We start from the raw sequence: 226,504 nt of genomic DNA on the forward strand, positions 1-226,504 counted from the left end.
CCTATGGGATTGTCACAATCTCATTTCGTTGTACTACACAATGACAACAAAGGGCTTGAATACATTATAATACAGCAGCAAAGTGGATATTTCGGTGTTAGAGGGTTGTATGTTTGCATGTTTTGTATGTTAAATAATTATTTGTAACAATAACCATTACTGTTATATAAATGCAGTGGAGTAAAAAGTACAATGTTTGCTTCTGATATGAAGTAAAATTGTTATACTCGAGTTAAGCACAGGCGCCTTAAAATTGTAATATAGGACCAGTAGTGAGCTTCACTTTCCACCACTGTTATAAATAGAATACAGCTTCATTTTATTATCATTAATAACATTCAAGTCCAGAGACTGTTGGTTCCTAAATGATGTGTCTGTATGTCTGTCACAGTTTAGTCTGTCCTGATCTGCCTGGTGATACAATCTGAAAAGCACCAACTGGGTCATGATTATTAATATCTGTGGATCATCCTCTGCCAGGCAGCTTGTTTACAAACATACTGTTACGAGGGAGTCATGAGGGAGAGTGGGGGTAACTTCACCCGGGAAAACTTTTATTGGGCACAAACACACACACACACACACACACACACACACACACACACACACACACCCTCCCCTTTGTGCTCCTCCTCCTCTGAGCTCTGGGCTCATTTAAAGGCAGCAGTCCTCTGGCTGGAGGGTTAGTTCAAGACCTGCAGGAGTTCAGCACACAGGAGGACACAGTGGGACTTTACACTGAGGGACATATATATATTTATATATCTATAATATATAACATTTATTTTGGATAATCTCTGATCTGATTACTGGAATAATGAAGTCTCCAAAGCTGAAACCTCAAGGTAAATATAAATGTGTTTTTCTATCTTTATTTATAATAACAATAAGATGCTTTCATTGTCACTATATTTTCATTTAAATACAATATTCCAGTAGGAAATATTGTATTATGACCTGACCATGATTTTCTTTTCTTATTTTATACCTTTAATAGGTCTAATAGGTTTCTGATCAGCCTCTAACTCATCTGAAACCTTATTGATCCAATAAAATATGTTTCTCCTAAATATAAAGTAATAAATGTCATGCTTTTTCTGTCTTTTCCTTGCAGCGAAATAAGTATTTAAATACATTATTCCAATAGGAAATATTTTATTATTACCCTTCATTTAATGTTTTTTTTTTATATTGTAATACCTTTATGAGGTCTAATAGGTTTATTATCAGTCTCTAACTCAGCTGAAACCTTATTGATCCCCAAAAATATGTTTCTCTGAACTATAAAGTAATACATGTCATGCTTTTTCTGTCTTTTCCTTGCAGCTAAGTTGGTGCAGGAGGAGGACCTGAGCGACGTGCTGTGTGAGTTCGACGCGGTGATGGAAGACTTCACGTCGCCGGTGGAGAAGCGACACTTCAGGTACGATGAACACCTGAAGACGATGAAGAGGAGGAGCAGCGCCAGCGTCAGCGACAGCGGCATCAGCGACTCAGAGAGTGAGTTACTGATGATGATGAATTATTATTATTATTGTGCAGGAAAGGTTCAAGCAGTATCTTAAAATTGTGCAATAAAAAGTGCAAAGTGACACCTGAGACTCCAGAATGGAGATCAGGTACTGCAGATATTATATAGTTATGATTTGTTTTCTGCATCTGTCACTTATGGTTGATGGTCTGAAGGAGTTCTGCCCTCTTTGCCACAAGATATAGTCCCAAGAAGTCTGTCTTTTTATCAGAAACTCATGCATTTTGCCTCATTTATTCTCCTTCTCTACTGGAGTCTGTGTTACTTCTCCTGCTCCACTTCACAGCAACATCTTTGTGTGCAGTTTCTTATCATGTGCCATCAAGAGGGCAGCAGGGGAGGCTGGCAAACTGTTGCATCCATGCATGTATGCTCTCACACACAATTACACATCAGCACAGAGAGAAAGAGAGGGAGAGAGAGAGAGAGAGAAATCCTTGGATCACAGTCCAGAGATCTGGGCGTCAGATTAAGCTGCATATTTTGGCACACCTGCCCCCGTATTGTGGCTGCTCCTCTAAAGTTTTACTGTCATACATTACTGTATTACTCTGTTTTAAAAGTCTGCTTCCCCAGCTGGAGAGCTGGCCTGAAAATGTGATAGCCTCATATGCTGACACACAGAGAAAATATGCCTCGGGTCCCCATGAGCAAGGATAGTTTCCCAGACACGTGTGAGTGGGTTAGGACGTCCAAGGGGAAGATGTGGAAAGATCTTTTATAGTCTTCAGCCTTCTGGAAAGGCTGTTTGTGGAGAGGGGACGTACAGTTAACTGCAGACTAGAGTCACATGCATGATAGATTCAGGCAGTAACACTGGAGTTTGGTAGTTGCATAATAACTTGGGTTCCAGTGGTTTTTTGTGAGAGTATCATCAATACCCACAATGTTTACTATTCCAGCTATAATTATCACATCACCACTATGATCTTGCATTAAGCAACACCAGTGATAAATGCAGAGGGAGGGTGTTCGGACCTGCGTCTGTGGTGCTAATGAGCTTGTTGATTTGCTCAAGGGATCAGATTCCTGCATGAGCTCTGTCCTCTCCATGGCAGTCTAATGAAGAGGGACCTGTCCCACGCAGGGACGAGCTATTGTGTTGCAGCCTGATGGATGGACCGACTGTTGGACGTGCTGATAAATGACGCAAAAACTGTGCAGCGGGGTCTCATAGATCCACCCTAGAGCGTGCATGTGAGATAGAAAGAATGTAGAAGAAGGAGAATGTGAGTGGCAGAAATTAAAAATGAGAAAAGAGAGGGAGTCATTATTGTTAAGGCCACAGCTCTGAGTGTGTGGGTGTGTGAGGCCGGGCGCTCCCCGTTGTGTGTGGCGGCTCCTATCTCACGCTGTGTGTTCAATGCTGAGTGGTGGGAGTGGTACAGGTCAGAGAGGGGGGAGCGAGTAAGTGGTCGACATCTGAGACACGGTTAAGGTCCGCTGGAGGTCTGCACAGAGGAGAAGGATAGACGAGGACAGCTTTAAGTGCTGCCTAATCTTCTTTTTGTCACACACACTTACTTCATACTCACATAGATATCATGGTCAGGCAGGTTTGACACTATGTGAATGAGAAAAAAGTAGTTTTTAGTGAATGAAGTACACACCCTGTAGTACAGGAAGCTGCATAAAGTCTACTTTCTTCGCTCTCTTCCTCCAGTTAAAATGTGTTATGTCATGTGGTGGTTTGAAATATGGATCTGGCAGAGTGAAAGTGGCCATTATATCATTTATGTAAGCATCTGTTTAGAGTTTGGGTGGTACACGGGGAGACAGAAACAGCGCCCGAACAAGAACATGCCCCGCTCTGGTATCAGACTCCAAACGTGTCAGAGATAAATCTTGCTTAAGAGCAGGGGAAGAGTTGCATGAATTCAGAGGCGTCTCTGACGGGGACAACCTGTTATATTGCTGTCACTAAAGTGCCACAATGGAGATTTAGTCGCTGAGTTCAGGTTACACGTTTTTTTTGCTCTGGGTTTGTTCAGTCAGTGCAGGAGAGCAGAAACTGTTTCTACTCATATCTTCTCAGGGGTCATCAGCGTTGGCGTTGGAGTACAGTTTTTACAGCAGAGACTTGTACACTTACAAGCACATGCATGTGTGTGTGACAGGCCACAGAGGAAGGGTGTCATTAGAGGAGAATGCAGTGATTACACCCTGAAGCTGCTCCACTGACACAGATCAGATTTGTGTGTGTGGGGGGGGGTACAACGAAAAAAGTGAACGTCAACTTAATCAAATCCGTCTGTATTTTGTTTTCCTTCCTTCCTGACAGGTGCAGAGTCACTCAACAGAAACAGCTTCAGCTTCAGTGACGAGAGGCTCAACTCCCCCACCACCAGCTCACCTCCTCTTATGTCACCAAAACGTGAGCGACACTCCTCATTCAGTTTGCATACCATAAACCTTTACTGTTACTTACTCTGGCAAAGCCCTGGGCTGCAGACAGATTCTGTAAAGAGAGTCACAGTGAGATCCATTACAAAATATAAATTATCATTTATACTGTCTGATGCTGCAGCAAAGTCTCACGGCAGTTCGTGAAATGGTCACAAAATTTAATCTATTTGATTCGTGTACATTGACACGGATTTCCCTTTTTTTCATGACGCTCAGCACGACTTTCAACAATGTATTTTTGTGCGTTTTCCTACGAATGTCCAGCAACACGGGACGCACGTGTCAATTTCCGCTCCAGTTTAAAAAAAAAAAACGACTTAGTTAGGTTTAAGAAAAGATCGACTTTGTAAAGATTAGGCAACAACACTACTTAGATAGGTTTAGAAAACAAAACTACTTTGTTTAGGAAAAGATCGTGGTTTGGGTTAAAATAACTCCGCAAGTGGCGTAACTTAAGTACTGAAGTTACGTGACAAAGTAATCAACTTTGACTTGTGGTTTCACGCGGGATACGAACACTGGTCTCGTGGGCAAAAGTCCTGTGTTTTTTGCTCTCAATACTTCGCAGTTCACAATTACGTGGATTACATGAATTGATTTTGTGAAATTCGCATCTATGTACACGAATCAATATGTTAAACTTTGTGACTATTTCACGAACTGCTGTGTGACTGCAGGGCTGGATAATGTGTGTGATTAAAGATGCTTATAACTCTTCGTTCTGCTTAGTTTTGAATCTGAATCTCTTTCTTTCCCCTCGCAGCCAAACTCGGAGACACTAAAGAACTGGAGGACTTCATCGCCGACCTTGACAGGACATTAGAGAGTAAGTGCTAATGCAGCCTAGCTGTCAGAACCCCTGATGAATTAGCCCTCACTCGCTGGCGCCACCCGCTACTCGGGATTAACGGGAGCGTTTGTTCTCTATGTCAGCTATGCTAACGACCACTCATAAAGTGACACGGGAGTCCATCCCCTTAGGTTTCTAAGAAACAAGGATGTGTCAGGACGATGAGGGATCCGGGGCGTGTTATGTGGACCGTGAGGCCTCTGGGGGGGTGAGAGGCAGCGTATTGCTTTTCACCTGTCAGTCAACTCTGAAGCAAGTGCTGCAACCAACACCATGCAGTCTGTGCACGCCACATAGCACTGTGAACTAGGGATGGGCAGATCAATACTGTGGTATCGATACTTTGATACTGACAAGTTAAACTAAAAAAAATATCGATAATAAAATTATATAAATACAAACGTGGATGGCTGCATCACTTCTAAATGTTTTTACTACTTTTATATAACGTTTGTACCAAACCAGCCCTGACATATTTAGCTGTCCCGTGTCACATGATGCTGGCAATCACATCAGAACCTAGTGCACAGTAAATACAGCAAGATGACAACAACAAGAGTATTTAATAACTATTTTTTTACACTTAGTGGCACAAACATTTTTATTTAATTGTCCTTATATTTATTTATTTATTTATTTATTTATTTATTTATTTATTTATTTATTTATTTATGGACGATATGTGTCATGTGATTTGCCTTTAAATGTAATGATTTTTTTTATTTTCAAAAAAATTAATTTAAGAAATGATCTGTATCGTATCAGTAAAATTGAAACAAAAATTATCGGTATGTATCAGTTCCATCCTTTTCTCCCAGAGCTCTGCATATGTACATACATGCATGAAACTGTAACCTGAGAGGGCAACAGGGCGTCGTTTAGTAGCTTAGAGAACGTCACAGGTAATAGACACACATGCTTCTTTACTATGAAGCTTGAGAGTGTTTTAACTTGCATCAGAGTATAAGGAATGTGTTGCTGGTGCAAACCTGGGCTGAACTGTAAATGTCAGGAATGGAATGAGGCTGAAGTTGAAACACTTTCCTTATTTACATGTTCCTTTCCTTTCCGCCGCCCTGCTCTGTTCTGTGTTTTGGCCACTGAATGTCCGTCTTTCACGGCTCGCAGGCGTCCTGTCGCTGCGTAGAGCTGGACATGCAATCAGCCAGTCGGGCAGTCGGCCAGCCCCCCCTGTTAGCCCCACAGAATAGCGTGTTTATGAGGGCCACCAGTGTTTACGATGACCGGCCTGTAAAACAGAACGTCCGCCCGCTCTGAGAATAGAGCTGGCGACCGAGGAGCCCGTTTTAATCATGTCTGTCTGTCTCTTCTTAGGCATGTGACACGGAGGCTCACAGTCATGTTGGAGTGTAGCCATGAGGGAAGGAAGGAGGGAGTGGATGTCTGGACCCCCCATTGAACACCGAGAACCACCCAACAGGATGGAACAGCAGCTTCCAAGTGGCTCCACCTCGAAGTCTGGTCCAGCTAAAGTTAACCCAGCACTAACTCCGGGCCACCTGGCTACTGGACTGCAACACGGGTCAAAATTAGCATCGAATGGGGAACCTGAGGATAAGAATACTTCAGCAGCAATGATGTAACGGACTCCATGAAATGTCGTGAGGAATGAAGACGTGGAATATGCGCTGCAAAGAGTCACTGGGACATTTATTGTCAGATTCACAAATCACCCCACAGATCAGATTACACTCCCTCATCCAAAACTTGAGCTGGAAGAGTATTTAAAAAAAAAAGGCTTTTTATAATAGAAATATATTGTATTTTATAGAGCTTCTTATTGTAAATTTATCAGTCTTTTTTTGGGGGAAATATATTTTTGTATCTTGTGTAAATAATAATTCTATTTGTTGGTATTAACAGGACAGTCAGATTAAGGTTTGACACTCGTTGACTGGAATAAAGTTGGTTACATACTTAAATGTGAACTGAAAACTTAATACCTTCTGGAAAAAAAAACTGGAAAGCGATATATGTATTTAATACAGCTAATGCCTGCCAGAGATGATATTAAAGTTTGAAATATTGTTCTTTTAGTAACACGGGCCTCCTCTCTTTATTTTGGACTTGAAACTTCTGCGGCTTCTGACAGGATGTTTCAGTAATCTGAATTAAATGTGCAGCTGTATTTATTTTACTTTCTCTCCTACAAGCCATTACAACCTACCAATGTAATGCATCCATGTAATCCAATAGCATATTTCTCATCTATTTCATAAAGTTTTTATATCTATACTAAAATCAAATCGCATAAAATAGTATTGATTACCTCCAGAAGCCGTGGAGCACAGTAGGTGAGGAGCTGCTGACTGGCTGAATTGGAGCGGTAACGCAGTGGGGATCTTTGAATGACAGCTGGCTCCTCACCACCTCCTCACCATCTCAGCACTTTATTAACCCACCAACACCACTTTCCTGGTTTGTCCTTCTCCCCGTCTCTCTCTGTGTGTTTCAATACTGATCTCCCTCTGATTTTTTGGCTTCCTAGGAAGGCAAACCAAAGACTCACCCAAAAAAGACTGCATGTATTAGTGTAGGAAGAGCGGGGACATTCACTTCCTCCCGAGAATGTAGAGTCATACATGCAATAACACTCGGCCACAGACACACTGAAATAGATATTACACGTCTCTTACCTTCTGTGCTCATTAATCAACCATTTGACAAAGCAGCGACTTACGTAACTTCTGTAGCAACAGGGTCTATTTCCAGAGGTGGAGGGAGACCGGAGGGTGCGACCCCTTTCTGGCCCGGCAGCAGGTGTGGCTGAAGTAATCTTGTGTGAGAGGCACCCCTCCGTCTGCTGACCACCAGGGGTTAAAGGTCACTAGCTATGAGCAGATACACTTCCATACTGGTTTCATGGTGGCGGTGCAGCAGGTGCAAACAGACTTGGGACCACAATCACATGTGATCGACTCATGTACTTAAACGTTCTCTATAAGATATTCAGAGCGTTAATATAGCAGCAAACAACTATTTGCGATGTAAAGATATAGATGTCTAATGTCTACCTGAGCAAAGAATGAAGTCGTTCTCCCTCTGTGTGTGTTGTAATCAGACCCAATCTCATGGGACGGCGTAAACACAGCGCGACATTTCTGTCATGTCATATCGCATTTTAGGGATTTAATGTTGTGAAGCGGCTTTTCACGTGTCATTTAATGTCACATCGTTACCGTGACACGGTCGCGTTTGGTGAGACCAGGCTGTGTTGTCCGAGCTTCTCCGTGCTTTGTTTACATAGCCAGGCTGGCCACACATGCCTTTTAGTGCTTGTGAATATTCGCGTACTGTGTGAAAGTACTCTTGACAAAAACAAGAGTTCGAAAAAATATGTTGACGTGCAAATTAATCGCTCAAAAAAGTATGTAATGGCCTTTAGTCTCCAAGTCGAGACAACCCTGCTTACATCACTATGGCATCATCAGGGTTATTTTCTCAGACTTTAGAGAGCTCTTTCTAGAGCCACAAAAGACGTTGCACAACAGTTTTCACAGGCTTAGTGGTGCTTCTCTTGATGACAAACTTCTTCAACTTTAATGTGGCTCTACGTCCTCACTTGGCCACTAGCTGTATGTAAAGGAAGACATCATGATGCGCCTCCTTTCCTTCAGACAGTTACTGATCTCATCTGAGCTGATTTGTGCTGCAGCCTTTGATTTTATTTCCTGTGAAGTCTCATGTTTTGAAGAACTCAAATGCCCACAAGCTGAGAGTGTCTCACAGCTGTGCACAGCTGCCGTTCACAGTCAGTGGATCCAGCCAGCCGACTAGCAGTGCGTGCCAGACTGCTTTAATCTGATGGCAGGAAGCTGGCATGGAGACACCCGTCTCCGTGTTGTTTCTTCAGTACAGTTGGCAGAGGGAAGCTGTGGGCACTACGCCTCTGTGAGTCCACCTATCTGCACTGTTCTGCACCACGGATCAGCTGGCACTGATCTGAGAGACCATGTTGACACAACACATGATCCTCTGAGGGCAGCGGGTGGGATGCCCTTTCTTCTAAATCAACCTCCCCATTTGGCAGAGGATGGCATCTTTTTGGCAGCATGGGTCAGTCCTGTAGAAGTGTTGGTTTTGCCAGTGGACAGTCTGTATACATACAGGGCTGGAAGTGTGGGAAAGTATGAGACCCGAGCTGGATAGAAGTTAACTTAGGTATTTTTTTATTGAGAGAGAACCCTGTAGACGGTAGCTGTTCACGGGCTGCAATATGGTGTTATTGGGGCAAGCTGGCGCCGTCATTTATGTCCACTAACAGTGCTTGTTTTTGCCTTGACAGGCTCTGATTGTTATTAGAAGTGTCTGACATTATGGATAGAGTCTCGCTCAAGGAGAAGTCTCATTCTGAAATCTGGCAAGGTGACAACTAGTGGAATACAATCATGGTGGAAACGCAAGTCACAGCCGGACTGAGTTTGTTGTGTTGGAGTACAGAAAGCGTAGCTTAGTGTTATCTAAAAGATTTTCAATGTCATGGCTGAATATTTAGTTTATTTCGACAACGTGGATGAGGTCTTTGAATCCGATGGCCACCCGTATTTATTTGAGCCAAAGTATACGGATATTCAGATTTCACAACGAAACTTCTCCTTGAGCGGGACTTGGACACAATAACAAACAGACCGGATCAAGAGAAAGGTCAGAAAACTGATTATTTCTCTGAATTTCTCTTTCCATATTGTTGACAGAGACTTATAATAACAATCTGAGCCCGTCAGTGGCAAAAACAAGCACTTTTAGTGGACGTTACATTATATTGACGCTGCTCACCTGCCCTCGCAGCTCGTTTTTGCAGCTGCCGGTTACAGCGTCAATACTGGACCAATTTCAGAAATTGTTGTCCCTGTTAGACACTTAGACACAAAAACATGGGAAAAATAGGGTCCAAGTTGATAAATATATAAGTTATCCTTTAACTTCTATTTGGCTCGAGTCTCGTACTTTCCCACACTTCCAGCCCTGTGCGTATACGGGCTGTACACTGGCAAAGCCAACACTTCTATACGACTGACCCAAAGATAAGGTCTAAATTGAAAAATACCGAAGTTACCCTTTAAGGGGACACAGTAAGGAGAAGGGATTAGGAGTCTTCATATATAGAAAGCTGAGGCGGATAGATGCAGAAATGGACGGAGAAAGACAAACACACTAAATCCTATAACCATGTGTCAGTCTGTACATCAAGATGGCTTCCTATATGGGAGGCCCCTCAAGACTGCTGAAGTGGTCGTTCTATGAATAGGCTGGGCAGAGACACACAGATGTGTGTCCACATCACAAAGAGACAGAAATACACAGAGCCAAATATCAGGTTCAACTTACCGCCGGGTCTTCACATCGCTGCTGTCCAGATGTCCCCGCTGTAGAGCAAGGAGAGGGGAACATTAATGAGCGTCTATTTATTTATGTTGGTCTCTTCAACTGTGTGAACAAGATAGTGTTATTTTGTTTGTACATGTATGCATATATATGAGTCATAGAGAGCGGTGTGTCTGTGTGTAGATGTGTTGGTGTATGAGCATGTCTGTGCTTGTTCGTCATGTTTACGAGTGTTGTTTGCAGGTTGTCCTTGTGGTCATGAGGCTTTCCTTTACGTGTTCTCCGGGAAGGTCAAGTGAACTGGAGATTTAATATGTGTGAATAAGAGTCCTTAGCCTGACCCGCCAGATAGTTCCTTACACAGAATCATCTAAGAAGCCGTCATTGGAAAATACTTGGCAGGTGATTGGATGAACCATCTGTCAATCAAACTCTTGCCCAAGCCAGTCGGAAGAAGAGCGAAAATGTTTTTGCTCTTCTTTCAATGAAGAAATACTCTCCAGTTTTGATATAGCTGATGCTATTGCAGCATCTATGCTAACTTCTTCAGGAGCCGCCATTGTTGTTTTGAACAAACAGTCGCCTCTTCGTCTCGTCTCGCACTATGGTCTCATACAGGTAAACCACGCTCGTAGCTGCAGTAGCTCCTCACAGGACGCTGATTGGTCTTTGCTCTAGCTTGCCGGACACAAACACATTACTTGAAGCCTGACAAGATGGATTTTTGTGTGATATGTGATCCCCTGATTCTCGCGTGATCTCGTGACATTGCGAGAATCCATTCTCTGTAAAAGAGTCCTAACCTCTGCAAGAAGTATATCTACTTTGGTTAAAGCGTTTTCAGTGCTGTGAAGTGGTTGAAACCCTGACACAAAGGCTTCAAAAAGATTATTAAAAGCACGGCAATCTAGTAATTTACCATATAGTATAAATGTTCAAGGATTTTGGAAATAAAAGGAAGATGAGAGATGGTTTAATAATGTCAGTTTGAAAGGCAGAGGGCACTACCTCAGTGGAAACAACATATTTATAATATTCACTAAACTGGGTCAAACGTTTTTTAAAAGTATGATGAGTAAGTGTAAATGCTTCATATGCACAGACAGCAGGCTGCTCCAATGATCTCTGAACTCATTCCCTGACAATGACCAGCTTTCACCATTATGACATCAGGACTCACTCAAATGAGGATTGATGGGCAGGTTTGGCTGTCATGGAGGTAATTATTATTGCCTCTCCTTGACCTCATTCAGTCCCTTAAATTGCACATCCATTATGATCTCCATCATCACTATCAGATTGACTTATCTGTGACCTGACTGACAGGATTATGCTCCGATGCAGCCGTATTACCTTGACCCATGATAATATCTCTGTCTTCAAATGTAAAAACAACACTGAAGGATGAAGTAGTGGATGGTTAAAGCGTGTTACTGCTAATAAAGACACCTCCCTGTGTCCGTGTTTAATGTCACACAACTTATGACTAAAATTACTCTGAAATGGTATGAGCATGATGAAATATAGCCTCATCTCCACCTTGGGAATTAGGTCACTGTTCTACGCAGGCAGATGCTTTACACTCACACACACACACACACACACACACACACACACACACACACACACACACACACGCAATCACACATGGCCGTTGGGATGTCTGACACAATGTGTGGGTGTGTTGTTGGAGCTGACAGAGCAGTGAATTTACTGCTGAGGAGGACGTCCACGCAGCTGAAAAGAAAGCTCAATAGCAGGTGCTAGATGGTTTTCTAAAGACTCATTCCTTGAGGGAAAAACGTGACTTTTTGGCTGGTTTGGTAACTAAGAAACAATGTCGGACGTGTACACTGATTAAAAACTGGACAAAACACACAACCCAGCGTGTTATGACAATAGAATTAAATCTGGCAGTTATGAAATGGCTTCAATCATTTTGCAGGTTTTCTGTCCATCAAATTTTGGTGACACAAGACACAAGAGACACAAATGCACTACAAAGAGACACAAATGTACTACAAAGAGACACAAAGAGACACAAATGCACTACAAAGAGACACAAAGAGACCACAAAGAGACACAAAATGACTACAAGGAGACACAAATTCACTACAAAGAGACACAAAATGACTACAAAGAGACACACAATGACTACAAGGAGACATACAGAAACTACAAAGAGACACGCAATGACTACAAGGAGACATACAGCAACTACAAAGAGACACGCAATGACTACAAGGAGACACAAAATGACTACAAAGAGACACAAATTTACTACAATGAGACACAAAGAGACACAAAATGACTACAAAGAGACACAAAGCAACTACAAAGAGACATGCAATGACTGCAAAGAGACACAAAGAGACCACAAAGAGACACAAAATGACTACAAGGAGACACAAATTCACTACAAAGAGACACAAAATGACTACAAAGAGACACATAATGACTACAAGGAGACATACAGCAACTACAAAGAGACACACACTGACTACAAAGAGACACAAAATGACTACAAAGAGACACAAAATGACCACAAAGCGTCACAAAACAACAAGGATAAAACATCTATAAAGTCTGTGTGTCTTTAGTAGGAGAGGTGGCGGGGCTTTTTGCATGTCTGTGCTCAGGGTCACATTGTCTCATAATCCGCCCATGTATAAACCTACTGTTAGCATTGATCAAAACCAGATCATCTTGATTCTTCTTGTGAATCATGCAGGACGTCTACGTGGCCGAGTGGCCAGTTCTCAAACAGACTCTGAGTCAGTGTGTATACGGTTGATTAGTATAAAGGGGGGAGTGACCCTATGTTTCCAAACTAGTGAGTCACTGCAGAGCTGCACGTATGATGGATACGGTAACCCCCGAGAGGAGCTGTGGTGACTGCATTCAATTAGTCAGTCAACTGAGAGAAAAAAACTCTCGTACAGTGAGACATAAAGTTCACACATTCCTCGTGCTAGCCCATAGTGTGATGTGTCTGTAGCCGAAAATCCTCCACAGAATTATCTTTCTGTGTGTGTGTGTGTGTGTGTGTGTGTGTGTGTGGCTGACCCCAGATGGCTCTGTGCTGTCCTGGTCCTCCTTCCTACTGTCGTAGACGGGGCTGTCTGGCTCCCATCTGTTGCTCTCTCCATTTCCTCCCATTTATGCTTCTGTCTTTCTGAACTCATCTGAACTGCTCCTAATAAACAGATCCGTGATGTCCAGTCTTCAACACACATCCCTCTGTCTCTGCATCTCTCTCCTTTAAAGGAGCGTGAGATAAACACTGACCATCCAGAATATCCCTGGGCACCCTTCTTTCATATTTGATTATTGGAGGCCTTCTTCTTGCAATATATTAATCAGACAATGATACAGATTTTAGACAAACACCCAGCCGAAAGAGTAAACAAAAGCGAACAGTTTACAGACCGACATCCTGGTTCAAGTTTGAGCAAACAGAGTTTTCCGGTTCAATGAGTGACTAGATGTTACAGGTGGACAAATACATGGGTTTAATGTGGCTAAACTGTGATGTCGCTCTATGTTTCAATCACTTAAGTGTTATTCTGTAACTGCTAGATGGCAAAAGTGACACAAATAAGTCCCAGGTTTTGATTCTTCTGGAAGTATCCTTTAAATGAAGGGAAAGAAAGGGAGAAATAAACTGAAAAAGGCTTTTAGAGTTGTTACCTTCACACCAGAGCGAGACAGATAACATAACCGACCATGAACAGTTCCTAATGTAGGCCTACATGATAAGGTCTATGCACAGCACATCAGTAAGTTTTACTCTCCGTGTGACTGTGTCTCTCTCAAGGAATGTTATCCAGTGATGCAATTTGTCCCCTCTTAATTCCTAAATGGCCCCCTGTGCAGCCACAATGAACCCTCTCTTCTCTCAATAGACCTCTCTGTGGTGCACACTTATCTGTTCCAGTGGTGCCAACAGGAGGATTAACCAGAGAGAGAGAGAGAAAGGGGGGAGAGGTAAGATGGATTCCCCCTGTTACTGTGTGCAGATTTAACATTTATGTAAACCCATCAGCGTCAATATTAAAAGCTCAGGGAGAGTGTTGTGGTGACGTAGTTTAAAGAGCGAAAGAGACACACAGGGTGGATGCAAGGGGAGGTGGATGGCTTGTGTCTAGAAGGGAGTCCGCAAACTGCAAAATCTGACCTGAGATCTGCAAAAACTTGCCAAAACTCTCGCAAGATTCGCTGCCTGACGTCCTGAGGTTAGGACTTTAACCATTCGACGTCAATGCCTAATCTTAACAATCTTGCGAGAGTTTCCCCAGTTTGCGGGCTCCCTTCTAGCCACTACCAGGTGGATGGGTCCAAGAAACACAAGGCTTTCATCCAGGAGACTGGTGTTTGTGTCACATTACAATCAGCTGTTCGTTCATGTCAAAGGTTCACAACGTTCAGTGTCATTTTCACTGTACAAACGTAGTAGTTTTAAGGCATGTTGTTTTTTCCTAACCCTAACTAAGTGGTTTTATTGCCTAAACCTAAGCAAGTATTTTTGTTTAATTCACAATATTAAGCGCGTGTTTATTGCGACCGAGAAGTGACGCCGAGGGGTCTGACAAAGCGTCAGTATGTGACAACTTGGGATGATAATATCTAGCACTCAGACAGTAGATTCAGGGATGGTGGCGTTTTAGGGGATGTGAGGTTGTAACGTACTGCTGAGGCAGGGAAAGACAAGCTGTCCCCCACAGATTTCTGTTTAATACACCCAAACCTCCCTCAAAGACCTCTTCATTAAAAAAAAATGTTGTTGTTGCTGTAATCTGTATAACGTATAACGCAGAGTCACGTTGCTTGCACAAGCTTTAAATGACCAAACATGTTTTGGCATCCTGAGGCCATTACAGTATCTACAATCTGCACAACATTTTTCTATTTCAATCCGTGTTTGGATTGATTTCCTAATTTCCTGCACGTAGCCACTGGTTTCTGTTCCTGCTGGTATGAAAATATGTGTACAAATCCGCTTGCAGACATTCAAAACTTCCTCATCATAAGCACTTATTTCTTTATTTAATCATTCTTTCAAAAGCATCAATGGTAGTTTTGAAAACTGCTGAAAAGAGAGAAACCAAAGAGACATAACAAGCTAAACTTTTACACAATGTTCGAGCAACTTTCATGTCTGAAGTTGATTATCATACTCCAACGACATGAAGTTATGCTTTAGAAAATCATTGATCCTAGTGGACTGATGAATAATAAATAACTGTAATATTGTGTACATAAAATATGTTTTAGTGTTCCAAATGCATTATCATTAAATATTAAGTGGACAGCTGCTGTTTAAATCCTAATAACTTTGGGTGAGTAAAGATTATTTTAGCAGACAAAGGCTGTTGTTAATAATTAAGTTGCAACAGATGTCCCTCCTCCTGCTTTCACTTCTCCTCCCATCCTCCCGATTTATCTCTCTATCCCTCCCCATCTTTCATCCCCTTCCTCCTCCTCCTCCTCCTCCACCCTGATCAGCTCCTCTTCTCCAACCTCCTCCTTCTCCTTTATCTCTGCATGTCTCCTTTTCACAACTTAACTTGTCTTCGTCTATTGTCTTTTATACCTTTCTCTGTCTCTCTTGCCTTTCACCCACAACACGACCTCTGGCATTACGAAGAAGAGAGGGTTTACTTCTTCTTCTTCTTCTTCTGCTCTCTGTGTGTTTTCCTCCTGCCTGCCCCGTGGCCGGGTTATAAAGGCGGGTCAGGGTTTAGCTTTGGGCCGGCATCGGCCCCCTGTCATTAAGGCTGAGTATACACGTGACTGGCTTTCCATAGGAACTGGACCCTGAGGGGGAGAACCTCACCTTAGCTCACCTGACTGACGGTGAGAACTTTCTTCTAGACTGTTGAAGTCCTTCTCTGAGAGCTGATGACTGAATCGAACAGTAAATGTGCCGTTAAATCAAAACAATGTGCTAAAATTGGCTAAATAGCACCACAGAGCTGCAGATTTAGCTTTGTGGTTTCATCACAGTCAGTGAGCCCTGTACATTACAGTTGATTAGTTGGTGATATACTGACGTTTTGAATGACAGCAGTAATTTCAACAGAAAGTTGAACAGTTTCTTCAAAGCTCTTGTGTCAACACTTTGCATTTATCTTAAAGAGTTACTACTTTAACTGCCCCCTCAGGGCAAAGTCTTCTGTTATATCCTCGACGGCGGAACCTAAAGGAGTCTGTTTCATTTAGTAGAGCCTGCAGGCCATCAGTGAAATCAGCCCCTCGCATAATTACTGCCCAATACAGACAAACGCTGTCCTTTCTTTGACAAAGGACAGGGGTGTGTCCTTTGTTTTGGCTCCACGCCCGGCGTGTGACAGAAAATAAGAAACGGAAAAAGACAGTGTTTGATGCTTTATCCCCCCATCACCTGCTCTGTCCATTCTTGCCCAGATTTATGTTATTTTTAGTCCTGTCATTTTAAATTAGAGTGGGATGGGCTTTCTTTCTTTTATTAAAGTGCACAAACCTGCGTTTAAATCATATAGTTTGTTCTGTGTGTGCACAGTAGCCGTCTGACCCTGCGCTGGTCGTCATTCATAAATCACACACCACACGCCAACGAGTGGTAGCCAGGATTTGTCCCTAAATGCATTAGATTTCTTTTTTTGCAAATGCACCTCTAATCAGCTGAATCTTTGTTCATTTGTAGGATAATAAATGTCAAATTGAAATATTGAATAACCCCTCCTGTAAAAGCCGAGATCTCGATCCATCATCCTGTCCTCCCTCAGCACAAATACACAGAGAAAGTTCCAGAGAAGGCCTCAACAAGACACTGCATGCTTCCCGTCCTCTCTGAACTCTACTGAACACATTTGTCATGATCAGTGAATTATGTAGAGTAGAGTTTAACTGAGAAAGTTGTGAGCCAGCTGGTGATGAAATATATTGGCTTAGCTAACACAAGTCGAAAACTGAATTGTTAAATTCTTTCATCTCCACTGGACGGACAAAATATGCATTTATTAGCTATATCAGTGTAAGACCTTCTATCAAACCCTTACACTCTAAAAAAAACTATATAGCTACCGTATCAAACTACTGTATGTTGGCAAGACTAACTGAAATAATTCAAATAACCTTGGGTTATTTTAAACTACATTTAAGCAACATATCTTCTTTAACACTCCACCATGATGGTCACTGAAAATATATCCTCCATTTTTATGTTAAAGCCACTACAAGGAACTTTAATTTTGTGTTGATTTTGGCGGTCCCTGTGGACAGAAGCGGTAGTGTTTCCGAGCACCTGACTCCCTTTAAATTTTACTGCAACAGTCTGCCCCTTGCAGTCCTGGTTCTGGTTCTCCTGTGAACCTGCATGATTTCGTCTGATTTCGCTGGAATCGGACTCAGTGGCAACGATTACGAGCATTAAGAATAACTATGTAGAAATTTGTTTACTTATGTAGCTCATATGGCCACACTAGTGAATCTTTCTGTTGACTCTGGCCAGCTACATGGAGGGAAATGATATTGGGAGGATAGCAAGAATCTCTGTGCGTCAGCTAAAAACACATATTCATGTCTGATTTCAAGATTTTCAGATCCTTCTTTCTAGTATTATATTGACTCCTACTTTGAGTTGAATTTAAAGAAAAGTAATTTAGTTTAAGCACTTTTAACTTTAATTTTTGGTTTCATTGCTTATATCAAGATAAAAGATGTGAATCTGTCATTTTCATAATGAAACAAAGCCTGCGAACCAGTTCAGGCCGTTAACTTGAATCCAACGCTACACTCACACGGCGTCCTCCTCGCTCTCACTGCACCATAGAACCGACGCACCCTTGAGCTGGTGGCGGCATCTAGGAGTGAAAAACAAAACAAAAACAGGAGCTTTGCTCGGGCTGTGTCAGCTGGCAGAGAAGGAAAGCTCATTCAGAGAGGCATTTCCTGACTGCTGAGGTAATTAGGCCCATCGAGCTTCAGACACACACAGGAATGACCGAATCTAACCGTGGCTACGCTAATTAGACTCGTTAGTGCTCTTTATTTTGTGCTCTCTTTGTGCAGGTCGCCAACATTTATTCAGTAATGGAGAGAACAGGAAATCTACATCAGTGTTGTGTCATTTCCGGCCGATTAGGCAGTGAAATAATATTAGTGACTATTATTAGATGAGGAGAAATCATCAGCACCAATCATTTAGACGTTTAGGGAGGGGAAGCAGGGAGAGAAACATCTCTTGTTTTTTCCAAAACAGGTCCGACTCCTGGCTTCAGTGGAGGAAAGGTCAGGAAACACACACACATACACAAGCCTCTTCTGTTGTTGTCTTTAAGAGGTATATAGTCTTGGGAGGAATGCATGCGGGTGTGGGGTAAATTGTATGTTCTTTTTCAACGATACGTCGGGATAAGGCCTTACAGATACTCGAGGAAAACTGGACCATTTTGGCCTTTTGTATCTCACACAAACTCCCAGAAATCCCTCTCTACCTGTCAGAGTCTCACTACGTCATTCATCATCATTAAGGCCATTACTGCTCCTCTCCTCAGGGCTGTTGTTGGGGATAAGCTCCGGCTTAGACGTCTGTCTGCAGGACGCTACAGTCCTGAGGTCAACGGCTGCAGCTCCACCCTGGTTTTGTTCTCGTGGGGAGAAAGAGAGAAGAAAGGCATGATGAAGCATAAACATAATTACAAACACACAGAGACACACAACACAGTCTCACGGCAGTTCGTGAAGTAGTCACAAAATTTGATTCATGTACATAGACACGAATTTCCCTTTTTTTTGTGACACTCAGCACGACTTTCAACAACCTATTTTTCGTGCTTTTTCCTACAAATGTTCAGCAACACGTGAGGCACGTGTCAATTTCCGCTGCAGTCTTTTCAAAATAAATCTACTTAGTTGAGTTTAGGAATAGATCGACTTGGTTAGGCTTAGGCAACAAACTACTTAGGTTTAAACTACTTAGTTAGGTTTAGGAAAAGATCAACTTTGTTAGGTTTAGGAAAAGATCGACTTGGTTAGGTTTAGGCAACAAACTACTTAGTTAGGTTTAGGAAAAGATCGACTTGGTTAGGTTTAGGCAACAAAAAACTTAGTTAGGTTTAGGAAAAGATCGTGGTTTGGGTTTAAATAACACTAGAAGTGCTGTAACTTAAGTACAGAAGTTACGTGACAAAAACTACTTAGATAGCTTGAGGAAAAGATTGTGGTTTGGGTTAAAATAGAGAACAGGAAGTGCTATAACTTACACTTATACATGGATACGAATTGATTTCGTGCTGACCACCAAAAAAAATTTGAAATTCGTGTCTATGTAGACAAATCAATGCATTCACTATTTCATGTCTATTTCACAAATTGCTGTGCGACTGGGCTGGGACGCCGCACACAGATGGAGAAAGGCAGACTGTGTTCGCCAGGCTGCGGAACCTCATGAAGCTCAAGTGGAGAGAAGCAGAGGAAGCGGCCGCAGAATCCTGCAAAGCAGCTGATCTTTGAGCTAACAGCATTTACTCTTAAAACACACTATTTTTAGTTTCCAGTTCATTGAAATCAATATATCGACAGGTTGGGATAGACATTATAACATTGGAAGAAACAAAAATAAACAAAACAGTATGATAAATAATGGGATGGATATGGATAATAAATCAGCCAAAAGAGGTGACACCCACCTCTCCCACATGTACAAAAGGGAAGAGGCAAAAGGGATTTATAGTAGGGACCACAGAAGAAGAAATGAAGGAGGAAGGGCTCTGAACTTCTTCACATTCACATATTCTGGAGTTTGGAGGTTCTCCCAGTCAAAATAAATTGTAACCAGATCAATTTTGTGCAAATATAACAACCAGAGAGCAAGATATAGAGGTACATAATGACCCCGTTACAGTAGCATCGTTCCTTTCTTCATCACTCATCAAGACAGTGATACTGAAGGGGTCTTAATTCATTTACATTGGTCTGAACGCAGACATATGCTGGAATGCAGCTGGAGGAGAGAGAGCGAGAGAGAGAGAGAGAGAGAGGGATGGGGGTGATTAAAGGTCTTGCCAGACCAGCTTGGTTTGACGTGGTGGTGCGAGAGAAAGAAGCAGGAAGGAAAGAATGAGCCGGAGAGCGAGGGAGGAGAGGGAGGAGAGGGAGGAGAGGGAAACAGAGGGGGAGAAATCTGCAAAACAAATCAGTGCAGCTTCTGTTGTGCTCACAGAGACTCCAATAACAAACTCACATCTCCACGCAGGAAGAGGAACAACTGACAAACAGCAGCGACAACGAAAATAAAAAAAGCTTTCTGATGTCAGTCACAGCTTGTAGCCATGGCAACGGGTCTCGAGCCAGATGTGTGTGTATACGCCAACACGAGCGCACAGTCAGCAAGTATGCAACATATTGTCATGTGACTATGAGCTCGCCTTTCTGTGCCTCTGAGAAGGGAAGTGTACACAAAGTTTAACCCAGAACAAACACCACAAGTGGCCGACTCTGTCAATGAACACACCTTCAACAAGCAAGGAGGGAATATATGGAACATATTCCAACCACTGTGAACAAATTTAAAACTATTAAACTAATAATTCAGGCCAATTTGAATATACGTCAGTATTCAACATCATGTTTGAATTTGCTGCGAAAAGCTTTCTGTACATATAAACGTCTACAAATATTTGCATTTATTTACAGATTTTCACTTACTCAGGTAAGATAACATTTAATTTGTGCACCAACACGCACAAATGAAGCGTTATCTTACCTGATGTGTCATTTTATCAGCCGGGAAGCGAAAGAACGAGCGAGACCCGAGACTTTTGGCTGTGTAGTTTTTCAAATTACGTATTTTCACAGTTTTATACTAAACAGTTTTATGACAAACTTTCTTGACTTGTAAAATTAACTTTTAAACTGACAAACAAACGGAATCAGAAAAAAATATTTGTCTCTCGCCGTTGACTACATATTTTTTTCGAAATAAGGTCCCATAGTGGACTTTACCTCTCGATATAAATACGATTAACTTGATTTGACTTTGGTTCAACAGCAACAGGAGACCGAGGAGGAGGACAAGGACATGCATCAGCGGTGCAGAGGAGGTCAGAGAATCTATTAGAGCTGTGTAGCGTCCCCCACAGCTCCAGGCGTGTCCTCTCCGCTCCACAAACACTTGGCCCTGTCAGAAGGAAAAGCCTCCCTGCCTGCCCCATAAATCAACATGTGTGAAGAGACTCCACAAGACATATCCACATTTAAGTGTTGGAAATAGAGCACGTACTAGAAAAATGCACCAAACCCTTAAATTAAACACATTTTTAGTGTCAGTTACTGAAGAGCTGTCGTCTGAGCAGGATTTCTGGGTGTGTTTTTTTCTTGTGATTGCATTTATAAATGTTACGAAGGACACAAACTTGATATTTAACTCATTCAAACAGTGTTTTTGTCTCACAAAATTAGATTTTGGGATGCTACTGAATCTAAAAAACACATCACATGTTTGTACAATAAATAGCGAGTGTAACTAACGACTCAGGAGTCACAAGCACATAAACAGAACGTTGTTTACCAGTCGTCAAGGACTACAAGCATTATCATATCTGTTCCTAGAGCTGACCACCGTAACTCTTTGCCAAAACCACATCCTCCGAGTGATGTCAGACTCATCACAGGACTGTAAGAAAGCGTCTGAAGGGGGAAGTATTAGTAATGGAGCTTTCACTGTCTCTGTAATGTCTCATTTCACAGTACAGGGAGTGTAACAGTGAAGGATGACCAGGACTATTAGACAGTTAGTTTGTCATTTCACACTTTTTTACTGTTAATTTAATTGCATTTCTTTTCATTTTTCAAAATAAAATATGTATGACTTTGAATGGAGGCTTTGTGGAGGCAGACATGGGGAGGGTTCAAATTGGAGTCTGTGGCGGCGAGTTTAAGCTGTAAGTGGTGAGAAAACCCAGCGATGCCAATACCCAGTGGAAAGGTTTCCCCGTCCTTGTGTCTCAGCTTTCATTAGCCTGATATTACATGCATGCACACACACACATCCAGCTATCTGGATCTGAGTTAGCCATTTGGATTGGCTCTTAAATGTTCCACTTCAGGCTTACCTGAGTTATTCAATAACCAAGCACATGGTTTCAGATGACAAAATGACTTTTCCAGTGAGGCTCTACGTGTGTTAATCTGTTGAAACTTTAACTGCCTGGCAATGATAGAGAGAAACACCAACATGACAGCAAAGACTCCACCTAAACTACAACACTTAGTAGTTAAACTTCAACTGTGTTAACCACAGAATGTGTTTAGGTTACATTACTGGTACCACACTAAGGCAGACATTTGTTTCAGTCCAATGCTCATTTCATGTTTGTGTTCCCATGCCAGGTAGGAAATGTAATCCCTCCAGATATCTCACCACGTAAAGACTCCAGATACCCCAAACTGCTGTTCAAACAGTCCTTCTCCATTAGAGAGGTGACATTACATGTATTAAGATCCAGATTTTGGAGCCAGGGATCAGTACAACAGGACCCGTCCTTCCACTACCAGCCAGTTGGCAGTGAGATCCTCTCCCAGGCCTTGATCCAGGAGGGGGTTCTTGGTTTCTCTGGTTTGGAAGAGCTTGCTCTCTCTCCTGAAGACACTAATCCATAGAGGTCTTTGAAACACTCTGAGTCTGGCCTCTTACCTTGGACAAGGTTGCCTTGGGAGACAATAACAGGAGCTGTTGCCCCTGACAACACCGATCCTAGGGGTCATAAGGGCAAGCAATGCCCTCATAACCCACCACCTCAATAGGGGGCAATCCTCAGATGGGACATACCCTTACTACATACTACAAACAACACAAGTTAAAAGAGTATAATGGGATTAATTGAAAAATATTCAGCCGGTGCTGCAAAAACAGCACAAAATAAACCATTTAATGATATTTTCTGCATTCATTCCAACATATGACACTGATATATTAACAAGATGTTGTCATATTTAGTGTACAAAACAAATGTATGAATAAATGTATAAAGAAAAGAATACAGAGATAAATAAGTTTGGGGAATTAAATAAGGGGTAAAATACTAAGGGAAAATCATGCATAAATAAATAAATAAATACATTTGAAAATACATATAAATAATAAAATATAGATTTTTATTATTAAAAAATAAATGAATAAAAAATAAATGCAAAAATAAATAGATAAATAGAGAAATAAATAAAAGTGGAATTAAACAGAAGAGTAAATTACTATAAATATTAATACAAAGGTAAATAAATAAAAAAGAAAATTAAAACAGTATCAATTTATGTCATATTTGATCAATTATTAATGACACCATTTATTTTGAATACTATGTTTGCTACTTTTAATGGCATATTTATTTATTTATCGAGTCATTAAATTTATTCATTAATTTATTTTTTTATTTTGGCAGGTTCCGTCCTCCATAATTTAGTAGCTTTCACAGACATAAGCCCACGTCTGCAGGGTCTACATCATCCAGTCTAGGTGAACTTGGATGATGTGCTGACATACAGTCGTGTAATCCTCTCTTTATAGCAGTTTGTTTTTCATCACTACTCCGACTGTCTGACTGGCTGGCCGTACATCTGCGTTATCAGCGTGTCTGTGTGTCAGGTGCTGCGACGCTCTGTCTTCAGATCTGTCAGCAGCTCGGCTCATAAGGCTCCGCTCAAGATTTCAATGTGCAACTCTATTAGGACTTGACAAGGGGGGGCAGGTGTCAGGTGGTCATTCGCTGTGTGTTGTCTGCCAGACACAAGTGAGATCTCTGTCAGTCTCTCTCTCTCTTTTACCACACACACTTTCTCTCCACAGACTGATATTAAAAACCAGCTACACATATGCACACACCAACCACACAGTGATTAGCGAGCGCTACTGACTCTAGACTGCCTAATGAATGTGCCATAAAGCTCTTGGACTGCTGCCAGCTCTCTGCCTACAGTATATACCGCCACAGAGATTTCAGCCTTTGTGTTTGTGTGTGGTTACCCTTAAATGCTCACCCATAAACACAACAGTAGCCTATTGGGTTGATGCTTTCCCTCATGTCTGTATAGCATCTTTATATTATTACATCCTCCTACTTAAAAGCTTCCTGTATCGCTGATTTCACCATTGCTCGTTACCAGAAAACACTCACACATGGCGACAAACACGCAAACAGGGTAGCTCATAAAACCACACGTCATACACATGTTTGAGAAATTTCCACATCTACTGACCACATCATTATCTTAAATCATGCTATAACACGTAACATTCCAGCACGGTCTCATTCCCAGGGCGTCAAATACCGGCGCTTTGTCAGCGTTCGATACCGTCGCACAAGTCGCCCTTTTAGCGCCGGTATGCGACGCACCGGGCTTTCTATTAACTACAATGTACAATGCAGTGTCAACAGTAAACGCTCAGGGAAAGTCCTGTGGTGATGTAGTTTAAAGAAGGGCTTTCATCCAGGAGAGCGCTGTTCGTGTCCCGTGAGTTACGTTTCACTTTCACTTTACAATCAGCTGATCGTGTCCCGTTTTCACAACATCAAGTCACATTTTCACCGTACAAACGTAGTCATTTTAAGCCCAACCATGTTGTTTTATTTTAAACCTAACTAAATGCTTTTTTTGCCTAATCCTAAACAAGTGTTTTTTTTGGTGGTATCTAGCAGTGAGGTGAGGAGATTGCAACCAACTGAAGCCTCTCCCGTGTGCCAAGCGTGTTGGAGAGCTACGATGGGCGGCACAAAAACGTGAAAAGCTGGGAGCAGCAGCCCACGAGGGAAAGCGTTTGTCCAATCAGGTGCCTTGTGTTTAGTAGCAGCCCATCAAGCGTCTAATGTTGGGAAGCGAGGTGATCTCTTACGATAGAAAACGCCTCTGTGGACACATACCATAAGAGTAGTGTAGGTCATCTGGAGCAGAGCTGGTGCGTAGAGTGTGTGTGTACGTGGGAAGTGAGTGGTGAAGCAAAAGAGCGAGAGAGTGGCGTCGACGGGAGCGAGTAACGTCATCGGCTCCGGTCCAAGCAGGAAAAGTTAACAGAGTTTGGTTTGTCCGTTCTGGGCCACCGTAGAAACATGGCGGTGCAACATGGCAGACTCTGTGAAGAGGACCAGCTCCCTATGTAGATATAAGCGGCTCATTCTAAGCTAACGAAAACACAACAATTCTTATTATCAGGTGATTAAACAATAAAGAAAACATACTTATTAATAACATATTCCATTTCTGCTAATAGATCCCCCTAAATGTTACACACTGGTCCTTTAATTCACAACATTAAGCACGTGTTTATGCGACTGAAAAGTGACGCCGAGGCGTCTGACAAAGCATCAGTATGTGACGAGTTGAGATGGAAACGTGTTGAACATTCCTGCACTGTGAACACACTTCTATACAGGCTTGCAAATATCTGATCAGCTAGACAGGCTGGTATCAATCACAGCCAAATGAGCACACACGTTCCTGATTCTACTGTTTAGACAAACACTATTGGACAATCCAGGGTTGCCACGAGAACAGCAATCAATCACAGCCGGTCAATTCCTCCCTGTGGTGCCTGTACGGTCTATATAGGGATCAATCATGCTGCAGTCAACACCCGAGACAGTCACAGTTACTATGTACTGTATGTGCGTCGGTGTGTGAGTGTTATCTGCTTTGTCAAACACGAGTCCAGACTGAAATGTGATGACATCAGCCAAAAGTAACCAAAAATAGTCTGTTCAAGTTTTGCACGTTGTGAATCACCAGCTACAGTTCCTGCTGATTCTTCTACATCTGCACTAAATGTGTCTTGACTCATACAGTATCTGAGCACGTAAGATAGGCACACACAAAACAAACACTCCTAACACTGACTAATGCGTGTAATACCCGCTAGTCTAGACGTCTTATCTCTCTAATCATGCGGGGCTTTTTAGGATAGGTAGGCCGACCAGGTGTGCATTAGAGTGCGTGTGTGTCACTTTGTCATTGCAAATCCAGGGTGATAAACAGTGTGTCAATAAAGCAGCGTAGTACAGGAAGCTGGGAAATAAAGTGGAACTGACAGCAGTATGTAATTAGCATCACGCTACTCTGTCCATAGGCCAGACAGGACCAAGGCAGAGACTGTACGGTGAATAATACAACAATGCAGACATTCAATACAGCTGAGTAATAATCAGAATCATTTTGTGACTTAACTGCCAGTTCATGATGAGTTTTCTGATATTTTGAAACTCCACAAGTCAGATATACGTTCCCTGGAATACAATCTTCTATCTAATCTTCTACAGGAAGACATCTTTTAGTTTTCCAGAGGTTTGTTTGGATTAAACAGAGGAAGCGTGAGGCCACTTAGCAAGAGCCGGTGACTGAACACATAAATCATCTTCAGAAACCCTCGTTTCCAGAACACTGAAGGAAGGGCAGAGGATGGTATCTGACTACACAGTGTGAAGAGTTGCATAGTGTGTGTTGAGGTTGTTTTGGCCATAGTCAAAACACTGAGCGAGGGCTGGGTGATTGTGGTCGAGCGAACGGATCATTACAACACACGGAAAAAGTGACCATGAGGGAAATGAGAGGGAAGCTGAGCGGTCTGTGATTCTAAGTTCCTCAGTTTCTAGGAAGAAAAGCTGCAGAATAACATACAACACAGTAACACACAACTCTATTAAAGATAATAGAATATTTCTATTTAATACTACAGAATACTTCTACTATTAGTTAAAAATGTGTTCCCACACCACCCTCATCTTTTCTTTGATAGAAGTGTGGGCTATGATTTTGGCATTTATCGTAGCTTAAAATGAAAAGCTACATCATAGCTTTAATGTCCTGTGGGAATCATGTCTCACCAACATTTTAGCTTTTTATGAGATAAGAAAATCAGCCCTGTTTTCAGCTTTGTAACAATGTATTTTTCAGATAATCCAGTGGGTAAACGTTTCATTGAGCTTAAAGTGGCAGTAGGCAGTATATATTTTTGACATCATTGGGCAAAACTTCCATAATAACCTTTCAGCATATTGTAATTCAAGTGTTCTGAGAGATAACTAGACTTCTGCTCCTCCTCATGGCTCTGTTTTCAGGCTTTAAAAAATCTAGCCTGTGACGGGAGACTTTGACCAATCACAGGTCATTTCATTGAGAGAGCGTTCCTATTGGCTGTGCTCCGGTCATGTGACCATAACGTGGTGTTCCATCACCAGATTTCACAGTGACGGCGTCGTCACAAACTTTCTCATTTTACAGCTAAACAGTGCACTACAAGATGATTCTGAAAACATGTGAGGAGAGAAATAGGCATTAACGTAACATAATATTGATTGTGAAATCTTGCAGATGCCGTTAGGAGCACCGGAGCACACAGAGGAACACGATTTGTTTTCAGGTTACCTGTTTCATGTACTACTGTCAGGATATAGCGACTGTTTTATAAAAATCATATTTGCTCCAATCTCGCCTACTTCAGCTTTAACAAGTCTTCATAACTTCAAATAGCATTTCCGTTCGTGTTTTTTTCCCCATCCATCCAAAGATACACTTTCTTGTTGTTTCCTCTATAGTTCCAACAGTTTCACGGCAGTTTGTGAAATAGTCACGACATTTAATCTATTTTATTTGTGTACATAGACACAAATTCTAAATACTAAAAATTACTTTTTTTTTGGACCATGGTTTTCTTTGAACAGATCATTTGTTACGAACGCAAATGTTAGAGCCACAGTTGTGATTAATCATGTAATAAACAGGCACCAGATCAGATACGAGGAATCAACTGAGCAATGTTGACAGGATTTATTTAAATTTTTACAATCTTTCCACATAAAGTAATAACAATGTACAATTAAATAAGACTAAACAGATTTAAAATGTATATGGTTTTAATATGCTACTATGCACACTCTGAATGTCTACATACTCGATCATGAGGTCACTTTTGTTCCTTCGAACTAATCAGCAGAGTGAGAGAAAGAGAGAGAGAGAGAGAAGGTCAAAAGGAGACAGAAGTGGGTTAATAAAAATAGGAACATTCCTCTATCAGAGGGGGATCAATGGAGACTGATAGTTAAACGGGCTGCTATTGATCCGATCAATCAAACATAGTGAGTGTCACAACCAGGGGCGAAACTGATGCAGTACTGTATGCATGTGCCTGCAAGTTGGCACAGCTGGAGAATGAATCTGACTGCACAGCGTGATGTCAAAGAGCACAAATACATAGAATAAAACACAGGACTGTAATCTCTTAACACCACAACTATTTTCCACTAATTTTCCTTGCAGTGGTGAAGGGGGTTTGTGTGTGTTTGAGAAAGAGGAGTGGGAGGTCCGGTCAATGAAAGGCGATCTGAGATTCCTTTGCAGGACTGAGACGAACACGGGGGCGTCACAAGGTCCAGCAGGAAGGAAAAGGGCTTGTGCATGTTGTCATAGATGCTGTACGAGGAGAAGACACACTCACACACACACTCACACACACAGCAGGGAGTTGTGCAACAGCGGCTGCCTTTAAAGAGCGTGTGCAGTCAGGTGGGGGAAATTCCCTGGTCACAGTCCCAGCATTCCAAAGGGAGCCGAGTTATTGCCGCCCGTCACATCCAAGTGGTCGGTCGGTCGGTCAGGTGGCCCTTCCTGCGTGAGTCTGTGCCTTTTTCTGTTCTGTGTGACGGACGATAAATGAGCAGGAAGTCCAAAACGAGCGAGGCTGTTTCAAGTTCACGACCCGGCCTTCTGAGTAACAACCCAAAACAGGACGGAGACGTATGCGTGCGTGCGTCAGCGCAGTCAACACAAAAACAACAACAGGTTAGGCTGCGCGTTTGATCCCCATATGGGGTCGGAGACAGGCTCCAGGCATTCATGATGTCACTGTAGTTACCATTACAGTGCGTGTCATTTCACAGTAGACATCACAGACCACATTGTACAGTACTTATATTCCCAGACACTAGAGAGCAGCTGAACAGTATTCCCCTCCGTCACGCTAACAACACGGTTAGATTTTGCTGACAGCCAGAAGGCTTCTGTAAAATAATAAACATAACTCCCCCTTCAAGGCCAGTCCTCAGTACTGATACAGCTCGGATTAAGTTATAATCTGATACAGAAAGTGGGTTAAGGACACATCGTGTTAACCCTAAAAGAGTCTGACAAGATTCAGAGCTTGCAGAACTAATATTGTCGAGGTTTTGAATGTGTCAGATTAGAAGTAAGTGTACATGTTAGTGTTAGTGTCAGTCTTAGGCACTGGACAGCATCGTAGATGTGAAGATCTGCTGCAGGATTTGGGGGATCTGCTTGGTGTCCATGGCAACGAAGGATCTCCCTGCTGGAAGGGTCTTTTGGAGTCTGAATTAAGGAAGGGAAAAAAAAGATGGTTAAACAGAAGGTCTGAACTTAAGCAACAGAATCGTTTCCTAAAACAAAAAAGACACACAAGTGCTTGTTTGTTGTGTGAACTGGTCCTCGACAGAGTACAGTGTGTGTGAATGAAAGGGCTGTCACTCACATGGAGGAGCTTAGGAGCAACACAACACAGCTGCTCGCATTAAGTTCCAGTCCCTTTGTTCTTTCATTCCCTCATTTACTTACACATTCCTCTTTTTCAATTAGTAGTTTGTCTTCTACATGAGGACGCACACCAGCATGGACAGTCAACAGGGATATAAACAGTCTTCCCAAAGCGTCCGAACATCAAATTACGTAACTCTATAGCTTCCCCATAACTAAGGTCCTAATGCTTGCGTGCTTCCATGACATGTGAATATATCATTCTCATAGAGCTCTACAGTGACCGTCCACTGAAAGTGGACTTCTCATTCATTCACTCTATTGACATTTCAGAAAATCCTTATTTTAAAGAGTTTTAAGCCTGGAACCAAGCCAACCATCCACAAGATGAATCATGACCATAAAACATTTGATTCAGAGAAAAAAAAAAATTGGAAAACAGCTCATCCCATAAACCATTGAAAAATGGCGATTCGCTGCCTCTGGAAACTAACCCTTGTCGATCTAAAATTAAGACTCAGCAACTGCGTGGATTATTTCTCGCCTCAAATGTTTTCAGAAACACATTTCGGGGAAGTTTATTCGTAAGAGAAAGTCCCCAAAGTGAAGCGCCATGTTGGTCCATGTTGAAATCTGGGAGCAGACCATGGAACAGCACGTACCAAGCCCCCAGGAAGAGCGGCAGGGTTTGAAGCAAATTGTTTTGCAGTGGCCAAACGGTGGTACTACAACTTTCATGTCCGTCACGTGATGCCATTGGGTCCAACATTTTTTTTTCCCATAGACTTACATTGGGAAAGAAACGTCTAACACTTGAATATTCCTTATTTAAAGCATTAAGTCCTAAAAGTTGTAAAATGCACTAACAGCTGAATCCAGAGTTATTTCTCTTCCTCCGTTAATGTGAATGAGACTCAGACCGAGCGCTGGAGCGAGGGCTGGGAAGCGAAGTTAAAGGAAACACTACTGCGCCTGCTCTATGGGTCCAATGGATGCGGAAGATCGCCGGATGATCCGGGTACTTTATCACTCGACAGTCGAGCCATTTTGGCTTCATGCACCACTGAGCAACTCTCACAGGAATGAACAGGAGCCCTCCTACAACGCTGTATCCAGTTCTCTTTATACATCCATGGCACCTACGAGCACGTATCCTTACTGACCGTTCACGGGTGCCGTAAACATTTCCATAGTAACAGTAAGCTCCACCAATCAGAAACGTCACTGTTACACTTTAGGATTGTGGGTAGTGTAATACTTCTCCATGACACTGTGAATGAAACATGTTTTTCTTAAAACAAGGTTGATATCATAGGGAGTCTCATAGCTAGTCGTAAGTCTACCTTGGATGGTTACGACAAAATGGGTAATAATCAAAAACCTCGATACAGAATATGAACGTGATTTTCACTTCCGTAACCTCCCTGTTGAGCTCTATTCCTCTATCCTCATATTCTGACTTGAACCTATAGACTTGTTAGTTAGTAGAGTTAATTCCTACCCGACCGTGGCTTCCTGAGTTAAAGAGTAATTCCTCCTGTAGCTGTTTACGGGTCAGAGGTCTCTTTCTTCCTCCCTTGTTGTTCCAACTCTTCCCAGAGTCATGAGCGGGGTGCAAAACAGGTCATTATCATTCTGAAAGTCCTTCAGTTCGTGACCGCGTTTCAACCATGAAGCCGGTGGCTCCTCAAAGCAGACAGAAGAGTGCACTTACACCCTCTTTTGTCCTGCCTGCAAAGCTCAGGACGTAATCTGGGATGTGACAACAAAGGTCAGCAGGACCAGCGGCAAGTGGGAACATGAGTCGGCCTCAGAGAGACTAATGGAGACTCACTGTTCCACCTCACTTTGAAGTCTAGTTGTTCGTTATTGGTTTTGGATGACCGGCTACAGTCGAGTATCTTTAGCAGGATCCTTAAAGTTGACTACATGGCTACTGTTCAAATATACCAGTCCTTTTGAGTTCTTTGCATCTCCTTGTCTCTGCTCCTTTCTCATTACTACCTCTCCTCCCCTCCACCCTTTCCCTCCTCTCTCTGGCATCTTTTCTAACCTTTTCCCTCATATTGTTTCACTCACTTCCTGTCATCCTTCCTGTTTCCTCCTTTGCCTCCCCTATTTACACCCTCTACTTATCTCCACCAAGAAACCCCCACCACTGTCTCCACCTCCACCTCCTCACCTTTCGGCCTGATCGCCGAGAGATCCGATGAAGATGGCGAAGGCGTTGACCTCCGGGTCAGAGGTCAGGACTTGGGCGAAGCGCTCGGGCCTGATGCCGTAGCGTTCCAGGTTGGCGTCGCTGAGCACCACCACGAAGTGCTCGTCGGCCTCTTCTCTTGCCAGCTCCTTGATGCTGGAGTCTGTGCCCTCCAGAGTGAAGTCACCGCTCATGCAGAACTGAGAGTGGGCATGCATGTTCTGCAAGGAGAGGGAGGAAGAGGAGGAGGAGGAGGAGGAAGGAAAAAGGCCAGAGAGAAAAGAAGTTTAAAAAGGTGTTCAGAGTTCAGACATACCTGACCTCACTCTCACTATTAGGGCTGGGTATCGTTTAAAAAATGATGATGCCAGTACCATTACCAGTACCCTTAATGTAATACCGATACCAATAGGGTACTTCATCAGATACCCATCATGTAAATGGAAGCTGTGTGTTTGTCCCACTGGCTACTGTAGCTCACGAAGCTGTTCATTCCCTCCGCTCACCAGCTCAAAGCCGCTCAACAAAGAAACAAGCTGTGTTGTATTTAAGTACGGCTGTAGGCTACCAAATGTCATGTTTTTTTACATTCAAGGCTTTAATTGAGATTTTCGGATGAAGCGTCGAATGTCTGTCGTCATATTCTTTAATAAAAATAACTCATCAGTTTTGTGGAGTGGGAGAGCAAACAGTCTTTTGACTGCCATGAAAATGTTGTTTTTCGAAAGGCTAAACGCCAACAAATATGGATTGAAGCAGACTATATCATTAGATAAAAACATCTATCTTTGTTCAATAACTGTTGACTTTTGGACTTTAAAACACTCTGCAGTCATTAGAAAAGTCTGGATCACACAAGTTTGAAACAATCCCATGTTACTGCCGTGTGCAATACACAGATAAATTCTGGGTCGGGCTTCGAACTCATGGTTTGAGCGGTACTGGAGCGAAATTGGAGCGTGATGGAGCAGGAGATAAGTCCGGGTTATTTTGGTAGATGCCTTATAGGTGTCAGGTACCGTTACCCAGCCCTACTCACGATACATTATGACACAGGTGGAGAAGTTGTTAGTGGTGGCTGACCCTGGGAAGTGGAGGACCGATGCCTGCGAACAGCACTGAGGATTGTACTCACAGGCTAATTTGAAATTGTATATTCAAGGTTCAGTTTGTCCAAGTTAAACATATAAAACTATCTGAATGGCTAGATACCACTAGAGGAAAACAACAACCACAACAACAACAACAACAATCCTTCCAGTTAATGAGAGAGAAAGAAAGAAATACAACAATACAAACCATTGTTTTCAGTCTATTTGGGTGGGTATGTGTGGGAATAACAGTAACAAAAGAAGAATGGACTGATAGTGAATGTGTACCTTGAGGACTTTGAGTCTCTGTTTGTTATTTTTGGGGGCTTTATCCGCTCTGACCAGCTCGATGTCATAGCCGTCGCCTGAGTGGCCCACAATGTCGTACTGAGTAGAGGAAACAGTTTAAGTAAGAGAAAAGAATTGACAAAAGTTAACATGTTGGGCACCACATCAACATAAATGACAGCAATGACAACGTGTTGTTGTTGCACAACCCCAGAATTTAGTGTAAACCCCTGTTGAATCCTCCTCATGACGTGTAAAGACGCAGGTGTGACGGTGCAGAGACGTCACATCGTAACTTATACATCCTCGCTCCAGGCTGCACCCACTACAGTACGTTGACCCTGTTGAAAGTGTGCATGCCTCCGATAGACCATCTGTCACAACTGGCCTACATAAACCCGGGTCAGCCTGGCAGTGTGGGCTCCACTGTGCTATTTCAGGACCCAGGTATTATATATATATGGGCTATTTCTAATAAGGGCAGTTATGACGGCGGTGGTCAGAGTTATGCGACTGTGTGTCTCATCCATTCATATCACTGTTGCTGGGTAAGAAGTGTGTTCTTTCAAAATGTCAAATCTTTTTTGTACGATATATTTATTTATTTTTTTTTTGTTTTTTTATACCTCAGGGACCAAGGAATTGAAATCACTCAAATTAAAGCTCAGAGTTTTTTTTAATTTTTTCTACAACACTGATAAGTAATTTTTCCACTCCATTTTTGGCTTGTAATAGGGTCTATGGAGGACAGATCAAAATCATGAATAAATAAATAAATAAAAGTATCAAAAATAATATTACAAAATAAATGTAGGCATTAATTAACTGATAAAATGTGACAGAAATAAATAGCTTCTTTAATTAGCTTCTTTATTTATTTACTTTTGTATTAATCCCACTATCTATCTACTCTTCAATTCAATTTTCCCCTTCATTTATACCTTTATTTTTTATTGACTTTTACATTTATTTATTTATGCATTTATTTAAATTTTTATTTTGATGGCTGTAATAAATAGGACATGAGACTATAAAGTGACAAATTCTTAAGACTACTCTTTCATCATGCCATCTTTATTTACATGCACTGTTTCAAATATAAATCCTAAATAGATATGCATGTCTGACCAACCACCATCAATGGTTGTCTTACATTGTAAGACACACACACACACACACACACACACACACACACACACACAATGTAAGACTGCACGGGGTGAGGTATCACGGGCTCACACAAGTGACCATGTCTTATGAGTTATCAGATGCACTTTTATGTAAGGGCTGTTGCGCAATGAAAGCAGTTGGCGCACTGACATGTGATGATCAGCACTGAAATGTGTGTGTGTGTGTGTGTGTGTGTGTGTGCGTGTGTGCGTGTGTGTGTGTGTGTGTGTGTGTGTGTGTATGTGTTCTGATATGTGATCAGTATTAGGTTGGGTTGAGTGTCACTTAGGGGCCAAGAAGTCTGTCTCCCTTCAACTTTTTTACACTCACTCATATCTCCCTCCTCCTCTCTGCTCCTCTCTATTTCTCCGTCTTTTACCATGATCCTACTTTCCTGGCCAAGATGGACTCCTTATGTTCCGTTCATGAATGGCTCATTAAATGTGTCAACTATTGAGTTTTCTTTGCAGAAACTAAGTTTTACAAAAGCGGCACATAAAATGAGACAGTAGCAGACAGGTAGTGAGGATCATAAAATTATTCACCACCAAAAAGTATGTCATTTACTGCCAAGCACAGTGTGGTCAGAAGTTACAACATAACAGATCCTTCACACGGCAAACCAGGTGACCGTAGTGTATAAGACGTGGACGTGGACGCTGAATAAGACATTTCTAGGTGATCAAAATGTTACAATTAACTTTGATGAACTGAAAACACACTGTGAAAGGGTTAAAGTTGTAAGACGAAAACACGGACAACGCCGTGGTAGCAACCTGTCAATCACAAGGTAGCCCCGCCCTAAAGCATCCCCTGCTTTATGGTCTATTTGACTCTAAATGGGACCATGATTTACTAAATGAGCATCATGCTGTATTGAAGAAGACTTGAAACTAGTGATTGAGACCATAAACTCATGTTTACAATGTTTACTGAGGTAATAAATCAAGTGAGAAGTAGGCTCATTTTCTCATAGACTTCTATACAATCAGACTTCTTTTTGCAACCAGAGGAGTCGCCCCCTGCTGGCTGTTAGAGAGAATGCAAGTTTAAGGCACTTCAGCATTGGCTTCACTTTTCAGACACAGAGTTTGCCGCCTGCAGGTGACTAAGGGACCTGAGTAAAAAAGCAGAAGTCATCTACTAAGTTATCACTCTGACCTCAATAAGTTTGGATATGTAACATGATAGTGGTGGGTTGAGGTTGTATAGTATCCTCAGTAACATTACATCAATTTGGCAGATGCTTTTGTCCAAAGCGACTTCCATACACACAATGTTTGTTGTGACATCTCACCTTGAACTTGTGCTCGTAGCTCTCCAGAGCCTCCATGACCATACACACAGCCTCCATGGAGCGCTCCAGCCTGCCATCCACGCCGTTGAAGCGGTACATGCTGCCCGACACGTCCGCCAACACCCGTAAACGCTTGGGCTTCTGCTGAGGACTGCCCAGCTGCAAACACACACACAAAACACAAAAACTCTCAAAGAAAATCAGCAGTGACTAATGACTAAATTAAAGAAAATACCAGCTTTGGAAAGTATTTCGAGGAATTTGGCGTAGCTTACTTAGAATAACATTCAACACAAGGTCGGGATTTCAAAACTGGCTGCAATTACTTCAGTGTAGACTTTCACGCCAGACCAAAAATATGCAATGCTTGGAGCTAAATAAGGTGGGAAAACATGGCATGCATATTATGGTTAGTGTGTGTTTGTATGTTTAGTGTGGGAACTATCTCTGTGCTGTGTGTGTGAGCTCGAGCAGAAACACACGGTTTAATAATAATCTCACACACACCACTGGAATGTATCGTCTGACAGATAAAGGTCAAAATTATGTGTGTGTGTCTGGGAGTGTGTGTGTGTGTGTGTTTGGAGGTGTGGCTTGTAGCAACACACACGCACACACACCTCTGGGTCCAGCTCTCCTCTGCGTTTATATATAGCCTTCTCTCCAGTCAGTCCGTCAATGATTTTAGCATCATCCAGTTCTCCCAGAGCCTGGTTCTTCAACCACTGCCGCTCCTTCCCTTTAGCCTGAAAAACACACACACATAGACACAGTTTGTTATGTACCAATCAACCAAATAAATAAACACATTTCCAAATCTGTCTGGGAGAAGATGATTTCAGTTTGGCGGGGCAGGTTGGGAAACGAAGGAAAAAAAAAATCCAGACAGCTGTAATTCCGGCTGACACATTATAGACAACAAGAAAGATTTACAGCACATACAGTATGAGTATACTCAGAACCGTGTAAAGAAGAGAGTCACGTCAACTCCGTTCACTCTAATGCAGTGATTCTCAAAGTGGGATCCAGGGACCCCCAGGGGTTCCATGGCACTCTGTCAGAGGCTCGTGAAATAATTTGCTATAAATCATAAAATTGTACTGTATCATTAAAAAGTACATATCTACAGTAGGGGACCATTTGCACCAATAAAACAAGCATATTGTGTCCTTTACTCCCACCCACGTTAGCTTTGAGCCAATAGAAACTCTGATATGATTGTGACATCACATCAATGGTGAGCATATTTGAGTCGGTCCATATCATCAAGTGATGCTAAGACCAGACTAGCTAAATTGAGAAAATATGATGACAGTTATATCGAGCGACAGTGAAGGGAGATCAAAATGCGTCATGTGTTTTCAGGTGCTAGCGAATGAAGCCATGAAGCCGGCCGAGCTAAAGCGACATCTGATTACAAAGCATCCGGAATATCGGGACATGAATCATGAATAAAACTGAAATGTGTTTCCGTTTATCACTATCAAACAGGTCTGAAGTATTTACGTTTTAGAATACAAATAGTTCCAACGGCATCTAAGAGTAAAAATGGTAGTAAGCATTATGTTTAATCGGTGTTAGGATTATAAGGGGGTCCTTGGAAATTTTTCTCCCCTTTAAGGGATCCCTGACCCCCAAATTGCAGTTCTGTCCCTCTGTATAATGCATTCAAATTGACTGCCAAGGACTTCCTTCTATCTGAAGTCTACGTGAATCATGTGATGATCAAGCATTTTGAACTGCCGTTGGTGCGACTCTCTCTTTATACGGCTCTGAGTATACTAAAAGGAGTTCATGGCATTTGTCACCACCACCACCACAAACTAACCCCTTTCCTCCCACCCACACCCACAGAGCAAAAGAGGCAGGAGGCCGGGGTCTCTTTGAAGCTCTGACCCCGTCTCTCAGGATGTCTCTACACTTTTTAGCAGAGCAGAGAGGAAGAGCACTTTCTCCTGTCTCCAGTTTGCTCCCTAAGGAAGAGGAGCTCCTTTACAGAAAAAGGAGGTTAACAAAAGAAAGAACACAATCCGTTCCTCCCCACCCACACCGGGTCATTGTGATGAGAGTGTCTTTTTACATAACACATGGCGTGTGTACACACAAAAGAACATATAGATTGGACATCATGTCACACAGAGAACAGGTCTCATGACTTAACATCACTGATAAGAATTGATTCACGTAACAATAGCTGTCAATTGATTAGATTAGATTAGATTAGATTAGCCCGGTCGCACGAAAAGGCGTGTGAATGACACGACAATGCGCGAGGCAAAAGCGTGCCATAAGAATGCCCTTCCTGCTTTAGGCGTGACATGTTCATGCCATGTAGTCCGTACTGACTGCAATGTAAATGCATCCGCGTAAATATGCTACGCTCAGATCTAGTGACATAGAACAAAGAGTGAGAAAGATCGCTTATGGCAGGTGGGAGGGGAGGTGGATGGGTCCAACAAACACAGGATTCTCAACCAGGGGACCTACGTTTTGAGACTTCTTTGCTGTCTTAACTTTTCTGATTGAGGCGGTTTTTGTGCAAGAGCTTGTGCTTACCTAACGATAACCTAACGCCCACAGACTTTATTTTGTTTATTGGTTTATTTTCATCGAAACCCCCTTTATACACGTGTCCTTATCAAAGAGGCATTTGTTTCTTGTGCGATTTGTTTGTCCAACTAAATATTTCCGTATCATGTGGTTGGAAAGTGGTTCGCAGGCTTCTTTCCGATCAGCTGAAATCTGGGGAATCAGTAGCGCTACAGTACTTTAGACTCACATGGGTTCAAAACTAAATGTAAACACGTGTTTTACTGTTTTATAAAGCCTATAACAAAGCAGTGTTTTTCCATCACTTCACACTGACTGCTGGGGAATGAAACTGTGCATTATCCCAGGTCCTGTAAGAGCAATCAGAGTTGCCAAAAAGCGTCAGGTTGCTTTGTTGTGCTCTCTTTGTTCATGGAGAAACCACATCATGCACAAAAATGATTCAATTTTTGACAACGTGGTATCTTTTAATAAGCTCACTATCATTAAACATTTCCAAAATATCTCTCCTCCCTTAACATGACTGTCATCTCCTGAGAACTTCCCAACAGGTTAAGACACCTCTGCTAGAGATACGAGTCATTTCCCTGTCAAATTAAATTGAAACTAGAATCACTGCCAACCAGTCAAGTTGTAGTTTACACTCAAGTTTGTCCAAAATGTCATCACTTCATCACTTTTATCCTGTTAGAACGTTTGTGTGAAATTGTCATAGTTAGCAGATGAATACTTGAGTTGTGGCCAAAAAACGTGTTTTGTGCGATCACAGTGAGCTTTGACACAATCTAATCAGTTCATCTTTGAGTCCAAGTGGAGGTTCGTGCAAAAACAATTGAGAAATTCACTCAAGGCGTTCCCGAGATATCCTGAGGATGGGACGGATGTGATGTCACACTGACATTTGACCACCAAATTCTAATCAGTTCATCCTTGAGTCCAAGTGGAGGTTTGTGCTAAAATTGAAGAAATTCCCTAAAGGCATTCCTGAGATATCGCGTTCACGAGAAGGTACGGACGGATGGACAACCCAAAAACAATTCCTCAGGCTACGGCTGACGCCAGCGCTGAGATATAAAATGTTTATAACCTTGGGCCCTTAAAGAAGGAGCAAATCTGCATCGCTCCGTGATTCTTTTGGCCAGTTAGGACTGATTTCCTACTCTGAGACGCTTGATAGCTACGTGCCCAGGAGCTTGGCAAGCCAGTTCTTCGTTGAGAGATAAATAGAGAGGGGTTTCCCTCAGGGAGACTGATGGGCTGGAAACAATACACTATCAGTTTATTGAAAGCTTGCCAGCTATGGTTAGGTGTGTGTGTGTGTGTGTGTGTGTGTGTTTGAGTATGACTCCTTAAATCACTCTTCAGGTATGATAAAAATAACATGACTTCACAGCGTCACGCCCGCTGGGATTGGTATAATCTCCATCCGTCTTTACAGCCCTGGGGCTACGAGGACCGATACAAACAATAAGCAGCATTCATGTTCAAAGCCAGCGCTGGCACGGCTGCAAACACCTGGATGGAAAACACAAACACACACACACACACAAACACCCGCCCACCACAATATATACAAACAGAGCTTCACACCTGGACAGCAGAATAATAGAGCAAGGCCTGGTGTCGCTGCTCTGTAATCATACTCACATGCTGCATGATTTGCCTCTCGTCACATGCACACACACACACATTACCGCCACCATGCATCAACACGCATTTCCCCTAAGAAGCTCAAACAAAGGGAGGAAAATCTACATCAAAATAATGAAATGGAGACAATATCATATCCTGGATTTTGACCACCACTCCCTGCGCTCTTGCTTTTCATTCACTCAGCCAATCAGGGCGCTCCTGTGGGACAGCGCCCCCTCCTTCCTGTCTCTGGGGTTGTTTAAGGTCAACCAATTGTTGTCTACCAACTTCATGACCCCAGGACTTTGGTTTTCTGACCTGCCGGGGTCGACTGCAGTCCTTCCTGTCTGACTGTACAGTACAGTACAAGCTATTTTACCGAACCTGAACGAGCAGACCTGTCATGTCTAACAACTGTTTTAAGGGGAGACGCCAGGTGAACAGGGTTAACATTTTAACTAATTACTTACGTTAAGGCAATTCTTTTTTGTATTACAAGTTCTCTGGCATTTTATGTTTAATTATGCAAATGAGGCATTATCTAATGCTTACTTTTCGAGAAATCTACAGACGCAAATAGACAAAGTAGTAAAATAAACACCTAAATGTGTATCTCTGATGTTTTCTTTCCACTAGTCTGAAAGACGACATGTTACGGAAACAAAGGAGCCCAAAATCTAAAATATTTATAAGTGCATTTAAGATATTTCCATATCCAAAAACACCAAACATCAGGCTGAATTTACGAGGAAATGTCTGCAATTGGGATTAGAAATTCAGTTGAGTGATGCCAAGTGGAGTGAATCTGACCTGTAAACTGTCCAGGATGATGCGTAGAGACTGAACTTGTCTCCTGACGGCGTTGGAGAAGCGCTCGTACGTGGCAGCATCATACTCGCTCATATCGATCTCCTTCAACCTGAGATGGAAACACACAGAGGGAGAGGAGAGACGGATGACTTGATTTGATATGTTTTAGACAAAACACCCATTATGTTCAATATCAATAAGGATACAATAAGTTAGATTTGTACTTTCTTCTTTTGACTTTCAGCTTCAAAGGTCTTTCACAGAGGGGAACAGGCCTCTACTTCCATAATTGTGCTAATCAGGTGACTGACAGGCAGTTTAATTGGGCACAAGTAGGTTACTTCCAGCCTGCATCCATTCAGTGACTCTGTGGCTCTCAATATCACTTTGGGCAGGGAGCACTCAAGATTATAGTATCAATACCAATGAAGTGACACCGGACCAGTGGTCCAAAACTTTAAATCTCACTGGCCAATCAAAGGCACCGCAACAGGTTTGTGCTTTTAATCTGCAATTTATATTTGCATCTGAGCAACTACTTGGTCAAGTAGATAGAGAAAGAGAGTGAGAAATCTCTGCATGAGTTCAGGACACCTGCGGACAAACTGACACAGGGGTCAGTTTGTTAAATATGGAGCTCCTTTTGTGTGCATGTGCATGTGCATATACATGTGCACGTGCATTTGCATGTGCATGTGCATGTGTGTGTTCTCTCCACAGCACACCTGTGGACATGATGAGACAGGTGGGCTGTGCCCCCCAAACCGAGCTTATCAGTATAATCCCACTGTGCAGGTACTTTAGTAGCGCTGACAGAATCCTCCTCGGGTGTGGTAAAGGGTGCTACCCTCACTCTGTTTGAACTGAGAGAGGTGTGGGGGAGATCTCTGCCAGGTGTTTGAAACTTTTGGTGACAACCAGACCGTGACACCACAGAGATACAGAGCAGTGACTTCAAAACGCAGGGAGGGACTGAAGGATGGCGGAGAGGCTCCGACTTTATGTGTCACATCTTGCAACAAACTTCAATGTGTGTGTGTGTGTGTGTGTGTGTGTGTGAGTGTGTGAGTGTGTGTGGTTGCATGAGAACAGAGTCAGACGAATGTATTGTGTAGACTGCGCTGGTATCAGCCATGCAATCCAAAAGACTAAATACAAACACACAGATTCACTCAGAGAACGTCTACCAACATAATGTCTGCAATGGATGTCAGATTTAAGCTAAACTACATCATCACCAACACCTGGAATGTAATTTCAGTGTGGGGACCACATGTATAAGTCACATAAAAGAAAACACAGACAATATGTTAAACGTTCAAAGATAAGAAGTATAAATGTGAAAAAAAGTGTTTTTCGGTGGGATTGCTTGCCGATCCTGAGCTTGTCGCTTCCTGTTAGGTCAAAGCTCAGAACAACAAGAGGTCAAAGAGCAACAATAAACCTTCGTCCACTTATATTAACGCATGATACATTGGACTCTCTGTAGCAGAAGTAACAGCTTAAATAGACCACCGTATCAGAATATAGTGACTCATTTTTAAGTTGTCTGCTGGACTTAGATTACATTTGCTTCATTTAAGACAGATGCTTTTTTTAAACATGTTTTTTTTAATGTATTTTTTACATTTTATATATTTTAAGCATTTTTACATTTTATATACTTTTATGTATTTTTACATTTTATATACTTTTATGTATTTTTACATTTTATATACTTTTATGTATTTTACATTTTATACATTGTATATATTTTTATGTATTTTTACATTTGATATACTTTTATGTATTTTTACATTTTATGTATTTTTACATTTTATATATTTTACGTATTTTTACACTTTATATATGTTTATGTATTTTTTACATTCTATATACTTTTATGTATTTTTACATTTTATATATTTTTTACATTTTATAAATGTTTATGTAATTTTACATTTTGTAAATTCTATATATTTGTACATTCTATATCTTAGATTGGTGATCTGTGAATAACATTCATTCATCCATCATCTATCCCCACTCATCATCCTGTGCTGCTCTTCATTCTCATGACACATAATGTACTGTATCACACTCACATCGTAGTCCAGTTATTTTTGACCTGCACACACAGTCTCCCTGTCTGTTCCTCTGCATTCACACCACATCATGTCAGCCCACAGAGCAGTTCATAGCAGAGTGACTTCCTCCACACATTCCTAGGTGTGCATATGTGTGTGAGTGTGTGTGAGGATGCGTGAGAGTGTATGTGGTGAGCAGACACTCTGGCCAGTGGCCGCGGCTATTTCCTTCAAATTCCTGAACCTTGACTTAACCAGGAGACAGAGAGTGAATGACAAATACAGAGATAGAGTCTGATCTGGCTCGAGGTGGAGACACTGACATTTCACACACAACAGCCACAAAAACAAGGACTTTATGCTGACACTCCCTGCTAAACATACTACACAAACAGTAGCCTTCCATCCACAAGACCTGCTTCTCCAAGGTCATAGACAGGGATGTTTTGTTCTCATTTTATCCCGCAAATTATGATGCATTTAATTAGAGAAACAGAATAGCTAAACAAGATTGATTTAAAGGTATAGTCAGGGTGTTTCGGAGTCGGGTTGTATGTGGTACTTATCCATAGTCAGTGTATTGACACCAGTTTGGAGAAGCAGACAGGAGTTACCGCACAAGAGCAAAGCGATGTACTGCTGTGGACGGGGCCGGCAGCAAAACATATTTTAACCACCTAAAAGAAATGCTCACCTTAAAAAAATCTATATCAGTTTAAGTGTACGCTATATTTAGAATATTTTCACCGGTTAACCTTGCTGTCAGACAGCTATACAGTCTATGTTTTTGACAGGGAACTGAAGCCGTTATCTATGTTCTCGCCAAAGCCACCAGACTCCTTTGAGGTAAGATTACAGATTTTTTCAATGGAGTCTGGTGGCTTTGGCGAAAAGCCTAGAAGGACATAACAGCTTGAGTTCCCCATCGGACAGGGCTGTCTGACAGCAAGGTAAACTGATGAAAATATTCTAAATATAGCGTACACTTAAACGGATATCGATTTACCACCATCTACTGTAAGTAATACACTGATTATGGATAAGTACCTCATACAAACCCACTATCCCTTTAACAATGGCCTTGTATTTGTACTTGCTGGTTCTGTCAAACATCTGTCCATCACAACCTCCCACATATGTCAAATGTACTGCCCATTGTTGCTGCCTTGCTAAATCTTTCTGTGAATATTTATGTATTGTAAAAAAAGTTTGAAATGTCGACACTGAACAATAACAACTTATCTAACGCTCATCAATTGTTGAGCAATGCTTTCCATTTTCTGTGGGTGTGTTCCTTTTACATTTATGGATTCACAGCTGGAGGAAACTCAACTTATTCTCATTCATTTGTTTTATGTTTTATTAACTGTTGGTTGACAAATTTGAGCCTCATAACACTTTATTATGTACAGCACATGCCTCACTATGGAACTACAGTAAAACAAAGAGAGGAAGCAACAATGAACAATGAATTTGAGTCTTGAAGTGAGTGAGCTTTGGGTTTCCCGGTTACATTAAAGACACCTATAATGTCATTTTGCCTTCCTGTCGAACACTGTGAGAAAAAAATATGATCTATTAATGTTGACTTCATGTAATGTCAACTTTTTTAATCTATTCATAAATTAACTTTTGACCTTCAAAAATGGTATAAACCCATAAAAAATGGGAAGGCTGACAGGTATGGAGACACAGCTAGAGTGTGTACATGCTCACGTGGAGAGTTTCATGTTTTAGGCATACCTAAGCCTGTTTTTGCTTGTGTGTGTGTGAGTGTGTGTGTCAGGTACTTAAGGAAGGATCATAGTCTGATTGATGCTTAACCTAAAGCTAAGTAAACAAAGGATTGTGCACACACATCAGTGAACGAGAAGGTATGGAAAAAGCACGACAGAGTTGGCCTGTGATAAGAAAAAACAACATAAATTCAAGCCGCTCCATCTGTAGGTATTTCCGTAGTGTGTGCTCACCTGCTGTATTAAGTACTGTGACATCTACTTGGAAGCAGAGTGTCAGCGTGTAGCTACAAGATTTTCTCTGGGCTTAGTGGGACACTGATAGACAGGCAGCGACGGAGGGAGGGAGGGAGGAAGGGAGGGAGGGAGGGAGGGAGGGGAAGGGTGTCAAAGAAGAAATTTAGAAAAGCAAGTGGGTGAAGAGCAAGAGAAGAAGAGAAGAGACAAAAAAAGAAGAGAGAGTCGGAGAGGTTGTCCTCTTGGTGTGAAAGCAGCCAGTGTATGAGAAGGGCCATGCAGGAAAGGGGGAGGATAAGAGGGAGGATAAGGGGGAAGGGGGAGAAAAGAAAGTAAAGAGAACGAGACTGTTTGAAGCAAAAGAGAACAGAGACAGCCTTCATGGTTGAGCTGGTGAAAGGGGTGCCCTCTTAACCCTCCGCTCTGAAGCGAAATGTGTGTAAGTGTAGCTACACACACTCAAACACACACACGCGGTGCCCGGTGGGATCTTGTGCTCATCCATCCAGCCGGGGCACTGCAGCCTGTGGTTGTTTGCCCAGGATGGAGCACCATACCTGGGATGGCTGACTGACCAGGAAACCCTGCAGATGGCCTAAACGAAAAAGCTCCCCACATACACACACCTGTTCCACATTACACACATCACACACTTCACTTCTGGGTAGTTTCTGAAGTGGAAAAAAAGACATTTCCAAAACATCCGTTCACCTCCATATGGTTTCCCACCTGTGGAGCTAACTCAGTTGGGATGTGGGTTATTGCTTTCCTATACTGGGCAGGCATATTTTAGCAAATGATCACTGTATTTAAAGCAACCTACCTTTCTTTGAAGGCTTTTTCACCCATTTCGCGGGCGGCTCTGCGGACCTCTTCTGGAACTGCGTCTTTCTCAGCCTGGGACACCTGGTGGACCTTGTGTCCTGCATCCAGCCGATATGGGCCACCTTTGCCACCCAGCCCCGCCGTGTCTCTGCCGCCTATCAGGGATGAAACAATCACAGTTGTTGGAGGCACTTTGGATAACAAATAAGTGATTTGAAACCAGACATTTTACCCCAAGCTTCTATTAACTCAGTAAAATGTCTGCATTCATTTTACTGTAAACATAACACATTGACATACACCATAACTAAGTGCCTTGCCCAAGGGCAACTAAGCAGTTGCTGAGGGAAGAGAGCTCACTCCTTCTGTCTCATATATACACCTCCGTCCTGACCATCAATCATAGTAATGTGTGTGTTATCACAGATTTCCATCAGCATTTGGTGGATAGATGGAACTTGTGCATGTTGCCGACCCAATAAAAACATCACTGGTTACCTGTTCCTCCTGCCCACTGGTTTCCCCCAACGTGAGGATCGTTGAGGGGGTCGATCTTGCCATGTTTCGGGGCGGTGACATCCTCGCCGCTGTCCCTCTGGATGGTAATCTGAGAGGAGAGAAACGAGAGACGCCACGTGGGTCAGTTTTTAAACATACAGCAAACATGTAAGTGCCGACTCACATCTGTGCAAGCACTCTTGTTGATGCCCTAGCTAGCTTATAAGGCTTAAAGGGGCAGTTCAGCCTCCAAACTCATTACAAAAATAAAAAAATAAATAAAAAAACACATTTTCTACCCATCACTAGTGGTGTCTTGTCTTTCCAAGAACAATGTCCAGGTTATACTCTGTAACTATCTCAGAGACATGTTTCATTGAGATGTTTATTTCATATTTTTCTGTCATAAATTGATGATCATTTGAGTTCATAAAGTCATTAAAAATGATTAAAAATGACATAAATAAAATGTTAAAAGGGAAGCAGTGGTGATGTGTTTGAAATGTATCACCTTAAAATAATGTTTGGTTAAAATGTAGTGCTCTTTATGTAAGGTTTTATTTGATGTAAGAGTGTAACTGATCACATGAGAGAGTCTACTAGAGAGTTTAGTTGTGGCATTATGGGCCTGTTTACCAACGAACACTAGCTTGAGAGACTTTAAAATGACTGAGAGATGTATATTTGAAGCCTTTGTCTTTTATTTTTATGTAGTTTTCACTGTATTTGCTGAAGAGAAGAGAGAGAGATAACACAAAACTTCAAAAGACATCTGTATGATGCGTGTAGTATATAAGTATTTCCTACTGTATCTGAAAATGCTAACAGACCACAGAACTCTCATCCCATCAGGAGGAGCAATAATTCACACAACAACCTGTGGGGTCACACTAAGCCCTTCATAAAAAAAAAAAGATATACGTAACCAGTTAACCAGTCCAAACCACTCAGGGAATCCAGTTTCACTAGAAAAGCTGCAGAGTTTAGCCACAATGTTGAAACACTCTCTGGGAAAAGCTTCAATGAAAACACATTGGGTCGCAATTGTAGCCGTAATCGCACTTTACCACTAATAGAGATAAATTAGATTTCCTTTTCCAAGCTCACACAACTCCTCTTGAAACCTCCTCTTTGTGTTAACCTCCTGATGTATTGAATTAGTACGTGAGAGAGCCAAACAAAACGCCCCAAACAGTCAGCTATACCTACCACGCAGTCCTACCAAGCATTAAGAGAATGGACTTTGTATCTCTACGGTCTGGATGGACAGAACAGTCTCTGTCTTTCTCTGCAGGAGAGTGACGGAGCGGAGACACACTGAGGTTAAAGCTCTGGATTTTTAGGTCCATCTCAACGGCACCATCGGTGCCAAAATCAGCATGCCGGCTCTCACACTGAGGCAAGGGGCGGCCGGCCAGAGTCTGGCACGCATGAGGGAGTGAGAGAGGAATGGGTGGTTCTGTGGGAGACTAAGTGCATCCCCTGTAGTTCAGCTGCATTCTTACATACTGCAGGAATTTGAATGGTATCTGTGGGGGATGAGGTTGTGGACGGCTGTTTGTGTGTGTATGTGAGTTATTATCTTTGCTGTTTTTGATTTTGGTTCGTCACGGACTGAGCGGTTGAGCAGGCACTTATCTAGTCGAAGCAGCAGTCCAGCTGAGAAGGACCCCTCCTCTTCGTCTGCTGACCTGCTGTCCACACCTCAAACTGACACAGTGGAGCTCAGAGCTTCGGCTCTGCTCTCACATCGACATAAAGCTGCTGTATCAGCAGAGCTCTCTATATTTAGCTCAGATTAGGAGGGTCAGTTTGATATAAACCACGTCAGATTACAGGGACAAGACAACACTCATTGTGGGAACCAGTTCATACAATAGACCTACTGGAAGTGTTGGACACACAATGCGTTTTATTGCTCAAGCAGATTCATACTAAATGTATAAATTAACTGTTCCTCTCTTCATTTATCCAGAAACCACCCACCAAGTGTTTCTGCTGTTTTTCATCTCTGTCTTCCCACCTGCAGCAGATGTTGGTTTTAAATGCCGTGCATTGGAGCACCAGCTTGTTAACGGCTGGAAGGCTCATTCACTTTTTCCACACACGTTTTACCAGCCAGTCTGGACAGTCAAACTGTCGGTCTCCCATGAAAAAGATATCCTCTTTAACCTCTTTAGCAGAGTAAATGTGAGTATCTGAGAGTAAAAAATAGAATATAGTAATCAAAATCACTTAACTTTTAGAAATAATCCAATTAACTTTCCTTTTAAAAATGGCACTTATGGTAAATAAACATTAAAAACACATTTTAAAAAGTAAACTTCACAGAAAATCATCATAAATAATAACTAAATAAGTGCACTCAAACAAAGAAGAGTTGAATCTCAGTCCCTCCCGGCTCCCTTACAGTCAGGATGGTGGCAAAGGTAACAAAAACAGGGATTTAATCATCTCATATCATGCCTAATTTTAGTGTATCATAACATATCAGGTATCGTATCAACTTCCATACCATGGTATACCTTGATACGATGCACTGTGTGTGTGAATGTGCATGCAGGTGTGCGTGACTGTCTGCCATTGCTCCATTACAGCGCTGTTGACATCATCAATACAACGCACAGATGCACAGGAGACATCAGTCATCATCTATCTGCACACACAACACATGTCCTTTTGTTTAACTGGGGCCAAGTAGGTGTCTGCAGGTATCCAGCGTATCATAACCACGTTCATACATGTAGCAGTTCACCCTTATACAACCAGTCACTCAACCTGACACTTAATTGTACAATATGGTTGTTTTTACATCCATATGTCAGTGTGTGTGTGGGTGTTTTCTCCCGCCTCTACTGCTCTGGTTGACCTCATGCCACCTTTTTTTTCTCCTCCCTGCCCCTCTGAAGCTAGCTTATCAGTCACACTCATATGCACACATACACTTGATTGCTCCTTCAGTGTTCAGATCGCCTTGCAGGCTTGTGCCACAATCTGCAAACGGCAGCAGTAACCTTCTTGAAGTGCTGCGTAGTGTAAGTAACATTTTGGAACAAAGTGTTGAACTTAGACACTTAATACCATAATTCAAGTACAAATTACCACATTTTAGTTCTTGCACACACCTGCACGCACACGCAGGATTCATACACTAAAAATAAATAAAGACTATTTAACACACTGTAGACTCACTTGCACATGTTCAAACATTCAAGTACGGGCATGCACTAAGGCCAACACACACACACACACACACACACACACACACACTAGCATGCACCCAAGTTCACGCAGGGGCACGCATTTACTCCCAAAAAAAGTAGACTCATTCATGTGTGTGACTGCACACACACACACACACACACACACACACACACAAATACAGATGCCATTACTCCTAAATCACTCCCTGTCTTTAGGCGTCTAAAGGGAGAATCAGAAATTTATGAGGCTATTAATCTCACAAGACGAGGCGTGGACCGCTGATGAGAGACAGAGAGAGAGACAGAAAAGAAAGAGACGGGGGGGGGGGGGGGGGTGGGTCACTGAGAGAGGAGGGTGGGGTAGAAAGAGACATTAAGACTTTATTGATTCCCACAGTCATAAAAATGAAGTTTTCTCCGCTGCACCACCCGACCCACACTCCTCTTTCTGTCTCGGGGTTATCTTTAGCTTATTGGGACCAGTGGCGGCAGCAACAAATACATCCATAACCCTTTACATGATGTTTTCAACCAAATACTGTGGGAAAACACGTACACAGAGTCTGTGATATCACGCATTAGTTTCTGAAGTGTTGTCTTAAAGCCTGAAGTTGGGTTCACAGCACACCATAATCTTTACATTTCTTAGGAGCTGGAAAATCTAAATGTCAGCTGTGGGATGGATCTGGGGTAGAGCTGCTGATAGACAACTAAACCTAACCTAAAATTAAGCCTGTGGAGAAATAATTCTCAAAATTGCCATCAAGACACAAACTAGAAATAAAATTAGATATTTACATCATAGCATGTTGTAGAAAACATTAATGAGACTTTAGATTGCACTATTTCGTTGTGGAAAAGTCCCTTTTGCTAGTCAGCCTGGTCTGACAGAGGTTCAAGAGAGTGGAATATAATTCAAATTCACATCAGACACCTATAGATATTTTAGTCACAGATTAAAACAATGGATGATTAGTAGATACACATGTCGGCACTAAACTCTCTTTTTGCTGCTTCTGTCCTGCTTGTCTGCAATGTCGTTAATGTCACTACTGCTTCTACTGCTTCTGCTTCTACTGCTTCTACTGCTACAGCTGTGTGCACTTTTTTTAACATTTAAACTGCATGCCCTGTTTTATGATTTTGTTCTGTTGTATGTTCTACCCTGGCCAGGGACTACAGATGAAAAATAGCCTTTTGGCTAATACTGGCATTATTTATATATAAATATTTTTTATTTATTTTTTATTACTTTTTTTCTGACATTTTTCAGACTTTTTTTCCAAACTTTTTTCTGACTTTCTTTTTTTTTTTTTTTACTTTTTTCGGATTTTTTCAGACATTTTTCAGACTTTTTTAAAAAAAAAAATGTCAGACTTTTATTTCAGACTTTTTTTACCAAACCTTTTCCAGACATTTTTTCGAACATTTTCAGTAATTTGTCAGACCTTTTTTTCAGACTTTTTTTTATTATTCTTTTTATTAATGAGACTTCAAACTTTAGATTGCACTATTTCGTTGTGTGAATTTCATTGGCCTGTTTTATGATTTTGTTTTGATGTATTTTAGGAAGACTTTTGTAACACCGTGGCCAGGGACTTCAGAGGAAAAATAGCCTTTTGGCTAATACTGGCATTATTTATACCGTGTGAATTTATTAATTTTGCACTGTCCCTTCTCATCTAAACTAAAATAAACTAAACTAAACTAAACTTTACTTCAAGAGAAAGATGTTCCCCTTTTCTCCAGTACTCTATTGTTTTGAATATCTAGAGGCGAAATCTAGTATAATTTTGAAATATTCATGTCCTAATAACCACAGCTGCTGGTTCCTGAAGTGTTTTTCCCATTCTGTATTCCCATTTAATTTTTTTCTTTCAACAATATCCTCATTGTTGCTGATTATAGAAACAGGTGACACTACCGGATAATGAAACGGTCCTAATATATTTATATTCCACATTGTATATAGGCCCCTCTTACTGTAAAATAATCCCCATTGTCCCTTTAAGAATGAATTTTTATTACATTTTAAATATACTTGTGTAGTTGATGTTGTTGTTTGCACAATCTTGTGAGCACTGTCACTTTGCATTTCACTGCACATCCTGTATGAGTACGTGACAAATAAAACTCTTGAATCTAATTTTATGTTATGGTCACCAGTTTTAATTATTTCCGTTTTGTTTCTGGGAAATCATGTTTTGTCAGTAATCTTGGCGTGCTGGACGTCAGCAGCAGAATGACTGATGCCGAGTGATCATATCAGAAAGAAACGTTATCTGCTATCTGATGATGATGAGTATTCATGTAGTTACTGAAACTGATGGTCAGGATCCCTGCTGGGACATTGTAACGTGACACACACACACACACATATCATCCTGTAGCTGCATCGCCCAAATGACTCAGGCCTCTTTCACAACCAGAGTGGGAACCTGAACCTGAGTGTGGCCGCTCTAAGAGCCCAAAATGGACTCATGTTGTAAAGCGTCACTCATCATTTTTCTAAAACCAAAAGTAGAACATTAGTCACCGGTTTACTGGCTGCGACTGAGCCAGAATAGAGTCCATTAGCAGCATGAAGTCACATTCATGAGGTATGTTGACAGGTTTATCTATATACAGCGTGATGACAAAGGTGGATTACTGAAACAAACCTGTGCTCAGGAAACTGATAGCTCAGCTTCCTGTTTTCCGAGGTGCACTTAAAATGAGCATCAGGGCGCAGCGGGTCAGATGGAAGTGGTGCTGTGTTGTTAGGGGAAAATAGTGTGTGTGTGTGTGTGTGTGTGTGTGTGTGTGTGTGGTGTTTATCAAGCGATCGTAATCACATTCATAAACACTCAGTGATATGCCGGTACAGCTAAGCCTTTGAAGCCACATTCCCGCGCATCAGGTGCACACCCTCGTTTCCCAACGTGACTCAGGCACGTGTGCAGCAAAGCTCATGTTCTGTTGCCGTTTCCTCCCGTATGCGGCGTATGACATCACGCATACGTTAGCGTGCAATCAGAGAGCGGTCGCATGGCCGAGGTGATCTCCTGAAGGTGAGCTGAGGTGAAACTTCTGACCCTTTAGCTCACCGCAGAGCTATGGCACCAAGCTCTCTCTGGTTACTGAGGTTAACAACATCGGTTCATGTGCGAACACACACACACACACGCACACACACACACACACACACTTCCTGTGGATCTTCACTAACGCCAGAGTGAAGCTGCATTGATTCACAGATGCTCTGTTGATTTGCAGCTGCATGAGACAGTGAGGATGTTTGTCATTTTAAATTAATGTTTGAGACCCTGCTGGTTACTAAAACAGCCCCTCCCTGGCGTCTCTGCTGTTATTGTCATGCAAGGAACAGCCAGGTTTTTCTCATGTAGATCTGTGATGTCAACAACCAACACAGCTGGACTTTGGATGATGATCATGGTGTGTCTGCATACCATTACAACCCTAGTTGACACTTTCAGAGAGGTGATAATTCAATTGTATGTTTATTGTGGAGGTTTTTTGCTATCAGTCAGGTTCTAAGAAGAATTCAGCCTGTAGAAGATATCACAAGCACACACGCACGCGTGCGCGCACTTCAGACTTTTTGCCGTAATTTTTTTCTGACTCTTTTTCTTCGGATATTTTTCAGACTTTTTTCTTTTGACATTTTTATCAGACTTTTTTCTGACATTTTCAGTAATTTTTCTGACTTTTATTTTGGACATTTATCAGACTTTTATTTTGGAAATTTTTCAGACTTTTTCTGTCTTTTTTAAGACATTTTTATAACTTTTTCTCTCAGACATTTTTCAAACATTTTATTTTCAGTCATTTTTCAGACTTTTTTTCTTTGGATATTTTTCAGACTTTTTTTTCAGACATTTTTGGGACTTTTTTTCTTCACACATTTTTCTGACATTTTTTTCAGATTTTTTCTGACTCTTTCAGTAATTGTTCTGACTTTTATTTCGGAAATTTTTCAGACTTTTTTCTGTCTTTTTTAAGACATTTTTATGACTTTTTCTCTCAGACATTTTTCAAACATTTTATTTTCAGTAATTTTTCAGACTTTTTTCCATCATCTTTTCTTCTGACTTTTTCACCAGACATTTTTCAGTTATTTTTTTTTTTACTTTTTTCAGACATTTTTGGGACTTTTTTTTCCGGACATTTTTCTGACTTTTTTTTTTTTATACTTTTTTCTGACTTTTATTTGCAGTCATTTTTCTGACTTTTTTTTTTTAGAGTTTTTTCTGACTTTTATTTTCAGACATTTTTCTGACTTTTTTTTTCTCCAGAGATTTTTTAGTAATTTTTTTTTTTTTTTTTTACATTTTTAAGACATTTTTTTCTTCACACATTTTTCTGACTTTTTTTTTTTGACTTTTTTCAGATTTTTTTCTGACATTTTCAGTAATTATTCTGACTTTTATTTCTGACTTTTTTCTGACTTTTTTATTTTTAAACTTTTTTCTGACTTTTATTTTCAGTAATTTTTCTGACTTTTATTTCAGACTTTTTTTTTAGACTTTTTTCCGACCGTGAAGGCTCTCTGAGCAGATATACAGAGTGCCTTGTAGGCAGGTATGTTTAAATACAGTAGTGTTACTGTTGTTGACAGTGAGCTAACACAGAGCACAGGGAGAGTCTGTGTACGTCTGACCTCCAGAGGACTCAAGGTGCCCCATCAAAGAAGACCTGACTAGTGAGGAATCTAGGCCAGAGGGAGGTCCCGTGTACACTGAAGGTGAGCAGGTGTTTTATTAATGAATATATTTTAAGTCAAAGGCAGCGCTTCATTTTTGGCCCACTGGCCCCCGGACCTAAGCACACCCTTAAAGGGAGAGTTGATATTGATTTTTTTAGGTGGGCCTTTATTTCAGGTGATTAAAATATGTTTTGCTGCCGGCCTACAGCAGTACATTGCTTTGCTTCTGTGCTGTTACTCCTGTCTGCTTCTCCGAACACCGTCGTCTACTGTAGGTAAAACACTGACGATGGATAAGTACCTCATACAACCCCACTTCATAACACCTCAACTATCTTCCTCGTAAAATCTATTTCTCTCCCATGGCAACACTGAACGAGTACCCAAAAACATAATAACTTCTTCTCCTCATACCTTTTTGCAGGAGCAAATGTAGAAAATGGTGAAGATTGACATAAATAATGTGTTTTACTTTTCCTTCATTCATTCCTAAAAAAAAAAAAACTACTTGAAAGATGCTGACACAGAACACGGAAGTTAATAATCAATTTGTGAATTTGTATTACTTATTGAAGATTCAACAAATCATCTTTGGATGAGGAGGGAGAAAACAGTCACTGATCTACATCTTCCAATTTCATGATCAGTCTCTTTGATATCCTCGTTTCAGTCCACATCAAGGCTTCTCTCTCTCTCTCAAACCTCAGATGTGCAGATAATGCCCCCTACATCTGGGAGGCTACATTATCTGAAGAATGTATCTGTCTGTGTTGTGTATGTGGGCACCTTAACAATGCTTTCTCAGTACGCTGGTCCGAAATGTTCTGACCCACACAGAGGGTCAAACCTATTGCATCATCAGCACAATGCTCGTCCATTCATACACCAACCACCCAGCCAGGTCATAACGTTTGGGCCTGGAAACATTCCGGTTAGTATAAAATCAGGAATGTTTCAGCAGCTGATATATTCTGCCAGAGTGAGGCCAGTATCCAGAGTGACATCCAGCTGAAACTCTGTTCACTGGAGTTATTCTTAAAGTAGCACTGCCCCCCGGTGGTGATGAGAGAAACTGCAGGCTGCAAGCATTTCTATTCTTTGTGATTCAACATTGAGATATTCAAACAAAGTCGTGATCTTACCTGTATAGGTCTGCCATCCTCTGTCCCGATCATATTCCTCCATTCCATCAGCGATCGCTGCAGAGTGTCCAATCCTGTCTCCCAGAGCCGGACGTAGCCACCCATGTCCACCGTGACCACACCTCCAGAACCCAGAGCGGCTATGAGCACGTCAGACTCTGACACCTTGGACAACCAGCTGGTGTAAGGCGACACACTCATTGACCTGCCAATCACAAACATGTACACAGTCACTAAGAGAAGTCACCAAAAGGACATCAAGACTTTCACAAGATTTAACAATTACACTTCCCTCATGATCACCATGATTATGTGTGTCTGAAGTTTGATGTTTAACCTGGTAGCAAAATGGGCTTTTTCCCCTAACTTAACTTAAAGGGAGAGTTCAGGTATATTGAGAACATTTTCAATGTAATGCTGTCTCTGACCACTAGCTGGTGCTAGAGGACACAAAATAATGTTCTTGTTCTAAAAGTATGAGTGCAGAGTGAGATGCACTTTAGGAATTGGGACGCACTTCAAGATGGAGCGCTGCAATCGGTTTACGATTCACAAGAGGGAGGAGTGAGGAGATGAGGAGGCACAAAATCAAGAAATGAGAAGAGCCCACAGTAAGAAACCGGTGTGTGTGTGTGTGTGTGTGTGTGTGTGTGTGTGTGTGTGTGTGTGTGTGTGTGTGCGTGTGTGTGTGTGTGTGTGTGTGTGTGTGTGCGTGTGTGTGTGTGGTGTTTACCTCGGGACGGGAATATATTTGACTTTCTTGGAGTTCAGATCCGTCACCTCCAGATACGCCGCCGTCATCGGAGGAGTGACATCTGAATGACAAACAAGAAAACAAATCTGAATACATTCTCCGTCTGAATTAATTTGCTGAGCTCATATGTATGATGTGAACTCTGACCTTTGGGGTAGACCTCCTTCAGGGGCACCTTGTTGGGTGGAAGGGCTCGGACCACCTGATTGGCCGAGAGCAGACTGACACAATTCTCCTGTTTGGCAGTGCCGGACCGAATGCCGCCTCTGAGGAACATGTGAGACCCGCTGTCAGCGCTCTTCATTACCGACAGGTCAACAGGCCTCTTAAAGCTGTACACCTCGTTAGGGGACTGGACAAGAAAAAAGATCAAGAGGAAAATGTCACTGCTTATAAATCAAACACACAGCTGTATCGCCGAGCTGTGAGTACATTAATATTCATCAGTTCAGCTACAGCCACCACGCTAGAGTACCTCATTCAACAGCTTTCATTCAGGTTCTCAGCCCACTCAATTCCTTAAGGCATACATTAGGCTGACAGCCGGGACACATACTGAACACTGATACACAGACCGACACGTTCATATCTATGTCCTGTTATGAGTCTTTGAGCCAACAGGCTAACATGTTTTTGGTAAATAAGAGTAAAATGGAAACCTACAGTTTGTAAATACACAGCGAGAGCATACAGTATAAACTCCACAACAAAGCGCTGGGGATCAAATAAGGTAGGGGGAAATAAGGGAAATAACATTTTGGAAGTTTGAAAACATGAAATATGATACTACTGAACTGTAAACTTCTCATATTTTGCCTAATGTTCTCTGTAGATAGTGAGGTACAGAGAAGATACTACACCAGTGGTCATAACGGACACCTGAAATCTCACGGGAAAGTGTTGTCCCAGCCTCGATTTACTAATTTGTGCACAGGATATAATTCGTTATCTCAATTTAATTAATTTTTATTTATTTTAATTAAATCGATCACATGTTTTGAGAAATTTTTTGAGAAATTTGTGGGTTCAATTTCATTGAATTGTTCCCACGTTTGGTTAATTCATGCACACAAGATAAGTGTATATAGAGCCAGCACAGCATACTCCGCTGGAGTCAAGTCACAATCATGCACGGCAGATCTGCTGGTTACATTTTGAGCAAACTGCATCAGACTGCTGTAAAATAACCACAGAAACCTCCGTGCTTATGTGCACATGTTGTTTTGATTCATTATTCTACAGTTTCTTCTGCACATCAACAGGTGTGTTGAAGACAGACACATTGAAAATAGTTTACACACCTCCACAATCATGGGGGGGTGGTGATAAATTCAAATCTGAAAAAGCTTCACGACCCAAACATTAACCCTCAACTCTTCACCATATCCTCTTATAATCTCACCACGAGGTCTGGGAAGCCCACGACGACCCGGGCGAAGGAGCCGGTGTCGGCCAGTACGCGGTTTGGTGAAACGATCTTCTGGTCCAGAGCGACGCTGAGGTTCTCGTTGGGCAGCTGCTCACATGACAGCATCTGGGGTACGGACTCCTCAGCTGGGATGGAGGGAGGAAACAGAGCGTGATGGAACAGAGAACACAAAGGGGAAAAGAAATGTTGAGATTATTTAATAAAAGAGAAAGAAATAAAGCAGTTGCACATTGCACTTGTGTGGAAAGAGCTCTGGAGAATGTCTATTATATGAATGAGCTCACTGCATGAACCCTCTCAGGGTTATGCTCATATATTTCTTCTTTATATTACAATTAAATTCACTGAGTTATTACAGTGACTTATGACTAATTCAGTCTAAATTGTAGGACATTACTCATGACTTCACATTTGGCTCTCACTAACTGTGACATGGAGTGGTATGAAAGTCTAATATTGATTGAAACATGCATGGTTCACTTTATATATTTGGTTTGACTAAGAGCCAGTTGACAGATTAGCTAAGAGGTCTTTTCAGGGCAGACATATGGCTGCTCTGTATATCCGTCTGCTTGGTTGTATTATTCATAATGTCTATAATAAGAGCTACAGAGCAGCTGGATAGTTATTCAGAGCAGAGAGACGCCCGTATCGTTGTATTTACCTGAGCTGGCTCCGTGGCCTGAGCTGACCGAGTCCTCGCTGATGCTGTGGAGTTGACACACGCCAGAGTCTTCAGCCGTCATGTGCATGGGCTTGGTCAGCAAGAACTTCCTGTTCAGTGACACACACAGCATGTCGCATTATAATTGAATTCACTACTTTGAGAGAGAGATTTGAAGCGCGTCCCTCACTTACTTGTTGGTGTTGCTCTCCAGCAGCAGCCAGCGGTCCTCTGCCACGAGGAAGACAGACTTCAGGTTGATGGGGAGCGAGATGGAGTGGACCCGGGCCTCCAGCACATCCAGCACCTCCAGCTGGTTGCTGCAAACACAAACACGAGAACACAGATCAGCGATCAATACCAGCGTATGACGGAGATTGCTCTGTTTAACAGTGGATAATCTAGTTTAGATCAGAGTCGCTTACCCATCCTCCTTATAGAAGAGGAGCCAGTTCTTGTGGGCGAAGTCATGACACATTTTATGCCCTCCCTGTAAACAACAATCAATACACACCAACACATTAACTCCAATATGTTCAGTGATTATAAATCAGAAAACTCTAGTCTATGTCCTGTATGAATAGTGGAAGCAAAACACTGAAAGCTCTGACCTGTTGCTCCTTATTGCTCCACCAAGTCGAGGTTCTGGTGGGGGGCTGATCGCTGTCCGGAGACAACATGAGCCTCCGCACGGCGCCTGTCACCATGTCCAAGTGGAGCACCGTGTTACTCTGGCAGAGAGACAGACAGACAGACCGACAGGAAGTGCAATGTAAAGGTTAGAGGAAGAATAAAAAGTAAAACATCAAAATGCTAGGCATATATACTGTGTATGATGATTGTAATGTTAGTGGTATACCAATGCAAATCACATGCCAAGAAGAAAAATCCCAACCAGCACAAAGAAGAAGAATAAGAAGAAGAAGAAGAAGAAGAAGAAGGACAAGAAGGACAAGAAGAAGAAGAAGAAGAAGAAGAAGAAGAAGAAGTTGTGAAGAGATGTTAAGTGATGGGTCTGCTCATGGTCAGGCACTTTTTGCACCAGTGCTAGAGCTTCCTGTGTCAGAGCCACGCTGCTCTCTCACACATTCCTCACGCCTGTGGACATTTCCTCACAGACTGATCCGGCTGCTACTGTCCTGTCCTCTGCACGTCTTCTTCGTTTGCAAAATGTGCATTTATTTCAGCATAAATCTCTACAATTACAACTCAGTGAGTGAGCTGCACTGATGCTCTTGATGAGTTGGATCATTTCAGTTCTATACCATGAAGAAAAAGTTTAGACAAATACATATTTCGGTGCTCTATCTGGTCTACTGCTGTCCAGTTTATACTGACACATTTAATTTGGACCCAAGCTAAGTATGTCACCTGTCACAACCTTTAATGCCGTACACAGTGAATCATTGTTTGCTCTTTCACAGCCAACAGAGGGCGCTCTTCTCCAGGTGGAACCCCCCTGGGTCTGAGTTAACTAATTTGAACACTCCACTGCAAGTTACTTTAATTCAATTCAGAGATATTCTCTGTCTGTGCTTCTGCATGTGTGTGCTTCCTACTTTTATACTAGATGAGCAGTAGCAGTATCTCAGTGTGTGTATATTTAAACAGTGTGTATTGGGTGAACTGTGCAAAAGGATTTCGTTAGTGACGCACTAGGCTTCATCTTCAATTGGGTTTTATGAGAAGGAGCCACGGGGGAGCTGGCCTCGGCCCCGGCTGCCCTGCTTCACACTAATGGCTTCCTTATGGCCTCCCATTCCTGACATACACACTACTGTACGGAGGGCCGGTCGAGCTATTCAGAGAAGGCAAACCCCATTTCCTGATTCTAAACATATACTGCCTTTTGGAGGGAGTGTGTTCATGTGTGAGCGCACGTGTACGTCCTGCATGTGGAGGTGTCTTCTGACAGGCCGGGGTGTTACGTAACTTCTCTTTGAGTTTATTTTGTGCACGTCCTTGAACGTGGCATTTTAATGTTTGTGTTCACAAGTATGTGTGTGCAAGAATTTGTGTGTGAGATTTCCCTGGAAGACCAATGACCTGTGAATGAACTCGCCGTTGTCTGGACCTCTTCATTTTTAGACAGACGTAACATGATCCATCACGGCGGTATTTTTAGAAAGGCCTCCTCTTGCCTAATATGCACCAGCTGTAAAAGTGTTGTGCTTCTGGAGAAACAGCTAACATGCATTGTTCTTGTCTTACGCTCTGCTGTCATCGAGGTCTTATGGGGTAAGAGAGGTTCAACAGCAAAACAACCACTAAACCGCCAAACCGTTCTGAGAAACTCAAACAGACACATGTGCACGGCTATTTTAAAATCGGTGAGGAATCTGTGGTTGTCCTCAAGTTTAAATGCCAGTGTTGCGAAAGTGTCACGTTACATTTTATACTTGTCAGTAAACAAGGACATCAAGACAAAAGAGATGTGACTCATTTGTGAACACTGACAGTTAGTATGTGAGTGTACAGTTGTGTTTTAGTACCCAGACTACTTACTATTTCCACATTACTCATTGTTATCGTGTTCCTCACAATTAAAACTGACATTTACAGTGTTCTGCTATGAGATAATGCCTACTATCACACCCACCTCAACTACAGTACAAAGCCACAACCATAGTGTCTTTTCAGTGCCTTTGCTGTGTGATTAATTGTTTTATCTTCAGTTATCTCTACTGTTTTAAAGGTACCCTGTGGTGTTTTAGACCAAACTAGATGTCTGTGTGTGCTGTGAGTGTCCTCATTCACATGACACTTATGTATGAGGATGAGGTGATTCATATTTATGTCAACTGCAAAGGGCAGCCACAGTTAGTGGCAGTAATGTTCAGTAAAAGGTAGCAAAGCCCCATTAAAAGAGACGAAGATGAAGATTGTAAGCCAGTGTAAATAATGCAGGCTGTAAATGCTAATTAAACACTAATTTTCATAAAGCCGTGAGCACGTTCTTTTAGCCTCTGATTCCTGCATGTTTGTGTGTTTTTTCTGTGATGTTGTCCCTGTTTGTACTTATGTATGAAACTTTTCATTTTGCTGCCCATCTTGACCAGAAAAGATATCTCAATGGGACCTTTCTGGTTAAATAAAGGATACAAAACAAAATATATGAATTTTCTCAGTAGTGTAAATATCACATATTATGATGTGTAATGTCACATAAAAGATGAAAATGTAGACAAAGAATTCAACATTTTTAGTTATTAGAAAATTTAAAGGTCCCATATTGAAAAGAAAATGAGATTTCAATGTCTAATTTTGATTATAAAGCAGGTCTAGGTGCTATATTAATACTGTGAAAGTATCAAAACACTCTATCCACGGAGAAATGCACACAGCCCGTATTCAGAAACTGCCTTTAAACGAGCTGTCAGGACTTCTGTGAGGTTGTGATGTCACATGTCACCGGTAAAAGTGCTGCTAAACTCTGTGTAGGTGTAGGTGAGTCCCCGGCTGCAGTGACGCTGTGAAAACGGCGACAGCACAGATGTTGAAGACAATGCAATACGAGTGGCCTGACATAAGATGACAAAAAAGAAATTCGTGCCCCCAACTGTTGGAGGCCAGGTTCAGCTCTCCATGATGCTGTCCATGGTGTTAGCAAGTCAATTAGAGGTGCTACTGAGATGTCTTAGCACCCTGACACACCTTCCACTCCCCTGTTAAATTGATTTTTAAATGGGCAGTAACTGCAGGTTCCTCACTCTTAAAGGATGCGCTATTTTTTGGTGAAAAATATGTGATGAAAAAAACAGGTTTATTTACAATGAAATCTCCACGGGGTATGTGTGTGTGTGTGTGTGTGTGTGTGTGTGCCAACCTGCTCCTCGTGCAGCACCACCTGTCCATCAAGAGGACTCCCGAGGGGCGCAACGGTGACAAAGGGCTGCCAGACGCCACTGATGGTCCGGGGGAAGACGTCGTAAAGCTCCATGCACTGAATGGTCTCCCCGCACTCCTTCATGGAGTACAGTGACACGGGGTTACACGTGGCCACGTACAGCACATCTGCAGAACAACAACAGAGGCAATGTGGGATTATTATTAATACTGTAAAGTGTGTCTGTCTTTATCCAGATACATTTGACAGTTAGTCTATTCAGTTTGGTCTGACTCTTGTTTATGGTATCTTGTCTTTTTCAGATTTGTGATCACTATCATTGAAGTTGATCCCAGAGTTGATCCCAGACCAATTTAGTGCCCTAGACAAAATTTTAGCTGGTGGCCCCTACCCTGTTTGGCATTCGCAGAAGCGTGTGCAAATTATTTTTTTGTGCACCCACAAAGCGTGCCCTTCTGGGTTGTTAAACACTTAAAATTGTTTGCATACAGGATTGACATAGCCACTTAAACTGCTTATAATATAGCTACCATATTGCCATTAATTGCGGGACACACCTTTTTTTCAAAACGCTTTTTTTGAAAAAGTTTTTCTGAAGATCAAATCTTTTTTTTCATAAAAAAAAAAAAAAATGTAATCTGACCAGAATGCACCAGTAACAATAACACAAGCTGATGTATATCTTTTAAATGAAATTGTCTCATTTGAATAGGTCAAAAATCAAAATGCAGTCTACTGGTAGGCCTATTTCTAACATCATTTAACCATCTAAAAGTGAAAAATAGAACAATAGGTTATATTTTAATTAGACTGTCTGTCTCATTGATCACCATGATCTTAAAATTGGAATTATTCTCCTCCTCAGTTTCCTTGGTCTACTTTTAACCTTCTGAAAATGATGCTGGATCATCTGACTGGCGTTAACATTCCTATCATTTGAAGGCTGCTGCAGGTTTCAGTTTTTAAGATAGTGTTATCATATGAATCTTGAGATTAAAATGAATACACTGATTCCAAACATGTCATGCTAGCTTACTGGGAAAGGGGCTAAATATCACTCCAAAGTTGAGCTGTCTTTACAGCGAGGTCCGCGACACCTCAGTGGCAAAAGGCAGGGTTATGGCTATAAGCTGTTTGTGCCCCCTCCGGCATTTGATGTCCTACGCACAGCGCGTGAGCCTATCCCTTGTCCTCAACACTTTTTGGAAGTGTGTTTAACTCGCTGCATGTCTGTGCACCTACATTTACAGTGAGGGCAGAAGACTTCATGTGAGTGAAATGTCCCTTTTTAATATTCCTCTCGTCTATTTTATCCGTAGATCCTTTGTCATATACTTCCTCTAATATACCCCTAAATAAACACTGAGACCTGAGAATGTATTGCATGACATTGTTGATAGTGTTTATGTGTGTGTGCGTTTGTGTGTATACCATCTTTGGTGGTGATATCGCAGATGATGTTGACTTCATTCATGGGAATCTGCCAGTGGGCTTTCTCTTCGCTGAAACTCAAAGCCCTGCTTTCCTGTCTGTTGCAGGGGTAACTCTGAACACGCAGAAACACAGGGCCCTGGGAAAACACAAGACACACTGTTACACTAGTAAACACACACAAAGTAGGAAAACAACACTGGTGTTTTAATGTTTGTGGTTGAAATTCTTTGGAACTGTGTTACAGTGGCTGGATTCACATCACACAAGGCTGTTTGTTCTACACTACTGAAGGTGCAGAAAAGGCCGTCGAGACAAGCTGACACTTAGATGATACTCCTGCAGCAGGATCCACTTCTCAGTGGTGCATCCATATAGATCATAGTTTTGCAACAATACAGCAAATGCACAGATTCAAAGCAACATAGTTTCCAGAATTTTTTTCATATTTTTGGAGGAATATCTGCTGCTAGTGAACTTTCAAGACCGTCTTTCTGTTTACCTTGACGTCTATGGGGCGCGTCTCAGTGGGACAGAGCAGTTTGCGGCGAGCGTTGCCACCTTGGTTTATCGTCCAGTATCCTGTCATCTTGACCTCTGGCAGCGGCAACCTAAAGATTTGAAGGTCACATGGTGACAACTGCCTGGGAAGGACTGCAAAATTGTGAATTCCTGAGATATAAATATAACAAGTTGTGAGTGTTTTTGACAGTGCACACTGGCACAAATGTTGCAGTTTTCTCATTTTCCATTTTTGGAAAATTACAGGTTTCACTGTCACCGTTTTGCATCCCCTCTTCAAATAAATTGAACTCATCGTATGAGGGCATCAACATGGCCACTACGAAATGAGCTCAGATGGAAGCCGTATTCTGCTCTGAGCAACAAAGGCTTTAATTCGATCCCACTGTCTCTAAAGAGGGTGAAGCCAATGTGGGACAAGTGTCCATATGTGTGTTTGTGTGTGTTTGGGTGCTCGGCTTGTTGTGTCTGGCCAGATGATTACTGGTCTTCCCGTGAATCACAGCTGGATTGTGGCCACAGTCTTACTGGCTGCAGGTGGGGTGAAAGATGCAACCGCAAAACACAGGAATTCGTAGCGGATAAACGGGTTAGAGCTTGGACAGTGTTCTAACCATAAACATTTCTATGAATGGAAAAGCAATGACATACATAAGAGAAGCGGTTCCTTGTTTTCCATGTCCAAAATTGGAAATCAAGAGACAAAATATTTGCTTTTATGTACACGAGGAGTTGTGGGATATAAACAGTTCAAGATGTACTTTTAAAAACACGGATGATACAAAAGGCCCTCTGAGCTGGGATGATGTCAGTCCAGACATAACGGACCAGATGTCGACGCAATCAGCTACGTAATCAAGGAAAATACTTGTTTCTGCTCTGCCCTGTTCTCAAGATGTTACTTGAGAGATTCATGAATCTGAATTTATGAATGCGATACGTCAAATAAAACCACAAGAGACAGAAGAAACAAATATTTTCCTTTATTTAAAAGACAAAGCTGTGCATAATGAGACAATGTAGTGGATATTAGAATCTTTCCCTTAGAGGAAAGTTGAGGTAATGTGAATGATCTAGTCAGCCATTCATTTAACAACTTCAGGAAGCGGCGAGGAGACTTCATGGAAGCCTTAATGTTTAAAGGGACAGTTTACCCCAAAATCAAAAATACATATTGTTCTTCTTACCTTTAGTGCTGTTTATCAATCTAGATTGGTTTGGTTTGAGTTGCAAAGTGTTGGAAATATCGGCAGTAGAGATGTCATTTACTTTTTATTAGCTTTTTAAACACATATAAATAAAGGTAAACACATGTGCCAATTGGACATAAAAACACACACTCAGCAAAAAAAAGGAAGAAGTTAAAATAAAATAAACTACAGGGGGAGGATCCATCTCTTAAATAAACAACAAAATCAATAGTCAAATTTATATTACGTATTATTTTTCGATAATGACATTATAGCCGATAAGTTATCGGCTGATAATACGAAGCCAAATTGCTTTCATTGACTTAATAAGCGCAGCATCTACACCTTCTGATACAGCAGGTGGCGGTATGAACCTTTAAAGTTGGTTTGTGATCCGCCAACAATCACAGAGAAGAAGAAGAAGAAAGTGTGGCACGCTGACTAGAGAACCAAACATGTTGTCGCAAGATGTACATTACTAGAAAAAAATAAATAACATTTGAGGAGTCAGAAGTGTTCTTTGTTCTTTTGTTGTGTTAACAATAGTAAAGTCAGTTATATTTGGTTCGGTCAGAGCTATGGAATATTAATTCATCCATCTTTGCTCACTACATTTTAGCATCTTACCCTCATGTGTGCATAATAAACTTCAGGTTATGAACTTCTTTTTAAATACAAAAAAGTTAAATTATGAGTTATCTTATCGGTATCAGCCATGAGAAGCAGGTAATTATCAATTATCAACATCGGCTGAAAAAAATCCATATTGTGCATCCCTAACTCAAAGCGCCAAAAAAACACAACAGCGATGTCTCTTTCCAGAAATCATGATTTGTTTACTCAAGATAATCCACAGACCTCGTTGTGAACAGTTTCATGTAGGAACTATTTTCTTTCTACCAAACTACACCTGCCAACCGTATCACCGCGCAGAAGGAAGCGTGCATCTATACTCGATACTGCTGGCTTACATCTCACGCTGTCACAAGCACGAGCCTCTCATCCATTGGTAGATGCACGCTTCCTTCTGCGCAGTGATACGGTTGGTGGGTGTAGTTCGGTAGAAAGAAAATAGTTCCTACATGAAACTGCTCACAACAATGTCTGTGGATTATCTTGAGTAACCGGGTCATGATTTCTGGAAAGACACATTGCTGAAATGTAGTTTTTTGTTGCTTTGAGCACCACAAGCTGAGTGCCATCTAGTTCTATTATATTGGAGAGAAGGCAGACGTCTCTACGGCCGATATCTCCAACACTCTACAACTCGCACCAAAACGATCTAGATTGATAAATAGCACTACAAGGTAAGATAGAAAATGTGTATTTTTGATTTTGGGGTGAACTGTCCCTTTAATTCAGTCTGAAACCAGTCAGAGGGCCAAAAGACAACATCAGCCGATTTCAAGCATTTCAGGATTTAATTTCTAAAAGTTACAAATACTCTAAAATCAGAATATCAAGTCTAACCGGTGCACTCTCAGCAAGAAGGGGTTCTAAAAGGGTTCTCCTCAGAAAGATAAGAGTTCTACCTAGAACTACTGGCCTCTGAGGAAACATGTTCTGCTGACAAGCTTCTAGTAAGGTTCTTTTTAAAGGTAATATCAAGAACCATTCACTGTAACGAAGCCAATAAATAGTGTGTTTTCTTAGCTTCAATTTCTAAAAAATAGATTTTGGTTAAGTTGACAAAAAATCTACACTAAATAAAACTGTAATTCAGCCAAAATGAAGTGTTTGTCATATAGTATCTTATCTTTCTGTTCTCTGTTAAGATGATGCTGAAAATCACAAGGTTCAACCGGGTTTCCACCAAGAAGTCCCTGGTAATGTTAGGGCAATGTTAGGTATTTGACACCCTGCGAATGAGGACAGGCTATTATATATATTGGTCCATCCAGTTATTATCAAACGTGCAAGTAGACTGGGTGAACTTGTGTTAAGCTGTGGTGGCTCGCTGCTGAGGTAATGTCTTGATTTTAATGATTCATAACGGTGCTAGGAAGTTCATTGAGAAATGCCCATGTCATCTATTATCCATCGTCCTACTCTAACCCCATTCTGACTGGTCTCTGTAACTGTGTGACAGTCAGTTGGTGTTAGTCAGGTACCGGATGTGCCTTTAATGTGTGTGTGTGTATGTGTGTGTCATCCTAGCGTCTTGTGCTCCTGGTGCCTTGCTTACTCCTTAGCCAGTTTGACAGAGCTGGGCTTGGCTCCGATGGGAATCCCGTGCTTGTGCAGCGCTTCGATCAGAACCTCTCGCATGTCCTTGTTGTACGAGTCAAAGTCGAAGACATTTCGCACCACGTTGGCCAAACCCTCGTCGGGGAATTTCTGCGGAGTAGAAGAAGATGGAGGAAGAGGGGGTTATGGGAGGGAAAAGGTAGAGAAGAGGAAGTGAGAGGTTAGTGAAGGGTGGAAGTAGGAAAGAGAGAGCAGGGACACGGGGAGAGAGGGGGGGAGAAGCAAAGGTGAAAAGGACGGAGGCAGGAGGGAGTTTTGGAAAAGAGAGACGGGGAGGATATTGAGAGGAATGACAGGGAGATAAGAAAAAAGGAGAAAAGAGCAGGGAGGGTGGCAAGTAGGAAGAAGAATAGGGAAAAAAGCAGAGAAGATGGAGTGAAAAGGGTCAGAGAAGGAAATAAAGTTAATATAAGTCTTCAACAGGGTTCAATGCAAGGACACAGGCTGGAATAAGACATGCTATCTGGAAGGTAACTCATCCCCAGACTCTGACCGCGACACTGACAGATGAGGCAGCTTTAGTTATAGTGTTTGTGATACAATTAGAGAGATACAAGTTATATTGCCTCCATAAATTTCCTGTATTGTACAGTAACTATGGTGATACGTTGGTCAACAGGCAATAAAAGGCGGAGAAACGGAGAGCGAGCAGAGAGCAGAGACAGACGCTACACTGCACAACAGCCAAGAAACCAAGTTACTAAAATGTTGGGAAACATAAACCAGGTACTACGCTGAGTGTTGGTAACTTGAAACAGGCATTTCTCATTAGTTTTGACAACTTTTGTAGACAAAGCAATTGCCCCGATAAAGGCTGGGTATTGTTTGTGCGTACAAGAGGATTTTTGATACCTTGAAATATGTTTTTCTAAAAGACTAAACGCAATGAACTTTTCCTAAATGAAATTTGATTTAAACAACTATCTGATGAAGGAAGAAGCAAACTAGATTATGAATCTGATTTGATACCAGCTAGATTTATCGATCAACATATCCTCATACAACGGTTCGTATGATATCCTACGAAAAGTTATTCCTCATTTTTCATGCATTATCCTACAAATGTCCAGCAACACCAGTCAATTTCAACTTGTTACATCCATACAGTCTTTTCAAAATAAACTTCAGTCTTCACAGGAAACAACTTATTTAGGTTAAGGCAACAAAACTACTCAGTTAGGTTTAGGAAAAGATCCTGGTTCGGGTTACAATAACTCCGGAAGTGGCGTTACTTACGTACAGAAATTACTTGACAAATAAATCAACGCTGACTTCTGTTTTCACACGGGATACGAACAGCAGTTTCTTGGGCGAAAGTCCGGTGTTATAATAATTACAGTGCATTACTTTTTGTAGGTATAGCTACGAACGGTGTATGAGAACATCCTGTATCGATACCGATCAATTGAAAAAAATAACTGATAGATAAAATGAACATCATAGTTTGCAGCCATAAACGAGACCCAATCCTTCGCTCTAACAGCACGAAGTCTACAGCCTTGATATGAATAATCTTCTAAGTAGAAGCTGTAATTGAATGCTCGTATACATTTTTAAAAACACACAATGCTCGTAATGACTTAACAGCCCTGGAACCTGGGGAGTTATTAGGACCATTATGTCACTTTCAGATGTACATATTACGATGTATTTACACTGTCCGGCCTATAAATTGCTGCACAATCGATACCAGCCTCGTCCCAAGTGGTTACAACTAAAACATAGATTGGATGTGAAGAGCATTGGGCTGTATCGATTTGGGTTCCAAGTTACCACAAAAGGTACAATTATGACCAAATGCGAAGCGGTAATTAGGGCCGACACCGGCCGCTGCCTCCAAAGAAGCAATTTAGACTTTGACTAAATGACGCCGTATCTGTCCCACTCCTGCAGATGTCAATAGGGCTGGTGATTGATGACAGAAGAGGGTGGCCTGTGGGGAAATCAAACATAAGGGCTCGTCCCTGTGCACTGAATTATTGATCCGCAGTAGCGCAAGCTCCAATCTTAATTGAAGTCCTGCTCTTCTGGTTGTTTTTTTCTTCCTCTCTGGGCTAAATACTGAGCACATTTCTAAAGTTAAGACCAGAAGGAGATGTGACAACACTGATTATTAAACGCAAACAAAATAAGCATGTGTGTATTCCTCGTATTACCCTTCACACAGACAAGCTGGAAATACACCTTGTTTTTTCCTTTCCCAAATGAAGGTACTAGCAGTTTAGACGACGATGATGGAAGGGAAGGTGAGGAGGGAAATGTAAAATATCTAAATGTTCTCTACACCATGGCTTCATGCTGTTTGTCTGCAGATGGATAAAGGAGGGGGAAGCTGCTTACTATTCAAACAATAAAACTATAATGGCAAAGCAATAAAACTGAATGTGGTAACCATGGGAGCGATGCTCTCTGCTAAAGATCCATGTAGGTTAAAATGTGTCTTGAGGAGAGTTTTTTCTTATTTTTAGAACAACATCACTTTGCGACTAACCTCTTCAATACATTTTAAAAAACAAATTGTTTTCCATTGAAGTCTATTTGATAAATTAATCCAAAGTAAAGGAGTACAAGGATCCCATTCAGCATGAAATATGTGTAATAAGCTGTTGATGATGTCAGACTTCCAAAGGACACAGAGGTTGAACATGGTCATGATTACTCAGAGCTATCAGCTGAGTTCGATGGAAGTTTTGTGGTGCAAATGTGTGGGTTGTGAATAATGAGGGAAGTAGAGGGATAGATGGTGAAATGGGTGGGTGGATGCGGAGAAACGCCAAGATGAGGTTACTCAAATGGCATACACTGATATTTGAGAGCACAGCAAATGTGATCCATTACAGATAATGTTTTGCAATTTTTATTTCCACCCCACCCCCCGATTGATTCTTTTCCCTCCGCCTCAATGTCTCTCTCTCTCTGTGCCTGCATCTCCTAGCCTCTCCCTTTTAACTCCCTTTTTCATTTAGACTGAAGAAAAGAAGGAAAATACATGAAAAGAAATGATAAAGAGAGGCGGCGGTCGATCTCCGAACGCATCGGCTAACGGTCCGACAATGGATAAGCCTTCTGTGCACTGCTCATTGTTTACAGTCCAATTAGCAACTTGAGACGCGAGAATGGAGTTGGAGTTGAGAGACGACGTGAATGACCGGATAGTTTCTCAAGTAGCCAGTTTACAAGCTCATTTTTAACTAATAAAAAGCTAAATCATCGTCAGACGTTAGCCGGTGGGTTCTGAGATTGCTTATCGGCCAACCCGTTCCACCTTTCTTTGCTCTCCACACACGGACTGTTGACCTGCATTCAACCAAAGCCTGCCCCAACGTGATTGGTCATTACTACTCGGACTATAGACGAAAACAAGAATACTTCCGATGCCATAACCACCGATTCTATTGTTTTCATATTGTACAACCGAATGTAACACTACTTATGCCTTCCAGGACAGATTGTTGCTCCTTGTTCTTCTCTACGATGGCCATTGTGTGGCCATTCAGAACAGCAGCTGTGCTATAACCTGGGCAGCTGCACAATTTTGCCTTCCATCATAGTTTTCTATCACAATCAGGCCCAGTGCGAAAACTGCCTCCGACAACTACCGATTATACGGTCATTCTTGTGTAACAGTGTGTGTTGAGGTGTGTGTGTTGTCGTCAGTCTGGACTGAGGCAGGAACAGGGTCTCCCCTCTCTGTAACAGCTGTGTTGTGAGGACTCTCTTTCTTGCATTATTAAAGTGTCTAGCAGTGCCGGATTAAGGTCACGTAATCTTTATGAATTATTTACGAAAAATAGTCTGAGACCAAACCTGAGAAAATAAAAAAGCAGGAGAAGTGTTGTACTGTTGAAGGATATGCATCGTATGTGTATGTTTTCCGTGTGTCCTCTTACCTGGAGGTGTTTGACTATGTTGACCACCTCTCGGGTGGAGTAAGGGTAGGTGATGGTGCCCTGGTCGGCCATGGACCTCAGCTCTCCAAAGGCGGCCACCAGCTTCTGCAGAGTAGCGTCGGGAACGTCGGGGCCGTACTGTTTCAGCATCGCCAGCTCCGCCTGGGGCTTTGGATTGTCCACAGCATGGCAGCTAAAAATATCACCTGTTCAGAGGACAATAACAAGTCATTACTTTCCTGTAGTGATAGCTGCTCCATTTATCATCACTTTACTAAAGATATATCTGCTCCATCGCTCTTTGTATGGTCATACTAGGCTCTTTTTTGAGAAATGATGTACCCCGGCACTTTACTGCAACAAGGACAGAATTATAAAAACACACGTGCAGCATCTACAGGCAAGGAATGAAACAGCCGCTGTGACTTTGACAGGTCTGAGAAACTTTGAGCAAAACTTGAAAGACCTTCAAATTCCAGGTTTTAGAGAGTGCATTAACTTCAAAAGAAATCCTGTTTAGGGCACCCTGGTGGCCTAGGGGTTCAAGTTGCCGACCAAACCACGGTTTGAGGGGACCTTTGTTGGATGTCATTCCCCATCTCTACCTCATTCTTTTCCATCTCTACTGCTTCCTGAGACAGACCTTTGAGGTGCTGCAGCATTTATTTCTGTGCAAACTGCACAGCTTCTCAAAGCTAAACTGACTCTGTCTTCTGCTACACTAGCTCGCACTATCACGCACATTCGACGCTGCTCTCTCTCTCTTGCTTCACCACTCAATTCCACATACTCTACAATTCTCTACCTACGCTGCTCTTACAACAACTGGCTCTAGAGAGGGCCGTTCACATTTTCACGTCGGCCACCGTAGTTCCCTCTACACGCTTAGCAAACAAGGTTGCAGTCTGTAACCTCACCACTAGAGGCCGCCGGATGTTACACACTGTACCTTTACATATATGAGTTTGTTCTTGAAAGAGAAGATTACTAGCCCTCTGCTGCAGGTTGTTGGTGTTGTGCATGTGTGTGTACCTAGAGCTCCAAAGAAGTCATTGCCCAGGAAAGGAAAACCGGGTCGGTTAGCCAGGACGAGCATCCTGAAGTCTGGGTGCATGACTATGGTGTTGGGCCTCCCCTCAGCTTCACGTGGATCTTTGGAGTGGGAGACAGTCACAGTTAGCACGACATAACAAGCAAACAAACACAACAAAACAAGAACTAATACTTTCCGTCTCTGCATCGGTTTCTGCCTCGACCCTCTTTTTAATGTTTTGATTTGATTTGTGTGACCGAGTCTCCCACACACCTCTAACGGTCCTGATAGCATCGAGGAACTGTCTCAAGTTTGTGTTTATGAAGTGTCATGGTTGTGTTTACATTCCTCCGGGAGGAAGAGCCTCTCAGGAATGGAGAAGCTGTCAGCAGCTACTGCGATTACGTTGGACTACATGGAAAATATACACCGTTTATAGTCCAGCGTGATCCAGAATCTACTGGTACCTGTCCATAAAGGCTTTTATCCTAAGCCTCCTTTAGTGGCCTGCATCTGATGTTTTACTCGTGTTTGTCTTCAAGGACATCCAATCCTCAACTCGTCCGTTTAATGTTCCCGCTTCTGTCTGCGCGCTGTATCTGGGACATGTCTTCTGTCACGGTGTTAAACACTGTATGCGTGCGTGTGACTGTGCGTACCTGAGATGATTCTGCGTCCGTCGGCCAGGATCATCTCTCCGCTCTCCACCAGGGTTTTGAGGATGCAGGTGACGTTAGTGGGAGCTTTGTCGGCCTCGTCGATCACTAAGATGTTACCCTGTTTCACTGCCTTCACCTGCGCACAAACACACACAAAAGGCTCTTCATTAGTAAAAAAGAGGAACCAAAATACACATTACTGATCTGTCTGATCATCTAACTGTGAGTACAACGTTATTACAACCAATAGAAAGGATGGACAGAACTATGTAAATAAATTCCAGTTAGATCAAACTGGAATTTTCCTTTCTCCCTGCAAATCCTGATATATTTACTACATATGCAAGAGGAGTGATCCTGTAAAATTGCATGTGTATGTATGTGTGTGTGTGTGTGAGTGTCTGTGTGACTAACTGACCAGAGGCGAGTCCTCGTACATGATGATGCCGTCTCGGACTGAGGGCTGCAAGGTCAGAGTCTGGACGGTCGTATCTCTGAGGGAGCAGAAAACAGGGTTCACACTGTAGATATTCATTCATGAAATCAAATTGCCCTTTTGCAGACCCTTACGTTTGGTATCTGAGTAGCGAAGAGGGAGAGAGATAATTCTCATGGATTGGAAGGCTTCCAGCGCTCCTTGTTTCTCCAGATGCTTTAGGGAACTAGTCTCAGGGATACAGCTTGAGAGGCTTCGAAGCAAACACACAGGGTTTTCATGAAAAGTTTGAGAGACACCTTAACTCTCCCTTTGGTTAACTTAAAGGGTTAGTTCGGGTGTGGGGTTGTATGAGGTACTTATCAATAGTCAGTGTATTACCTACAGTAGATGACGGTCAGCACGCATGAGTTACATCCAGAGATGGTTTCAGCAAACATATCATGTCTATAGGGCGTTTCAATGTCCAGTTTCAGTATTCCTTTACCATTTGATCATCAAAGATGCAGGCCAGTGAAAAAGGGTGTCAGTAACACTTGTGCTTGAGTTCAACCGTCCAGCAACAAAAACATAACGTTGGAGCATCTTCCCCAATAACTTTGAGTCCCTTGTGGCGTCCAAAATTATCCCTCCCTCTTTCTCTGAACATCTCTCTCTTCAACCCACCTCCCTCCCTCCCTCCATCAGCCCTCCCTCCCCGATACCTCACAGTGTGACCCAGGAGCTGTCCTAGTTTCCTTCCTGGCCGGCTGCATCTCTCTTGCTTTTCTGAGCCACATCTCTGTAGGCTTTCAGTCACAGACTCCCAAAAGCCACATGCACAGATCCTCCTGCCTCTGCCCTGGTCTAATATTAGCTGCTGCTACAGTAGCTAACCAGGCCACATCCACGCTCAGCTCCACTTCGACTTTCACAAGACTTTGACAAACTAAAAGAACACAGACTGAGAGGAGACATCGGTTGTCTGTACGTGCTGTTGATGCTTGACCATAGATTCAATCTCACTGAAGTTCTTCAGGTTTGTTGATGACTTCTATTGGCATTCTGTTTGGTGCCTTTCTCCCATCACCGAGTCACTGACACGCAAAACACTGCCTTCTTATTAGTGCCCAGATCGATACAAAGGTCCACCTCAGCCTCTGATTGATCCGAGCTACATTCAACAGCGAGGCTGATTTCACAACACAACACATTGATCTATGGATGACCTAATTTTCCTGAGGTGTGATCGTGCGAGTATTTATAGAATCAGGGAACCAGAGTTAACAAGGACTTCTTCAAAATTGGTTCCTTATTTAATTTGGACATGTGAAGTAAGTCCTTGTTCTGGTGAAGTGTGGCCTAATTTACTGAAGACCAAAATAGTTTTTGACACCCTTTTGATGGGAAGGCTGGCAGGGGGAGTCAGAGAACATGCTGGCTGCTCACATCTCCCTCAAATAGAGTTTCTTTGTTCCTCTTATTGGAAAACTACAAGTACTTCAAAGAAACATGTGATTATTGCTTCTGAACGGCATCATATTTTGCCAATCATAGTAGATAGAAATGGATATCCTGTTTGGGAGTATGTGAACTTTCAATGCAGAACAATAATAAAACATCCCTTAATTAATAATTGATAATGAACTTGTGAGCTATTCTGCAGCTGGTGACCCAGACATGGAAAACTCCTCCATAAGTTAGATTCACCTGAAAGAAACTGACTTGAAAAAGAACCTATTGTGTGTTTTTAGAAGAAGATATTCGGAGAAAGTTTAACACGGTGACGCAGAATGGAAAAAAAGTGGGACAAAGGAGAAGCTGCAAACATTGAGACAGGATTATAAAAGAGAATAAAGACCACAGTGACTGACGTTTATTCCTAATTCTTTTTAAAGCTCTAAGTGCAGGGGGGAAGTTCAAAAGTTCATGGTAACAAAATACCTTTAGTTTATAAGCTAACATGTGACATAGATCCTCCGGTTAGGTTATCTTTATTGTCCCATGAGGGGAAATTTGTTTTACAGCCAGGGTTCACATAAAAACAGAATACAAAAGACAACATCAATGACACATCAATACACAAAAGAAGTATCTAGAGTTGCATCAGTAATGATTAATCAATTAGATGTCAACTATTAGATTAATCGTCAACTATTTTGATAATCGATTAATTGGTTTGAGTAATTTTTTTAAGGAAAAATATTCTTTGATTTCAGCTTCATAAATGTGAATATTTTCTGGTTTCTTTACTCCTCTATGACAGTAAACTGAATATCTTTGAGTTGTGGATAAAACAAGACATTTGAGGACGTCATCTTGGGCTTTGGGAAACACTGATCGACATTTTTAACCATTTTCTGACATTTTATAGACCAAACAACTAATCAATTAATCAAGAAAGTAATCGACAGATTAATTGACAATGAAAATAGATGTTAGTTGCCGCCCTAATTAGAGCAGGGAAATGGAAATTAAATTGGAAATGCGAGTGTGCAAGGGAAGTGCAACAAGTGCAGCCAGAGTGCTACATGCTATATTGAGCACATTAATAGCACTTAGGACGAAAGAGACGTGGAGTCTATGGGCCCGATCTTACACCCGCCGCAAAGCGAGGCTGAAAGGAAACAGACACACAGTTGTCATTTTCACGCCCAGCGCCCGCGGTTGGTCTTAAAATGAGGCGTGGTCAGGTGTTTTGTTGGAGCATTGCTATTTTGAAGTAGAAGAAAGCGTTATTGTAACAGTATTTTCCTGCTATTTAAAGGGGTATTTTAACGGGTGCTGTGAGATGACGACCAGAGGTCAAAAGCTTAAACTCCTTCAGGAGTGGATGGTGCTGGCAGACTATATAGCCCTTCTAAGGACCTGCCTGTTATAAATGTCCAATAGCATAGCCTGACACCTCCCTGAAATCTTACTGGCTATTGTAACAAGACTTCCAATTGTGTTCTTGTCAGACATATTTTGATTTCCAAACCAAACAATAATACAAAAGGTTAAAACAGATACTTCAACTTTTTAGTAGAAAGGTGTTTTGGTAAAGAACAGGTGGATTCTCCTCACCTGTGGAGCTGGAGGTATTCTCTGGGCCTGTTCAGAAGGTGCAGGAATCGGTCCACTATTTTATTCTTACCCACGCCCTAGGGAAGGAAACAAACCATTCAGCAACCAGCACAATTTAATGAAATGAATCTTAAAGCACCGACTGTGTTTCAGTGACATAGAGAGAGATAAAGAGGTGTCCGTTCCATGTGTGGGGAGGCAGCGCTGCGAGGGAGAGCCGAGTGTTTGACGGTGCTACGTTGTGACAGGGGCCGTTTCTCTGGGACTCCCACTGGCTTCCCACAGAGCCGGCCTCTCCTCGGCCGGTCTGTCAGACGTCCAGTAAACCGCTCTGACAGCTCCTAATGTCTCAGCTTCGCCCATGCGTGGTCATGTGCTCAGATTTGCAGATTGCTCTCCCATGCACACATAAACATCAATGCAGAAACACACACGGACAACCTCCCCTGAGCTACCAGTACAACCATGTCCACTCTTACTCCCTCTTCCTCCTCTTCCTCCTCTCCTCTCCCTTTAATCCTGCACATTAGGACCTGACTGGGGGCAGACAGTGTCCCCGAGGAAGTGCTACATGCTTCCTCAGTGATCTGTGAGCGGGTGGGTGTAAAAGGGTGACATCAGGGTGCAGGGAGCTAGTTTCATAACACTTCCCTCCACGCTCAAACAAGGCTGACATGTGTGGCCTACTTCACTGAGGCCTACTTCACTGAGACCCCCCTCTGCAGGCATAAGCTCTGCTTATTCTACATGACACCAAAGTGGGATCATAACAGTGATCATCTCTATGGATAAAGGCCCGGTCTCAACAGGGCTCTCTTCTGGGGACAGGGGACTTTAAAGTACAAGTATTTTGCACTTAACAAGCACTGTGATATGTCACTCACCTGGTTGCCCACCAAGAGGAGGTGCTCTCCTAGTAGAAAGTCTTTCAACATGTCTTCCATCACCATCATGTGCTGCAGAGAGATTTAAACAGACATTAGTTTTATGGACTCACACACACGTCGACTGGAAACCAGATGTGGTGAATTGCATTTCACATATTATGAAAAGGGGACTGTTGTCCCCGTTTGAAGATAAAAATTAATCTTAAAACCACACGGGGATTGTGCAAAACATTCAGAGATCTGCTTTCTCCTCCCCTCTGCTCTCCCTATGCTTTTTACAAACTGTGCTTCTGCTCTGAAGACAGAAAAACAGGTCATTCAATAAGTAGGGCATCCTCGTTGCTCTCATCCTATCTCACCCTCTTCCTTTCTTATTTTCAGTCTCCCATACAAGCAGGCTGAGCAAAAAGGGCAGAATGAGGACGGAGAGAAAGAGAGTGGGAAAGAGAGAAATCTGGGTCACATGGCGCCATCAATATTGCCAGAGGATGTCAGAGTGTCATTTCCATAGCTGGTTCTTCGCCGGACACCGGCCAATAAGACATGAGACATCCACGTTGAAGTAAACAAACGCTGGTATATAAATATCTCACCTGGTAAAAAACAACATCTACTTTACATGGGCGTGTTATTTTATCCAAATCTAAAGTCTCCTCAACGTCAAGGAACTAAAACTAAACTAAAATGTTGCATTTACAGGCGCAGTAGCTTAATGTGTTTAATATTAGAAATTAAAGGGTAACTTCGGTATTTTTCAAGCTGGATACCGTCAATGTACGTTCACTAAAAGTGTTTGTTTTTGCCACCGACAGATTGTTATTATAAGAATGAAATGTTTCCTTTACTTTTCGCTTGATCCGGTCTGTTTTGTTATCGCGTTTCTCGCTCGAAGAAGTCTCGTTCTCAAATCTCGCGTCGCATCCACATTGTGGAAATCATCTAAATATTCAGCCATGACGTTGAAAATGTTTTAGATAACACTAAGCTACGCTTTCTGTACTCCAACACAACAAACTCTGCCCGTTTCCACCATGGATGTATTCCACTATTCCACCGTTGTCTTCCGGCAACACGTCACCTCGCAAGATTTCACAACGAGACTTCTCCTTGAGCGACACTCTTTCCATAATGTTGTCAGACACTTCTAATAACAATCAGAGCCTGTCATGGCAAAAACAAGCACTTTTAGTGGATGTAAATGACGGTGTCAGCTTACCCCAATAGCACCATGTTAAAGCCTGTGAGCAGCTGCCGTCTACAGCGCTCTCTCATTACTGGACCAATTAAAAAAATTGTTGTCTCTATTAGTCAGTTAGACACAAAAAATATGGGAAATAGTGTCCAGCACATAACAAACTCTGTCAACACCGGCACTATGCAGCATAATGTTGTCAGACACTTATAATAACAATCTGAGCCTGTCAGTGGCAAAAAACAAGCACTTTTAGTGGACGTACATTGACGGTGAGGAGTTGCAGCCCATTTAAGCGTTCTCCCTCAATACTGGACCAATTTAAAAAATTGTTGTTCCCATTAGTCACTTAAACACAAAAACATGGGTAAATAGCTTGAAAAATACAGAAGTTACCCTTTAAAGTTGCATTTAAAAACGTAAAGATGTAGGAGAAATCTGTCTCTCTGTACTGGCCGTTGTTGAGAACTTCTGATTTCAGCTTCTTCCGTTCTGTGTTTCTCTAAAAGCACACTGACTCATCGCTGCCAGCTTAGAGGCAAGCGCATTTCAGCGCTGAACATGTACAGTGACAAAAGTAGGACTGGGAGGAATGTGGAGTTCTGCCCGTTTTCACACCTACGGTATGCAAACTTGGACAATCACTGCATGAAGCGGGGGTGACTGGCGCATTTTTGGTGTCTGAAAGTTACAAAAAACTGGCAAATCCTAACATACCCGACTTCTCACTGCTTCCATCCTGTCTGACCAACCAAACTCTCTAATAGAGCATGACGTCTGTTTCTATCCGTTTATAGATTTAAGGTATGTGCTGTTCTGATTTTGCATGACCTTTGCTCTTTGTCGTAACGATCACAGCTACAACCATTCAATGAAATCAACAATGCGTGTTTCTCTGCTGCACACACGGAGAAATACAGAGCAGAATTAAAGTCAGATTGCTTCCTTATCCAATAAAATCCACCAATAACAGCAATCAGAGGTCAGTTCCAGTGTACTGGGGCAGATTTTACTGCCGGGCTGGGACTAAGATTAGCATCTCTGAGACTCCAGTGTTTCTGAAAAGAGCCCGAGAGGCAACAATGAAGAGCACGGCCCTGGAAAATATCAGCTAATACCAGAACTAAAAGTACAATCCTTCATAATGAAATAATGTCACACACTGCAATAAGAACAGAGTAACATTTACAACAACAAGGAAGAAAGAGGAATGAGACTGAAGATCAGAGTTGGTGTATGACCCCAGTGGAATGAACGATGAATAAACAGAGCGATCTTTCTCAGTTTGAGAGAAAATAAACAAAAACAGCGGATTATTCATTATTGTTTCTAAGCCGGCTTTTTGCCCTTATGTTAGAAAATGTGGGTCATGTCCTGGAAATAAATGTATTTTACAAGCACACAAGGATTTGGTGAAATGTTGTGTTGCAGTTTAAAGCTTCGGTTTGGACTGATATGCGTCTCGCTAAGTATATTCTGTTGTGAGTGAGTGTGTAATTACCTGGGGATTATCATAGAAGAGCACGTCTGGAACCTTCATTTTCTCGCTGGCGTTGTACACGGGGGCCGACACACTGCCAATAGTCAGCACGCCATCCTTTACCGTACCTAGAGAGATACAGGGGATGCAGTCACTCTATGTGTGTGTATGACAATAGGGGGATTAAACAAAGTCTTCTGATGTTCGTTACTAAACAAACAACTCCACTAGAACTTCTTCAATCTCATTTACCGATGGAGGGAACTGTTCCTTATTCCCCCAACCAACATTTTGACTTGCAGTCTGCCAGACTTTGGCTTCTTTAAACCTCTAGACTTGTGAGACCCCTGTTTAACCTTTTAAAAATCTAGTGTACTCTTGCTAGTTTCTCAAGATCACCGACCCTGTCTTTAATTTAAAAAAAAAAAAAATGCATCACAGGACGCAACATCTAACACCGTCAACCATCTGCTAATCAAACTGCAAAACTCTATTTACTTTATGAAACGTATTTAGAGACATTGAACAGTTGAATAAATCTGATCTAGATAGCTGACTGGGACTTACAGCTGAAGTCACGAGTGTGTTCAGCAGGATCTGGCGTGTCCTGTATGGAGCAGTTGGCGAGGTTTTTATCAAGAGAAGCACGGGCCAGGCTGGGCAGGAACCTAAAACACACAGGCTCACAATCATATTGCATTCAAATAAAAAAAAAAACTTTTATCAAACACGAATGAACAAAGTGCATCACAACCTAGATGTAGTGTGTGTGTATCTGTGTGTTTCTGTGTGTACCTGGAAAGACAAGCCTTATTGACAGCTTGAGCGATGCTCTCCTCGGGGTACTGAGAGAGACGGCGACAGATCCTCAACAGCTGTCTGGTGGAGAGAGACGAGGCCAGAGACTGGGCCTGGAGACACACACAATACACAAATAAATCACTTACATCACACACACATAAACAAACTAATAGGCGCGCACACACACACACACACACACATGCACTTACTGTGGGGTCGTTTGTCTTGCGGAGACTGTGTGTGAGGTGCAGTAGCTGCTCGGCTGCTTCCTTTGGAACATTACGAGTCTAAAAAGGAAGAGAAAAAGAAAGAGAGAAGGACTGATGAAGAGGATGGTATTTAGGAGAAAAAGGGATTTAAGCAACAGAATAGCTTTTTTCCAGTTGACACATACACTGCCAGTTTATTAGGTACACCTAGCTAAAACTAATACAGTCTAATCCAACAGTCTTGCTATAAATGATACCCTCATGAAGGTCATAATGTTCAGCTGTTGATTAAACTGTTTTAGAGGTGTTGATTCAATTGTGTGTTTATTTTGGAGAATGTAGTTTGTGCTGCTGTTGAACTGTATTACATTACACAAAGATGAGAGGTTATGTACAGATGTGGGACCAAGTCATTGTTTTCCAAGTCACAATTAAGTTTCAAGTCTTTGCACTCAAGTCCTAAACTTTGAGTTTCAAATCAAGTCAGTTTATTTATACAGCACATATAAAAACAACAGGAGTCTACCAAAGTGCTTTCCAGCAGAGAGAGATGGATTAGGATCTGCCTCAATACAGGCATACATTATTAAAAACATAAAAGGCAATAAAACATGGCACAATACAATATAGCAATAAAGAAAGGTACAAAAACAAACAAATAAGAAGTAAGGAGAAATAGAATAATTCCATCATAAGTAACACAATGACAGAATGTGTGACTATTTTGGTCATTGGTTTCATACACTTTCTATAATAACACATCTAAAAGCAAAGGAGAAAATCTTATCAAATGGGGGTCCGTGGTGTAATTTGTGTCAGGTTAGGGATCTCGGTGTTTGAGTGGTTAAGATGCTAATCATAACGAGGTTCACCCCCCCACCTCTCTCTCTGTGTACTCTGTCCTCTTCAGGCTGTGCTGTTGATTTAGCCTTTCATTTGATAGTATGACAGTATAGAGACAGAGTGACCACACAGAAATAAACATTATGTTTGAGTCAAATACTATCACCGCATCTAACCCAACGACTAACTGAATGGTAAGTTTGTTTGTGCTGACATGGGAACCAAACCGTGCAACAAAACATCCCAGCGAATGGCCAAACAAGGTCTGTATTTCACTTTGTGTTCAAGGCCAACGAGTTGTTTAGCATTACACCTTACAGTGGCGCTGCCAAGTCTCCATTTATTTGGACGAACTCCTGTTGCTGAGCTCCACAAAAGGCCAATAATGAAGTGTCACACCCTGCACTGAATCTTGTTTACCAACTCACTTTGTTTCGTATGGAGTCCTGGCTAAAAGAAGCAATATCACCATAACTGTATTAACGCCTGCACTGTTAAACTCTACACAGAAGTCTCTCCCTTCCCTTTAACTAGCTAATGACACATCAAAAGGCAGCGTCCAGAATAGAGTCGTCTTTCATATTTGGAAGCTTTCATGTCTCTGACAAAACAATTTGCGACTGTTCAAAAAGCTTTGAGGCAAGAAATAGAAGATAATACAAATTAATGAAACAGCAGGGAAGCTAAAACGGTTATTGAAGACATTTCTAGGAGCTGCTGGTGAGACCGCCGACACTATTAACACTGCTTCATTAACAAACTCGCCCTTTTGAGTAGGGCTGTGGATTGGCAAGAATCTGGCGATGCAATATGTATCAGGATGTAATGTCATGTAATTTTAAGAAAACTGTCATAGTATAAAGAGCACACCACCATATGCAGAAAATCGGAGTATGAATTTCCAGAACAGTGTGATCTGCATTTATCACAGTCCCTGTAACATCCAGCATCATAGCACTATGTAGAGAGGGCACATACATTGAGAAGGCGCATCTCTTTGCAAATGAAAATCATTATTGACTGAGTTAATCTTTGCATGTTAAGTATTCATTAAAATTCGATACAGTGTTTTTGAGACTCGATACAGCATCACAAAATATAATATTGCAATACTCAATATTTTTTTATATTTTCTTACACCCCTACTTTTTGAGTTTCCTGAACCTTTAAAACTTAAGAATTACCGCCTCGCAGTTGTATGCCTCCGCCAACCAGTCAAGTTGCAGTTTGTCGGTCCAAAATGCCATCAATTCATAATTTTATTCAATTAGGCATTTGTGTGAAATTGTCAAAATTAGCATATGAATTCTTGAGTTATGAGTTATTTATCAAAAACATGTTTTGCGAGGTCACAGTGACCTTTGAACACCAAAATCTGTGTGGACATTTGTGCCAAATTCCTGAGATATCGCGTTCACGAGAATAGAGCGGCCGGACAGACGACCTGAAAAAATAATGCCTCAGGCCACAGCAGTCGCTGGCGTGGAGGCATAAAAATAACATACCGTCTTTAACAATTTGATACTCTACATACTAAAATGTAACCTTGTTCAAATTCCTTGATTTAAATAGACGTGCCAAACCACAGCTAAATGTGTGTGTGTGTCTCACCAGTCCCTGTATGAGGTCCATCTCCTCTGCTCTGGCCATGGGGGTGACGGTGTGGTAGAGGAACATAGTGAGCAGCTCTGGGCCCAACCACTGCTGCTGACCTCTGCTGTTGCTGCTGCTTGTACTGGCACCCACAACGGGGGGCTCCGCCAGAGCCAACACCCTGAACGATGGATGGATGGGGAAGATTGACCTGAAAATACACACACACACACACCAGACAACAGTTACACACTGGCAGTGGATGACACACACAGTTGAACATCTGTTCAGCCGTGTTCAAGTGGATGTGGAGTGCAGGTGCACATGGTGTTTATCACGGATACATACTGTATGTGTGTGTGCACCCAATCTATGTCAGGGACTATGTGATCCTCTGATACAAGAGGACAGCTACATCCATGTCTATCACCCCACAGAGACGCCCACACTGTAACGGGATATATATACTCCAATGTGGGCGGAGGCGGGCGCTAACCGTCGTCACCGTCACTGGATGAGTGTGTGGGAAGACATTTCGTATATGAAGATATCAGAGGCTGTTATTATCGGGCTTAACCAAGTGCATACTTTACTCCACTCTCCATCCATGCGTTACAAAATAAAAGGTACTTTTGAGTTTGTCTCGTCCACACACTCACTTTCTCTCTGTCTTGCTCTCTCTATTCAGTCTTGTAATGTGGTCAGTTACATAATTAGACATCAGTAACAAACTAAATTGCGGTCTAATCCAAATCTGATTGGTAAACGGTAACAATTTGCCGCTCTGAAGTCAGACGCCCCGGCATGTGGTTTCTATCTGTTGCTATTGGAGACAACATGAACTATCAGGGGAACAGGGACACGATCCGTTTTAATCTTCCGCCTCGAGCAAAACTGGGCTGCATGTGTCTTTGTTTTGGTTGCGGTATTGGGCTGAAAGGTTTACAACAGGAAAAAACTGCTGCTGGCGGGAGTGATCAGAATCTGAGCAGGAGCGGGACGATGCATCTGCGGCAGCGGGTGGACATGTTCAGAAATCCTGCAGGAGTCCTGTGCAGACCTCCAACCCACAAAACACACACAGATACACACAGCCAGTGAGGAGAAGAGGAAGCAGCAACACATGTGCTCATACACACACATTCACATGCATATACTGTATGTACACACTGTTGCCTAGCAACTTGCTGGTTCTTTCTCATCCATCTCTGACTTTGTCATATCTGTGTTTGTTACACCAGGATCCTTAGATGTTGAACTGGATATTACTGAAACCTGTACTGTAATGCACAGTAAAATCCTGGTGGACACACACACATACACAGAAACACACAAACGTTTTGTCTGAGCCACAGGAGTGGAGGAAGAGGAAGTGGGTTTATTTCAGCACAGACGCCCCACCACAAACATCCTTCCTGCCAGCTTAGGTGGGTTTTTAAGAGTGCATGTACACACACACACACACACACACACACACACACACACACACAAACACACACATACACACACTTTAGGAGTCGACACAGGGAACAGTTAAGGTCAAGACCAAACAACGGTCATTCACGAACAATATATTAATGCCGAGCAGTAAAACAATGTAAAACGCTGTGTCATAGTTTTATAAACCACTGTGCGGTGCTCTGGTATCTAATAAGACTTCAAACACATGAATCTATTACTAAGACTGGCCTCTTAGAACATATTTTCAACACTCCCCCCACCACTGCAGACCCAAGCATTCTGTTAACTTTGGGCTATTTTCAGTCTGAACACCTGGTGAGACTCCCTCCCTGACAGGAGGCTCAGAAGAAGTTGGATGATGTGAATACTAATCCAGAAGGGAGGCGTAAGATTCAACACAAGCATACATCACTCTCCTCTTCATTGATGGGACTATAAGCGGTATATCTATTGTGTACTCCGCCCTCTACACGGGTCAGACTCGAGTCAGACTCAAGTCACAAATTTGATGATTTTGGATTCGACTTGACAAAATAAAAACGTACAACTCGACTTGGACTTTTAACGCCAGTGACTCGTGACTACATTTGGACTTGAGCCTGTGTGTACCTCTCTTGCAGCTGCTGGTCACTGAACTGCAGTTCTTCCTTCAGCGTCTGGTATCTGTCCCACCTCAGCAGCCTGGTGCCATCGTACAGATCCAACTCCCGGTCATGGAGTAACCTGGGACACCAAGCACAGTGGAATGAGATGGGAAGTGTGTGTGTTATTGTTATTTACAGCACTATCTCCCTTCACTTCTGAAAAGCAGCCATATAACATATATATAACACAATACAGAAGATATTACAAGCAATACAGGAAACTGTATATTTGTAGCAAACTGAAGTACCTGGACAGCACAGCCAGGGTTCCCAGGTTGACCCGGTGTATACCGTCCAGAAGCAGCAGCTTGCCCTCAATGGCAGCGGTGACCAGCGGAGACGGCCTCCACGCCGTGTCTCCGTTAGGGAGAGTGTACCTCTGCTGGAGGAGGTCCCTGGCTGTCATGTCCTGGAAGGAAATGGACACCAAGTGACAAAGTTAAAAGAGGTGAAGGGATTGAGAGCAACGTAGGGGAGGTGGTTCAGTGTGCTAGTGTTACTATCTGTTCTTCTGCCCACATGATCTGGCCCCGCTGCTACATCTGATATCGCCGCTTTACAGATAACAGCTAATGGCACATTTGTGTTCGGAGGGGAAATGTCTGTGGAGCAGGACTGTCACATTCACTATCACGCTGCCGTGTCATGAGAGAGACGGAGGCTAGAGGAAGGAAGACAAGCGGAGTTGCACAATTTGTTCCAGGCAGTGATTACTGATCTGCTAACTGATCCACAGCAAGAAGACATTTTGCATTAAAGGGGACATATCATAGAATAGCGCTTGTGCTCATACATCTGAGTATCTGGAGCGACTACCAACCCACAGACTGTGAAATAAGACAAACCCGTCAGTTTTTTGTGGGCTGCCTAGATCTTCCTATGTCACCTGCAGGCTTGAGAACTACCTTTGCAAAGGTGCAACATATTTTTCTCACAAGCCAATCAGAGCAGACTGAGCTTTTTATAGAGACAGGCGCTAAAACGGAGCGTTTCAGACAGAGGGTGAATACATGTATATTCAGATAATGTGTGTTTTTTAACATTAAAGCATGTAAACATGTTCTAGTAAAAACCCAAAATACAAGTATGAACCTGGAAATGAGCTTAATATGTGACCTCTAAGTCAAAAACCAGCTCTATATTTTTCCATTTGGAGACTAAGACTGGGAGGAAGCCATGGATGCTCATGTGACCTCCTCTGACATTCAGAATTAAGCATCATTAATGGGGTGACTGCTGACAGAGTGTCTGGTCTCCTCAGCCACAGGGACAAATCACTCTCTCTGTTTTTGGTAACCTACCAACATCATGAGTGTCTGCAGGAAACCTGAACACATTATTATTCTTCATTTTTTTAATGCAAAACAGGGAAAGGGCTTTTATTATTTTTATGTTTTTTTTTCCTATTGAGGGACACACGCCGACAAATAATATATTTATATTCCACGCTAGCCTTACATGTCGCTTTGTTTTCCTAAAATGGGATTGTCAGCGCTGACAAGATGAATAACCCGGCGAAGGATTCCACAACTCCCGCAGCACAAGTCACCCCCCGACCTCAGCCAGCTAAAAATAGCTGCAGCATAATGCATTAATACATAAGTCTTCAGCGCACACATGTTTCCTGCACAATCATCACCCGGATGACTACATTCCCCAGAATCACTCACACTCTGATACACACATACACACACTAGGAGGATTTTCCAAAGCTTTAAATGCATAGACATATACAGTATATTGTAGCAGTCCTCCTTTGCTCTCTATCTACCAGTCAGTGTCAGTTTGTGGCCTGACGGGTGGCCTGAGGTCCAGGTAATGAAAGCCAGATGTTTGTTTTTTAGCCAAACCACTGTCCTAATGCTACATAAACTTACTCCATCCCACTACACTGTACCTTCCCTGGCTTTACATGTGTGAGATGTACAGTCACACAAACTAGAGTTACAATTTCGCATCTTAAACCATGACCTCCATCACTTTGCAGACTGGGAGCAATTAACCGGCTCATCAACTGATTATATAGCAAGGGTGGAAAGAATCCTTTGCATTACTTCTGCTACATATGCTTGTGGTTTAAAAAGCCACAAGTGTGAGAAAATCCTGGTGAAAGAGGAGAGCATTTTCTTCTGATGAACCCATTTCTATTTTAGAAGGTCTTCTTTGATAAAAAAAAAATTACCCCTTCCACGCTGTGCACAATGTGCTTGCCCCACATCACAGGTCAAAAACTGCGTCCGAGTCTCTGCCAGTGATATGGTAGACATGATAAACTGTAGTATAAAATATTCAATGAAATAAGGAATGCTTACTTTGACAAGTTCAACTCTGTAATTTCAGATTTCTTAATGACCTCTCAAAATGAAAAATACTCCTAGGAGAAGGAGACAAGTTGTATGTATTTATTGAAACGTAATTGGGGAAATGGTTCCTGAGTGAATTATTCTGTTCCTACATACGGTCCATACTATTACTGTTAACTGGAGATTCATTTCAATATGGCTACTGTACCCTTTCATCCTTCCCTAAAGATAAACATAGGATATACTGTATATCATTAACAATATTGTTATTGTGTTCTTTTGTATTTTGATGCTTTGGCAACATTTGTCTTGAACTTGAGCCCCTTTAAATCTGAATATTAAATGCAGATAGCTTCAGACTTGAAATACAGTTTTTATTTACCTGGTAGAGCATGACCGGCTCGATGCTGTAACCCAACATCTCAGCGAACTCTTTCGCAATCACTGACTTGCCACAGCCCTAGAAAGAACAAAAGGATTGTTATTAAGACCAGAGATCCCGTACACCATGTGTACTGTACTGGTGGTGTATACTGTACTGTATGTGTTAGCTACCTTGGCTCCTATCAGACATAAGTCCTTAACCATGTGTGACTGCATCATCTCAGCCATCAGCTGGGAGTGGCTCGGCGTACTGATGAAGGTCGGGCTGCTGTTGGGTGGACGCAGCTCCTTGATGCCGGCTGGAACCTAAAGATTGATGGTGATAACAAATAGCCGCGAAAGAGCAAACGACAACTTCATCACGGGGAAATATTCCTTCAAATAATAATTCACAGACTTATCAGCATCACTGACACACGGCAGGGAACAAACTCTACTGTATGTTCCAACAACATGGCGTTATCATACAATCGGTGAGATATACAGCACTGCATATTAAAAGCCAAACGAATTACAGCTGCACATAAAAGAAAACTTCAAAGAGTTAATGATCCTGATATAATTTGTTTGGCTGAAAGATCAACACCACAATTCATAGAAGTCTGGAATAGCTCTGTTCTCCCAAACCCCACACACAGTGACTCATTCACAAACACCGTTTTATCATCCAAGAAGAAGAACTAAAGTCTGATAAAGATGTTCCCTTAAGACACTTTACAGAGTATCAGTCAGAGATTAATGGTCACGCTACTGATACTGATACACTGCATCTGTGTGTGGCCTGTCATGGGATAATGGACATCTCTGTGAAATGTATGACTCACTGAGTGTTTTGTCAGAAACCTATTAGTGCAGAGTTTGATGAAGGCCTAGTGGTCACACTCACAGGGACAGACAAATTACTACGAGGAACTTTCATTTGATGGTGATTTTTGGCGGTCGGTCCCTGTGTCTCCGAGCACCAGATTCCCTATAAAAAAACTCTCATTTTACTGCAGCAGGTTCTGACAGTCTGCCCTTTTTTTCACGAGCGAGTCCCTGTTTTGTTTGCCTCTCTCACATGAATGAGGAAGCACTTGCTCCAGTACTGCCCACGGGTGACGCAACACATTCCTGCCAATGGTTTCACACTATTCCACTCATCTACAGGTGACTTTAATGCGCCAAGAAACGCAGCAATTCACCAGCAAAGGTAGTGACGAAGGAGACTGCAGCATGCAACATGGATGTAAACAGTGCAGGATTTAAAATATGTACAAGAAAAATGCCATAGGTCATCTTTAACAGTGGCAGCAGGAGCAGCACTTTCTGTCTTTAAAGCCCCAATCCACGTTCAGAATAAAGCACCCCAACATCATTTTACACTGTATATAGCCAGTCTACTGGTACCTGAAAGGTGATGTCCTTGTCCGCGACAGATAATGTGACATCTGCATGGCCTTCAAGATCCCCTGACCTGGACACACTCGAAATGGCGCTGGGAGCTGGCTGACGACGACCATCCAAAAGCTCAAATCTCTATGAAAGAGTGCCACAGAACACATATAGGCATGAATACCTTTAAATAATGTATCTTAGCTTATGTTAAGACCATAACAAGCATGCACATTAGATGACACCACATACAGATAGGTTGATAGTTTAGACTGTTGGTTCACATCTTGACTTACACCGAGAACGCCCTCCACAGCGGTGCGCCCATCCTTGCCCAGGATGCTTTCGTAGGGGTAAAGTCTCTGGACCAGCTGCTGGGAGGACAGCATGGGGAAAGCATTCTGCAATAACACAAAAAAGACACTAGCATCCACGGACTAAAAGAAGTCTGTTTTTTTCTTTTCATGGCTGGGCTTTCATTTTTCCTCCTCCCCCTCTAAGGGACAGTAAGAAAGATTTAGGGGGGCTGGATTCTCACCAGCACATGGAGGGCAGGAAGCAGGTTGTCCACAGGGAAGTCAGGAAGGCCAAGGCTGGATGATTCCTGGGAGCACAGCGTGGTGGCTAGTGACAGCAGCTGGGACACCCTGACACACAGGATACAACAGAATAATGCACATGAAGAACTACTGAGACTGTTGCGAAAGAATCCTAACAAGTCAAACAAACCATTTTAAAGCTTCAGTAAGTGTTTTACTTTGAATTTACCTTTCTGCAACAACGTTTGGTCCGACTGTGTACAACAACTCCAACTGGTCCTGGAAAGAAAACAATATCACGATGAGGATAGCTGCAGGGCTAAACTGTACACTTAGATCAACTGTACCCGGAGCATGTGTGCCACAAGTTCAAGCTCAAAGATTTAGTGTTGAAAACTGTTTGCTGTGAGGGCAGAAACACAGAGTGGCGGTCTAGTGGAGAACATTTTGAAGTCCTTTTCTCTCATTATTGAGATATTTTGGTGGTGGGAAATGTTTGGTGTTAGATAATCTGTTAATTCCCGGACTGACCTTAAACGGGAGGTAATAGACATCTCTGGCCTGGAAGCGGGAGCGTAGAGGAGGATCCAGCGGGTTGCCCTTGTACTTGGGGACAGGAAGACCAAGAGCGATGACCCGAAAGTCCTCACTTACACGGACAATCTTCCAGCCGTCCAGCTCCTCTTTGGTGTGCTCCTGCAATGCATCAAGGTACAAAACACTCCAATCCTCTATAATTCAGCAAATTCAAAGATACATTTTCATCTTAAATGCAATATTCATGCTAAAGGCTGCAGGTACACAGCTTCATGTAACAAGTACAGACTCTGAATGTCACACAAGAGGAGCACTGTAGGAGTAGTGTGAAAATGCACTGCTCAAGTGTTAAGATTCAAGCTCTTCGATTGAGAACGTAACAGATCAACGGTGTGTGTCGCTCTGACCTGCAGCAGCTTGTCGTAGCGCTCAGCTGACATGAGGAAGCGTCCGTCCTCCAGCTGCATCTCCCTGTTCTCCAGCAGGTTGTTGAGGACAGGCAGAACGTTTCTCTCTGCCTTCTCCAACCCCTCCAGGACCAGGACTCGACCTTGTGTCGCTGCCCTTACAGCACACTGGGGACAAACACATGAGAAGTCGAGACTAGTCATTGAAGGGAACCTATTATGCTTATTTTCAAGCATTTGGTCAGTTGGCCCACTCTGTTGTGATTGGTCAACCAAACCAACCTCTTCGGGCTCCGCTCCAGCTCCACTCTAACTAGCTTTGTTTGAGGGCGTGCCAAACTAGCTGCTAGACAGGTATTATGCAAATGTGATACCCGGTGACATCACCACGTTACAGAAGAAAAAGCAGGACTTCAAGCAAGGCGTTTCAGACCGTTCAGGAGCAGTGTTTCTGTGGGGAAGATTAACTCCCTTTGGTGTGGACTTTGAGCTTTGTAACTTTGCAGACCTTTTACATCCACAAAAAAACTATATAATACATTAAAGGAAATGGAAAAAGCACAAAAGCATAATAGGTCCTCTTTAAACTCAAGCAATACTCCAGAAATAATTAGAGATGCGGGGGAAGATGCTGGTATCAGGAAATAGCTAATTATAAGGCTAAACCCTTGCCACTGCAACCAGTTTAACCTCAGGCCAAAGCTGCCGCTCCATTGTCCAGCACGACCTCTGACCCTGTGTAAATGTTAAATGCTAAAAGCACTCAATCTGAGCGTGCATCAGCTCTTACTGCTCTAATGACAAAATGAGCTTGCCATAAAGCCCTTCCTGAGGATGTCCTCAGCTTATTGTGTGCAGAACATCCTCCAAACCAAACTTCAAAACAGTCTCGGCTGTTTTAGGAAGGCCTATTTTCTACCACCAACTGTGGGATGAAAAACTTGGTTCTACTTGGGTTAGTTTCAACAGCATGTGTGTGTGTGTGGAAGTGTACAATGTTTGTGTAGACGCACATTTCTGCAGAAATCAAAAAGCGCGTCTGACGTCAAGAGGCAGGAAACTTTAGCTGTCTGGGTGCACCGCAGAGCAAGTGGCCATATAATTAGGTTAACATGTAAATACGTGGCAGGTTGTGTGGGAAGCAGAGCCATAAAACTATAGTGAGGACCAGATGCTCTATATTTAACTCTTTATCCATTTTCGGCACCAACGCTATAATCAGATAATTGTTAAAAATGTAAGTGACGCAGGATGGCGAGAGAGACGGGGGAAGCACAGACGGGCCTTGTTCTCTGCCTGACACTCACTGTGCAGAAAATATCCCACCAGATCCCCAGAAGCTTTAAGCAAACATTTAGCAACGACTGTTAGAGAGGGTTGAGTAAATAGGATAACGAAAGGATTAGAGGAGTATGGATATGAAGAGTGACGGGTCTACAGTGATATAAAAGACCATTTTCCATACCACCCCCTCAACTGTCTGTTTTGTACTGTATGTAACGTTTAATTGTCATTCAATAATGTCATCAAAATGCTTCTGTACCTCATTTATGAAGGCACAGATTTAATATTAACTTGTGTGCATACACAAATCAACAACTGTTGTTGGACTGGGATGTTTTTTTCCAAACTCTTTGCAGGTAAGATCCAAATTTCAAGTAATCAGGAGGACCACTTATAAACTGATACACACAAATCCATATTAGTGTATGCTTTAAGGCAGTGGCTCCCAACCTAAGAGGTTGTCGAAATTAGATTTGCTCATGTATAACTAAAATCATGCTCACACACTTACTGGATAATTTATACAAAAGTCTGTATATAAAACCTTTTAAAAAGATATATTTTTTGCTACTTAGTAGCAAAATCTAATGAAATATGTTGCTTCAATCCATATTTGTTGGCGTTTAGCCTTTTAAAAACAACGTTTTCATTGCGGTCAAAAACCTATTTGCTCTTCCTCTTGACGCCCACAAAGGGAGGCCTGCACCTGTATTAACGGGATGGTTTAGCAGCAATCTAACCACACCATAAATTACATTTATTTAACCACAATAACCAAACATCTATTTTGGCTCCAACGATCGTAAATTAATTAAGTCATCATATTATGTATCTGCATTCGCCTGGGGAATCCGTCAAGACGTCATCACTTTATTTATGTTCAACAAAACTATTTTGGCACACTTAAATGCTTTTCATCACAGATACAAGCTCTCACATATCTGTCCGTCATGCCTGATATCTACAGCGGGATGTTCTCCAGCGCTGGCAGATCTCTGTCGAAGAACACTTCACAGTACATGAAATCACATTAGTTTTAGGTCTGCTACAGTCCTACATCTCTGTTCCATTTGCGTGGCCTAAATACCTGGTTATTGGTGCTAATTTTACATCAAACTGTTCCTGTTTTTACCTCCACACGTGTGCGGTTTTGTGTTAATTCAGCATTAACCGTGCCAGTGACACTGTTTCTTTCTCTGGGCCCACTCCGCTCCAGTTATTGCACTTGAAGTAAAAACTATTATCAAAGAACTCTGTTTTGTTTTTACAGTTTTGCTTGGCATTCCCTGATATTGATGCTCAGTTGCCACAGGTTTGTACACAGACAACACTGAGGGCTTCAGGATTGTTTGTTTACTCGCCACATGTGACCGACATATTACCTAGAAAAGTGCATCCAATTCATTTTGAATAGGAACTTGCTGCAGAGCTTAACTATTAGTTGGCTATACACTGGTTTCAGTTCAAACTCAGTGGAGGTGGCGAGCTGTTTATTACTGTAATAGAGTCTTATTTGCAGTGTGGGTTTGAGGTAAGCTGCCTTACATAAGAGCCTGCTAACTGGAGAGAGGTGACTGGAGATGTCAAATATATACAACAAGCATGTGATTACATCCATGTGACTTCATCCTTTATGCAAACTTGGGGGGGTGGAGTGATGCTTGGACTGACGGAGGGAAGGAAAAAAAAGAAAGAAAGAGACCGAGAATGAAGTGGACGGATAGGAGGGGAGGAGGAGGGACAGAGTAAGCAGAGGGACTGACACGTTAAGTCTGAATTTAGGACTCCAAATCAGCACAGGGCCCTGAGGAGTACTTGGATGTTCTAGTTAACACACACCTCCTACGACACCAAACCATTCTCAAAGAGGAACGCTCGCAAATTTGCACCCACACGTCTTCAATCCCTCGCACAAAACAAGTGTCAGATACTGTAACGTGTACATATACTCACGCAAATATCAACTTCATCTCCGAGTTTCATCCAATACACCAACTCATAAAGCTGCACATGCCAACTCACACTGACACACACCCTGCCCACGTTTCATTAGATTCCACCAGATTTGAGGAAGACCAGAAATAAGCAATCCCTTCACACCTAGTACAGCCAATAATGCTGTATCGAATCATGGGCTGTTGCCATGGAAACAAGGGACACCTGTTTTCATTTTGACGAGAAGGTGGGAGGCGGATGATCCTCAGGGAGTTGAAGGGGTCGGCTAGCTTTCCTTGTTGCAGGAAAAATCAACAGGCCTTGGTCAATACGTTACTGTGTCGTCAGTGGATAAGGACGAGTGGAGGGGCAGGAAACAATTCAATCAATCGGAGCATTTGGAACCATCATAGACCGTATATAAAGATGGACAACATGACAGCTCCCCGAAAGTGAAGCCAAAGCATCTCAATTGCCCCCTGGTGGCTGGCTGCAGTGTAGGTCATAAAACCCGCCCCCTCCATGTTAGCAGATGGGACATGGATCAAACTAAAAAGTCAAAGTACACGTCGAATACATTTTTCCCAAAGATGGTTTCTTCCCCCCGATCACTACTGCGCAGACTCTGGCTCAAAATTATGTAAAAATCTCAATATGGCAGCTCCCGTATCCGGGATATTTTGGCTTCAATTTAGTCGGAGGAAGTGACGACGCGTCGTCCATCTATATATACAGTCTATGGTCCACGTATGTCCACTCTTGGGCCTTGTTTTCCTGACGTGCTAAAGCAGAAGGTGATGCAACTTCATAGCGCTACCTCACTTGGGTGTCATGGGAGTGGTGGAGCAGTGGCACGCCTGCAGAGCAGCTGTGAAAAGGGGCCAGATTTATGTTTAAAAAGGTCTGTAGCAACCAATCAAATCAGATCACCGGTGCTGGAATTTTCCCTCCGGATTAAATAAGTGTCATTGCCCAAGATGTACAGAGAAACATGGCACACGTTCTGTACTGTATATGGCAACCGATGATGGATGTGTGTTATTATATGCTGCTGTAACAGAAGCTATCACAAAGGTTTTATTGCATGAAAAACACAGCTGCAGCTAATGACATTAAGAAGGTCTATCCCTCCCTCTCTCTTCTAATTTCCTGTCATCTCTCAACTGTTTCCAATACAGGCAACTCTAATTTATGTAGTGTAAACTGTTGAGCAAGCATTGACAATATTGTTGCAAATGTTTGTTTAGTGGCACACCTCATCAAACTTCCCCCTATTATTACTTACACCCGAGCATCGTCTGCTCAACGTGAAGAAAAGCAGAACTAAAGTTATACAGCTTCTACTTGTTGATCGAAGAGCGTCACTGCTTTTTTTAAAGTGGGAATTCTTCCATTGTTTAATAAACTTCAGAAATAAAGAAAAAATAAAGTTATTTTTTTCATGTGTGAAGACATTTCATTCTCATAACATGCAAAGGATTGGTGGGTAGTATGGAACTGGGACACGGCTCATGATTCAATCACACGTGCAGATAGATCGGTAGTAAAAATAAAACATGTTTCTGTTTATTTGTGGGCTGCCACTGTCATTTTTAACACCATGATGCTAACCATGCAAGAAGTAATAATTTGTAGGCAGTGTGTCTAATTAAGCTATGCCCTAAAAAATAACACCACATCCCACAAAACAGATTGCAGATATAACACACATGCTGTACATGTCCTACTGCTTCAGATTAACCAGTCAATTAGTTCATTACTCAGTCTTATTTATGAATTGCACTGTAATGTACTGTAGACAGAATTAAAAGGAGGTTTCTGCCTTTCAGCCTCATGAACTTTTTGTTAATTTTCTTTTGTTCAGAAAACACTCTTTTGACAGACAAAGGATGTAAAAATACATATAGTGGTAATAACAGCAACTAAATGCAACATAAAAAAGGCTTTATGTTTTTTCTGGAGGGGTCTTTGTGGGTGTAGTACATCTTTACACACAAGCAAAGGTTTTAATAAAATTGCAGTGTCATTGCTGTCCACTTATGGAAAGCTGCCATTCATTTTAGTAAAATGAATATCACTACGAGCCACACAACTATCAAATTAGAGAAATGAGCTAGAGCCAAACAAAACTGCCACATCAGCAGGGTGACGGCCCAAATGCTTAATCTGCACTGGCACATAAATACTAGGCCCCTTTAATCATAAAACCAATCAGATGAGTAACGGCTGAGGTGCAGTGCAGGGTGTCCACAACTATATGCAGTACAGACGTATTTTTAAGTCAGCAGAGTGTCCTTCCTTCTCAAGCACCAGTGATGCATCCACTGAGAAATCTTTATATATACATATGATACATTAGGGCAGTGTATCGTCAAGATTCTGGAGATAGGATATGTTTCATGATACTGGGGTTAAGAATCAATATATTGCGATATATTGCAATTTTTTTAATTTAATTTTAGGAAAACTGTCAAATATACACACCACCATATGTATAAAATCTGACTTTTAAAGAACAGACTTTTCTATGCAATCAGAACAGTGGGATCTGCATTTATCACAGTCTCTGTAACATCCAACATCATAGCACTACTTTTTGTGCAATCCATTGTTAAGGTGGTGTACATGTTTAGAGGAATAAACTTCATAAATCTCTTAATTTTGACCTGATTGCTTTTTTATTAACAGCATTTACTTGTACTTTTAATTTGAATACTATATCAGAAAATTACTTTTGATACGTAAGTACAGTAAATACCAGACATTTAAAAACTTTTACTCAAGTAATATTCTAATTGGTGACTTTAACTTCTACTAAAGTCATGTTCTGGTTAGATATCTGTACTTTTACTCAAGTGTGGCTTTCAGGTACTTCATCCACCACTGATTATTATAAATGTATAATATTTTGTATGCAGCTCATCACCTTTGTGCCTTTTATTTTATTATATTTTGTAATGACTTCAATGCAACATGCACAATTTATAAAAACCATGAAAATGAGCCTTGAATGCACAAGTGACCTGTATGTGAAATATAACTGATAAAAAGATATTTGAGGATCGTATCACAAAACATAATATTGTAATACTCAAGTTCATTGATATTTTCTTACACCACTATGAAACATACAATATCTCTTCAGTTACCAGAGGAGAGGAGAGGAGAGGAGTGGCACTCTACAATAACTGAACTCCCCTCCAGCTTCAGTTTAATTCTAAGAAATGAACTAGTTAGCTGTGAGTTTTCCTGTTCCAGGTTGGTGAGTAAAGTCTAAAGGATAAATGTGCTCAGAATAAATAAAAGAAACGTCACGCTGTTCCCCTGGAGTTTGAACTGTTATGCAGCAGCTGGTTTATTTTTACACCGATGAAGCCATGTGCTAATTAGCTGTGGATAATGACATGAATGAGTAAATGTTAATTATATCAGCTCATCATCATTTGTCACTTCTGGCTCCTGAAAGCCTGATGACAGAGTCTAATGATCACGCTTATGCGGATTTTGTTCTTTTTTTTTTGTTTGTTTGTTTGTTTTTTTGTCCATAATTGTTTTTCTGTACCCCTGAGAAATGAATGGAGATGAACGGAGAACAGAAAGTTCTCCTCAGAGAAACCAGCCTGGATAATGAGGATCTGCTGGTCTCCATGGTTACTTGACTTACAAAGTCAACAGAGTGTGGGGGTGCACGTTTGCATAAAGCTCGATCGATCAGAGAGTGGCATGGAAAGGAACAGGATGGAGTGTTGAGGGAGGGCACCAGCGTAGTGATGTGTTACAGTAACTGAACGCCTTCTGTTTGTGTGCTTCACAGAGAAGTAGAGGATAAGAAATGCTCAATTATTGCTCCACCCTTACTGAAAATTATAGTCCAACAGTGTTTCAGTAGTGGGAAAAAATGCTCTGATTATTGACACAATGCTTTCGGTATTGATCATATCAGTTCTTCACAGTGTTACACAGACATTTAGCCAGAGCCTGATTATTGTGATTCTAAATTTGTATTAATTCTATTTAAACACAAAAACATTATGAAAAATGAAAGAATGTCTGGAATCGCCTGTGTGAACCCAAAGTCAAGTCTAAAATTAGAAAAATATTTTTAGTAAAACCATCGCAGCTTGTTGTATTAAGCTGGAAATGAGCCACGGATCTAATGCGTGTAAATGTGTGGCCTTAAAGGAACAGTATTTAACACTTCAGGGGATCTATTAGCAGGAATGGAATATAATAATCATAATTATGTTTTCATTAGTATATAATCATCTGAAACTAAGAATCGTTGTGTTTTCGTTAGCTTAGAAGGAGTCCTACATATCTACATAGGGAGCGGATCCTCTTCACAGAGTCCACCATGTTGCTCCGCCATGTTTCTACAGTAGCCCAGAACGGACAAACCACACACTGGCTCTAGAGAGAGACTTTAGTAAATTTAATTTGCTGGTGCGGCAAATAACTTGATTCATCTGGAAAAGCAGATTTTACACCAACATGGGTTCATTTCGAACCCTGCTTGTTAGACGGTGTGTGAAGCAGCGAGTGGGTTTACCTGGTCTATGTAGAAGGCCGTCCCTGAGCGGATCTCTCTCCTCTGTTTCAGGTCCGTCTCTGTGGTGTCTCTGGACAGAGCGACGTACTCTACTTCCCGTTTGGTCAACTCCTGGTCAACAACAACAACAATGGGAAAACTTCAGAAATCCATAGATAAGTTTCCGGCTTTTGTTGTAAAATAAAAAATATGAGAGGATTCTGCAAACAGATATTATGAAATAAAACAATAATCACATATTTCAAAGCTCCAAACAATCACTCTAAAATCTAAATTTCCAGAAGAAACCGCAAAGAAAATGTCTATGATGATTGGAATATACAATATAAATTACATGTTAGGTGGAAGTTTGCTTCAATTCCAAAATGGTTAATTTCTTCACAATGAATATTTCAAGAATTTCACATACAGTACATTTTGAGCGGAATCTGTTGCTAGAAATCTTTATACAACTATGATACTGTTGTTGTTTTTTAGGATATTGGATTTGTCATAGTTTTAGAAATACTTCAGTACATAAGAGTTAACACATGCCTTCACTTGCTTGTGTGTGTGTGTTATGTGTGTACTCACAAGGTACATCATAGCTATGGAGCGTCTCAGCGGTCCTGGAGGACCGATGAGAAACACATCCTGGCCCAAAAGGTCTTTCTGCATGATCCATCGTAGGTGCTGAGCCACTGTCTGGGGTAAGGAGTCTGAAACTAGCAAAACAAAAAGAAATAAAGTTACTTTTGTTTTATCTGTTGCCATTATCTTCCTCTCATTTCATGCAGAGGAATATATTGTACAGACATCTCTATAAGAGGAAATGACTTACTGTGTTTGACAGGAACCAGCTCTGGATTCCGGGGAGTTTTGAGTTTGTAAGCGATATCTCCAATCTTCACCGTGTCACCTGCAAACATCAGGGTAACCATGCTGTTGTTACATGAGAAGGTCTTTCACAGACAAGTCTAGAGATACTCAGGACGGTAGAGTATCAGTTTCTATTCATATTTAACTTCCATTTAGTGTTAGCCATGGCTGACACCTTTGACACAGTAACAGTAGGAAAACACAGGTGGTTAATATATTGCTAACTCATGAATAGCCCTGGTTTGTGCCTCTCATGTAACAATCATTTTTAGATCATTTTTTTGCATTGATGGACACACAGAGCTAAGCATATTTTCTTTTTTAACTGAAACTCCCTTGAGGTTGTTTGATCAAACTTACTGCCGTTTTGAATACAATTTTAATTCCTAAAGGAGTCGTCCAAGACAGTTGGTATGCAACTTTATTCGGTGTGCTGTGCAATTGGCCTTTTTCTCTGAAGATATTTTGCTAAAGTAGGACAAGCACAGAGTAAATAATAAAATTACTGATTGCTGAATTCCATTGAGCTGCTTCCTTCAGGCCTTTTGCACAGCAGACATACTTGTCATAGTAGGACAGGCACAGGTGTGGGCTCCGTTTTATTTAAGTGTTCCAGTGAAAGTGAGCCAGCATGCACAATACTCTGACCCTGAAATCAAAACTGAACTGGAATTCAGCCAACATTTATTTGATTATTTACACTTGTTCTTTTCCTGAATGTCTTCGGTGAAAAAAGCCTGCATGGTAGCTCATTGTCACACTGTCATGCCTAACTGGGGACCGTTGATCGTTAATGTTATACTTAACACCTGTTGTGCTTTTCCAAGTCAAAATGTCTGTTGTGAAAAAGGCCTGGAGATAAACTGTTTGTTTGCCAAGATGCAACCGTTTCTTAACCAAACAATAATGGCAGTCTAAGCTTGCTCTTTTTGAACAACCCAAAACAACAGGTTATTTTCACAGCAGCTATTTTGACATGTCATTGCAGGGTAAACACAGGTGTAATTAATAACATTGATTATAGCCCTGGTATTGTGCATGTTGGCTCACTAGAATGGCTGTGACGCACTAAACAGAATGGGTCCAAAATTATTTTTTTACCCTGCTATGACATGTTAAAATGGCTACTGTGAAAAGAACCTGTTGTCTTGGGTTGTATACTGTTGTATATAAAAGGTATGTAACAATATAAAGTCCTTCTATGACACTGTGGTCGCATCAGCCATTTTTAATGGAGTGGTCTGCTGAGGCAGCAGCATCTTGGCTACGGACAGGAAGAGACTAGACAGAGTGATCAGGAAGGCCAGCTCTGTCCTGGGATGCCCCCTTGACACAGTGGAGGTGGTTTGGAGAGAGGAGGATGATGGCTAAGCTGTCATCCATGATGGAGAATGACTCCCACCCCATGCAGGACACCATCTCAGCACTGGAGAGCTCCTTCAGCGACAGGCTGCTCCACCCGAAGTGTGTGAAGGAGCGCTATTGCAGGTCCTTCCTTCCTGCAGCTGTCAGACTACACAACCAGCACTGCTCCCAGTAGACCACTTACACACCAAAAAACTGACAATAACCTGATAATAACCTGATAATAACCTGATAATAACCTGACAATAACCTGACAATAACCTGACAATAACCTGATAATAACCTGACAATAACCTGACAATAACCTGATAATAACCTGACAATAACCTGACAATAACCTGACAATAACCTGATAATAAACTGACAATAACCTGACAATAACCTGACAATAAACTGACAATAACCTGACAATAACCTGACAATAAACTGACAATAACCTGACAATAACCTGATAATAACCTGACAATAACCTGACAATAACCTGATAATAACCTGACAATAACCTGACAATAACCTGACAATAACCTGACAATAACCTGATAATAAACTGACAATAACCTGACAATAACCTGACAATAAACTGACAATAACCTGACAATAACCTGACAATAAACTGACAATAAACTGACAATAACCTGATAATAACCTGACAATAACCTGATAATAACCTGACAATAACCTGACAATAACCTGATAATAACCTGACAATAACCTGATAATAACCTGATAATAAAATGACAATAACCTGACAATAACCTGATAATAACCTGATAATAACCTGACAATAACCTGATAATAACCTGATAATAACCTGACAATAACCTGACAATAACCTGATAATAAACTGACAATAACCTGATAATAACCTGATAATAACCTGACAATAACCTGACAATAACCTGACAATAACCTGATAATAAACTGACAATAACCTGACAATAACCTGATAATAACCTGATAATAAAATGACAATAACCTGACAATAACCTGATAATAACCTGATAATAAAATGACAATAACCTGACAATAACCTGATAATAACCTGACAATAACCTGACAATAACCTGACAATAACCTGACAATAAACTGATAATAACCTGTCAATAACCTGACAATAACCTGACAATAATCTGACAATAACCTGATAATAACCTGATAATAACCTGGCAATAACCTGACAATAACCTGACAATAACCTGACAATAACCTGACAATAACCTGACAATAACCTGATAATAACCTGATAATAACCTGGCAATAACCTGACAATAACCTGATATTTTTAAGGGGAATTTCATTCATTTATTTCATTCTCACTGTGCAATATCATTTTCCACTTGTGCAATTTTGTTAATAGTCTGTTTATTGTCAATACTGTATATACTGCTCCTATTTTTATACTTCCTTCTATTGAAATGGTTGTTACACTTTGTTTAGCTCTTTTTTTTACTGTGTTAGCTGATGCATCTTGTTTTTTGCACTATCCCCTTTGCTGCTGTACACTGCGGGACTAATAAAGGAATATGTTATCTTATGTATTTGATTGAAGATGAATAGCAATGAAAATAAAAAAAAATAATAATTTGGTGATACATGTGATGTCAATTCTGGCTGCCATATTTTGTTTGACATATTTTTGTCAGAAAAAAAGAGTCTTTAAGCAACCTGTAAATGTCATAAAACACAGGTGAGTGTTATTACACGACCACTAACTTAACTATAACCTTTCACCTACTAGCTGGTTGAATGTCCATGTAGCACTTGTCATCTCGTTTGACTGCTCTGTGAGCTAGAAACAACACAGTTTCATTCCTTGTTGTCAGAAGTAGAGTAGCTGTGTCTGTATTGGTCCACCTTTGTCCCAGCTGTCAGTTTACCTGCAGATGTGTTGATGAGTTTGACCTCATGAGTTCTCCACATCCAGCCGTCTCTCCTCAGAACAGCCCCCACAATAGTCCTCATCCTCCGGGCAGCTACAGCCGCCGAGCCGCTGAATATTACCTGGGAGTGCATCACTTTAAACAACACTGTTTACTCCCTAAACATACTATAAACACACGCTTCTCCTGTCACGCTGCGTCCTCACCGGCCTCATTCACATTTCATAACATCCGTCAGCTCATCATGTGGGAGTCGGAAGATAATAAAAGAGGGACAAACTGGTCCGGCGCTAAAGTCTTCCGTAGTGGGTGTTTCACAGTTTTTGTGTTCCGATAGTTCCGACATAAGTGTTTACAACATCGACTATATATTAGTTATATTCAAGATTCAAGATTTTTATAAATGTAAATATGTTTTATTGATTTTCAAAGATTTTATCCCACAAAAATAACAGATACAAAACATGTATAAGTCAAAATAGATATCATTCATCAGATCTGTTTACAAAGTTGAGTCCAAATTCCTTTCTCTATCCCCCTCCCTACCCATTCATCCATCCATCCATCCATCCATCCATCCACCCATCCATCCATCCACCCACCATCCACCCATCCACCCATTCATCCATTCATCCTCCCATCCACCTACCCATCCACCCATCCACCCATCCACCCATCCATCCACCCACCCACCCATCCATCCATCCATCCATCCATCCATCCATCCATCCACCCATCCATCCACCCACCCATCCATCCACCCATCCATCCATTCATCCTCCCATCCATCCATTCATCCTCCCATCCACCCACCCATCCATCCATTCATCCTCCCATCCACCCATCCATCCATCCATCCATCCACCCACCCACCCATCCACCCACTCATCCATCCATCCACCCATCCATCCATTCATCCTCCCATCCACCCATCCACCCATCCATCCACCCACCCATCCATCCACCCATCCATCCATCCACCCATCCATCCATCCACCCATCCATCCATCCACCCATCCATCCATCCATCCATCCATCCATCCATCCATCCATCCATCCACCCATCCATCCATCCATCCATCCATCCATCCATCCATCCATCCATCCATCCATCCACCCATCCATCCATCCATCCATCCATCCATCCATCCATCCATCCACCCACCCACCCACCCATCCATCCACCCATCCATCCATCCACCCATCCATCCATCCACCCATCCATCCATCCATCCATCCATCCATCCATCCATCCATCCATCCATCCATCCACCCACCCATCCATCCACCCATCCATCCATCCATCCATCCATCCATCCATCCACCCACCCACCCATCCACCCACTCATCCATCCATCCACCCATCCATCCATTCATCCTCCCATCCACCCATCCACCCATCCACCCATCCATCCACCCACCCATCCACCCATCCTCCCATCCACCCATCCATCCATCCATCCATCCATCCATCCATTCATCCTTCCATCCACCCATCCATCCATCCATCCATCCATAGGGTCACAGGTTACAGAATACATTTAGTTGCATGAAGGAAAGATATACAATAAACAAAAGACAGGGGGGGGGATAATTAGGAAAATAACTTATAAAGAGAGAAAAATTAAATAAATAAATTAAATTAAATAAATAAATAAATAAATGTATAGCCTATTCATTTGTTGGCCTTTGAGTTCAAGGAAAGTGTTGAGTTAAGAGAGTTAATAAGATAAATCAAATGACATGGGGGAGGAATTGAGAAAATTGGGGGAAATCTGATCTCATAAAGTGGATTAGCAAATATAGGCATAAAAGTATTTTAATCAAGTAGTCAATTCATGTATAGAGCACATTTAAGAACTTTGTTTTTCTTTATATAAAAAGACAAAAAAACAGCCCACAGTCACATAAACACTCAAAAATAATGCCAAAATAAATAAATGAATGAATAACTAAATAAATAAATAAATAAATGAAGAAAGAAAGAGAGAGAGAAAGAAAGAAAGAGGTACAGAAATAAAGAAAGAAATGAATAAAGAAATAAAGAAATAAAGAAAGAAATAGCCTATTAGTTCAAAGGAAGTGTTGAGTAAAGAGAGTTAATAAGATAAATCAAATGACATGGGGGGAAATTGAAGAAATCTGATCTCATAAAGTGTATTAAGCAAAAGGCAATATTAGGCATGACGTCATTTAAACGACACACACACACACACACACACACACTGACTTGCTCACGTGCACGCGCGCATATATAGCTGCCTACACGCACTCTCACTTTCACACAAAACTCGAGATTTTGATCCGTGCAGTGCGCGTTTTAGCGGGTTTGACATTTATCACGTGGAGCTGCTGATAGGCTCTTCCTCTCCACAGAGAGAGAGGAGAGGAAGAGGAGCAGCAGGGAGGGAGGAGGAGAGAGGTGGTGATAGTGGTGGTTGGTAGTAGTAGTAGTGGAGGAACGACAGGACGAGTTAAATCCCGTGTATTCTTCAGAGAGCACCGTATGAGGCAGGCTGTGAACTCCTCCACCTCCACCTTCCTCTGATTCCGGAGCTTCTCTTCCACACAGAGGTCTGGACTATGGAGGAGGTCTACCATTACACCCGCAGTCCAGCCTGGGAGGAACTGGTCAGTAACAGGCAACACTTTTTATTATCACTAGGCTCAGTTTACCATAAAGAAAAGAAAACTGTTATAGACATCTTATTATAAGGTCTAATTATAGGAGTTTGCTGAGGTTATTCTAACGCGTTCCTCTTTAATAGTGGTCGTGTTGCGCGTTTCCTTTTCTAGTGCTGTGATTTGTATTGTGGACTGTCGCTCTTACAACCGTTTGCATGTTATTGTAGGATGCTAAGAGATGAAAGAGTACAGGGACTTCTCTTCTCTTCTCTAAATCGAGGGGAGATTTTTCACGTTTCAGATTTTATAGTCTATATAGGCTACCCTGCCAATTTCCTTGTGGAATCCAAATCTTATCCTATATATAATTTATTTTAACTCAAATGAATGTAGTCGCTCAGTTACATCCAGACCAGGAGTTAAGATAAGACTGGGGTCAGATCTTTTTATATTTATTATTATTATGATTGATAATAATAATAATCATTATTATAATAATTTGTGTTTTTTAAATACAGTTATTGAGCATTAAAATGGTTTTGATTTGTATTATTTATTTTATTTAAATGTATTATTATTATTATAGATAATAATGATTATTATTATTATCTATAATAATTTGTGGTTATTTAAATACAGTTATTGAGAATTAAAATTGATCTGATTTTTATTATTTAGTTTATTTAAATTGATTATTATTATTATTATTGATAATAATAATAATTATTATAATAATAATTTGTGGTTATTTAAATACAGTTATTGAGCATTACAATGTATTTTATTTTTATTATTTATTTTATTTAAATGTATTATTATTATTATTGATGATGATAATAATTATTATAATTTGTGGTTATTTAAATACAGTTATTGAGCATTAAAATTAATTTTATTTGTATTATTTATTTTATTTAAATGTAGGATTATTTTTGTTAATAATAATAATTATTATAATAATAATTTGTGTTTATTTAAATAGTTATTTAGCATTAAAATTGATTTTATTTTTATTATTTATTTTATTTAAATGTATTATTATTATTATTGATAATAATAATAATGATTATTATTATTATAATTTGTGGTTATTTAAATACAGTTATTGAGCATTAAAATTGATTTATTTTATTTAAATGTATTATTATTATTATTATCATTTATTATATTTTATTTATTTAATTCACTTTTTTTTTGTTCTTTATCCTATTTGCATATAGGCAATGGGTGAGGGTTGGGTGGGAGGGTGCTTTGGGAGTAAAATATCAAAATATGGAGGTCCAATCATTTACATTTATGCTCTATTTGTATGTTCTCTATCTCACCTGTTGTTACTCCCAATAAATTATTACTTAAAAAAAAAAATTGCAAAAAAATAAAACATACTATTCAGAGTAGTTAGAGTTATTTGTGTGGCTCATGCTCGATGCTCAGCTGCAGACAGTGTTTGTGTAAAAGCAGCCACTAGGGTCTGCCATGAACCCGGACTGTCCACCGGTTCTCTGAGTGGATGAGGCGGTCTCAGTCTGGACAACCATCAGCCGAGCAGAGGACTGGCTGAAGGGGGTTTATTATATATCTGCTCTGCTGTGGAGCTGTGGAGCCCATCCCCACTGACATGCTGCGTTTACCAGCCCACACACACTCCAGCGAACACAGCAGCCTGCAGCTCTTCTGCCGACACTAGTGAGAGATGACAGCGAGGAGGAGAGACGCCTCGCAGCCGCTCAGCAGCTCGCAACTCCCGCAGAGGAAGGGAGCGGCGGCGGCGGCGGTGGACCGCGCGAAGGCGAAGGCTAACCCGGACTGGTTTTATGTGTGTCCTCCTCGACAGGAGCCGGAGAAAGGACCGGTTTCCTCCTCTGCAGCGGGGATCCATGCCCATGTGGTCGGGGTTGTGGGAGCCGGATCCGGATCCGGGGCTGCAGACGAGTCCTCTGACAGCGAGGCGGAGCAGGAAGGGCCCCAGAAACTCATCCGGAAAGTGTCCACTTCAGGACAGATCAGGAGCAAGGTAAGGACAGCTTCTGGCTTCTTTTGTCTGGCTTTTATTCAATATACGTGTAAGTATATATGTTGTTTTTTTGTTGTTGTTATTTTGTTTATTTATTTGCACATATATAAAACTTCACAAAATCCAGTCAATGAAAAAAAAAAAATAAATATTAGTAAAGGCTGATACAAAGGACCACCCCACCAACCCCACCAACCCCAGGAGGAAAAAAAACAATAACAAAAAAGGAAGAAAGATCTAAGCTAACATAATTTTAAAAATACAACAAAAGTTAAACAACAACAAGAAGTACACAAAAAACAATGAATACATACAAAAAACAGTACAGAAGACAGTACAGCGGAGCAGGAAGGGCCCCAGAAACTCATCCGGAAAGGGTCCACGTAAAGACACCTTCTTGCTTTTTTTGTCTGGCTCTTAACTCAATATGCATGTTTTTCATTTATTTATTTATTTGCACATATATAAAGCTTCACAAAATCCAGTCAATGAATTTTTTTTATTTCTTTTAAAAAAAAAAAAAAAATTAAAAATATTTTTGGATCCTTTTAACTCACAACACATCATAAAATGAAACACAAAGCAATTTGTCTTAGGATATAATGAAAAAAACAACAACAAAAAAATAAAATAAAATGTATTGTCTTCATTGGTGTCCTCACTGCTCCGCAGCTGCTACTGTTTTGTTGTGTTATTAAGTTTAAAAAACTTAAAATTCATAACTTAAATTGTATTACATTTGTCATATATATATATATATATATATATATACAAGTACATACACAAAATGTGACCTCTGCATTTAAGTCATCCTAAGCATTTTAGGAACACTGACAGTGACAGTTTTCTCGATTAAAATACCCATAAAAAGTATTTTAATCAAGTAGTCAATTCATGTATAGAGCACATTTAAGAACTTTTTGTTTCTTTATAAAAAAAAACACAAAAAAACAACAACTAGCCCACAGTCACATAAACACTCAAAAATAGTTGCCAAAATAAAGGGATTTATTTATTTATTTGCACATATATAAAACTTCACAAAATCCAGTCAATGAAAAAAAAAACAAGAAATGTGTCAGGAGAGGTCAAGAAGCCACCTCACCCACCAACCCCAGGAGAAAAAAAAAACAATAACAAAAAAGGAAGAAAGATTTAAACTAACATAATTTAAAAAATACAACAAAAGTTAAACAACAACAACAAGAAGTACACAAAATGTGCAGAAAAACCTAACCAAACAGTGGAAAACAATCCAATAAAAACAATGAAATACATACAAAAAACAGTACAGAAGAAAAGAAAATACATCTTAATATATCAAAAGATAATTAGACATCATGACTTACATGTGATGATAATTTCCTTTTAAAATGTTCTAAGGATAACGAGCTGCTGATAACATGTATTTTGGTGTTCCATATTTGTACACCACGATATCTGATGGAGTTTCACCATGTTTTGTTTTGTAAAAAGGCAGGTGAAGATGATTAACATCTCTAGTACTATGGGAATGAATTTGAGAATTAGATTTAAAGAAGTTGCTAAACGATGATGGTAAAGAAGAAGGCAAGAACATATATTTATATATAAACACACATATCTGATGAATATTTATGTTTGAATGTGGAGCTCTTGTTTTTATCTGACCTGTCTGCTGGCTGACACCATTCAATGGAGGTGCGTATATGTTATTGTGGGGGTTGTTTCCTGTAGTAGTGATGCCACTCAGTATTAGTGCTTTTTTTTACTGCTTTGCCATGTGAGTTTCTGCAGAACAACACTGCATAATAGCCCACGACTTTATCTATTTTTAGATGTTGCATGGAATTACATAAAAACAGACCTGTTCTGCTGCTAAATACAAAAAAAAAACAAAAACAATTTCACAAAAAGTTGCTTAAACCTGTTGCACGTTGTAAGTTTAAGTCTGCAACCTTAGTGATTTATTTTAAGAAAACTTGTGAACACATTATTCCACCCTCTTGTATCTTATTATATATGATCCCAGTAGACCACATACACATCAAAACACACCTCTGGCTCTTTGTCTGTCTCCGACTTACTGAATATGGATGTTTGAATGTGGAGCTCTTGTTTTTATCTGACCTGTCTGCTGGCTGGGCCATTCAATGGAGGTGTGTGTGTGTTATTGTGGGGGTTTGTTTCCTGTAGTAGTGATGCCACTCAGTATTAGTGCTTTTTTTTACTGCTTTGCCATGTGGGTTTCTGCAGAACAACACTGCATAATAGCACACGACTTTATCTATTTTCAGATGTTGCATGGAATTACATAAAAACAGACCTGTTCTGCTGCTAAATAGTAAAAAAAAAAAAAAATACACTTTCACAAAAAGTTGCTTAAACCTGTTGATCTTTGTAATTTTAAGTCTGCAACCTCTTGTAACTTATATATGCTCCCAGTACAACACATATACACCAAAAAACTGACAAGAACTGCACTTTACTGTACACCAACTGTCTATCAGTACTACTCAGGTGTAATTCATACTGTGTAATATCATTTTCCACTTGTGCAATTTTGTTAATAGTCTGTTTATTGTCAATACTGTATATACTGCTCCTTTTTATACTTCCTTCTATTTAAATGGTTCATATTTGTTTCACTTTGTTTAGCTCTTTTTTACTGTTAGCTGATGCATCTTGTTTTTTGCATTATCCCCTTTGCTGCTGTACACTGCAAACGTCCCCACAGCGGGACTAATAAAGGAATATCTTATCTTCTTATCTTATCTTATATATGAAAAGGCGATTTAAATCAGCTTAGATAATACATTTCATAAATATAACGGATCCGCTGCATCCCTGTGTTTGGACTGTGTAAGAGGATGCTGAGCTGATTCTTACCTCCTCCTGACACCTAAGCTTGCTTGGCCCACTTATCTTTTACACAGTAAACGAGTGCCGTCCTCCCACACCAATGGATCCACTTAATTATTGACTGCCCCACTCCACCCCATCTACATTATTCAGCATGGGGGGTATATTTAGAGACTTGTCTGGCCTGGAATGTCTGGCCACACCGTTCATATGCAAATTACCCCCCACCAGTGAGTGTAGTGCTACCTAGAGGATGTGCTGCACGGCTGCAACTATACCATTATATTCATATTCAATCAATCATCTCTTTTCTAGGGCTGCCCCCTCTTAGTCAATTAGTTGACTAATCGGTTGTTTTCATCTTAAGATTTCTTTAGTTGATCAGTCATTTTTTATGCTTTTTTCATGCTGAATGATTTATTTCTAAGAAACTTATGGGCACATATCTGGTAAACACCAGATTTAAAGTGATTCTTTGTGGAGACACTCAGTTTCACAGATCTGCAGATTAAATCAACTAATCGATTAGTTGACAAAATCATCTGGGTGTTAGTAGACAGAGAATTTCTTTGGTCAAGGTCAGCCTGAAACATTTCCAATAATGTTTCCTAACATTTCCAATAATAAACAATAAACAGTTTTGTCTGCAAATTGAAAATAAGTTACTGGAGCCTGAAGTGAATCATAGTTTTTTCTTTTTGTCAGACCAACATTAAAAAATACTCAAAAATATTTTGTTTAGTGAATGAGGGACAGAAAGAAAAGCAAGCAAATCTTCACATTTGAGAAGCTAAAACCAGCAAATGTTTGGTACCAGGGCTGCAACTAAGGATTATTTTCATTGTCGGTTAATCTGTCGATTATATTCTCGATTAATCGATCAGTTGTTTTGTCTATAAAATGGTGAAAAATGTGGATCAGTGTTTCCCAAAGCTCAAGATGACGTCCTCAAATGTCTTGTTTTTTTCCACAACTCAAAGATATTCAGTTTACTGTCATTGAGGAGTAAAGAAACCAGAACATATTCACATTTAAGAAGCTGGAATCAGAGAATCTTGACTTTTTTTCTTAAAAGAATTACCCAAACCGATTAATCGATTATCAAAATTGTTGGCAATTAATTTAATAGTTTAATAGTACTAATTGATTAATCGTTGCAGCTCTATTTGTTGCATTAACTTGATAAATAATAAATGATAAATTACTTCTGTGATAGATTGATTTCCTGTCAGTTGACAGTTACAACATTATCTTGTTGCCGGTCTAAAGGGTGATATAAGTGTAAACACAGATCCAGCTGAGGGACAGTCCCTCATCAGCTGTTTGTTTTTCCATGCAGGTGGTGATTCTTCACTCACCTGTTGCCTCTGAAGTTACAACAGGAGTTTTAAAAAGTGGATGAAAGTCAGGTTGATATTGTCATGGAGAACATGCAGACTGCAGTGATCTACGTATACTGAAGGTTTACTAATTGCATCGTCTGGCAGAGAGCCCAGATAGACTTAATCTGTCCTGCCAAACTATATACAGCAGGCTACATGTCACACTGGACTTATCACAATAGCATGGAGCACTTGTACTCTAATTGTATCAGCGTGTTTAGCACGTTGACATCGTGCTAACAGAGGTCTCAGAGTTGCTGTCGCGTGGGTCAGTGGGTTTTTTTCTCTGAGTGTGTGTGTGTGTGTGTGTGCTGAGAGTTACTAATGGATCATGCAGGCACTGACTCACTGAGTGTTGTTCCACTGGGTTGTTTGCTCAGCTCTGCACTGTGTGCATGTGTGTGTGTGTGTGTGTGTGTGTGTACATGCATGTGTACGGTTGGCCATCACATTGTCTGTGTCCATCCCTCTCCGTCCACTATCTCTCTGGTTCTTTGGTTGCCACAGACAACCACATCTTTCGCCCCTTATTGGCCGACTCCATGGCAATGCTACCTGTAAGCCTGACAGCTGGTTATGGTTGATGGGGCACGTATAGGATATAGGATAGGATAGGCAGGTCTCATCACTTTGCCCTCTCTGTGTTTCCATTTAGTTTCACTTTCAGGAAAAAGATAAACATGTCCGTAAATCAAAGCACCAGGCTTTGATACATAATAGAAATCCTTCAAACGGGAGCTATTTAGTTTGCAGATCTATCTGTTTTATTCTGCTATATTTCTTTGATCCAGCACCCATCCTGACGGACACTGGATGTGTGCGTCTTACCGTATTTTATTAGTAAATTAAAGCAGACAAAGAGTGACAAGGAAAAACCAGCAATGTCCAATTTAACGACAAATTTATCGCACCTTTAAAAAGTATTTTTCCATACAAGAAATTAAATAAAAATTGCAATTAGGGGCTAGTTGTTCAGTTGAAATTAAGCAGAAATATGAATGCTATTTTATGAATATCGAGTAGGGCTGCCCTCTCTTAGCTGACTACGTTTTATTTAGTCAATTAGTCATTTTTTTCATGCTGAATGACTTATTTCTAAGAAAATTATGAGCACATCTCAGGTAAACACAAGATTTAAAGTCATGCTTTTGTGTGATTCTTTGCGGAGAAACTCAGTTTTACAGATCTGTCATTTAAATCAACTCATCGATTATTAGACAAAATCGTATGAGTGTTAGTTGACTAAGTATTTCTTTGTTCTAGACGAGGACTTCCCTAATATCAAGATTATTTAAAGGTGCTATTGATAACATTGATAACATTCAGCCACTACATGCTGCATTCTCCTTCCTCCATTCCGTTGTATTCACTTCACAAAAAGTGGTTGCCAGACACGTGCCGTCAAACTCAGACAGTTTTTCGCCACACTAATTGGCAACTTGATCGCTGACGACCCAGAGATACCAACGTTGTTATTCTATTAGCTCATAACCCTTGTTTGAAGTTGGAACCGAATGTCAGATATCTCCTACAAAGATAAACAAAACATTCATTTCGGACCCGTCAAAAGTTTTAAAATGATTAATTCACAGTCATAATATTTTTTTTTAAAGAAAAGCCATACTTTTATTCATCACCTTTCTAAAAGCTCTGTGGATGTATTATTATTTCTAATATCCATCTACCTAAAAATGTTATTAATAAGACCTTTAACAACATTTTTTAAAATTCCTTAAATATGTGTTTTTTATAACACGGATAATGATTGCAGTGAAAGTCTAAACTCCTGAGAGGAGTGAACTGTAACTCTGGCGCCGTCTCTGTCTCTGGCCGGAGGTACAGTACATGATGCAGCTGAAATCATTACGGCTATTTATAGCTAACTTTTCATTGTTGATAGCCACTTATAAACCCATCACGCCAGATCAATATATTGGCAGCTGTGAATAGTTGTTGTTGTTGTTGAACTGTTGGCTGAAGCGTATCGGGTATCATTTATTCCTGCCTGATGTTCTCCTCCTGTCAGACAGAAAGTAATGGGATTTGACCGCACAGAGAGGGAATATGATACTCTCCATCATATGGGCACCGAATATCATTTCTCTTCTTCTCTCCCATGTCGTGAAAGCACTACACTTATTGTTGTAAATGCGTTTTAGCCATTAAACTAGTCTGGTTGAATTAGACTGCGTATTGCTCAGATATGAGAGGTTGAATAACAGTCTTTTCATAGCCTCCTCTCTCCTGTCATCTCCACTCTCAGCCCACTCTCTGTCTTCTCAGGGTGTGCTGTTGCAGCTGAGGAGGGCTTATAAACTTGTGACTAATGCTGTAGCTGTGTGATTGAAAGCAGAGCTAATGGCATACCGGAGCCTGCTGCTGCTGCTGCTGCCGCTGCTACAGGGAGACTGGGAACGCTCGGCACGCCTGACATATAGAATAATCCAGATCAGGTAGCTGTTGAGCTAGGCGGGGTTCGGATGAGGCATCGTTAGGGTGACCAGATCCCAACAAAAGTGGGACACAGACTATGTTTGTGTGGGACAATGTGGGACACGTTACCAAAGCTGAGAGGTAGTCTACAACTTTGATATAATGTCTATCTAACTATTCTGCCCCTTATCTTGTAACATCTCTATGCTTTGCACGAATGCATCCATAGATCGGCACGTCTCTTTTTGAGCCGCACGTTTCTTGTGAGACTCACATGAACTGTGTCGCTTCATGTCGTATTCCCCCCTGTGCAGTTTGACAGCAAACACAGCGCCGTGATGACAGCCTTATTCCCTGCTTTCTTCACAGCCATTGGATAAAAGCCAGATTTTAAAAAAAGCGTCTGTCCTGCAGTTTGAAAACTAGAGCCAATGAAAATATTGGACATCGTCTCAATATGTGGGACGTGGGACAAGAGATAAAAATGCTGTGCAATCCCTCGTATAGTGAGACACCGGGGTCACCCTAGTCATCGTAGAGAATAGTCATCTTCGGTCCATGTTTCCCATGCATTGGATGAAGTGACGCACTGTGACTTACATTTATGGGACTTTTTGGATTAATACTCTGGAGATCAGCTTCGGATTGAGTCAACTGGTGGATATGTTTTTGTTTATTTAGTCTTTATTTAACCAGGAAGTCTTTAGAAATACTCTCTTGCAAGAGTACGGCAGCGTATTAGGGCTACATTGAGGGTGAAAAAAATCGGAGATTTCGAGAATAAAGTCGTAAATTTACGAGAAGAAGAGTCGTAATAATACGAGAATAATGTCATAACTTTCCGAGAAAAAAAGTAATTTCCTCCTCCACAGAAGAGGCAGTTTCCCCTACATCCGTGTGGTTCTTTCTATTTATAACGTAGTTTCTTGCACAATCTTTTCAAGGTCTTGCTACTGATGATAATGAGGTTCTGATGTGCCAAAAGATTAAGTATTTTGCTATTTGTGAAACCTATACTAAAGTATAACTTCACAAGATGCTCCATGTTCTTCATTTTCACACAGGTGGCATGCTGCTCTGTTTCCCCTCTAAAATAACACGTAAAATTACTACTTTATAATATGACTTTATTCTCATAATACTACGACTTTTTTCTCTTAAATTATGACTTTATTCTCGTTATCTCAGATTGATTTTTTTTCCTCAATGTGGCCCCAGTACTCTGTCGTACAAGAGAGACCTGGCCAGCGTTGTGTAAATTACACAATATCCACATGCAGATTTTTGCCCATTTAAGTCATAAATGGGCACATTTATGACTTAAATTATTACCATGTGGAAGACACTCAAATAGGTATAAAAAGGAGAAACATGTACCCAAAGCCTTCCTCAAAGTGTTGTGGTTTCTGCCCGCTCAGATGAATCGTACTTCCTATTGAGAAAGCATAGGAACACTTGTTCCTCTTTTTTTTCTTATGTGAAAGATTGTACTTTGACAGGAAACTTGCCACATGATGATAGGTTGTAACGAACACAAAGCTGTAGATAAGGCGATCCCTGCTTCTAAATGTGTTGCAGTGGTCTCACCTATTACTTTGTCACTCGGTCTCTCACACTCTCGCTTCCAGAGATAGTATAATTATGTACTAAATTCCAATGTGGCACTGAAGCAATGTAAAGTTGTGTCCTTTTCTGTTGCTGAATCTAATTTGAGGTAATTGTGTGTAAATTGCTGGCCTCAACAACATCCCCTTAACAATCCCCTGTACCCACTTGACACATGTATAACTAACCAAAGCAGATCACAGACAGGGGAATTACACCCCTCCCAAATCCTGGATTGTAATTTTCCCATCACCACGGTGAGATTTTAGCATGTGGTGGGAGTTTGAGGAGGAAGGGTACAGATATACAATTACACCCAACAGAGAGGACAATATGCCAAGACAGCTACAGGAGAAGAAATGGAGAGAGAAAATAGAGAGATTCAGCACCGGTCTCTAAAAGACTTGATTGTTCTGCTTCCACAGGCACTCCAGTCTTACTCAGGAATGACAAATGAGTCGGTAATGGAGGTATAACAGAGTCTAAGACAGACAGTCAGCATCCACTAAAGCTAAGGACAGAGAAGTAAGCAGTCTTCTTTATGGACTGACTGTCAGTTTCGTCTTAATGGTCATGAGTTGAAATTGCCAGACAGGGATAGGTTCTCTTCTGGCAAGCTGCCATAGATAACAGTACATGTGTATGTAAGGCTCTGATACCTGGTTGTCATTCCATAGTGGTGAGTCTTTGGGTTACCTCTGTTTGTTAAAGTCCCAGTGAAACAGAAGTTAGAGCGTCTTTAGCTTCTGTACTGAGAGTATTCTCTAGTGAAATCATAGACTGTATATAGGAAGTGGACGTAATCACCGTGACGTCCCCCATTGGTTTGTGGACTGACGTTTTTTGAAGCCTCGAGTTCGATATTTTGTCCGTCATCATGTTGTTTTTTGCAACCAAAGTGACACGAGAGGGTGAAGTTAAGTATAAACCCACGTTGAATAAGATATTTTAAGCAACCAAAAAGGTTATAAATTAACTTTCGTGAACTAAAAACACACTGTGAAAGGGTTAAAGTTGCAAGACGAAAACACAGATGACTCCCAGACCGGACAACGCCGTGGTAGTGACCTGTCAATCACAAGGTAGCCACGCTCTAAAGCATCCCCTGCTTTATGGTCTATTTGACTCTAAATGGGACCATAATTTACTAAGTGAACATCATACTGTATTGAAGAAGACTTGAAACTAGCGATGAGACCATAAACTCATGTTTACAATGTTTACTGAGGTAATAAATCAAGTGTGAAGTAGGCTCATTTTCTCATAGACTTCTATACAATCAGACTTCTTTTTGCAACCAGAGGAGTCGCCCCCTGCTGGCTGTTAGAAAGAATGCAGGTTTAAGGCACTTCAGCATTGGCTTCACTTTTCAGACTCTGGAGTTTCCCGCTGTGTGAAACAGAATATTTGAACCGGATTTGATTTGAGGAATTCAAATCAAATCCTTTGCATTTGATTGGACCAGTAAAAAGTGGGCAGGTTTAGAGTTTAGCGTGATACTGTCGCTAAGAGTTGCAGATTGATTGATGGATGGATGTCATGATATTATTGGTTGAAACTGTTTGGTACTAGCGTACGTAAGCACACATCATATTTGTTTTACAGGTAGAACAGATTATTGGATTTTGATATAAAAATACAAAGACTTTTTGTTTTTGTTTTTTAATTTTTGCATATATTATTAAATAGGTGCACAATATGACGGAGATGTGATCTAAAAGTGTTAAAAGGGCATTTTTCATTACATCTTGACTTTACCCTTTACCTTTATGGATCTGTCCATTCCATATAAGGTTGCAGCCTGCAGCCAGTTAGCTTAGCTTAGCATAAAGACTGTAATCAGGGGGAAACAGCTAGCCTGGCTCTGACCAAAGGTAACAGAATCCACCCTCCAGCCTATCTTCTTGTTGGTTTAATCCATACAGTGACTGGTTGGAGTCTCCGCTGGTTGCCTGGCAACCTCACGGTGACCACAAGGCTCCAGTAAGTCACTGCGTCTGGCCAAGAAATAGGAACATGACCCTCTTGTAAAAACCACACACTTCAGTTTTAATCCATAAACATCCGTAAACAGAGATCAGATTTAGTACCTAGCGAGCATCTGACAGACAGAAGATGAATAAGTTCCTGTTTGAGGTTACACAATCATTCAGAAGGATTGGTAAGAGCATCATAAGACTCTATAGGAACTAATACTCATGTCTAGACCTGCAATGATTAGTCAATTAATGAATTAGTCCATAGAAAGTAAATTAATCTGCCAATAATTTGATCATTTATTAATTGTTTTGAGACATTATTGGAAGACTGGTTTATATCATTAAACTGAATATCTTTGTGTTTTTGACTAAATAAGACATATCAAGTCTGCACGTTGGACTTCGGGGCACTGGGATTGACAATTTTCACTATTTTCTGATGTTTTAGACTAAATGATTAATTGATTTATCGATATTGAAATGAATCATTAGTTGCAGCACTGTTTATGTTCCCATTTCACTGAATGATTTGGGGTATTTAACGTTGATGCAATTTCATTTGATCCCAAGAACGGTGATATGTGAAGTGGATCAGTACAACTTTGAACAATCTCAATGTTTAGGACTAATTCAGCAGCCCTGTACTTATCTGAGGCTTATCATTTTAAGAATCTGTAACCTTTGCTCTTTGCATTAAAACACTTATGAAACGATTAAGCTAACCAGAGCGGGAGGTGGAAAGTCAAGCATTTTTTTATCAGATTAATTAGATGGAGACGTCAGAGAGGCCCAGGAGGGAACGCTAATTGGTTTAGGACTCAGTGCTCTGGAGCTATAAAGTAAGAGAGAGAGAGGCTGTAGCGTTAGTATAAGGGAGTCTATTGGTGACTCTGGGCTTGTGTTCATAGATGGACAGGTCGGTCCTGCATGAACTAGCTGTGTGAGTGAACTGTTTGATTGACGGTGTATCGCCAAAGACAGGACGCCGCTCTGCTCTGCTCTCTTCATTTAACCTCCCAGGGAACTCCTGCTCTGCTCTTATCCACCAACCACAGCTGCTGGACTCATTTGAACCGCCTGCACCTTTGTTCATTGTATAAGTCTGTGTGTGTGTGTGTGTGTGTGTGTGTGTGCTGCTGTTTGGAGTCTGTGTGTGTGTGTGTGTGTGTGTGTTACCCTGTCAGTGGCCAGGCAGAGTGTGGGTGTAAGGTACACGGTGCTCAGGTTACTCATTTCTCTCTGGCACAGGACTGGCTCTGTGTCTCACTATTTAGCAGAAGAGAGGAGCCGTGCACAGAGGCAAGCAGAAGGACTATTTATAGATCACTTCTGGCCTACTTGGCAACAGGAAGGAGATGAAGACAAGGAAAGGAACTATGGAGGCCAAGGAGGGCCAAAATAGAAAATAGAACATCCAACTAGAGCAAAGTCACTTCTGCTGCTCCGGCTGGGCAGAGACCATTAAAGTTCTACTTCTGTGACTTTGTTGAGTCTGAAACTTTCTCTTCAGACACTTCGCACCAAGACAAAATCTGTGGCTGTTAAAAGTAGGGGTGTGAATCTTTCAGTATCTCACTATTCCATTCAAAATCGATTCTCGATTCAGTACATAGTAATTTCAGGATCCAGTCCGCTGTGCGCTAATAAAAGTAGTGTGTCAAATTATGACATGAAAGCAGAGTAAAGTGTGTGTAAGATTTTTAGGGCTGCAACCTTTCATTGTCAATTGTTTGCTCTCTAAAATGTCAGAAAATAGTGAAAAATGTCAGAAAAGTGTTTCCCAAAGTCCAAGATGACGTCCTCAGATGTCTTGTTTTGTCCACAACTCAAAGATATTCAGTTTACTGTCATAGAGGAGGAAATAAACCAGAAAAGATTCACATTTAAGAAGCTGGAATCAGAGAATTTAGACTTTCTTTATTAAAAAAAATTCTCAAATTGATTATCAAAATAGTTGCCGATTATTTTAATAGTTGACAACTAATTGATAAATCATTGCAGAATGTTTTATCAAGTAATGGCAATAATGTAAACACACAAAGGCAAAATGTAACATTTATTCATGCTAAACTTGAACAACGTTTTACTATAAAGTTTTTAATATTTCTCAATTCTCAGTGACTTCAAGAATAACAAGCTCAAATAAAAAAATACAATACAAAAAGTAAAAATGCTTCCTGTTACATTTAATAAAATTGGTAGACTAGCTACCTTTTCTTTTCTCAGAAACTTGCTGATTTAAAACATAAATTGAACACAAAATAACACTGTAAAACTGGTATTTTGTGTTTGTCTTTTCAAGCACTACACAGTGTGACACCTGGAACACCATTTTGAGCTGAACTTTTGACGGACACTCTGTTCCTATTTAGTAACAGTTGATTGGTGAAATGAGGAGTTAGTCATCTGTACAACACCTCCTCATTTCACTACAAACACCTAAATAAGGCGACAACTGGCTGGAGCGAGATCGGCAGGAAATTGCCTAAAAGTTTCCTATACAATGACCTATTAAACGCGTGTTTTCTGTTTCAAAAGTACAATAAGCTTGACTTCCTGGAGATGCTGTTGTCTTCAATCTAACAAGGTTGTGAGGAATTTCTGTCAGTTTGCTGAAGATGAGGTGAAACACAAAGCAGCTACTGTCCACTGTGGGTGGTAACTGTGTTTAAGATAAAGAATATACTTAAAGTCATAAAGTCAATACGACAGGGTTCGTACAAAGTCTTGAAAGTTTGGAAAATGCTTAATTTGAACAGTTATGTTTACAATCAAAGATAATATGAAAAGCTAGAGTGATAACATACATTGATTACTGAGGGTATAAACTTTATTTTTCACAATTGCACTCATAGTAACAATTTAAATGTGATGATAAAGGCTCCAAGAGTCTAAAAACTTAACTTAGGTACCTTAAAATTGCTTGAAAAGTGCTTTTATTTTGCTCTTGTGAAGCTGTACGAACCCTGAATACTAGTGCAGCTCACACTCTGCTATGTAATGACGCATCTCCTCATGTTTAGAGAACGCAGCAGCACAGTTAGCCACTCTGTGTGTGTGTTTGTCTCAATCAGTCATGAGGTGTTCATTAAACTCCTCAGTCATCACTGAGCTCCCCCTCTTCCTGTTGGATTAGCCGTCCAAGCAGCTGATCGTACGGCCTGTAATATGTGTATACGTTCATGTGAGTGTGTTTACACGCCACAGAAGAACCATTAACAACTTAAATAGCAGTTCTGTCCAAATGAGAAACTGCTTATTATTCTCCGGTAGCCCCACATGTTTAAATGAGGAGATGACTTCATCTGCCATGCTGCTGTGTTTCACTTTGATTGTAGTTCGCGGGCCAGCAGCTATAAGTCCTTATAGGGTAGTCAGCATTTAGGTATTCCACCTTAATCCACCGCAGGAATGTGGTCTTCAGGGCGTCCGTACCTACGGAAAGGGAAGCAGGGAATTAACGGGGGAAGACGGCCGTGTCAGAGGATTCACAGTGTGTCCTCTTCCTGTTGTGTTTTTTTCCCCGCAGTCATCGTCTCTGTCCAAACAGACAACGCCACTGAACTTTACGGGAAGGTTTGTGTTGATACAGGCCTCAATTTCAATCGTAATTCCTTCATTATAGTGAACTTAAAGTGGTCCTTACTTTATAGATGGACCCACTCAAAGTCTATCATAGACCCTCTGTATGTCTTTATGCCTTTTGTTTGTATGTTGAAAGTGTGCGTTACACTGAGGTGGAAGGATCTAATGAAAGATGCTATCAAGTTGCATTATGGGAAGTGTAGGATCCAATGATTTGGAGCTTGACCTATACGAGGGACTAAAAGTCAGGATATCTCGGCCTCTGCTGATTTGATTTTGACTTTATTAATGTGCAACACAATATCGCTGGAGTGCTTCTCTTAGTAATCCTTATTATTAAGGATCACCGCACCTACATTACACGTTTTCTCTCTTACCTCTTGTGGTATTTAGCCAGTAGGATAATCTAGATTTAGTTTGATTTGGCCTGGTTTTGAGAAATATCTGTCTCTGAGATTTCTGCCCCAAAACAATTAATCTGACTGCTTTTATCATTTTTGTTGCAATAATGAGATTTAAAGACAATTCACATCAATATCTCTTTCCAGAAACTAATCCAGGGATCTCACTGTTGCAAATAAAAACACTGTAGAAAATAGGGATGGAACTACCTATTTTTTTTTATTAATCTGTTGATTATGTTTTGATTTAATTGATTAATTGATTAATTGATTAATTGACTAATCGTTTCAGTTGTAATGAAAACTGTTGGCAGTATGTTCTGAGTAACTGGTACATTATTTCTTGGTGTTGTTGTATTTCTGTGAATGGAGTTTTAAATATACCTCAAATGTAATTCAAATCCCCTCTTTTGTTTCGGGGTAGAGGCAGAAATCTCTGACAAAGATATGTCATAACAAATAAAAGTAATTCTACAGTATTGACATGCCTCGACACCCCGAGGGGTAATCGAGAAAATATGTTGTAATGTGGGTGAACCAAGTCTTTAAGAACCTTAAGAACACATCTGTTTCATAGTTGTTCACATACTATTCAACTAATGACAGATATGGAAATATACATTTCAAGGAACATTGGTCACTCTATTAAAGTGTATCTTCATCTCTTTTTATTTTTAAATCTCACGATCCTGCTTGGTAAACTTCATATATATAGGCTATAATAGTTTTTTAGCATTTTAATGAAGTCTCTGAAACATGTAAGCAGTAAGAGAAGTTTGTCTACCATACATCATTATAACCAATTATTTGGGGATCTCTTTAGTATATGATTTTAAAATGCTGTCTACATTTCTCTCTCTTTGTTTCTTTTTCTTCATCTCTCTAATGTTTATTTTTGTCTGTCTTTTCTTTCTTGACGATACGTGAACTCTAGGATATCTGACTCGCAACAAACTCCTCTCTTTTCATCATTAGGACTATGTGATATCCCTTTATGGATCTGTCTGTAAATGCCGGCCTTCATCCACTGCAACATGCCATTGTGTGTGTGTGTGTGTGCGTGTGTGTGTGTGTAGCGTGTATCCAGCCTGTACTCTACTCTACAGCAGTGTTTTCTGTGTTTAAGTTGACACAGCTGGTGGGCAGGATGTCAGCTTCAGGCCTCCGTCTCTGTTTGTAATTCTCCCCTTAGAGAGCAGCCTTCCTTTGCTATAAATAGCCTCTACATATGTGTGAGTGTGTGTGTGTGTGTGTGTGTGTGTGTGTGTGTGTGTTTGTGTGTGCGCCCAGAGAGACTGATGTTCCTCTACCCATTTCCATGTGTGTGTGTTTTATGTTTTCCATGTCCACTGTTCCTCGTCTCACTGTATTTGCTCTGTATGCCCCGGGTGTGTGTTTTGTGTGTGTTAATGCCTGCGAGATGATGGTGGTCGTAATGATGATGAGTGTGTGTCACATGGCGAGATGGTTTGATTTGATGTGACACACACATGCCGGCTCTATAGGAGACAGGAATATCTTGTTTCTTTCTCTCTATCTTTCCATCATTCGTTTAGGTTTCAAACCTGTTTTCTCTCTCCCATCTGTTCCCTCTTAGCGTCGTCTCTCACTGCTATACTATACTGCGTTGTCCTCCTCCTCCTCTTCCTCCTCTTCTGCCTCGCTTTCGAAATGACCATGAAATGTTCCCGATGTGGGGTGGAACATTCGTGAAGTGATTATGTGACGATGTGCGTCTGTTTTTAGACCGTCATACTTGCATGCTGGAAGACATATTTGTGTTTGGTGGAGTTCCTCTGAGTTCAACAGATGGCCGAAGGCAGCAGAAGCAGTCAATGGGGATGCCGTCCTCGCCCTTTTTCCTCTCTTTCTCTTTTCTTTCTCTCTCTCTTTCCTTCTATGTCCGTCGTTTTTTTTGTTTCCTCTGGCCCAGGGGAAAGGGTTGAGTGAGAGTGATGTGTGTTTATAGCTCTTCAGAGAAATGAGGGGTAGTGTGTGTGTGTAATGGGTTTCCTTTCTTCTCCACTCCTTGTCTCCCATGCATAAAATTGGTGCTCAGATTCTCAGACACATAAACAGTACACACTTTTCTTATCTTGACAGTTTCCTGTAGATAAATTAGGGCTGTCAGAGTTAACGCGGTAATGACGCAGATTTGTTTAAACGCCACTAATTTCTTTAATGCATTAACGCAACTTGCGATTTTTAGGTTGTAGCGGGCTCAGTTTTAAAGCTAGAGTGAAGATAACGCTCCAAACTTCTGCTAAATTTTGGCGAGGAATAACTGTCATGGTCATTTTCAAAGGGGTCCCTTGACCTCTGACCTCAAGATATGTGAATGTAAATGGATTCTATGGGTACCCACGAGTCTCCCCTTTACAGACATGCCCACTTTATGATAGCCACATGCAGTTTGGGGCAAGTCATAGTCAAGTCAGCACACTGACACACTGACAGCTGTTGTTGCCTGTTGGTCTTGAGTTTACCATGTTATGATTTGAGCATATTTTGTATGCTAAATGCAGTACCTGTGAGGGTTTCTGGACAATATCTGTTATTGTTTTGTGTTGTTAATTGATTTCCAATAATAAATATATACATATATTTGCATAAAGCTGCATATTTGTCCACTCCCATGTTGATTAGAGTATTAAATACTTCACAAATCTCCCTTTTAAGGTACATTTTGAACAGATAAAAAATGTGTGATTAATTTGCGATTAAAGATTTTAATCGATTGACAGCCCTACGATTAATACAAGAGGGTGTTCTACATCTGAGAGTGAGATGCAGTGTCTATGGATGGGACAATATAGGATTTTTTCACAGATCGCAATAAAATACACTCACAATAACTTGATAAGTTGAATTGTTGAATTTCCATTATCGGGATAATCGTGAATATCCTCACGAGTGACTTGAAAAAGCTGTCTAGCTCGCTATCATGGAAGGGAAGTGAAAAATAAAGCCTGATTTAAAAAAAAATACAGGAATTATCTTGTAAAAAAAGAACAGACTCACACGCTTTTTTGTTTATTTATCCTTTTTTATGCAGGGGGCACCTTATGATTTATGATTACCATATTTAAGAGTTTGTTTTTTTACTAAAAGGACATTCACAAGAAAAGATGTGTGTCCTATCTGTGATGCAATAAACATATGTTTCTTAAATGTAAGGTAAAGAGAGAGTTTTAATCGTATTTTGATGATTATTGGGATAATATCGTGAATCGCAATTATTTTGGCCTGGATAATGGTGATATGAAATTTTCGTCTTGTCTCATACCTTGCGGTGTCCTTGAGAAAGATTGAAGCTTTGTGTTATTCTATCTGATGGAACCTTTCACTGATTTGATTGTCTTGTCTCCCTCCAGACGAGTATAAAGGAGGGATTGTTGCTGAAACAGACCAGCTCGTTCCAGAGGTGGAAAAAGCGTTACTTCAAACTGAGAGGCCGAACGCTCTACTACGCCAAAGATGCCAAGGTAAGCTCATCTAGTGTATCTCCGAGTAGCCACAGGTGAGCAGGATAAATGCTCTCGAGTCTTCGGTCTATAAATTGACTTAGTTTAGATGGAAAAGCTCAAGCTGCTCTCTTATTAGTGTTGATCTTCAGTTTCTGTCCTCTGATCCCACAAATGACTTTCTTTAATGTTTGGAGACAAAGCTTCTACAGGTCCAGAGACAGTCTTAAAGGAACATTTCTACATTTTGGCAGCCGTTACAGAGTTCTTCCTCAATACTGGACCAGTTTTGGAAATTGTTGTCCCTATTAGACACACACAAATACCAAAGTTACCTTTCAATGAGTTAAATTGATTTTCCTTTTGAGTATACCTGAGCTTTACTTTAAGTACATTTTTGTTTTGAACTTTTTTGAACTTTCTACTCCTGTTGACATCTCTTTCCTCTTTTGCTTCTAACCTTCCTGGTCTGGATTATGTGTGTGTGTATATGTGTGTGTGTGTGTCTGCACGCACACTAGTCTGGCAGTGCCCTGGCACGCTGGCAGGAGCGGGCGCTGCGCAGAGTGTCCAGGAGTCGCGTGTGCTGGCGAGTTCTGTCCGTGTGCTGGACGGGCGCACGACGCTCCCCCCCACCTCTGGGTGCCAGCGGATCTGAGGAAGGCCTAGTGAGAATTCGGGTCAGCACAGCGCAGCCAGGGACCCGGGGCCCGGGGCCAGACCAGGCCAGCTTAGCCATTTAGCCACTCACCTATATGTGTGATAGTGATGCATTCATGCCATATGGAGCTGCTGGGTCAAGTTAGCATGTAGAAATATGTTTTAATTATTATTACAGCAAAATAAACAGGGGGTCATTCAGACAGTGGGGAAGACATTCTGTGGATTTGGATGAGTTTTTTTAATCACCATATGACATGAATGCACTGTATATAATAAGGATATAACCGCAGGTAGACAAGCAAAACACATGTGTACAGACTGTGAGGCCACACCTGGATTATTTGAGCCTAACTCATCCTCTATGGGGATTGTGGTTCTCATTGTTCTGCACTGTGTGTTGCTTGTCCTGTCCTGCAGCTTAAAGTCTCTGGATGGCCATGACGGAAGAATAAAAACATAAATGAAGTATATAAATACTTTGTTTTCTTCGCTGTGTGTTACTGTAAGGATGAGTCGTTTATAACTGGAACCTTATAAGTTATACGAGTTCTCTCCGTCACGGCCAGACGGGGACGTTAGCGTCTATAGATAAGTACCCTCCATGTCCGTCCACTCTGGTGTCTCCAGGTGGCCTGGCTGGCTGTGCTGCCCTGTGCTTAGGAAGCCTGACCTCCTCATTGATCCATCAGGGAGGCTGCATCTCAGCACTGCAGTTAGTCCTAGAAGCTATTCTCCTCAATGGATGTATCATAAGAATTGGATACCAGAGAGACCGAAGACGGTGCCAAATCTAATGAGAATTGCTCGCCTGGCGCATACGGCAAAAAAGTTTTCCAGCTTCCAGGTTCACTTCCGGGGTATGCGGCCCACTGACTATGCGGAGAAGTGTTTCTCCCGCTGGCCCCGCCAGCGAGTTCCCACTTGGCCCACAGACTACATTGTGATGACATCACAGATGTTTAAATCGCTAAAATAAAACCTCCATCGATCAAAAATTCATAATAGAAAGAGTCATAATCGACCTTGTTTGCAGTCCGAGACGTCCTGTCATGAGTTTTACAGATGTCTCTTTTACAATGGTGGTCTATGGGGAATATTTCGTATGGGGATTTTTTGTTGCAGTACCACTGGGAAAAATTGGAAGCAAGCAGTGTCGCCGACTTGACGACATAGATTTAGCGACTTTTCAGACTCTTGTAGCGATTTTATTTCTAAAAAGAGACAAATTTAGTGACATCCACATCAGGCAAAAGCCAGAAATATAATTCACGTGTAATCAAAGTCCACAGCTCTTCTGCCAACAGCTCTTTCTCCTCTTGCGTCGTGTACAGGCGGTGGCGGCGGCGCTATATCCAGATCTTATTATACATCCACGCTCTCCTCTCCTCTCCTTCCTGATTTGATGAAACAAAGCCAGTTAAAGATAACCAAGTCACAGGTAGAATTCATGGATTCTGCTCCTTAACAATATAAACAGGCAGTAAACAACACGTTTTAACCACATGGCATATTAAATAGCCGTTATTGGTCGCTATAAGCACCATAGATGTGGGTATATAGAGGCCCACTGCAACCAATAGTAGGTTTTTATCATCTATTTACATGGTCGATCACCAAAAGAAGGTATAAAAGAACACGACAGCGATCTCGGAAGTCAGGCGCTGCAGTGTAGACAGCGTGAAACTCTATAGGTCGGGGTGATGGACGTGACAAAGCACAGGGTTTTCACCCAGGATACTAGGGTTCACATCCTGTGTGAAACCAACAATGATTAGTTGTCTTTGTGTTCACAAGCGTTAAGTTTCGTAGTTATTTTAAGCCAAAACACGATTTTTTTCCCTAAACTTAACAAAGTGTTTTTCCTGCCTAAACCCAAATAAGCTTTTTTGTTTGTGTTCAAAACGTAACGTTTCATTCAGTTTTACAACTTTTAAGTTTCGCTTTCACATAGCAGGCGTAGTAGGCATTTAATGACCCACAACTAAGGTGCTTCTAGAGACCGATAAGGCCTATTTAATGGCTTGATAACAGTCGAATCGGGTGGGAGAGAGCAGTTTGAGGAGGTAGGAGGCTTGTTGAGGTGGCTGAGATGCAGCTCTGGATCTATGGGTATAACAGAGGGGTCTGGACGCTTGCCTTTGTCCACCATTCACTGTCAGCTTTCATTACAGCTTCCCTCAAGACAGTTGAGCGTGTGTGCCCACACGTATGTACAAGTGTGTGTGTGTGTGTTGGGCTGGTGGTGTGGTAAGAGAGAGAGAGGGAGTGTGTTAAAAGAACTGTAGAAAGTTATTATCGCCCACATACATACGCACACGTGATGCGATGGTACAGCAGCCAAGAGCGCTGTAACGGGGGGTTGGGGGTTTAGTGTTTGTGTTGGCATGCCATTCATACTTACACTGGCCGACACTCAATACACACATTCACACACACACTTGTAGGCATATGTGGAAGACACATGCTCCCTCCACGCACGCACGCACGCACGCACGCACACACACACACACACACACACAAACACGCACACACACAGCGAGCGTTGGCTGGTGTCCCTCTCCAGCCAGGCCTGGGGAGAGCGTCGTTAACTGGGCATTCCCTCTGACAGCTGCAGCAGCTCACTCCTCCCACACACACACACACACACACACACACACACACTCAGAGAGAGTCAGAGGGCATTCCTTTGACGGCATCGTTTTTGGCCCGCGGCCCTTTTAAGAGCTCAGCTGCGTGCCTTACGCATCACAGCTCTGTTAGGATATCACGTTCCTGTTTGTAGACTCTGGCTCTCCTCTCTTGTCTGTCTGCTGGCTATATTGCTTTAGAGTTGGCTCCAGCTTCTCCTCTTCCTCCTCCGCCGACACATAGAGAATTCAATAAAACACATCAACATTCACCGTCTTTGTTATTCGCACTGTTCTCATTTAGGTAGAGAGTCAAAACAAAGGAAACTCAGGAGGGAAATCCTCACACAGCAGTGTGGAGGTTTATAGCTGCGTCGTGGTGGAGAGCGTTTCCCGGCAGATGGAACAAACTGAGTTATCTCTCGGACAGACTGGACTCATTGTTCTGGACCAGAACGTTTCTGAGCTCTACATTTTATTAACCCCTTGAGACCCATCCACTGCAATGAATCAAAGATTTCTGCCAAGTAACTAGAGTCAACTAACCAATAAATGTCAAGTAGGCTGCACAATAAATCTGAATTTTATCAAAATCGCAGTATGGCCTACTGCACTTATCAAATCGCAGGAGGCGCAATATTTGTTAAATTGTGTCAAAATACTAATACTAATACATATCCTACAGACTTAAGAAAACATCTTTGTTTTGTACAGATCCCCGCAAACGTCACACCATAATCATTTCAATATGTTTTTCAAAGAAAATGAGAATTATGATCATTCCCTCCAATATCGCAAATCATATCGTAATTGCAATATCAGTCAAAATAATTGCAAATAGATATTTTTTTCAAAATCTAAAGTAGAACTGCAACGATTAGTCGAGTAATTGATTTGTCGATCGACAAAAAAATAATCGGCAGGTATTTTGATTAATGATTACTCGTTCAAGTCATTTTCAGAAAATGCTTTTTTCAGCCTCTCAAATAAGGAGATTTCCTGCTTTTCTCTGTTTTATATCTTATTAAGTTGAATATCTTTGGGTTGGCCGCAGTACACCGTTACCTTGTGTTACTTTTGGACGTGTCAATATGTGCTCGTTACGTGCATACTGTCCTTTTAAAAATAAGTTCCCTTTTCACAGGAAGTTAGGTTTAGGCGACAAACACTTAGTTAGGGTTAGGTCACGGTCGTATTTGACGTTAACTACGCTGTCTTACGACTTATGGAACTCACGGGATTGACAATACTAACAAGTCACGTGACAAAATAAATCAAAGTTACTTTTAGTTTCACACGGGACACGATCAGTGGTCTCCTGGTTGAAAGTCTTGCGTTTCTTTGACCCATCTGCTGCCCACTCGGCGGTATTTGACGAGTTGGGAGTGAGACCGGGTTGGTTTAATCATAACGTAATGCCCTCCATGACATGTGTGGGTCAAAATAACCTCGACAAAAGCTGAGAGGAATGCACATCTGCTGTTTCCTTTGTTTTGACTCCATAACAAGGTATAGATCATTTAGAGCCATTTAGAGAAGTGCTTATGGAGGTTTTGCATTATCTGAAGCTTGTAGCTTTAAGATTGTTGGTTACGTATTTAGATATCATAATTTTAATAATTCTAAATGCTGCTGTTCATGTCTTTCACGAGTCTTGCAGTATAGCTTCCATTTTATTAAGGCCTTCATACCCTATAGTTTACGTTACAATAAGCTAAGTTCATCCCTCTGTTGGAAATATTGTCCAAAGGCTCATTCTCTTCTTCTCTTTTGTGCCCTCCATCTCTCTGTTCTCCTCTCGGGACTCCCCACTTTTCTCTCCTCCCTCCCACACCTCCTCTTCTCTGCAGTCCCTTATCTTTGACGAGGTGGACCTATCGGATGCCAGCGTTGCAGAGTCCAGCACAAAGAATGTCAACAACAGCTTCACAGTGAGTGCATCTTGCATCAGTCTTACCACCAACACACACACAGAAAGGCACGTGAGAGTGTAGCATCAGATCTGCAATCTAGATCCTCATTACGCTGTGGTGCAATGTTATGATAATTAAAATATATTGAGATCCTGGGTCAGGATGAAGATGAAACTTTGTTTTGGTTGACTGAAGAGTTTTGGGTTTGGATGACTGACACGGCATCTTGATTTACTGAAAGGACTGTTTCTTGGCTGGATGTCTAAGAATGAGATAACGGTGGAAGTCGTGGGTTAGTTTTCTGGTGACAGCTTAAAGGAATAGTTCACATTTTGGGAACTAACACTTGTTTTGTTTCTGATGGAGAGTTAGATGAAAAGATCAATACCAGTCTCATATCTGCCTGTCAAATATGAAGCTATGGAGCCAGCAGCCGTTATCTTAGGTTGGCATAAAGACTGGAAACGGGGAAACAGCTAGCCTGGCCACACCTCTTGTTTGTTTTATCCCTCCAAAAAGTGAAGTGTAAAAACAACTATTCAACATTTTACAGGGGGTTATGTATGTGACTATTTCTTTTTTCCAGGACCAGTTACCAAGAAATAGTCTGGCGCATAACACTACGGTAGGCGGATTTGTTTGTTTCCGGTCTTTTTGCTAAGCTGAGCTAACCAGCTGCTAAATGTAGCTCCACTAACAAAGACCACGGCAATAACGATCTGGGTTTAGAAGAAGATGGAGGGAAGTCAAGATGATGTGATGAGTGATGGCTTAAGGGTCTGGCAGGAGGATGAAGGGATGAGGGTCGAGGGATGATGGGATGGAGGGATAAGGAGAAGAGGGATGAAGATTTGAGGGGAGGAATCAGGGTCGTGGTTGGACAGATGGAGGATGTTGGACCGGTGTCGTCAGGAGGGAACCGGGGGAGTCGAGACTCTGTGTGGAGGAGCCGTCTCTTTGTGAGCTCTGATGTTTGCAGAGACGCCCGTGGTTCCTGTTTTCAAACTAGAGAGAGAGTGAAAAGATAATGAAAGAAATGGGTCCACTGACTGAACGGATCAGGTGTGCTTAAATACGTTTGTGCGGAAATGGGATGTGTTTGAGGCGTGGTCTTTGTTCCCCGAACCTATGAAGCTTCATTTCATATTTAACGGACAGATATGACAGTGGTATCGATCTTCTCAATTAACTCTTGGCAGGAAAGGGAATCCCCGAAATGTTGAACTATTCCTCTAATGGACATCATCAACATTTCCCCTCTTCTTTTTTTGTGATACTCTACTAAATATTTGAAGGTCGGAGTTCAGATCATCCCTGAAGTTGATTCGGTGTCATGCTGAACTTTGCCTTTGACTGACAGCGCCCTTTTCTTAGCACTAAGCAAAGATGATTTAAGGTAATTTGACCAAGTTTTCTGAGATGTCACAGTTGTCATATTGAGTCCCATTAGTTGTATATCTACAGCCGGTACTTTTTAACGAACACCAGACTGCATTCACTCACATCTGTTATGCATTCAAATGCAGATCCATCAGGATTTACAAGGAAAACAGGATTTGCCCTTCAGTGATAATGATATCAGAGAATCATATTGTACACCGGGAAATATCAGTCCTATATTTATATTTAGATGATAATACATTTCCCAGCACTGCTCCTTATATTTTGTCACATACTCCTCATCATGGCACATCCAGTGGGAGTAAACAAGTGATGCTGTGGATGCTTGTTCGGGAAAGAGAATGAGCAGCTGAGCTGGAGGATGCGTGTGTGGGAAGGTGGAAGGGAATGAACACGAGTATAATGAGCATGAAAACAGACAGTGAGAGAGCTAGTAGTGCCCGGTCCGTTCTATAAATACCTCTCCGCTCCCCGGGTGTTGCTATAAAAAGAAACAAGGAGGAGGCGGAGGTAGGCAAGAGAGCAGAGCCCAGAGGAGAGCACGCAGCTATTTTTAGAAACGCCTTGAAACGCTTCACTGGGTGCCTGGGATGGCTTAACGTCTGCTGTATTCATAAATTAGATTATAGTGTGCCTGCTGCATGTGAGTGTGCACATGTGCATTTCAGTCGTGACTGTGGCGTGTGGTTGTTGCCGGGTTAATAAACATGCTGAGATAAAGGGGGTTGGAGATGAGCTCCACATGAGCATCAGCATCCCGCTAAGATGGTGAGAGGAGAGGGGGAAAGAGGGGATGTTGAAGGAGGGAACGATGGGGAGAAAAAGGGGAGACAAAGATGGGAAGTAAGGTTTGGGAAATGCATTCACAGGCAGAGGTGAAATAAGGGCATGACGAGAATAGAGCACGCTGAATGAAGGATTGATGGGGAATGACTGCAGAGCAGTTTAAGATGGCGAAGGGAAAGACACGGCAAGGTAGCGCAGTAGAAGGAAATCCTGGAGTGATGTCACACCGTCGCTAACTGCACTTGCACACATACTCCCCGGGGGGAAAGAGAAAGAAAGGGGTAGAGCGAGAGCGAGGCACGAGCAAGAAGTGGGAGAGGGAAGACGGATGCGGCGGAAAAAGAGGGATGGAAATGAAGACGGAACAGGCGAGACTGACATAAAAACCAAAGGTAATGTGACGTGCCGAATGGTATAGTTCACCCACACATGCAAATCTCTGTAATGCATCAAAGCCAGCAGAGAGAGCAGTCACACACACACCGACAGGGGGAGACCAGGCTCAGGTTGTGTGGTCACAACTGAGAGAGAGAGAGGGAGAAGAGAGGGAGAGACCACTGCAGAGGTTGCATTGTGGGTCTTTGCTCAGACTGTGCAGAGCAATTACCAGTCTCTCTGTGTCTCCGTGTCTGTCTCGCTGTCTCCTTCTGTCTGTCTGTCTGTCTGTGTTGTCGGTCGGTCCTCTGAGGATGAGTGATGCTGCTGGCGTCCTCTGTGCAGGTCGGTGCTACTTGGTTGGATGCTTTGAGCGAGTCGTGCCAGTGCTAAGATGTTTAGCGATTCTAGTCGGAGCTCTGCAGATGTCGGCTCAGATTGTGCATTGCCTGTTTTCACAGAGGGGGGGACCAAGGAGCCCCCTCGGGTGCTAGGCGGCATTTGGACCCACCAGCAACGTATAGGGAATACTTAAATGTCACTTGAATTGATTAGAGAAGGGAATAATTTCACTCCTTTTTTTCAGTGCATTGCACAATGTAGACAGTCATGTAGTTACTATAAATACTACACCATTATTAATTTATTTAACAGGGACAATAAAGATATACGTTGTTATATACAGTAGGAATAAGAAATGCAATAAATGTAAAATTGCAGATAATTCAGGGTAAAGCAACTAAACAAACAAAGCAGATTCAGGATAAAAACAGCTGTGCATTAGGATGTGCATGGGTCTTTGTGTGCATGCATTATTCATGACTGGGTATGCATTGACATATAGATGGGAAAGTATACGTATGTCGGCGTAAAATGTACTGTATGTGACCAGCTGATCTTGTGTTGCTGTTGTTTCACATATGCATTGAAACAGAGCCAGCATGTGTGACTTTATGATGAGGCGGCGTGTCGCCTTATAGCGCTGCTGTGAGGGAGCACCTTGAAGTCCACGTGAGGGAGAGCGGAGCGAGCTCAGCCCACCCCGAACCCTAAACTCATTACAGACTCCGCAGGGACGCGCCGCCTCTCACTGACTCACTCACGCTTATTGGATTGGCTCGCTTATTACTGTCCACTTTAAATCCACCAAATGAATCTCAAGGAAATTCAGAATCGTCTTTGAATTGTGCACTCGTATCAGCGGAGCATCGGCGCTTCTCTCTGATTTGTAGTGTAGTTAATATTAACTGTTTTAGATGATAACAGTGTGAGTGTGTGTGTGTGTGTGTGTGTTGTAGGGAGAGAGCAGCTGTGACAGTTGTGTTTCCACCTCCTCTGTTGTTGTGCTGCAGGTCCCAGTGGATGCAGGATCTGTGCACCACTGTCACCAATCCTCTGCCTGTGAGCGTGTGTGCGTGTGTGTGTGTGTGTGTGTGTGTGTGTGCGTGTGTGTGCGTGCGTGTGTGTGTGTGTGTAAGCAGTGACGGGTGTCCCTCATTATCGGTTAATCTTTGGTGGTTGCCTCTCTACCAAAAATAACAGCTAATGAGGCTCATAATTACATGTTCTCATCATTTAGAGCTGAGGATGTTGATCAAAGAGGCCACTTCTTGTTGTCACTTGTCATTAAACACCCAGACACACACACACACACACACACACACACATCTGATATATTCAGCTCTGAAGGTCAGTCATCAGGAGAGGTTTTCCACACTTGAGGGATGCCTAGAGCCATTTTTGGAAACAGCCGTTCCTGTTTCCCCTGGCAACCAATCTTATCACTACCCGGTTCCAGACACAAGACACACACATGGACACAGTACACCAGCAGGGAGACATGATGATCTATGTCCAAAGGGATCAATTTGCCCAGCGCATGTACACACCAATGCACACACACACACACACACACACTAATCCCTGCAGTTCCTGGTGGAAAACTGTATCGTGATTAACGGCTGAGAAAAACACACAATTCTCTGAAGAGAGAGTGAACCAGAGGAGAGAGAGAGAGAGAGAGAGAGAGAGAGAGGGAGAACAACAGATTTACTGTCGTTGTACATGCAGAAAGATTGTAAAAGGCTGATTGGTTGAGAGTTAAACATGTACAGCAAACACACACAAACACACAGGACACTTTCTCACAACACACTATCACTAATTCTGGAGTTGTTGTCTCCGCTTGATCAGAAAAAGGAGGAAGAATGCCAATGTGATTAGCTTTAATATCGAGGGAGGGTAAAGAAAGGATATTGTCCTTTCCTCACCCTCATTACACCCACAGATGACGTGATTTTTATGTTGTCCTTTTTTTATTTGGACATGTTGTTCAGTACTCAGGCATACCCAGATATTGATTAGAGGTCTTGGGACAGATTGATTACAAGAGTGATTAAGGTGATTGATCCGGCTGGTGTTTCAAGCTCAAGATGCTAAACACCAAACAGACCATGCAGAATAATATTTTAACAATATGATAATTTATATTAATAAAAAAATGACTTAATTTAATTAAAAAAATAAATAAACAGCAGTATCAGCGTCACCCATCTTGTGTTTTTTGCAACCAGAAGTGACACGAGAGGGAGGAGCTAAGTATAACCGAACACTGAATAAGACATTTTTAGGCGACCAAAAAGTTATAATTAACTTTCATGAAGTGAAAACACACTGTTAAAGAGTTAAAGTTGTAACACAAAGACACGGACAACTCCCAGACCGGACAACGCCGTGGTAGCGACATGTCGATCACAAGGTAGCCACGCCCTAAAGCATCCCCTGCTTTATGGTCTATTTGACTCTAAATGGGACCATAATTTACTAAATGAACATCATGCTGTATTGAAGAAGACTTCAAACTAGCGATTGAGACCATAAACTCATGTTTACAATGTTTACTGAGGTAATAAATCAAGTGAGAAGTCGGCTCATTTTCTCATAGACTTCTATACAATCAGACTTCTTTCTGCAACCAGAGGAGTCGCCCCCTGCTGGCTATTAGAAAGAATGCAAGTTTAAGGCACTTCAGCGTTTAGCTTCACCTTTCAGGCCTCGGAGGTTGCCAGCAGTTGGTAACAAATATGTCACCTGTTTTTGACCCGTTGTTAGAACACTTAAATTTCAGCGTAAGATTTGCCTCATCTAAGCTTAAGATTAATGGACCGTTTAGCAATGTTGCACCCCCTCAGATAAATCAGTGTGAGTTTGTAAATGTTACATCTTATAAACTATGATCAATGGAAGCTCTATTCATTGTGGGGAAAATGCTGCCTCAATTAAGCATTTAGAAAAACTGTTGGTCAGCGTTGTTCCCAGAGGGATTCCCACAGAGACGCTCTTTCAGCCTCACGAGCTACAACCAGAGAGGAAGCTTATAGGAAGAGAAGGGATTCTTAGACTCTCGTGTTAAAATGTACATTTTCTGTATCATTTTAATGCTTTTGAAATGGTAAAGTAAGCTTTAACAGCTGCAGCTGGTTGTCACATATACTATTATTAATGAGGAAAATGTGTTTGAGCAATTAGAAAATGCAGTTTTTTAAAGTTTGTATTTTTCCAAATTGGCTGATGAAGGAGGCATGTGACTTGGGGGTGACATTATCTTATGGGCCGTTGTTCTGCCACGCTATTAATGCAAAATCTGTGATATAAACAAAAGGGAAAATCCACCATTTAAATTCAAAACATGTGATCAGAGCCTGTTATCACTCCCAAATTGATTGACAGGTCATTTAATACACAAACAAAGGGTCTGATGGTTACACCAACATTTATAACAGCAACATTTTTTTAACCAAAATCAAAGCCAAAATGAAGATGACGCAAATTCTCAAAATACTTTCATGTATTTAACTTTGGGTAAACTTTGCAGTCTTCGCCACAAACCGTCTTGACAGCGCTGACCTTGGAGGAAGCTGTTGCATTAGCTGTGTCACACCATCTGGTTTTATATAACCCTGAAACTTTGAACATGTAAGACATTTAGATTTGAAGCTCAGATGCAGTGATTTTCTATAAATAACATCATCTACTGTAGTGAAGTTAATAACGTATGTAACAATTTCTGTTGCCTATATTTACAGAAGAGCCATCTGACATTTGTCACATGTAGAAAAGCAGGTGTGTAAAATCTCCGGCACTGTTTTATCAAACTGCAGCCAAGTGGAGACAGTGAGTTCTGTCCTCGGTAATAGTTCACATAATGAAAACACTTCAGTGACAGCAGTATGACATACTGCACTAAACTACATATAAGGTCACTTTAGAGAAGCTGTTTGTTCAGCTCCACTACAACACCAGACAAAAGAGCAGCAGAGTTTTATAAAGTCTTTTTTGATACATGTTGAGGTAAATATTGGGGTAATTTGTCAGTAATGTCCAAAGAAATTTCAAATATGCTACTTCCTAATTACCATGACATTTGCGGACCTGTAAAATGAAGTGTTTTTCTAATTCAGAGGACATCTGTGTTAAGTGTTACCTGCATACGACTGTAATCAATCATAAATATCATACCTTACGGAGGGAGCATCACTACTAGTACATGAATATTGATTAATGTGTGTGTGAGTGTTTGTGTGTGTGTGTTGTCTCTCTAAGGTGAATGGAGATAACATAAGGACAGTTCGAAAGAGACGGACAGAAAGAAGAGATGAGGGAGCATGAATAAGTGATGGGGTGTTGAAAGGGTGCTGTGTGTCTGTAGGGTTATCTACAGGGAGGCTGTGCTTAAACACACATACACACACTCATATACACAGAGAGAGAGAGAGAGAGAGGGATGAGAGGAGAGGAGGTGACAGAGGGCGAGAGAAGCTCTTAGCCTGTACTGGGGCGCTTCGCCTGTCAGCACATATCTGCCTCAAAGCAACATGAAGAGCTAAGAGCGAGAGAAAGGAGAGAAAAAATGCTGGAGCGAAGGAAAAGACTAACTCAAGAAGGTGTGAAGGGACGAGAGAGCTAGAGTTAATGAGAGAGAGAGAGAGAGAGAGAAAGAGAGAGAGAGAGAGAGAGAGAGAAAGAGAGAGAGAGAGAAAGAAAGAGAGAGAGAGAGAGACAGAGGGAGGGGGCGTCTCATCCTCTCTCTCCTTTAAAGACAGAGCCGGTCGCTGCTGTCTCCTCTCAGTGGCACCGCAGGCTAGGGAGGAAAGCACTGGTTGAAATTTATCTCTCTCTTTTATTTTGGTTTTATAGCACCAGTATCTTGTCTCACCCGTGCACGCATCATTCACTCTCCCTCCAGGTGATCACTCCGTTCCGTAGGCTCATCCTCTGTGCCGAGAACAGGAAAGAGATGGAGGACTGGATCAGTTCGCTGAAGTCCGTCCAGTCCAGAGAGCATTACGAGGTAAGAAGCCCTTTTCCAAATCAACCATCCATTTAAGTCTGGTCTGTGTGTGTGTGTGTGTGTGTGTGTGTGGTGAGGGAAGATGGAAGAGAGAGATAATGCTGCAGGAACAATAGATCTGAGTTTAGGCGTATCCTCTTTTGTAGAAGTGATGTTGCTGTTTTTAACCTACCTGAGGATGTTCCTATAAGTGAATGTAGACTAGGATGAGCCCAGATGGATGTGTAAATAGTGGGAATACGAGTTGCATGTTATACAGCACACAGAAGGGGATCCAAGAAGTAGTTTATGCAAGAAGCAACACTCTCTATCTTGAGATTCAGACCCCCGAAGCACCAGCGAACACGCACAGTCACAGGTGTACAAGTCAGAGATACAGTAAAGAGGACACACACACAGTATCATCAGTATCAAAACTGTATTGTGCACATGTAGTGTATGCTCAAACACAAAAAAACAGATGCTGACCATCACAAAGCACACGTCTGATTCTGCAACAGCCCAGCTCTTTTACACTTGATAACACCTGAAACACTCATTTTGATGATGCTCGTCTTTGTGATCTAGAAAAACAGGCTGCTGTCGCTGCGTGTGCCGTCAAACAGACTGTGCAACTGTGTTCTGATATTCTGCCGTCAGCAGAAGATGCAAGAGGAATACGAATGTGTTGACAGTGAGGGGAGAAAAGGGGGGAAGCGCAGGGAGACAGCAGTACTGCATTTTAATGGCTTTGATTTGGGAGGGAAATCTTATATAAGACCCCATCCCTCACCCCAATTTACTGCACTGCAATGCAGCAAGACCCCCAGAGCTCGCACTCCACAGGGTGCACACGTGTGCACGCACACACACACACACAGTGCCAAGAAGTCAAGCATTTTAATAAGTGTGTAGAATCTGAGCGTCCCAGTTTATAAGTTCCACTTATGAAACACAAACTGTATGCAGGGCTGAGCCGACTACTGCAGACGCAACGCCCACACTTATGCAGCTCCACTCTCGGTGGGCTCCCTCCATACACTAATGTATAGAAGCATCCAATTTTCCTGAACAGGTGTCGCTTTTGTAAAATCATGGAGCGGCGGAGTCGCACTAATGACTGTCAGCTAGTGGAGGGGTTTCTCCTGTGGAGTCCTGATGTGTGCTTTCTTTAGGCCAGGTAGTGTCATCACAAGGCTCCTATAGAGCAGCAACACCAGACCTTAAAACAGATTATCATTATTAGGGAAAGCTGATCAGAAGGAATGAATGGACTGGATGTGAAAAGGTGTTGATTTGTGTCTGCTGCTAGAAACAGGTGGATACAAGTTTATTCTTATTTTTTTGTGTTAAATTATGTTTCTACTTGCAATTATAATGAAAACTACATTAAAGGGTAACTCCGTTATTTTTCAACACGGACTCTATTTTCTTATGTTTTTGAGTCTAACTGACTAATAGCAACAACAATTTCTGAAATTGGTTCAGTATTGAGCGAGAGCGCTCTAGACGGTACTCAGGGGCTGCATTGTAATTCCTTTAGTGCAAACTGGCACCATCATTTATGCCATATTCACACCAGAGCAGCAGCGAAGTGCAGCCTGCGGCAAGCTGCCATACAGTGTCTATTAAAAGCTGCGTTGGCCATTCTCAAGCTTAGCGCGCCATTTGATTCTGCATCCAAACTTAAAGTTGGGAAAAGTTTAACTTTTAGTGGCGAATTTTGGCCAGAGAGGACCTGCAACCAATCAGTAGACAGATCCTGTGACTCCTGTGACGTGTTGATCTATGTTACAAAGAATTTTTTTGACGCCTGAAACACATGAACACGCCTCCCGGACGCAATAATATGTAGTTATTTCGGCGAGCCATACTTCGCCGTTGCCTGATGTGTATTTGCCGAGAGGAGAAGGAGAAGTCTCGTTCTGAAATCTGGCGAGGTGACGTGTTGCCGGAAGACAACGGTGGAATAGTGGGATACATTGGGTGGAAACGCGAGTGTCAGACGGGCAGAATTTGTTGTGTTGGAGTACAGAAAACGTAGCTTAGTGTTAGCTAAAAGCTTTTCAATGTCATGGCTGAATATTTAGATGATTTCGACTAGAGCTGCAACGATTAATCGATTAATGGTCAACATTTAAGTTGATCACCAACTCAATTAGTCAGTTTGAGTAATTTTTTAAGAAAAAATTTCAAAATTCTCTGTTTTTTCTGGTTTCTTTACTCCTCTGTGACAGTAAACTGAATATCTTTTTGACAAAACAAGACATTTGATGATGTCATCTTGCGCTTTAGGAAACTCTGATCAATATTTTTCATAATTTTCTTTTCATTTTATAGACCAAACAACTAATCGATTAATCAAGAAAATAACCGACAATGAAAATGATGGTTAGTAGCAGACCTAGTTTGGTCTTGAATTTGATGGACGCCCGTATTTATTTGAGCCAGAGTATACGGATATTAAGATTTCACAACGAGACTTCTTGAGCGAGACTTGGACACAATAACAAACAGACTGGATCAAGTGAAAGGTCAGGAAAAGGTTTGATTTCTCTGTAGGATCCTTTCCATAATGTTGTCAGACACTTATAATAACAGTCTGAGCCTGTCTGCGGCAAAAACAGGAACTTTTAGTGAACTTAATGTTACATCAACGCTTGTTTCACGACTGCTGGTTACAGCGCCCTCCCTCAATATTGGACCAATTTCAAAAATGTTTGTTCCCCATTAGTCACTTAGACACAAAGACATGGGGGAAAAGGTTGGAAAAAGTACCAAAGTTACCCTTTAATATGCAGTCATTTGTAATGAAACCTACAGTAGATTTGTCATAGTACATTTTTCTGCACTGTGCTTGCCTTTCTGTGACTGTCATCCCAGTGCTGCCAACCTGTTTTAACCTCTCCTTTGCCAGACGGCACAGTTTAATGTGGAACATTTCTCAGGGATGCACAACTGGTACGCCTGCTCCCACGCACGGCCCACCTTTTGCAACGTCTGTAAAGACAGCTTGTCTGGGGTCACGTCTCACGGCCTCTCCTGCGAAGGTAGGTAGCACACACGCAACACAACACACGCTAGTACACATGCTGTCTGTCAAACACGTGAATGCTAATTTGCTGGTTTGTTTTTAGACGAGTACTCACACGCAGTGTTTCCTTACATAACACCCTTTTAATACATGGCCTTTTGAAGCAGCTCTCACTCATTTATTACATCTCATTACTGGCTCTTGGATGGACTTCCTACTCTCTGTTTAAAGATCAGACAGCATTGCAACAGATAATTTGGAACTGCAAGTCTGGGAGTTGGCAGCTCTTATAGGAAGGTATATGTTGCGTAAGGACTCGTGAGTCATTGAAGTGAGAAAACTCTTTGTTCGGTTGCATGTCCAAGTGGAGCAGATTGGATATACCCGAGCCAGCGTGCAGTCTTTGAAACGCTCTCGGTTGTGGAGTTGGATGCCCATCAAACTGTGAGCCTGAAGTAGAGGGAGTGAAAAGAGCTGGTGGTGAATTGCCATTAACGCTGTCACAGTCTCTATCCATATGCTTTTATGTTAGATAAGCTTTGACTCACGCTATCTGAATTTCATTTCTCGCATATCTCCATTTACCCATGATGACGGAGGAGAAAAAAACGACTGTTAGCAGATCCTGTGAATGACGCCACGTCTCCTCACCTCGTCTGTGAAAGAACACTGACGTGGGGCGCTAAGAGGAAGGGGGTTGACACGGGAGGTTGACACCATTTTTTTTTTAGCTGGTGTAAAGTGTCGGTGACAGGCAGCAGACTTTAATGAGCACCATCTGCATATCCTCTCACTCTAATTTTGCTAATGTTCCCCCTGCGAGGGCGTGCACGTGGTTGCGTGCACGCGTCTCGTGTATGTCTGTATGTGGGAAGGCAGTAAGAGCCTCTCCACTCAGAGCTCATTATCCTCTACACAATGAAGCCCTCTCGCATCCAGAGCACAAAGCTTAAAGCAAGAGACACGGAGAGATGGAGAGTCATTAGAGCAGCATCAAACTCTTGTGATCTAAATCAGCTTATCTCATCTCATCAAAACACTGAGTCAAAGTTTATAGCGGAAACACGGTAGTTAAAAAAGTTCTTTTTATAGAACTGTCACTTAGGGCTGGGCAATATGACGATATATATATCGTCAAAATGATATAAAAATGTCTATCTTATATGTTTTCCTATCTCGTTTCTATCACAATATAGGCTAAACCTATTTTATTTTCTCCATGATTTCACTAAAACCGTTATGTTCATTTTGCACTCAAGTTCTTAAAATGAGAAAATACTCAGCACTTGTCAAGTTTTTAATTCACACAGGAGTTTAGAAAAATAGGATTTACCATGTCGTTATTTAATATAGACTATTTATCTATTGAATTACCAGAAAACATGCCATATCGTGATATATATCATTATCAAAATATGAAATTACCTATAATGTGATAGAAGATAGATGTTCCTCTGTGTCCTCCTAGTGCTCCTACAATGGCATTTGCAGGATTTCAACGCGCCCGAAGGGACACAACCAATCAGAGCCGAGCAGTCTCTCCAGCAGCTGTCAATCACTGCAAACGAAACTCACAAACTCCGACCAAACAATCAAACTAGGCAGAGCTGATCAAATATGAATCAATATTCTGTTACTGTAAAGCTTATTTCTCGTCTCAAATGTTTTCAGAAACATCTTGTAGTGTACTGTTTAGCTGTAAAATGAGAAAGTTTGTGACTTGACCGCCAAAATCAAGCACCGTCCGTAGAAAACATTCTCATTTTACAGCTAAAAATAATAACTAAAATATGTTTATAAAAGATTTGAGGTGAGAAATAGGCATTACAGTAATTTGACAGTTTGATCAGAGTTTTGCAAGCTTTTATTGACAGCTGCTGTAGAGACTCCTCGGCTCCGATTGGTTGTTTAGATTCGGGCATGTTGAAATCTTGCAAATGTCGTTAGGAGCACTAGGAGGAGGAGAGGAACCTGATTTTTCACAGATTATCTGTCTCATCAGGCCTGTCTCCTAAAAATGATATTACCATACAACTAAACTGCATTCTCAATTACATTTGGAAGGAAACATATTTTGTCGCGGAACATGTTTGTGTCTTTGACATATCACAAATACGTTTGTAAGTCTGCAGACGGCCGCAGCGAGTGATGTAGCACAACAAGTGACGCGCAGTGCAAGTGACGCAATATATTAAGCGACCGTGATCCAAAGTTACCAACTGCAGCCTTAATGGAGCTCTTTATTGGCTTCATAAATATTCCATCTGACATTTTCTATTATGTAGATTCATTAACATTTAATATACAGCACTTATGTTAAGAGCACAGTAGTTGCAGTACAACCCGATAGCAGCCTGCTGATGTCTGACGCCGGGCAAATGAGAGACAGCGAGAGGAGGATGATCGCCCATGAGAATGAGAATGTGAGAATGGAAGAAAGAGAGAACAAAACAGAGGAGAGGAAGAGCAAGAGAGCGTCTCTATTAAACGTCGAGAGCAGCCAGTTTCACAGCAATCAACACGGCTTAAATTTCCCTTCGATTTCCTGCGCAGGATGGTCGGGGGATTGATTTGTGCTTCCTAGCCACAAACACACACAAACACACACACACACATAGACACACATCTCTATTTCATCATCGCACAAACACTCACTCAGCTACACACGATGTTTTCCTCCAGTCTGCTTGGTGAATGCTCAGGGTTTGGCCTGGCCATTAACAGGCAGCGGTATCATGTCCTCTGAATTCTCCTAATGCTCTGCTAATGTTCCCTAACAGCATTTAGCGGTGGACTAGATTGAAACATCAATTGTTGCTCCCGGATATGACTCTGACTTAGTTTGTGTAGACTTCCTATAATGACAGGATCGTGTGTGTGTGTGTCGGCGCTATGTGTGAGCATGGGTGGGGTTGCTGGAAGCAAAGTTCCCTCGGAGCGCAGACATTATTCATGAGTCTGGTGCTAAGTGCCTCATCCTTAATGGAGAAAAAGGCGAGAGCAATCTCCATCTGCCTATACATCTTCATGGGAACCATTCACGCTCCATTTACATTTCACTTTTGAGTTTCTTATTCAGAGCAGCCTGCATTAAATACATTAAAGTCCAATGTGTGAAATGTGAAAGTGCTTCTCTTGGCCTTACAGTCTCTCATACGTATACTGAGTGAACCTTGACAGACGGGCTGATATTAATGTTTTAAAAGTCACTTTGTTTCCAACCGAGGTATACAGCAGGATCTCTGTGACGTCAAGCATTTTAAAGGAATAGTTGTTCATTTTGGGAACTACGTGTATCTGCTTTCTTTCTTGCGGAGAGTTACTGTACATGAGAAGATTGATGCAAATCTCATATCTGCTAAATACGAAGCTGGAGCCAGGAGACGGTTAGCTAACGCAGTAATCCAGCAGGTAGCGTTTAATATGGATCTGGATTAACCTGCCCTGTGTGGTCCAGGGTTCAGGTCTTTCTTAGCCTGTTGCTGGTTACAGATAAATGGATTGAGACCTGTGACGTGGAGCTCAGCTTTGCTTCTATCTGTCAGATATGTAAGTGCAGAACAGGCTCAGGGAGGTTAGTAATTACACCCACTGACATCTCATTAAGGCTTGATTCATTAGAACACTGTACTTTGCGGGGTGTGTCTGTTCCTGAATCGTGCATCAGTGTCCCGTGTTTCACAGCTTTGAGAAGAAAGAATATGAAGCTAGCTAGAGTAATTTTAATTGATGTTATTAAAGCTGGAAAACATCGTCAGTCTGATAATGTGTTGACTGTTTTGTGTTTTTTTTACAGTGTGCAAATTCAAAGCCCACAAACGCTGTGCTGTCAGAGCCACTAACAACTGTAAATGGACAACCCTGGCTTCCATAGGGAAGGATATCATTGAGGATGAGGATGGGGTAAGTTTGCATGTGAAACATTAGCTTGGTATGATTTTAGGAGCTGCTAACTGTGTAATTAGCCTTGTGTTCTACTGTCAAAGTTAACGCGAGAATAGCGCGTTAATGCAAATTCATTTTAATGCCACTAATTTCTTTAACGCATTAACGCAACTTGCGATTTTTAGGTTGTAGTGGGCTCAGTTTTAAAGCTAGAGTGAAGATGCTGGTATCATATGAAACTACAAAACCTCAGAAATCCATTGTTACCGACCATGTCATACTAGCTTGTTGCGAAGGAGGTAAAATAATGCTCCAAAGTTACACTCAATTTTGGCGAGGAAGAACTTGCATGGCCATTTTTAAAGGGGTCCTTTGACCTCTGACTTTGAGATATGTGAATGAAAACTCTGAGATGAACAGAATGAAAACTGCATCTTATTAGATAAAACAGATGTACACAAACTGCATAATTTGCATATCTTATCGCAATACTCGCAAGTATCGTGATAATATCTTATCGTAGGGCCTCTGGTGATTCCCACCCCTAATAATAATAATGCAAAGTGTGTTAAAATCAGTGTGCTTCAACACAACTTGTTCATGCTCATGGATTCATCAGTATCAGAAAAAGAAAGAGAGGTTTGGAATCATTGTGAACAGAGAAAAGTGCTCCTAGAAGAAATGATAAAATTAGACGGTGTAAAGTGTTTGTTGAACTGTGTGTGTTGAACCCACAGATTGCGATGCCTCACCAGTGGTTGGAAGGAAACCTGCCTGTCAGTGCCAAGTGTGCCGTGTGTGATAAGACGTGTGGCAGCGTGCTGAGACTGCAGGACTGGCGCTGCCTCTGGTGCAAAGCTATGGTAAGACATCTGTCGCATACGCATAATGCTTAATTTCCCCCCATTTAAAAAGGATTAAAATGACACAAGAAGTTGATCATTTGAATCGTAATCGGAACATTTTAAGACAACAACAAAAAGAATCGTCTCAGCGTTGAATGTGGCTTGTTGATAGTCTCATATTTCAAAATGACTGAACTGTTTATGTTAATTGTTTGCCGTATGTAAGCTTGTAACTGCATCTCATTGTTTATTATGCTGGCAACCACAGTCAGGACATAACATTTCATAAACACAGGCCAGTTATATGCTGACTGATGGTTCCCACTGTCTGTTTTCCATTTATTGATCTATTTTTTGCTCCTTATTGAGTAACGTCTTCCAGCTCTGTCTTTGGCAGAAGGTCGTCTGGGTGATCTTTCTTAACCTGTTGTAAACGGTGACATAGACCCAGTTAAGCAGCAAAAAAATGGATGGATCTTACTGGAGCAATGCAAACCTTCAGCAGCAGCATTTCCTCACAGTCTGAGGAGTGTAAAGTCTATGCACTTTTGACTCTACCTGTTTTATAACCTGATGGGTCACACAGTGGCACTAAACCATTCTATTTTGCCATGTTTTTTGTAATAGGAAGTGGTCGTAGTCACCGTGACGTCACCCATTGGTTTGTGGACTGCCGTTTTGAAGCCTTTGTGTTGTCAAAGATAGAAGTTGTTCGTCTCTACTTTAGCTGTAACTTCTACAATAATACTACAGTATTTACTCACGTTCATAAAAGAACACAGAAAGAACATGAAAGAAAATGTGTATATGTATCTTTCAGGACCTTTGTCTCGCTCAGAGGCCATCCTTACCATAACAACGCTACTTTAGGAACAATGACATTTGACGGTTGCTGGCGTTACCACAGTTTTGCACTCTTGCACTATTTGTCTGAGTTTTATTTTTCTCATAAATGTATGACTTAATAGTGAGTCTTTTCTTGTAAATTTGTTTGTTTTTAATCTCAGAATATCCAATTTTTATTCTTGTAAATGTACAACTTTAATCTCAGAAATTCTAATTCTAATACGGCGTCATAGTTACAAGACTTATTTATTTATGTTATTATTATTTTTTATTTATTTATTTATTTTACAGGAACAGTGCACATTCCCTATATTACTGTAAATGTGCAAGTGTTAGCCACATGGCAAATGTTCCACTGTTGTCTCTTAGCCAGATGTTAAATTAACCATTAAAATAACATGAAGCAGACATCTAAAGGGCAGACAACATGCAGAATGTTGTCATTCATCAATCAATTTCTTTTAAATCACCACACCCATAGGGAAATTGATGTCATTGCTGTTGTACATGTACATGAGAGAAAAGATAATAAAGTCTTCAGTCTTGCATAAATCAATTGTATTTGCTGTCGTTCTTCTAGGTGCACACAGCCTGTATGGACCTGTACCCTCGCAAGTGTCCTCTTGGTCAGTGCAAAGTCTCCATCATTCCCCCTACGGCGCTCAACAGCATCGACTCCGATGGTAGGCACCCCCCCATACACACACACACACACACACACACACAATGCAATCACGCTGACTCACTCAAAGGGTCAGAGGTTGCTGCCAGACGGCACCTATGAGCAATCGTTACATTTCAGAGATGAACAAATGAGATTTCACCCCATTAAGTGGGCCGATGTCGTCTCTCTGAACTCTGACCTTCTGCTCTGTCACATGGAGCGAGGAGAGGCAGAGTGTGATGATGTCACTCTGGTTGATCAACGCCTCTTTTTTCCACTACACCCACCTCTCCTGTAAACTGCTGGCACATGTGCTGGAAAACGGAAAGAGAAAGACAATATCATTATGTTCTCTTCGGGTAATTGGTCTCGGCATCAAATCCATACTTTGTTACTAGCTTCCTGTTAGTCCTGTTAGAGAGAGGGACAAGGCGCTGGTACTTGTTCCAGGAAATTGCCAGTTTTTTGTACAGCGAGGTGGTTAAAAATAGCCCTATCTGACAGGACGACACACACCTTTCTGAGGGCTTAAAATAAATCTGCATCTTGAGCCAAGATGTGTGTGAGAGGAGAATCATAATTAGATGATTCCCCATTGATGACTGAATGGACACACACACCCATCACGTAACATTTCATGAAGCACACAGACATCACAGAAGAAGAAGAGCTCTGCAGATGGCTGCAAAGCACCCTGAGGCTCCCTCCAGGCTCTCTGTTCAGCATAGTGTGTCTGTATTTCTTTGTTCTAACCATAGACTGAATATAAAGATGGAAGAAGTGAAGCCAAAATATCCCGGATACGGGTGCTGCCATCCTGAGATTTTGATGTCATTTGGAGGCAGAATCTCGCAGTAATGATCGGGCGGTTGAGCCGCGGTATCGAGGTCCCGCCTACACACCCGCCCGAGCCAATCGCGAGCCGAGAACGGCCGCATCTTGTCAACGAGAGAGACTCTCAGCTGTCAATCATGACATCACACTCCCTTTTTATAGCATCAAATCACTAATTAAAACCAAACTTATAACACTTGAACAAACATCAGCGTGATAAGAAGTACATAAAATGACAGAAAACATCTTTGGGGATATTTTATTTGACGTGTACTTTGACTTTTTAGTTTGGTTCATGTACCATCTGCTAACATCACGGGGGCGGGATTTATGAGCTATACTGCAGCCAGCCACCAGGGGGCGATCCAGATGTTTGGCTTCACTTTTGGGGAGCTGTCATGTTGTCCTTCTTTATATACAGTCTATGGTTCATGCCATAGACAGCATAGACAGCTGTGATTGACAGCTGCTCTGAGTGAAGTAGTCACAGCCGAAGGCTCTGAATTGTACGAGAGAGGAGATGTAACTTTAACTTTCCGTAACCGTCACCAGTCTGTGTAATAGAACATGTGTCAGTTTGATCATAAATGTAGTTATAGACATGTTATGGTCAGTTGTTGTGTCTTTCTAGCCAAACTGTTACCGTGGTGCTAACATAGCAGCTAGGTGGCTCACGCTAACAAGCTCAGCTCGTGATTGGTTTGTGGGCGGGACCTTGATGCCGTGGCTCCAGCCCTCCCGATCACTACTTCTCAATATGGCAGCTCCCGAATCCGGGATATTTTGGCTTCAATTTTGTACAGTGGGAGGAAGTGAAGAGGCATCGTCCATCTATATATATATACATATATATATATATGTATATATATATAGTCTATAGTTCATACATGACGACTCTGTGTCTTCCTCTGTGTATAAGTCTGTCTGTATACATCGGTGTGTGTTTGCATGTGTGTGTGTGTGTGTGTGCTTTCCAGAACCCACATTAAACCCATTTTAGATGGAGATCAGCACCTGCAAGACAGACTCAGATAAGCGTGTGTGATTGAATTACTGTTTCGGAAGCCAATGGCTGGCTGGCTCTCTCACACACACACACACACACACACACACACACACGTATGCAGTACACACTAATTGGTGGAAGGATAAAAGACAGGCAGAGAAAGGGAGGATGGGGAATCCAGATGAAAGGAGGAGGACAAGAAAACACAGAGAAGGGATGAATTAAAAAAAAGGAAGATATATAATTCATCTCTCTTTCTCTCTCTCTCTCTCTCTCTCTCTCTCTCTGTCTCTGTCTATGTCCTTCACTCGCTCTTCATCTCCTCACGTTCCAGGACCCCCCTCTGCCCAAATGCAGGCTGGGAAAAGGGGGAGTTTGGTTGTAATTGGCTGAGGGGAAGACTGCAGCACGTGCCGGAGCGTTGTGACTCCCCTTCCCTCCCCTCCTCTCTCTTCCTCTCTCCTTCTCCTCCACCCACCCTCGCTCAATCCATCCGTTACTGACAACATCCCAGAGAGAGAGAGAGAGAGAGAGAGAGAGAGAAATCGAAGAGGGTAGACAGAGATTAGAGAGCAGAAGGAAGACGTGAAGGATGCGAGGGGGGAAAGGAAAAGAGTGCTAGGAGGAGATAGCAGTGCCACACAGACACACACACACACACACATATGGTGGAAGCCCTTATATGCACGGAGCTGTCAACACAGTGGGGGGTGTACAGATTATGCTGTAAGCACAGAAACCTCTTGTTGCATTACCTCCCACAGATTAGAGTATATGTATGTGTGTGTGTGTGTATTCGTGCTCCACTAGGAAGCAGAACACGTGTTTTTGGCATGTGCTGTGCTCCCCATGCATTATTAGACTCAGTCTGAGCACGCTCTGAGACTGAGATGTTGACGGTGACAGCTACTGCATCCAGCGCGGCTCTACTCTGAGCTGGTTACTGCTTATAGAACGTTAAAGGATCAAGTCATGTCAGTTTTTGGGAAGACACCCCAGGTGAATAGGGTAAAAAATGTAACTTATAGATATCACCATGAAACTTCCCCAGTTGATTACTCACATTAAGACAACTATTTTTTTGTATTACATTTTTTATTTTTATTTTATGTTTTAATATGCAAATGAGGCATTATCTTATTAAATAATGTGCTATTTTTCATACATTTACAGAACAGAAATCTCATTTTGTTGACATATTAGAGTCAAAGCTTTTTAAAGAAGGGGATTTTGCATATCTCTTAGTATCACTCCATAATGAAACTGGGAAGTTTGGTGTATGTAAGTGCTACTGAAGTGAAGATTTCTGGCTCAGAGTCTGAGAAAAATCTCATTTTGAGAAAACATTTTGCAAGACAGGTGAATAGGGTAAATACATTTGATGTTTCCATATGCAATTGAGGCGTTATCTAATGCTAACATTTTGTGAATTTAGTAGAAATCTACAGACGCAAACATACAAAGTAGTAAAATAAACACCTAAATGTGTATTTTGGATGTTTTCGTTCCACTAGTCGGAAAATCTGGGGTGTCTCCCTTTATTTTTATATTTATATATAAATCACAAATTTGCCTCAAGTTGATTTACAGTCTGTACAGCATACGACACACTGAGAAAAAAACGTTTAACTTGATGGAAGAATAGAAGGAACCTCAAGAAGAGCAAAAAGAGGAGGGATCCCTCTCCCAGGACAGACAGACATATTCACTTGCTCCTTTTTCTGTTTGCCATTTCTCCTCAGGCTTCTGGAAGGCCACCTGTCCCCCGTCATGTGCCAGTCCCCTCCTGGTCTTTGTCAACTCCAAAAGCGGCGACAACCAGGGAGTGAAGTTCCTACGACGCTTCAAGCAGCTGCTCAACCCGGCTCAGGTCTTTGACCTGGTCAACGGCGGGCCGCACCTCGGGTGAGGAAAACAAACGGAAAAAACAGCTCCTCAAATTCTGATGTGTATAGCTGCAGACACATAAAACATCCAGGAATATAATGCATGGATGAATGAATAAGTGAAATGAATAAGTGTGTTTGTGTGGGTTTTTTTCAGTCTGCGCCTGTTTCAGAAGTTTGACAACTTCCGGATCCTGGTGTGTGGAGGAGATGGAAGCGTAGGCTGGGTCCTCTCAGAGATTGACAAACTCAATCTTCACAAACAGGTACTTTAGTAAACTGTAGCATTATGGGTACATTGTGATGCCAACAAAAACAGCATTGAGCAGAACTTTACATATTATTTGTACGGTAGTTCTCCTGTATTCAAAATAAATGGCAGTTGCCTACTATCATGAGCATATTAAGTAGATAATAATAAAAAATGCATAACCTGCCAGAACAGAGTAAGCTGCAAGTAGATCTGATGTGTCTTTGGCCGACGTGCCTGTTGAGCTGTTTGCCTTTGCTGCTGGCCAGCTTACATAGAAACACACATAATACACACACAGGCCTCATTTTGATTGCAGCAGGCATGTATTCCCTGTTTCCTAATAAACCCTGTGCACGTGTTTCAGTGCCAGCTGGGGGTGTTGCCCTTGGGCACGGGCAACGATCTGGCCCGGGTGCTGGGCTGGGGCCCCTCGTGCGACGACGACACCCAGCTTCCCCAGATCCTGGAGAAGTTGGAGAGGGCCAGCACCAAAATGCTGGACCGCTGGAGCATCATGACCTACGAGATTAAGATCCCACCCAAACACAGCTGCCCCACCACGCCTGAGGGAGCCGACGACTGCCAGGTACTCACAGGAGTTGACAGATATTCACACGCGTCAGTAGGCACAATCAAACCCAGCAGGGCTTCCAGACAGACGGGGAGTAGGAGGGAGCCGAGCACATGCTGGAAATAGTGCCTGACATTTTCAATTCAGCTTCACCTCAGCTCAGGTTCACAACTGGACGAAGGGAAAGACATTTCCCCATGTTGCTCATAGCATACTTATCTAAAATGTTTAAAGCTCACTACAAGATACAGTGCTAACAAACAGTCATGCGTACTCTTTAACATGTTTTTTTTCTCTCCAGTTTCACATTTCAGCCTATGAAGACTCAGTAGCTGCTCACCTCGCAAAGATCCTCAACTCTGAGCAGAACTCTGTGGTCCTCTCCTCTGCCAAGTACGTGTTTTTAACTCACCAGCATGACCCCAAACAGCCCGACTAGAATCAACAGAACAGAACCAGTTTAGGACAGCACAGATTTACACCACAGTGAATTCCAACAGTACAACAGTGTTTTTTTACTGATGTTGTCCTATCACAAATATACACCACTATACAGGTGTGTAAAATGATGGTACGATTCTTAAATGGTCTCATAAAGCAGAATCAGTTTACAACACATAGCACACATAGCTTACGAACACACAATTTTGACTAGATTAGTCGATAGAATCCTATGAGTCTTAGTCGAAAAAGAATTTCTTTGGTCGAGGACAGTCCTAATATATATATATATATATATGATATATATATATATATATAAAGATCTATATAGTGGAGGCAATAAAATCCTTTTTATATCAATAAAAGACTTTATAAATCAATACTTTGTGTCAAAGTATTGATTTCTTTAGTTAAGTAGCTGTGTAATAAACGGGAAAATGTACAGCGAGCCGCTCATTATTGCAAAATGAACCCCGACAGGTTGAGTGGAGGGGTATTGAATCACCCTTAAGGGGGGTCATTTTGCAACAGTGACCCGCTAGCTGTACATTTTCCCGCTTATCACATGGCTACTTACTAAATAAATCAATAATTTTACACAAAATATTGATTTAATTTTTTTAATTTTTTTATTAAAAAAAATATTTTATTGCTTTAAAAATAATTTTATTGATTTAAAATGATTTTATATCTTCTGCTAAAATAAATAGTCCACTCGCTGTACATTATCTCTTACATATAGAACAACAACACAATGGCATTTGTAAACAGTAAGACAATAATAGTGCAGAGTGCAAAAGTTGCTGGAATAAATATGGAATGATTAATGCAACAGGTTACTTTATATACAAATGACATAAATACAGTGTGTACAGCGATGACTTTTACATGTAAACAATACATCATGATATAGAAAGTAAAACCCAATAAGATGAATAATAAAATTGCAGAATTATAAATGAGAAAGGACAGCACAAAAGTGTAAAATTGCAAAAGTCTTTAGATCATCAGTCTTTATGATAGCCACCAGAGCTCTGATTAATCTTGTCATACATGAAACAACCACTAAACACTGATGTTTTCTTCCTGTCTCTTAGGATCCTGTGTGAAACCGTGAAGGATTTTGTTGCCAAAGTTGGGAAAGCCTATGAAAAAAGTCCAGACAACACGGATGAGTGCGACACCATGTCTCTCAAAGTAAGCCTCAAAAACAATGCATTTAACATCCATCAGTCCACGCCTGTGCTGAAAGGCCACTCCCTCTATATTACATTTCCTCTTAATGCTGCCACAGCACTCTACCCAACCTCTCTTCTCCTCTCCTCTCCTCTCCTCAGTGTGCCATCCTGAACGAGAAACTGGACTCCCTCCTCCAGACCCTCAACGCAGAGTGCCCGGCTCTACCTTCACTGCCCCACTCCACTCCTCCGATCGTAGAGGAGGAGCAGGAGGACGAGGAGGAGGAAGAGGAGGAGGCCAGCGAGGAGAGCCTGACGGAGCTGAAGGAGAAGATGGAGATGGAGGAGACGGAGAAAGGAGGACGAGCCCCGCACCACCTGTTCAAAAGCAGGGAGCAGATGATGCTCCGGGCCAACAGTCTGAAGAAAGCACTGCGGCAGATCATAGAGCAGGCCGAGAGAGGTAACGCATACCGAGTTATTATGGAGGGAAAACCCACCTGAACCCACTTTACCCAACGTCCTCTGTGAGGGAAAATAATTAAACACCATTTGAGGCTGGCGTACGGTTTAAAATCTTGGTTTGAAATTGCATGAGGAGCAGGTTTTTGTGAGGAAAAAGGCAGAAATCAATGCTTATCTGAAGGAAGAATTGCCTTTGTTCATGTATTATATTGATCTCCTTTGTTAAGTCAATGGAGGTTAGGGCTGCAACTAACGGTTATTTTAAAAATATTCAAGAGACTTTAGAGAATTTAGACTTGTTTTTTCTTAAAAATAAACCAATTAATCAATTATCAAAATAGTTGCCGATTCATTTAATTGTTGACAACTAATCAATTAATTTATTAATCTTTGCTATGCATGCATTGTGGCATGTATTGCATACAGTATTGTCTTTATCTTTCCTGTGTTTTTCTGTGTTTAGTGGTGGATGAGCAGAACGCCCATACGGACGACACCGAGCTGCCGTCTCCGCTGGAGTTCAGGAAGGACAGCGAGGAGGAGAACCGAGACAGTGAGAAGGACGAGGACACCAAGGAGCTGGAAGCAGTGACATGTGAGTGCACCACCGCTGCTTCTGCTGCTTCGGCCCTGTTTCAAATCTCCGACCTGTGTTTCCTGAAAACCTTTTACCTGCTTGGCCCTGATGCACTTCCATCCTGGGCCATTTTCCAAAACACTTAAGGCCAGCTGGCATTGTTCTCAGTCACTTAAAAGACATTTAGTTTAATTAGTGGTTGAGGCCTACTTTGAGACGATAATTATAAAACACATTCCCTCCCTCTTCTCTCTACTGAGAGAGGGGAACATCGCTGTTCCCTTCATTTAGGCCAGTGGTTCTCAACCTTTTCAAGTTGCGACCCCCTCCAGAATAATCAGTTTGGTGTTCACAATCCCCCAGTTTTGTTAAGTTTGAACAGCTAACACCTAGGCATTGTCCAATGTACTCAAGGCACTGTAGATTTTTGATGCGTTCCTTGACGTTTTCTCTCCCCTGACCAGCCGGAAATCCCCCATCAGAAACTTATGCACACTTTGCCTCTCACAAACACACTCAATAAAATCTATTCTAAGGCAAATTATATCACAAGTACAGGTGATGTAATATAAAAACTATTCCCCAGTCTAAAATATGTTTTTTATTTATAATTTATTCATTTTCTCCACAACCATGGGGTCCCGACCCCCAGGTTGAGAACCGCTGATATATGCAAATATAGACAAAGTTAAACAGATTATTCTACTTTGTGAAGTGAATAGGAGATCACTCAGGATTTAAATGTCGCCCCCTTGTGTATGTTTCGCTCCCTGCACCACAGAGAACCAGACAGCTAATGGAAAAAAAAGTGCTGCTGACGCAAATCATGTTTCCTGTCATAAATAAACTCAAGGATTAGTGCTAAAAGTGCACAGAGGAGCCCTCCTCTCCCGTGATGTTCCACCTCTCGCACCAGGCCAAGCTGTTTATCTCTCCATCTTCAGTCTGCGGCAACTTCTTTAATAATAAATGATCGTACCTGTCGAATCTGTGCTGTGGCTGGGCGTCTGTTTATATGCATCTGTATGTGTGTAATATAGGCAGCTTTGAATGTGGATGCATGTTAGTGTGTGTAAATGCGTCTCTATGTGAGTGTGTGTGTGCGACGGCTACAGGATGTGTTATTGTCTTAGGGGCAGAAGTTCTTCCTGTTTATCATGGCGCTGCTTCCTTCCTTCCACACATTTTCCAGCCGTTGGAAGACTAGGAGGTATCAGTCAAACCCTCCGCTTTGTATCCTCTCCTTGTTTCCTCTTATTGCCTCCTTACTCCTTCCTGACCTGGACACAAAAAAAACACTCTCTGATTGTTCATCTTTACAGTGAATGTCAGCGTCCCAGTCTGCCAATCTTGCATATATTCGTCGCCCCGTAGAGGATTCACGTGGTGTCAACACGAGCTGTGTTGCTATGTGGCGAACACGCGATGTTCAGAGGCCGTCATCGTGCATTCACACGGAAAAACAGCTGAAATCTAAAAAAGAAGCGAGGCGACATGAAGCTGTGCTGGAGCTGTGTGACATTACCTAACTAAGCACGCACATTTCTAAATGAGACCAATGCTTTTACAAACCTGTCAGCAGCTGACCAGAATATTAACACTTTTTTCCACTTTAACTTGCATATGACTCTGATATTGTACATATTTTTGTACATATATGTATGCATATGTAATATTTCTTTGTTATTTCTTCTTTTAGTGGCTGACAAATCCAGCTTGATACATGCACAGCAATAAAACGTAGCTCCCAAATCCTTCAGAGTTAAAGCATCATCATCACAAATACCCAAAATCGCCAAAACACAATTATATATATCAAAATACTCCTGTTAACCTCCACTTTGACCTTAATAACTTCAGTGTTTTCACCAACTTCAAGGCCTAAGTTTATCTAACTTCAAGGTCAAGGTCCTTGCTTTTATTCTGAAGGCTAGAGTCCCCTACCAGAGGTCCTACTAGTTCTGGTGACTACACTACCATACAGGAGGTACAGTGTTGAGCTGCGTATGAATAAAATGTTTCAACGTCAACTGACCGTTGACTGTCAACTTCACAATAATTGTTGTTCATTGTCAAAGATGGCTCTAACTTTTTAAAGATATTTGTTTGTTTTCCTCCCGGTATGGCAGCCCTGCCCACTCATAGCAGCTGAGGCGCGTTTTGTTATGCCCCCTGGTGGGATGAGAGGGTGGTATCACATTAAAAAGTGATGTCATTGTGCACCCTCTGTTGTGTTTGCCCCCCGAGGAACCACGATTATGAATCAAAAAAAAAAATGTCTGTAGAGAAACGGCATGATGTGAACTTTTCTTTGTGTCTCCAGCCGCTAAGAGTCCCTGTTCTCCGACGGAGAGGAGGGTGAGCCGCAGCACCCAGTCCTACGGCTCCTTCACCATCACCCCCTTCACCACCAGCAAGGAGAACCTCCCGGTGCTCAACACGCGCATCATCTGCCCCGGTAAACACACACATTTCACCTGACCTTAACGAAACACACAAGGACAGGATCACTCGGACGTTTCATCTCAGCATCATGTGACAGACGTCCATGTGTGTACGTGTGTGTGTGTGTGCAGGCTTGCGGGCGGGTCTGGCTGCCTCCATCGCTGGCAGCTCCATCATTAGTAAGATGCTGCTGGCTAACATCGACCCCTTCGGTGCCACGCCCTTCATCGACCCCGACCTCGACTCACTGTAAGAGCTGCGTCTCTCGTCGTGTGTCCTCTCCCATCTTTGTCACAGTCTTTCTCTCTCTGTCCACTCGAGTGTAAATCTATACCCATATCTGTCTCTCTCTGTTTGTCCTTGATATATTTGTGTGCGAGCATCAGCTTACTGACTGTTTGTCTGCTTGGTTTTTTTTCCACCCAGAGAGGGCTACATGGAGAAGTGTGTGATGAACAACTACTTTGGCATCGGCCTAGATGCCAAGATCTCCCTGGAGTTCAACAACAAGAGAGAGGAGCATCCAGAGAAATGCAGGTGAGACACATTTCTGTTACCTCCAGGCATCTCTCAGCCATCGAGCAACATCATTCCCATCAAGGGAAAGTGTTTTAATCAATCATTGCATACATATGTATTGACAAAGCATTTCTTATGATGGAAGATGTGCATATTCATCCTAATATACTCCATATATTATGATTAGTCAAGCAGATATTGCTTGATTTCTTGTGTTCTGACTCTTAAAAAAAGAAATATAATCACTAGGATACAGTATAATCTACTATTAAGGCTTCAAACAGACATTCTTTTAAGGTTTTATGATCTTTTAACTTCACAACCCTTTCCTATTTCACCCTCTGCTCCCTCCCACACAGGAGTCGTACCAAGAACATGATGTGGTACGGCGTTTTGGGCACGAAGGAGCTTCTGCAGAGAACCTACAAGAACCTGGAGCAGAAGGTCCAGCTAGAGGTGAGAAAGAGAAGAACACTTGCTTTTACTTAAAAAAGTCTGAAAAAGTCACGCCATAATGTACAAATCCAGACTGCACCTTGCACGCTTGCAGGTTTTATATGAAGCTTTAGACATCTACTGTAAGTCTGTACACCCAGACAGCTGAAGGTTGTACCAATCAGCAAACAGCGGGGAGTGATTTAGAAGCAGGATGTTACTCGCCTCTTCTCAACACTCTTGAACCTCTTGAAAACGCTATTTAATCTAAGCGTTGGTGAAGCATGATTCTGCAACCGCACAGCCTATTTCTCACCTCCAATTTATTCAGAAACTGATTTGGACTGTTGAGGAGCAACAGGACAACATGCTTTTAGTGCATGTGGCTGCACGGTTACAGCTGATAATGCCGTCCCAGCCGACTGATGGCACTGTTGCCAGCGTTAGCACCGTCAGTTGCGAGCCGCCGGCTCAGCTGTCGCCATGTTGAGATCCGTTTAGAGGCAATAGAAATGCTCCCAATCTCACATTTAGCACCTTTTAATGCCCATTTATACTTCAGAAATTTGATTATGTTCAATGCAAAATGCTCTCTTTTTTTGCAGCTTTATGGCTCTTTGCTTTTGCTGTGAAATTGTCCATAAAGTTAAACAAAGGTGGCAACAAAAGGTAGTAAAATATATTGCATTTTATGGGTGTAAGTAAATATTGATACAGTATCGCAATATTATATTTAGTGAAACTGTGTCAATTTTTAATTAATAGTTTACAGGCAAAGATTTATGACAGACAGCGGTTCATTTTGTGTTTTGTTCTGATGTTGGATTTTACGGGACTGTGATAAATATACTGTGAAAGTTTTCCTAAAATTTTGATTTTAAAAATTGCAATATATTGCCTTGCTTAGAGTATCGCAATATATTGCAATTAATATGCAATCCTAACCCCTGTATCATGATACATATTGTATCGCCAGATTCTTGCCAATGCACAGCCCTATTAGATGTTCATGAAACCTGCAGACACCCTGAATCTATCCTATAAACACTGCTTTGTTATTGTTTGTCTTTCCCAGTGTGACGGCCAGTACATCCCCCTGCCCAGCCTTCAGGGGATCGCTGTGTTAAACATCCCCAGCTACGCAGGCGGGACAAACTTCTGGGGCGGCACCAAGGAGGATGATGTGAGTACATTGACAGTACGCTAGACGGACTCTGTGTAAATGTTCCATCCTGCTGGAAGTGGTGGGCGACTCAGATCTCCTTCGGAGAGGAAAAGGGGCAGGTTCTTTTCCTCCTCCTCTTCAAGCCCAACGCTCCACCTCTCTCGTTTTCTCTGTTGTTAAATATGGAAAGAGCGCCTGGACCCTGGTTTAACATGACCCCGATAGCCTGGAGGTGCAGGGGGAGGGATGGTTAGAGAGATATTTGTGCTTGTTTGCTTAAGGCCCAGAGCACAAGGGCTTGCTGAGGGATTACAGTCAGTTTGCACACACAGACACACACACACACACACCCCTCAGTGAGCCCCTGCAGAGTTTACCCTCGGACACACATACTGTATCTGCATTTGGTGTTATGTAACTGTTTTGCTGGAGAGGAGGAAGCAGGGAGAGGACATTTAGTTATTGCACGCTCACACAGATATACATTACAATAAAAATGTTCTCTCAAATAGATCTACCTGTTTTGTGGTCTAATCTTACACTTTGGCAGCTGATCTGCTATAGAACAAAGACTGAGTTTATATGAAAATAGTTGAAATGCACATTATTGGTACCAAAAACTGATGATAGATTGAAAGATCAACATGTCACCTTCTCTACGATAGCACTAGATGCAGTACAGAACATTTAACTGAATGTGTTTTGGTCTCCATCTAGTGTCCTCGGCCACACACGACAACGCATCTGATCATGTTGTTTGATCACTTAATCGCGGTGAAATGTTACCTATTCAGCATTTTTTTTTTGTTTTGTTCTGCTGAGCCTCTCTCTATGTACTCGGGCAGATGCTGACTCCTCATTGCTTTGACCTTTTCACGGGCAGTTTGCTGGCAGAGATCGATACCAGACTCCTTTCAGAAACAATTCATTTCTCACTCAGGCTGCAGCTAAACGGAGCTGACAGGGCAGAACGTCTCCTCAGAGGCAGGTTTTTACAAATATAGAAGAACGACAGAGATACGGGCTCACAAATTACATTAAAGGATAAGGCTGGTGATGTTTTATATTCTTCTCATTGTCAATACATGTCATGGAAAGACCAAAACGAACAATGACTTTATCCTGCTATATCTTATTCCTTTGTGCCACAGACTACGGTGAGATATCTAATTGCAAAGACAAATATTGTGATGGCAGTTTTAATAGTTTTCTATTACTTATACAGGCCTGTATTTGTAGTGTACATTGGGCTTTACTTCTACATTAATATTGAACCAGTCAGTCAGAAAAAAGTCCATTTCTAAGTCAACTTACCAAGATTTCTATTTTTAAAAAAGACCAATTTAGCTCACATGTATTAATATATTAGGTAACACATTCTATGCATTATAAACATACTTATAATGCATTATAATCTGCTTAAAGCACTGTATAATTATATTTATGAGCACTCATAAATATTCATAATCCTTAATACCAATACTCATAACACATTATAAAGCATTTTATAATGACTCATAAGCTCAAGTATCATAATACATCCTAATTGATGGTCACTCACTGACTTTTCTTTTGCAAGGATCATGAAGTATTATAATTTCCATTGTTGTAATACATTATAATATTTTTTATAATGCTTTATAATCACTGTTATAATGCATGGTAATGCGCTTATAAGTTACTCTAAGTGGTCATTGTTTGCTTTAAGTAAAGTAAAAGAAATATTAAATCTATGCAACAACAACACAAAACATTGTAAAATATGTTTTTACTTTACTTAAAGCCAACAGTGACCACTTAGAGTAACTTATAATCACATTATAATGCATTATATAAAATGATCATAGGGAATTATGATATATGATCCTCACAACAAAAAAACGTCAGTGACCAGCAATTATGAAGTTTAATGATTCGTGACCTAATAATACATTATACAATATAGATAACATACTGAATGTCGTCATTGTGTCGTGCAGATCTTCTGTGCCCCGTCATTCGATGATAAGATCCTGGAGGTTGTGGCTGTGTTTGGGAGCATGCAGATGGCCGTGTCCAGAGTCATCAAACTGCAACACCACCGCATAGCACAGGTGAGAGAACAACACACACTAAACAACAATGTGAAAATACATATAAGAGCATGTATATGTAATATGTGCCTGTCTACCCGATTCAGTGTCGAACAGTGAAGATTACCATCCTGGGCGATGAGGGGGTTCCCATTCAGGTGGACGGCGAGGCCTGGATCCAACCGCCTGGAGTCATCAAGATCCAGCACAAGAACAGGGCTCAGATGCTCACCAGAGACCGGGTGAGGAAGAGGGGCTCAGTGAAGAGCAGCAGGAGTGAAGAGGCTGGGTATTGTGTGTACTGTATATGTACTCATGCTTTAATTTCCCCTGCAGGCGTTCGAGAACACGTTGAAGTCATGGGAGGACAAGCTGAAGTATGATAAGGCTCCCTTGCGGCCTCACCTCTACCCGCAGCAGTCTGTGGATCTAGCTACAGAGGAGGAGGCCGCCCAGGTGCAGATGTGCGCCCGCGCTGCAGAGGAGCTCATCACAAGGTAAACATGCACTCCCACACACGAGTATCAGGTCTTACTCTACAGGCCTATACAGATAAGAAGAATCAGAAGCAAATCACCATTTTGCGTTTTTTTGTTATCATGAATGTTGCCCACTGACATGAGCTCTGTCTAATCACAGGATATGTGAGGCGGCGAAGACCAATGGGATGTTAGAGCAGGAGCTGGCTCATGCTGTTAATGCCGCGTCTCACGCCATCAACAAAACGCACCCCAAGTTCCCAGAGGTTAGTTATCAACACCAATCACACCCACCATAGAGTGGTCTTCATTCTAGGTTGAGCATCGGGATGTTTCTGTGTGTCATTAGCTGCATTTTAGAGATAAAGATGAGTTTAAACCCGTGTTTTCATGAACAAGCCTGTGAATGGTGTTTACGAAAAGGCCAACCTTGTACCACGACTGAACAGATTTTGAACTGAAGCTATTCAAATGCTCAAAATGAGAAACAGCTTGCAGAATTGTTAATAAATGAACTGTTGTGTCCCGTTTGCAGAGTCTGACCAGAAACACAGCTATAGAGGTGGCGAGCACCGTCAAGGCTCTGTACAACGAGACAGAGTCTCTGCTGCTGGGCCGAGTCTCTCTGGTGAGTCTTTATGGCGACTTTATCATTACATTAATTACTTTTTTTTTTTTTACTTTTACTGTCACAATATCAGATTTTCACTACATGATTATCATGGCCAAAAGAATTCACGATATTATCGCAACATCTATAGAAAATTAGAAAAAATAAATAATAATAATAATACTATCAGTCAAATTCATCGTTAACTAAGTTTATTGTGCGTTTTGTCTCTTTGGCAAATGAATTGCACTCAAACTACGAGTGTAGGGAGGTGGAGATAGAGTCTGTAACCATAACTGTGTATGTAAAATGATTTAAAGGGACAGTATGTAGGATTTGACCGACGCGAAAATGTCTCAATGGCATTAAAGGATAATTCTGGTTTATTATGAGGTTATATTATCGTAGTTCTCCTTACAGTAACTGCATGTAGTTGACCTTGGCTCGTGTTTCCCGCCCTTGCAGCAGTTGGACCAACCAGAGGAGGATCAGCTGTCCAGTGCTCTGCAGAGTGCGGAGTTGGAACTGGGCAAACTGGGAGACATCCCCTGGCTCTACCACATACTGCAGCCCAATGATGAGGAGGTGAGCAGGCTCAGCAAACACTGACACACATATGAGCATGTGTATAATTACAATACCAATATTCTGTTTTACGCCTGTCGAGCTATCTGCACACGTATATATATATATATACTGTATGTGTTCGGTGTAACGTGGCTCCAGGTAACGTCAGAGTTGAGTAGCTAAATGAAAGGCTATAGGTTGATTGTGCTTATGTACCAGGACCACTCTCTGGGTTACGGCAAGAGGAACAGTCGCAGCAGCATGTTTCGCATAGTGCCCAAGTTCAAGAAGGAAAAGGCCAGCAAGAAGACGAGTCCTCAGTCAGGTAGGGCTGCGCCCACGTTTTCCCCTCAGTAGTGAACAGACTGGACAGACAGAGACTGGGAGTCAGTCAGAGTCTGTCCCAGCTGACATGTGGAGCATTTACACTGCCGGCTCCGCTGCCTCATTACACGATTGTTTCTGCCTTTTATTTTGAAAGGATGGTAGCATTAAATCAGAATCCACTGAGCTCAAATAATTCTACATAAGAGGCTTAGCAAGGTTTGATTTGTCAATCATATTATGAAGTTTAAAGTATAGTAGGGATGTTGTTTTGGTAGCTTAGCAGCTACAGAAAATCATTTCACACTCAGATTATTAGATACTTCAACTAGTGGAAACCAGGACGATTAGGTGGAAGTGCTACCACCCTTCGCTCATTCATTAATACTGTTTATTACACGGCTTTGTTGAATACTCAATTTGGATTGGTCAAATATTGCGATCTACAGTCTGTTATTTCTTTGTAGCAGACCGTTGCTATGTATAACAGACCGTTGCTATGGACGCAGCTCTGATCTCGGACCATTTTTGTGTCAAATTATTGATTTCTTCAGCAAGTAGCCGTGTAATAAGCGGGATAAAATAACATATAAGCGGGCTCGCTGTACATAACTGACCACTGTGTTTAAACTTTACAAGTCCATGATGAAGATGCACATTCACACGCACACAAAATAAACCAACTTCTTCCAACAGTCGTCATGGTTACCCTTCACCATGCCTTCTCACTATCATCACATTACAACCCATACATAAAGGTATTACTTCATTGTAATCCGCTGGTAGAAACACAAAGAACAGGTGTGTGTTTGAGGTGATAAATCCCACAGTCTGACCCTAACCATCAACTCGCAACCCCCCCTCCCCTCCATTCATGCTCTCATCCAGCTGTCAACATCAAAAGGCGCAAAGTCAGGAGAAGAACAAGGCTGCAACAAGGGAAAGCCTGCAGGGATCTAATATTTCATTTGAACACAAACGAAAAGTCACGTAAAAAACAGATTTCTAGATGACTAATCTCTAACTTGATGCACACTAAGTGGGTTTATGTTTTTATACGTTAGTATATGTCAGATCAGGTTTAAGAGTGTGAGCCCTTCCTCTCATCGTGGGCTGGTTCTTGATTAGTTGGGCTGTATTTCCTGCAGACCGCGCAGGCTTCCGCCTCCTTACTTCCTCCTCTACTTTTTTCTGTGTGCTCTGATATTGGTGGATGATATGCATGACCCCCCCCCAGTCTTCCTGGAACGGCGTCGGCCACTGCCTTGTTCTGACCGACCTTTGGCCTTTGTCAAACTCCTCCCTCCTCCGCCAGCTGCCGCCACTGCTCTCCCTCTTCCCTTCCTCTCTGGCGCTCTCACTCCATTTCTTATTCCATCTTTTCCTTCAATGATTTACCACAAAACTTGTGCCCATTTGTGAGGTTATGTGTGTGATGACATATCCAGAGAGTACATGGAGTGTGAGAGTGAAAGCTTGTGGTGTGTGTGGATACCTGCGAGGCGCCCTGAGCCTCTCTCTGCTCTGCCCCGTGTGTGTGTTTGTTTTGTGAATGCGTGTATGTGTGTGTGTGTAGTGGAAAGATGGGGCCCAGAGGAGGTGGGCGTCTGGCTGGAACAGCTGAGTCTCGGGGAGTACAGAGACACCTTCATCCGACACGACATCCGAGGCTCGGAGCTGCTGCACCTGGAGAGGAGGGACCTGAAGGTACACGCACACACTCACACACACACACACACACCTGTCAGTGAATCTGTGTGAACCCTCTCGTCCGACCCACAATCAACTCTTTTCTCTCTGTCCACTGGGTTTTCTTATGCTCTTTAACCTGTCAGATGTCTCCCTGTTTTGCCACCTCTCGTTGCTGCACTGCATCGCTCTGCTTGGCTTCTACTGTCTGATCGTTGCTTGGTGAAAGAGACTCGTTGTAACCCACTAACACTGTGTATCTGCTGAAGAGGGGAAGCCTACAGGCCAGGGATGGGAGGGGAAGGGATACACCAAACCGGGCGGGTTGTTGAGGGCCAAAAGTAGAAAGTCAGGCAGTGAGTTTAGTTGTGATATTTGAAGTGTCTCGACTCTGATTGTGTGAATCTTTTAAAAAAAAAGTGAGTCCCTTTACACAAATATACAAACATGTACATATCAAACACTCACACATGTTCACTTGAATTTGTTCTGATCCGCGGGACGTTTGCGTGATGCCTTCTTCCTCAAAATGTTGGTGAATATCACCGTTGTCATGGAGACATCAGCATCAACGAACACTCATTCGGGCTGCACAGAGCTGTAAAAAATGAACTCCCCTTACACATTTGTGAGGCATTATATTGAGATTACATTGCCAGCTTGAAATCACCTTATAAACAATAAATGCCAATTGAGTGTATGTACAGTGAACTCATCCTAAAAAATCTATTGACCTCCATAAGAGCCCGACCGAGACTGGATTACAGTATGGAGACAACGCCCACACAAACCTCTCAGAAATCACCTGTATTCATTTTCTTGCTTGTTTGTTTTACATCTGACCAACGAAAAAATACAGCTTCATTGTGTTTATGGTAATGAGACAAAATATAGAGTAATGTGTGACTCACACAGCATCTGTCATCAGCAACAGCGAGCATGCTGCCTCCCCCTTCAGACTTTTAACTTGTCATAGTAGGAAAAGCACAGCAGGTGTTACTAATAACATTAACGACGGCTCTGTTCTAATCAAGTGTCACATTAAGTCATAACAGTGTGACAGTGAGCCAGCACGTCTCAAGTCTTAACCTTCAAGTCTCAAACAAGTCCCAAGATATTGTGGTGAGAATCAAGCAATTCAAGTCGAGTCATATGAAATTGTGATGATCTACCCCAGTTTACCCCGTCCCGAAGTAAATGCTGACCACCCCAAATATGAAATGATTTGGTAGATGATCTGCTAGAGGAAAACGTCAGAGGATCACCAAAGTCTTTATGGTATCGTGGATATCTGTACCGAATAAAATGGCAATCCATCCAACAGTTGTTGAGATATTTCAGTCTGGACCAAAGGTCACCTTAAAGGCCGGTGTTTGGCTATAATACTTGACTTGCAATATAAATGTCTCCATGTGTTTTTAATGTATTGGGTTTCTTGTCTCTCTTTAGGATCTGGGGATATCGAAAGTGGGTCATATGAAGAGAATTCTCCAGGGAACTAAAGACCTGGCCAAGGCCTCTATGGTTGACCTCTAACCCGGAAGCAGACGCTACCGGAGAGGGGGAAATAAAACATTCCCCTCACATCAGTGGAAGAGTTTGGGAGCACCGCAGGCAGTGAAGGAGAAGATAGGCATTCGAGGAGAGCTGGATTTTTATCCCTCTGCTGAGGAAGCCTCTGTGATGTTGTTACCAAGATACATTAGTGCGTTCGTTTGTGCTTTGGTGCCAAAATGACTGTCGAGAAAAGGCGGACGGAAATGCAAAAGGAAGTCATGGATCTTCACAAAACAAAACAAAAAAGCCATTTCTAAGTTAATAACCATTCATAGCACACAATCAGGTATGCAACTAACCATACTGTTGACTTGTTGTTTGAGTTGTGATAACAAACTAGTAGCAAAACCAGGACTTCCATGAGTGTGGGATTTAGCTTCAGTTCGGTAGCGTGTAAAACGTGGGATGCTTAGCTGGATCTCTGGCTCACATCACAGAGCAAAGCAACCTGCGGATTTCTGCTGCTCGGTGGAGACGGAGAAGATAAAGATGTAACATCACAGTCTGGGTGGTTAATCTGGAAGGTGTGGTGTCTGAAAACAGTGGGATACTGTCGCATGCTATGCTTGCTCAACTTTAGATATGTTTAATTGCATGATTAGTGTCTTGATTTTTTTTGTGTGTGTGCAAAATAACACTTGAACAAGTTTTACATGACTTTTAAGTATTACGATGCCATTTTGTTACTACTGAAAGCATCCCTTTTTTTTGGTCTAAATCCAACCTTTTTTTTCTAGCTTTAATTTATTTCGTTTGCATGATAATGACGTGTCAAAGATTTGTGCCATATTTTCAGTTATTTAGTGTAAAAATGTGCTTTATTGGTAGAAGTCATAAGAAGTTTTTTTTTAAAAAGCTGTTGAGGTATGAATATATGGAATTAATATCTGTAAGTTGACACGTTCTTTGTGGATGTGATATCAGTACCAAAGTGAATGTGTAAGAAAATCATCTGATGGCTTTGTTCAGGTCGCGACTCTTAATTTAATAGGCCAGTAGGTCTTTAGTTGTTAATTCCATTTAAGGTGGGAGAGAGATTAGTGTTAGTCGGGAAGAAAGTACAATAAACTGTAGGGTCGTTGAGGTTTTTTTAAGGAACACTTAAAAGGCACTTTTTACTTCTTGCTTTATGCAAGTGCAAATACTCATATCATTACATAGAATTAACGATTCACCTCAACTTTTTAACTTTTGGCAATTTAACACAGTATTTAACACTAACGAGAATAGCAGTTAGATATGGGTTTTTGAATATGTAATAGAGCAGTTGATCTGCAGCCTGCATAGCGTCGTTCCAGTGCAGCTTTGTATTCTTTTCTTCAAATTACAAGTGAGACGTTGATAGAACACTACTTTTACTTGTTAGTTTCTTTTTAAGACTGGTGGCATTACAGGGTATATTTCTATATGTGATGCTAAGTTTGTATATACATATATGCACTGTATATATATATATATATATACCAGTGTATGCAAACAATGTTTGTAAGTGTCGTAGTCGAATGCATTTGTAGATTGCTGACATGGCATGCATTGTCAACAGCTTACACATTTGATTGTGTATATTACACCATAACAATTGTGTGTTGTTGATTTTGTTCTAATCTCTTGTACATGATAATGCTGTTGTATTCTAATGATGGTGCAATATTTTATCTCTTGTTTTGATACTGTCTCTGCAGCTTTCCGACATGATGTTTCTCAATGGGAAAAAAAAAAAATAGAGTTTTTTGTATACCTCCTCGAGGTTTGGGGATTAGATTTTAAAAATTCAGGCCCGTAGACAGACTGCTTTTTTCTTACGGACTCCAAATTTCTTCCAGCGGTTCACTAGTTTGTAGTTTTGCTCCTCTGTGCTTCCAAGACGATACACTAAAGTAGGACTGTGTCGGTGAATGAGTAGAGTGGGCAGACATGACTGTTGTGTTAACATGTATCACAATGTTTTTGTGTGCGTGTGTCTACTACAACAGTGGCATATTATCAGCAATTGTATACTTACCATTGCCAACTAATTTTATCATGTAATTTCAACTCTGATAGTTTTCTGCCTTTTGGAGAATAATGTTGCCTGTATGTTGGTTTTAATTCTGCCTTTTCACCTCAAAGAGTTTTCTGTTAAGGATTAATTTAAAAAAATACTTTTTTTTACTATATATTGCAGCCGATTAGACTTCTCTCTGTTGCTATTAAATAGGCGTTATCAGTCGCTATAAGCACCATAGATGTGGCTCAATAGGGGCCTACTACACCCAATATTAGGTTTTATCATCTATTCACATGGTAGGCGCACATAGTGCCCCATAACGCCTGTTAGATGGCCTGACAGCAGTCGGATTGGGTGACTATTGAGTGCTACATTTCAACATGCGCACAAGTTTTCAGCTTTCATCAAAGTATCCTCAATAATACTAGAATGTGAGAGGCTGAAACTTCATGTGTTGTCTCAAATATCCCACCAGAGGGCGATCTATTACATATCACCTCGTCACAGTCCCTGACTCACATTGTCAAACAGCATTTTACTGTTTGCTTATGCCAACAATCAGTTGTGTCAGGCTACTGTGTTCATGGCGCTAATTGGCGTGCAGAAATTAAGAAGCATATCAATCAAATTCCAATCCAAGATACATTTTTTCATGTATTGTTCATTCTGCAACTCTTAGCCAAAGAGAGGTTAGTTGCTATAAACCGCAAGAGATTATTTCCAATTTTATTGCACCTCTACCTGACTTAAGAGACGTTTATCCTCATGGACACAACTCTGCCTTTTATTCAGTTAGTACATCAGATTCATTGTTAACTATATTTGACGACAGTTATGTTAGCCAGAAACTCTGGATAATATAAGCCTTTCCGTTAGTATGTGCTTTAAATGGAGCAGTATAGTAGAGCTGCTGTACGCTGCCTTGTTCCTGCAGTGCTCGTTGAGTTTGGCCTCGAATCCATTTAATCTCCATCATCACCAAACTGAATCCACTAATAACCGCTGCAGCTCCTGAGCTGATTCCGTCTACGTCTCTGTTATCTGTGTGTCCAAAGTGTCTGCCTGGTTCTCTAAAATCTCAAATGCTTCGGCCCCAGACGAGACAACGCTTGACCTTTCCATACAAAAGTGGAAGTAGCCACCTTTCTCCCTTGCTGTGTTTTCCAGTGGTCTGTAAATAATGCTGCAAACTGCCTGGTTTTCTAAGACCAACGAAACCCATGCAAGGTTCCTCCAAAAGACAGGATAACATATAAGTCTTTGACGTGGTTCCTATAAAGTGATGGGAGAAAAGTGAGTTTCATTTGTTTACATTATGTTTACAATGGCACAGTTTTAATTTTTAAGAATATATATGTAGGTATAAACAATATTTGCATATTTATTGCCTAAGGTTAAATGACATGATGTGTATTGTGTTTTCACATTTGGAATATAATGTTACAGTTGTCACCTGTATTACTATCTGGATGATTTTTGGTAAAGTAGTTGATCATTTTTATGACTACTAAGTGACTGTTTTCTGTGCCTTTTTATGGTTAGAATGCATGGTTAACTATTTATTACAATTTGGAGTCACTATGAGATGTGTATTTTTGTATTCTGAATAAATAAATGGTTCAGCTTTTGTTGTACATTTTTAAGGTGCCTTAAAACAGGCTACCTATTCATATCTCTCTTCTTCAATAAAACCAAATACATATGCAGCGTGTTTCGGCCTCATTCTGTGTTGATTTCACTTCCAGGAAAAGAACCCGTGTTATGAAATGTGAAATATCTTAAGGGGATAAAGTATGTTCCAGTTGAGTGTATATAGATATTTCATAGCAGTTTCGCCTCCTCTCAAATGAAAAAAACCTTCTGTTCACAGTGTCTCTGTTGTGTCATAGGATAAATCAGTTGTGGCAAACAAATTCCTTGTGGCATGTCAAAGTTTCAAGTGTTGAATAGCGACATTGTGACTTAAGACTGTGGGCCATCTGTGACATTTGAAGTTCTTCTGGTACACCCACATCCCTGAGCATTTTTCTCTCCACATCCTCTCCTCTTCTCTCACTATATCCCTTTTTTTAACCAGAAATGTTTTCAGTAGCTCATTCTAGTGTTTTTTCTCATGTGATCTCACTTCATCTCTGGCAAAATATTATTTTTTTTGTACTGTCTGTTCCCATTCACCTCTGTTTCACCATTTGTCAAAAAGAAATCACCTCAACATTTTTCCCCCGAGAAGCAAAAACACAATTGTGGAATCTGTGGAAAGCTCATGGAATCTGTCCAAGCTCCATATATTGTGGCTGTTGATGTGCCCAGAGGAAACAAATGTTTCCAGGACGAGCAGGTTTTGCTCACATTTTTTTTTTTTTGAGATGCACACATGAAAATAAAAGAAATGAAAACATCTGTGATTTTAAGGAAATGAAAACATATGCATCCATTTAGTCATCAGGCTTGAGTTATAAACCCTTTCAAGGTCTCACAGAATAGATTTTTTATTGCATTTTTTAGTTCATTTAGGCAAAAACAACAACAAACAATGCTCTTTTCATCCGATTATTGGCCTTTACCAAACGGTCGAGATGTCAATAACTTCCTGAGATGGTTTGGTTTTTTAAATCTGAAGTGTCATTAACAAGATCTACTCAAAATGTGGTCAACCAAATGGTTGGACAACCCATTAAAGCGTCAAAACATAAATTGCGGCTTGTTTTTAACTTTGCGGGTCCCTCCTTCTTTAAATTGGGCATTTTAGTCTCCTTTCCGGTCACCACCACCAATAAAAGAGCTTTCATTTCCTTGTAGGCATTTTAGATGCAGTCAGTTTCCTACAACAAATATGTTACATAGTTTATGTGAAGGACTGAACAGTGGGCCATGTAACAGATTCACAAGACTATTAATTACATGGGAAGAATGCAAATAACTAAACATTAATAAATGACACAAGAGCATAGCATCAGGAGATTCAGTGATAAATCTGTGTGGGTGGTATAGAATTGATTAAAATGTGTATACACTAATGCATCAGCAGTGGCATTTAAATATGTGCAAAGTGCAAGACTTGAATAAATTAAATGACATATTTTTGCACGTCACTTTTTTCACTGTTGTATTAGTTTGTATGTTTATGTATTTTGTCCATTGTGACATAATAACATTCCATAAAACATTTATTTTTATTTGAAAAGTTCAATACAGTAGATTCATATACATGTTCAGATTTTTCATTACAATTCTGCAAATATATTTTACAATATAAAAATAATATAAAAGAAATTATACAACAAATAAAATGTAAGGAAAGGAAAAGATTAATAAAAACAAAATAAACAAACAAACAAACAATCGTGGACTGTTAAACAATTGGAATAAATTTGAAATGTCTAAACAATTTAATAGTTTTAGCCAATTTAGAATTGTTTTGTTTTAAGTTATCAATCATAGTCAAATGTGTTTTAAAATCAGTATATTTAAAAATAAAAAGGAGGGTATTCTTTTTTTTTTCAATATTATATTTATCATTTTTTTGTTCATTATGAAACAACAGAACAAACATTCACAAACGTCCCAAATAGTAACATTCTCGGTACAAAGAAACGTAACAAACGTAATATTAATATAAAATAAGCCAGTATAGATAAAGGAAAAATATATTATATACAACAAACAGATAAATAATTAAAAAGAATATACACAAGTAAAAAAAAAAAAATTAAAAACAATAAAATAAAATAAATTTATATATACATATATATATACTCAGTATATACACATACAAAAACGCATACACATATAATGAATTAAAAAAAAATCAGTGCACAGTTCAGTCATCATCCTATTCTATCTCCCTATTTGGGAGGGTATTCTTTTAAGCCATATAATTTTATATGTATAATATTTTGCTAAGATAATAATAAAATGAATTATGTAAATCTCATCTGCCGAAAAACTGGGATTGTTGACAGTGAGTAATATCTCAATCTTTATAGTATGATATTTTTTTCATCTATAAAACATAAATATTAATATAAAAGCCATAAAAAAACACACTGCAGTTTGATTGTTCTGTGTTCGACAGTGTCAGTGCGACACATTATCGTTTTCTCGGCGTGCGATTGGTGATGCCTCAATCACTCTTGTTTTCATGGGAAGAACGGTGATGCACAGGAAATGGGGAGTCAGATTCATTTTTGAGAGTCGGTGAAATCGACTCGTAAGAAGGTAAACATGTATATATCATCTTTAACTCATCCAACTGACTGATACAACATTAATTAACATTTAAAAACCTTGGAAAAATGTATTCACATTTTTCATCACGCCGAAGGTCAAGAGAAAATATTTGGAGAGAATGTGGGGCACTAGATGCCGATCATTCCCATATATTTTATAAGCTGGTTTGCCAACCGCCAATAAACACCAAAGAAGAATGGTAAATGGTCTTGCATTTATAAAGCGCTTTTCTAGTCTTCTGACCACTCAAAGCGCTTTACACTACATGTCAGCATTCACCCATTCACACACACATTCATACACTGATGGCAGAGGCTGCTAAGGTGCCAACTTTGCCCATCAGGATCTAATCTAAATACTCATTCACACACCGATGGCTATGCCTTCGGGAGCAATTTGGGGTTAAGTGTCTTGCTCAAGGACCTGGAGCAACTGGGGATCGAACCACCAATCGGAAAGTTGGTTGTTCGATGCCCAATTTAAAGAAAGGGGGACCCGTAAAGTTAAAAACAAGCCGCAATTTATGTACAGACACTTTAATGGGTTGTTCAACCATTTGGTTAACCACATTTTGAGTAGATATTGTTAATGAGCCTGCTAGAGATTTTAAAAAACAAACCTTCTCAGGAAGTTATTGACATCTCGACCGTTTGGTAAATCAGAATCAGAATCAGAATCAGAAAGGTGTTTATTGCCAGGTGTAAGGGGTATACACGAGGAATTTTCTTTGGCTTTTTGGTGCGAGACAAACAGTATAATAACAAAGAATAGATAAAACGTTAGAATAAAATAAGAATAAAAATGTACAATTTACAAAATAAGCTATAAAAACAAACATGACCAAAAGGCCAATAATCAGATAAAAAGAACATTTTTTGTTTTTGTTTTTGCCTAAATGAACTAAAAAATGCAATAAAAAAATCTATTCTGTGAGACCTTGAAAGGGTTTATAACTCAAGCCTGATTACAACCTGCTCTACCCTCTGAGCCACAGCCGCCTCAAGAAGAAGAGTTCCAAACGGACGAATCGTTTACCGACTACGCATCTACCACACAGCGGCTACCGTCATCGCTGCTGGAGTCACTGAGACACACTGAGAGCGGTGAGGAAAAACACATTAATAACGACTAAAATAGCGATGTTTAACATATACAACACATGACAACAGAGTGCTGTCGGTTAGGTATCTGAATCTACCTTCATGTTATCGTTAGTTTGGTGGCTATATGTTATAAATAACGACAAGAAGGTGACATCACAGCCGCGGCCTGGTTCCGCTGCTAGCCGCTGATTGACAGCCTGTCAGTTGGTAGCTAGGTGTAGCTAATGTAGCTGCTGGTGACGTTTCAGTTGGTTTGTTATGATCTGTATGATGTGCTGCAGCTGGCCATCGAGTTAACTGTGCTATGCTGTGTCTGTGTTGGAAGCTCAGCCTGAGTGGTCGTCAACATCAGCATCCACAGTGTGTGGCCTGCTGCTGCTGTGGAGGATACCAGCACCTACAGGGTGGAACATTAGCTAGTAGACACCAAACACCCACTGGTTGCCTCTATTAACGTAAATAGGTGGATGACATGTAATGTTAGAGGTGTGCAATACATTCAGTGTTGTATGACAAGTCATGTTGTGTTGTGTCATGTTGCAATGACGATGCAATTGACAATCTAAAATGATTTTGTTGCACACAATGTACATATAAACTGGCTCATGTGTGTTGTTTTCAGCAGTGGTCAAGAGAGACCATTACAGAGGTGACACTTAAAGGGAAAGACCACCCAAAAATAGAATTTGCATAGTGCTGTTCAAGTTGATCTGGACAGTCAAGTCAGTATTTATACATATACCCAAGATCTAAATGTAACTTGAATGTATGACATCATTAGTTGACTTTTTTAAGATGGTGACAATGAGAACATTTAATGCATTTTATCACAATTTATCCAAATTGTGTCTTAGCAGTTGTTCTAGTATTCTCTATGGTGTACAGGTTTGCAGCTAATGAATCATGATTCTTGTCATTATCGATTAATCTCTCAATGGCTGTCAATCGATACAAATATTTAATCACGATTAATTGCATTTTTGTCATTAGTCAATCACGATTAATCACAAATTAGTCACACATTTTGTATCTGTTTAATTTGTACCTTAAAGGGAGATTTGTCAAGTATTTAATACTCTTATCAACATGGGAGTGGGCAAATATGCTGCTTAATGCAAATGTATGTATATATTTATTATTGGAAATCAATTAACAACACAAAACGATGACAATTATTGTCCAGAATCCCTCACAGGTACTGCATTTAGCATAAAAAAATATATGCTCAAATCACAACATGGCAAACTCAAGACCAACAGGCAACAACAGCTGTCAGTGTGTCAGTGTGCTGACTTGACTATGACATTATCATAAAGTGGGCATGTCTGTAAAGGGGAGACTCATGGGTACCCAGAGAACCCATTTTCATTCACATATCTTGAGGTCAGAGGTCAAGGGACCCCTTTGAAAATGGCCGTGCCAGTTTTTCCTCACCAAAATTTAGCCTAAGTTTGTAGCGTTATTTAGCCTCCTTCTCGACAAGCTAGTATGACATGGTTGATACCAATAGATTCTTTAGGTTTTGTAATTTCATATAATGCCAGTATCTTCATTCTAGCTTTAACTCTGACAGCCCTATCCAAAACTTAATGGTATTTAAGGCCTTTCACATAAGACAAAGAAAATCAGTAAATCCTCACGATTGGCTTTTTTTATGGAACACAGTAGAAACAGCACAGGTGTAAATAATAAAACGAATGATGGCTTGTGCTGGTTTACTGTCACACTGTCACTGAATAGAACAGAGCCATCGTTAATGTTATTAGTAACACCTGCTGTGCTTTTCCTACCATGACAAGCCAAGACATCTGGTGTGGAAAAGGCCTAATCAGAAGCTGGAACAAGGGATTTTGTGGCATTTTTGCTTGAAAAATTGTCAACATTTGTCTCTATATACAGCCAGAACCTCATTCATATGTCTTAGAGAAATAAGTTATGAATTCTGTTTAATGTTATATTATCTCATCTACTCCACTGATGTCACCTGTGCCTCGTTAGAGACTGGTGTTTGGTCTCACAGTGAGTTTTTCTCACGTCTTCCAGGGTGTGCCTCTCTCTCTCTCACTCTCTCAGTTTCTGTTTATCCATCCTTCCGGCCACCCACACTCACGCTTAAAATTTTGGCCCACATCAGCTCCCAACCAAACAATATTTTAGACTACACAGTTTCTGGCCTTGACAGGTTGTTTTTGCCGTCTCCCTTCTAAGAAGATCAGATCACAAACATCCCTCCGAATCCTCTGCCAGGATCTGCTTAGTTTCATTACATTTTTGTGCAAACGATGATAATTAGTTTTTATGAATCAGCGCTTGAGGATTTGTTTATGCCTAAACTCATCTCAGTTTTTCCATGATATGACTAATACCGAATACATGTGGCATTATGTGACCACAGTAGTTGCACAAGGTGGCGATGTACAGTAAGGCCGATTAAGTTGATTCTCATATTGTTTACCACTGAATATAGCTGAACAAAATATGAAACATCCCAGGCTAAAAAGCAGATTCCTTTATGTTGTTCATCTCTGTTTGACAGTCACACAGCCACAAAAGAGGCCATTGTGCCGGCTTGTCTTGTGAGTGAATAAGGATGTACTGCATAGCTGAGGTTAGGCAGCAGCAGCTGGCTCTGTTGTTTTTGTACAGCCCACCAAAGCACCCATGAGAAGCTAGGAGGTCCAGGATCAGCAGAGGAAGGCCGTGGCATGTGCTCTACCCCTCTGGTTCTCAGGATGCAGGATGGGCTCATCAATAGGACCGCCTGCCTGTGTGTCTAGACTCATCTAGCTGCTTTGGACCATACCTCAAAGGAGAGGCTTGGATTTCTTGGGAAACTTTTCCTTCTTGTACACTGTAAATATTTTGCCTCCTTTACCCGCTCTCTCATGCTGCTTACCAAGTGTGTTTCCCCTGCTCAGTCAGAGCACACACACCCCTGTTCTCCTGCCTCGCTGTTTGATCTCTGATGCAGGCCTCACTGTTTAAAGAATATCAAAGAAGCAAGGGCCTACTATAGCTTATCCTCACCACCAGCATGACAAGTCTAGGCCTACTTTTAAGCGCTTGAGTCATGTTATTTTCACACGGGGTTTGAAGAAAATGTGGTCTAGAAAGTTGGCTGTACAATCTGAAAGAAAGCACAAACCAGAAGGTTAACTGTTTTGCCTCCTGTGGTGAAATGCTTTGTAATCTGTTTCACAGGCTTGATTCCATTGATGTTGTTGGTTCAGTGAATTAGTGACTGGAACAGGTGCAGTGACGACATAGCTCTTTGTTGCATGTAAACCAGTGGCTTTGTCACATCACGCTTCCTGTTTTAGCATGTAGGTGTGCAACAGTAGATGGAGAGATAGTGTGATATCTCTTTGTTTACTATTAACATAGATCTTGTCATTGCTTTGTCATGTGATTGTTGCTTTGGTTGAGGGCGAGACAGCTGTAAGAGGAGCATCTAAGAGCAAAAGAGACGTTGCAGAGGATTGTTGATGGAACTAGAGAGAGAACCTCAGACACACAAGGCTCAGCAGTGGGACTTCATTTCAGCAGTTCGACCTTATTCCTTAAACTCACTAACTGTCATTTTCCTTGTACTTACAGGTGAGCGGCCAGCCAGCCACGTGCAGCTCTCTGTTGCCATGGATGCCTATGCACGTATTAGAGGAGTCCCCCTGAGGTCCAGGGCCTCTGTCCGGAAAGAGGTATGTCTGCCGGGACGCTGCATCTTATTCTGCAACCATCTGTAGTGTATCTTTTGATCTATATTCAAGTCATGTGTAAAAGCAGACAAATAAATAAAAGAAGATGCACAAAATACTGTTCTTCACTCATCTTGCATGCATACCCATACCCATACATTGTTTTATTTGTTGTGCTTTGTCACACATTGATTTTATTATTTAAAATGGGTAAAATCTTATTTCGTCGTAGAGCTGCGTGCCGTGCATTGATTCGCTCAGCCCCTCCTCGCCTCACTCTCTTTCTCACAAACATATTGACGACGGACCGGTCTGTGAACAGCCCCTCCTCTCCGTGCACACTCTGAATCAAAACATGATCATGTGCGGGAGGAAGGATTGTTGCTGGCTTTTGCCCGCAGAGAAGACGGCTGGCTATTTAATAAGCAATTTAAGAAAATGTGGGTGTGCCTCATGAAAAAACGCAGAGACACACGTGGGAAACACTGTACATGCACGTTGTTTTCTCATTATTTCTCATTAAATCTATTGGGTAACCATATACTTGGGCTTAAAAACAATGTGTTTGCAGACTGTGCGTGACGGTGGGCCGCAGTGTGTGAAGAGCCTCTTTAGGAATAAAAAGGAGCTATGCAGCGTTGGTCTAGAGCTGCCAAGCAGAGACACCACAAGACTGACAGAGGTTTGTCACACTGACAGCAGTGCAAACATATATTCAAAGCTCAGCTGTATTCAAACATTTAATAGTGACCATCAACTATGCTCTTTCAGATTCATTTTGTGTGTCTGCCTGGGCAATGTGAAGGGGAAGATGTCACCCAACAGGTACGTTTACACACATGAATTATGATAAAATACTGAAAGAATGTCCTGCTTATAGACTTGCACTTGTCAAATACAATCCTGATATGGTAGTGATGGACATTGGGTCATATTTTTGAGGTTAGAGGTTGTAACAAAAATAATTTCTTGTAATTAACAATTTGACCCACAAGCTAATATGCTCCTGACCCATGTCTTCTTCTTCTTCTTCTCTCCCAGGCTCTGTTATCTATGCCAGCGGGGCTGTGTGAGCTTCTGAGGTCCCTCCACGTTCACAGCCTCAAGAATGACGAGGTTCTGCTGCTCAAAGACTCCCGCAGGCTGGCAGAGCACAGGGACGCCGGGCCTCAGGTAGGTGACAGATCTTTCATATTGAAGGAATGTGCTCAGTCAGCATGTTGAGTAGTATGAGTGAGCATATGAGTAAAGCAGAAGTGAGCAGTAGGCAGGGAAGTGACAGTGAGGGGAGAGAGTAAGGGGAAGTAAGAAAAAACTACTGTACTGAAGGTTTTTTGTTGCGAGTAGCTAGAGCTATCCTAACAGGAAGTTATTTCTAGGGCTGTCCACAACCAAAGAAATTATTATCCGGCTAACACACAATTTTGTCGACTAAGCGATTAGTTGATTTAATCTACAGATCTGTAAAACTGAGTTCCTTGACAATGAATCACACAAAAGCACCACTTTAAATCTGGTGTTTATCAGAGATGTGCTCATAAGTTTCTTAGAAATAAGTCATGCAGCATGAAAAAGCATAAAAAATTACTAATCGACTAAAGAAAAGAGGGGGCAGCCCGAGTTATTTTCTTTCAAAAAGCCCTAGAGGCTCAAGATCATTTCCTGAGAGAACACTATGTCTCCATAGAATTTGGTCCTGTTTTAATGATTTCCCTGTAAAAATGAGCCTTACCCTAGAGCTCGGGTAACTCAACAAGTGCTAATGACAGTTTATTTAGGAAATAAACTGAAACAACACTAGAAACATGCACATTTGAGTACATAAATGACCCTCTTGGTAGATTTTTATTATATTAGGAGACAAATTTGACTTTTAATGTTCATTACAAAAACTGAGTCACTTTTTCGGTGCATTTTTTATTGTATGTTCCTAAAATTCTGCATTTGTTGACTGAATGGTTTCCCCATGTTCATGGCCTTGTCTGTCCCCTGCATGTAAACATACCAAGTCGTTCTCACGCTCTTGAAGAAGTGCAGGTGGGAGGGACGAACAAAGATGTTGTCTTTCCAGCCCACGATTGCAGCCTTGTCCTTCCTGGTCCTGTGTGTGTGTGTTTGGGTACGCACAGGCCCTGCGGCTCTCTCTGTGGTTTTGTCGTCCGTGTCAGACAGCGAGACCTCCCACCTATCTGCAGTACAGAGTGGACTAAGTGATTCTGCACATGCAGCAGATCAACTCGCAATCAGAGTACAGACATAACAATACACCTCCGTCCCTTCTTCCCCCTCCTGTAAGATTAGGATAAAAAAAATTCCCATGTGAATTCTGCGAAAATCTTTGACATTATCAACTGTTTGCAGACTCTGTCTCCCTGTCGGTTATAAATGTGGCCATTTTTCTCTAATTGAGCTGATTAAATCAAAAGGCTTAATTTTCAACATTTCTTTTTCCCTTCTCTTCCTTTCTGTTTCTCTTTCCCTCTTTATCTGTTTTCCTCTGCTTTTAGTGTTGGTTAAAGGCCGTGTGTGTGCTGAGGCATAATCCCAGCACCAGCGTCTACCCTCAGGCCAGTGTAGCATCTTTGGTGGGCTTGCTGGGGTGCTACATGGCAGGCGTACGCTATGCTCTGGAGCTCCAGGCTCTTCAGAGGGGCACAGCTGAGCCCAGCCAGCCAGAGGAGGACGACACCAACCAGTCGGTCTCATCAATCGAGGATGACTTTGTCACGGCCCTGGAGCATCTGGAGGAGGACGACACAGGAGACAATCCCTGTAAGTATAACATCTAATGCTTAGTGGCGTTTAGTGGCCTCTGGTCTCTTATGTAGAACATCTTGTGATCCCATCAGCTGATTATACATAGATACTTCTGTAAATTCCAAAAGAATAATGTCACTTCACTGCTAGATGGCGCTCATAAGTTATTTTCTTGTTGGATTTTTTCTTCTACTTTTTTATATAATCAAGGCACAATGGATGAACAGCTTTTGTTTTCAGTAGGGCTGTCAAAGTTAATGCGATATTAACGCTTTAACGCAAATTTGTTTTAACGCCACTAATTTCTTTAAAGCATTAATCAATCTTTTGGATGTCGTAAGAGGCTCAGTTTTTAAGATAGAGTGAAGATACTGTTATCATATGAAACTAGAAAAACCTAAAGAATTCATTGGTACCAACCATGGCATACTAGCTTGTGAAGAACTTGAAGAGAACGCTCCAAACTTGCACTACATTTTGGCGAGGAAAAACTGGCATGGCCATTTTCAAAGGGGTCCCTTGACCTCTGACCTCCAGATATGTGAATGTAAATGGGTTCTATGGGTACCCACGAGTCTCCCCTTTACAGACATGCCCACTTTATGATAATCACATGCAGTTTGGGGCAAGTCTTAGTCAAGTCAGCACACTGACACACTGACAGCTGTTGTTGCCTGTTGGGCTGCAGTTTGCCATGTTATGATTTGAGCATATTGTTTTATGCTAAATGCAGTATCTGTGAGGGTTTCTGGACAATATTTGTCATTGTTTTGTGTTGTTAATTGATTTCCAATATTAAATATATGCATACATTTGCATAAAGCAGCATATTTGCCCACTTAAATATTTGTATCGATTGACAGCCCTAGTTTTCAGTTAGTTTTCTTTGTGTTTATCTTTTAAAGTCCTCTTCTGAATGTACGGTATATAACCAGTTTCCTCCCCTCTTCCCTTTCATCTCCCTCTCCACAGCTGCTGTTTCCTATCGCCTTTTTAAAAAGCGTGACGTGGCATCACAGACAGTCCCAGCCCACAAGAGAAAAAAGGAATTAGCAGGCGCCCGCATTATCATAAGCTCATCGTCGAAGAAGAACTCGGCCAACCATAATTCTGGTCCAGATGTGTCTGTCACAGTGCAGAGGTCATCGGGCGTGGAATCCCAGTGGACTTACTGCAGTCCTGGAGCTCGTCTCCCCTCGCCTCTGATGCATGTCAGTGAATCAGAAGAGTCTGACGGCTCCAGCCCCAGCCCAATCATTTTCCTGGATGAGGTGGGCTACCAGAAGAGCCTGCTGGCCAAGCTGGACATCCCCACGGTGCCAGGGGGGCCCAGAGAGCGAGTTGAGGACTCAGACTCTGAAGTCAGTGAATTCTTTGACAGCTTCGACCAGTTTGATGACCTGGAGGACCTGAGCTCAGACAACTGCACTCTCGCGCTGCCTCTGGACGCCATCAGTGCCCCAACCAAACAGAGCCAGACCAGCGGGTCAGCATCCAAATATGTTTCTAGGGGCTGCTCCACCAAGGGTATGAATCCCCACCGCTTTGACCACCCCACTCTCCCAGCCAATGTGAAAAAACCCACTCCTCTGAAACCAGGCTCTCCCTACCCACATCACTCCGAGGTGCCTGATTCCCCTCGACCAGTGCAGACCCCCTCTGACGAGAATGGTGGCCCACTCTTCAGCCCTGTCAGCTCATCGGCCTTCAGCCCCTTGGTGGACTCTAGTGGACCACTGGAGTACTTCTGGAAGGCGGATGTGGATGGACGGGACAGCTCAGAGCTGCGTAAACCCCAGGATCTCTGCTCTCTGTATAAGACCTACTCAGACTTTGCCAGCAGTCTCTCCAAAGAAATTCTAGGATCCGTGTGTGGCTACCAGTCTGCCGTCGACATCAGCGACAACAAGAATCTCAGCTGCGTCTGCCACAAGGAATTCAAGAACCCTTCGGGATACCTGATGAAGCTCTCAGAAATACAAGAGACAGTAACGGTGGCCACGCTGCAGAAGAAGTCCCAGTCTCTGAAGGATGGCATTCAGAGGTTTGCCACCGACCTGGTGGAAATGAGCTTGGGCAGCGCCTTGCGAGACCTCCAAAAGGGCGTTTCCTCCTGTACCACCACCTTGTGTCACCTAGCCGCCAGGCTCACCTCCTCAGTGTTTCAGATGGCCTTCCATGAGATTGGCATGCGCCGCGCCTATGTGTTGAAAGAACGAGCAATCAACGGATTAGCCGGCTTCCTGGTCGGAGAGGCCGTGTCGGGGGCGCTGAAGGAGTTCCTGACGGTGAAAAAGCAGATTTTCCACAGCACAGTGACACAATTCGCTGCAGATCTGGCTGAAGAGCTGGTGTTTGAAGGCATCATGGAAGTGTGTCAGTTCTCTCACCCCTCAACGCCTCTCACGCCTAGTGATTGGTCCTTTGGCCACGGGCACGAGGAGGAGGAGGAAGAAGAGGAGGAGGTGGTTACCTCCTATGCTTCAGACTTATCTGAGTCGGTTATCCAAGAGGCCTTCATAGAGCTCTCTCAGGCTGATGTTGCCTTCACTAGCCAAGCAGCTATTAGTGTGTCTCTGGACAACATCTGTTATGTCAGTGCCGAGAACACGAGCGCTCAAACCTGCAGTACCTTTGCTAACCAGCAGGTTTTAAGTTCAGCTGGAGCGGTCCCGGGGCCTTCAGGAGAGGACGCTACCTGCACGGTGAAGAAAGCCCTGTTCACTGTGTCAGGCATGGCCAGCTGTATTCCTGTTCCCCAAGCAGGCCAAGCCCTCTCCCACCTCCAGGATCCTGAGGAGACCATTCAGTATAAGTCTAGCTTGTCAGAGACCCCACAGGCCAGCCCCCAAAGAGTTACTGACACCACCACACCTGCACAGACTCACCTTCACAGTCATGGAACTCAGACTCCCGTACCTGAAGAAGACCCCTCCCAAGGAAAGTCCCCATTCCAAAACTTCTCGGGCAACATGGTGGATATGATCGTAACGGAGGCTTGTGAGCTAATAACTGCTTCTAAGATGAAGAAGAGTTTCGGTGACTGTGCTGATTTCTTTACAAAGACAATCGGGAGCAGAAGGGACTCTTCTTCTAAGCTGGAGACGGTTAATGATGAGGCTCCAGGTTCCCCTTCAACGCAGGCAGTTGCTGGCTTCAGATATGACTGTAGAGAGTCTATGTATGTTAGGAAGGGCGGCCCTGTTGAGCCAGCAACAGACCATAACATTCCTCACATTTCCTTTCAGACAGGCTCTCAAAGCCAGGGGAGAACCAGCTGTGAGTTAGACCCCAGGACCAGAGGTGTGGCTGAAACACATCCTGTGATGATGGATACTCTTGATGTGCCGGGTACAGAGATGGGTGGACAAAGGAGGATATCTGTTCCCGGGGATGACTCGGCTCCGAGCTCCGGCCAAAAATCCGGCGGGACTCCTGGCACTCCCCCTTCTACCCCTCAGCAGCCCAGCGAGGTGTCCAAGGAGAAGCAGATAAAACGGTTCTCCAAGAAGCTGAAAAGCAAGCTGGCCAAGGAATTTTCCCCCGCCACCCCCCCACCCACTCCTCACTATCAGCCTGAGCCTGGCCCAGGGCCAAAAGACATCACCCCTGAGGCGGACAAGGCTGAGTTCATGCTCAAACTGATGAGGTCTCTCTCTGAGGAGGCAGATGGTAATGAGGATGAAGAGGAGGAAGAACTGGCAGAGGAGGGTGGCGTCGGTGGCACTAACAGATGTTTAGAGACGGTGGGCGGCCGGCATGAACCAAACCAGATGTCCGCTCGGAGGATGTCCAACAAGGAAGCTCTCCACTATGCTGAGCGGCTGGCTTGCCACATTGTCTCTATGGCAACAGAGATGGACACTCTGGGAGTGGCGGAGGAGGAGGGGGAGATGAGCAAGGGCAGCGGGAGAAGGAGAGACAGCGTGGCTCAGTTCTCGGAGCAGACCCTGAACACCTTGTGGGTCTACGCCGGTGAGGTGGCGGGAGAGGTCATCAACGATGTGAAGAGGATGGTGAGCTCTGCACAGCAGTGTCCATATCACAGAAGAAGAAGCTTTGACAGATCTAGCTCTGAATGTTTGCAGCAGCACCACCAAAACCAGTCTCAGCCCAGTACGGACCAGAACAGAGACTGGAGGGTAGGGAAGCTGGCTGAGCAGTGGTCTAATGACCTGATAGCCTCCGTCTTCCGGTCTCCCACCTCCACTTCGAGCACCGTCTCCAGCTCCAGCTCTGGCCTGTCTTCTGAGTATCCCAGCTGTGAGAGTGTGACAGATGAATATGCTGGCTACCTCATCAGGGTGCTGAAAAAGGAGGGAGGCAGTAGGGAGTTGGTCCTGGACCAGTATGCGAGCCGTTTGGCCTACCGCTCCATAAAACTGGGCTTGGCTCACGCCAGTCGCAAGATCAAGCAGAGATCCTCCAGCACCCGCCTTCACTCGTCCAAGTCGCTGCCAGATGAATGGAAAGCTTCTGGAAGCGAAGCCTCGTCGCCAAAGGACAGAGTAGAGTCAGTAGTTAGTCCTTCAGGCGAGGATGCTCAGTGTTGTTGCAGAGACTCTGAGGAGCAGAGTCAGAGGGAGTACATGGATCTGGTCAACTTTGCAGAGTCTTTAGCTTACAACATCACCTGTGATGTCACACGCAAGCTGCATCTCTCCTCTGCACGACTGCCCAAGTCTCTCACCGACTCCTGTCTTTATAAGAAATCCAAACTTGAAGACATGGCAGAGAATCTCATCAGGAACTCCTTCTCCTGCCCCCTGTTGTCCAAGGAGGGTAAAAGCAGGCATTACCACAGCACAGGAAGCCTGTATGATGGAGGCTACAGGGGCAGGGTGATGCAGGTCATCGAGCATTACGCCAGGAAGATAGTTGACGACACTCTGAAGATGAGCCTGGCTTCAGTTGGACATTCGTCCCAGGAGCACCAGAGGACCCACGACAGACACTCTCACACCCAGAGGTTGTCTGAGGGGCCGACGCTGGGCCAAGCCCTGGGGGAGAGGACATGCCGTTATTGTCAGGTCCAGGAGTGCCCGTACTGCACCAAACACAGCAGGCACCACCACCAGCCGGTATTACAGAGGAGGAAAAGGGGCCCAGAATGCCCGGCGAGGGCCGAGCGTCTCTCTAGCCTGGAGATCCCCAAGATCCACATTGACCTGGACCACAGGGCAGTGTTCGCAGAGGGGATGGTGTCCATGGCGATGGAGACAGCTAAACGTGAGCTGAGCAACACCAGCCTTAATGCCGACAGCGGCATCGGCCACGATGGAACCAGCTACGCCGAGAGCCTGACCGCTGAGATCATGACGTCAGCTCTGTCCAACATCTGCCAGACCGGCAACATCAGGTAACCAGTCATGTCCATATGTTCCTGTCATGGCTAGGGCCACGCATACATACCATAATATTTAAGCAGCTTTGTTTAATTGATTTTGTATTGATTGATAAATCTAAAATATGGTGCTTTAAAGCTGCTACTATTTTATATTTACTTCCTACCTAATGTTACCATTTTAATACATTGAGAGCATTTCCATCATTAATTTGTTAGTGTAAATATTTGCATCATTTTTGAAGCCCTCTGCTCTTTGTCTCCTCTGTGCATTTAGCTTCCCAGGTAGAGAAGCAACCGAGTCCTCCGTGTCCCAGCAGCTGAGTGTCGGAGATGACAGTCTGGGCAGCTGGTCCAACCTGAGCTTTGAGGACGAGCACCAAGACGACAACAGCAGCTTCCTCCATCTCAGTGACAGGTATACAAGCAGTAGCCTTCTCATACATACTGTAGCGTACCAAATATCCAGTTACCTGTATGGCACACCTCTGCTATCTCCCCTTCTGTCAGTACATCACTGTAGTAATAGATAATGAATACATTTTGCAGATTACCAGACACTAAAAGCAAACAAACACTGGGACATGCTATAATACGTCTATTATTACCCTTCTGGTTTTACTATTGCGGTAATATTAACAATCCTTATTGGCACAGCATCATACCAAAATGCTAAAAGCATGTCATTATTTATTTATGCGGTATCGGTTAGTAATGGCTTCTGCTCTGACTGTTTTCTTATACCATACACAAAATCAAATGACAGGGGAATTTGATTCTTGATTTAAGGGCGGGTCCATTTAGGTTTTTATATTGTTCTGTAGCTTCCCAGTGGTGTTCCTTATGTATTCAAATACAAACATTCACATTTTGGTCGAATTATGCTGGTTTTAGCGTCAAAATGCTATTTAAACAAAGCCCTTCTAAAATCTTTTCCCACGTGACCTGACGTAGGTTTCTGCATGATAACGCTGCTACATTTACAGTATATATACATCTTTTTAGTCAGTGCATTAACATTTCATCCAGTAACTTAGATGGCGGTCAGCTTGCTCCCAGTGTGGAGAAGCAGAAAGGAGTACCGGCAAGGAAGCTAAGCAATGCACTGCTGTGGACACCATAGTTCAGATACGGAAGTCATACAATAACACAAACAAACTAACCAATCGATGCAGCTGTAGACCAGCAACTCCTGTATTCTGCTAGGTAAAATTACTGTTTTTGTGAATGGAGTCTGGTGGCTTTGAAGACAGCGATATAACTGCTTCAGTCTCCCGTCAGAAGGTGCTGTCTGACGGCGAGGTAAAGTGGTGAAAATATTCTAAATATATTAAGTATTTTAAGACTCCATTCACAAAAGCAGTAATTTTACCTCGTAGAACGCGGGAGTATACATACAACCCCACTTCAAAAAATCCAAACCAACCCTTTCAGTTATTTCCAAAGTTGGCACAGCTAACATTGACTTAGCTAGTGCTAGTGTTCATATTATTCATAACCTTTTTGATTAGCTTACTTTGGAAACCTACGTCACTGCTTTTTGCAACAGCTGAGGGGGCGTATCATTTGAAAAAAATGGAACAGAGTGCAGATGGACCTTTCCCCCTAGCAGTTTTAATCGTGATAATAAACCATCTAAAGTATGATTTGCCACAGGGGTACTGACAAATAAGCAAATTTCAACACAGATATTTTTATGAGTAGGATTTAGGCTCAGGTTTCAGGCAGTTTTTGCATTTTCTACCAGGAGTAGAAGTAGTAGGAGTAGGAGTCATTGAAGCCCCTGCTGTGAGCTGGGTACAGTTTTGTCTTCCCAGCATTTCCCAGAAAGTATGCAGCGATAATTTCTTTGATATGATGACAGCTGCTGTTGAAATCATCTCACTGACAGGGATGCTTTTTCCAATAGGGTGGCAACAACAGGTGGCCCGTCTCAGCTACATATGTGCTCACTGTGTTTTTTCATTTGGTCTTTTTTTTAAATGTGAACAATCTAATCATTGGTTTTATAAAAAAAAAAATTAAGATGAGATAACATAGGATGTAAGGGAACATGTGAATTTGAACACTCTGGTCACAAGCAGTGGACTTGCACAGTTGAATTCTCGGGAGACAACGCTGACATCGTTGTAATATTTCAGTTCGAGCAGTATAATTTATTTCAGTGTAGTCATGGACCTAAAGAATGAGGTTATCACTTTAGTCGTGCTGTGTCAGTTTGTGCTGTTCATCTCCTCAGACCCAGAGCTCTTTCATTGCTAGTGTTGGACAGCGTTTAGCAGGAGTCTCCTGTGGTTGCCTCTAGATGGGAGGCTTCCCAAGGTCAGCACAGGGCACAGTGTATTGTTTGGGAAATCTCATTTAGACTTGACCGCCAAAAAGCAATTTTCTGTAATTCGTGCAAGTGTTGCATTATATGTGAGCTTGAACGGATGTGTTGTTTAAGATTTCAAGTAGCCGTCTCTGCAGCCAAGTTCCTCTCAGAACGTTTGTGAAATACACCACAGGGAGAAGAGCTAATTAGTAGTTGTGACAGAATTGGCCTTCTGTTCTTGGACGGACATCGTCACTATTTGTGTGTATGTATGCAAAAAAAAAGAGGGAGAGTGGGACCGAGTGAGTCTGAGTATTGGCCCTCTAAGAACCCTTTCACAAGCCAACATTTAGTCCGTTTTAATCGAACTTTGGAGTGGTTTGTTTGGGCGAATTCATCTTTTTCATCCCGAGAGCTTCCACTTCTATGCAGGGAATCACGGACTTTGATGCTGTCAACGTTTTTTCACTTTGACTCGGCACTGATTGACTCGGCACAAATCCATTCTCCTTCTGTTTATCTCAAATGACTTTATAAACGTCACTATTTTGTGAACTTTATCTATCATATTCTGTATGTTCTCTTCGGCCCAGATGTCAAGCAAACATCAGACTTCTGCAGAAGTCCACGTCAGTCCTCTCCCACTCATGTTAACCTGTCGTTTACTTGTGTCCAGGCAGCCTGTGTTTTGGTTTGCTTGGAAACGGTTCAAGACCACCTCTCGGTCCGGTTGTTGTGGTCCGCACCAGAGTACGATTATTGCGTTCTCAACTGCCCAAATGAACCACACCAGAGTTTGATTAAAGCGGACTAAATGTTGGCTGAAAGCGTGAAAGCGCCCTCATACCATAACCAAAACGCAGGCTGCCTGTGTGGGCATTTGTTGAGATGGGCTTAAGTAAACGACAGGTTAACATGAGTGGGAGAGGACTGACCTGGACTTCTGCAGAAGTCCGATGTTTGCTTGACATCTGGGCCAAAGAGAACGTCCAAAATATGCTAAATAAAGTCCACAAAGATAGTGACGTTTATAAAGTCACTGGAGATAAACTTGAGGAGAAGGGATTCGTGCGTGAAGTCCGCAATTCCCTGCATAGAAGTGGCAGCTCTCGAGACAAAAAAGATAAATTTGCTCCTCTGTACACTGTAAAACTGAACCAGACTAAATAGAAGATAAACCAAAAGTATCAATTTTACTCTGATTCGGACTAGACAAACGGACTATGGCTTGTGAAAGCGCCCTATGTTACATGGTCTCATACCATTCTCCAGCCTCTGGGAATTGGGCTGTTGACATTTCTGGCAAAGGTTGACATCTCTATGGAAGCAAAACTGACAACATTTGAGATTCTTTCCCTGGATCCTGAACAACACAATGCGTTAGCATCGAGTTATTTTGCCATCAGGGCCAAGTTAATGTATCATAATATTTTCTAAAGGTGTGTCCTTGAATGCTCTCTTCACTTCAGGCAGTGTTTCTGGAACAAAGGAACAAAGTCCACCATGTGTAATTCATTAGACTATCTTCAAAAGCACACTCACACCGTATCCGTTGAGCAGGTGAAATAACGGCAGGAAAAAAAAACACCTCGGAGGGCTTATTGAGACACTGAGCGTGATGATTGACTAAATGAACAAGCTCTCACCGTGTGTCATTCACTCAAACCGCAGGGAGAAAGCTGTAGCTGAGGTAATGCAGATTAACAGAGGTATTTTTAGATATCAGAAACGTTCCTCCCTTCAGCCTCACTGAAGAGCGCTGCTGCACGCCACGGTGTGCAGGTTCCAGCCAGCAGGCTAATCATTCACTAATTACAGAGAGAGTGTGTGTTGTTGCGCTTATGTTGTCAGCTGGTTGTCCTGGTGGAACCCATAGGATTATCGGTATTAAGCGAGGACAAGAATGTAATGATCTCACATTTTAGGCCTTTAGCAAATTGTCTCGATCAACAGATGATTCAGTGGGTGGAAAAAATCAGCATCATTTGAAGAATCCCCCTCTGTTTTGAAACCTCGCCTGTCATTTAGAGGATTATTCCAAATGCCAGAAATTGTCATCAACCTGAGTGGTGTTATTTGAAGCTACATGATAGATGTGGTCATTAAAGCAAATGGGATGAAACTGCCGCAATGTCTTATACCCTAGGCTTGGGCGGTATCTGTTTTATCATACCATCATTTGTCAGACTAGAGACGTAACAACTTCAAAGATGGGTGAGTAGTACTTGCTGTCATCCGACGTTGGTGCTTTTTACACTGAACAAACACGTTTTATATTGGGATATTTACAACCATGGCGGCGATTTCAAAGCGAGCAACAGGAGTAAATAGAAACGAGGCGTTCGACAAAAGATCAGCCCAAAACGGCGCACCGTGCTGCGTAGTGCTGCATCGCTCGCAGCCAGTTAGGACACAGTGTCATGGACATAATGTGCAAAAACATATAATTGAATAGTTCAAAGAACCTATGTGTTTTTTAAAATGAATATACGAACGGCATTTTTGGCCAATTTTGACCGCCCTAACACACAGTGGCTGAACGGAGATGATATGCCGGTGGTGGTGGCAGACTGGCAGTTGAATAAAATCATGTGGCTATAAACTGCTTTTGTAGTTTGAAGACAGCTAAACCCAAAACACTCAGTCGCTATCTTCCTGAGCTCAGCTGCCTGTAACACCATAGAGACCGACCGGTACGTACAATATATCACATCAATACAGCATCATAGAAAGCAGAGCGTCTGTATTTCTGACTCTACTGAAAATCATTTCTAAATAACTTGGTATACCGTAATACTGCCCGAGCCTATTATACCCTGATCTTTGTACCATTTCAGTAGCTCTCCTGTGATTGTATCCCTCTTAGCGAGTAGCCCCTCTGTCAGTGTTACAGCGGTGCGTTACTTGCCTTCTCTCTCCAGCAGCAATGGGAACAGCAGTAGCTGGAGCAGTCTGGGCCTGGAGGGGGAGGCGTGTGAGGATCGCATGTCCTTCTCTCCCTCTGACAGGTTGGTTCAGCGACTGGTCGACACGGTGACCTTTCCAAAATGCCTGTAAGACCTGGAGGTTCATCCAGAATGGGACAAAGGAATAGTTGAGCTATTGAATTTAATATATGAAGCCAAAAGTAATTAAGGAAGCGTGCAACAAATCCATCAGTGGGAAATCTTGGCACAAAATTGGGAGCAGGGAATAATAGCTTCATCATATGAAAATGATTTACGAGATTGTACAATGGTATTTTGATTTATACTTTGTCTCATACTGGGAACCACCAGCCCCTTGCATGACCGCACATAGCATTAAACATAAATAGGCTTGACATTGCATATGCTTGTTGATGGTGATGTCTGCATGCGATGTATTACTCAAGCTTTGCTTGTTCTGCATTTGCTTTCATGTCATTTTTGTTGCTTAATATGATAATTTGTAGTGTTGTTATATTTTGCATTCATGTTTTTTGACTGTTTAAACCCACAAATAGGTTCAGATATTAGTCCTGCAGGTGTTTCCATCATGGGCCTCAGTTTATGTAAAAAAAATAAAAAACACACTCTGAGAAATACTGCAGCATGGACACATTCAGTCTGTACTGCCAGCCACTTATAATCATACCATTGTTTTCTCAGGCTGGTGAATGTGTTTTTGCTTCCATCCATGCAGCCGCTTGTTCCGGCTCATAGCAGTGCAGCACTATCAATCAACATGTTCATCAACACGCTCTTGCAGGAAACCCCAGTATCATTGGAGGCTGAGAGTCTGCCATGTTTAGGTTCTCCTTTAAACAACAATGTTTTCTTGAGTTTTATTTTCCATCAACATGCAGTAGTGAATGAATGAATTCAGTTCTGTTTGGCAGCTGATAATCACTTCTCAGATGTCAGAGCTTCCCCACAGACATGTGAATGCACCAGCAAGTTAATCAGTGCTTTACAACGGCATGATTAGTACTCACAAAAACATTGACAAAATATGCACTGTAATTAATGACCTATCGGGAGCATATTGATGCATGTTGATGTTGAAGCTGGTCTAACGTCACCTGAAACCAGGGGCAAAACTGCTACAGATTTCCCTGAAAAGGGCTAAAACTTGCAAAACTACTGTTGTGGTCAATGGAAAACTTTACAGAAAAAGAAATAGAAATACATTAAAGAGTGACCTAAACCCACATCCACATCAATATGGAGCCTGCTGACGAAAAGCAAAAACTGGCCATCTGCTGTTCGAGGGTCTTTGGTGTCACTCTCTAAGAAGTACAACACTGTAGGAGGCAATGGGCAATATGACATATATACCACATATGTCAACCGTCTGATATGTTTTGCCATAATGTTATTTAGGGCTGTACCAAATAGTTCGAAGCTTCATTCATAACGTTGACACGTCAAAGTTTTTTTTGCATGTCTATTCATACTGTTTAATGCCGGTATTTCTGCAGAGTTGCAGATCAAGGTCAGGTTACACTAATATTATTAGTATTATACTATTTGTAGAATTAGATTCCAGTGGCAGCTGCGTAGGATGTGATCCAAACATTTCCAATAACTCCAGAGCATTAAAAATTCCTAAAGTCAAACTTTATTGAAAAGTGTTTTTATCTAACAAAATATTCTGCTTCAATCCATATTTGTTGGCGTTTAGCCTTTCAAAAACAAAATTTTCACTGTTTGTTCACCCACACGCACCTGTATTAACAGGGCAATCTAGAAGCAATCTAACAGCACCATAAATTACATTTATATAACCACAATAACACAAAATCAGTTTGTTTTTCTTTTCTATTTTAAGGGTGATGACGTCATAAAATGACAGACATTCAAAGCTTCATTCAAAAACCTCAATAGAAGCTTCGCATATAAAAACAATGACATTTGGTACAGCCCTAATGATAATACTGTACTATGACAGCTAACATTGTAATATAATTGAGTGTATCAAAGCAATTAGCAGGACTATTGCAATAGACTTATGGCAATATTGTATTTTGATGTAATGAAGCAACCTAATTTTAACCTTAATTCACTTGATTAGACAAAAACAGACATTTCCGCCTTGTTATTTTATCCATAAACGGTATCTGATCGGCTGATTTTTCAGAAAATGAATGGTATCACAATTCATATCGATATTATGATGCAAAATAACACATACAGGACAGTAATAGAGGATTTTATATGTACTGTATCGCCCAGTCCTTCATCTCAAGAGAACTTCATTTAGCACCGAGGATCAGCAAATAACAGCTGGCCAGTTCAGTGTCTGCCATTAGGTGGCAGGTTTCTCACACATTCACATCTGTGGTTCTGTCACTTCTAAATGTGGCAATTAAAAACATCTCAAGATTGTAAGATTACCTCATATAACTTTGATTTAAAAAACAAAACTTTTGCTACTGCAGTTGTCAATATCAGCAAATACACTGGTGGGTTTGTACTCTTCAGACATAGATGATAGATCAAACTATAGTTACACTGGTATTGTTCTTTAATGCATGGCTTCATAGTTGTGCTGTCCTGTCTGTCTTAGTTCTTAGTCCTCCTCTCCTCTGCTATGACGACGTCATCGCTGCTTCATGATCCCGTAAATGTGAAATGTGTCTTGTAAGGCGTCCTCCTCGTGGAAAGAGAGCGATATCCTTCTGTGATATTGAGCAGAGTCTAAGTGTCTGTAGCCGTGGGCTGTGTCAACACCACTGTGATTAACAATCTTATAAAGTGGAGAAATGACTGTTTACCTGTCGGCACGTCACACTGCAAATATTTGCACAATTGACAGAATGAATGTTGAGTAGATGTTCACAATGGGAAAAATCAACTTTCACACTCATCAAGTGCTCTTAGTCATTGTCTTAACTGGCAAAAAGACATTGAAGCTGAAAAGTAAATTCTCTGGGATATAGAATAAATATTGACGGGAAATATGCAGCGACGTGTGTAAGATGTCTTCTGAGCAGGATTGCTTTGATTACAGTGCATGTGGCTTCTGATATCCTGCTATGCTTATATATCAAAGGCTGTTAGCTTAAGCATGCTTATTGTCATTCGTGTCTCCTTGCATGTGGCCTCGTCTCCTCAGCCTTTTCTCCCTTCTCACTAATAACCTGTGTGACTTTTCTCATCTCACAGTGACAACACAGAGGACAAGGAGACTGAGGTCAAAGAGGAATCCAGCGGTGAGGATGTTTTACTGCCTTCAGCCTCTGTATATAAAGGACCTGTGTGTAACATTTAGAGGGATCTAATATAATATATTAATAAGTATGTTTTCTTTAGTTTATAATCACCTGAAAATAAGAATCGTCATGTTTCTACAGTAGCCCAGAATGGACAAACAAAACACTGTTAACTTTTCCTGCCCGGGTCGGAGTCAATAATGTTACTCACTCCCGTCACCGCTGCTCGCTCGGTCTTGCATCACCACTCACTTCCCACGTACACACACACACACACACACACACACACACACACACACACACACACACACACACACACACACACACACACACACACACACACACACACACACACACTCTCTCTACACACTGGCTCTGCTCCAGATGACCTACGCTTCTCTTATAACAAATAGCTCTAGAGAGGGCCATTCGCGTTTTCGCGTTGGCCACCGTAGCTCTCCAACCCGCTTGGCACGCGGGAGAGGCTTCAGTTTGTTGCGATCTCCTCACCTCACCGCTAGATACCGCGTGATCCTACACACTGCACCTTTAAAATGCTGCATTTTCTAAAAGCTATTGTGGAACAAGGTTATAATAGTTTTGAATTTCATTTGTTTTTATTTTAGTTTTGACTTTTGGATTTCAATTTAGTTCAGATTTAGTTAGTAAACAGAGTGCGTTTGCTAGTTGTAGTTTCAGTTTTTCAGAAAGTTTTAGTTTTAATGTTTTAGTTCTACAGTTTTAGTTTTTGTGAGGGCCAGGTATGATGTCTCAGAAGTATGTAGCTACATATACACACATATTAGGGCTGTCAAAGTTAACGCGTTAAAGCAAATTCGTTTTAAAGCCACTTATTTCTTTAACGCAACTTCGGTTTTTAGGTTGTAGCGGGCTACATTTTAAAGCTAGAGTGGAGATAATGGCATAAAATGAAACTAGAAAAAAAACAATCTAATCTACCTTTAAGGTACATTTTGAGGAGATAAATGTGCGATTAATTTGCAATTAATCGCGATTAAATATTTTAATCCCAAAATTTTCATTTTTAATCTTTGCGCTACTTTAGTGAAGCAATTGCAGCATGAAACCATCTCCTGGAACGTCAAGTCTGTTTCTGTCTCCTTTTTTTGGTTGTGATATATTATAGCTTAAAATACAAAAACTGAGATGAATTTCCATTCATTTTTATTTTATTTTTATCACATTTTACCCGGTTAATATCGTTTCAGTTTAGTTTTAGTTTCTCTTAAAGGATATAGTTTTTATTTAGTTTCAGTTTATTCAAAATATTTTACCCTGTTGTGAACTAGACTTTCCTAAAAATGCAGATTTTGGCACAAAAAGAAATCAAACATTTTAACATAGCACACTTGTAGACAGCAGAGGGATTTGGGGAAGAGACGGAGCCCCCTCTCCTAATTTGAGGTCTTGCTCTTTCCGCTCCTCGAGACTCAGAACAGTTGGCCCCGTTTCCGGCTGTCTGTGTGCGTCTGTCTGCCTGTCTGAGTGTGTTGTAGCCGGGGATTTCACCACCCCCGTATTCAGCCACACTAATGCTCATTCAACCACTCCTCTCCCTCCAGTCAGTCATCTTATGTTGTGTGTGTGTGTGTGTGTGTGTGTGTGTGTGTGTGTCAAACCAGAGCAGCCCCCAGTGAGGGGGCCCGGGGGGACTCCTCATTGGGTCTGTTGTACTGTGGGAACGTGGGAACCCGGCACAGAGCTGGGGGGAGCAAAGGACTGCTACATGTGCAGCAGAACACACTAATGTACAGTAGACTCATGTCTGATCAGTGATTAGAAGAGCCAGCTGTATTAAAATATGCACGGATGTTTCCTGTTGAATGAACCTCATGTGTGTGTGCTGCAGGGACTCTCTGCGTGGACAGGACTCAGGTGCCGGCTCCCAGGACCACACTAGTCGTAGTGAACTCGGATGTCAGGGAGCTCGGGCGCGGCGGCCCTCATCACGTGACCCTCGACCCTCAGCTTCGGAGCATGCTGCAGTGGGTGGCGGCCTCCATGGCCGACGTCCCCCAGATCCAGCTGATCCCTGACAGAGAGCTCCAGCAGGTGATTACCCTCAGTCTGTTCTGAACACCATCACTGTGGTATTTATTATTAAACATCAACGCTTTCCTTAACCAAGTCGAACTGCTTCAATGAAAGAAGTCATCCTCAGCAACACAGAGAAAAGCAATACAGCAAGGTGCCAGTTCTTAACTGAGCGCATAAGGACCTCTGCCCTCTCTGTAAATTACATTTTATATACAGTTCTGTGTAGTAATCTTTGATTTGAACGTAGTTTCCCCAAATCCCCTCCTTCCATGATTCCTTATGGATCAAGTTTTTGTTTGACTATATTTATATTACACTGCAAATTACTCCTGAAAATAAAACATAAATCAGAAAGAGAAAATACTGGAGAAACGTCCCCTGACAGAGGATAATTGTGTGTTAGAGATCACTTTGGTCAGCCATTCCTCTGGCAACTGGACAAGGCGGCTCCACTACTATTTCACATCTCCGCTTTACGAGACATGACTCGACATGACTAACTAGAAACCCTTAAACATTCACCCAGATCCCTTTCTTGGCGGTGCGCTACACTAATAAATCTGAATTACAATTGATCATCCTTATGTGGCCTCTCTTTGATTATTGAAGTGCTGATAACTGTGTGCCCTTTCAGCTCCCAGCGGTGGTTCAAAGGCTTCGGGAGAGGAGGTGGAGGGTGGGAGAGCTGCTGCACACACTGCTGCGCTACTGTGAAGAGGGTCAGACGCACGGTCAGACCCAGGCCAGGGAGGAGGCACTCCAGGCGGGCAGAGAACCTCACCGCATCCCCCTCTTCCAGTGGCTCCTGGAGCACGCCTAGGGTCAATCCCTCTCCATCTCCTCTCCTCTCCCTTTCCTCTTCCTCTCCTCAGTTCCAAACAGGGCTTTGCAAACTCCACAGCCCCTAGAGGGCGCCATACAAATCAGCCGATCTAACTAACTTAACTCTGATGAATGTGGGTGGCGTGTGTCTCTGCATTGCGTGCTGTGACCAAGAGTACTTCTGTTGTATCTTATTTTCCTTTCCACCTTCTGTTTTGTTGTTGTTGCGGTTTTTGTTAATCATCGGGCTGCGTTCATCACATGTGTTGATTTAATGAGCTGGCCCACCTACACTTGTGAATTGAAGCCCTCACACCTTGCTGCCATTGTGCTTGAGCTACAGAAAGAAAAGGAGTGAAGAAAGAAAGAGAGAGAGAAAGACCCATCCCATCTGTTCCAGACAGAGATGCAGTGAGTTGAGAGAAAGAGAATGTGTTTTTTGTTAGGGAATCCCCATAGCTGCTGGGTGGATGATGTCATCACACCCACAGCTCACCTCTGTGGTGTTTCCACATGTTAAGAGACCAACTGTGCGCTCACACACACACACACACACACACACCACACCCTTGTATTATTATCAGAGGGAACCCGAGCTGCACCAACACTCATCAACAGTTATTCCCCCATTAATAATTGTTGTATTTATCCACTCAGTGACGTTTTTCTCTGGAGCTCTGAATGACGTAACTGCTGCCATCATGACTCGTCACATATGATTGATATGCTGCCGTGCGTGCAGATTGACAGGACGCTGTTAAAGTTGCATATCTTTAGTAAATTGTACTACAGTCGTTTTGCGTTGATTATCAAATCAGTAGAATGAGAAATAGCACTTGATGAAGTTGCCTCTTTGCCAGTATTCCTGTTATATCTAATAACTGTAACACTGCTTGCCTCGCCTCAATCTCCTTGGTTGTCAAACTTAGTAATTGGAGTGGATGATGTTTACCAGGGCGGTCGGTATTAAAAAGTATATTTTTGTTGAAGGTAATCAAACATGAAATGCTGCTCGAAGCTATGAAAGAAGCCATGATAGTTGCTTAATGTTGCCAAATGAAACCTATAAGGTGACTCTGACTGTCCTCCAGTCAGTAGTAAGTGTGTGTGATCCTCCGGTCATCTGTGGTCCAGTTCTTGGAAGATCCAGTGACGTAGATAGTGGACCTTTTAGTAATTAAAGACACCGGTTCTGCACCTCCAAAACCACAAACTAACAGCATGTACATAGCTCAACCTTGGACTCACACATTTTTGTCACCCACGCTCCACAGTCACCTCGTGGAATGAAGAGTACCACAACTTCCACAGAGCGCTAAACTCCTCTAACACACACCCTTGTTACTCACCAGCCCCCATATGCGTGCATCCCCATGCACAGGCACTAACTAGCTACTTGCTGAGATGCACTTTTTTTTTTTCTTTTTTTTTTTAATTGGCCGAGGAGAGACTGGGCATTTCCACTCCTGCCCTCAGACCTCTCCTGGCCTTTACGCTGTGAATTTACTCCCCAGCATGGACGGTCACTTAAAGCTGCAGTGGGTAGAAATGGAGCAAATGCGATTAGAAAATATCACTATATCTTGATAGTAGTGCATGAGACAGGTAATTTGAAAGAAATCATGTGCCTCTGTGTCCTCCGGTGCTCCTAACAGCATCTGCAAGATTTCACAGACCGGAGGAAAACAACCAATCAGAGCTGATCTGGAGTCTTGCCGTCTCTGAGCAGCTGTCAGTAACTCGCAAACTCCAATCAAACGGTCAAACTAGGCAGCGCTGATCAAATATGAATCGATATTCTGTTACTGTAATGCCTATTTCTCTCCTCAAATGTTTTCAGAATCACATCTTGTAGTGTACTGTTTAGCTGTAAAATGACAAAAGTTTGTGACCCGTCAGTCATGTTGAGATCAGTTGAGGAAATAACAAGCACCGCCCACCAGCCGGAGCACAGCCAATAGGAACGCTCTCTCTCTCTGAAATGACCTGTGATTGGTCTAAGTCTCCCGTCACAGGCTAGATCTTTTAAAGCCTGAAATCAGAGCCATGAGGAGGTGCAGAAGTCTAGTTATCTCTCAGAACATTTGAATTACAATATGCTGAAAGGTTATTATGAATTTTTCTGCCTACTGAAGCTTTAATGACGTTCATGCACAGAAACCCCCCTCCTCAAAGAATTGCTATTTATTTATTCTCTTCTTTAACGAGGGACCCGGAGATGCTGCGAGGTCCTCAGATTCATATCAGGACTTTCCCCTTCTTGAGTTTGAAACACTGTAATATACCACAGCCTCGCGTCTATGATTCTAAACTAAGTGTTGTTGGTGGTGCTCACCTGCATGGCTGAATCTCCATTGGCTTTTAAAACTCAACTTTATTCTTCTTCTCGATGTATTGGCTTACACTAATTGAGCTGCAGTGATTCGTCTGTGTCCACACTGCCTCCCAGTATGCTACGGGCCTCTGTTACTGCTTTAACCTCCAGGCTGCCTATAAGTATGGGTCATATAATCTTAAAGGTGTTTGTCCTGTATTATTTGTTTACAAAAATGACTATATCACTAAATCCACTATTTTTAAAAAATAAAATACCACGTTATACCTGCTATTAAAGATAATAGTAGAAAAGAAGACAGTCAAGTATTAACCTGAGAAGTGAGAGAGTGCATATATATCTTGGTTTACATGAAAGGAATGTATTAATGACATGAAGAGAGTGAATCACAGTGTACAAACTCTCTCCCAGTGTGAATGTTTAGTTGTTAAAGTAGGACTTTCCCAGGTTTTTTCCACTGCCCAGCCCCCCCTTTCTATTTTCTTTCTTTACCTACTTTACATTCCTGTGCATCCCAGCTGACCTATAGCTCTACAGTATATCGTTGTGTTTGTGAAAGCTGAATGTGTTCCTGCAAAGACTTCATTTAGAAGCAGATACTGTAAATCTGTTTTGCTACTGTCGTTCCCAGTGTTACTTTCTGACCACAGGAAAAAAAAGAAAAACGAGAGAGCTGTAACCTCACCTCCACTCACTTCTGTATTTTTCCTGCTTCCTTGTAAAACCCTGCCAAATGAAAGATATTTAATAAATTATGTAAGTTATATAACAGTGAGTTCACTACTTGTTCTCCCTAGTGGCATTGCTGAATAGTTTACACATTCGAAGCTTGAAGTCAGACGTGTCTGTTGAAGCTTGGTGTGACAATAAAGCTTTTTCATGTGCTCTTATGTTTTGTCTCCATTTAATGAAAATGTAGTTATGTGTGATATTGTTGCATTACCGATAAAAATCAAGTTTCAAACACGGAAATGAATTTAGTTTGCCTTAAGCCTTTCGCTCAATGAAACAAAATCCATTAGTAGGTCTTTAGATTTCTTTAGTAGATTAGTCATTTTTATGCTTTTTTCATACTGAATGACTTCCAAGAAACGTATGAGCACATCTCTGGTGAATTTAGAGAAGTGGTACATTTAAAGTGGTGATTTCATGGGTTTCTTAAAAGAGAAACTCAGTTTCACAGCCCTGTCGATTAAATCAACTCATCGATTAGTAGATAAACAGAAAATTAATCAGCAATAATCCGATTGATCATTTAATTATTTTACCAATAAAAAAAAGCCAAACATTCCCAGCTTCTAAAAAAATTTGGATTTTCTGGTTTTCTCATTTTGTAAATTGAATATTTTTGTCAAAACAAAAAAATGTAGGAACACTATGGGCTCTGGGAAATTGTGATGAGTATAAAGCTGGTGCCAAAAGACAAAGGACTCAAATGAAAGACTCACTGAGAGATAGTGAACAAAACGTCTTTACTAGAAGGCAAAGGAATCCAAAAACACTAGGCAAGATTTGAGTAAAGGTAACAGAAGGTTGGTCCAAAAACACCAGGAACTTGTGGCTGGACCACTTACTGAAACAGATAAGACAAACTTGCACAGGTAAAGGGGAGCACACAGACTAAATACACAGAGAAAGGAGGATGATAACGAGGTACAGGTGAACACAATCAGGACGGGGCAGACGATCAAACCAGGAGGGAAACACACAAGTGCAGAAAGTGAAGTATCTGAAAGGAGAGACAAAGGTGAGTGAACAAAACAGGAAATAATAACTGGAAACAAGGAAAACTTAGTGGAGAGCGGGTCATGACTATGGGCATTTTTCAGTATATTCCTCAGTGTCAGAAAGTTAAAAGTACATTTACTCAAGTACTGTCTTCACTTACAAAATGGAAGGTACTTGTACTGAAGTGTTTCCATTTCATGCTAGTTTATACTTCAACTCCACCACTACAACTACAAAAGTGAATATTGTACTATAATACAGTGGTTTTCAAAGTGGGGTTCAGGGACCCCCAGGGGTCTTTGGGGGGCTTCCAGGGGGTCTAAAAGAGGAATCATTTATTTTCGCTATAATTCCATCCATAAGTAACACAATGTCAGAATGTGTGACTATTTTGGTTTCATACACTTTCTGTAATAAAACACTTAAAAGAAAAAATCAGATGGGGGATGAAGAGCTCATTCTAAGCTAACGAAAACACGATTCTTTGTTTCAGATGAAATGAAAACATAGCTATGAATATTATATTCCATTTCTGCTAATAGATCCACCGAAATGTTACACAATGGTCCTTCAAGAAAAGGATCCAAGTACTTATTCACCACTAATATCCTCACACTTCACTGGTGTTGATAAACATTAAAACCAAAACATGATCCGGTTTAGTCAGACATAACAGTCATTACTTTACAACCGCTGGTTATCTCATTCTACTGAATCAGAAACGACACCACATGAAAGTCAGACTTTACTGTCAGTGAAGTACGTTAAACACTTTGATGACAGTCCCGTCTTTCCTTTCTGCTTGTAAATCCGTGATCATGAAGAACACTTCCTCAGGGTGGCTTTCCCAGTGATAACAGCCTGCTGTTAACTGCACTGATTCCTCCACACCTATTACAAGGCTGTCACTTTACTAGCCAAGGCTGCTCCACCTCTTTACTGTTACTTGTGCTGCAGGTGCCAACAGAAACAGAAGGGATGTTGTATCTACTAAAGCCCGTCTCAATAACAGTGTTACACCTCTTGGTCATGCCTGGATACCGCCGCACAAAACAGCCATTGTTGCCGTGTGATTAGACCGTACCACACATGCACAAATATATAATTAGGTAATGTTCACTAGAATGGCCAGCACCTGTCAGCATGGATGAATGGAGGTGTCTGTCTGACATTGAGGGAGAGAAAAGAAGAAAGAATATCTAATTGCAGGCTGTGTAGTGATACAGGAGGTTAGGAATGTGTCTGACAAGCACATCTCTGATCTTTTGAGTGGCGGGAAGCCGGCTGACAGACAACAAGAGGCCATACAAGGAAATGGTTAGCTCAGCTTGTGGGTGACCCGACGGAGTGAAGTCATTTCCAGCAGCCTTCAAATTAGGGGAGATGTGGGGGTGTGTGGAGATCTAAAGCTCTGCAAATTGCTGTCCCCTCTTGGTGAGAAAGAAGAGTGGGCTTATTGGCATTTCCTGCTTCCTGAGCAACACAACAAAACTTTATCCCGTACCGAGTCACAGATTCTCACCCCAAAGAGCCCAGGAAGACATGAACTATGTTGTGTTTGATATCACTTATAAAACCACATTTGTTTAATGTCAGGGTTCATGACGTACTTTTACATATTACATTCTTTTATTTGGCTAATTAATTCATATTTTCATGGCTGGATCAGTTCTATCAGGGTGTCAGTGTGTCCGCACCCACGGACGCAGCACGCAACAGAGCCCGGCAGAGAAGAAGTAAAAATAAGTGGGGAAAGTCCCATTACTAACTGATGTGGGTACGAACCGAAAAACATCCCAGTATGCACATTCTCACTGTTTATTGAACAAAATAAACTAAAAGTTACAGGTGTGTTTGGTGTATTGGTTGATATGGCTACAAAGAGCAAGAAATCAATGTTTCCCTCTCTTCATCTGTGCTACAGATGTAGAAGTTTTAAAAGCTGTGAAGAGGAAATAATCCTAACTCAAGGTCCACTTACTAGATTTTCTTCTTCTGGTTGTCTTAATCAACAGATGGAGTTTGCCCAGTTGCCACGGCGATGGATCCGTTAACATGCAAGGTCAGTAGCTGTAATTACGATTGTCCACATTGGTGTAAAAGTTAAGCGTCAGAGTTTATTCTTGACAAAACAATCCCAACTAAAGGCCCACTCACTAGCTTTTTTCCAGAGCTTTCAGCCGTATCACACAAGAAAAATAACTTGTGTTAATTGTAATGATAGACAGCATCAAGGTCGTTTTTATAGTTTGAGGCCCTGTAAACCTAACCATTCATTTTTCTAATAGTTTAAAGATAGGGTTGGTAATGTAGGCTTTTATATGTTATATTTGTTGAATTTCTCTTCACAACCCAACAGCAATCAATAAATCAAATGCTCTGACAAAAAAAAAAGAAAATCCGGTATCTGTGACTATTGCAGTAAGTGATTAGATGGTCTACCTACCTGCCTGCGTGCACTCTGTCCGTCCACTCATTGCACGTCGCCTGAGTCTTCCACAAGCTGCTAGCTTGACAGCTGTGAGTACTAACAACAGCCATGTTTGTTGTTTACGTTCATAATGATAATTTGGGGGGAGTGGCTTTGAGGGAGGCTTGAAGAGATGGACCGTCAGTGTTGCCGACTTGATGAATTTCTCTCTAGATTAGTGACTTTTGGAGCTAGAGCTGCGAGCCACTTTCATTGGAAAAGAGTTGGCAACACTGGGCTGGGTTTTTCGGTTGGATACTTTAAAGATCTAGCGTACTCTTGCTGGTTTCTCCAATGTTGCCGACCTTAGCTTTAAAGAGGACCTGTTATGCTTCTGTGATTTTTCCCTTTCCTTTAGTGTTATATCGTTTTTTTGTACATGTAAAAGTTACAAAGCCCAAAGTCCACACCAAAGGGAGTTACTCTCCCCCACAGAAACACTGCTCCTGACCTGCCTGAAACGCCTTGCTTGAAGTCCTGCCTTTTCTTCGGTAATGTGGTGATGTCACCAAGTGACACATTTGCAGGAGCTCAAACAAAGCGTTTCAAACAGAGGGTGAAAAGAGAAGCTGCAGCAGCACAGCCGATATGAGAAAAGTAACGTGTTTTTTGAACATTAAAGCATGTAAATATGTTCTAGTAGAAACCCAAAATACAAGTATGATCCTGGCAGCTCATGTTATCGCAGTTGGAAAGGGAGGAGTGAGCCGAGGGGTACTCAGTTGGTTGCAATCTGCAACCACACCACTAGATGCCACCAAATCCTACGCACTGTACCTTTAAGGAGCCAAATGACAACATTAAAAAATAAAAACACCAACTCAAATAAAATCAGCGGTGGACATAATATTTTATGGAGATTTCATTAATCTAACAAAACAAAAACCCATATTATACCAATTTAGGATGACAAAGGTACTGACTTTTAAAGTCCGAGGTCCATCAAATCCATTATCAAAGTCATGAAGGCCTCTCCATTGAACACTGTTTCCACTTAGCTTATTTCCTCTTCTTCTCGTGGTAGCAGTAGATACGTTATCAGTACGTGTCCTGGATATTGTGAGAAAGCATTACCGCGGACAAGGTGGTTGAGTGACACACACCAACCAGTACTTAGAGTGCGTCAGTTGATGCTTTAGGTGGCCACAGCGGAGTGAGTGGCCAGGATGATGAAACATGACCACAGAAACCCTAATGGAAGATTGCAGCAGCTTCACAGAAGTGGAGCCACAGGAATGTAAGACACGACCGAGACACAACAGCAGTTTACGAGGAAATAGGAGGCTTTTATTAATCTGCTCTGACAGGCAGATTACCGTGCATGAACACAAACACACACAGTACGACACACAGTACAACTAGGAATGTTTAGCAGCTATTGTGCAGAAAATCATCAGTCAGCAATATAGAGAGACAGACAGGAGCCCAATAGCGTACCATCACTCTAGTCTGTTTCACAGTGTGTCTGACACACACACACACACACACACACACACTCTGACATCAGATAGGCTGGGTCCTGGCTTGGTTGGTGCATCCCCCCGCCGCCTCCCCCCGCCGTGTCGATCTGTGAGTCACTGACATCACTTCCCTCCCAACAGCAACAAACGGCCGGGTTGTTGGGAGAGTCCACTGGATGGAGGGAGAGGAGGGGGGGTGTTTGACTCAAGCCCATGGAATCCATGATATACTGTACTGGGCTTTGTGTTGGGAAGGGGAAAACCAGCTACATCATCTCTACTCGGCCTTTGTTTACTCCGACCTGAAGAACATATCCTTTGTTTTGTGTTCTTCTCTTCCTGACGCGTCTGCTCTTTGTTTCATCACCATGAACTAATAGGTGAGAGCGTTTAATGAGCCGAGGGGCTGAATCACAGAGGTGGGTCTGAGGTCACGCTGGATGACCTACTGTACCGTAGCATGCAGAGCAATGAGGCGCTTCCCAAAAGCTTTTTGACATAAAAGCTAATTCGGAAATTAATTTTCTCCTGGAACTTGTGATATATTTTCAGGCGGAGGTTTGCAGTCCGGTCCAAAAACCTCCCGATCCAACTGTAACCCTGAAGAAGTTTATGGAGCGGAAAATCGAATCGTTCAAAGTTTTTTTTTCACTTAACTTTCCCACTGGATTCATGAGAGAAGGGAGTGTTTAAGTCATTTTACATTTCGCAATTCCACCACCTGCACCTTGTAAGGGAATTAAAGTCTTATACTATAGTTTAGGACTTTGTTTATGCAAAACTTAAGCTACTCATCTCTTTCAGTGCTTCCCGACATGTTTTGTCTGACGTACCCTCACAGCCCTGTTAGATGAGCTCATGATCACCTTCATTGACACCAACCATCTTGGTCCCAAATGTGTTCATTTGAATTGATTTAAGATACACGTTAGTTGTGTTGCAATCATGTTTTACTCAATTGAACCGTCAATGTTTGGTCAAGTTAATATTCTTACTAACACTACTTGGAGTGGCAGATGTTGAAACAATCAACTTTTTATCCTTTTAGCTCTTTCAATAATGTATCCACAACTGTTTATCCATTCATTAAGCCATCTATATTAACCATTTATCTATTACTGTTAGCTGTTTATTAATCCGTTATCTATCTATTTGAACAATTTATCCATTACTTTTAACCAGTGGGCAACTCCTGGGTCTGAAAAGTGAAGCCAATGCTGAAGTGTTGTAAACCTGCATTCTTTCTAACAGCCAGCAGTCTATGAGAAAATGAGCCTACTTCTCACTTGATTTATTACCTCAGTAAACATTGTAAACATGAGTTTATGGTTTCAATTGCTAGTTTCAAGTCTACTTCAATACAGCATGATGTTCATTTAGTAAGTTATGGTCCCATTTAGAGTCAAATAGACCATAAAGCAGGGGATGCTTTAGGGCGTGGCTACCTAGTGATTGACAGGTCGCTACGATCTGGGATTTGTCTCTCTTCTAAAGTGATTTTTTCGACCCCGACAGACTCACCTCTTCTGACGACTTGTGACGTTTAGCCTGCGAAGGTCTGGGGCTCATGGGAAATAACGGACACTAAAAACAGAAATATTGATTAAACAACAATATTGTTTTTCAAAAAAACTGCCGTCCTTATCTAAACATATGCAGCGAGCCTCATGACATACTGTTGAGAAAAGGCTCTGTTCCAAGGCTGGATTATTAGAGTTTTGAATGAGGTTTCCTTACTTATGTAACAGTTTTCATGCACTCTATAAGTGTATATAGTTTCAAATCAGTTAATCTTGCCAGGTACAGTTTACCTGGGGAAGTATGCTTGTTGGGAATCACCGATAAAGAAACATAATACGTATCCTCCTGTGTTGTTTTTGCTGATGTCATGGTAACAGAAGTTTTGGTGGACTTCCTTAATCCTGTTTACTTTATGACTGAGGCCGCGGCTAATGAAAGATCCCACGGAGTCACCGCCGGGGAGCTGGAAACACTTTCAAAACGTGAGATGACATTTCCCTGCTATTGTCTGCTTGTTTCCAGGAGTGACCGCATCATGATGCTGTAACTGTGAGTGTGTATGAAAGCCAAGCAGCAGGCACGGACAATAAGTCAGACGTTTCAACTCCCAGAGCGACCCAAGACCTCGACACAATGAAAACTATCAGCGTGGGAGCGACGGGACGGAGACAGTGGTGAAACGGAGAAGGGGGAATAGATAGAGATAAGAGTATATGCCGGTGGGGAACGGCTGAATCATGTTGAATTTATGTGTTGGAAGGGAGCAGAAAGAGGAGTGTGGGCGGAGGGGAAATATCAGAGTCAAGAGGGGCTGCTGGTGTTTCCCAAACTGACGGCTCTGTTTTGACTCTTTGGTGATTAAGAACAGCAGATGGAGCTTGGTGTGGACCTGGAAACATGGTCAATAGTATTAGGTATTATCTGTGAACATGAGTAGTCAGCCGGTCTGACTCACAGAAACAACAAGCATCCATCAGCGTGGTGCACCCTGCACCCCATCGCTCCCACCCCGGACAGAGAGAAACCAGCAGGCGTCCGCTGTTTCACTCAAGAGGGGTTGCTTCATCCGCTGTTGTGTCTCTGCTCATCTTCCGTCTGCTCCCACCCACTCTTCTATTGACTCAGGTGCGTGCGTAAGTTTGGGTTTAACAGACAGCACACGAATGAGGAAACATCTTGACAAATCATGTTTCTCGATGACCTCAGGGCGCTTCCTCCACACTCACGCCCACCTTGGCGATGACAGTGCGGTCTGTGTCTTCAGGCCGGGCCTGCGCCACTTTGATGTGACCGCGGAGAGGAAGCAGAGGTCAAGTCTGGGAGATCCTGACACGGCTAACTGAATAAGAGACATCTCCTGCTGATGTCATGGTCGGTCCTGCCCTGGTGTTTTTCCTTTTCCTCCTTCTCCTCCTCTTCCCAGCCCGGTTCGATGGCAGTCAAACTGGCAATGGATTTCCTGTTGTAGGGAATGAATGCTTCATAAGAGAGATGCGGTTTCGATATGAACGGAGCACGAGAGGTCGTCCAAGACGTCGAATTTACACAGCATGCTTCGCTGATCTGCTCACGTGCACCTCGCTGGCCAAAACCACACCCTGCTCTTTCAGGCTTTTAGAGTGTGTTAGACCCAATTCCAGGTCACCATAACCATTAACAGAGTGTGGGATTCTTGTAGCTACTTTGCTGTGTCCCTGGAAACTCTTAGAGTGAAATGTAAGGTTTAAATTGTTTGGACAGAGAACACTGTCTGCGATGTGATGTAAGATGGAGAGATGAGAGCAAGAAGGGAAGCGAGGGAGCAAAGAGGAAGCAGCAGCAGAGGTTGAGAGGATGTAGGAGCACCGGGGGAGTGCTGACAGGCCCGAGTGTTTAACTTTTGCCGAGTGCGTCGGGCTCCAAGTGGGGGAGCGACGTGTGTTCACACGCGTTTTAAACAAGGAAAGCTTGGCTCCCACTGACTGAGCAAAAGTCCATCATTCTTATGCAGCTGTGTGTGCCCACATGGCCCACAGAGGCTTTATCGGCATATTTTTAGCCACAGTGGCAGCATGGGTCTAGGGATGGTGATGTCGGTCCGTCACTTTGGTCCAGACTGAGACAGCTCGACAACTATTGGGTTGGATTTCCATGACATTTGGTAAACATAATCATGGTTCCCAAGCCTAATGACTTTGGTGTTCCCCTGACTGTTCTGCTAGCGCCACCAGGAGGGTTTCTGTGAAATTTCTCCACAGCTATTGACATGAAGTTTCAACACATTCTCATCCAAACTCATCACATACTGACACTTTTTCAGACCCATCGACGTCACTTTTTGGTTGCAGGAAACATGATTAATGTTGTGAATTAAACAAAAACACTTGCTGAGGTTTAGGCAACAAAACCACTTAGTTAGGTTTAGAAAAAAACATCATGTCTGGGCTTAAAACTGCTATGTTTTTGCAGTGAAAACGTGACTTGATGTGAAAACAAGGACAGGAATGATCAGCTGATTGTACGGGACATGAACAACGGTCTCCTGGATGAAAGCCACCTCCCCACATCCTTGCTCTCACTGCCAGAGGGGGGAGACACTCCAGCTTTAAATTTATTTTATGTGAATCATTTAAAAAACTCTTTTTTTTCTTGTGTAAATGGATTTTAAACAGCTTAAGGGTTTGAATCTATTTGTTTTTTTTTTAGTTCTTTTCACATTATTTCCTTGAAACAGCCTCATTATATTAAAGGGACAGTGTGTAGGATTTAGTGGCATCTAGTGATGTGGTTGCAAATTGCAACCGACTGAGTACCCCTCCACTCACTCCTCCTTTTCCAAGACTGCGGTAACGTGAGTCGCCAAGTGCAGAGGCCATCTTTACCATAATAACACTGCTTTAGGAGCAACGGAAGTCAGACGGCGGCTGGCGGTACCACGGTTTGGCACTCAGACACACACTCATGGCGGAAACATGGCGGAGCAACTTGGCGGACTTCGTGAAGAGGACCTCCTCCCTGTGTAGATACGAAGGGCACATTCTAAACTAAAGAAAACATTCTTAGTTTCAGGTAATTTTACACTAATGAAAATAATAAATATGAATATTATATTACATTTCTGCTAATAGATCCCCCAAAATGCTACACACAGTTCCTTTTAATTCTTTCATATAATTCAACTTCCTCAGGATTCTCAGGAGTCTGCCTTTGCGTCTACTTCGGGGCTACAGCTCTGAGGGCGTCCTCCTCCTCTCTCGGCAGGCGTGGTCATGTGACCCCTCCCACAGCCCCGTTCCCACGTGCCGCCGCTCCAGAGGAAACCCAAGCAGCAGCATTAATAACCATAACAGCCCGCTAATTGCTTAAATATAAATACGAATTGCAGTGAATGCAACTCTGGTGGTGTCACTTGTCATTTAACTGCATTTCCCTCCACACAGTCCAGAAGCGGCTGCTTTGATAGCCTGCTCAGTGTTCAGCCTGACTCTCCCACACTCTCCAACCCACACACATCAGCTGAAATGAGATCTGCCTAATGGTCTGGAATATCCCTGTTTGGGCTGATCATCACCCCAATTTTCTTCTCAAATGCGTAGTTTTGATAAAACCGCAGGCTGGTGTGATGTGACAGGAGAGGTGGAGGTGGAGGAGGAGGAAGAGGAGGGGTGTAAACATTGGGGTTGCTATGGAGGCGGCGGTGTAAGAAGTTTCAAGCGAGGAGCAAGGAAAGGCAGTGTATATGTGTGTGTGTGCGTATGTGTGTGTGTTTTATGGCAGACTTTGAGTGACCTTCTTACCGCAGAGGATGTGGGAGTGAGGAGAGGGAGACAATTCTCTGCTCTTCATGCCGCGAGTCTTAAAAAACAGCCTTTCAATCAGATAAAAGAGAGAAATAATAAACAGTGGAAAAATCCGGGCTTGTTCTACCTTCGGTGTACGATGTCCTTCTCACACGCGAGGAATCCTGTTATCGTTTCAAAGTGCTCACTCAATCAAATGCTATTCCAGCAGCTGTGCCCAGCATCCGTGCCATCGCGTAGTTATGCCAGGCAGCAGCTCGACCATTTCCTCATATTTGGCTTCTCAAATTTATGCATCTCTACGCTTCTGGTTTCAAAAACAGGCTGAATCCAGTGGAATCATGCTGGTTTGCTTTGAAGCTGAAATAGCCATGGGCAGAACCAGACTGACCGGATCCTGTGTGCTCACCGTGACTCCGCAGTCTTGTCCGTGAACCCCGAACCTTCACCCTTGACCCAGATACCTCAGACGGCGTAAACTGCTGACGTCAGAGTTCGTGTTGCCAGTGTGAGGTTGCAGAGTTTAGGGTGAGAGCGAGGGTATGGTTGACTAGGAATGCTCTTAAAAACCAGAGATAATCAAATGCTCATAACAATGCAAGCGTTGACCAGAGTGGCAATGGTACACCCTGTCTCAAGTTTTATCTTTGCATCTATTTCTCTCTCTCTCTTCCACTTTACCCATCTTCAACCTTTCTCTCTCATTCATCTCTTCTTCCTCTCTCTACAGCTTCAGGGCTTTTGGCTGTCTGTCATTATCCCAAAGAGCATCAGGTTCCAGTCCCTGGCAGGCTGAACATAGCAAAACACAGGGGCATGGAGACCGTCCAAACACTCTCTTTTTTTCTCTCTCAAATCCATGCACGTACACGCACGCTCCAGAGTCAACATGAATAAAAGTGTGATACAACCCAAACAAACACACGTTAACCTGAACATCGGCCTCCGCTCTTCCCTGCCGCAGCACCGGGCTCCTTACTCTTTGAGGAAATTGCTGAGGGCACAGGAAAGCCACAGCTAAACACAGTTTCTCATGGTGTATTAACGGCCCCCTGACCGAGAGACGAGCACTCCGTAGTACCACATCCAGAGCCGGTGCCAAGACCGCGCCACGGCCAGCCAAGTGCAGGAGGTCGCTGGAGCCGAGTTCAAAAGGTCTCCCGGGAACGATACGTTCCGAAACATCGTCGGGGAGAAACTTCTGGCGGAGCTCAGACTCCGGTCCTTGTGCTGCATTTCAGAAGCAAAACATCAACAGAGGCAGTCCTATACAAGCGTGGTAAAAACGAGAGTAATAGTAAGGGGGGGAATGTGGTTGTACAACATAACCGAAATCATGTGTGTGGTTTTATGAAGTTAGAATGCCCATAATGACGGAGTATTAAACGATTGTAGCGCCATGAGGTTTGATGGTTTTAGGAGAGGGGGGGTGGAGTGGGGGGCACATATAAAAAGCCAGCTTTCTCCCATGAACTCCTCTGGCACCCAGAAATCGCTTGGATTTCGCAAACTCACCCAACCTACTACAACCACCCCTCCTTTCCATTGTCACTGCTTCTGCCTAAAATAACTCCCGCTCCTAAAGGAGGCTCGTTTTTCTGCTGGGTTTTCAAATACTACACTGTTGTTCTGCTGGCAGTGGGAAAACGGGAGAGGTTAGGGAGGTCACTCTCTGGGCTGACAGGAGCCACTGCCGTGTTTAGATGCTGCAACGGCCACGATGTGTGACCGCTGGACCGTCTGTGGACGCTCGGCCTTAAACGAGGCGGTGCCATGTGACAATACCTTATTGTGGAGAATGGACGTGTAAGCGGATTATAATAGAAGATGTGAAGGAATTAATAGCATCATGTTGTTGTTTTCTTTACTATTTTTATTTATGTAGCTGAAGCTGTGACACAGAGCTCAAGTTAGAGTGACTTTGCTTGCCGTACAAGCACACAGGAATACTTGCACAGTTCATTTAAAGCCGCATTCATCGATATATTTATATTGATATGGATCAAATGATTGCATGTAATGTGAAAGCGTTCAACTCATTGTTTCGGTTCACGCTCTTCAGCCTTGTTTGCTTGTGAGCAGGCTGCTGTTTTCAGTGGAGAACGTTCATATAAATAATCCACGCTACCTGTTTCACACGGTTCCCAGTCTTTACGCTAAGCTAAGCTAACTGGCTGCTGGCTGTAGCTTAATGCTGCATTTCCACTGCATGATACGGCACGGCACGGTCCGTTAGCAAAAGATTGTACCTAGTACTTTTTTTGGTACCACCTCGGTCGAGGTTCCAAGCGAGCTGAGCCGATACTAGAAGGTGGAGTTCAAACTGCAGACCTCTGACTGGTCAGGATTCAACAAGTGACCATCACATTCTCATCCCATCTCGTTACATACTGACGCTTTGTCAGACCCCTTGGCGTCACCTTACGCTAGCAGTAAACACGTGCTTAATGTTGTGAATTAAACAAAAACACTTGCTTAAGTTTAGGAAAAAAATACATGGTTGGCCTTAAAACTACTATGTTTGTACAGTGAAAATGAAACTGAACGTTGTGAACATGGGACACGAACGAACAGCTGATTGTAACGTGAAAGTGAAACGTAACGCATGGGACACGAACAGCAGTCTCCTGAATGAAAGCCTTGTGTTTGTTGGACCCATCTACCTCCCTTCCCGCCCGTCCTGTGTGTCTCTTTCACTCTTTTAACTACGTTAGCACATACTTTACCCAGAGCATTTACTGTTGCTTTGGACGGGTTTACATTATAGTTAATGGAAAGTTCGGTGCATCTCCTACCATCGCTAAAGGGTGCCTTATGCGGCAATATTGAATACCGAGGGTCGTGACAAGGCGTCGGTATTTGACGCCCCGGGAATGAGAACGGGTTGGAGTGTCGCACTGAAGATGTGGAAAACGAAATAGAGAAACGTATCTGGTACCAAAAGTGAGTTGAGTCGAGTTGAGTCGAGTCAAGGCGAACCATGCCGTGGAAATGAGGCATAAAGAGTGGTATCAATCTTGTCATCTAACTCCTGGCAAGAAAGCCAGTTAGCGTATTTCTCAAAATGTAGAACAAATCTTTTAAAGAAAGAAAAAAAACTAAAAAGAAATGTCAGTGTACAAAAAGGGAGATAAAAATAACATTAAAGAACAAAAAAATGCAATTGCATACAGGGGAACTGGCAGGTATTCGGTTAGCCATTTTGGTGCCCTAGTCGTAATTGCTTTGTGGTGCCCCCCCAAACATTAAAAAAATAAAATAAATGAATAAATAAAAACAACAAATATTTGTATTTGTAAGAAAAAAGAACTGTTCAATTAGTCGCACACAACGTTTTGTCCACACAGGGAACGTCAGGAGCGCATGGCAGCTGCCTCACTGAACGGCTGCGTGATTCACGCATTGGGTGCTCACACCAGCTGCGTTTCTGCTACTGCTGCCAGCCCTTTCTTTCAAGTTTGCCTTTCATAATGGCCATTTCATTTCATTATAAATGTAATTTATATTTATTTTAGACAGAGAAAGGTTACGAAATGTGTGGTAATTTGTAAATAATAATAATCCACCATTAAAACCCCATACTATATTCATTCATGGAGCCCTGCAAGTCACTGCATGTTCTACAACATTGTCCTGCGACCTCGAATCTCTAGAAGAGACGCAGCCGAGCCGCGCGTGAGAGGGGCAGTGTGGCTGCTCGAACCTGTCATCATTAAGATTATTATGATGATGATCATAATTGGGGTGCCCTCTCTGGCATTTGGTGCCCTTCGCACAGCGCGTGATGCGTGTGGTGGTAGCGGCGGCCCTGGGAACTGGTGTGTGGGTGTAATCCAGGTAGTTCTCAGTAAAAGAACACATTCACTGTTGTAACTTTTCATGGAAAAAAGAACAATGATTAATTGACGTCATCAAACAAATAGCATAGAGAACTTTTTTAAAACACTGAAACTTGTCATCATGATTAAAGGAAGTTTTTGTTTATTGTTCAACATCACTATGTAGGTAGATCAGACGTTAGACTGACGTAAGAGGCAGCTCATGAAAGAAGACTTCACTGATGGTGAGAAGAAATGGCATCTGTTGACGTAGGAAGGACTGTAAGGGATATCTGTGGTCAGACACACACTGACTCACAATGACAGGTTGAGGTTCTGTATCAGTTTCTTCACTTGCTGTAATAGTGGAAATCCAGGTTTGTTGTCATCTGTGTTGAGTTAAACTTAGTAATTATATGAGTTGTCTTTGCTGTGAAGCATTTGCTATTTCATGGACTTCTTAGGTAAAAATTGCAATTTTACTTTTAATTGAGATAAAAACATTTTTACTACGAACGACAAAGACAAGGAAATACAGAAGGAGAGTGATTTGAATCTCCTCTGTAACAGTAGCCGATCAAAGAGAAAGGTGATTTCCACTTTGGAGAGCATCACTGATGTGCAAAGATACTGACTGGTAGGATGGGTTCATATTGACGATGTTAGATTGGCTGTGTCATGGTGACGGTGCATAAAAAACAAGTGGTGTTCATGGAGCAAACCTAAATAATGTTGCATTTATACTTTGAATTGAGTCGTTTTCAGCAGTTAATTATGTCTTATCTTATTGTCCTCTATATATGTCTATATCTTATTACAGGCTATTATATTTAAGAAAGGTTAAAGGATAGATTATTTGTCTTAAAACAATAGTGAGGTGCATATATGTATAGAGAGGAGTGAGCGGAGGGGTACTCAGCTGGTTGCAATCTGCAACCACACCACTGGATGCCGCCAAATCCTCCACACTGCATCTTTAAAATTTAATGTATAGAGAGTGGTATTTCTCTATATGTCGAACTAGTATAGTCCTTCAAAATGCACAACAAAAAGTCAGCATGTGGTCATGACTGCACCTGCTGTGTATGCATGGCCTATAAAGCCCATTGAGACATTATAAGTAAAATCGATGTCCACAAGTAAACACAACTTTACTTGTTGGTTTTCAGCTTTGTCTTTGCAACAACCAGCAGTAGATCGCGTGAGGAAGGTGGCCCAGATCCAGATGAGCCTTAAAACGAAACAAATACGCTTTAAAGAATTTAATCTATTTAAAAATTTACAAGAAGTGAGGGGAGGAGAGGACTGATAAACTCCCTTGAATGCCTGCCAGGGACTTTTTGCTAATTCCAGTTTAGAGAAAATTACAATCGGATGTGAAAAAATGCATGAATAACTCTTTCCAGGTACTTAGCAGATATGAGGGGGATTAACCGCCTCCTTGTCTGGACTGACACAGCTGTCAAAAAACACCCCATGCTTCCTGCATTGACATGACAACAATAAACATTGATGGATTAAGTAGGCTAATACAGTAATTAGTAAGTTTGCGCTTTCATTCATCAGAACTCCGGTTTTGTGTGATGTAACTAATAGTTGAACAGGACACAAAGTATCATTGACTGGAGCTCTGCCACACCAGAACATGATGAGTAATGACTCTCAGTGAGTCTGAGTGTTAAACAAAAGGAACCAAACTATGATAATTATGAGACAAACTGTCAGTGTAAACAAATCTATCTAGTTCTATTAGATAATATTGAGATGCATGCATTTATGTTATTAAAACTTTCTTTATTGCTTTTTCAGCATTTAAACATACAATAACATTTATAAAAAATATACAAATATAAGTAAATAAGTTTAAAAAAAAAAATACCCCCCCAACCACCCCTCAAAAGATGGCAGTCTATCATGCCACAATATTACACATTAATTCATCCACTGAGCATAAATGATTATGTGATGTACAAGGATGGGACCTCCAAATATCAGTTGTCATGACGATCATCTATACCTATCACACCCCAGGTATTTCTGAAAACATGTAAACTATTATTCTGTATGTAAACTACATTACCTCTGTGGATAAGCTGCTCAAAAGAAGCTATCGAGCCAGCTCTTCTCTCCATTCTTTGAAGAGATGCATGCATTTACCCGCCGCTTTATGTCTCTAACTTATTCTCAAAAATGTGTTTTGTTTATTGGATGTTTTACCTTCTTTGTGCAGTTTGACAACAAAAGATGCGTTCACATTCATCTGCTGAAGTTGGGAAGATTCTCTGTGCTCACTTTAAATCTGAGTTTAAGATAGAAGCCAATCATGGTCCCAATGTGCAACTTACACAAGTTTCAGTGAAGTAGGAGACGTCTAGATGTGTCTAGACTTTTTCGTGAGAAAACCATTTCAGAAATTATTATTCTCAGTTGTTTATGAAAATAAAAGTTTCCAATTCATGAATTAAAGGTACAGAGTGCAGGATTTAGCGGCATCTAGTGGTGCGAGTACCCCTCCATTCACTCCTACCTTTCCAAGACTGCGGTAACGTGGGCCGCCAGCAGACAACAGAAGTCAGATGGCGGCTGGCGATACCACGCTTTTGCACCCTGCAGCTCACAAGCTAAGTTGGAGAACTACGATGTCCTTCACGTAACGTAAAAAGCTTGAAAGGCTCTCTCTAGAGCCAGAGTTTGGTTTGTCCGTTCTGTCCGAATCATGGCAGAGCAACATCCGTGAAGAGGACCCGCTCCCTGTGTAGGTATAAAAGGGCTCTAACAAAAACACAACGACTCTTAGTTTCAGGGGATTATACACATAGTTATTAATATTGTATTCCATTTCTGGTAATAGATACCCCGAAATGTTGCACACTGTTCCTTTAAAACTTTGGTTTCAAATTAATACACAAAAATATATATATATGTACAGTATATATATATACAGCCTTTAAACACAAAAAAAGATTATTTGCAAACACTAAATGTTGCAACTAAATACATAGAAACTAAAATAATATATATATATATATATATATATATATATATTATTTTAGTAATATAATATTTAGTATATATATATATTATTTAGTATATATAATATATATATATATATATATATTATTTTAGTACACAAAAAAGTACACAAAAAATATTATTTAGGTCCAATTTAACAACAAAAAACATACTAAAATAATATATATATATATATTATATAAATATATATATATATATATATTATTTTAGTTTCTATGTATTTAGTTGCAACATTTAGTGTTTTTTGTTGTTAAATTGGACCTAAATAATCTTTTTTTTACAATGTTTATAAGCTGTAAACTGATGACTGATGTACATTAAGTTGATATCAGTCACATAATGTATTCCTCCCTGCTGTGTTGTGCTGCTGATCTCAGCCTCAGTGTGTCACTGGGGGGTGTGGACCAGAAGAGGTGGATCACGTGTTCAGCTGCTGTGGAGCCATAAAGGCTCGCTTTACCTGTCGGTGGCTCAGCTCAGGTCGGTCCGGTTGCCAGTCTCCTTTCAGTCTCCTTTCAGTCTTGTTTCTGTAGAGGAGGATCTCTCTGATTGGCTGCAGAGGAGCCGCTCTCTCTCTCTCTCCTCTCTCTCTCTCTCTCTCAGCCCACCCACCTCTCAGCTGACTATAGAGGACTCTTGCAGACTCTCTCTCCTTCGTTGCACTGAGTCTTAGGACCTGGCCCTGGAGCTGAACGACACACACACTCACACACCACACCATGGCAGCTACGCACAGCGAGTACCGAGGCTACCTGCGGAACACCGTGGACCTGGAGGCGGCCGGCCAGCACCGCTTCCACCCGGTGCAGAGCTCCGAGCCCACGTACCGGCCGCTCCTCTTCGGGACCCTCGCTGTTATGGGATTGCTCCAGGTGGCTTCCAGCGTGGCCATCTTATTACACCTGACTGGTTACCTGCAAGAGGTAGGCTCCAAACCGAGACCCTGTGTGGTCTAAGGTTTCTTATTCCTATGCGTAATGACGCACTTTACGCACAGCCCTGTAGGTTTACTCGAGCTTTGGTTTATGCATGTAAATATTTATCTAAGAAACACTGTCAACACTTCTTCCAAGTCCTTTTGCGCAATCTTTTATAGTGCCATAAAGCTCCAGATAAGTTCCAGTTGTCGGTGTGTGCTCTTAGAAGTAAAGGAAATGTGCACAAGTGAAAAAACAGAAAAGAGAAAAAAGCCTCAACATGGAGCCACTTCTGCACTTTTTGTGCGCCAACAGTTGGTGCACTTTCTTTTTGGCGTCTCTTTGAAGAGACAGGCAGACAGTTAAAACACCCCACTGCTGTAAAAACACCAAGACTTTTAGAGATAACATCTCTTAAAGGCACTGATGACATTGTTTTCCAACGGATTAGTTATTTCTGCAGGCAGCTCCACTCCAAAAGCATCATGAATCTGTTTTTTTTGTAATGATAACATCTCAGTCTGTCTCAGCAAGATGGCATGGTTGCAAATTTTTGGAACAGTAATGCAAAACAGCACTTTACTGTGGACATAAATGCACTTTTCTCTGCTGTTAAACACGACTGCAAATTGGGTGTATGACTGCAAATTGTATGAAATTGTGTCTGAAAAGTTTACTTATTTTATTCTTCTATTCTTATTTTTAGATATGTTAATTTTAATACTTATTTATTCTATCCTTTTTAATGCAATGGAGCTGGGAGAAACAATATTTCGTTTCCTTCTGTGTATGCAAATACTCAGTGAAATGACAGTAAAGTGAATCTTGAATCTTGAATCTTGAAAATACAGATGTTTTCACTTGAGGCTGCATGCTTCTTTTCTTGTGCATGTTTCGGAGGGGGTGGGGGGGGGTTTGTTTGTAATTTATACATGTCGTAAGCTATAAACTGTGGAGCATAAGCAGAGCTGTTTCTCAAGGAGATCTGGCAAAGCTCAGGGAAGATACCATCAAATCTTGAGACATTTGTTCCATCATGGCTCATTGCTTTCTGTCAGGTCGCCTTTGCCATCCTGTATAGGATGCGTGTCTGTGAACTTAATAACATTTATGCTCTGCCGCAGTTGTTTTTGTAACTTTACGGCGGGTTTGGAGTTGAATAATTGTCTTGTTTCGACAAGCCAAGAGAGCAGACCGCATCCCGGCTCTGTTAGGATGCTGAAAGTTCACCTGGGGAGCATCTCTCTCTCTTTCTCTGCTGGCCTCTGTCTCTTTCCCACTGTTTGTGTTCAGTTTCTCTGGCTTGTCTTTGCATAAACACATAGCAGTGTGGTAGTAGCTAGTTATGTACTGGATGTCAGCCAGAGGGAAAAACTAAATACAAGGGAGGCAGGCAAAGAAGTAAAAAAAAAAAAAGCCCCATAAGTGGAGACACAATGTAGCTGTTACCGTATTTGTGTAATAACATGTGGGATTTATCCGATTATGTGATGAGAGGGATGCGGCTCCAGATGTTTTGGGAGTGATAGAAGCGTTCCTCGAATACCCAGCAGCATGAGATGCCCTCTTGTTGGTCAGAGTTAGAGCTGTGATTTGGATCAGCCTTTTTTCCAAATGCAGCTGCATCTGGTAGCACTTTACAGCGTGAGTCAGTAGTTGACTGGCACCAGACCATCATCTGCCCCCCAACACCTGTACAGCTTCCTGGAGATGGTGGAGGAGAGCAGGAATCGGCACAGCGCCGCGTCTATGTAGGAATGTGCTGATGGGTTTAAAAACGCTGCTCTCTCTCTTATTCCAACACAAGGGGCTGAAGTGTTTTTATTGTTGTTTATATGCATCTGGCTGTGTGCATGCACGGAAGCCCTGTGGCCATTTTATTTTTTATGTATTAGATGTTAAATAATTCAGACAACAGCCTTGCAAAAAAGCGCTCAGTTTCCAAAATCGCTTTCGCCTGCTGCGGTGGAATGCAGAGTGACATGTGGAAAATAAGTTAACCTCCCACACACATACAAAACCTGAATTGCTGCTTGTCTTTCCGTAAGTTTTGTATGATATCCCTCCCACCCACACCTGTCAGGGAACAGATAATGCTGATTGGAGTTGGCATAACTATTGGTATCATGTTTTTACACCGACCTCTCTAACCTCCTGTGTTTCTGTCTCCAGGTAGATCTGTCTACAGCCCCACACCGGCCGATAGAGGTGAGTCTGACCTCTGGTTAACCTCAGCACAACACACCCTCCGACCGGAGCACAGTCCACTCACATAGATTGCATTATAACAAGTTTCCTTCCTGCTACGACACCACACACACACACCTGAGGTCTTTGGTATTAAGAGCAAGACTCCTGCTGTGTAAAAACATGTTGTTATCAATCATTAAACATCAGGACTGATCGCCATTATTCCTACTTAAAACATGTCACTGAAAGGAAACTGTGGTGAAACAGGCAAACGTAACGCCTCAGAGGCCGACAGTAGTCTGCTTTAACAATGTTTTGAAGCTCACCAGGTATTTCCTGCTGTCACTGTCAAGGGGGAAGTACAGTACGTGCAATAATGTGGTTTTTAAAAGAGAAGAGCTGCAAAAAATGAATAAGAATCGTCTGCAATTTTTGCAGAGAGAAGTCGTGATTTTTTTCCCATGGGTGTGTTTTCACAGTGCATACCATGGCTTCTGTAAAGCCCAGGTGGTGGTCGCACAGGGCTGCGGCGAGGTCAGACCACAGAAGGAACAACACCTTTTCTGCCTTTTGATATAGACTCATTTAATAGCTTTGTTGCTAGATGAGCCTCATCGCTTACTGACACTGTGCACAGAAAGCATTTAACTGCATCGGCTATTAGTGAGTCACCCGTCGGCGTCAGCGGTTGCAGAGTATTTCTACAATGATCGGCAGTAGCATGAGGGAGTTATAGTTTGGAATTCTTAATTGTTGATGTCATGTCATTTTTTTCTAATCCCTTTTTTGGAAGTCGCCGCCCATTTTTTGGCACCGGTTTTGACGAGCAAATGCAACAAACCAACTGAACCAGGAAGTAAAACAACAAAGGATAAAATGACTGGTTTGCTTTACTAGTGTTTGGTTTCCCATAATGCTTTAATTTCCTTTTGAGAGTATGTATTTGTGTTTGCCCTGAATATCCCTGGTGGAGCATTTACACAAACCACCCAGCCTGTGTTGGACTGAGGAACTCATTGTGTCGTTGGCCGTCGGCTCTTTCCCATGGAGCGCAGGGAGACGTGCTGGGAGCTTTATGAGGTGTCGGGGTGACAGGTCCACTTGGCCCACACTGTGTTGTGTTAGGGTTGGCCCTGAGACCGCCGGTGTTCTCCGCTGACAGTTCAGGGGATTTGCTAGATAGCAGGCCTCTGTGGGCAGCTGTCAGATCACTCTTTTGATGTGAGACAGGATGTGCAGGCTTGGCTTACACCGGACCGTGGCTGTGTGGTCAGCGCAATCTCGGGAGCGGCGAGAACGCATGAATCATCAGACACCGTGATCTGAGTGTTTAGAGTCTGTGGAGATCTGTGCAACCGTGCACAAAGGAGATCTGACTGATGCAGTCTGAAATCCAAAGAGACCATCTGCTTTGGTGGCCAAGCTTTGAGTGAGAGGACTTTTGTTCTGGTGAAGCGTCTCCGAAACCACTCATCAACATAATGGAGATGTTGAATGATTTATGTGGTGCGTACAGCAGTTAAAGGGCTGAACTTTGAGGCCTGCATGCACTGTGGTAATCTAGGAACAAGCATGTCAAATCAAGACGTATACAGATGTATATTTCAAGGCAGACATTTCTCCGTCGTGAAGCAACTCCGTCTGGTGCAGTGCGGTTGTCACCGTTGCCGCGCTTTAATTCTAGATCACACTGCTGATCGGGAAGCTGCCAAGCTGCAGCTACTTTGTTTAAATAATCTCTCCTCTCTGGTCATAGAGGTATGACGCGGTCTCGCCACAAATCAAGATAGATCCCACAGTGTAGGGCCAATTGGGAGCGCGTTCACAATTACTTTGTAGCCTTGGCAAGGCGTTGTTTACTCCCCGTCTCATTCCAAGACGCTGCGCCATAAACATGTTTGTGCAGAAAATTTGTTTTTGGAGGACAGACAGTGCTAATCTTAGTTTGTAGAGCTGTGCTGCAAATTTGTCTGGGATGTGAATAAATACTTGACAGTAATATTAGCAACAGCACAGGTGCAGTGTTACAAAACCATGTAAATGGTGTTGGTGGGGAGTTTATTGTAGCTGTGTTTGGGCTCAGAGGCGCTGTGTGTGGTTTATAAATTGGTATGTTTCTGTCTAAATCAACACTTTCCATTTCCCCGTCGTTGGCTCTTATTTAGGTGTTGGCTCGGAGTTAGGGTGAGATCATATTGCAGGATACCTGAGATTATTGGATCAGAGGAAATTACTCTGAAACCATAAATCACCTTCAGGATATTCTTTCACTGACAGTTGGCTGACATTCGTAATTTACCGCATTTATTTGTCATCTGTTGCACATAATGCACAATTGAAAAAGATGTCGTACTAATTTCAAGTCACTGACAAAGTGGTAGAACTTTTAAAGGGATCATAAGATGGTAGGTAGAGGCAGAACAACAAAAACACTCCCGCCTGATATTTTAATCTCATGCCAGATGTGTAAGAGAGTTGGCAGCTCCGATGCAGTAACTGTTTACTTGCTTGGAAACCATGTTTTCCTTGAGTGTATACGCTCCGTCTTGCCTGAGGAGGACAGCCCAGCTCAGACTGTGTGGATGGCGGCGTCATCGGCCTTGAATAGAATCAGCTGAACACAGTCCAGATACTATTTGTGCCAAATCCGTGAGAAGTGCAAACTATCTGAAAGGTTACACTCACCAGGAGGCCTCCCTTTCACCGCCTCCGGCCCCAAAGACAACCACGTTAGCAGGATGGATAATAGACACAGACATGCAGTCCATGTATGCTCATCCATGTACTGACACAGACACAGTTCCACACAAACAGACTGTTATTCAAAGAGACAGCTGAACAAAGCTGTGGTAAAATATGTCAAAACCGTATTGTTGCTTTAAGAAAATTTCGTATGTGGGCACAGTGAGGGTTAAATGTTTCTTTACTGATGTGGGTATAAGTTTCAAATTGGGCAACTTCTCAGAGCAGGATAAGACACACATAAAAATATATATATATATATATACAAGTGATGTTTTTTGATGTTTGATGTGTGTTAAATTTGTTTTTTCCTGTTTTCTACAGGAAGTCCAGACGGAGCCGGTTCTGAACGCACTGAGAGACACAAGGAAAAACAGACGGTGCAAAACTCCAAAAGAGAGCCTGCCATCAGCTCATCTACCGATCGAAGTACGCCAGGAGTACTCTAAGAGTGAGTCCAGTTGAATTAAAGTCCATTTACTGTTGCATTAGAAATATTTTCCTGTCAATTTAGCCATATCTGATTTAAAGAGGACCTATTATGCTTAATTTTAGGTGCATACTTGTATTTAGGATTTCTACTAGAACATATTTACATGTTTTAATGTTCAAAAAATGCTTTACTTTTCTCATACCGGCTGTGCTGCAGCACCTCTATTCACCCTCAGTCTGAAACACTCTGTTTGAGCTCCTGCCCCCCTTCCCAAAAAGCCCAGTCTGCTCTGATTGGTCAGCTGGCTCTCTGTTGTGATTAGTCAACTGAACCAAACTCTTTGGACTCCGCTCCCGCTCTGCTGCTTTGTTTAAGGGCGTGCCAAACTAGCCGTTATGTAAATGTGTTACTTGGTGACATCACCACGTTACGGAAGAAAAGGCGGGACTTCAATCAAGCTGTTTTAGGCAGTTCAGGAGCAGTGTTTCTCCCTTTGGTGTGGACTTTGGGCTTTGTAACTTTGCAGACTTTTCACATGCACAAAAAACTATATAACACACTAAAGGAAAGGGAAAAAGCACAAAAGCATAAATGGTCCTCTTTAACTTCTCTCCCAAGTTCAGGGATGGTTATAACATAAGTGTTTGCTCCCCTCCCTCCGTAAGCAGTCTTTCTCTTTCACTTTTTATTCTACATCACCAGCTTTGATCGTAGCATATTTATGCAGATGCGTTTACGTTGCAGTCAGTACAGACTACATGGCGTACAAATGACATGCCAAAAGCAAGAACGGCGTGCCTATTGCGTGCTTTTGCCTTGCGAAATATCATGTCATGAATACTAACTCTGAAAAACACATTCCTCCATGTTCACAAAAGATTATCAGTTAAGTTTAATGCATTTGACCTCCTCAAACTATAGTTTTTGGAAGTTATGCGACAGCTTGTGTGATGCTACATGTAGCAACCCGATTTAGTGAAATCACTAGTTTGATACCAGCATAACTTGCTGGTATCAAACTAGTGATTTTACTAAATCGGGTTGAGAACTTTTAAAGGATTTAACAAAAAAAAAAAAGTTTTTTGTTTGGTTTATGATCAATCAAAAAATGAATAGATCAACTAAACCTTCTGTTGTTTTCTGCTGCTCTTGTTGCCGTGTAGAGGGTGAGAAGAAGGCCGTCACCATTGACTGGGACGAGATGCACGGATACCGCCACAAAATGGGCTACCAGAAGGGGAAACTGCTGGTGATGGAGTCGGGTTTCTACTATATTTACGCCAAGACCTGCTTCCGCTACTACAGGCTGGGACCAGAGGATAGCACTCAGGCCGGGGCATCGCCGGTGGATATTAGCAACACCCAGCTCATCCAGTACATCTACCACGAGAGCATCAAACAGAACAGCAAGTCCCTTTTGCTGATGAAGACGGGCAGCACCATGCGCTGGAACGACACCAGCTACAACATGTACTGCGCCCAGCAGGGCCGAGGGGTCCGGCTGGACGTGGGAGACGCCTTGTACGTCAATGTGTCCAACGCGTGGATGCTGGACCCGGTGGGAGAAGGGACGTATTTTGGGGCGATAAAGTTGGGTAACTGAAAATGAAACACGTGGGGAGCGGACATGCTACTGAACATTTGATATGCCAAAGAACCACTGTTAGTGATTTTATAATGTTATAATTTGTTGAAAAAGTTTTTTTTATTGTTCATGTGTTGTTTTTTTTACATTGCTCTTCACCAAATAGCCTTCATGAGAAAAAATAATAGAAAAGGTCGTCACCTTTTAAAAACGTACCCCTCTCCAAAAAAAGAATATGACACACAGCTCTCAACTTCATCTGAAATAGCACTGGACTCTTTATTTTTTTAGACTTTATTTTTTTTAAGTACTATAGTTGGTATTGTGAAATTTCAATACATTTCAGTTCATAATCCAACATTTAGACTAAAAGCCCAGACACACCAAACTGACATCAAAGAACTAGCGGCAATGAAGGCCGACTATTGCGTCGCCTCACGTCGCCTTCGTCTTGGCCGAAAACATTTGAACACACCGCAAAGACGACAGCCGACGGCCAGTTACCACGTACTTTCTGCGCCTGCGTGAGATGAAATAACTGTCCACACCAGCAGGCGGCGGTAGTCTGTATTATGTCATTCAAAAAGGGAAACCGCAACACCGAGGACGGCGGAAATACAAGCCGCTGCTATGACACAAAGTGCCGTTTGCTGATCAATTTTCACACCGCTCTCTCTCACCACTTAGCTTCATTCCAGATGGCCATGTGGTTGTGAAAATATGATCAGATGAAGATGAAGATGAAAAATGAGAAGAGCCTTAGGTGTTTTTCCTCTTGACTTTACTCGTTGGCTTGCTTTCCTCACTTTCGTTCCTCTTCTCGTGCACTGATTCAGTCGATTCAACATGCTGAGTCAGCCGAAAAACCTCCGACACGGGCAGACTAGAGCCGACGGTGCGGCACACACCGCAGAAACTAGGCCGACAGACACTCACTGGCGGCCCCAAACTGTCCAGCTTGGTGTGTCAGGGTCCTGAAGCTCAGACGTGTTTATGCACTAATTAAACAAACCACAAGGGAGCAACTTAGAAAGTAAGTTAGTTGGCAAGAAGTGCAGCGAGAAGGGATTTATCAATGTGTGGAAAAACTGTCCAAAAAGGAACATAGTAGCTGATAGAGCATCTGCTTGTAGTTAGCAGATTATCACAGAATAAAAATAACTCCCAGGTCTGTATCTGACCCTCGGCAGCGAATGCACAAATGTTTTCCTGAAAGGTTTTGAGTGTGAACAAGGCGGTCAATGAGGCGTCCTCGCAGTAAGTAACTCAACGGTGTAATTTAAAATAGGCAGTTAGACGGTGAGTTATATCACCCTCGACATCTCTAAGGCGCCATTTAAACTTCACTTTGACTCTGACATTGTTTTTTTTTAAGCAACAAAAGCATTTTAAAAAGGACGTGTGTGCTCCAGCTTGATGAAATCTAATGAGCGGCCTGCTTCATTGAAGGCGATTACACGACAATTGTCATTTT

General features: G+C 41.9%; 5 protein-coding genes across 22 annotated transcripts; 4 read left to right on the forward strand and 1 right to left on the reverse strand.

Annotated features, from left to right (window-relative positions):
* The first annotated feature begins 684 nt into the window (after window positions 1-684).
* On the forward strand, window positions 685-6,848 carry rgcc (regulator of cell cycle). The gene is made up of 5 exons (XM_037790541.1): window positions 685-845; window positions 1,327-1,500; window positions 3,813-3,905; window positions 4,701-4,763; window positions 6,123-6,848. The coding sequence occupies exons 1-5, from the start codon at window positions 818-820 to the stop codon at window positions 6,128-6,130; spliced, it is 366 nt and encodes a 121-aa protein (XP_037646469.1). The 5' UTR covers window positions 685-817; the 3' UTR covers window positions 6,131-6,848.
* Window positions 6,849-27,911: 21,063 nt separating this feature from the next.
* vwa8 (von Willebrand factor A domain containing 8) lies at window positions 27,912-103,043 on the reverse strand. The gene is made up of 45 exons (XM_037789610.1): window positions 102,762-103,043; window positions 99,482-99,559; window positions 99,235-99,365; window positions 98,662-98,772; window positions 90,894-91,061; window positions 90,481-90,645; window positions 90,179-90,228; window positions 89,949-90,057; window positions 89,707-89,811; window positions 89,426-89,554; window positions 88,208-88,342; window positions 88,035-88,112; window positions 85,598-85,758; window positions 85,315-85,428; window positions 83,263-83,455; window positions 80,809-80,886; window positions 80,594-80,709; window positions 80,366-80,466; window positions 79,820-79,926; window positions 77,124-77,195; window positions 76,240-76,316; window positions 73,177-73,252; window positions 72,759-72,894; window positions 72,099-72,218; window positions 71,067-71,272; window positions 67,115-67,266; window positions 63,720-63,828; window positions 63,218-63,356; window positions 61,766-61,953; window positions 58,551-58,670; window positions 58,365-58,429; window positions 58,134-58,259; window positions 57,940-58,049; window positions 57,249-57,400; window positions 55,994-56,198; window positions 55,826-55,907; window positions 55,093-55,297; window positions 46,043-46,151; window positions 45,543-45,699; window positions 40,681-40,789; window positions 36,309-36,434; window positions 35,689-35,847; window positions 33,222-33,320; window positions 31,825-32,063; window positions 27,912-29,480 (listed from the first exon to the last, which is right to left on the reverse strand). The coding sequence occupies exons 1-45, from the start codon at window positions 102,895-102,897 to the stop codon at window positions 29,372-29,374; spliced, it is 5,712 nt and encodes a 1,903-aa protein (XP_037645538.1). The 5' UTR covers window positions 102,898-103,043; the 3' UTR covers window positions 27,912-29,371.
* A 2,017-nt stretch (window positions 103,044-105,060) lies between these two features.
* On the forward strand, window positions 105,061-170,227 carry dgkh (diacylglycerol kinase, eta). 12 transcript variants are annotated; one of them, XM_037789383.1, is made up of 31 exons: window positions 105,061-105,395; window positions 107,224-107,403; window positions 125,004-125,114; window positions 125,615-125,773; window positions 130,234-130,314; window positions 138,104-138,208; window positions 141,105-141,237; window positions 145,018-145,124; window positions 145,844-145,969; window positions 147,378-147,480; window positions 151,044-151,206; window positions 151,345-151,453; window positions 151,805-152,026; window positions 152,313-152,404; window positions 153,550-153,649; window positions 153,790-154,093; window positions 154,559-154,690; window positions 156,996-157,130; window positions 157,249-157,366; window positions 157,544-157,654; window positions 157,996-158,092; window positions 159,147-159,254; window positions 161,216-161,329; window positions 161,416-161,550; window positions 161,645-161,805; window positions 161,948-162,053; window positions 162,323-162,415; window positions 162,863-162,982; window positions 163,184-163,289; window positions 164,865-164,995; window positions 166,427-170,227. In XM_037789383.1, exons 1-31 carry the CDS (start codon window positions 105,348-105,350, stop codon window positions 166,511-166,513), a joined length of 3,897 nt encoding a protein of 1,298 aa, XP_037645311.1. In that variant the 5' UTR covers window positions 105,061-105,347; the 3' UTR covers window positions 166,514-170,227. The 12 variants fall into 12 exon arrangements, with proteins under 12 accessions (XP_037645311.1, XP_037645314.1, XP_037645310.1 ...); XM_037789382.1 differs by lacking the exon at window positions 105,061-105,395 and having other exon boundaries at window positions 106,862-107,403; window positions 163,162-163,289; XM_037789381.1 differs by lacking the exon at window positions 105,061-105,395 and having other exon boundaries at window positions 106,863-107,403.
* Window positions 170,228-173,751: 3,524 nt separating this feature from the next.
* Window positions 173,752-198,379, forward strand: akap11 (A kinase (PRKA) anchor protein 11). 4 transcript variants are annotated; one of them, XM_037789373.1, is made up of 12 exons: window positions 173,752-173,854; window positions 177,452-177,552; window positions 178,121-178,231; window positions 178,321-178,374; window positions 178,591-178,722; window positions 180,057-180,321; window positions 181,279-185,665; window positions 185,928-186,068; window positions 190,886-190,972; window positions 194,093-194,139; window positions 196,010-196,212; window positions 196,832-198,379. In XM_037789373.1, the coding sequence occupies exons 2-12, from the start codon at window positions 177,490-177,492 to the stop codon at window positions 197,015-197,017; spliced, it is 5,676 nt and encodes a 1,891-aa protein (XP_037645301.1). In that variant the 5' UTR covers window positions 173,752-173,854; window positions 177,452-177,489; the 3' UTR covers window positions 197,018-198,379. The 4 variants fall into 4 exon arrangements, with proteins under 4 accessions (XP_037645301.1, XP_037645304.1, XP_037645305.1 ...); XM_037789376.1 differs by having other exon boundaries at window positions 190,889-190,972; XM_037789374.1 differs by lacking the exon at window positions 173,752-173,854 and adding an exon at window positions 176,421-176,707.
* Window positions 198,380-201,040: 2,661 nt separating this feature from the next.
* Window positions 201,041-225,158, forward strand: tnfsf11 (TNF superfamily member 11). 4 transcript variants are annotated; one of them, XM_037790897.1, is made up of 7 exons: window positions 201,041-201,101; window positions 203,098-203,144; window positions 203,505-203,602; window positions 217,767-218,086; window positions 220,253-220,288; window positions 223,337-223,463; window positions 224,609-225,158. In XM_037790897.1, exons 4-7 carry the CDS (start codon window positions 217,883-217,885, stop codon window positions 225,046-225,048), a joined length of 807 nt encoding a protein of 268 aa, XP_037646825.1. In that variant the 5' UTR covers window positions 201,041-201,101; window positions 203,098-203,144; window positions 203,505-203,602; window positions 217,767-217,882; the 3' UTR covers window positions 225,049-225,158. The 4 variants fall into 4 exon arrangements, with proteins under 4 accessions (XP_037646825.1, XP_037646826.1, XP_037646827.1 ...); XM_037790898.1 differs by lacking the exon at window positions 203,505-203,602 and having other exon boundaries at window positions 201,072-201,101; XM_037790899.1 differs by lacking the exons at window positions 201,041-201,101; window positions 203,098-203,144; window positions 203,505-203,602 and adding an exon at window positions 217,553-217,643.
* The last annotated feature ends 1,346 nt before the right edge of the window (window positions 225,159-226,504 follow it).

The sequence above is a fragment of the Sebastes umbrosus genome, chromosome 13, assembly GCF_015220745.1.
Source record: "Sebastes umbrosus isolate fSebUmb1 chromosome 13, fSebUmb1.pri, whole genome shotgun sequence".
NCBI classification, from domain to species: Eukaryota; Metazoa; Chordata; class Actinopteri; order Perciformes; family Sebastidae; genus Sebastes; species Sebastes umbrosus.

What these genes read in the sequence shown, in the direction of transcription:
- dgkh (XM_037789381.1), top strand. Translation starts at nt 107,083, where the DNA reads ATGACAGCGAGGAGGAGAGACGCCTCGCAGCCGCTCAGCAGCTCGCAA. An exon ending in GCCTCTGGTGCAAAGCTATG is followed by an intron (nt 145,970 to 147,377) that starts GTAAGACATCTG and finishes TCGTTCTTCTAG; the next exon opens with GTGCACACAGCCTGTATGGA. An exon ending in GCGACACCATGTCTCTCAAA is followed by an intron (nt 153,650 to 153,789) that starts GTAAGCCTCAAA and finishes TCCTCTCCTCAG; the next exon opens with TGTGCCATCCTGAACGAGAA.
- rgcc (XM_037790541.1), top strand. Translation starts at nt 818, where the DNA reads ATGAAGTCTCCAAAGCTGAAACCTCAAG. An exon ending in TCCAAAGCTGAAACCTCAAG is followed by an intron (nt 846 to 1,326) that starts GTAAATATAAAT and finishes TTTTCCTTGCAG; the next exon opens with CTAAGTTGGTGCAGGAGGAG. An exon ending in CGGCATCAGCGACTCAGAGA is followed by an intron (nt 1,501 to 3,812) that starts GTGAGTTACTGA and finishes CCTTCCTGACAG; the next exon opens with GTGCAGAGTCACTCAACAGA.
- akap11 (XM_037789373.1), top strand. Translation starts at nt 177,490, where the DNA reads ATGGATGCCTATGCACGTATTAGAGGAGTCCCCCTGAGGTCCAGGGCC. An exon ending in GGGAAGATGTCACCCAACAG is followed by an intron (nt 178,375 to 178,590) that starts GTACGTTTACAC and finishes CTTCTCTCCCAG; the next exon opens with GCTCTGTTATCTATGCCAGC. An exon ending in CTGACAGAGAGCTCCAGCAG is followed by an intron (nt 196,213 to 196,831) that starts GTGATTACCCTC and finishes GTGCCCTTTCAG; the next exon opens with CTCCCAGCGGTGGTTCAAAG.
- vwa8 (XM_037789610.1), bottom strand. Translation starts at nt 102,897, where the DNA reads ATGCACTCCCAGGTAATATTCAGCGGCTCGGCGGCTGTAGCTGCCCGG. An exon ending in TGGACCTCATACAGGGACTG is followed by an intron (nt 80,887 to 83,262) that starts GTGAGACACACA and finishes CTTCCTTTTTAG; the next exon opens with ACTCGTAATGTTCCAAAGGA. An exon ending in AATAAGGCTTGTCTTTCCAG is followed by an intron (nt 80,467 to 80,593) that starts GTACACACAGAA and finishes TGTGTGTTTTAG; the next exon opens with GTTCCTGCCCAGCCTGGCCC.
- tnfsf11 (XM_037790897.1), top strand. Translation starts at nt 217,883, where the DNA reads ATGGCAGCTACGCACAGCGAGTACCGAGGCTACCTGCGGAACACCGTG. An exon ending in CCCCACACCGGCCGATAGAG is followed by an intron (nt 220,289 to 223,336) that starts GTGAGTCTGACC and finishes TGTTTTCTACAG; the next exon opens with GAAGTCCAGACGGAGCCGGT. An exon ending in ACGCCAGGAGTACTCTAAGA is followed by an intron (nt 223,464 to 224,608) that starts GTGAGTCCAGTT and finishes GTTGCCGTGTAG; the next exon opens with AGGGTGAGAAGAAGGCCGTC.